The sequence below is a fragment of the Macaca fascicularis genome, chromosome 14 (assembly GCF_037993035.2).
Source record: "Macaca fascicularis isolate 582-1 chromosome 14, T2T-MFA8v1.1".
Classification (NCBI taxonomy): Eukaryota; Metazoa; Chordata; class Mammalia; order Primates; family Cercopithecidae; genus Macaca; species Macaca fascicularis.
Genome location: NC_088388.1, coordinates 18,056,879 through 18,283,490, shown reverse-complemented (window position 1 = coordinate 18,283,490; position 226,612 = coordinate 18,056,879). Strand labels below are relative to the sequence as shown.

General features: G+C 46.1%; 8 protein-coding genes, 1 long non-coding RNA gene, 1 other non-coding gene and 1 pseudogene across 47 annotated transcripts; 5 read left to right on the top strand and 6 right to left on the bottom strand.

The window, feature by feature from the left end:
• Window positions 1-8,380: 8,380 nt before the first annotated feature.
• PTPMT1 (protein tyrosine phosphatase mitochondrial 1) lies at window positions 8,381-15,284 on the top strand. Of its 2 annotated transcripts, XM_005577930.5 has the most exons (4): window positions 8,381-8,597; window positions 8,707-8,787; window positions 12,551-12,742; window positions 14,943-15,284. In XM_005577930.5, exons 1-4 carry the CDS (start codon window positions 8,424-8,426, stop codon window positions 15,099-15,101), a joined length of 606 nt encoding a protein of 201 aa, XP_005577987.1. In that variant the 5' UTR covers window positions 8,381-8,423; the 3' UTR covers window positions 15,102-15,284. The 2 variants fall into 2 exon arrangements, with proteins under 2 accessions (XP_005577987.1, XP_073869749.1); XM_074013648.1 differs by lacking the exon at window positions 12,551-12,742.
• A 384-nt stretch (window positions 15,285-15,668) lies between these two features.
• KBTBD4 (kelch repeat and BTB domain containing 4) lies at window positions 15,669-21,805 on the bottom strand. 5 transcript variants are annotated; one of them, XM_065529483.2, is made up of 4 exons: window positions 21,658-21,805; window positions 20,254-20,871; window positions 18,734-18,840; window positions 15,669-17,263 (listed from the first exon to the last, which is right to left on the bottom strand). In XM_065529483.2, the coding sequence occupies exons 2-4, from the start codon at window positions 20,840-20,842 to the stop codon at window positions 16,403-16,405; spliced, it is 1,557 nt and encodes a 518-aa protein (XP_065385555.1). In that variant the 5' UTR covers window positions 20,843-20,871; window positions 21,658-21,805; the 3' UTR covers window positions 15,669-16,402. The 5 variants fall into 5 exon arrangements, with proteins under 5 accessions (XP_065385555.1, XP_065385556.1, XP_005577983.1 ...); XM_065529484.2 differs by having other exon boundaries at window positions 20,254-20,867; XM_005577926.5 differs by having other exon boundaries at window positions 21,763-21,805.
• LOC123568999 (U5 spliceosomal RNA) lies at window positions 19,318-19,434 on the bottom strand. Its single transcript, XR_006692531.1, has one exon. It is a non-coding gene; the product is annotated as a U5 spliceosomal RNA (small nuclear RNA).
• Window positions 21,806-21,903: 98 nt separating the features above from the next.
• Window positions 21,904-27,326, top strand: NDUFS3 (NADH:ubiquinone oxidoreductase core subunit S3). Its single transcript, XM_005577929.4, has 7 exons — window positions 21,904-21,988; window positions 22,098-22,163; window positions 23,289-23,386; window positions 23,599-23,748; window positions 24,860-24,985; window positions 25,120-25,239; window positions 27,077-27,326. The coding sequence occupies exons 1-7, from the start codon at window positions 21,922-21,924 to the stop codon at window positions 27,242-27,244; spliced, it is 795 nt and encodes a 264-aa protein (XP_005577986.3). The 5' UTR covers window positions 21,904-21,921; the 3' UTR covers window positions 27,245-27,326.
• A 1,817-nt stretch (window positions 27,327-29,143) lies between these two features.
• Window positions 29,144-31,575, top strand: FAM180B (family with sequence similarity 180 member B). Of its 3 annotated transcripts, none has more exons than XM_005577922.5 (3): window positions 29,144-29,317; window positions 30,190-30,260; window positions 30,479-31,575. In XM_005577922.5, exons 1-3 carry the CDS (start codon window positions 29,179-29,181, stop codon window positions 30,872-30,874), a joined length of 606 nt encoding a protein of 201 aa, XP_005577979.3. In that variant the 5' UTR covers window positions 29,144-29,178; the 3' UTR covers window positions 30,875-31,575. The 3 variants fall into 3 exon arrangements, with proteins under 3 accessions (XP_005577979.3, XP_073869748.1, XP_045226437.2); XM_074013647.1 differs by having other exon boundaries at window positions 30,190-30,288; XM_045370502.3 differs by lacking the exon at window positions 30,190-30,260.
• A 472-nt stretch (window positions 31,576-32,047) lies between these two features.
• C1QTNF4 (C1q and TNF related 4) lies at window positions 32,048-38,006 on the bottom strand. Its single transcript, XM_045370501.3, has 2 exons — window positions 37,771-38,006; window positions 32,048-33,196 (listed from the first exon to the last, which is right to left on the bottom strand). The coding sequence occupies exon 2, from the start codon at window positions 33,189-33,191 to the stop codon at window positions 32,202-32,204; it is 990 nt and encodes a 329-aa protein (XP_045226436.2). The 5' UTR covers window positions 33,192-33,196; window positions 37,771-38,006; the 3' UTR covers window positions 32,048-32,201.
• Window positions 38,007-42,592: 4,586 nt separating this feature from the next.
• Window positions 42,593-87,535, top strand: LOC135967213 (uncharacterized). Of its 4 annotated transcripts, XR_010581183.1 has the most exons (5): window positions 42,593-43,067; window positions 58,490-58,599; window positions 71,088-71,202; window positions 75,156-75,256; window positions 87,323-87,535. It is a non-coding gene; the product is annotated as an uncharacterized lncRNA (long non-coding RNA). The 4 variants fall into 4 exon arrangements; XR_010581182.2 differs by lacking the exon at window positions 58,490-58,599 and having other exon boundaries at window positions 42,846-43,067; XR_010581185.2 differs by lacking the exon at window positions 71,088-71,202 and having other exon boundaries at window positions 42,846-43,067.
• MTCH2 (mitochondrial carrier 2) lies at window positions 59,426-88,076 on the bottom strand. 5 transcript variants are annotated; one of them, XM_045370506.2, is made up of 13 exons: window positions 87,966-88,076; window positions 84,243-84,327; window positions 83,975-84,081; window positions 78,353-78,379; window positions 77,477-77,539; window positions 74,822-74,879; window positions 74,187-74,238; window positions 73,707-73,766; window positions 71,442-71,535; window positions 69,578-69,625; window positions 67,573-67,640; window positions 64,571-64,646; window positions 59,426-61,022 (listed from the first exon to the last, which is right to left on the bottom strand). In XM_045370506.2, the coding sequence occupies exons 1-13, from the start codon at window positions 88,050-88,052 to the stop codon at window positions 60,936-60,938; spliced, it is 912 nt and encodes a 303-aa protein (XP_045226441.1). In that variant the 5' UTR covers window positions 88,053-88,076; the 3' UTR covers window positions 59,426-60,935. The 5 variants fall into 5 exon arrangements, 4 of the variants coding, with proteins under 4 accessions (XP_045226441.1, XP_045226443.1, XP_045226442.1 ...); XR_012423241.1 differs by having other exon boundaries at window positions 60,817-61,022; window positions 71,211-71,535; XM_045370508.2 differs by lacking the exon at window positions 64,571-64,646.
• Window positions 87,966-163,557, bottom strand: AGBL2 (AGBL carboxypeptidase 2). Of its 13 annotated transcripts, XM_065529482.2 has the most exons (20): window positions 163,092-163,557; window positions 162,818-162,950; window positions 162,483-162,546; window positions 158,289-158,423; window positions 156,073-156,126; window positions 154,778-154,963; window positions 149,027-149,134; window positions 142,286-142,439; window positions 140,275-141,057; window positions 136,207-136,363; window positions 131,681-131,807; window positions 129,735-129,835; window positions 127,061-127,191; window positions 118,652-118,718; window positions 117,384-117,509; window positions 116,779-116,877; window positions 112,788-112,874; window positions 110,440-110,526; window positions 95,830-95,921; window positions 87,966-88,420 (listed from the first exon to the last, which is right to left on the bottom strand). In XM_065529482.2, the coding sequence occupies exons 2-20, from the start codon at window positions 162,848-162,850 to the stop codon at window positions 88,138-88,140; spliced, it is 2,874 nt and encodes a 957-aa protein (XP_065385554.1). In that variant the 5' UTR covers window positions 162,851-162,950; window positions 163,092-163,557; the 3' UTR covers window positions 87,966-88,137. The 13 variants fall into 13 exon arrangements, 6 of the variants coding, with proteins under 6 accessions (XP_065385554.1, XP_073869713.1, XP_045226438.2 ...); XM_074013612.1 differs by lacking the exons at window positions 87,966-88,420; window positions 95,830-95,921 and adding an exon at window positions 91,876-91,982; XM_045370503.2 differs by lacking the exons at window positions 87,966-88,420; window positions 95,830-95,921 and adding an exon at window positions 106,640-107,400.
• A 1,157-nt stretch (window positions 163,558-164,714) lies between these two features.
• Window positions 164,715-218,939, bottom strand: FNBP4 (formin binding protein 4). Of its 12 annotated transcripts, none has more exons than XR_012423226.1 (19): window positions 217,593-217,855; window positions 215,717-215,809; window positions 203,956-204,092; window positions 201,999-202,182; window positions 199,923-200,070; window positions 199,696-199,816; window positions 195,542-195,877; window positions 193,434-193,644; window positions 184,795-184,919; window positions 182,342-182,446; window positions 180,853-180,986; window positions 180,433-180,535; window positions 179,689-179,876; window positions 173,901-174,000; window positions 172,629-172,939; window positions 172,189-172,333; window positions 171,121-171,458; window positions 168,117-168,274; window positions 164,715-165,707 (listed from the first exon to the last, which is right to left on the bottom strand). XR_012423226.1 is itself a non-coding variant. In XM_005577917.5 (18 exons), exons 3-18 carry the CDS (start codon window positions 215,748-215,750, stop codon window positions 165,617-165,619), a joined length of 2,766 nt encoding a protein of 921 aa, XP_005577974.1. In that variant the 5' UTR covers window positions 215,751-215,809; window positions 218,197-218,379; window positions 218,879-218,939; the 3' UTR covers window positions 164,715-165,616. The 12 variants fall into 12 exon arrangements, 3 of the variants coding, with proteins under 3 accessions (XP_005577974.1, XP_005577972.1, XP_005577973.1); XR_012423229.1 differs by having other exon boundaries at window positions 217,599-217,855; XR_012423230.1 differs by lacking the exons at window positions 173,901-174,000; window positions 217,593-217,855 and adding exons at window positions 218,197-218,379; window positions 218,879-218,939 and having other exon boundaries at window positions 179,689-180,535.
• Window positions 175,703-175,794, top strand: LOC135967293 (small nucleolar RNA U13; annotated as a pseudogene).
• Window positions 218,940-226,612: the final 7,673 nt, after the last annotated feature.

Here is a 226,612-nt window from a genome sequence, read left to right as displayed (position 1 = left end):
ACAGTCCAAATACAAAAAAAAAAAAAAAAAAAAAAGCCTAGTGTGAGATTTAACAGTATGTAAAGCTTCCTGTTTCATGTTTTGCCTTACAAATAGATTAAGATTTATTTTTTTAAAAAGCCAGTGTTGGCCAGGAGCAGTAGCTCATGCCTGTAATCCTAGCACTTGGGAAGGCCGAGGCAGATGGATTACCTGAGGTCAGGAGTTCAAGACCAGCCTGGCCAACGTGGCAAAACCCTGTCTCTACTGAAAAATACAAACATCAGCCGGGCATGATGGCAGGTGCCTGTAGTTCCAGCTACTCAGGAGGCTGAGAAAGAATTGCTTGAACTTGGGAGATAGTGGTTGCAGTGAGTCGAGATCGAACCACTGCACTCCAGCCTGGGCGACAGAGCAAGACTCCGTCTCAAAAAAAAAAAAAAAAAAAAAAATAGCCAGTGTTAGTAAGAGTGCAGAGAAATAGACTTCTCCAAGTGGTGGAGGGAGTAAAGTTCAGGTAATCTGCCTAGAGGAATCTGAACTTTTACATACCTTTCTAGGAATTTATCCTAAGGAAAGATTCATGGATAATGGCAGAGACTGTAACATGTTTTATTTTTTATTTTTATTTTTCTAGACACAGGGTCTTGCTCTGTCACCCAGCCTGGAGTGTAGTGGTGCTATCATAGCCACTGCAACCTTGAACTCCTGGGTTCAAGCGATCCTTCCACCTGAGCCTTGTGAGTAGCTGAGATCACAGGTGTGTGCCACCATGTCCAACTAATTTTTTTTCTTTTGTAGAGACAGGGGTCTCACTATGTTGCCCAGGCTGGTCTCAAACTCTTGAGCTCAAGCGACCCTCCCCACTCGGCCTTCCAAAGTTTTGGGATTACAGGTGTGAGCCATGACACCTGGCCATAACATTGTTTAAACAGCATAAAATTTGATATAAAAGGAGACTGATAAATTATAGTTCATTCATAGCCATATAACAATAGAGAAATAATTATAGAGGAAATGATGATAGCCAGGCATGATGGCTTACTCCCATAATCCCAGCTACCTTGGAGGGCAAGGCAGGAGGACTGTTTGAGGCCAGGAGTTCAAATCCAGCCCAGGCGACATAACAAGACACCATCTCCACATAAATAAAAAATTTAAAAATGTTAGCCTGGCATGGTGGCATGCACATCTGCAGTTCCAGCTTCTTAAGAAGCTGAGGTAGGAGAACCCCTTCAGCCCAGGAGTTCCAGGTTGCAGTGAGCTATGATCATGACACTGCACTCCAGCCTAGGCAACAGAGTAAGACCCTGTCTCTATTTGGTTTTTATTTATTTATTTATTATTAATTTTTTTTTTTTTTGAGACGGAGTCTCGCTCTGTTGCCCATGCTGGAGTGCAGTGGCGCCACCTTGGCTCACTGCAACCTCTGCCTCTCAGATTCAAGCGATTCTGCTGCCTCAGATCCGGAGTAGCTGGGATTACAGGCATGCGCCACCATGCCTGGGTAATTTTGTATTTTTAGTAGAGTCAGGGTTTCGCCATGTTGGTCAGGTTGGCCTTGAACTCCTTACCTCAGGTGATCCACCCACCTAAGCCTCCCAAAGTGCTGGGAGCCACCGCGCCTGGCCTATTTACTTTTCTTTCTTGGTTTTTTTTGTTTGTTTTTTGGTTTTTGTTTGAGACGGAGTCTGGCTCTGTGGCCCAGGCTGGAGTGCAGTGGCACAATCTTGGCTCACTGCAACCTCCCCTTCCCAGGTTCAGGCGATTCTCCTGCCTCAGCCTCCTGGGTTGCTGGGACTACAGGCGCATGCCACTAAACCTGGCTAATTTCTTGTATTTTTAGTAGTGGCGGGGTTTCACCGTGTTAGCCAGGATACTCTCAATCTCCTGACACCGTGATCCGCCCGCCTTGGCCTTACAAAGTGCTGCGATTACAGGCGTGAGCCACCATGACCGGCCTGTTTTTCTTTTTAAAGAGACAAGATCTTGCTATATTGCCCAGGCTCGTGTGCAGTGACTTTTCACAGGCATGATTCCACTACAGATCAGCATGAGATTTTTGACCTGTTCCATTTCCAGCCTGAAATGGTTCACCACTGCTTAGGTAACCTGGTGGTCCCCCACTCTCTGGAGGTCATGATGTTGATGCTGAACTTAGTGCAGACACCTGATTGACATAGTGCACTATAGCCCAGAACTTCTGGACTCAAGTGATTCCCCTGCCTCAGCCTCCCGAGTAGTTGGGACTTACAGGCACATGCCACCTCGCCCTGCCCTTGTCTCTAAAAGAAAAAAAGAAAACTCTTTTTTTTTTGAGACGGAATTTCACTCTTGTTGCCCAGGCTGGAGTGCAATGGTGCAATATCAGCTCACTGCAAATTCCGCCTCCCGGGTTCAAGCAATTCTCTTGCCTCATCCTCCCGAGTAGCTGGGATTACCTGTACCCACCACCATGCCCAGCTAATTTTTTGTATTTTTAGTAGAGACAGGGTTTCTCCATGTTGGCCAGACTAGTCTTGAACTCCTAACCTCAGGTGATCTGCCCGCCTCAGCCTCCGAAAGTGTTGGAATTATAGGTGTGAGCCACCGCGCCTGGCCAGAAAGAAAACTCTTAAGGCCTGGTTATATTCAGGTGGTGCTGCAAGCATCGCGCTGCATCACATCTGGAGGCCTATAGCCTATGACGTCAGGTTGTCTGTCCTGTTTTTAGTGACACAGACTCATCCGTGGTTGAGGTGGCCTCAGCCTGATCCCTCTGTGGTCAAGTTTCCTATAAGTGTTTCATCTAATGCTTTTATTCATTGATGGCTATTAACTAGATCCATTATTTTACCAAAATGCAGACTTTCTGATTTTATATGTATATAAAATATATAATATACACACTATATATAATGTATAATATACATACTATATGTAATATATAATGCATTCTATATATAATATGCATTCTATATAATATATAACATGCATACTATATAATATATACATATGATATACAATATATAATATACATATATAATGTACATACAATATATAATATACATATATATAATATGCATATTATATATAATATACATAACATATAACACATATAATTTATAATATACATATCATATATAATATACATATCATATAATATACATATTATATAATGTACACATCACTGCACTCCAGCCTGGGTGACAGAGTGAGACTCTGTCTCAAAAACAAAAAACAAAACATTTTCTAGTTATAATATTATATAGTTATAATGACCTTTATCAATATGTGTACATGAATATACAAAGACCACATGTTGTATGATCCATGTATATGAAATGTTTGGAATAGGCAGGTCCACTGAGACAGAAAGTCAATTCGTGGTTGTCAGGTAATGAGGGAATGGAGAGTGATTGCTAATGGGTATAGGATTTCTTTTAGGGATGATGAAATTTTCTAAAATTAGATATTGGTGATGGTTGTGCAACCCTGTGAGTATATTAATAAACACTGAATTGTATAGTTAGGAGGGTGATAAGGCATATGCATTATACCTCAATAAAGCTGTTACCAAAAAAAATGTTAACATTGGAGGGGGAAGGACATAATGGACTCTCAGTACTATTTTTAAAACCTTTCTGTGCATCTAAATTATTCCACATTTAAAAGTTTATTCCTGGCCGGGCGCAATGGCTCAGGCCTGTAATCCCAGCATTTTGGGAGGCCAACGCGGGTGGATCACGAGGTCAGGAGATTGAGACCATCCTGGCTAACACGGAGAAACCCCGTCTCTACCAAAAATACAAAAAATAAGCCGGGCGTGGTGGCGGGCGCCCATAGTCCCAGCTACTTGGGAGGCTGAGGCAGGAGAATGGCGTGAACCCAGGAGGCAGAGCTTGCAGTGAGCCAAGACCACGCCACTGCACTCCAGTCTGGGCAACAAAGCGAGACTCCGTCTCAAAAAAAAAAAGTTTATTCCACAAAGAGACACCACACCCACTAAAATGGCTATAATGAAAGACAGATAATAAGTGTTGGCGACCATGTGGCATGGCAACATTGGAACCCTCCATACTCTCCTGGTGGGAATGCAAAAAGGTGCAGTCACTTTGGAAAACTGACAGTTCTTCTAAAGGTTAAACATAGTAATACTCTATAACCTCATAATTCCATGATTAGTCAAATATACAAAAGAAATGAAAACCTATGTCCAGAAGTTGTATGCAGATGTTCCCAGCAGCATTGTTCAACATAGCCAAAAATGGAAACAACTCAAATGTCCATCAACTGATAAACGGATAAAAACATGTGGTCTGTCCATATATTGAAATATTATTTGGCAATAAAAAGGACAGTCTGATACTTGCTACAACATGGACGATCCTTGAAAACATTCTAAGCATAAGACAGATATCTCTAAGCAAAGAGATATCTATTAAGAAAAAAAAGGCTGGGTGTGGTGGCTCACACCTGTAATCCCAGCACTATGGGAGGCTGAGATGGGCGGATCATGAGGTCAGAAGATTGAGACCATCCTGGCTAAGACAGTGAAACCCCATCTCTACTAAAAATACAAACAATTAGCCAGATGTGGTGGCGGGCGCCTGTAGTCCCAGCTACTCAGGAGGCTGAGGCAGGAGAATGGTGTAAACCCGGGAGGCGGAGCTTGCAGTGAGTCGAGATTGTACTCCAGCCTGGGCAACAGAGAGACTCCGTCTGAAAAAAAGGAAAAGAAAAACAGGAAAAAAAAGGAAAAAAAACCAAAAAAAGGCCACATGCAGTTGCTAACACCTGTAATCCCAGCACTTTGGGAGGCCCAGGCGGGCAGTTCACCTGAGGTCGGGAATTCGAGACCAGGCTGACCAACATGGAGAAACCATCTCTACTAAAAATATAAAATTAGTTGGGAGTGGTGGTGCATGCCTGTAATCCCAGCTATTCGAGAGTCTGAGGCAGGAGAATTGCTTGAACCTGGGAGGCGGAGGTTGCAGTGAGCTGAGATCATGCCATTGCACTCCAGCCTGGGCGACAAGAATGAAACTCCATCTCAAAAAAAAAAAGGGTGGGGTGGCTCACGCATGCAATGCCAGCACTTCGAGAGGCTGAAGCAGGAAGATCACTTGAGTCCAGTAGTTCGAGATCAACCTGGACAATATGGTGAAAGCCCATCTCTACCAAAAATACAAAAATTTGCCACCAGGTGTGGTGGTGCGCACCTGTGGTCCCAGCTACTCAGGAGGCTGAGGTGGGAGAATTGCTTGAGCCCAGGAGGTGGAGGTTGCAGTGAGCTAAAATCACACCATTGCACTCCAGCCTGGGCAACAGGAGTGAAACTCTATCTCAAAAAAAAAAAAAAAAAAAAAAAAGAAGAAGCCAGATACAAAGAACACATATTGTATGACTCCATTTATTTGAAATACACTAGGCTAGACACAGTAGTTCAGACCTATAATCCCAGTACTTTGGGAGGCCAAATCGGGAGGATTGTTTGAGCCCAGGAATTCAAGATCACTTTGTTTTGTTTTGTTTTGTTTTTGACATGGTGTCACCCAGGCTGAAGTGCAGTGGCGTGATCTCGGCTCATCACAACCTCTGCCTCCCGGGTTCAAGTGATTCTCCTGCCTCAGCCTCCCGAGTAGCTGGGATTACAGGCGCCCACTATTATACCTGGCTAATTTTTGTATGTTTTTAGTAGAGATGGGGTTTCTCCATGTTGACCACGCTGGTCTCAAACGCCTGACCTCTGGTGATCTGCCTGCCTCAGCCTCCCAAAGTGCTGGAATTACAGGAGTAAGCCACTGTGCCCAGCCCTGAGATCAGTTTGGGCAACACAGTGAGACCCCATCACCACAAATAATAAAAAATTAGCCAGGCATCGTGGCACATGTCTGTAGTCTCAACTCCTTGGGAGGCTGAGGTGGGAAGATTGCTTGTACCCAAAAGGTCAAGGCTACAGTGAGTCATGGTCACGCTGCCACTGTGCTCTAGTCTAGGTGACAGTGAGACCCTGTTTCCTAGAAAAAAAAGAAAAGAAGAAAAGTAAAAAGAAGAAATGCCCTAAACATGCTAAACATGTAAATCTATAGAGTCAGAAAGTAGGTTAGTGTTTGCCTAAGGCTGGAGGATGATTGGGAGAAAATGGTGTCTCTGCTAATGGATATGGGGCTTATTTTGAGGGCAATGAAAATATTCTAAAATTAGGTCGGGTGCGGTGGCTCACGCCTGTAATCCCAGCACTTTGGGAAACCAAGGCGGATGGATCACCTGAGGTCAGGAGTTTGAGAGCAGTCCGGCCAACATGGCGAAACCCTGTCTCTACTAAAAGCACACAAAAAATTAGCCGGGCATAGTGGTGGGCACCTGTAGTCCCAGCTATTGGGGAGGCTGAGGCAGGAGAATTGCTTGTACCCGGGAGGCGGAGGTTGCAGTGAGCCGAGATGGCGCTACTGCACTCCAGCCTAGGCAACAGAAGGAGACTACATCTCAAAAAAGAAAAGAAAATGAATCTTTTAAAACCACCAGATGGGCCAGGTGGGGTGGCTCATGCCTGTAATCCCCGCACTTTGGAAGGCCAAGGGGGATGGATCACCTGAGGTCAGGAGTTTGAGACCAGCCTGGCCAACATGGTGAAACCCTGTCTCTACTAAAAATACAAAAATTAGCTGGGAGTGGTGGCATGTGCTTATAATCCCAGCTACTTGGGAGGCTGAGGCAGGAGAATCACTTGAACCCAGGAGGCGGAGGTTGCAGTGAGCCAAGATCTTGCCACTGTACTCTCCAGTCTGGTGACAGAGCGAGACTTTGTCTCAAAAACAAAAACAAACGAACAAAAATAGCCAGGAGTGACGGTGCACACCTGTAGTCCCAGCTACTAGGGAGGCTGAGGCAGGAGAATCACTTGAACCAGGGAGGCAGAGATTGCAGTGATCTAAGATAGTGCCACTGCACACCAGCCTGGGCCACAGATTAAGACTCTGTCGGCCGGGCGCGGTGGCTCAAGCCTGTAATCCCAGCACTTTGGGAGGCCGAGACGGGCGGATCACGAGGTCAGGAGATCGAGACCATCCTGGCTAACACGGTGAAACCCCGTCTCTATTAAGAAATACAAAAAAAAAACTAGCCGGGCGAGGTGGCAGGCGCCTGTAGTCCCAGCTACTCGGGAGGCTGAGGCCGGAGAATGGCGTAAACCCGGGAGGCGGAGCTTGCAGTGAGCTGAGATCCGGCCACTGCACTCCAGCCTGGGTGACAGAGCGAGACTCCGTCTCAAAAAAAAAAAAAAAAAAAAAAAAAAAAAAAACAAAAAAAACTCTGTCTCAACAACAACAAACAGAAAAAAAAAACACCAGATGCCTGTTTCAGAGAAAGATTTAAATATAAATAGGCCCACCGAGTGGCTCATGCCTGTAATCCCAGCACTCTGAGAGGCTGAGGCAGGTGGATCACCTGAGGTCAGGAGTTCGATACCAGCCTGGCTGACATGGTGAAACCTCATCTTTACTAAAAACAAAAATTAGCTGGGTGTGGTGGCACACACCTGTAATCCCAGCTACTCGGGAGGCTGAGGCAGGAGAATCGCTTGAACCAGGAGGTGGAGGTTGCAGTGAGCCGAGATCGTGTGACTGCACTCCAGCCTGGGCAACAGAGTGAGACTCCATCTCAAAACAAACAAACAACAAAAAAGTAAATAGCTGGCATTACAACCATTCTACTTACCTTTTTGTAGATTGCAGGTTTCATATTTGAGCTTTTCATAATTTTTTAATGATATATTAATACATTATAATGCATATTTTCCTATTTTTTCCTGCTATGTAAACACTGCTGTTTGGTCAGATGATGGAGGGAGCCGTGCCCTGGGACGGGTAGGGGAGGAGGAAGGCGACCTCAGCCCAAGTCCCCTGTTCACCCTGGGATCAGGCCCTCACCCAGGTAGCTCCTCTGTTTCAAAGCTCTAAGTCCTTCCACTCTCCTCTTCAGGGCTACCTGGCACACAGCCTCTTCCTTGTCTTTTCTTCCCTTTGGTGGGGTCACACCCGCACTTAGGGTCACTGCCCCCTTCTCTGGTCGAGGGTTGGAGGGAGTGTCCTTCCTGCTCTCCTCCCCTGGGGTCACACCCCTCCCCTCGGAGGAAGGAGGTCACCGGCCACAGGCGAGGGCCTCAGTTTCCCACGCTACGGGGCTCACACGTGTCTGGCCCGCGACGCGCTTTCCCTTGGCCGGGGTTCCAGTTTCCCGCCCAGGAGTCCTCGGTCCCTCCCCCGAGACCGCCGGGCCCTCCTCCAGAGCCCCGCGGCCCGCCCCGGGGGCTCCAGGCCAGCCCGCCGTCACCCGGTGCGAGCCCGCGAGAGGCCTCGTGCAGCTGGCAGCCCCGCCCCGGCACCCGCCTGCTCTTCTCGCGGGTCCAGACCGCGAGCGCGGGGGCCGATGGGTCGCCTCTGCGCCGGGCCGGGTGGCGCGGGATGGCGGCCACCGCGCTGCTGGAGGCCGGCCTGGCGCGGGTGCTCTTCTACCCGACGCTGCTCTACACCCTGTTCCGCGGGAAGGTGCCGGGTCGGGCGCACCGGGACTGGTACCACCGCATCGACCCCACAGTGCTGCTGGGCGCGCTGCCGTTGCGGAGCTTGACGCGCCAGGTGAGCCAGGCCGGGGAGCCCGGGCACCTGCCCCGTCCCCGCCGTTCCGTCTCTGTCGGGCCGCTGGGGTCTCCACAGTCTTTGCTGAGCCACCTCTTTGCCTCGGCAGCTGGTACAGGACGAGAACGTGCGCGGGGTGATCACCATGAACGAGGAGTATGAGACGAGGTTCCTGTGCCACTCTTCACAGGTGAGGGACCGGGCCGCGGGGCAGGCTCGGGGGCCCGCTCCCCTAGCCCACCGCCCTGGGCCTGGGACGGCTAGAGAAGTTTGGGGGAGGTCATCATGCCCCAGAGCCAGGCGTCCCAAGCTGCTTTGCCTCCAGTCTGGTCCTCTAAACGGCACCTGGAGGTAGGCTAGAAACTGTGAAAGGCGTTTATTTAAAAGTTCAAGTTGGGCCGGGCGCGGTGACTCACGCCTGTAATCCCAGCACTTTTGGGAGGCGGGAGGAGGAGGCGGGCAGATCACTTGAGCCCAGGAGTTCCTGACCAACCTGGGCAACATGGCGAGGCCCCCATCTCTACAAAAATACAAAAAGTAGCCGGGAATGGTAGCGTGCGCCTGTAGTCCCAGCTACTTGGGAGGCTAAGGCAGGAGAATCACTTGAGCCGGGGAGGTGGAGGTTGCAGTGAGCCGACATCTTGCATTCCAGCCCAGCCTTGGGCGACAGGAGTGAAACAGTCTCAAAAAAAAAAAAAGAAAAAAAAAGTGCAAGTTGACAAAGTCTGATTTCTCCTTTGTGAACGAATGTAATGTATTCTTATTTCAGTAAACAAAATCAGAAACTAAAATTGAAAGGCAACTTTCCTGTGCCTTCCTGATTTCATTCATTCTTTCTGCACTTTGAGCTCTGAGTATGGGTCAGCATTCCCAGTGTTAACGATTCCAGATGAAGGCCCTGCCAACTATAAGAAGAAAAGCACCCCCTTAATACGTCCCCCTCCCCACATTTTTCATAAACTGTAGAGTTAATTTGGCTCTGATTTGGGGGAATTTTTAGTCATATGTTAGAAATCATGGTGGAACTACAAAGTTCTTTCATAACGAAGTTTAGGCCTAAAGCATAACTTTCATTAAATGTGACTGGCTTGTTTGTGGAATCTTCCACAATGGTTATTAGAAGATGTTATCTGGTCGGGCGCGATGGCTCAAGACTGTAATCCCAGCACTTTGGGAACCTGAGACGGGCGGATCACGAAGTCAGGAGATCGAGACCATCCTGGCTAACACGGTGAAACCCTGTCTCTACTAAAAAAATACAAAAAACTAGCCGGGCGAGGTGGCGGGCGCCTGTAGTCCCAGCTACTCGGGAGGCTGAGGCAGGAGAATGGCATAAACCCGGGTGGCGGAACTTGCAGTGAGCCGAGATCCGGCTACTGCACTCCAGCCTGGGCGACAGAGCGAGACTCCATCCCCCCCCCCGAAAAAAAAGAAGATGTTATCTACAATGTGATTAAAAATGTTGCCCTATCTTTATAGTGTTTGGCATCTAATAGCACTAAACAATTATCTTTCTCCTTTGTTTTACTGATATAGCATGATGAAGATACTATTATTTCAACCTGAGGATTTTTTGAAACCTTAAAAATATTTGTGACTTGGCTGGAAATATTTGTGACTTGGCTAGGCGTGGTAGCTCTGACGCCTGTAATCCCAGCACTTTGGGAGGCTGAGGTGGGTAGATCATGTGAGGTCAGGAGTTTGAGATCAGTCTGGCCAAAATGGTGAAACCCTGTCTCTACTAAAAAATACAAAAAACTAGCCCGGCGAGGTGGCGGGCACCTGTAGTCCCAGCTACTGGGGAGGCTGAGGCAGGAGAATGGCGTGAACCCGGGAGGCGGAGCTTGCAGTGAGCTGAGATCCGGCCACTGCACTCCAGCCTGGGCGACAGAGGGAGACTCCGTCTCAAAAAAAAAAAAAAAAAAAAAAAGCTGACCTTCATTCAGAACCATACAGTCTCCGATACTCATTATTAAGAGGTTAATAATAAGAGTAGCTGGAGGATATCTGAAGTCTTAAAGCATAAAGTTTGCCCAGTTGCCAAAGACCTTATTTCTCTTATTTCTTCTTTTTTTTTTTTTTTTTTGAGACAGAGTCTCACATCTCACTCCATTGTCCAGGCTAGAGTGCAATGGTGCAATCTCAGCTCACTGCAACGTCTGCCTCCCGGTTCAAGTGATTCTCCTGCCTCAGCCTCCCAAGTAGCTGGAATTACAGGTGCCCGCCACCATGCCTGGCTAATTTTTGTATTTTTTGTGGAGATAGGGTTTCGCCATGTTGGCCAGAGTCATCTCGAACTCCTGACCTCAGGCTATTCACCCACCTTGGCCTCTCAAAATCTGGGATTACAGGTGTGAGCCACCGCACCTGGCCACCTATTTCTTCTTTGTAAGTGATGACATTGCACTAATGAAGGTCAGTGCATTGTTTTAATTTAATTTTTTTTTGTTTTTTTTGTTTTCCAGACGGAGTCTTGCGCCTGGCCCATTCTTTTAATTTTAAAATGATAACCCTATTTTCTACCATGTGCTTCCTCAAAAAAAAGTGGTAAAAAAAGAGGAGACTTATGGACAGAGAAATAGAAAGCCCTGGCAAAATATTGTACCCCAAATCTGCAGCTGAATCACTACACAGGTGCCAAAATTATACAAAAAAAAGTTACACTGGCTGGGCCTGGTGGCTCATGCCTGTAATCCCAACACTTTGGGAGGCCGAGACAGGAGGATGGCTTGAGGATAGGAGATTGAGACCAGCCTGGGCAACATAGCGAGACCCCCATCTCCACACACAAAAATAACAAAATTAGCGAGGCACAGTGGCGTGCAGCTGTAGTCACAGCTTCTCAGGAGGCAGAGGTGGGAGGACTGCTTGAGCTTAGGAGTTTGAAGCTGCAGGGAGCCATGATTGCACACCACTGCTCTCTGACCTGAGCGACATAGCAAGATCGTGTCTCTAAAATAAAATATGTATATTTTTTGAGATGTTGTTTTTCTCTTGTCACCCAGGCTGGAATACAATGGTGTGATCTCTGCTCACTGCAACCTCTCTCTCCTGGGTTAAACAATTCTCCTGCCTCAGCCTCCCTAGTAGGTGGGATTACAGGCGTCCGCCACCAGGCCTGGCTAATTTTTGTATTTTTATTAGAGACAGGGTTTCACCATGTTAGCCAGGCTGGTCTCGAACTCCTGACCTTAGGTGATCTGCCCACCTCAGCCTTACAAATCGTTGGGATTACAGGCGTGAGCCACTATGCCCGGCCGAAATAAAATGTTAAGATGTTTGCAGCTGAATTTTTTGCAGCTAAAATATATATAGCTAATATTTTGCAGCTAAATATTCAAGTACACAAAGGGTAGTTTAAGAACACTTTACCTGCTGGTGTGGTGGCTCACACCTGTAATCCCAGCACTTTGGGAGGCTGAGGCGGGCAGATGACCTGAGGTTAGGAGTTTGAGACTATCCTGGCCAACATGATGAAATCCCGTCTCTACTAAAAATACAATTAGCCAGGCTTGGTGGCGCGTGCCTGTGGGCCCAGCTACTCAGGAGGCTGAGGCAGGAGAATCGCTTGAACCTGGGAGGTGGAGGTTGCAGTGAGCTGAGATCACACCACTGCACTCCAGCCTGGGCAACAGAGCGAGACTCTGTCTTAATAAAAGAAAAGGAACACTTTAAATCTTGGACATAATTCTAACTCAGCAGCATAGCTGCTGTTTGATGAAAAACCAACTATGTAGGCCAGCCATTTTAAAGACATTTCTGTCCTCACCCGGAATGGGAAAAAAAAGCATTTCTGTAAGGAGTTTCTATTTTAGAAAACAGGAAACAGTGTATTCCCATTGTAGTAAACCCTGAAACTTCCCTGTTGCTTTGCTGCCTCTTAGGAGCCCCTTATCATCCCACCCACATCAGGTTTTTTTCATTCTTTTTCATACTGGTGGACCTGGTTCCAGGAGTGGAAGAGACTAGGAGTCGAGCAGCTGCGGCTCAGCACAGTAGACATGACTGGGATCCCTACCTTGGACAACCTCCAGAAGGGAGTCCAATTTGCTCTCAAGTACCAGTCGCTGGGCCAGTGTGTCTACGTGCATTGTAAGGCTGGGCGCTCCAGGAGTGCCACTATGGTGGCAGCATACCTGATTCAGGTACAAAAGTTCTTTCTGGGCTGGGCATCGTGGTACATGCTTACAATCCTAGCATTTTGGGAGGCTTGAAGTGGGAGGATGGCTTGAGCCCAGGAGTTTGAGACCAGACTGGGCAACATGGCAAAGCCGTCTCTACAAAAAATACAAAAGGTTAGCTCGGTTTGGTGGTGTGCACCTGTAGTCCCAGCTACTTGGGAGGCTGAGATGGAAGGATCACCTGAGCCCGGTAGGTAGAGGCTGCAGTGAGCCATGATTTGTGCCACTGCACTGCAGCATGGCCGACACAGTGAAACCCTCTCTCAAAAAAAAAAAAAAAAAAAATCTTTCTGGTCCCATTTATAGCAGATTTCCAGAACTTCAATAGCATGGTCTACTGGTGGGCCTTGTTGGAAGGAGCTGTGTGCTTGATTTCAGGCTGTTGGGAGGTGGTGTGGTATGATGGAAAGCACCTGAGCCTTGTGACAGGCTAACCTGGGGCTCTGCCGCCTGCCAGTGAGGATCAGCAAAAGTGACTGATACCTAATGCTGTTTTCTCAAACTAAATGTATCATGAAGTTTAAATAAGAAATTACATCAAGTGCTGGCTACAGCGGGCACTCTAAAAATGGAGTTGCAAAAGATATTCAACCCCAGCAAAAGGCTAGACACTTGTTCTAATACCATGTCAGGGAACAATACTGTAGATAATAGTGATGATCATTTTCAGCTTTATAGTACTCAAGTTTCTTCAAGTATTCCAGAGTCAAGTTCTGGATATTAGTTTCTGGAAACAGGCTCCAAACTAGATTCTGCCTGTTAATTTGTCATGATTGGCAGGTGGGATGCTTTAAAAATATTTAGGAGAAACAAATACCCTGTAGTCCATCATCATTTTGTAACCTGAGTTACAAAATGGCTCCCACAGAGCATTTTCTAAGTCATGTGAATAGCTAAGTTTGGCCTTGTGTTACTGTGGACTGGTGTGTATGTATGTAGTTGAACGATACTAAAATTTCGGTCATAAGGACTCTGCTGGACTCAGGGTCTCAGGAGGGTATTTTGTACCCAGTGAGAATTGAATTAGCAAGCTAGAAATCTGTATTTTCTTGGTTCTGTTCAGTTCTAAACCAATGAGTATCCTTAGGACATGTTAACCCTCCTATTTAAATTATGAGTACTTGTTTTTCTAGCCATGGTGACAAGTTGCATAAAAACATCTACTGCAGGCCGGGCGCGGTGGCTCACGCCTGTAATCCTAGCACTTTGGGAGGCAGAGGCGGGCGGATCACGAGGTCAGGAGATTGAGCCTGGCTAACACGGTGAAACCTCGTCTCTACTAAAAATACTAAAAATTAGCTGGGCGTGGTGGCGGGCACCTGTAGTCCCAGCTACTCGGGAGGCTGAGGTAGGAGAATGGCGTGAACCCGGGAGGCGGAGCTTGCAGTGAGCTGAGATCGCCACTGCACTCCAGCCTGGGTGACACAGCGAGGCACTGTCTCAATAAAAAACAAACAAACAAAACATCTATTGCATACGTGTTCCTAGAAGTTCTTTTAACCAAAAGCCCAGCTCGGAGAGAATGTGGAGTAGGCTGAGGCAGTCTTGAACTTAGGACCTCAGCTTCTCATGTGCAACTTTCTTTTTCTAGGATTTGGCAGAGCAAGAATTGGGTAGAAAGACTGACTTTCCACCTGGCCTGTTGCATAGTATTGTGAGACTGGCTGACTGCAGTGGTTACAGTACTCTCCCATTTATAATACAAGAAGCATGATTTTTAATGCCTCCAAAATGGAGTTTCCAAAGAAATGAAACTCTCGAAGTCCTTTAGCACCTGCTCATGTGTCAAGGGCACGTTGACACCTGCTTTTTTTTTTTTTTTTTTTTTTTTTTGAGACGGAGTCTCGCTCTGTCACCCAGGCTGGAGTGCAGTGGCCGGATCTCAGCTCACTGCAAGCTACGCCTCCCAGGTTTACGCCATTCTCCTGCCTCAGCCTCCCGAGTAGCTGGGACTACAGGCGCCCACTACCTCGCCCGGCTAGTTTTTGTATTTTTTAGTAGAGATGGGGTTTCACCGTATTAGCCAGGATGGTCTCGATCTCCTGACCTCGTAATCCGCCCATCTCGGCCTCCCAAAGTGCTGGGATTACAGGCTTGAGCCACCGCGCCCGGCCTGACACCTGCTTCTTTCTTTCTCTGCTGATTTCTCAACCCTGTACTTCAGGTGCACAGATGGAGTCCAGAGGAGGCTGTAAGAGCCATCGCCAAGATCCGGTCTTACATCCACATCAGGCCTGGCCAGCTGGATGTTCTTAAAGAGTTCCACAAGCAGGTTACTGCAGGGGCAGCAAAGGATGGGACTTTTGACACTTCAAAGACATGATGTATGTGGATTAGAAAGAACTCAAGACATTCCTGCTTGATACAGAATAAAAAAAGCTTAACGGGACCCACAGGGCTTAAGCCCAGACTTGACATAACCAAAATGTGCCAATAGGTAATAGGTAATTTTGCTTTCTCTGTCTTGTTTCATTTTCTTGAAATAACACTGTTGTGTGGCTAGAAAGGAAAAGATTTAGTGTGGCTTGTATTCATGGGATACAGGACAGGGATGGGGCCATCTTCTTTTCTTGAATAGAGCTAAAGAAGTATTTTAACAAAAATCTATTATTATGTACCTAATATTGTGCCTAATAATATTTAGCACCACAACTCAAAAGACTTAGCACTAGAAAAAAGGAAACTCAGCTCTGGGTCTTTGCCACTGTCAGAATCTGAGTGTCACTGGCCCTGTGGAGTAGGGATCCTGTCTGGAGAAGTGGGAGCATGGGCGCAGTCAGGACTGCTGCAGACTGAGCCATGTGATGGTACGTAAGGAGTCCCCCTGAGGGAATGAAACACTCTCGCCCCTTCAAAGTCACCCCTTCGGAATTCAACACAGACACACATATCCCTTCAAAAACTTTTATTTGTATCAACACTTCCTAGCTCTTGACTTAGCTTAGAGCTTTTAAAAGAGCAGACACCTTACATATTTGAGTTTGAAAAAGTTTCTGCTATTAATCAGAAATAATCATTTCTATTTTCTGGCTTACCCCTTGGAATAAGCCAAAAATAAAACCAAAGTTACATTTCCTGACAGATGGATGAGAAAACAATAGAAGGAACGTCCTGAATTCTAGAGTTGACTCTTGCTGGTGAAGTACACCTTCAGCTTAGTCCATACTCCTAAGTAAAGCCCGAAGGAAAACTCTTAACACCTAATTCTTTGTGGAAAAATGATCAACTAGCCATTTCATAGGTTATAGAACAAAAGTACAATTGGGCATCTTTCCTTATGTCCTGGGATCAGGGGTGCTTATATTTAACATTGATCAGGTAAAGAGGAGAGGCTGTGCCTAAGGTCTGAGAAACAGCTTGCTCTAAAGCAAGCTGTGGTGAGGCACACAATGACTAGGGGATGGCAGAGAACAGGCTGGCCTACTGTCAGTTCAAGCAACCAGCTGAGCAGCAGCAGTCTAAAAAGCCCCAAACAGAACACCTCCATGGGTTCAGGGAAGGGCTGAGGCACTGCCTTTCTAGTATGTGCCAAAAAATACATTACTCTGAATTGGGGCCCGGGGGACTTTGAGTTTGGATGGGGAGGGAAAAGGAGTGAGCAGCTCTCCTCCCCTCCCCACAGCCTTAGGCCAACACAAACTGCAAATTGGTAAGCAGCACCTTAATACCTCTTGTGACAGTTACGGCTGAAGTGGCAGGGTCAAGCTTGTAGGTGTTGGCATCCCCCTTTTTATATCGGTCCCGGAAGACATAGATGCTCCCATTACAGCTGGCAATCTTCCAGAGGGATGGGGCAGAGCTCCAGGCCTCAGGAAGGCAAAGCCGGGTGAAGCTGTCTAGCAAGGGATTGTAACATACCAGGGAGTCCCCTTCAGCCACGATGAACACCAGATCTTTATGCACAGCTGCGTGCATGTGGCCTGCAAAGGGCAGCACATAGGGCTTCACATGGCATTTGTCTGTCTCTGTGTCAAAGCACTGGATGAGTCGGGAAGGTTTGGTAAAGAAGTCCAGATCATTCTCCTCCCCCCCCAGTAAGTAGATGATCCCGTTGAGGTTGGCACCAGCAGCCCCTGACACAGCCACCTCTAGCTGGGTTGTCTCTGTCCACACATTATCACCTACGCGATAATAAATGACTGCATTGGAGAGGGTATCTTGCAGTGTCTTGCCACCCAGTGAATATATGGCATCTTTCCCGGGCACAGACACCAGGGTGTGCTGGAGCCGGTCCCGAGGCAAAGGAGCACACCACTCCCAGTCAACGGTGGCATTGTTGCACTTCCACATGCGCCGTGGGATGGACCCTCCCACCACATACAAGTCTCCACCATGCTTGCAGGCCGCAGTGATCTGGTGGCACAAGCTGTTTTGGCCACTTACACTGATGGAGTCATCTTCTGCACAGTGCAAGGACACAGCCAACGAGTGGGTACGAGATGACTCTTTCCCAATCAGGTAAATGTGCACATTCTCCCCAATTTCCTATTGGCAAAATTAAAATTATATGACAGCTGTTAAGTTCTAGGCTAAGGCTCTGCTAAGACACATATCCTTAAGATCCCGGACTTTACACCTGTACCTAGCTTTAACATACTACTCTCTAATTACTGCATGGCATCCAACTGTCCTCTAGTCACTTTCTTTGAGGCAATTTATGCCGGGAGGAGAATCTTGTATTCACCCTTGTAACTTTTAAAACTCTCATAAACTGGTGCTTTGGACAAAGGGTGATTAAGATTGTTAACTTGATGAAAGTAGTTCTCAAGGAACTTTGAGAGCTCATAGATTGGTGGTTCTGGGGTTACAAAGACATCCTTCTCCCCAGCTTACATCAACTTCAAGCCAGAGATGACTTATTCAAAAAAATAATAAATAAATATAAAAAATTAAAAAAACAGAGATGGCCAGGCGCGGTTGCTCACACCTGTAATCCCAGCACTTTGGGAGGCTGAGGTGGGCAGATCATCTAAGCTCAAGAGTTCGAGACCAGCCTGACCAATATGGTGAAACCCTGTCTCCACTAAAAATACAAAAATTAGCTGGGCGTGGTGGTATGCGCCTGTATTCCCAGCTATTCGGGAGGCTTAGACAGAATTGCTTGAACCCGAGAGGTGGAGGTTGCAGTGAGCTGAGATCATGCCATTACACTCCAGCCTGGGCAACAGAGTGAGACTCTGTCTCAAAAAAAAAAAGAAAAAAAAAGCAAAAACAAAAACAGATGACCATTCATAACCTGGCCATCAAAAAGAGACCAGGTTAGGTCAGGCGCATTGGCTCACGCCTGTAATCCCAACACTTTGGGAGGCCGAGGCGGGCGGATCGCCTGAGGTCAGGAATGAGACCAGCTTGGCCAACATGGTGAAACCCGTCTCTATTAAAAATACAAAAATTAGCTGGGTGTGGTGGTGGGCGTCTGAAATCCCAGCTACTTGGGAGGCTGACGCAGAAAAATCACTTGAACCCAGGAGGCGGAGGTTGCAGTGAGCCGAGATCGCACCATCGCACTCTAGCCTGGGTGACAAGAGCGAAACTCCATCTCTCTCTCTCACACAGACACACATACATACACACAAAGAGGCCAGGTTAGGCCAGGCACAGTGGCTCACACCTGTAATCCCAGCACTTTGGGAGGCAGAGGCAGGCGGGCCATCTGAGGTCAGGAGTTCCAGACCAGCCTGGCCAATGTGGTGAAACCCCATCTCTACTAAAAAATACACAAATTAGTCAGGCGTGGTGGCAGCACCTGTAATCCCAGCTACTTGGGAGGCTGAGGCAGGAGAATCGCCTGAAACTGGGAAGTGGAGGTTGCAGTGAGCTGAGATTGCGCCACTGCACTCCAGCCTGGGTGACAAAGCAAAAATCGTCTTAAAAAAAAAAAAAAGAGGCCAGGTTACCTGATGGTGAGAATGCATGGAGAGTGTGCAGTCTCAACAATTAAGAGATTTGCCTTACCTTCAAGCTTGTCCTGAGTGACTCTGCAAAAGCCTCTCTTTCCTCTTTATTAAAGTTAATCCAGGCTTCTATTGCCTCTGTTGGGTTCTGAGAACATGGAACTCCATCTGTGAGAGCCAGAGGAAAGGCATGGTCAATGACGATCCGAAAGAGAAATTCAGAGTAAGGGACTTTAAAAGATGTGAACTGCTTTATTAGACTACTGCTGGGCATGTGTATATATGTCCATGCATACATACACATATACATGAAATTAACCTGAAATTGCCTTTTTTTTGGGTGGGGGGCAGGGTCTCACCCTGTCGCTCAGGCAGGAATGCAATGGCACAATCACCATCACCGTAGCCTCAACCTCCTGGGCTCCAGCAATCCTGCTACAGCCTCCCAAGTAGCTGGGACTACAGGTGTGCACCACCACGCCTGGCTAATTTTCTTATTTTCTGTATAGACAAGGTCTCGCTATGTTGTCCACGCTGGTCTCAAATTCCTGGCATCAAGCGATCCTCCCTCCTTGGCCTCCCAAAATGCTGGGATTACAGGCATGAGCCATCATGCCTGGCATGCCTTGCTTTTTTTTTTAAAGTAGTCTCGTGTTACATGAGGCCTCAAAAAGTTGGGTAAAGACTCACAACTGTTCCTCTCCATGGAAATCTTTAGTAAAAGGCAAAATATTTAGACAATCTGAAGAAAAACCAGAATATGTGCCTTGCTTTTTTAAATCAAAATGGATGGCTCGATATGCTCCCATCTGCCACGGAAGCAACCTACTAAGCTATAGAGCTCACACTATTTTTTTTTTTTTGAGATGGAGTCTTGCTCTGTTGCCCAAGCTGAAGTGCAGTGGCATGATCTTGGCTTACTGCAACCTCTGCCTCCGGGTTCAAGTGATTCTCCTGCCTCAGCCTTCCCAATTAGCTGAGACTACAGGTGCCCACCACCACATCCAGCTAATTTTTGTATTTTTTTGTGGAGACGGGATTTCACTATGTTGGCCAGGGTGGTCTCGAACTCCTGACCTCAGGTGATCCGCCCACCTCGGCCTCCCAAAGTGTTGGGATTACAGGCGTGAGCCACCGTGCCTAGCCAACCTCACACCTTAAGTATGGTTATATCTCACTTGCAGGGTTAGGATTGTTTCCTGACGTTGGCCCATCACTAAAAAAGTTTTTAGTCTTAGATATCTTACCTCATCACCAATTTACATAGGTAATTAGACCCACCGGGACATCCAAAGTACAGGAGAAATTAGAGTATAATACAAATCACTCCTCAGTACTTTTGTGTGGTTAAGTGTTGTGCTTTAATTTTCCTGGCTTCTTCCTCTAACACACTGTGTCTCTGACAGCAATTACACTGAATCTCAACTCAATCTTTCTTAGCAGGTTATCTCAGTAAGAATGCAGGAATAATAATGTAAATTAACACCAGGAAGCATGAGGGTTCCTTTCTCCTAAACTAGAACATTCACTGAACATCACAGCCAAGTAACTTCGTATGCTGTGTCCCCTCCCTAAACTTACCCGAGATGATATCTGTGAGTAGGTGGTGAGGCAAGTGGAGAAATTCCTCTGTATTCTGCAGCTGGGCCAGGTGGGTCTTGGCACAGTGTTTGGCAGCAGTATAGAGCTCAGGATCACTGTGCCGATCTGCCAGCCACATCACCTGAAGGCAGTTTCCCACTTGCACTGTGCGGGCCAAAAACCGAGAGCATTCCTCAAAGAGAGATGTCAACTGATACATGTCTGACACCTCATAAATTTCCTGCAACTCCTCAGCTCGAAGTTTCACAGTCCCATGGTAGATATAATCAACCAGGAGCTGGAAAACAGACTCACTGACATCCTGCAGCACAATCACCCGGTTGTGGGCCTCCTTCAGGTTAGAAGTGAACATGGATCGGAAGAAGCAGCTCTGAGCTGAGAGGACCAGCCGATGGAGCTGAAACTCCCGGCCTTCCACCGAAATGGTGACATCAGCAAAGAGCTCCTCCTCTAGACACAGTTTCATGATGCCTTGAGCCACACGGCCTGAGTGTGACCGATCTTTGAAAGTATAGTTCACAAAGTAGTTCTCATCCATGGATGCTCCAGGCTCCTCTGGTGATTCCATGCTAGCCAACTTCTCTCTCTGCCAGCTGTCTGCAAAGCAACACCACCTTGAGTAACTTGCGGAATTCACAGCCATAATCTGTGAATCCAACTGTCCAACTCAGGGAGGGAAATGGAAGAAGTGACAGCAAAGTGGGTCCAGATTGGCCTTAGTCCTGGTCCTGTCCATGATGTCCCTGACGCTATCCTTTAACCAAACCTGGGTTCGTTCTCCCCAGTGGCACCACTCCGCTAATGAAATAAATCAAAGTTCCAACTCTGGGTGTTTTCCTGAGAAAACACGGAATAATTCCGTTCCATGATATTAACAAAAGACTTGGGATTTAGGTCAATATATGAAAGCAAAGGGCTGGGGGAGGCCTGTGACCGTAAAAGCCTTACTAACCAAATAACTGGGGCATAAAACTAGTGAAGTTCGGGGCAGCAGAGTCAGACAAAAAGGACCCCCCGCCCTGGCCTAGTGGCCAGGTCCTCTCCTTCCCCGCGCATGGAGTTAAGACGCTCCATATGAGGCCTAGCCTGGGATATACGTCAGTCTCACATTTGCTCTCTTCTGAGCTACTTTCCCCGCTCGCTCGAAAGACTCCCTAAGGCTGCGTCCCAGAACTCAAGTCCAGCCGCCCTCAGGCCGGGGCACTGGGAGGCCCATCGCCCTGTGCAATATCCCCGCTCCACCTGAAGTCGCCTGGGAAACCGTCGCCAGGGAAACCGTTCTTCCCACTCAGGCTCGCCCGCCCTCGTCAAAAGCTTGGCTGAGAGCGGGGGAGGGGTGTGTAGTGCAGAACCCAGAACGCCCGCCCCCTCCCCTCCTCTCACCCGTCTGGTTCTTCAGCGTCCTCGCCTTCTCTCCAGGCTTTGCCACACGGAGCTAGGACCACGCTCACCTTACGGTTTCCCTACCTGCCTGTCTCGCTTTCTCACCTGCGTTCCCTCCTTTCATCCCGGAGCCCGGAACCTCTGCTTCAGGCTCCACGTCCGCCCGGAAGAAGATCTGCTGCACACTTCCGCTTCCGGTCCGTGCCCTTGGGGCTCCGTCTCCTGCTGTCTTTCCGTCCGCTGCCTAGTCTGTGTCTGGGTAACATGGCGGCGGCAGCGACAGCTAGGCTGTGGTGGCGTGGAATCGTGGGGGCCGCGGCGCTGACGAGGGGTGAGAGGGGCAGCTAGCTGAGACCGGGGTCAGGCGCAGCGGCGTGCCCAGTGCAGAGAGCTCTTCAGGCCTCACCCCGCGCGTCTGTGCCTTTTATCTCCCTGTGCAGGGGCTGGGCGACCCTCAGTTCTGTTGCTGCCGGTGAGGCGGGAGAGCGCCGGGGCCGACACGCGCCGTGAGTATGTGCTGGCAGCGCTCTTCCCTGAACTGTCGGCGGGGCCCCCTAGGTGCCTGTCCTTGCCCTAGGATGCCCTTCCCTGCGTCTTCCTGGCAAATCTTGGAGACCTGACTGCGGTGGTCTTCACCCTGCGTGCAGAATCGAGCCCTCCCTGTACCCTTAGGCCTCTCTGTTATGGCCCTGATTGTCCCTTGTCCGTTTCAATGGTCCCCTTTTTGTCTGATTAAACTCTCAGCTCTTCGAAAGCAAGCAATGTGCCCTTTAGTCCTTAGAGCCCTGTAATAATAGTACCTCACGTTGAGTGCTTAATGTGTGCCTGGCACCTCGCTAAGCGTTTTAGTGAATGATCTTATTTCGTCCTCACAACAGCCTTATGGGGTAGGTAGTATCTTACTCTTCTTACTATAGATCAGGAAACAATCCAAAGAATTAAACTGCCCAGGGTCAGAGACCTAGTGAATGACAAAGTAGGCCTGCCTGCTGCCAGAGGCAGGAAAACCTAACCATCATTCCGTAGCTTGTGATGTGTGAGTGCTCAGTGGTTTAGGGTTGCATGAATGAGTATGTACATATGTTACAGTCAAGATGCACGCACTGGGAGTTAGGAGACCTAGCATTTCCCCTTTTCTTGGCCTCAGTTTTCTCATTGATACAAAAAAAAAAAAAAAAAGTAGGTTTCAAGGAGACAGTCTGTGAGGGCTCCTCAAGCCCTGAAGTTCTTATCTTGAGAACCTGGTATAAACTTACATGCTAAGAAGTTACAGAGAAGCAAAAGTTCTGGTTCCCATCCTCAAACAGCTCTTAGTCTGACAGGAGAACTGAGACTACTGCTTTAGCAGAAATGCAGGTAATGTGAGGGAAGAACTGTAGAGTAATTTTGAGAAGAGGTGAACACCCCAGCTGCTGTATTGAGTCTTTCTGAGGACTGTGTACTTAAGGTGGCACTTTCCCCAAGTTTTCATCACTCTATTCCCTGGAAGGGAAACCTTTCACATGCCCCTTTCTCAGGGTGCTGCAGGGAGCCTTTACTGGATTTGACATCCCTTACAAGCCCAAGAGACTGGATACAGGGCTGGCTTTTGCCTTCTCCATTTCTTTGTTAAATATGCTTTTTCCTTCCAGCCACTGTCAGACCACGGAATGATGTGGCCCACAAGCAGCTCTCAGCTTTTGGAGAGTATGTGGCTGAAATCTTGCCCAAGTATGTCCAACAAGTTCAGGTAATACGTACCACTGTTATTTGGGTCTGGGCCAAGAAAGAACCATGTTCTCAGAGCATGTGGGAGTGGGCAGACTGGTTTCAAAGAAACTACAGACTCCTCCATCCCAACCTTGGACTTTTCCCTCAGCATTAAGCCAGGTGACTCCAGCTGAAGTTAGCTGTTCCCTCAGTAGCTCTTTGTTCCCTCTCCCCTCCCTTCCATGTGTGCAGGTGTCCTGCTTCAATGAGTTAGAGGTCTGTATCCATCCTGATGGCATCATCCCAGTGCTGACTTTCCTCAGGGATCACACCAATGCACAGTTCAAATCCCTGGTTGACTTGACAGCAGTGGATGTCCCAACTCGGCAGAACCGTTTTGAGGTCAGTCGGGAGATTTGAGAAGGTTTGGGGGTAAGGGTATTAATTTCAGTTTGTAACAAACAATGGAGCATAGCAGTTAAACTGGGACTTCAGAGTCAAGTAGATCTCAAGTTTGGATCTTGGTTCTGCCACTAAACGGCCATGGGACCTCAGATAACTCAAATATTTTGTTTAAACTTTCTTTTTTTTTTGACCGAATCTTGCTCTGTCGCCAGGCTGGAGTGCAGTGGCGTGATCTTGGCTCACTGCAACCTCCGCTTCCTGGGTTCAAGCTATTCCCCTGCCTCAGCCCCCTGAGTAGCAGGGACTACAGGTGCATGCCACCACACCTGGCTAATTTTATGTATTTTTTTTAATAGAGACGGGGTTTCACCATGTTGGCCAGGATGGTCTCGATTTCCTGACCTCGTGATCTGCCTGCCTTGGGTTCCCAAAGTGCTGGGATTACAGGCGTGAACCACGGTGCCTGGCCCTTGTTTAATCTTTCTGAGCTTTCATTTTCTTATCTGGAAAATAAATATAAAGCTGCCCCTATCTTATAGAATGGTTGTGAGGATCCAATGAGATAGTTCAAGTAAATTGTTAGCACACAATAAGTTTTCAATACATTTAGCTATTAATATTTTACTGATTATCTACTGTTTGCTAGACTCTGGGATGGAGAGAGAAATAACATGAAGTATTTGTCCTCCAAGAGTCCCCCACACTCTAGCGAAGGAGAAAGACACCTAAACAGCTTACTGTAGTAACATATAATACAAAGGATATTAGGGGGATGCTTTAAGAAAGCAGGAGGGGCACTTGGCCCTGTCTGGGAGGCTTCTTTGAAGACAGAAAATGTTTGTGCTGAATCTTAACACATGAGCAGGAGACCAGGAATTAGCCTTGTGAGGTGGACCAGGGAAATATTCCTGACAAAGGGAATAGTATGAACAAACACAGGCATGCTGACATGCTAAGCTAGAGCTGTGGCCTGGGCCTTTGGAAGTAGTTGTAAGCATAGGAGAATCTTGAGGATTTGAGGTTCAGAATAGAAAGCAGGGTCACAGGGCAGAACTCTCCCAACCAGGGACTCCCATCTCATCCCTCCAGATGCTTCTGTTCTCCCTAGATTGTCTACAACTTGCTGTCTCTGCGCTTCAACTCACGGATCCGTGTGAAGACCTACACAGATGAGCTGACGCCCATTGAGTCCGCTATGTCTGTGTTCAAGGCAGCCAACTGGTATGAAAGGGAGGTGAGTTACCGGATATGGTGGACCTGCCTCTGGGCCAGAGTTACAGAACTGGTTGAGACTATGGGATGCCATATAGCCCCTTCCCCTGTTGTTGGTCTTGATGGATTGGCTGTTTGAGGGAGTCTCTTTCCTAGATCTGGGACATGTTTGGAGTCTTCTTTGCTAACCACCCTGATCTAAGAAGGATCCTGACGGATTATGGCTTCGAGGGACATCCTTTCCGGAAAGACTTTCCTCTATCTGGCTACGTTGAGGTAGGAGCCTTGGAACTGGGACAACAGTCTCAGGGAGGGACTTGCAGGGAACTCAGGGGATCCCTGGGAATGGCAGGAAATGTGGTCTGTGGATTGTGGTGGTTTAAGAGCATGGGCCCTGGATTCAGATCCTAGTTTCATTTTTGTAACTTGGGGCAAGTTACTTGGTTTGACTGACTCAGCTTTCTCATCTTAAAATGGCAATAATAATAGCACTTAACTAATAGATTTGTGGCAGGCATTAAATAATGTATGTGTAGGCTCACGCCTGTAATCCCAGCACTTTGGGAGACAGGAGTAGTGCTCGAGTCCAGGAGTTCGAGAACAGCCTGGACAGCATGGTGAAACCTCATCTCTACAAAAAAATAGAAAAATTAACGGGGCATGGTGGTACATGCCCGTGGTCCTGGCTGCTCAAGAGGCTGAGGTGGGAGGATCACTTGAGCCTAGGAGGCAGAGGTTGCAGTGAGCCAAGATCACGCCACTGCTCTCCAGCCTGGGTGACAGAGTGAGACCCTATCTCTAAATAAATAAATGCTGTATGAAGCCTGCTGTATTGTAAAGGCTCAATTGATGCTATGTGTGTGTGTGTGTCAGGGTCTCACTCTGTCACCCAGGATGCAGTGCAGTGGTGCGATCACGGCTCACTGCAGTCTCCACCTCCAGGCTCAAGTAATCCTCACACCTCTCAGTCCTCCGAGTAGCTGGGACTACAGGCGTGCACCACCATGTCCAGCAAATTTTTGTATCTGTTGTAAAGATGGGGTTTCTCCATGTTGCCCAGACTGGTCTCAAATTCCTGGGCTCACGCCATCTGCCCACCTCAGCCTCTCAAAGTGCTGGGATTACAGGCGTGAGCCACCGCACCTGGCCAGTGCTATCCATTATTGTAATGATAATTTTAATGATCAAGGCAGCCTTGAGGACGTAGTCTGCCCCTAAAACCTAAAGTAGAGGATTATTTTACCCTGCCCTGACTCTCTGGGAAGGCAGTGATGGGGAAGATGCCAAATGTTTAGCCCTCAAGAATTACCTCTGAGGTGGGACCAATAACGTGAATAAAGAATTTCAGTGGTGCTGCAGGTTGTTTATTTGCAGGAAGATAGTGTGTATTATTATTACTCGTGACTTTTATAGCAAAGTAACTGTTTAGAAATGCTGAGATGTGGTGCTCCAGCCCTGGTCTTTTAGTCCCCAGTCACTCCTGCTGTGTTAGTGCTTTGCATGCTCCTATTTCCCTCTTAGGCTACTTCTGGACAGGGCTATCTCCCTTGCTTCTCCCTTTCACCCCACTCCTGCTATCTGCCTCACCTGGTTTGCCTCTTCACTCTAGCACCTGATGATCCTGACCTCATCCATTTGATCCCCCAGTAACAAGAAAAGCCATGTCAAACGTACCGCTTTAGATCTGGACAGTGAATATGCTAAGGGCCCAGAGCCTGAGGTTGTGTATCTCCCAGTTTAGGTTTACTCTTTTCAGCCACCCACTACTATAATCCTGGGCAGATGCTTACCATTACCTTATAAGAGTGTGTGGGTGGGTGAGCAGGCAGTTGGGAGCTCCTGATGCAGGAGTGGTGAGCAGGGGAGTCTGACTGGTGCTGGCAGGGCATGAGAGGTATCCTACATTTTGGAATCTCACACTCTAGCTGGTTGGGATGTGATCTGATGGGTAACACAGGTGTGGATGGAGACTTATTAACAGAGGCTGGGACAGAAGTCAGTAACGGAGAGGAACTGGACTGGGGAAGTCATCCATAGCCTTGTGAAAAATAGGCTCCTTTGTAGCTGTAATAGGGACTTCCTTAGTGCTCAAGCCTGCCTTTTGCTCCTACAGGTACGCTATGACGATGAGGTGAAGCGGGTGGTGGCAGAGCCGGTGGAGTTGGCCCAAGAGTTCCGCAAATTTGACCTGAACAGCCCCTGGGAGGCTTTCCCAGTCTATCGCCAACCCCCGGAGAGTCTCAAGCTTGAAGCCGGAGATAAGAAGCCTGAAGCCAAGTAGCTCCAGGGAAGGCATGTGGATCCTAGACAGCGCCTTATCTAAGATTGAGTGTCGGTGTAAATAAATTCCTACTTAGACTCACCAATTCGTGTGTGCTTGTAATGGGGAGAAATGATGTTTGACGGGGGACACAGGCAGGCAGGGGTGTTTCCCTGCTCCCTTAGAGAGACACTACTAAACCAGGGAGTCTTACGGGTTTTTGTTTTTTATTTTCTGAGACAGTGTCTTGCTCTTGTTGCCCAGGCTGGAGTGCAATGGCGCGATCTCGGCTCACTGCAACCTCCGCCTCCTGGGCTCAAGCAGTTCTCCCACCTCAGCCTCCCGAGAAGCTGGGATTACAGATGTGCGTCACCATGCCCAGCTAGTTTTTGTAGAGATGGGGTTTCACCATGTTGCCTGGGCTGGTCTTGACCTACTGTCCTCAAATGATCCCACCCACACTGGCCTCCCAAAGTGCTGGGATTATAGGTGTGAGCCACCACACTCAGCTAGGGGTCTATTTTAATGGGACTAAAGAGTGTAGTTGCAGACCTAGCGGCCTGCAGGCATGGATGTATTTCTGAGAGGAATTCTAGAGCTGTAATTAAAAGTTCTCCCGGTCCACAGGGATTCAGGATGGGTGTGGCATGGCAGCCCATCACTCTTGGGCTATAGAAACCTTCCTGGTTTCTGGCCTGAGCTGAGAATGGTGTTTTTTTTGGTTTTTGTTTTTGTTTTTTTGAGGCAGAGTTTTGCTATTGTTGCTCAGGCTGGAGTGCAATGGCATGATCTTGGCTCACTGCAACCTCCGCCTCCCGGGTTCAAGCAATTCCCTGCCTCAGCCTCCTGAGTAGCTGGGATTACAGGCTTGTGCCACCACACCCAGCCAGTTTTGTGTTTTTAGTAGAGATGGAGTTTCTCCATGTTGGTCAGGCTGGTCTCGAACTCCCGACCTCACGTGATCTGCCCTCCTCGGCCTCCCAAAGTGCTGGGATTACAGGTGTGAGCCACTGCGCCGGGCTGGTGGGGGTTTTTTGAGACATGGTCTTGGTCTGTCGCCCAAGCTAGGGTGAGTACAGCAGTGTGATCATGGTTCGCTGCAGTCTAGACTGCCTGGGCTCAGCTGATCCTCCCACCTCAGCCTCCTGAGTAGCTGGGACCACAGGTGTGTACCACTATGCCCAGCTAATTTTTTTATTTGTAGAGATGAGGTCTCACCATGTTGCCCAGGCTGGTCTCGAATTCCTGGGCTCAAGCCATTCTGTCTTGCCCTCCTCAAGTGCTGGGATTACAGGCATGAGCCACGGTGCCCACCCTGAATTAAGAATGTTGTTAGGAAATAAGAGGTCCCAGGGCTGGGGCAAAAACCACTGAGGAGCTGCAGATTTGTCTGTCTGCCAGGAGACAGTACTCCCTAGTCCAGCTGGTCTAGGGGTCTGTTCAGCCTGCGGCAGAGTGCCTGAGACGGGAGTGCTTGGCTCTGCCTGTATGCAGGGCCGCCCAGCCAGCCCGCCATGCAGTTGGAAGACTTTGCAGCTGATGCTTTTGGCAGCTGAAGGGCTCCATGGAGGCTGGGCTGGGCCAGACTGGGTGTTGGGGCTGGTCTCAGTTGCAGGATATTTTGAGGGTGCAGACGGTAAGATGGTCTTACCGCCTGGGCTCTTTCCTACCCTTTGGGAGGGCCAAGCTAGAGCTATTTGCTACCAAACACCTTTTTCCTATTAACTAAGCATACCGCCCAGCTGGGCAGGAACAGGCTGAGGGCCTGACAAGCAGGGAGCCAGGCTCCTGCCAACAACCAAAGATTCCCCATTTCTAAAGGATGGAAAGAGCCCATGGGAGGTGACCGAGGCCACAGCCAGCCCCTCCCTGTTCAGCATTGAAGAATGACACGCATTACAGAGCTCTGGAGCAGCCTGCAGTGGAAAGTTGGAGCCGAGGTGTGTGGCAGGCAGATGAGGGAGCAGAGAACTGCTGAACAGAGTGAAACTCAGAGGACGTGGTGGAGCATGGCTGCGACCCTGCAGTTCCTGGCTTGCCTGGTGGTAGCCATCTGCCTCCTCTCTGGTGTGACTACAACCCAGCACCATGCAGGTACCGGGGCTTCAGGGTGGGTGGAAAGGAGCCAAGGAAGGCTGCTGGCTGACGGCAGTTAACAGCTGGCTCTATTTGAGGCTAGTCGGGCATAGAAGTGTGGGCATGGTGGGTACCAGGCTGATGTGTGCTGTGGTGGGTGACAATGTGGGCCGCCCCCCCCAGAACTGGAAAGATACAGGTGACAACTAGGGAGATAGCCCTAGGTGCTCTTAATGCTGGCCCTGGGCTGATTCCCACTGATGCCCAAAGCAGGGTCTCTTGACCTGTCTGGGCTTGGAACAAACATTACAAGGGTGAGGCAACACCCCAAGGTGTGGGCCGGAGGGAGCTGCCACAGACATCCTCCCCTGCCCTGTGGTCCCTGCCTCACATCCTCCCCTGCCCTATCCTCCCTGCCCTGTCCTCCTTCTCCCTCCCTTACTGCTGAGAAGGAGCAGGGAGAGTAGGCTCTTCCTAAAGAGGTCCTTGTCCTTGGGAGAGTCACTGGCACTGTTTTAGGTGACTCTGTCCTCCGATGATTATAGGGAGAGGAGGAGGGTGGGGAAGGGTCTTGTGACCCGTTGGCCTGGAGCTCTTTACCAAGGGCATTGTGCAATTTAGAGGAGGAGTCCTGGGCATTTGCCAACATGGTAACTACGCTTGGAATGATGCTTTTGAGATCAGAAGACCTATGCCTGGGAGAGTGAATGTCAATGTGCATGTGTGTGCATGAGAGGGAGGGGAAACAGGGGCATGGGATGGCATTCCTGCCCTTTTGTAGAATGATGAAGCACTTGGGACCTCTACCACGCAACAGAGGGACACTTCTGGGAGGCTGGGGTGTTCATGGTGTAGCATGGCAGGGGCCTGACTCCTCTCTGCTGCCCCAGGGCAGCCCATGGACAGCACCAGCGTGGGAGGTGGCCTGCAGAAGCCAGAGGCCCCGGAAGTGATGTTTGAGGTCTTTCCTCCCAGCCTGGGACATGAGGGTGGGCATGTCCAGAGGTCCCTAAGCTCAGGGTTGGGAATGGGGATGTCTCAGGGTGGACCTGCTAGGGGTTGGTGGGGGCAAGCCAGCATGGGTCCTGCTGCCTGCTTCTGCCCCCTCCCCCAGCCCACTCTTGCTCCCCGCCCTGCTCCCCAAGCCACAGCCCACCCCTTATATGCCTCCCCTTGCAGCTGCTCTGGGCTGGGCTGGAGCTGGATGTCATGGGGCAGCTGCACATCCAGGATGAGGAACTAGCGTCCACACACCCAGGCCGCCGACTCAGGCTCCTCCTGCAGCACCACGTGCCCAGTGACTTGGAGGGCGCTGAGCAGCGGCTGCAGCAGCTCCAGGACCTGCGGAAGGGGCCTCCTCTTAGCACTTGGGACTTTGAACATCTGCTCCTCACAGGCCTGTCCTGCGTCTACCGGCTCCACGCAGCTAGTGAGGCTGAGGAACGGGGCCGCTGGGCCCAGGTCTTCACTCTCCTGGCACAGGAAACACTCTGGGACCTATGCAAGGGTTTCTGCCCCCAGGATCAGCCCCCTTCCCTGGGGTCCTGGGCTTCCATCCTTGACCCCTTCCCCTGACCCTCCCCTTTTGCTCTTTCACCTGCCATTACCCCCTCCCATCTCCTCCTCAACTCCCCAGGCAGACCCATCTTGGGCAGGGGCTTCTGTCTGGCATCTGGTTTTTTCCACTGTGTTCAGATCTCTGGGCTTGGCTTGCACCCTGGACACCCCCTCTCTGCTTACCCCGACCCAATCGATCTTATTTCCTGGATCTTGAGAGGCTAAGAACCCAGGCTGTGGGTCGCAAGGAGTGGCCACAGAGCTAAGGGCACGACTTGCAGGCAGTGTGTGTGTGCTGAGATCAGGGGTCAGGGTTGAGAAGTGTGTTCAAGAGATGCTGAAAGGGAAGCTGCCCCAAGTAAGGCCAGGTCAGACCTTCCAACTCCTACCTTGGCGCTCTGTGATAGGTCCTGTGGAATTCACAGGAATCCTCTAGGTGCAGAGCACCCCCTTTTAGGCACAACCAAGGATCTGGGGTCCCTGAGCCTCCAAGTTCCCATCTGGGTTGGGAGAATAGACTTTTTGAGTTCTGTCTGTTGGAGGACTGGAGGGAAACGGGGAGGGAGGAACATTTTCTCTTTTGGGGTAGGGAGGCAATATCTCAACACCTTAGATGGGGGAGTAAGGCTGGCAGACCAAGCAGAGACAAGCGGAGGTGGGCTGGGCCAGGTGTGGCCCTGATTCTGTGTTGCTCTTCTCATAAAATGTTCTGTTTCGGACTCCCGAAGCCTGTGTCATTCTATGTCGGAATAAGCGGTCTAACTCCTGCTCTGGGCAAATCACTCTCCCCATCCTGGGAAGGCAAGAGTCAGGGCAACCAGGTATCAACTCCTCATCCCATTCCCATGCCCTGCTGGAAGGAGGAATGCACTCTCCTTGAATCTCATGCCCTCAGTGGGGTAATGGGGTGCTGTTCCTTGTCACAGAAAGGCATCAGCCAGGGGCTAAGGCTGAGGTCGTAGGTCAATGATGAGTCAGAGGGCTGGACGAGGTAGGGGTATGAAAGGGAGGCCCCCAACGGACTAGGCGAATGTGGTTCCACCAAATTCCCACCTCCTCACCCTCCCAGGGTCTGAGGGGACCCTGCTCTCCAACCTCCAACCCCTTCCCCGGGCCTGCGGGCCCGCAGTAGTCAGTGCCTATCCCGCCTGCCCCCAGCGAATGCGTCGCAGTCAAGACAGCGCAGGGGCCTGGGTTGCCGGGCGCTGCGCAGGCCCGCTTTCTGCTTTATTGGCAGAGTCCAGGCGCGACCGGCGGCCGTGGCGCTCGCGCGAGGCGTTCGGGCCGCGGGCCTGGCCCGGCATGCACGCCCCTGGCCCTCCCGGGCACCTCTCTGGCCCGGGGCTCACAGCAGTTCCGGGGCCCCGAGGCCTGGCGGGGCGGCGGGGGCGAGGTCGGGGTACACCAAGAAGCCGGAGAAGGTGATGTACTTGCCGTGGTTGCTGTAGGCGCCGTAGCCGTCGTGGTCGTGGCTGAGCAGCCAGACGGCGTCGCCGCGCCGCAGGGCCAGCATCACGCTCTGGCTCTGCATCTCGCGGCGCCGCGACGCGCCGTCGTCGTAAATCATGGCCTGCACCTCGTCGCGGTTCTTCATCAGCTTCACCGACAGCGTCTTACGCGGCAGCTTGCCCAGCGTGAAGGAGAAGAAGTAGGCGCCGGGCAGGCGGCAGCGGAACACGCCGGCCGCCGCGTCGAAGTCGCCGCCAATGTTGACGAGCTCGGTGTCGAAGGCTAGCGGCCGGTGCCGCGGCCCGGACCCCGCGTCCGAGCCCACCAGGCTGCGCGTGCGCGCCGCCGAGAATGCCGAGCGCGGCTCGGGGGGCGCGGGCGGCCCGCGCGCAGGCGCGTCGGCGTCGGCGTCGGCGTAGACCAGGTAGCCGCTGAAGGTGGCGCCGGGCGCGCCCAGCGCGTACTGTGGGGCGCCATGCAGCCGCAGCCAAACTGTGTCGCCGTAGTCGAGCTGCAGCATGGCGCTCTGGCTGGCGGCGCGCCGTGCGCTGGGCCGCCTCTGCTCGTCGAAGGCCAGCGCCTGCACCTCGTCGTGGTTCCGCACCAGCATCACCGACAGGCTCTTGTGCGGGGCCTTGCCAACCGTGAAGGAGAAGAAGTAGGCGCCGGGCACGCGGCAGCGGAATTGGCCCGTGGCCGCGTCGAAGTCGCCCCCGATGTTCACGTACACCTTGTCGAAGGTCACCGCCATCTCCGACGCGCCCTCCAGGGGAGTGGTGCGTGCCGCCGAGAAGGCCGAGCGCAGCTCTGAGGAGCCCGGGCCGGGGGCCGGGCCCAGGGCCCAGCAGGCCGCTGGGCCCAGCAGGCCTAGCAGAAGCGGCAGCATGGAGCCTGGGAGGGAGACCGAGGGGCGGAAGAGGAGGGTTGGCAGGGGCGGCCTCCAAACATTAGGCTCTCCACCTCTCCACCGGGAGACTAGGGTTCTCTTCCCAGCCCTGCCCTAGACCCACAAATAGGTTTCAATTTTCCTACATCCTTGCACTAGCTCAGTGCTTCTCAAACTCTAGCGAGCCTCACTGTCACCTGGAGGGCGTGTTCAAACATACATAGTTGGGCCCCATCCCCAGAGTTCGTTCAGTAGGTTCTGGGATGGGCCTGAGAATTTGCATTTCTTTGTTTGTTTTGAGATGGAGTCTCGCTCTTGTCACCCAGGCTGGAGTGTAATGGCCCGATCTCGGCTCACTGCAACCTCTGCCTCCCCGGTTCAAGCGATTCTCCTGCCTCAGCCTCCCAAGTAGCGATAATTTGCATTTCTTTTTTTTTTTTTTTTTTTTTTTTGTGGAGACGGAGTCTCACTCTGTGAACCAGGCTGGAGTGCAGTGGCATGATCTCATCTCACTGCAGCCTCCACCCTCCGGGTTCAAGCAGTTCTCCTGACTCAGCCACCCCAGTAGCTGGGACTACAGGCGTGCACCACCATGCCCTGCTAACTTCTTCTGTATTTTGGGTAGAGAACGGGGTTTCACCGTGTTGCCCAGGCTGGTCTCGAACTCCTGAGCTCAGGCAGTCCGCCCACCTGAGCCTCCCAAAAGTGTCGGGATTACAGGCATGAGCCACCATGCCTGGCTAAGAATTTGTATTTCTAATATGTTTCTGGATGATGCTGATGCTGCTGATCCAAGGACCACATGCTGAGAACTACTGGATTAAGCTAGGAGTCTCCAAACCTCTGTGTGTGTGTGCATACCCACACACTGAAACCTCCCCCCGCTTTTTTTTTTTTTTTTTGAGACAGAGTCTTGCCCTGTCACCAAGGCTGGAGTGCAATTGCCTGATCTCAGCTCACTGCAACCTCCGCCTCCCAGGTTCAAGCAATTTTCCTGCCTTAGCCTCCTGAGTAGCTAAGATTACAGATACTCACCATCACGCCCAGCTAATTTTTTGTATCTTTAGTAGAGATGGGGTTTCACCACGTTGGCCAGGCTGGTCTTGAACTGACCTCAAGTGATCCACCTGCCTCAGCCTCCCAAAGTGCTGGGATTACAGGCGTGAGCCATCATGCCAGGCCTTGAAACCACCCCTCCCCCCCCTTTTTTTTTCTGAGACAGAGTCTGGCTCTGTTGCCAGGCTGGAGTGCAGTGGCTCGATCTCGGCTCACTGCAACCTCCGCCTCACGGGTTCAAGCGATTCTCCTGGCTCAGCCTCCCAAAGTAGCTGGGACTACAGGCATGCACCACCATGCCCAGCTAATTTTTGTATTTTTAGGAGAGACGGGGTTTCACCATGTTGGCCAGGATGATCTCAATCTCTTGACTTTGTGATCCGCCTGCCTCAGCCTCCCAAAGTGATGGGATTACAGGCATGAGCCACTGCACCCGGACGAAACCTCTTTCTTTTTTTTTTTTTTTTTTTGTTGAGACAGAGTCTTGCTTTGTCGCCCAGCCTGGAGTGCAGTGGCCGGATCTCAGCTCACTGCAAGCTCCGCCTCCCGGGTTCACGCCATTCTCCTGCCTCAGCCTCCTGAGTAGCTGGGACTACAGGCGCCGCCACCTCGCCCGGCTAGGTTTTTGTATTTTTTAGTAGAGACGGGGTTTCACCGTGTTAGCCAGGATGGTCTCGATCTCCTGACCTTGTGATCCGCCCGTCTCGGCCTCCCAAAGTGCTGGGATTACAGGCTTGAGCCACCGCGCCCGGCCTCTTTTTTTTTTTTTTTGAGACAGAGTCTCGCTCTGTCGCCCAGGCTGGAGTGCAGTGGCCAGATCTCAGCTCACTGCAAGCTCCGCCTCCCGGGTTCACGCCATTCTCCTGCCTCCTGCCTCAGCCTCCCGAGTAGCTGGGACTACAGGCGCCCGCCACCTCGCCCGGCTAGTTTTTTGTATTTTTTTAGTAGAGACGGGGTTTCACCGTGTTAGCCAGGATGGTCTCGATCTCCCGACCTCGTGATCCGCCCGTCTCGGCCTCCCAAAGTGCTGGGATTACAGGCTTGAGCCACTGCGCCCGGCCGAAACCCCTTTCTTAAGTGAAAGCTTGCACACAGACCAGGAGAAACGCTCTGGTTGAAGAAGCCTACAGCCCTGTCTGCTTGGCTCGCCCCTACACCTCCTGTTTGACACCCAGGGGCCCTGGTAACCCGGGGGATTCAGGGGGGTCTCTGAGTTCCCCTCAGTTCCAGTTGGCTGCATTTTCCTGTGGTTATTTTATGGTCCTTGGTCTGCTACTCACACAGGCACTGGCTTTCTGTGTCAATGCTCTGCATGACCATTACTGTTTAAGACCTACCTGAGCAGGAAAGGAAATCGCTGCTCCCTGACCCCTTTCCTGGCCTCACCAGGGGCCCTTCCTGCACAGAGGAGACGAGAACAGTTGGGCTTTGAGGTAGCTTCCTCCCCCGTGAAATCAGAGTAAAAGAGAAGGTGACTCCTTTCTCTTTGCTTGGAGGCTGGTTACTCAGGGGAAGGAGTGGCGAGCCAGGGGCTACCAGGGATGGACAGGGAGAGCAACAATTCCAGCAGGGCTTTGGCAAGGCTGTGAAGTCAGCAGCTTTGTTCCTTGGGAGTGACGGATTGGAGAGGACAGCCAGCCAGATCTGGGTTCAGGTCCTGGCTCTACCACTCACACTGTGAAACCCTGGGCAGGTACCCTGACTTCTCTGGGCATGGCGTCCTCCATGTAAATGGGGAGGAGACCTCACACACAGGCTTGCTGTGGGGGTGCTCTGAGATAGGTGTGAACATGGTTTGTCAATGGCAGTGCTGAGGGGTGCAGATGCTTCTGTTGGTTGCCCTGACAAAAGTGATCTGGTCCAGTTCTTGATGTAAGGGTTTAGGGACTCAGTCACTCCTACCTCTGGGAGCTTGGTGAAGGCACTGCTTGACTCAAAGGAGTCACTGTCTGATGTAGGGATTCCATCCTGCTTCCTAGTAGGGCATGCACTTTGGGGCTTGAATACCCAAAGGCCCTGATGTGGAAACAAAACAGGAAAGAAATGAGTTGGAGACAGCCTGGGATGTGGGCTGCTTTAGAAAATACCCTGTAAGTATGTGTAGCTCTGTGTCAGGGCCCTGCTGAAAGGGGTTGCCACGTGTAGATGTGCAGAACATCCTAGCTAGAATCTAGCTCACACTCCACATGTTAGAGCAGCACCTGGGATAAAGTATGCCACCTTCTCATTCTCATAATAAAGACCCCAAGTTGCTAGCCCAACTGAATGCTGTCTGCTTCCAGAGGAGGTGCCTTTTCTCATTCTCACAAAGGTGTCCTATGGGTTAGTGATACCCTTGGTTAGAACAGGGAGGAGGGAAGGGGCCATCCACGGTGGTGAAGATGGCACCTCACAAGTGTCCAGTACATTCCCTTTTACAAATTTCTTTTAGGCACATGGTCTCGGCAAACCTGCAAGACAGGTGGGCCCTCTCCCATTTTATAGATGAGAAAGCTGAGGCCCAACAAGGGAAAGCATTTTGGCCCAAGGTCACCCATGAAGCACTGAGATATTTTGACTCAAATTCTGTATGCCTTCCTCTCTGTCACTCTTCCCTCCTAGACACAGGTATGTCCAGCCAATTTGTCCTCTGCCTCAGTTTACCTTTTTGCAAAACTAGGAGAGATCAGGGGAATGAGTCTTGGGATCCAGGATGAGGAAGACAGAAAGAAAGCAAAACCAAACAAAAGCAAGCAAACGCATTCTCTAGTGTTTTGTCTTCTGGGAGCATGGGGAACAGCTCAGCTTTTCCTGACACCGCTGCTTTCCTAGTGGGTCATGCCCCAGAAGAAGCTGCCCAGCAACCTCCCGACCAAGGTTGGTGCACCCCACCAGTGCCAAGGGTCTTCCTGTGTGCCCAGTACCCAGCCTCCATTTCACCCACACTGTCCAATTCCCAGATCCCTGGGTCCTCATCCTTCCCTGAACCCCCTTCCCTGAGCAGGTCAGAGGTGTGGGAGGGTGTGTCAGGTGGGTGTCATAGCTCCAGGGAAGGAAATGGCTGTTACTGGCTCTGTCCAGGTGGGGCTCAAAATAGTCATCTTCAAAGAGAAAAACTGGAACACATAACTGGGCAGACCCAGAGCCCCGGAGCCAAGGCGGGAGGTGCAGGCTGAGGGGCTTGCAGAGCTCCCCCTTGCCCTGCCACTCACCAGTTAACCCTTCCCTCAAGCCCTGCCAGAGCCCGCTCCCCAACCTACCTTGAAAGCCCCTCATCCTTCCAAGAAGTCCCACTTTCACAGAAGCCAATTAATCCTTATTTTTAAAAAACAAAAACCAGGAAGGGGTATCCCAATCCCTCTCCCCCGAGACCTTCCCTCCATGCATCCATCCCTTCGGAATGAAAGCCCTTGTGCCTGTTTCACGAAAAGGCTCCCAGGTCCTCCTTTCAAGAAAAAAGGACCCAATTTCCCCGCACCTCCCCAGCCCCCGTTTCCAGTAAAGGGGAAACCTCGGCTCCCCGCCTTTCCTGAGCTGACCTCACCTGGCTGGGGGCGGCGGTCCGGTCGGGTTCGGTCCGAGCCCGCGATCCGGCTGCGGGCTGCGGGCTGCGGGCTGCGGGTGCCGGGCTGCGCACTGACCGCCCGCGCTGCGGCGGGGGCGCCGGGGGCTCCGGCTGCTTCTCCCGGCTCTGAGGCGGCGGCGGACAGGGTGCTGGGGCCCCAGGCCGGGCGTGGGGAGGCGTGAGGGAAAGGGAAGGTCAGCCAGGGAGGGAGCCGAAGTAGCGGAGAGGCGGGAGGAGAGGCGGAGGAGAGGCGGGAGGGGGAGAGGAGGGGAGTAGGGGGAGAGGGAGGGGCGAGCTGCGGGGCCTAGGGGCTCCGCACGGAGCCTGCGCCGAGCACTGGACCCTTCCTCATCTGTGATCTCCTTAGAGCTTCGTCCTCTGGGTCTAGACAGCAGGCATCATTAATTTGAGCAGTTGGGGAAACTGAGGCCAGAGGCAGCGGCCAACGCGGGGTGGCCCAGAGTGCTCTGCAGTCCAGCTTCCTTCCTGGTGTGGGGTGAGAGGGCTAGAGCTGGACTCGGAGACTGGACTAGCCTTTGGGCTGTAAGGACAGTGGAAGGTGAGATTTTGGCTGGGACAGATGTCCAAGCTGAGTGGCCTTGGGGGAGGGGTCTGAGGGAAAAGAAGGATAAATGGGTCAATGCTGCCAATAAAGGAAGAGCTGAAAATAACCTAGTTTTTCCTCCTCACCTCCAAATCGGAAAATGCCCACCATCCATTAGGAAACAGGGAGAAGGCAGTCTGCGTCCCCCTCGGAGAGGGGCAGTAAGAAGAGTCCTTGGGGCAGAATGGAATTTTCTGCTGGAAAGGTTGCTCCTGCAAGAAGGAACAGGGTTGAGAAGGGCAATAGGTGGGCAAGAAAGGCCTCTGGAGAGGGAAACTGACACCCTGCCTCGCTGGGGCCGGGCTAGCAGGAGTCCAGCAGGGCACCCGGGCTGGGAACAGCGGTCTTCCCACAGTAACACTCACCAGAGGCACTAGTGCTGGCCTCTACTGTGGACTTCGAGCCCACGGGGTGGGGGGCTCAGACTCCCTTTCTCTAGGCTGCTGTTCTCTCCCATGATGACTGTAGAGGTGATGACACTGCCTGGCACTCAGTAGATGTTGACTAAGTGGATGACTTTCGAAGAGCTCGACTCTCAGCAGCCAAGAGCTGGTGCCCTCTGCCTGGCCCTGGTTGACTCCGGAGCCATAGGCTCGAATCCTGCCTCTGCCGCAGGTCTGCTCTGTGGTCCCGGAGAGGCCTGAACCCCTGCGGACCCCCCTGTCCTCTGGAGCTTTCCTTTTGGAGCTCTCAAAGTTACCCAACCCCAGTTAATTTATTTGTCTCTAGGAAGATGTTGGTAGAGGTGATTGGCTCCGCTTCAAGTGTGTTAGGTGAATGATGGAATGAATTAACAAATATGTGCCTGAATAGAAAGGAATGAATGGAGGTGTTTCAGGCTGAATAATGAGGGTATTTGTTGACAGAGGGTGAAGCACCCGTCTAGCCCTTGTCAGATCACAACTGTCTCCTTCACCAGCTTGAAAAGCTTTGGCCACAGGACTGTGGGGAGGACAAGAGGCAGGGTAAGGGTGGGATGAGCCACGCAGGGATGTCGAAGGAGAGCTGGGAGAGGCCAAAAGCCAACCTGTGGTCCTTCTTAGGGCCATGGGCCCCTTCTGGACCAGAAGAGTGGGGCTGTTCTCCTGAGGGCGTGATTCCAATGGTGGGAGGGGAAGAGAGGGGAGAAGGTATGTTATAGGATAGTATAATCCCAGTTGAGGTTCAGTTCAGGCTGGGATTTGACACTCCCTGGGTTCACAAGAGTTCTAACCAGAGAAGTCAGGGTTGAGGTAGAGATAGGTGGCTGGGGCAGATGACATCAGGATTTGCATCAGGTGACTGGGATAGGGAGGAATCCACTGGGAAAGGGATATAGAGAAAGATGATGCCATGAGCTGGTAGGTGTAAGGCAGATGGTTGGGCTCCAGAATGGGAGTTAAGAAGAGGTGGCAGCAGGATCCAGAGAAAAGCCCTAGGCTGGTTATAGTTCCTGCTCCCTCCTCTCTTGTTTTGCAGCCACAATTTTATTTATTTTTGAGACAAGGTCTTGATGTGTCACCTGGGCTGGAGTGCAGTGGTATGATCTTGGCTCACTGCAGCTTTGACCTTGCGGGCTCAAGTGACTCTCCCACCTCAGCCTCCCAGGTAGCTGGGACTACAGGTGCAGGCCACCATGCCTGGATAATGTTTAAAAAATTTTTTTGTAGAGATGAGGTCTCACTCCATTGCCCAGGCTGGTCTTAAACAACAATTATTTTATTTATTTTTAAATTGAGATGGGTATGGCTGGGCATGGTGGCTCACGCCTGTAATATTAGCACTTTGGGAGGCCAAGGTGGGAAGATCCCTTGAGCTCAGAAGTTTGAGACCAGCTTGGGCAACAGAGTGAGACCCCATCTCTTTCTCTTTTTTTTTTGAGACAGACTCTCACTCTGTTGCCCAGGCTGGAGTGCAATGCTGCGATCTCAGCTCACTGCAACCTCCACCTCCCGGGTTCAAGCGATTCTCCTCCCTCAGCCTCCTGAGTAGCTGGGATTACAGGGGTACGCCAGCACACCTGGCTAATATTTTGTATTTTTAGTAGACATGGGGTTTCACCATGTTGGTCAGGCTAGTCTTGAACTCCTGACCTCGTGATCTGCCTGCCTTGGCCTCCCAAAGTGCTGGGATTGTAGGTGTGAGCCACCACGCCCAGCTGACCCCATCACTTTAAAAAAATAATAAAGTTAAAAAAATAACATTCAAATATATATAAATTGAGATGGGCTTTTTTTTTTTCTTGAGATGGAGTTTCGCTCTTATTGCCCAGGCTGGAGTGCAATGGAGCGATCTTGGCTCACTGCAACCCCCCCTCCCGGGTTCAAGTGATTTTCCTGCCTCAGCTTCATGAGTAGCTGGGATTACAGGCGTGTGCCACCACACTCGGCTAATTTTGTATTTTTAGTAGAGGTGGGAGTTTCTCTATGTTGGTCAGGCTGTTCTCAAACTCCTGACCTCGGGTGATCTGCCCGCCTCGGCCTCCCAAAATGCTGGGATTTCAGGCGTGCCCGGCTGAGATAGGTTCTTACTCTGTCACCCAGGCTGGAGTGCAGTGGCACGATCTTGGCTCACTGCAGCCTGGGCTCAAGTGATCCTCCCCCCTCAGCCTGCCGCCACGTGGCAGCTTAATAGACAACAATAATTTTTATATATTTTTGTTTTTATTTTTTGAGACGGAATTTCGCTCGTTACCCAGGCTGGAGTGCGATGGTGCGATCTCGGCTCACTGCAACCTCCGCCTCCTGGGTTCAAGCAATTCTCCTGCCTCAGCTTCCTGAGTAGCTGGGATTACAGGCATGTGCCACCACATTTTTGTATTTTTAGTAGAGACGGGTTGGCCAGGCTGGTCTTGAACTCCTGACTTCAAGTAATCCACCTGCCTTAGCCTCCCAAAATGCTGAGATTACAGGCGTGAGCCACCGCACCTGGCCGACAACAATAATTTTAATAGCAGGTTCCTTTCCCTGAGTGTAGTAGATGCTGTCAATGCCCCACCCACACCTCCAGGCCTACCAGGAGGGCACCCACAGATAGTTCCTGACCAGGCCCCTGCTTCCTGTGTCCCTCCTGAGGGCATTTTCAGCTATGGGAGTGAGGCAGGCCCAAAGGGCTGTGGAGTTAATACCCCCAGAGCAACCCCAGCCAATTGTCCAGAGTTCGGGGTAAATACCCCAGCTTTCTGGTCCCTCTGTGGGAGCATTCCACATCCCAATTGCAGGTCGTGTTTCAGACTCAGAGAGACTCCAGCCGAGTTCAGTTCTCCATGGTGAAAGCCCGCTGGTCTCTGTGCGCTTTATTCTGTTTCCTCTCTTTGTCTCATTTCCCGCTCGCTCACCCTCCTTCTTGGGATCACAACTCTCTCCTTCACCAGCTTGAAAAGCTTGGGCCACAGGACTATGGGGAGGACAGGAGGCATGGTAAGGGTGGAATGAGCCACACAGGGATGTCGCAGGAGAGCTGGGGAAGGCTGGAAGCCAACCTAGGGCAGCCACAACCCTTCTTAGGGCCATGCGTCCCTTCTGGATCAGACAAGTTAATGCAGGAGTAGGATTTAAACCTAGGTCTATCTGGCTCCCAAACCCAGTCCTTAACCACTATACTCTGCAGCCTCCCTTTCTCTGATTCTCTCTCAGCATTTTTTTTTTTTTTTGGGAGGGGGGGACAAGAGTCTTACACTGTCGTCCAGGCTGGAGTGCAGTGGCGTGATCTCAGCTCACGGCAACCTCTGCCTCCTGGGTTCAAGCGATTCTCCTGCCTCAGCCTCCTGAGTAGCTGGGACTACAGGTGTGCACCACCATACCCAGCTAATTTTTTTGTATTTTTGGTAGAGACAGGGTTTCACTATGTTGGCCAGGATGGTCTCGATCTCCTGACCTCGTGATCCGCCTGCCTTGGCCTCCCAAAGTGCTGGGATTACAGGCGTGAGCCACCGTGCCCGGCCCGAAGAGGCTCTTTCTAAATAATGGTGAGGATTTTGACAGGGTGAGTTGGAGTGAAGATGGAGGAGTGAGGGGGTGGAATCCAGTCAAAGATAAGAATGTGAGCCAAGGTGAGGAGGTGGCATAGGTGGAGCTTAGGGAAGGAAATGTACCAGGCTTGGTTGTGGAGAAGGGTTTGTGATGGGAAGTTATGGCAGGTAAGGAGTGTGGGGCTTAACTACTGAGCTAACGAGCAGAGGAGAAGAAGGTGTGCTCAAAGCTGTATTTTAAGAAGATTACTCTGCAGATTGAAAGGCAGGAGAAAGACGACGAGGGGAGAGGCAGGCAGATGGGTGAGAAAATACTGAAAGTGTCCAGATGAAAGTAAACTATCCAGGGGCAATGAGAAGGGAAGAGACAGATGGGAGGGGTACTGAGAAGAGAGATTCAGAGACTGACAGAGTGAGCACACAGCTCACAATTTAATTAGCTTCCTGCTTTGCCAGTGGATTACAGGGAATTAGCAAAGCTCACAGTCCAGGGACCTTGCTGGGAGTTGAGGGGAAGTTAATGAGAAAGACAACAACATGCCCCGGGGAGAAATGAAAGAGGAGGAATGTTAGCCAAGCAGAGATGCCAGCAGGAGAAACATACGTCTGAGCGCTGAGTCCTTGCCTTTCTCGGAGATTTCAGCCCTCCAGGGGAGCCGACTTTAGGGCTCCTGGTCACGCTCCTGCCCCACTGCTCTTGGTTCCAATTCCTCTGAGCACTTGGTAAGTGACCCCAGAGAGGGGAAGCTGGGAGTGCTTGCGAAGACCAAGTTCCCAACTCTCCCCTGGCCTTTTTCCCAGCAGGGCTCTAAGATCCCAACACTGGCCTTCCTAGAAGGCAGAACTGAATCCCCTGGGCCCCTTCTGCAGATGGACCAGGAGGTGACCTGCTCATGACCTGACGTGGCAAATTACATTTTCAAATGTGACTGTGTCATCTCCTATCCCATGTGCTCTTCTTACAATGTGACCTTGCCAGTCCTCATGCAAAGGAGGAGTTACGTTAGGTCATTGAAAGGTGATGCCACTGCTGCTTGGATCTCTGTCTTGAAACCCTCATCCCTGGAGCCTAGCCATCAGGCTGTGAGGAAGCCTAGGTCACATGGAAAGGCCACGTGTAAATATTGTGGCCAACAGCCCTAGTCAGGACCAGCTACATCATTTGCAGAGTCCAGTGCAAAATGAAATTGTGGAGGGGCCGAGCGCAGTGGCTTATGCCTTTAATCCCAGCACTTTGGGAGGCCAAGGCAGGCAGATCACTTGAGGCCAGGAGTTTGAGACCAGCCTGGCCAACATGGCGAAACCCTGTCTCTAAAGTAAATACAAAAAGTGGCCAGGCATGGTGGCTCACGCCTGTAATCGCAGCACTTTGGGAGGCCAAAGTGGTGAGGAGTTTGAGACCAGCCCGACCAACATAGTGAAACCCTGTCTCTACTAAAAATACAAAAATTAGCCAGGTGTGGTGGTGCGTGCCTGTAATCCCAGCTACTCGGGAGGCTGAGGCAGGAGAATCGCTTGAACCCAGGAGGCGGAGGTTGCAGTGAGCTGAGATCATACCACTGCACTCCAGCCTGGGCAACAGAGCAAGACTCCATCTTAAAAAAAAAAAAAAATTAGCCGGGTGTGATGGCACGCACCTGTGGTCCCAGCTACTTAGGAGGCTGGGGCATGAGGATTGCTTGAATCTGCGAGGCAGAGCTTGCAGCAAGCCGACATCGTGCCACTGCTCTCCAGACTAGGCGACAGGGTGAGACCCTGTCTCAAAAAAAAAAAGAAAAAAGAAAAAAGAAAATGTGGAGCCTACTGTTCTAAGAATTTAGAGCTTTAAACCAAGCACAGGGCTCTTCCAAGTGTGGCACCTTGCTCAGTCATACAAGCTGTGGGGCCATGAAGCTGGCCTGGCCCCAGCTGAGGTACCAGCATCACTGCCAGTGACATGGATGTGCGGAAGCCTTTAAGAGGACACCAGGCATGGCCTCTGTCTGACTGCAACTGTGTGAGTGGCCCTGAATGAAAACTGCCTAGCTGAACCTAGTGCCCCACCAGACCCGCAAGGAATAAAGATGATTGTTGCTGGGTTTGCTGTTGGTATTTGAGACGGAATCTCACTGTGTCACCCAGGCTGGAGTGCAGTGGCGCAATCTCAGCTCACTGCAACCTCTGCCTCCCGGGTTCAAGTGATTCTCTTGCCTCAGACTCCCGAGTAGCTGGGATTACAGGTGCCCGCCACCACAGCCAGCTAACTTTTTTTGTATTTTTAGTAGAGACAGGGTTTCATCATATTGACCAGGCTGATCTTAAACTCCTGACTTCAAGTGATCTACCAGCCTCGGCCTCCCAAAGTGCTGGGATTACAGGTGTGAGCCACCACCCTCAGCTGATTGTTGCTGTTTTAAACCAGTAAGTTTTGGGTTACTGTAGCAACAGAGAGTTGGAACACTGGGGTAACCAGACCTGGTCAAAACTGGCTGAAGATGCAGGACAGCCACCAAGTTTCTCCCCATACCCAGGCTCATTCCCTGAACTGTTGTTGCAGGTTCTCCTTGACCCATGTTAGCAGAAGACATAGGAGGCACAAATAACTCCAGACTGTCAGGAGACCCAAATCCTATGTCTGGCTATAGAATGCTGCACATTGACACCAAGATCTGCACATCTTTGGGGGCAAAAGTCAGCTTTTCAGTTGGAGAGGGTGGAGAAAAAACCCACTGTTCTGTGAGCGGAAACAGTGGTAGCATTGGCCCTGGCAGGAGACGGTGTTTGGGTCTCCATGGCCTGCAGGAAGGGAGAAAAGAAAGGCTGTGTCCTGCCACGGTGAGTTGAGAGACAGAAGCCCTGTGGCTCCTGTGGCTTTTTTTTCTTTTCTTTCTTTTCTTTTTTTTTTTTTTATTTGAGACGGAGTCTTGCTCTTGTCGCCCAGGCTGGAGTGCAGTGACGCGATCTTGGCTCACTGCAACCTCTGCGTCCCGGGTTCAAGCAATTCTCCTGCCTCAGCCTCCCGAGTAGCTGGGATTACAGGTGCCCGCCACCTCGCCCGGCTAATTTTTGTGTTTTTTTAGTAAAGGCGGGGTTTCACCAGCTTGGCCCGACTGGTCTCGAACTACTGACCTCTTGATCCACCTGTCTTGGCCTCCCAAAGTGTCCACCCACCTCGGCCTCCCAAAGTGCTGGGATTACAGGCAAGAGCCACCTTGTCCAGCCAGCTTTTTTTACTTTTTTTTTTTTTTGAGACAGGGTCTCACTTTGTTGCCCAGGCCTGCCTTGAACACCTAGGCTCACACAGTCCTTCTGCCTCAGCCTCCCAAGGAGCTGGGATTATAGGTGCATGCCATTATGTCTGGTCACATTCTGATTCTGACTGGTGAGGGGTTGTGTTGAATTGCTTTGTCTGTGTTCACCCCGGTATAGAGCCAGCTAGAGTGTAGGTCAGATGAGTCCCGAGTGACTGGCGAGACAGCTTGAATGTAAACATCATCTACAACCCAGTTGAGTAACTGCTGGAGGAGGAGGGAAGGGGGCAGGGAGAGGCATATAGCAATTTATCTTTGTCCCCTCAGTTTTTAAAAGAGTAGGCAGAAACACAAACCAGAAGGTGCGAGAGGATCACTTGAGCCAGTAGGTGGAGGCTGCAGTGAGCCAAGATGGCACTCCTGCACTCCATTCCTTGTGGGCGGGTGGAAATTAGGAAGAGAAACTAATTCTAAGTGGAGGGATGCAGCTAGGCTTGATCAGAGAGGTAACACCTAAACGAAGCAGTGAAGGCTGCACTGGACTTTGACAGGTAACAATAGACTGAAGAGAATTCTGGAAGAAAGGAGCAGGGAGCAGGAGGTAACACTCTTAGGCAATTCAGAATCATGGTGAAGAGTAGTGGCTGACATCAGACTGCCTGGGTTTGAATCCCAGCTGCTTCATTATTTGTGTGACCTCAGTTTCCCCACCTATGAAATGGGGATAATAAAAGTATGCCTCATTGCTGCAAGGATTAAAGACGTTTAGCACAGAGTCTAGTATACTGTGAGCACTCAGTATGTGTTGGCTGTTACTACTGTTTGGTGTGTTTGAAAATCGAATAATAATATTGGTGTGGCTGCAGTATGGAATATGTAGGTACTGATGGGAGTCAGGTCCAGAAAAATGTGGTTGAATCCAATCATGAAGGACTTTTTATTTATTTTTATTTTTTGAGACAGAGTTTCACCTTGTCGCCCAGGCTGGAGTGCAGTGGTGCGATCTCAGCTCACTGCAACCTCTGCCTCCTGGGTTCAAGTGATTCTCCTGCCTCAGCCTCCTGAGTAGCTGGGATTACAAGCATGTGCCACCATGCCCAGCTAATTTTGTATTTTTAGTAGAGACGGAGTTTCTCCATGTTGATCAGGCTGGTCTTGAACTCCCCACCTCAGGTGATCTGCCCGCCTTGGCCTCCCAAAGTGCTGGGATTATAGGCGTGAGCCACCGCACCGGCCTCATGAAGGATTTCAAATGCCAGGCTATGCCATCCAGACTTTATTCTGGAAGCCAGTGGATGCTGATGCCAATCCTGTCAGACCAAACTTATTTCATAAGTATTGTGGGCTGGGCGTGGTGGCTCATGTCTGTCATCCCAACACATTGGGAGCCCTAGGGTGGTGGGAGGATTACTTGAGGCCAGGAGTTTGAGACCAGCCTTGGCAACATGGTGAGAACCCCATCTCCACACAAAAAAAGAAAAAAAAATTAGCTGGGCTTAGTCTCACACACCCATAGTTCCAGCTACTCAGGAGGCTGAAGTGGGAGGATGGCTTGAGCCCAGGAGGTTGAAGCTGCAGTGAGCCGTGATGGCACCACTGCACTCTAGTCTGGGTGACAGACCAAAAAAGAAAGAAAAAAAAAAAAGGGAAAAAAAGAAAATTATAATAATGTGCCATTATTATTATTTTTACCTCTCAAACTGTCAAAGATCAATGAGGTTTATAATACATTCCACTGGTGAGATGCACGGAAACAGACATTCATACATTTTTAGTAGGAGGGTAAAATGACACAACTGGGCAGTATCTACCAAGTGAAAAAATGTGCATGCCCTTTAAGTCAGTGATTTTACTTCTTGAAGAGATGTTTTTCAGATACATGCCCACATATTGGGAATTACATGTTACTCATTTTAGCATGGCTAGTAATAGCAAATAGTTTATAATAGCAATGCCGTGTTATTTATTGCAGCATTGTTTGTAATAGCAAAATACTGGAAATAATCTACATGTCCAGCAAAAGGACCAATAAATTATGATACATATATACAGTAGAATACGATGCATCCCTACAAAAGAATGAGGAATCATTTTGTATACTGATATGAAATAATCGCTAAGATATGCGGTTAGTTAAGTGAAATAAAAAACAAGGTGCACAATATACCACCATTTATGTGAAAAAAGAAAAAGCACGCATTTGCTTATGTGTGCTTGGAACGAATACCTCTGAGGGGATCTATTAGAAACCATTAACAGCAGTTGCCTCACAGAAGGGGAATGGCTATGAGAAAAATATGGGAGACATTTTTCACTGTTTCACCCCTTTGTACCTAAAATAACAAGAGATGGGGAGAGCCACTATCTTTTTAAGCAGCTGCTCCATTCCTACCGGGTTCTATTCAACCTGAGATCAGCTGCAAACCCGCAGCCTTTTTCTCAGGCACCTCTGGCAAACCAAACTTCCTAGATCCTATGCTTATGCAGCTGACTTTTTTTTTTTTTTTTTTTTTTTAATCTAAATGCAGGTCGCTCTATTTACTCTTTTAAATTTCATCCTGCTGGTTCCAGCCCACTGTTTCAAGTTATTTTAGAATCTTGACTCTGAAATACTAGCTTTTCATCCCAACAGTGGTGCCTTCTGCAAATGTGGTGAGTGTGGTGGGCACGACCACTACTGGGCTGACCAGGGTCTAGGAGCACAGAACTAGACATACCTCCTCAGCAAGCTCTGCAGCAATCCGATAACCAGCTGGGGTGAAGGAGCACAGCGGTTACATGAATCCACCCGACTGGGCAGTCTCTGAGATCGATATTTTCCTACTTGTCTCTTCAATCATCAGACAGTGTTTAACTGGAAACAAGGAACACTATGTATGATCCAAGGAATTTTCCTAATGGCCTTCTGAGTAAATAAGTAACAAATTATTGTTGACATTTTTATTATTTTAACCATTATCTTGTTCTTTGTGAAGATACCACTTATTTTTCTAGGTATTCTCAAATCCATGGTTTAATGTTATATTCTAGAACAGATTTTGAGGGAATTCACCTCAAATGTGCCCAGGATCTCCCTTTTCTTCCTTTTTGTCAGGATATTTGCAGCCGTCCAGGACCGCGGCCCCTGTCCTTTTCGCCGCAGCTTTCATAGCCACATTGGCAAAGGTCCCTGGATCTTATCTGCAAAGGTCTGTCGTCACCTTGGGATTTGCAGCACATTTTGATTGGCTAGGTGGTTAGGTTTTCTCTTAGCTTTCCTTCTATTTGGGGTTATTGTCCTCTAACCCGTGTTTTGCTGAACTCTTCCCAGTCTGGAAGTGCTTTTCCTCACGGGAGAAAGAAGAAAATCAGGGTTGAGTATTCGGCTTTCTCTGAAAACTGCCAACCTGACATCTTCATTCCCAGGTGGAACCCTGTCTCCTCCTTCTTCCTCTTGCTTGAACATAACCAGCAATATCTTTTATTGTCTGCACCTTTTCCAAGTCTCAGTTTATCACGAACTTCACCTTCCCTTCTATCTCTTGTACCCCACTTTTTAAATTTTGAACTTATTAGAGAGCACTCTACAGAGCCACACTGGTGTCTTTGGCTCTCCTTTTCTCTGCACAGGGATTTTCTGCAAATGGGATAGCCTAATTTATCTCAGAGCTTCCTATCCCTCTTGTGCCATATTGCCATCTTGCCTTTAAACTTGGAATCATTACTTTTTTTCTAATTTTTCAAATCATTTTTCTGGGATTATTTCTTTATCCAATCATCCATTCATCCCATGCCCATATGCCCACATGCCCTTCCTTCCAAATCCAGCTTTCTTTCTCCTTTGGTTCCTGTCTCATCAACAGCACCAGGGGAGTCTTCCCCATCAGAAGCAAGGTTGGGGGAGCAGCTCCCTGGCAGCTTTTTCTTCCAGCTGAGAGGAAACTGTCATTGATGAATGGGAAGAGTTTATCAGCCGCTCAGCGACTAGCTGGGTGAGACTGTAGTTACCAGGACAGGGCAGTCCCCAGCTCGGTGCCTGCCGCTCTCAGAGCACGTCAGGCAGTCAGATGTGTGCTTCCCCGGGGACACGACTTCCAAGCGCTCATCTAGCAGTCTCACCCTCACATCTGGTTCCCTCCAAATGGGCAGTGTGCTGTGGTGTAAAGCTTGCAAGATTTGGACTCCAATACACCCAGGTTTGCATTCTAGCAAGTCACTTACATCTCTTTGACCTTTCATTTCTCTCACTTAAAAAGTGTGGCTATTATCAGGCTCACGGGGTGATTGAGATGATATATGTATGTACGTGCCATGGAAGGTTTCAAACGCAGCAGCTTCTGTGCTTAGCTTAGCTTCATGGAGTCTCATGTGTCACATGTTCTGGGTGAACTGTTGTTTTCTTTCCCATTCTGTTAAAGCTGTTTCTTTTGGACAGGGTGTAATGTATGTCTTTGCCCAGTGAACCTTCCTTTGATGAGCCATGCATCCCACTAGAAAACAGACCAGCTCTGAGAAGAGTGGGGAGGGGGAAACAGAACAGTCCAGCTGAATGTATGGGGTTCTTCTGGGGCTGACCCTGGACCTCCACCCCTTCAGATGGGCCTGTGACTCAGGCCTGGCTAGCATCTCCCAGACACACCAAATGCTTCACAGATGGGTGTGTGTTTCAAGCCAGAGTCCTCCTGGGATTTTTGCTGGAGCTCTCCAAAGAGATTTTGCTCTTTCTCTGGAATTACAAGTTCTAAGAAGCCATGTGAGTGGAGCTGCCAGTTGGCATCTTGTTGCCATGTGGAGAGTCCATCGGAGAGGGAAGCCAGCCGAGGGGTGGGAAGACTGAATCCCGATGCCCTTGTTTGAACCCCTGGATTCACCACTAGCCCTTTTTATTACTTGGGCCAATGAATTCCTTTTCTTAATGTAGCCAGTTTGAGTTGGGCTTCTGAGCATCTAACTGTTGAGCATACAATGTTGATCCTTTCATTATTATAATAAAACCACGAGTTCCCTCCTCTCATTAATATTCATACTTAACTCTTTGTTAAAATCTGTGCTCTTATCATTATGCAGAAAAATACTGGCACTCAATGCATGTGCGTGCCATATTAGAAATTCCAGACTTGCAGACCCATGTGAGAATCCTGGCTTTGCTATTTACCACCACTCTTGGGCAAATCAGTGAACCCTTCTGAGTTTCACTTTTCCACCACTAAAATGGGAGCAGTATTTAGCTTATATGGCTGTTTTATGGGTTGGAGCTAATGGTGACATGGGCAGGGCACATGGTGAGCCATCACTAAATATTATTAGGTGGTAAGAACATTTATGTTCCCTCCGTAGCTTTGACTCTGACTATGATGAATCTGTGTAATTCCCACACTTGGTTCCATGTCACATCTCTTAGCTACTGTGGTATCCAGGCTTATGGTGGCTCTGACCAAGAAGAGGGTAAGAACTTGCAGGCTTTGAGAAAAGATGGGAGATGAGGAGGTGGACAGAAATTTCAAAGTTCGACTGGGGGAGATGGAATTAGTCTTGTTTAAAACACTTGTGACTGCAGAACTTTACACCCACTTTCTATTTATAAATAGCCCTGTCTCTCAGCTCAGCTCCTCCTGCACAAGGCTTCAGTGGAAGATAACAGACACAGAGAGCAGCTGCCAGTGCGGCACAAATGTGCAGAGCAGAGGCTGTTGGGGAACTGGGGCTGCATGTGGGCTCAGGGGCGGAAGGATTAAAGACACTAGGTCAATAAATCTTGGCTGGGTGCAGTGGCTCATGCCTGTAATCCCAGTTACTTGGGAGGCTGAGGCAGGAGAATCACTTGAACTCGGGGGGCGGAGGTTGCGGTGACCTGAGATAACACCATTGCACTCCATCCGGGGCAACAAGAGCGAAACTCTGTCTCAGAAAAAGAAAAAAATAAAAGAAAAAAAGAAAAAGAAAACGAAAAAAAATCTTAAGGAGGCCGGGCGCAGTGGCTCACGCTTGTAATCCCAGCACTTTGGGAGGCTGAGGTGGGTGGATCAGCTGACGTCAGGAGTTCAAGACCAGCCTGGCCAACACGATGAAACCCTGTCTCTACTAAAAATACAAAGACTGGCCGGGTACGGTGGCTCACGCCTGTAATCCCAACACTTTGGGAGGCTGAGGCGGGCGGATCACCTGAGGTCAGGAGTTTGAGACCAGCCTGGGCAACATAGTGAAACCCCGTCTCTACTAAAAATAAAAAAAATTAGCCGGGTGTGGTGGCAGGTACCTGTGATCCCAGCTACTCGGGAGGCTGAGGCAGGAGAATCGCTTGAACCCGGGAGGTGGAGGTTGCAATGAGCCAAGATTGTGCCACTGTACTCCAGCCTGGGCGACAGAGTGAGACTCTGTCTCAAAACAAAACAAACAAAAAAAATTAGCCAGGCGTGGTGGTGCATGCCTGTAATCCCAGCTCCTAGGGAGGCTGAGGCAGGAGAATCGCTTGAACCCAGGAGATGGAGGTTGCAGTGAGTTGGGATCGCGCCACTGCACTCCAGCCTGGGTGACACAGCGAGACTCTGTCTCCAAAAAAAAAAGAAAGAATAAAGAAATCTTAAGAAACCTGGGTCAAAAAGCAGTATTTTATCCTCTGCCAAAAGCCTGTGTAGGTAGAGGAGAGTCGTGGCTATCCTTTGTACCCTGGTCAAAGTTGGTAGAACTCCAGCTTTATCTACTGCCTACTGCCTTGAGCTGGCAGCAGGAAGACGAGATAGAGGCTGCGGCAACAGCTGAGCAGAGATGATGCCTAAAGGCGACGGGAAGGAAGGGGAGATGACAAATTCAGAGGCGTTTCTGAGAATCCAGCAGTGACTTTCTAGAAGCAGAGGGAGGGGTACAGAGGACTCAAACTCATCTCCAGGGTTTCTAGCTTGGGGAATAGGCATAATGCTGTGTTTATAATAGAATTTAGAGTGCAAGTACACCACAGGCTTGGGAAGAGGGCTTGAGATGTAACTCAGTTAGGGGATCCTGAGAGACATTCAGTGGATACAGCTAGGAGGCAGCTGACTTTATTTAACACACATCTGTGGAGTCTCTACCATGTGCCAGTCCCCGTTCTAGGTGCTCATCATATGGCAGAGATCCAGCTTTGAAGAAGGGTTAGGACAGTAAGAGATGCAATTCCACTTGCCCCCAAATGCTTCAGCCTTTACTAACGCCGTAACTTTGCCCATATTATTGTCTAGACTTGGAAAGTAGCCCCTCCTGTCTAATTCTTAAAATTCTAATAACTATTACATACCAAATATTTATGCCAGACATGGTACTACATTTAATACTTTAGGCTGGGTGGGGTGGCTCATACCTGTAATCCCAGCACTTTGGGAGGCCGAGGCGGGCGGATCACCTATCAGGAGTTTGAGACCAGCCTGGGCAACATGGTGAAACCCCGTCTCTACTAAAAATACAAAAGTTAGCCGGGCATGGTGGTGCGTGCCTGTAATCCCAGCTACTCAGGAGGCTGAGGCAGGAGAATCGCTTGAACCCAGGAGGCAGAGGTTGCAGTGAGCTGAGATGGAGCCACTTCACTCCAGCCTGGGCGAAAGGGCAAAACTCCGTCTCAAAAAAAAAACAAAAAAAGAAAACTTTAATTTAGAGTATTACTTTGCATTCTAGACATGAGGAGCCTGAGGCTTAAAATGACCAACTTTCCCAAGGTCTCGCAGCTGGTGACAGAGCTAGAAATTGCTGCCATCCCATCGTCCTGCTGCCCAGGATCCCCACTATCCTGACAAAGCCACAATCAGTGCCACTTCTTCATGAAGTCTCTGATTTCCCCAAATGGATGTAAGCTTTCCCTCTGTGGATCCCATGGTGCTTAGTTCCAGCTTCTCATGATGTATCCTGCTTTGTATAACCATCATCAGAGCGCTAAAAGAGCTTCAATGAATACCCTCTTTCAGGGCACCAGGCCTCACTGTTGTACATATGGTTTCACTTAATCCTTCAACACTCCTAGAGTTTTATGTTCTTGTCATTCTGCCTCCCTCTCAGTGAACAGTAAGCACCAAGAAGGACAGGGAGATTTATTACAGGCCTTTGCATCCTCTGCTGCCCCTCACACAGAACTCTGCCCAAGCTACTCACTTAATGACTGACAGTTGCATTTATAAACTCTAAATGTGAGCCCCTCAGGGGGAGGAAAGGCACGAGATACTGAATTCCAGCAAGAGGTGAGCAGTCTGAGGTGAGGCATGGTTCTGTTGTTTCCATCTTCACCCTCTATCTTGTTTCCAGCCAAAGGACACTCTCACCAGTCTGATGCCAGGAGGGCAGGGCCCCGGCTAGACGGCCAGCCAGGGTAGGTGCAATGCTGGTTTGTCCTTATCCAACCTCTGGCTCTTCATGCTACTCTATGTGGAAATAAAAGCAATACCTAATAGGTTTTCCATGGAAATGTGGCACTGCCAGGGAAGAGTCCATTCTCTTAGCTGCCTTAGCCAGGCAGAGGCTGGTGTTACAAAATTTCCTCTCACCCACGTGTCATCTTGGAGACTTGGAGAGAGGACAAGATTTGTTTCCTTATTTGCTGCCTCTCAGGAAGCTGCTGAGTCCTGAATAACACCTGCAGGTCACGCTGGTTTCTCTTCCTCTTCTTCCACTCTCTCAAGTAACAACCTCTAACTGTATTGTGGTATGGTACTGATCGGAACCTACTTAAAAACATTCTTTTTCAGAGTTGCAATAAGATGGTTCCAGAACAATTATGGTTTTCATGCAAAATCTGCTTAGTCCCAGACAAGAGATTTGGTGCCCAGAGTACAGAGGACTCTACTTAGACCAAGGCAAGATGGGCTCTTTGTAGTTCCATCTTACGACCACAAGACGCTGGCGACCAGAACACTTAACTCAAGCACTGGAAGGGGCCTCCCTAGGACCTCTCTCTAGATAGCAAATGTATAGGGAAGCTGTCATATGGGGAAGGCTGGATAGAAGGAAAGCTTTCACTCACTTTAGAAAATTAATCCTCATTCTTAGCCAAGATAGTCTCCTGAAAAGAACCTATTTTTTGGCCAGGCGTAGTGGCTTACACCAATCATCCCAGCACTCTGGGAGGCTGAGGTAGGCAGATGGCTTGAGTCCAGGAGTTCCAGACCAGCTTGGGCAACAATATAGCAAAACCTTGTCTCTACTAAAAATACAAAAAAAAAAAAAAAAAATTAGCCAGGTGTGGTGGTACACGCTTGTAATTCCAGCTACTTGGGAGGCTGAGGTGGGAGAATCATCTGAGCTTGGGAACTGGAGGCTGCAGTGAGCTGAGATTGTACCACTACACGCCAGTCCAGCCTGGGCAACCAGAGTGAGACCCCGTCTCAAAAAAAAAAAAAAAAAAAAGCAGCAGCAGCTAATTTTTGGTTGGTGGTAAAAGCAACTTCCCTTCCAGGGCAAAAATCAGAGTGCGAGATTCTGACGCCTTTCAATTTTAAAGAGAAAAATAAGATGAGAGATGAATAGAAGGGGGAAAATATAAAATGAGATGTCACATGTGACTTTCTTTTTCCCTTGAGGCAAGATCTTGCTCTGTCACCCAGGCTGGAGTACAGTGGCACGATGATAGCTCACTGCAGCCTCGAACTCCTGGGTGCAGGTGATTCTCTGGCCCCAGCCTCCCAAATAGCTGGGACTACAGATGTGCGCCACCATGCCTGGCTAATTTTCTTATTTTTTATTTTTAGTAGAGACAGGATCTCATTATGTTGTTTAGGCTGGTCTCAAACTCCAGAACTCAAGTGATCCTCCCACCTTAGCCTCCCAAAATGCTGGGATTGGCTGGGCACAGTGTTTTTGAGACTGTCTCAAAAACAAACAAAACAAAACAAAAAACCACAAAATGCTGGGATTACAGGCATAAGCTACTGCACCCAGTACTTGTGACTTCTTTAGGTAAGCCTAAACAGAGCTCTGAAAAGGAGGTAAGACAAATATCTTTGTCTGTATTTAAAAAAACAAAAACCTCAAAATAGAAACTACCATGCCCCTTGGGAGGCAGCCTGAATGAACCCATCCAATCTGCAAGGATGTTTTAGAAGCACCCAGTAGAGGTGCTGACACATAGATCAGTTTCAAGAAATGTTGCCAGTCAAATGTACTAGGAGTTCTAGTACACTGAACTAATGGTGCCTCTAGGAAGATTTCTTCTCTAGGAAGAAATCCTTGCCATACAGTACTTAGCTTTTCATCTACATAAACCATCATAATAGTCTAGAAAAGTAATGGTGATCATTTCTATTTTCAGTTGTTTCAGCTATTTATAATTCTGCAGAGGCAAGATCTGTCTTTCCTTATTTAAGACCATTCTACTCTGTTGGGAGGCTTGTTCACTGCTTTGACTACAAATGCAGGCCCACTTTCCTCAGATGGATGGTTTACATAACATTTGGTTTGGCTGGGCATGGTGGCTCACGCCTGTAATCACAGCACTTTGGGCAGCCCAGGAGGATCATTTGAGGTCAGGAGTTCAAGACCAGCCTAGCCAACATGGTGAAACCCCATCTCTACTAAAAATACAAAAAAATGAGCCGTGGGTGGTGGCATGCGCCTGTAATCCCAGCTACTCGGGAGACTGAGGCACGAGAATCATCTGAACCCAGGAGGTGGAGGTTGCAGTGAGCAGAGATCGGCCACTGAACTCCAGCCTGGGTGACAGAATGAGACCTTGTCTCAAAAACAAACAAACAAACAAAAAACACAATGTGGTTTACTGGCTACAATTTTAGCACTTTATAGCCTTCATGAAAGAATAAAAATGCCTCAGCTGGCTTCATGTTCTGGAAGAATTATTAAGGAAAAAAAAAAAAACCTTGGAATTTGATAGGCCCTGGTTTGAATTCAGCCCTGAAAATTCCTGGCTATATGATTTTGAGTGAGTTGCTTAATTAGAGTCTCACTTAAAACAAGGATGCCGATCCCACCAAAAAATCATGAAAATTAGAACTTCTACAACAGGCTTAGCAGTCACTACTAGCCAATCTGTTCTCCTGTCTTCCTCCCTTACCTGCCACAGCACCTTAAACTGACCATCTTCAATTACTACTACTTGACCAGCTAGTTTTTTTTTTTTGAGATGGAGTTTTGTCTGTCACCCAGGCTGGAGTGCAATGGCACCATTTCTGCCCACTGCAATCTCTGCCTCCCGGGTTCAGGCAATTCTCCTGCCTCAGCCTCTTTTCTTTTTTTTTTCTTTGAGACAGAGTCTTGCTCTGTTGTCCAGGCTGGAGTGCACTGCCACAATCTTGGCTCACTGCAACCTCCATCTCCTGGGTTTCAGCAATTTTCCTGCTTCAGTCTCCTAAGTAGCCGGAACTACAGGCGTGCACCTCCATACCTAGCTAACTTTTGTAATTTTAGTAGAGATGGGGTTTCACCATGTTAGCCAGGCTGGTTTTGAACTTCTGGCCTCACATGATCTGCCCACCTCGGCCTCCCAAAGTGCTGGGATTACAGGTGTGAGCCACCGCGCCCAGCCTTTTATTTTAATATACATTTTAAAGGCTAAGTGAAGCAGTGGAAGGGGAGAAAGGAACAAAAATCTGTAACTGGTTGTGATCGACTCGTTGCAAATACTGCTGCACTTAAACTAGCCATGACCCCACCAGTTTTTCTATAAAGCCCACTGAGGCTTTTTCTTTTTCTTTTTTTTTTGGAGACAGGCTCTCAGTTGACACTTAGGCTGGAGTGCTGCGGTGGGACCATAGGTCACTACAGCCTCAACCTGCCAGGACTCAACCAGTCATCCCACTTCAGCCTCCTGTGTAGCTGGCACTATAGGAAATTACAGTTAATTCAAGGTATGCTGAGGTAACAGAGAGATGATGGAATATAGGGCTTATGCTCAATGTTTCTTTCATCCTAAGGTTGCTTTTTTTTTTTTAAAGATAGTTTCACTCTTGTTGATTAGGCAGGAGTGCAGTGGGGCAATCTCGGCTTACTGCAACCTCCACCTTCCGGTTTCAAGGGATTCTTCTGCCTCAGCCTCCTGAGTAGCTGGGATTACAGGCGCCCACCACCACGCCTGGCTAATTTTTGTATTTTTTTTTTTTTTTTAGTAGAGACGGGATTTCACCATGTTGGTCAGGCTGGTCTCAAACTCCTGATCTTGTAATCCACCTGCCTCAGCCTCCCAAAATGCTGGGATTACTAAGGTTGCTTTTTTACCGTAGTATTTTTATAATGATCCCCCAAAGTTCCAGGAAACATACGCTTTATTCGTAAGATGGAGTTTCACTCTTGTTGCCTAGGCTGGAGTGCAATGGCGTGATCTCAGCTCACCACAACCTCTGCCTCCTGGGTTCAAGCGATTCTAATGCCTCAGCCTCCTGAGTAGCTGGGATTACAGACATGTGCCACCACGCCCAGCTAATTTTCCTCCCTTTCTTTTATTTTTTTAAATAGAGACGGGGGCCAGGCGCAGTGGCTCACACCTGTTATCACAGCACTTTGGGAGGCCGAGGCGGGCAGATCACATGAGGTCAGGAGTTTGAGACCAGCCTGACCAACATGGTGAAACCCTGTCTCTACTAAAAATACAAAATTAGCCGGGTGATGGCGCATGCTTGTAATCCCAGCTACTCAGGAGGCTGAGGCTAGAGAATTGTCTGAACCTGGGAGGCAGAGGTTGCAGTGAGCCAAGATGGTGCCATTGCACTCCAGTCTGGATGACAGAGCAAAACTCCATCTAAAAATAAAAAATAAAGAGACAGGGTTTCACCATGTTGCCCAGGCTGGTCTTGAGCTCCTGGACTCAAGTGATCCACTGCCCCCAGCCCACCCCACACTCTTAAGTCAAGGTTTCAATGGTCATCATATACTCTAGAGGAACAGTTTGTGGCAACTTAGCTTGGTACCACCAAGGAAAAGCAGTTTCACAAGTGGCTTACTAAAGAACCCCTACTTTTTTTTTTTTTAAAGAGACAGTCTCACTCTGTTGCCCAGTGACACAATCTTGGCTCACTGCAACCTGCAGCTCCCAGGTTCAAGCGATTCTCCTGCCTCAGCCTCCTGAGTAGCTGGAACTACAGGTGTGTGCCACCATGCCTAATTGTTTTGTATTTTTAGTAGATATATTGGCCAAGCTTGTCTTGAACTCTTGGCCTCAAGTGATCCGCCTGCCTCAGTGTCCCAAAGTGTTAGGATTACAGGTATGGGCCATCACAACCAGCCGAAGTTCATGTTATTTACCGAGTTAATTATTTCTTGCATCTGTTTCTTTTTTCTTTTTTTTTTTTTTGAGATGGAGTTTCGCTCTTGTGGCCCAGGCTGGAGTGCAATGGCGTGATCTCGGCTCACCGCAACCTCCGCCTCCCCGGTTTCAAGAGATTCTCCTGCCTCAGCCACCCGCATAGCTGGGATTACAGGCATGCGCCACCATGCCCCGCTAATTTTGTATTTTTAGTAGAGACGGGGGTTTTTCCATGTTGGTCAGGCTGGTCTCGAACTCCTGACCTCAGGTGAACCGCCTGCCTTGGCCTCACAAAGTGCTGTGACTGCAGGCGTGAGCCATCGTGCCTGGGCGCATGTGTTTCTTAATAGCACCTACCTGCATTTCCTAGCCCCTGAATATCTTTAGACTTTTATGCTAATAGCTTGTAGTAAGATATTATGGAGGATCACAGGTATAAGACTCTGACTAGGCCTCTAGCTTGGATGCAGCAAGGCTGAAACAGCTGGACTAGTATTTTGAGCAATGCTATGCCTTGAAGAAATTTCTCAGCCACCCAACTTGCACAGGCAAAACTGAAGCCTTGGCGTCCTCTGGTGGTAGCCTGGTTATCAGAGTCAGACATGCTTCTCAACTATGAATAGGCAAGCATGAAAGTTCACAGAAGCCACAGGATAAACATGGCACATTTTCCCAGATCATCTTTACTTAAAGATTTTTTGGGAGAAAAAGGTAGGCAGCAAACATTTTTATATTAAAACAAATGCAGATAGTAATATTGAATAGTATATAAAATTGACATTACTTTTTGAGACAAAGGAAGAGACATCAAAGACATTTTAAGCCGAGCTCCTCATGAGCTTCCTAAACCCCAGGGGGAGGGAAGAGACCCCTGCATTCTCATTCTAACATTATTAGTGGGGCTGTTTTGATAGAGAAGTCTCAGAAGCAGCAAATTAAGTGCTTACTCATTTGGCAATGTCCCAGTGAATTATATAAATAAGTGAAACCAGGCTTTCTCATTTTAGAGCATTTTAACCTGCTTTTTAAAAGGCCTGAGTAAATAGAAGCTTTATGCTTGAGTTGAATTTTATTTTCTCCTAAAGTGATTTTTTTCCTCCTATAAATGTTAACATGCTTAACTGAGGGTATGGCATGTGAGGCGGTCAGTGTCCTAAGACCCATATGGACTTGGGTTGGCATTACCAGACATGGAGTTACAAATATACTTTCCAAGGCTGTCATCAGAAATGCAAAACTACTCACCTTCGGCAACAATAACAAAAAGGAAACAAAACAAAAAACTGAAGAACAAAAGATTATATACAATTAGAACTGTATGGTGTAATTTAAGCACGGGCGAATACTTGGCTCTTAAAGAAGGGGATTACTCCTGCAGGATCTGCTTTTCGTATTTGACGTGAAAACAAGAACTTCCTTTGAGAAAAAAATGCCATTATACTTCCTTTCCAAATCTTGCTTATTTTCTGTAACTGTCCTTTTTCTTTGTTGTTGCTGACCCTTTATCTTATTTATTTTTTTTAGGCAGCCTGTTGAACTAGAGTAGGCTCAGAGGCTCCCTGTCGGTGACATTTTATTACTCTGCAATAACAGACTGAAGGGGTAGATCCTCACACAGACTTTCTAGGATAATGTAGCCACGTACTGTCCTTTTCTTGAAGTATGAGAGACAAGGTCAACGAAATGTGCTTAGAAGCATAATGGGAGTCAGATTCTGGGGCATGCTACTGACTTTTTAGGGTCTACCTAAGAAAAGGTAATTCATAACCTCCCATATAGTTTAATTTAGTGATTTTGTCAAGTTTTACAGAATTATTTCTCATTCTTCTTGGAATTCCACTCTTCATTTTACAAAGCCTTAAATTGAGACTCAAAAATCACATGACAAAGTGCCTGTAGCTTCAGGAAAATACAACTTTTTTTTCCCTTCTGGTTAAGTAAAATAAGAATTTGGAGCAAAAATATCCTATTTCAGAATAACTAAAGGGGGATTATCAGTGGTAAGTTATGTTGTGCTGGAAAAAAGAACAAAAAAGGCAGACACCAAACACCTCAATTTTCCCAAGATTAAATGATTATTAAAAAAGCGCGCCACACTGTATAGAAATCAACATTCTCTCCCATAATTCTGTGCATCTGGGACTACAGAAATGTCACTGTCCCTGCCCCACATCTTCAAATTAACATTTTCAGGTCACAACAATAAGTCTTCCCAAAGGGGACCTTCCGGAAAAACAAGCTATTTCCTCGGCTCATATTCCCCTGGAAAACAAAACAAAACACAAATAATATCTAGCGAGATGAGATCAGCCAATCCAAATCAGCAGAGAGGTCCGACTGGGAGACGTGAATAAATCCAGGACAAAACTGGGACTATCACTACAGAACAGGGATTTGTATTCTTTGAGAGGCTGAGCTACTATGAAGTAACTACAATTTCTCCTTAATAAGGTCTTACTCTGGGCAGACAGAATGCCCAGGTTGGATTCTGGCTTTGCCACTTTCCAGCTGGCTTAGCAAATGAGTCATGTAGAACAGTGCCTAACATTCAGTAAGTGCTAGCTTTCATTTATTTCTTTCTCTTTTTTGAGATGGAGTCTCGCTCTGTTGCCCAAGCCGTAGTGCAGTGGTGCAATCTCGGCTCACTGCAACCTCTGCCTCCCAGGTTCAAGCGATTCTCCTGCCTCCGTCTCCTGAGTAGCTGGGACAGGAACGCACCACCATGCCTGGCTAATTTTTGTATTTTTAGTGGAGGTGGGGTTTTACCATATTGGCCAGGCTGGTCTTGAACTCCTGACCTCAAGTGATCTGCCCACCTTGGCCTCCCAAAAGTGCTAGGATTACAGGTGTGATCCACTGTACCTGGCCTATTTATTTCTTAACGAAATGAAATCATGTTTCTAAGGACTACTTATAAAATCTTATAATCAAAGTAATAACAACCTGGACAACACAGCAAGACCCTATCTCTACAAGAAATTAAAAAATTAAAGGCCGGTGCAATGGCTCACACTGGTATTCCTAGCACTTTGAGAGACCAAGGCAGGAGGATCACTTGAGCTCAGGAATTTGAGACCAGCCTGCACAACATGGTGAAACCCCATTGCTACAAAAAATACAAAAAATTGGCCAGGCATGGTGGCTCACACCTGTAATCTCAGCACTTTGGGAGGCCGAGGCAGGCAGATCACCTGAGGTCAGGAGTTTGAGACCAGCCTGACTAACATGGTGAAACCCTGTTTCTACTAAAAATACAAAAATTAGCCAGGCGTAGTGGTGGGCGCCTGTAATCCCAGCTACTCGGGAGGCTGAGGCAGGAGAATCACTTGAACCTGGGAGGTGGAGGTTGCAGTGAGCTGAGATTGCGCCATTGCACTCCAGCCTGGGTGACAGAGCGAGCCTCTGTCTCCAAAAAAAAAAAAAAAAAAAAAAAAAAAAGAGCTGGGCTTGGTGGTGTATGCCTGTAGTCCCAGATACTTGGGATGCTGAGGTGGGAAGATCACTTGAGCCAAAGACTTCAGCCGGGAGGCAGAGGTTGCAGTGAGCCAAGATCATGCCACTGCACTCCAGCCTGGGTGACAGAGCAAGACCCTGTCTCAAAACAAAAAAATTAACAGGACATGGTGGCAGTATGCCTGTAGTCCTAGTTACTTGGGAGGCTGAGGTAGGAGGACTGCTTTACTCCAGGAGTTTGAGGCTGCAGTGAGTCGTGAAGCCACCACTGCATACCAGCCTGGGTGACAGAGCTTATCTCTAAAAAATAAAAAAACAAATAAATAAAAATAAAGTAATAATGTTCTGAGTGCAACTGAGTACACTCTGGAGTATAAATCTGAGCCTTCCCAAATATAAGTCATGTGACCTTGGGTTATATAATTGGCACTAAACTACTCTAAGCCCCAGTTTCTTCATATGTGAAATGGGTGATAAGAATGACACCTATCCTCACACAGCTGTTTTGAGAATTACATGAGCTGATGTAAGAAAAGCTCTTAGCATGATATCTGGTATACAGTAAATGCCCAATCAAGATTTGCTGTTGTCGTAAGCACCTACAGGAACAACTGTTCCTAGGTCAAGTGTGTTAGACACCCTAATCCATTCTCTGTCTGCTTTCTTCCTATAACGGGGGTTAGTCAGAAAAGGAAGGAAGGAAAGGCCATTTTTTCCATTTAAACAGGGACCACACTGTACAATAGAGAGTAAAACTCAGAATGAAACGCACAATGTTCATGGTAGGTCTGTTCTGAAATCATTCAAGTATTCTAGCTTGGATTCACAGAGGGGCTTTGTGGGCACACTAAGCAAGAGCAACTACAAACAACACTTAGGCCCTTTCATTCAGATTTCAAAGGCCTTTCTCTTATGTATCACTAGTGCTATAAAAATAATGCAACAAAGAGCTTCTTTATACACTTTCTTCTGCAGTCCTTTAATCAGTGGACCCCCTTCAAAATCAACTTTAAACTGATAGCCATTTTAAGTGATCCCGTGCTAAATTTAGCCCACAGTCAATCCATTTGTTGTTGTTATTGTCTTTTTTTTTTTTTTTTTTGAGATAGAGTCTCACTCTATCACCCAGACTGGAGTGCAGTGGCACGATCTCGGTTCACTGCAACCTCCACCTCCTGGTTAAAGCAATTCTCTTGCCTCACCCTCCCCAGTAGCTGGGACTACAGCCGCACGCTGCCACGCCTGGCTAATTTCTTTTGTATTTTAGTAGAGATGGGGTTTCACTGTGTTGCCCAGGCTGGTCTCAAACTCCTGACCTCAAGTGATCTGCCCGCCTTGGCCTCCCAAAGTGCTGGGATTACAGCCATGAGCTACTGTACCCGGCCTGTAGTTTTTTGTTAAGAGATATGTCTGGCTGTGTTGCCCAGGCTGGCCTCAAACTTCAGGACTCATGTGATCCTCCTGGCTCAGCCTCCTGAGTAACTGGAACTATAGGTGTGAGCCATCATACCTAGCTGTTATTTTATTTTTCTTTTTTTGGATACAGGGTCTCACTCTGTCACCCAGGCGGAAGTGCAGTGGTGCAATCTTGGCTCACTGCAGCCTTGACCTCCTGAGCTCAGGTGATCCTCCCACCTCAGCCTCCCGGGTAGCTGGGACTACAGGTGCTATGCCTGGCTAAGTTTTTGTATTTTCTGTAGTGATGAGGTCTCATCATGTTGCCTCAGCTGGTCTCCAACTCCTAGGCTCAAGCAATTTGCCCACCTACGCCTCTCGAAGTGCTAGAATTACAAGCGTGAGCCACTGCACCCAGCCCATTATTTTATTTTCCAATAAAGCTTTGCCTAGATAATAAAGAATGTTTTTGTTGCAGATTATACACCTCATAGTAATAACAAACCCTAAATTGGTATCTAGGCAAAAACCATCTACTAACAAGACTCTAGAAGTAGGAGACCAGCTCTGCCAATACCACTGTGACAAATAATTGTTATGAAAAGTGAGTTTGGGGAAAAAAAGTCTAAAATCAAGGCCATCATTTTACCATGATAATAATCTACTTGGATCGTATTTATAAGTTGCATGTGGGCACTCAAATGGCTTCTAGGTCTCATCTAGGGATACTTTCTTCTTCATTACTCCTATTCATGATTTCTAAATATCACATTTTACTATTATGCCAAAGTGAAACATAGAACATTGTGAAGTGTACATTAACTGGCAGACTAGACTAACTCACTCACTCTAGCTAGAATGAGCTACAAGAGTTAACTTGGGATTGCAGAGACAGTATTTAAGAAAACAAACAAATAAAAATAAAACAAAATAAAATGAGAGAGACAGAGAAAAAGAAATACCTCTTTTTGTAGCATGCACCAACAATCTATCCAAGACGTATATATTGGGGAGTAAGGAGGGCATCCACCAGCAAGACTAAAATAGAAAAAAACATGGAGCTCTTCATGTTAATATTAACCAAACATTCGAGACATTGATAAAGCTTGTCAAAATATTCTCCTGCATAGAAGATACCCTGAGAGATCATTTTAGTTCAATGAAACAAATCATATTGGAGCAGGGGAAAGATCAAGCATCCAGAAGAGAATTCCTCCCCTATGTTTAGGTTTCAAATCAAATGAAACTCCAGAACATAGCATTTACATGATTAAAGATCAGGGAAAGGTGGCCGGGCACGGTGGCTCACAGCTGTAATTCCAGCACTTTGGTAGGCTGAGGCAGGTGGATCATTTGAGGTCAGGAGTTCAAGACCAGCCTGGCCAACATGGTGAAACCCATCTCTACTAAAAATACAAAAACATGAGCCGGCATGGTGGCGCACGCCTGTAATCTCGGCTACTTGGGAGGCTAAGGCATGTGAATTGCTTGAACCCAGGAGGCGGAAGGTGCAGTGAGCCAAGATCGTGCTACTGCACTCCAGCCTGGGTGACAGAGTAAGAACCAGTCTCAGAAAAAAAAAAAAAAAAAAGAGCAGGGAAAGGGGATTTAAAAACTAACTGGTGTTCACAAAGAAACTAAACATGAAAACGGATATGAACAGTGGATATATATATGTTCCTACTCAGGTATAATCGCTTCATCTTGAAAAAACTGTAAATAATAACAATACATTTAATTCATCCTTCAAGTTTGCACTGTGCTAAAACATGGCAGTTGCTCTACATATCAGAAAACACCACAGCTTGCCAGGAGTAACAGGAAACAAACAAAACCAGAAAACAAACAATGTAAAATGTTCAAAACTCAAACAAAACCAGAAAACAAACAATGTAAAATGTTCAAAACTCCACATAGCTATCTGATCTTATTTGAAAACAGTAACATGTTTAATGATATGTCAGGTACTACATGGGAAAAGAATTCTGAATTAAATAAAAAAGGCAAGGCCAGGTGCGGTGGCTCACGCCTATAATCCCAGCAATTTAGGACGCCGAGGTGGGCGGACCACCTGAGGTCAGGAGTTCGAGACCAGCATGGTCAACATAGTGAAACCCCATCTCTACCAGAAATATAAAAATTAGCTGGGGGTGGTGGCAAGTGCCTATAATCCCAGCTACTCAGGAGGCTGAGGCAGGACAATTGCTTGAACCCCGGAGGTGGAGAATGCAGTGAGCCGAGATCGCACCACCATACTCCAGCCTGAGCAACAGAGCAAGACTCTACCTCAACAATAACAACAACAAAAAAATACAAAAAATTATCCAGGCATGCTGGTGGACGTCTGTAATCCCAGCTACTCAGGAGGCTGAGGCAGGAGAATCGCTTGAACCTGGGAGGTGGAGGTTGCAGTAAGTCGAGATTGCACCACTGCACTACAGCCTGGGCAAGAGTGAGACTCCATCTCAAAAAAAAAAAAAAAGGCAAAATTTTGCTCCACTCAGTAGAGTCACTGGGCATCTAGAATTTGGAAATCAATGGAGTCTACCACTATACCAACACCTGCCCTTCTAACCAATACAGAGAAAAGGTCATCAAGCTTTCCATAGACTAAATATCCTAATTCTGGTTCTTTAAAACTCACTTTCTCCATAAAGCCCCAGGAAAAACAGGTATGGGTTGTCATTTAATCCCTGATACACCTTTTGTCACTTTCATAGAAAAGAAGATAAAGATTTAAAAAAACAACATGCTGGCTGCGCATGGTGGCTCACCCCTATAATCCCAGCACCTTAAGAGGCCGAGGAAGGAGAATCACTTGAGCCTGGAAATTTAAGACCAGCCTGGGCAACAAAGTGAGACCCCGTGTCTCCACAAAAAATTATTAGCCAGGCATGGTGGCATGCACATGTACTCCCAACTACTTGGGAAGCTGAGATAGGAGGATCACTTGAGCTCAGGAGTTCGAGGCTGCAGTGAGCTAGGACTTCACCACCACACTGCAGCCCTATCTCTAAAAAAATTAAAAATAAATAAAAATAGGCCAGGTGCAGTGGCTCATGCCTGTAATTCCAGCACTTTGGAAGTCCAAGATAACCTGAGGTCAGGAGTTCGGGACCAGTCTGGCCAATATAGCGAGACTCCGTCTCTACTAAAAATGCAAAAATTAGCCCAGCATGGTGGCACATGCCTGTAATCACAGCTTCTTGGGAAGCTGAGGCACAAGAACTGCTTGAATCCAGGAGGTGTATGTTGCAATGAAGCGAGACTGCACCACTGCACTCCAGCCTCGGTGACAGAGGGCGATTCTGTCTCAAAAACAAACAAAAAAACCAAAAACACACAACAACAACAACAACAACAAAACACACACACAAAAAAAACCCACAAAAAAACTATAAAAATAATAGTAATTGGCCTGGCATGGTGGCTTATGCCTGTAATCCCAGCACTTTGGTAGTCCAAGGCAGGTGGATCACTTGAGGTCAGGAGTTCAAGACCAGCCTGGCCAACATGGTCAAACCCTGTCTCTACCAAAAATACAAAAATATTAGCCGGGCATAGTGGCGCATGTCTGTAATCCCAGCTATTCGGGAGGCTGAGACAGGAGAATCACTTGAACCCAGGAGGTGGAGGTCACAGTGAGGTGAGATCGTGCTATTGCATTCCAGCCTGGGCGACAGAGCGAGACTCCGTCTCAAAAAAATAAATAAATAAATAAATAAATACATAAAATAAAAATAATAATAATTACTAAATAAATACAAATTGAGGCTGCTGTTGCATAGGGCATACAGAGAAAAAAATTAGGAATCTCAATTATACTTTTCCTCCCCGCTTTTTAAAAAAAATACCAATCAGAGATTGACACTGGTCTTTCATCTTTCCTAAATTTCTACAAGGCTGCTCCACCTGTCAGCATACAGTCAGCCACCTACTAGAATAAGAAATACAAAGTACTTACCCACAGTTGTTGACAGCCATAAGATTGGAGACAAGCACAAAGGGATAGGTCAACATACTCGCAAAAAACTGTAAAATGGAAACAAGGCAGCTGTTATTAGATCATTCCTAGTCTTTATTCTCCTTTCTTTTACCTTAAGGGCCTAGTGCCACTGCGGTGAGACACTCTAACACTTGTCTCGCTTTCTCAATACCCTGGAAAGACAACAGTTACAGTTTTGAGCCTGGAGATAATTCTTCCTCTTAACACACCACGGCATCCAACATTTTAATAAAAGGCTAGAAGACTTCTCTGATCCTGAGTAGCTGGGACTATAGGCGCACGCCACCATGCCCGGCTACTTTTCTTTTTTTTTTTTTTGAGACGGAGTCTTGCTCTGTCACCCAGGCTGGAGTGCAGTGGCCGGATCTCAGCTCACTGCAAGCTCCGCCTCCCGGGTTTACGCCATTCTCCTGCCTCAGCCTCCCGAGTAGCTGGGACTACAGGCGCCCGCCACCTCGCCCGGCTATTTTTTTGTATTTTTTTTAGTAGAGACGGGGTTTCACCGTGTTAGCCGGGATCGTCTCTCGATCTCCTGACCTCGTGATCCGCCCGTCTCGGCCTCCCAAAGTGCTGGGATTACAGGCTTGAGCCACCGCGCCCGGCCTCTTTTTTTTTTTTTTTTTTAAGAGACAGAGTTTCGCTCTAGTTGCCCAGGCTGGAGTGCAATGGCGCAATACTGGCTCACTGCAACCTCTACCTCCTGGGTTCAAGTAATTTTCCTGCCTTAGCCTCCCGAGTAGCTGGGATTACAGGCAGGCACCACCATGCCCAGCTAATTTTGTAGTTTTAGTAGAGACGAGATTTCTCCAAGTTGGCCAGGCTGGTGTCCAACTACCGACCTCAGCCTCCCAAAGTGCTGGGATTACAGGAGCCACCACGCCCGCCCCAGCTACCCTTTTTTTTTTTTTTTAAACTTTTGTAGAAATGGGGTCTTGCTCAGTTGCCCAGGCTGGTCTTGAACTCTTGGCCTCAAGTGATCCTCCTTCCTTGGCCTCCTGAAGTGCTGAGTTTACAGGCGTGAACCACCATGTCTGGCCTGAACAATATTATTTAGGAGGAAAGGCACACCCACTATGAACCTGAGCAGTACCAAACCATGCAGGATGTGAGGCAGGGGCTCTGCCTTATTCTCTTTATTTTCACATGTGAGTCTGTTGTTCCTTCGAAAACTGAGTTATTCTCTCTTTTTCCTTTGAGATGGAGTCTTGCTCTGTCGCCCAGGCTGAAGTGCAGTGGCGTGATCTCAGCTCATTGCAGCCTCTGTGTCCCAGGTTCCAGCAATTCTCCTGCCTCAGCCTCCTGAGTAGCTGGGATTATAGGCATGCACCACCACGCTTGGCTAATTTTAGTATTTTCAGTAGAGACGGGGACTCACCATGTTGGCCAGGCTGGTCTCGAACTCCTGACCTCAGGTGATCCGCCCACCTCACCCTCCCAAAGTGCTAGGATTACAGGCGTGATCCACGGTGCCTGGCCAAACACTGAGTTATTCTTACCTTTGACAAATATAACAAATTTGAGGGAGATGTCCCAGTGAGACATCTGGTTATCTTTTTTTTTTTTTTTTTTTTTTTTTGAGACAGAGTCTCGCTCTGTCGCCCAGGCTGGAGTGCAGTGGCCAGATCTCAGCTCACTGCAAGCTCCGCCTCCCGGGTTCACGCCATTCTCCTGCCTCAGCCTCCCGAGTAGTTGGGACTACAGGCGCCCGCCACCGCGCCCGGCTAGTTTTCTGTATTTTTTAGTAGAGACGGGGTTTCACTGTGTTAGCCAGGATGGTCTCGATCTCCTGACCTCGTGATCCGCCCGTCTCGGCCTCCCAAAGTGCTGGGATTACAGGCTTGAGCCACCGCGCCCGGCAACATCTGGTTATCTTAAAGCAGTGATGACATAAGCCAGATTTAAAAGGAAAACAAAACAAAACACAACTATTCCTAGAAGGTTAAAAGGATTTTAAAAAACTCACTCCTGTGACAGCTTGAGAATAACTCTTCATTTCATTCATGGTAGAAACCTAAAACAGGAAAAGAGCCTTAAATTAATTGACTACAACACTACAACACATCAATATATTCTTTTTTCCTTTCCCTTTTTTTTCTTTTATTTTTTTTCTTTTTTTTTAACTTTCAGACAGTGTCTCGCTCTGTCACCCAGGCTGAAGTGCAGTGACCTCCTGAAGCACACATCACCATGCCCAGCAAATTTCGAAGTAGTTTTTAAGAGATAGTGTCTTTTTTTTGAGATGGAGTCTCCCTATGTTTGCCCAGGCTGGTCTCAAACTCCTGGGCCCAACAGATCGTCCCACCTTGACCTCTCAAAGTGCTGAGATTATAGGCGTCAGCCACTATGCCTAGCTAAGAGATGGTGTGTCTTACTATGTTGCCTAGGCTGGTTTCAAACTCCTGGCTTCAGGCAAACCTCCCACCTAAGCCTCCTGAGTTGCTGGAATTACAGACTGGAGCTACTGTGCCTTGCTCTCCATGTCAATATAGTCTATCTCTAAATTATCAGTTTGACAGCTTGAAAATTAATTTTTTTTTTTTTTGAGACAGGATCTGATCTCTCTCATTGTTGCCCAGGCTGGAGGGGCAGTGAGCTGTGATCTCACAACCTGGACCTCCTGGGCTCAAGTGATCCTCCCACTTCAGCCTCCCCAAGTGTTGGGATTACAGGCATGAGCCACCACACCTGGCTAAAATTAATTTTGAGGACAAAACCATAAAACACTGATTATTAGAATAATAAGGCAGTGGTCAAAATGATCAACCTGATTCAATATTAACAGACAAATTCATATTATACTAAAATGCCTTAGGAATGAATGTAAAAGGATTTCAAATACAAAAGAAAATGAGATTGATAACCTTTTCCCATGTCCTAGAAATACAGTCCCTGGAAAACCCTATTTATAGCATATCTAAGGGACAATTCACTACCTTTGTTGTACACAGCTAGCTTTCTACCAGATGCGCTGAAAAAAATTCCTCTCTATACTGAAGAGGTTTACAACATGGATTTAGTCATATACCCTGTGACGTGTTCAATTTTTCATCATGTTATGAAGCTGCCTATATACAAGAGGCCCCACAACTGCTGAGACAGGAAAGACAACTTCTAGAGAAGACTGATTCTCAAAAGGCTGAGGTTTCTAAAAAGCCAATACAGGCACCCCCTTAAGTCCAGATTAGACGAAAAGCCCCAGATATACCATAAAGATGTCCTGCTTTCTCAGGTTCTCTTAAGTATCAATAAAGAAGTGATCTCTTTAAAGCCCTGAACAAACACAGAGCTAAGTCTCTTGGGTATACTCTGTCATATCTTAGGGACTTTTAACGTGTATCGTTCTTCAGTAAACAGTATGGGTCATTTCATTAACATCTGAAAATTTGATAATTTTTAGCTAATTGTTCAGTCTGGCATGTAGCAAACTGTCATCTTACTTTGTTTATTTATTTATTTATTTTTTGGAAATGGAGTCTCCCTCTGTCACCCAGCTGGAATGCAGTGGCACGATCTTGGCTCACTGCAACCTCCACCTCCTGGGTTCAAGCGATTCTCTTGCCTCAGCCTCCCAAGTAGCTGGGACTACAGGTATGTACCACGATGTGGGCCCAGCCAATTTTTTCTGTATTTTTAGTAGAGACGAGGTTTCACCATGTTGGCCAGGCTGGTCTGGAACTCCTGATCTCAGGTAATCCGCCTGCGTCGGCCTCCCGAAGTGCTGGGATTACAGGCATGAACCACCGCGCCCGGCCCATCTTACTTTAAAAGCTAAACTAGCTGCCAGATTAAAGCCAAGGCCAGCACATCTCATGAAGGTTACAACCTACCCCACTGTCCAGTGCATAGGTATTGACGAGGTAGGCCAGTGAGTTACACAGCCACAAAGAAAGGATGTCACCTAGAAGGCGAGGAACAAGACCCCTACATGAAGAAACAATAAAAATAAGAACCAAAAAATGTGATCAGTTAAAAGACAGGCTCTTCAGTACAAATGCTTCTCAAATAATTAGAGGTCACAAAACATTCTAGGGAAGTGAAAAAGACATCAAACACCAGAATCCAGCCCGCATACCTAGTTCATTCTCGTTAACAAGCTGTACTTGAAGCTGATCTCCAGTGACTTTTGTTCCTACGTTTAAAATGCAGGTCGGCTATACCCTCAGTGGCTCACCTTACTATTCATAACTGTAAGCAGGGAGGCAAGACATTTGCAAGGTGCTTTGCAGAAGAGACTTAAATATTGTTTTGCTTTGACTAGCTTAAAAAAATGATTTTGCTAAGCTATCTGATATTCAAATTTGGCAGACAAAAGATGAGAAAAATTACAAAGCAAGAATGGTTCCAAGTACAGATACAGATGACAGGCATCAAAAACCACCTTTCTAGGGTCTAGGTGACCTAGGTGAGGCAGCATGGACTAGTGGGAAGAGCATTTCCGCATGGATTGAAGACCAGCTTCAAATGCCAGCTCCAGCACTCATCAGCGATGTGACAGGCAGCAGATGAAACTCTCAGAGCATCAATGTTTTTTAATCTCTAAAGTGATACTAACTATAGCTGTCCTGCCTATCTCACAGGGTATTTATGATATTCAAAATCCATATGTGGAGATACTCTGAAAATTTAAAAAAAAAAAACCACCATTTAGGTAATGATGCAAAATTTTTCTTCATAGAAGAATGAGGGTAGTAGTCTAAGTTCTTCCAAAGTAAATTCAAGTCTTGCAAAAACTTATCTTTTAGTAAGTTAAGGAAAATACAAGTTAAGATGATTTCCCCATTTTTCAACATTTAATTTTTCTCATTTTATTATCTATATAGAATTGGGAGTTTACTATAAGGGTAGAAACTTGGAATTAAGTCCTTTGTTAAAAAAAGAAATTCCTGGCCGGGCGCGGTGGCTCAAGCCTGTAATCCCAGCACTTTGGGAGGCCGAGACGGGTGGATCACGAGGTCAGGAGATCGAGACCATCCTGGCTAACACGGTGAAACCCCGTCTCTACTAAAAAATACAAAAAAAACTAGCCGGGCGAGGTGGCGGGTGCCTGTAGTCCCAGCTACTCGGGAGGCTGAGGCAGGAGAATGGCATAAACCCGGGAGGCGGAGCTTGCAGTGAGCTGAGATCCGGCCACTGCACTCCAGCCTGGGTGACAGAGCGAGACTCCGTCTCAAAAAAAAAAAAAAAGAAAAAAAAAAAAGAAATTCCTTATTTAATTTTATTTTTTATTTAATTTTTATTTTTAATTTTATTTTTATATTTTATTTTATTTTTATTTTTTGAGATGGAGTCTCACTCTGTTGCCCGGGCTGGAGTACAGTGGCACAATCTCAGCTCACTGCAACTTCTACCTCCCGGGTTCAAGCAATTATCCTGCCTCAGCCTCAGTAGCTGGGATTATAGGCGCACACCACCACACCCAGAGACGGGGTTTTACCATGTTGGCCAGGCTGGTCTTGAACTCCTGACCTCAGGTGATCCAACCGCCCTGGACTCTTAAAGTGCTCGGATTACAGGCGTGAGCCACTATGCCTGGCCTCAAATGTTTTAAGTATCTAGAAGCAAAGGTTTGGGATCTTTACAAGAGAATTCTAGTCATATGGGGCCTAAATATGCCTTTCTGCAGAGAAAAAAAGAAAAAAAATAAGGGGCCTAACTAGAATGTGAGGTAAGCCCAGGGAGTACATTTTCCCCAAGGATTAAACAAAGATTCACTGTCTTTCTTTTCTTTTTTTTTTTTTTTTTGAGATGGAGTCTCGCTCTGTCCCCCAGGCTGGAGTGCAGTGGCATGATCTCGGCTCACTGCAAGCTCCGCTTCATGGGTTCACGCCATTCTCCGCCTCAGCCTCCAGAGTAGCTGGGACTACAGGCGCCCGCCACCACGCCCGGCTAATTTTTTTGTATTTTTAGTAGAGACAGGGTTTCACTGTGTTAGCCAGGATGGTCTCGATCTCCTGACCTCGTGATCCGCCCGCCTTGGCCTCCCAAAATGCTGGGATTACAGGCATGAGCCACCGTACCCAGCCCACTGTCCTTATTTTCAGGAAATGTTTCCCACTCATGCAAAAATTACATACTAATCAATATTTACTCACGCGAAAAATCCTAGAATGCCCTCTTCCCGATAGATGGTTACTATGGAATCACAAAGTCCACTACATACACAAGAAGAAAAGGTAAAATATATTAAGATTATTTTGGAGTTATAAACAAAATAATTTCAATTATCACATTGGACAAGGTCAAATCTACAAATTCCTTCCCTCCCACTTTTCTAGCACGCTCTCACTCTGCAAAGATAGCTAAATTTGGAGATAGGAGTGAAGATATTAACTACCTAGGTGTATAGTCATATGGAGTCAGGGGCTCTGCAACTTACTCTGAAATCCTAGGTAGGCTACTAAACCTGCCTGGGCATATTTTCTCCTATTTTATTGTTTTTTGTGCAGATCAAATGACATTGGATACAAATTTGTTCTACAAACTGTAAGGTATCATAAAAATATAAAGTAGTATTATCCTAGTACTTTGGCTTCAAAAGATCTCCTTGAGTATGTGAAAACAAAAACACTTACCAGTACTTGGATTCTCTGCCAATGAACTGTACCATAGATCTCAGAGTGATCACTGTGGAACATAGAGAAAAGATGTTTACAACTATGCTAAGGCCAGGTGCAGTGGCTTACGCCTGTAATCCCAGCACTTTGGGAGGCCGAGGCAGGCGGATCACCTGAGGTCAGGAGTTCAAGACCAGCCTGACCAATATGATGAAATCCCACCACTACTAAAAATACAAAAATTATCCAGGCGTGGTGGCATGCGCCTGTAATCCCAGCTCCTCAGGAGGCTGAGACAGGAGTGTTGCTTGAACCCGAAAGGCTGAGGTTTCAGTGAGCTGAGATTGCACCATTGCACTCCAGCCTGGGCAACAAGAGCAAAACTCTTGTCTCAAAACAAACAAACAAACAAAAAAACAACAACAAAAAACTATGTTAAGATAGATTTTGATCGCCCTGGAAAAAAAAGATTTTCCACCTAAAGACATTTTGCTATCTGGATAAATTTGATAAAAATTTGATAAAAATTCAAAACAAGCAAGCAAACAAAAACATGCAGGCAAGGCATTTTAGTCAACTCCCACGTCAACCTATTTAAGTGGTCAGGAGAGATCAGTTATAAAAGAAAGGTCAGTTGTCAACTGCAAACATACCATGGAAGGGATGTGTGATGAGGGTAGCAGCAGAACGAGCGATCATCTCTCGAGTTGTCTAGAAACAATCAACACACACTTCTGAAATCTAAATAAATGACACTCAAATGCCTGTGAGAAGGAATGTGGGTGGATATCGTGGTATAGGATAAGAAAGTGAATGACACAGCCCTCCTGTTCTGGCTGGAGTCAAGAAGAGTTTGAATGGGATGAGAAAGATCTCATTCACTGTCATTTTATCATACTTTTCACTCATGGATTTCAATGTTCGATTATAGTTACTTCTCAAAATTTCTCTGCAAAGCAGGCTTCTGTTGTTTTCTCAATTTCACAGGTATGAGAAAAAATAAAGAAACAGGAAAGGTCACCAACAAACAGTCATTAAACTGAAAAAAAATATGAGGCCTTTGTTGAGATTAAGTTGCTTTCCTATTGGTAAGTGATTTTGGAGAGTCCAATATCATTCTAGACAAATGGCAGGCTCCATTTAGTCTCTCCCCATATTTTTGGGTGAAGAGAACAACTTAGTTTTGTGACTACAACCCAGTAATTGTGCAGTATCTTAGAGCTGCTGTGTTCTTCCTAATTGATCTTTCTACTCTAGGACTCTATAAGGAAGTAATAAAGAAAATTAAATTATAATCTTTGCATTTAGGTTCTGGGATTGTAAATGTAGCAGGTCTACCATTGGCTTTTGCTTTTTTTTTTTTGAGACGGAGTCTCGCTCTGTTGCCCAGGCTGGAGTGCAGTGGTGCGAACTCAGCTCACTGCAAGCTCTGCCTCCCAGGTTCATACTATTCTCCTGCCTCAGCCTCTCGAGGAGCTGGGACTACAGGCACCTGCCATCATGCCTGGCTAATTTTCATTTTTTTTGTATTTTTTAGTAGAGACAGGGTTTCATCATGTTAGCCAGGATGGTGTCCATCTCCTGACCTCATGATCCGCCCACCTCGGCCTCCCAAAGTGCTGGGATTACAGGTGTGAGCCACCGCGCCCAGCTGGCGTTTGCATTTAAACAGTATCTTTATAGTCACTGAGTTTTCTTTTTTCTTTTTTTTTTTGAGATGGAGTCTTGCTCTGCCACCCAGGCTGGAGTACAGTGCCGCGATCTCAGCTCACTGCAACCTCCATCTCCCAGGTTCAAGCGATTTTCCTGCATCAGCTTCCTGAGTAGCTGGGATTACAGGCACCCACCACCATGCCTGGCTAATTTTTTTTTGTATTTTTAGTAGAGACGGGGTTTTGTCATGTTGGCCGGGCTGGCTAGTCAGGATGGTCTCGATCTCCTGACCTCATGATCCGCCTGCCTTGGCCTCCTAAAGTTCTGGGATTACAGGTGTGAGCCACCACACCCGGCCCAGTCACTGAGTTTTAAGACAGCCTTCACCCCTTCCCCAAGGGCATAAGATCCTATGGGACAGGATGGGCAAACTAAGAAAAATACTAATTGCAAAGTAATACATTTATCCCTGCTTTTAAGCAAACTAATTTCATGAAAATTTACAGAAAATAGAGCTAATTTATCTGGTTTTCAGACCTTTAGTAATGTTTGTTTTGGAATACATATATATATATATATATATATATTTTGAGATGGAGTCTCACTCTCACTGCCCTGGCTGGAGTGCAATGGCGCGATCTTGGCAAACCACGACCTCCGCCTCCCAGGTTCAAGTGATTCTCCTGCCTCAGTCTCCTGAGTAGTTGGGATTACAGACATGCGCCACCTTGCCCAGCTAATTTTTGTATTTTTAGTAGAGACGGGGTTTCTCCATGTTGGTCAGGCTGGTCTCGAACTCCCGACCTCAGGTGATCCGCCCTCCTTGGCCTCTCAAAGTGCTGGGATTACAGGCGTGAGTCACCGCGCCCGACCCTTGGAATATATATTTTAGACGGCTGCATTTCCTGGATAATTGTGACTTCATTAATGACAATTAAGACAATGTGAAGACTTAAGAAATAATAGTTCTGAAAGCCAGGCACAGAAAAACCTATAGCAGAAGATGGGGGTGGGAAATGGGTGATGAGGAACATTTCAGAGTCAGAAAAATGTCAAAAGAGCATTTCTGCATAGATACTATCCAACATACAAAGGGCCTGGCCGCTATTTTAATACTTTTTTCTAATGACAGGGTCTTGCTCTGTCACACAGGCTGGAGTGTGGTGGCACAATCATAGCTCACTGCAGCCTCAACTTCCTGGGCTCACATAATCCTCTCACCGCAGCCTCTCGAGTACCTGGGACTACAGATATGTGCCACCACACACCTAGTTAATTTTTCTATTTTTTGTAGAGATGAGGTCTCACTATGTTGCATAAGTTGGTCTCTAACTCCTGGGGTCAAGTGATCTTCCTGCCTTGGCCTCCCAAAGTGCTGGGATTACAGGCGTGAGCCACCACACCTAGCCTATTTTAACACTTTTATTCCTGAGGTTTTCAACACTATTAGAAGACTTTCAGTATTTTAAAGATGGAATGTGTGGGCAAAATGTGTTTTCTTGAAATACATCTATTCTGAACGCCCAAATTAATTTGAAGGTTTAATTACATTTGGGAACAGACACTGAACACACAGGCCTGATGATTCTGATTCCATAGCTGCAACACCACAGTTTGATCTGGGCAAACAGCACAGGATGTAATTCATCTCTTACCTCCTTGATAACGCGGTCAAAGGAAGATGAGACTTCTTTCTGTACATTTCCAGGTCCTAACTCCTGGAAATCAAAATCAAAGAAAATAGAGATCTTGATGGTTTCTTTTTTTTTTTTTTGAGACGGAGTCTCACTCTGTCACCCAGGCTGGAGTGCAGTTGCACGATCTCGGCTCACTGCAAAGCTCCACCTCTGGTTACAAGTGCTTCTCCCGCCTCAGCCTCCCAAGTAGCTGGGATTACAGGTGCTCGCCACCACGCCCTGCTAATTTTTGTATTTTTAGTGGAGAGGGAGTTTCACCATGTTAGCCAGGATGGTCTCGATCTCCTAACCTTGTGATCCCCACCTGCCTCAGCCTCCCAAAGTGCTGGGATTACAGGCGTGAGCCACCCCGCCCAGCCGATCTTGATGGTTTTCATTTCTTTTGAGATAGGGTCTTGCTCTGTCACTCAGGCTGAGTGCAGTGATATGATCATGGATCACTGTAGTTGACCTCCTGTGCTCAAGTGATCCTCCCACCTCAACCTCCCAAGTAGCTGAGACTACAGAGGTGTGTGCCACCAGGCCCCGCTAATCTTTGATTTTCTGTAGAGAAGGGGTCTTACTATGTTGCCCAGGCTGGTCTCAAACTCTTAGATGCAAGTGATCCTCTCACCTTGGCCTCCAAAACTGCTGGGATTACAGGCATGAGCCACCATGCCCAGCCATCCTGATGGTTTCAAACACAACTGTCCAAACTGGTGGCCACCCCATAGGACAACACTCACTGAGATGAATAGGAGACTGACTACTTGGCTTTTCCCCAAAAGAGGCCCCAAAAGCAATAATAACTTGCAAGGGAAAGGCCCTCATGCTTAGAAATCAGCTCCAACATACCTCACCCTTGTCACTCTCCTGGTAATGCTATAGAAAAAAAGAAAAAGGATGATTAGGATTATTACAGTGTCATGTGAGAGAGACATAAAATGAAAACTCTACTGACAGAAAGTAAATTAGCTGAAGTTTTTTTGAAGTTTTTCTGTTTTTTTTTTTTTTTTAGCTGCAAGTCTTTAGTTAACTTCTACTCCCCATTAATCAACTGGAAATATGGATCTCCAAGATAAACTTGTTGCTAAGTTTAACATATTGGTCAGTTGGAAGAAAAGCAAATGGTCATGAAAACTCTTCTTCCAAAAAAGAAAAAGGGAAGTGGCTTATGCCTGTAATCCCAGCACTTTAGGAGGCCGAGGTGGGCAGATAACCTGAGGTCACGAGTTCAAGACTAGCCTGGCCTACATGGTGAAACCCCGTCTCTACTAAAAATACAAAAATCAGCAGAGCATTGGGGTGCACGCCTGTAATCCCAGCTATTAGGGAGGGTGGCGCAAGAGAATCACTTGAACCCAGGAGGCAGAGGTTGCAGGAGCCAAGATCACACCACTGCACTCCAGCCCGGGTGACAAAGCAAGAGTCCATCTCAAAAAAAAAAAAAAAAAAAAAAAAAAGAAAAAAGTAAAGGGAAGGCCGGGTACAGCGGCTCATGCCTGTAATCTCAGCACTTTGGGAGGCTGAGGCAGGTGGATCACTTGAGGTTAGGAATTCGAGACCAGCCTGGCCTACATGGCGAAACTTCATCTCTACTAAAAATACAAAAATTAGCTGGGCTTGGTGGCGGGCGCCTGTATTCCCAGCTACTTGGGAAGCTGAGACAGAAGAATTGCTTGAACCCAGGAGGTAAAGACTGCAGTGAGTTGAGATCATACTACTGCACTCCAGCCTGGGCAACAGACCAAGACTCCATCTCAGAAAAAAAGAAAAGGGGTCGGGCATGGTGCCTCACGCCTGTAATCCCAGCACTTTGCGTGGCTGAGGCAGGCAGATCACCTGAGGTCAGGAGTTTGAGAACAGCCTGGCTGATGTGGCGAAACCCCATCTCTACTAAAAATACAAAAATTAGGCCGGGCATGGTGGCTCAAGCCTGTAATCCCAGCACTTTGGGAGGCCGAGACGGGCGGATCGCAAGGTCAGGAGATCGAGACCATCCTGGCTAACATGGTGAAACCCCGTCTCTACTAAAAAATACAAAAAAATAGCCGGGTGAGGTGGCAGGCGCCTGTAGTCCCAGCTACTCGGGAGGCTGAGGCAGGAGAATGGCGTAAACCCGGGAGGCGGAGCTTGCAGTGAGCTGAGATCCGGCCACTGCACTCCAGCCTGGGCGACAGAGCGAGACTCCGTCTCAAAAAAAAAAAAAAAAAAAAAACAAAAATTAGCCAGGCTTGGTGGCGGGCGCCTGTAATCCCAGGTACTTGGGAAGTTGAGACAAGAGAGAGAACTGCTTGAACCTGGGAGGTAAAGACTGCAGTGAGCTGAGATCACACCATTACACTCCAGCCTGGGCAACAGAGCAAGACTCCATCTCAGAAAAAAAGAAAAGGGACCGGGCGTGGTGCCTCACGCCTGTAATCCCAGCACTTTGCGTGGCTGAGGCAGGTGGATCACCTGAGGTCAGGAGTTTGAGAACCAAACCTGGCTGACGTGGCGAAACCCCAGCTCTACTAAAAATACAAAAATTAGCCAGGTGTGGTGGCGGGTGCCTGTAATCCCAGTTATGTGGAAGGCTGAGGCAGGAGAATTGCTTGAACCCAGGAGGTGGAGGCTGCAGTGAGCCGAGACCGTGCCATTGCACTCCAGCCTGGGCAACAAGAGTGAAACTCTGTCTCAAAAAAAAACAAAAAACAAAAAATAAAACAAAACAAAACAAAACAAAAAGGGAACATGCTCAGTGGCTCACGCCTGTAATCCCAACACTTTGGAAGGCCGAAGAGGGAGGACTGCTTGAGCCCAGGAATTCAAGACCAGACTGGGCAACACAGTGAGACTTTGTCTCTAAAAAAAAATAATAATAAATTTAAAGAAATAATTACAAAATAAGAACAACAAAAAAAGAAAATTCAAGAACTTTCAGATTTTTTTTTTTAGATGGAGTTTCACTCTTGTCGCCCAGGTGGAGTGCTATGGCGCGATCTCGGCTCACTGCTGGAGTGCAATGGTTAGATCTCAGCTCACTGCAACCTCCACCTCCCAGGTTCAAGCAATTCTCCTGCCTCAGCCTCCTGAGTAGCTGGGATTACAGGCGCCCACCACCACGCCTGGCTAATTTGTGTATTTTTAGTAGAGACAGTGTTTCACCATGTTGGCTAGGCTGGTCTCGAACTGCTGACCTCAGCTGATCCACCGACCTCGACCTCCCAAAGTGCTGGGATTACAGGCATGAGCCACTGCGCCCGGCCAAGAACTTTCAGTTTTAACAGAAAATAAGTTAGTAAAAACAAAGTCCAGGGTTCCCACTTTTCTTATGGAAAAGGCAGGACCAATACCAAATTAGGGCAAGACTCTTTTCTTCCCTGCATAAAAGGACAGAGAATTGGTGTTAAGTCTGAAGAGCTGAAATCGCCTCACTTTTTCCTTTGTATCTGACGGTTTCTAAAACGAGAGGTTTTTTTTTTTCTCTTCTAGAGAAGAGATCATGAATACTGCCAGAGCCCAGAGAAAAATTCCTGCAAGAGGAATTTTTTGTGCCGTATTTTGGAAACAGAATGTGAGCTAGGTGAAAATAAAATTATCAATTGAGAGCTCCTTCTTGTGTAACCACCAGTTTTGTTTTCTTATTTTTTAATGTCAGTTTTATTATTTTCTAGCCGTATCAGGTTTTAAAAAGACAACATTTTCTCTTGTAAAAAGAATTGTGTTTTAAAAAATCACAGGCAAGAGAACAAATGTGATGATAAAGCAAAGTAATGTATTTTGGCCAGATTCCAGGTCCTTGGCTAGAATTAATTCTAATAGCTTCAGGTCTCTAAAAACTTTCACTTGTTTATATACTTTGTTTTTTACTCCATTGACACAATTATCTAACCTGGCTTCTACATTTCCTGAATTTCATTTTAATTCTTGCTCAGATATACAAAATCATTTCTTGTAAAGGTTAATAATTTTCTCAGCCCTGCATACATCCTTCTTCTTGACTGTACAAGCAGCTTTGGATGCTAAGTGTAGTACCAACCCTATAATATTTCACTGGACTACATTTGGAACATATTCAGGGTACCTGGTTACCTCAAGTTTGTCTTATTTTCCAGTTACATAAAGTAACTTAGTCTCAAGCAGTACTTCCTCTTTTTCTCTAAGTCTATACATAAACCTCTTTGGCTAGATGACAACTGCCTTTCCATATGTAAATTTCATGAAAGTAACAGCAACAATTTCACTGAGTCCAGAGTGTGACTGGAAAAGAAAGACCAGTAAGCAATCCACCAAAGACATGGGCCCACTAAGACTCCAACACTCTGACCCACGAGCCACCTGAAATGATACTTCCAGATTCAGTCCACAGGTCTGACAACAGTAAGTATGTTAAGAATAACAGGCTGGACGTGGTGGCTCGTGCCTGTAATATTAGCACTTTGGGAGGCAGACATAGAAAGTTTCAGGCAAGGCTGGGTGCGATGGCTCATGCCTGTAATCCCAGCACTTTGGGAGGTCGAGGCGGGCAGATAATGAGGTCAAGAGATCGAGACCAGCCTGGCCAACATGGTGAAACTCCGTCTCTATTAAAAATACAAAAATTAGGCCGGGCGCGGTGGCTCAAGCCTGTAATCCCAGCACTTTGGGAGGCCGAGACGGGCGGATCACGAGGTCAGGAGATCGAGACTATCCTGGCTAATACGGTGAAACCCCGTCTCTACTAAAAAATACAAAAAACTAGCCGGGCGAGGTGGCGGGCGCCTGTAGTCCCAGCTACTCAGGAGGCTGAGGCAGGAGAATAGGGTGAACCTGGGAGGCGGAGCTTGCAGTGAGCTGAGATCCGGCCACTGCACTTCAGCCTGGGTGACAGAGCGAGACTCCGTCTCAAAAAAAAAAAAAAAAAAAAAAAAAAAAAACAAAAATTAGCTGGGTGCAGTGGTGGACACCTGTAGTCCCAGCTGTTCAGAGGCTGAGGCAGGACAATTGCTTGAATCCGGGAGGCAGAGGCTGCAGTGAGCCGAGATTGTACCACTGCATTCCAGCCTGGCAGCAGAGCAAGACAGTCTCAAAAAAAAAAAAAAAAAAAAAAAAAGCTTGATCAACATAGCAGCCCCTGACTCCATTAAAAAAACAAGAACAAGGCCGGGCGCCGTGGCTCAAGCCTGTAATCCCAGCACTTTGGGAGGCCGAGACGGGCGGATCACGAGGTCAGGAGATCGAGACCATCCTGGCTAATATGGTGAAACCCCGTCTCTACTAAAAATACAAAAAACTAGCCGGGCGAGGTGGCGGGCGCCTGTAGTCCCAGCTACTCGGGAGGCTGAGGCAGGAGAATGGCGTAAACCCGCGAGGCGGAGCTTGCAGTGAGCTGAGATCCGGCCACTGCACTCCAGCCTGGGCGACAAGCGAGACTCCGTCTCAAAAAAAAAAAAAAAAAAAAAAAAAAAAAAAAAAACAAGAACAAAAAAGAATAGCAAGATGACTGAAGGGTTAGTCAGCTTCCATGTGAGGTACTGGCTGAAAAACCTCTAACTCACACTTTTTTAATTCAAATCGATGAAGTCTGAAGAAATATTTGTCAAATCCAAGCCAATCAGGTCATGAAATTGTTTTAACAAAATCATGATTTGCTCATCAGGTGTTAAACCATTAGAACTGGCCAGGTGTGGTGGCTCATGCCTGTAATCCCAGCACTTTGGGAGGCCGAGGCGGGTGGGTCATAAGGTCAGGAGATCGAGATCATCCTGGCTAACACCGTGAAACCCCGTCTCTACCAAAAATACAAAAAATTAGCCAGGCATGGTGGCGGGCGCCTGTAGTCCCAGCTACTAGGGAGACTGAGGCAGGAGAATGGCATGAACCTGGGAGGCGGAATTTGCAGTGATCTGAGATGGCGCCACTGCACTCCAGCCTGGGTGACAGCACAAGACTACGTCTCAAAAAACAAAAACAAAAACAAAAACAAAACAAAACAAAAACCAAAAAACAAACCAAAAAAACTTCGTTTTAAAGGAATTCCCGTTGCTTCCCAGGAAAGAAGATACATACATATACATATTTTTTTGAGACAGAGTTTCGCTCTTGTTGCCCAGGTTGGAGTGCAGCGGTGCGATATCTGCTCACTACCATCTCCGCTTCCCGGGTTCCAGTGATTCTCCTGCCTCAGCCTCCCGAGTAGCTGGGACTACAGGCACATGCCAGCACGCCCGGCTAATTTTGGATTTTTAGTGGAGACGGGGTTTCTCCATGTTGGTCAGGTTGGTCTTGAATTCTTGACCTCAGGTGATCCACCTTCCTCGGCCTCCTAAAGTCTGAGATTCCAGGCGTGAGCCACCGCGCCCGGCCGAAAGAAGATATTTTAAGAAAATGTTTTTCAAGAGGAAGAAAGGACAGGGTTATAAATGTATCTTTTAAATTGCTCTTGATATTTAGAATAAACTGTTGCATAACAGGTAAGCAAAATCTATGGGAAGATTGATTTAATTTTCCTCTTACCTGTAAAACTTTACCATGGACCACAGTTCCAAGGACTCCCGAACACAGTCTTGGAGTTAAGCCTGTGAACAACCCACGCCTCCCATCGATACTGGCAATGTGCTGAGCTAGGAACACAAGTCAGAGATGTAGTCAAGTTCTGGTCAAGAGAAACGGATGTACTACAATTTGAAAGAAACAAGCTTTCTATATATTTTCCTTCAGTAACAACTCCTGCCTATCACAGTCCTCAATGTCATCCAAACCCAAACAAATCAAAGACGCTTACCATAACTAAAGAGTCCAGGAAGCTGACACACTTGCCGCCCAAAAATATTTCGTCCTATTGTTGGAGGAAGAGGCTCATAACCCACCTTTAAAAACAATGGAATATATCAATATTAAAGCAGTATTTCCAGAAATGTCTTGCTTGCAAGGTCTTGAATAAAGAACAAAATTTGGGTTATTTTTAAACACAAGTAAAAACGCAGCATATGTTTTCCACGGCAATGATGAAGCATCATTCTTGTAGGTTTTTCTTCTGTTGGTAATACTGAGTTCAATAAACTCCAAGTTTCGTTTTGGTTCAAATTCTATGATGTATACCATGTAGCTGAAATAGGCTAATATCAAACTGAAAAAGAAGGGAACTTTTGTGTTAGGAAAGCTACAGTTTACTAAGGGGGCTCAAAAATACCTTCTAAATAAAATTTAAGGCATATTTTATATTTGAACAAAATGAGAAGACATCCATCACGCCAGCATCAGCTGCATACTTGGCAACCTAGACAAAACACTCAAAAGGCAAATGCATATATAGCTGGATAATTCACTTAGGAAAGAATTACAAGCTAACTTCATGTTAGAAGAACAGGCTGTCGGTCAGGCCCAGTGGCTCATGCCTGTAATCCCAGCACTTTGGGAGGCCAAGGTGGACGGATCACCTGAGGTCAGGAGTTCGAGACCAGCCTGGTCAACATGGTGAAACCCTGTCTCTACTAAAAATAAAAAATCAGCCGGGCATAGTGGCGGGCACCTGTAATCTCAGCTACTTGGGAGGCTGAGGCAGGAGAATCACTTGAACCCGGGAGGCATAGGTTGCAGTGAGCTGATATTGTGCCACTGCACTCCAGCCCAGGCCGACAACAGCGAGACTCTGTCTCAAAAACAATCAAACAAACAAAAAAAAGGTTGTCATTAACAGCTAATGAAGGCCATTTTATATAGTTAATGATTACCACGGTCTTTGTACCATATACTCAGGATTTTTAACACTACAGATACTCGAGAGAATGAACGCTGTAGGACATAGTTTTGATTATTGTTGTGACTCTTAATCTGTCCTATTAAGTAACTCCTGGGCTGGCGTGGTGGCTCACGCATGTAATCCGAGCACTTTGGGAGGCCAACTTCTGATCTCACCCGAGGTCAGAAGTTCAAGACCAGCCTGGTCAACATGGTGAAACCCTGTCTCTACTAAAAATACAAAAATTAGCCAGGTGTGGTGGCGGGCACCTGTAATCCCAGCTACTCAGGAGGCTAAGGCCGGAGAGTCGCTTGAACCTGGGAGGCGGAGGTTGCAGTGAGCCGAGATTGTGCCATTGCATGCCAGTCTAGGTGACAAGAGCAAAACTCCGTATCAAAAATAAATAAATAAATAAATAACTCCTGTCTATAGTGCTACAGGAATAGTGCTACCAAGTAACCATTTTTATTTTTATTTAGTTACTTATTTATTTTTTGGAGGCAGAATTTTGCTCTTGTCACCCAAGCTGTAGTTCAGTGGCATGATCTAGGTCACCACCTCCTAGGTTCAAGCGATTATCATACCTCAGCCTCCTGAGTAGCTGGGATTATAGGCACCCACCACCACACCCAGCTAAATTTTTGTATTTTCAGTAGAGAGGGGGTTGTGCTTTGTTGGCCAGGCTAGTCTTGAACTGCTGACCTCAGGTGAACCACCTCTTTCAGGCTCCCAAAGCGTTGGGATTTACAGGCGTGAGCCACCGTGCCCGGCCCAAGTAACTATTTTTAAAACTGAGCATTTGGGAATTTCACCAAAACTCCTGGGCTACTTGGCAACACAAAGATGTTGTGAAATCAGAATTAAGGGTATTCAAAGTTTTTGGGGCAAGAGCTCTGAACATCACTAGAAAACCCCATCTCCCAGAGAAGTACTGAGTAGTGGGTTCTTTTTTTTGTTTCTCTGAGGCTGAGTCTTGCTCTGCCGCCCAGGCCGGAGTACAATGGCATGATCTTGGCTCACTGCAACCTCCACCTCCCGGGTTCAAGTGATTCTCCTGCCTCAGCTTCCCGAGTAGCTGGAATTACATGCACGCACCGCTGCACCTGGATATATTTTGTATTTTTAGTAGAGACGGGGTTTCACCATGTCGGTTAGGCTGGTCTCGAACATCGACCTCGTGATCCGCCTGCCTCGGCCTCCCAAAGTGCTGGGATTACAGACATGAGCCAACGTACCCGGGCCCAAGGGTTCTTACTGGATATACTGCAACATGCTGTCATCTCAAATGCTATCTAGCCCCAAATGTGCCAATTCTGTTTTAGATGTTACAGTACATTCTTTTTTTTTTTTTTTTTTTTTTTTTTTGAGACGGAGTCTTGCTCTGTCACCCAGGCTGGAGTGCAGTGGCCGGATCTCAGCTCACTGCAAGCTCCGCCTCCCGGGTTTACGCCGTTCTCCTGCCTCAGCCTCCCGAGTAGCTGGGACTACAGGCGCCCGCCACCTCGCCCGGCTAGTTTTTTTGTATTTTTTAGTAGAGACGGGGTTTCACCGTGTTAGCCGGGATCGTCTCTCGATCTCCTGGCCTCGTGATCCGCCCGTCTCGGCCTCCCAAAGTGCTGGGATTACAGGCTTGAGCCACCGCGCCCGGCCTACAGTACATTCTAATCAGTCTTTGTTCTAGGTGCAAATCATTTATTTGCAATAGCGTTTAACGAACGGAATCTGAATTCACACGGGTCTACTCAGCAAGAAATAATCTGGATTCCCAACAACTCAAGAATAAGAAACGTGGCCCTCTCTAGCGTCTTGCCTAATTTTTATAGAAAAGTAAACGGCAAGACAGGGGTTCTAAAAACTGTTCCATTCCTAGGCACAGTGCATGAGGGAATTATGTCAACTCTCAGTAAAAGCATATAAAAAAAATGACCTGCCCGTTACAGGGATATTCAGGAAAGGAACTGGAAACACTAAGTCTATCACTTACTTGGCCTACCTGCATGTGAATATAAAATACCACATAAGAATTATTTGACAGTAGATTAGAGATTAACTCCCATGTTTAAACTCGCTAAAACTCCGCTTCACTAATTTCCAGCTCTGACCAATGTGATTTTCATTGTCAGGAGCCACATGGGCTGCTGCTGGAAAGCGCTCAATGCATCCTTCCGAAATCTGACAGAGCAACCCCTTCATTAACACTTCTGAATGAGCTCCTTGTGTTTCTCTGGCTATCCGGTGCGAAAACCTCGGAACAGAAAAGCAGTAGTAACAGTAGCATAAAAAGAAAAGAAAAAAAAAGGAATAAAAAATAAAATGTTGGTTCCCACCTAACTTCACATTTGTCTTCAACTGAGTATTTCGTGTCTTGCGTCTGAGATTTTGGGGGGAGGAGCGGTGAATGTGAATTTCGGAGGGGCGAGAGGGAGGGTTCGGAAGCCCTTGGTGGCAACCGGCCAGGATCCACCTCAGAGAAGAAGAACCAAAGTTCAGAGGATCCGCCGGGCAGGGCAGGGCAGGGCAGGGTGGCAGTTGGCTAAGGGAGGAGTGGGCCTCAACGCTGGGCAGCGGGGCGAGGGCTCGGAGAGGCCCCCAAGAGGGGCCGCGGGACCGATGAAGCTGTCCCTGCGGGGAGGGAAAGGGCAGCGGAGGAGCAGCAGCATCTCGGGAGAATGAAGGGCCCGCAAGGCTGAGCCGATCCTCAGGCGCCCTGAGCAGCAGCGACCGAACGGGGCGCCAGGAGGGGTAGGGAGCGGCGACGCCTCATACCTGGATGAGCACTTTCACGTACATAAGCGGCTGGGACAGGATGGTGAGACCGGAGCCCAGGAGCACCTGACTGGCCGCGTCCGCCATGATGGCACCCGCGGACGGACAGACAGACTGAGCCACCAAGCGACCCGGTGAGCCGGTCCTGGGTCACGTGCCAGGGCCGCCGGTTTCACTGGCCAGCCCGCGGCGCGCGCGCACGCACGCACCAGCGCGCGCCTCTCCGCCCAGTCCCCGCCCCCCCTCCCGCCCGGAGAAACGGCAGGCGCTCGCGAGGGGGCGCTGGGGTCGGGGCGGGGCTTACGGTACAGAGGCGCATGCGTTCTGCCGGGGGCTCGTCCTCCGGGAATGACGGTTTCTCTCGCACATGCGCGTCCAGGCCGCAAGTGTCCGGAAACAGAAGGGAGTGGCAGAGGGGGGAGTGTGACCCTGACGGCAAAGGCAAAGTCAGAGGACTGAAAAGAAATGGAAAAGGATTCTTCGTTATGCTTCACCTCTGCACTTGCCTTTTGAGCATCATCAACATAGGGTTCAAAAGATATTCAGCATCAGAGCCGTTAACAGTCTAGTGGCTGACAAACTCTTAAGTATAGCAAATAATCCGCTAGCGAGTGGCTCTTCATTCATTTATTCGTTTAATTAATGTTATCTTCTCAGAAAAACCTTCTCTGACCATTCTAAAATTACCTCCCCCTTTTCTTTTTCTTTTTTGAGACGGAGTCTCGCTCTGTCACCCAGGGTGGAGTGTAGTGGCGTGATCTCAGCTCACTGCAACCTTCGCCTCCCGGGTTCAAGCAATTCTCCTGCCTCAGCCTCCCTAGTAGCTGGGATTACAGGCATCTGCCACCACACCCGGCTAATTTTTGTCTTTTTAGTAGAGACAGGGTTTCACGATATTGGCCGGGCTGGTCTCAAACTCCTGACCTCGTGATTCACCCACCTTGGCCTTCCAAAGTGCTGGGATTACAGGAGTGAGCCATCGTGCCTGGCCACCTCCCTCTTATTTTCTCCCACATTGTCCCCTGTCGTAGCATTATCACTGAAATTATGTCTCCTCCACTGGAGTGGAAGCTCCATGAGTTCAGGAACCGTGACAGCCTTTGTTCACGGTTGTGTTTTCAGTGCCCAGCACATACAAGGTACTCAATAAATATTTATTGCACAAGTGAGCAAATACTTCAGTGCCTACCGGTCTACAGGCTATCAGAGGCAAAAGTGAAAAAGGCATTGTCCCTGCTCCTTCAGCCCCAGCTCATGTGTTCTATCAAACAACATTTGGCCAATCTGAGCTTGGAGCAGAATGAAGTACCGCAGGGAAAAGACTTGGATTTGGATCCTGGCTTTTCCACTGCATCCATTTGTCATTTTAGCCTCTTTAATTTCCAGTGTTTGTATCTAAATCTAACACTACTGTCTACCTCTCAGGGTTATTATGAGCATTAAGTGAAGTTGTGCATAGGAAAGGATTTTTTTAAAAACTGTATATTGAAATACAGATGTTTGGCCGGGCACGGTGGCTCACACCTGTAACCCCAACACTTTAGGAGGCCGAGTTGGGTGGATCACCTGAGGTCAGGTGTTCAAGACCAGCCTGACCAACATGGTGAAACCCCATCTGTACTAAAAATACAAAAATTAGCTGGGCATGATGGCAGGTGCCTGTAATCCCAGCTACTCGGGAGGCTGAGGCAGGAGAATCTCTTGAGCCCGGGAGGTGGAGGCTGCAGTGAGCCTCATGCCATTGCACTCCAGCCTGGGCGACAGGGCGAGACTCCGTCTCAAAAAAATAAATAAATAAAAAATAAAGTTGTAAGAAACAAGTGGCTTCTAACTGAATCTAGAAACATAAAGCTGAGCCAGAGAGACTATTTAGCAGGGGATTCTTTTTTTTTTTTTTTTTTTTGAGACAGGGTCTCTCTTCGTCACCCAAGTCGGAGTGCAGTGGTGTAATCTCGGCTCACTGCAACCTCCACCTCCCGGGCTCAAGCGATCCTCCTACCTCTGTCTCCCAATTAGCCGGGACCACAGGTGTGCACCACCATGCCCAGCTATTTTTTTGTATTTTTAGTAGAGATGGGGGTCTCGGCATGTTGCCCCAGGCTGGTCTCAAACTCTTGAACTCAAGTGATCCACCTGCCTTCCAAAGTGCTGGAATTACAGGTATGAGTCACCACATCTGGTTGCATTCTTTATTCTTTTTTTTTTTTTTTTTTTTTGAGACGGAGTCTTTGCTCTCTCACCCAGGCTGGAGTGCAGTGGCGCGAACTCGGCTCACTACAAGCTCCGCCTCCTGGGTTTACGCCATTCTCCTGCCTCAGCCTCCCGAGTAGCTGGGACTACAGGCGCCCGCCACCTCGCCCGGCTAGTTTTTTGTACTTTTAGTAGAGACGGGGTTTCACCGTGTTAGCCAGGATGGTCTCGATCTCCTGACCTTGTGATCCGCCCGTCTCGGCCTCCCAAAGTGCTGGGATTACAGGCGTGAGCCACCGCGCCCGGCCGCATTCTTTATTCTTGGATTTGTGCACTGATGGTGCCAAATAATACTGCCTTGTCCCACTGATGCTAGTGAGCACAGGGAGGCACAGAGCCTCTTGCCGGGGTGGGTGGTTGGGGGATTCAGTCTGCTCCACAATATTTTCCAATGGTGCAAGGCAGAAGCTGCTGATGGGGTTTTGGTAAGAATCTGCAGAGAATAGGTAACATAACTGAAGTCAGCAGTATAGATAAGGTAAGAGGTGCTATGTACAGCTGCCTAGGCTGTGCACTGCATAACTGAGTGGGGCCAGTGACAAAGACTATGATCTGAATGACATTCCCTGATACAGTTCAGTATGGTGACCCTAAGATGGGTTATATTTGGTGACCCATATTGCAGTGGTGAGAGGAATAACAGAAGTCAAAAGGGGCAGAGTTAATCAGGAATGAAACAGAACTAGAAAAGCATGTCACTGAATTCAAGAGAAAAGTTTGGAAAAAGAAAGGATAGTCAATATACCAGAAGCTTCCAAGAGGTCAATAATGAAGCCCAGAAGCTGGGCGCGGTGGCTCACACCTGTAATCCCAGCACTTTGGGAGGCTGAGGCGAGCGGATTGTGAGGTCAGGAGATCGAGACCATCCTGGCTAACCCGGTGAAACTCTGTCTCTACTAAAAATACAAAAAATTAGCCAGGTGTGGTGGTGGGCGCCTGTAGTCCCAGCTCCTTGGGAGGCTGAGGCAGGAGAATGGTGTAAACCCAGGAGGCAGAGGTTGCAGTGAGCTGAGATCACACCACTGCACTCCAGCCTGGGCGACAGAGCAAGACTCTGTCTCAAAAAAAAAAAAAAAAAAAAAAGACCAGCTTGGCTGGGCGCGGTGGCTCAAGCCTGTAATCCCAGCACTTTGGGAGGCCGAGACGGGCGGATCACGAGGTCAGGAGATCGAGACCATCCTGGCTAACACGGTGAAGCCCCATCTCTACTAAAAAAAAAAAAAAAAAAAACTAGCCGGGCGAGGTGGCGGGCGCCTGTAATCCCAGCTACTTGGGAGGCTGAGGCAGGAGAATGGCCTAAACCCGGGAGGCGGAGCTTGCAGTGAGCTGAGATCCGGCCACTGCACCCCAGCCTGGGCGACAGAGCGAGACTCTGTCTCAAAAAATAAAAAAAAATAAAAATAAAAAAAAAAAAGACCAGCCTGACCAACATGGAGATACCCCATCTCTACTAAAAAAATTAGCCAGGCGTGATGACGCATGCCTGTAATCCCAGCTACTTGGGAGGCTGAGGCAGGAGAGTCGCTTGAACCCGGGAGGCGGAGGTTGCAGTGAGCTGAGATCATGCCATTGCACGCCAGCCTGGGCAATAAGAGCAAAACTCCATCTAAAAAAAAAAAAAAAAGGCAGCCCAGGGAAGGCTGAATGAATTTACCAGTTAAAAGCCTCTTGGGAGCAGGGCACATGCCTGTAATTCCAGCACTTGGGTGGATTGCTTTGAGCTCAGGAGTTTGAGACCAGCCTGGGCAACATGGTGAAACCCCGTCTCTGCAAAAAAGAAAAAAAAAATTATTTGAGCATGGTGACTTGCACCTGTAGTCCCAGCTTTTCAGGAGGCTGAGGTGGGAGTATTGCTCAAGCCTGGGAAGCGGAAGTTACAGTGAATCGAGATTGTGCCACTATACTCCAGCCTGGGGGACAGAGTACGACCCTGTCTTGAAGAAAAAAAAACGTCTCCTGGACTGAGAGGCAGTCCGACTTGGGAGAGAGATCATGTAATTGTCCAATGGGTTCTTCCTGCCTGCTGCACAGACAAAATCGGTTCACTGAGACTGTGGTGTTACAGTAAAGAAAGAGTTTAATTAACACAGTGCGGGCCATGCGGAAGAACTTAAGCTCAAATCACTCTCCCCGAGGGCTCAGAGGTGAGGGTTTTTCAAGGATGCTTTGGTGGGCAGGGGACTCAGGAATGGGGAATGTTGATTGGTTGGGGATGAAATCATAGGGGTATAGAAAGCGGTCCTCGACAGCCTCTGGATGGAGGCCACAGGACCAGATGTCACGAGTGGTGGGTCTGAGTGGAGTCAATAGCCAGAAATACAGAAGTCTAAAAAACATCTCAAAAAGCCAATTTTAGATTCTATGTTAGTGATGTTATCTCTGCCAGGTATGATGGTTTACGTCTATAATCCCAGTATTTCAGGAGGCAGAGGTGGGAGGATAGTTTGAGACCTGCCTGGGCAACACAGCAAGACCCAATTTCCACAAAAAGGAGAAAAAAAGACCATAAAAACCCAAGTAATTGAAAAACGTCACAAAAGGCCAATCTTAAGTGGTACAAGAGTGATGTTATCTATAGGAGTAATTGGGAAAGTTACTCCTATATCTTGTGATTGCCAGAATAATGACTGGCTATCATTTAACTGGGCCTGTATCTTAGCAAAATTCAAGCCCCTCTCATAATCCTAACCTGGTCCAAGGCTGTCCAGGCTGGTCTTGAACTTCTGTGCTCAAGCGACCCTCCCCCATCAGCCTCCCAAAGTGCTGAGATTACAGGCATGAACCACCGTACCCAGCCAGCATATATTCATTGTATTTATTTTGCCTTATAGGAAGACCTGAGTTCAAGCAGCCTTCTGCTTGGATGAGGTTGTGACACAACGGTCTTACCAAAGACCCAGATTCTCTCCATCCCTGTGCTCTTCATCCTTAGGCTGGTAGCAAAATAGTTTTGAGCCTCACATGCAGCATTGACAGAGGAAGAAGAGAGAAGGTTTTTTTCTTTTTTTTGTTTTTTAGAGACGGAGTTTCACTCTTGTCGCCCAGGCTACGGTGCAATGGCGTGACCTTGGCTCACTGCAACCTCTGCCTCTTGGGTTCAAGCGATTCTCCTGCCTCAGCCTCCCGAGTCGCTGGGATTACAGGTGCTCAACACCTAGCTAATTTTTGTTTTTTTAGTAGAGACGCGGTTTTGCCATGTTGGTCAGGCTGGTCTCGAACTCCCAACCTCAGGTGATCTGCCCACCTCAGCCTCTGAAAGTGCTGGGATTACAGGTGTGAGTCACCGTATCCGGCCTTCAAGAAGGTGTCGTTTTAAAAATAGTTCTCTCTTTTTTGGCACACCGAAGCTCATCACAAAATGGCTCTTTTTTGTTTTTTGTTTTTTTGAGACGGAATCTCACGCTGTTGCCCAGGCTGGAGTGGAATGGCAGGATCTCGGCTCACTGCAACCTCTGTTCCCAGATTCAAGTGATTCTCCTGCTTCTGCCTCTTAAGTAGCTGGGACTACAGGAATGAGCCACCACACCAGGCTAATTTTTTGTATTTTTAGTAGAGACGGGGTTTCACCGTGTTAGCCAAGATGGTCTCAATCTCCTGACCTTGTGATAACGCCCACCTCGGCCTCCCAAAGTGCTGGAATTACAGGCGTGAGCCACCACGCCTGGCCCTCAAAATGGCTCTTTTTGGAGGAAGAAACCTTTTCTCAGAAACCTCCCCAGCAGAATTCTCATGAATAACTGGACAGAAGTGAGTCACCCACCACCACCTAAACCAATGATTGGCTTAGATTAGTGGTTCTCAACAGGGTTAATTTTGGCCCTCAGGGGATATTTATCAAAGTCTGCATTAGGGCTTCAAAACCAATACCTCAAAATGTATGGTATTTTGACATACTGAACTGAAAAAGCCTCAAGGTCTCCCTGGCTTTCATCCTCCTACAGTCTCTTCCAAAACCGTTATCCTGGCCGGGCACAGTGGCTCACGCCTGTAATCCCACACTTTAGGAGGCCTAGGCAGGAGGATTGTTTGACTCCAGTAGTTCAAAACCAGCCTGGGCAACATAGCGACACCCTGTCTCTACAAAAAAATAGAAAAAATAGGCTGGGCACGGTGGCTTATGCCTGTAATCCCAACATTTTGGGAGGCTGAGGCGGGCGGGTCACGAAGTCAGAAGACCTAGACCATCCTGGCTAACACGGTGAAACCCCGTCTCTACTAAAAATACAAAAACCTAGCCGGGCGCAGTGGCGGGCGCCTGTAGTCCCAGCTACTCGGGAGGCTGAGGCAGGAGAATGGCGTGAACCCGGGAGGCGGAGCTTGTAGTGAGCTGAGATCCGGCCACTGCACTCCAGCCTGGGCGACAGAGCGAGACTCTGTCTCAAAAAACAAAAAAACAAAAAAACAAAAAAAAAAGAAGAAAAAATTAACTGGGCTTGGTGGTGTGTGCTTGTAGTCCCAGTGACTCAGGAGGCTGAGGTGGAAAGATTGCCAGGGAGGTCGAAGCTTCAGTGAGCCATGATCATGCCACTGCACTCTAGCCTGGGCAAGAGAGCAAGACCCTGTCTCAAAACAAGAACAAATTCTTCTTCCCCCTCCTATAACCTGTTTTTCTAGGATGGTATATTAGCTTCTGAACCACCTAGAGGGATGGACAATCACTCTGTGATTCACACCATGCTAATGTCAATAAATTTCTATGCCTTTTGTTTTTCCAGTTAATCTGCCTTTTTGAAGTTGATTTTTCAGCAAAACTTCAGAGGGTGAAGGAGCTATCCCTTGACCCCTACATCTGGAGACATCAGTACCATACGTGTTGGGAAATCCTGTCCTGCCTCAGGATCTGGGCTGCTTGGGAGCAAACCACAATATCTACGAAAGGAAGGGAAGTCCTGACAGCTGGGGTTCTTGGGTTCTTTCCACCAACTTAAGTTCAATTTGTCTTAGAATGACTGAAAAGGGTCACCCAGCTAAAGGGATAGGCAAACTGTCTTTGCCGGCCTTAGATTTTCCTCCTGTCCTTCTCAAGCTTCCTAAGGAGTATCTAAAACTGTTGTCTTGCCAGGCGCAGTGGCTCACGTCTATAATCCTAGCACTTTGGGAGGCCAAGGTGGGCGGATCACCTGACCTCAGGAGTTCGAGACCAGCCTGGCCAACATAGTGAAACCTTGTCTCTACTAAAATACAAAAAAAAATTAGCTGGGCGTGGTGGCACACGCCTGCAGTCTGAGCTACTCAGGAGGAGGAGGCAGAAGAATCGCTTGAACCCAGGAGGTGGAGGTTGTGTTGAGCCGACATCAAGTCACTGCACTCCAGCTGGGGTGACAGAGTGAGACTCTGTCTCCAAAAATCAATAAATAATAAAAAATAAAAAATAAAACTGTTATCTTGGATGTAAAACAGTTCCTTAGAGAGAACATCCTTTATATAGTTCCCCTGCATAGTGTCAGGAGAAGCCCATCTCTTTTGCATAAAATCTGTGTGCTTTAGAGATTTATTTTCAAATATCTCAGCTTGGGATCCATATTTGGAAAGTGTTTTCCCTTTTCCTTTTCAAGAATAGCAAATTTTTCTGGTTTGGCTAGGGTTCCTCTAGCCTTTCGTCATACTTTCCTACCTTTGCTCTCTAGAGAAGTCTGAAGAATGATAAAGGACATGTTGCCTGGCAGTACAGTCATGGACACTGTCTTTGGATTCCAATCCTGAGAACTGGAGGAAAGGCAAAAATCATTCTCTTTCTTAGCATCAGTCCTTGTTTTCTTTTCTTTTCTTTTCTTTTTTTTTTTTTTGAGACAGAGTTTTGCTCTTGTTGTCCAGGCTGGAGTGCAATGGCGTGATCTGGGCCCACCACAGCCTCCACCTCCTGGGTTCAAGCAATTCTCCTGCCTCAGTCTCCTGAGTAGCTGGGATTACAGGCGTCCACCACACCCGGCTAATTTTGTACTTTTAGTAGAGATGAGGTTTTCTCCAGGTTGGTCAAGCTGCTCTCGAACTCCCGACCTCAGGTGATCCGCCTGCCTCGGCCTCCCAAAGTGCTGGGATTATAGTCGTGAGTCACAGTGCCCAGCCTCAGTCCTTGTTTTCAACACAGACTTAGGATCTCCCACAGGACACTGGGGCACCTTAAGTCTTATTTTGCCAAAGGTGCAAATGATGCCACCCTTCTTTATGCCCTGGCCTTATGAAGTGTGTGGTTTATTTTTTTAGTACTCCCTGACCGGTTTCCAGAATGGACCTCAGTGATCTCATTTTCAAAATATCATATTTTTTTTTTGTAATAACACATTTTTTTTGAGATGGAGTCTTGCTCTGTTGTCCAGGCTGGAGTGCAGTGGTGCAATCTCGGCTCGTCACACCTCCTGGGTTCAAGTGATTCTCCCGCCTCAGCCTCCTGAGTAGCTGGGACTACAGGTGTGTGCCACCATGCCCGGCTAATTTTTGTATTTTTAGTAGAAACATGGTTTCACTATGTTGGCCAGGCTGGTCTCGAACTCCTGACCTCCTGACCTCGTGACCCGCCCACCTTGGCCTCCCAAAGTGCTGGGATTACAGGCGTAAGCCACTGCGCCTGGTCTATTTTTTTGTAATATTTAAGTGCTGTTAATTTCCTTTTGTGCTGTGACATATTACCACAAACTTAGTGGATTAAAACAACACACATTTATTATCATACCATGGAGGTCAGAAATCTGAAATGAGTCTTTATTTTTTCTCTTTTTGAAATGGAGTATCATTCTGTTGCCCAGGCTGGAGTGCAGTGGCACGATCTTAGCTCACTGCAACCTCCACCTCCCTGGTTCAAGCAATTCTCCTGCCTCAGCCACCTGAGTAGCTGGGATTACAGGCGTACAGCATCACACCTGGCTAATTTTTGTATTTTTACTAGAGAGAGGGTTTCACCATGTTGGCCAGGCTGGTCTCGAACTCCTAGGCTCAAGCAATCCTCCCACCTCGGCCTCCCAAAGTGCTGGGATTACAGGCATGAGCCACTGCACCCAGCCTGAAATGAGTCTTTTTTTTTTTTTTCGATGGAGTTTTGCTCTGTCACCCAGTCTGGAGTGCAGTGGCGCAATCTCAGTTTACTGCAACCTCTGCTTCCTGGGTTCAAGTAATTCTCCTGCCTCAGCCTCCCGAGTAGCTGGGATTACAGGGGCCTGCCACCATGCCTGGCTAATTTTTGTATTTTTAGTAGAGACGGGATTTCGCCATTTTGGCCGGGCTCGTCTTGAACTCCAGACCTCAGGTGATCCACCCGACTTGGCCTCCCAAAGTCTGGGATTACAGGCATAAGCCTCCATGCCCGGCCTGAAATGAGTCTTAAAGGGTTAAAATCAAGGTGTTGCCAAGGCGCTATTCATACTTCTTCAGTTTCCAGAGGAGAAACTGTGTCTTTCCCTTTTCAAGCTTCCAGAGGCCATCTGCATTCCTTGGCTTCTGGCCACTTCCTCCACCTTCAAAGGGCATCAGTTCAACCTTTTCTGTCTTCATGATAGAGGCAGGAGGCAGACAAATGCCTGGGCATATAGGGAAGGGTCCTTGGTGAAAACCCCACCTTCAAATCTAAAACAGCCTGAAGGCCAAAAGACCGGACTGCTGGTCCCAGATGAAACCTGCAACCCTCAGGGAGATCTTCTGCCCTTGTTTGCTCACCCTTTTCCTATTGATTCTCTCTGAATAATGCCTTTTAACCAATTGAATGTTGCCTTTTCTGATACTACCCATGGCTTGTGTGGGCATGCCCAAATGCGCACTGGGGGATCAGGATGGAGCTACTAGGATTTCCTGCCCTATGCTGGGGAGGAGCCTCGCCTCTTCCGCTCATGTATGGGAGCCCTGGTATTCAGTTGTGAAGTGGAAACCTTTTTGTAGGATCCCTCCCTTTGCTGAAAACTTTTCCTTCGTTTAATAAATTCTGTTCTATTCTTCAGTGTGGCCACATGCCTAATTTTTCCTGGTCATGAGACAAGAACTCGGATTTAGCTGAACTAAGGAGCATAAATCCTGCATCATTCACATGTCCTTTTTCTGAGTCTGATCCTCCTGCCTCCCTTTTATAAAGACCCTTATGCCCAACTGGTTATAAATCAGGGTTTCCACCGTCCTCTCCTAAGGTTTGATAATTTGCTAGTGTAAACTAAAAATAAAACCCCTGATATAGTTTGGACATTTACCCCTGCCCAAATGTCATGTTGAATTATGACTGTGGATGCTGGAGGTGCAGCCTGGCAAGAGGTGTTTGGATCACGCAGGAGGATCCCTCATGGCTTGGTGCTGTCTTCATGACAGTTGAGACCTCATGAGAGCACGAGAGCTGGTCATTTAAAAGTCTGTGACACCTCCCCTCTCCCTCTCTAAATCCTGCTTTTGCTATGTGATGTGCCTGCTCCTCCTTCACCTTCCTACATCATTGTAAGCTCCCTGAGGCTTCCCTGGAAGCTGAGCAGATGCCAGCATCATGCTTCCTGTAAAGCCTGCAGAGCTGAGCCAATTAAACCTTTTTTTTTTTTTTTTTTTTGAGACAGAGTTTTGCTCTTGTTGCCCAGGCTGGAGTGCAATGGCACCATTTCAGCTCACTGCCACCTCTGCCTCCCCAGTTCAAGCGACTCTTCTGCCTTAGTAGAGATGGGGTTTCACCATGTTGGTCAGGCTGGTCTCGAACTCCTGACCTCATGATCCACCCGCCTTGGCCTCCCAAAGTGCTGGGATTACAGGCATAAGCCACCATGCCCAGCCTATCTAGCACCTTTTAAAAGTCTGAGTAGGAAACATTTGCCACCTATTGCCTCTAAGGGTGGCCACCTATGAGACTTCATCTACATAATAAGAACTTTTGGCCGGGCGCGGTGGCTCAAGCCTGTAATCCCAGCACTTTGGGAGGCCGAGACGGGCGGATCAAGAGGTCACAAGATCAAGACCATCCTAGCTAACATGGTGAAACCCAGTCTCTACTAAAAAAATACAAAAAACTAGCCGGGCGAGGTGGCGGGCGCCGGTAGTTCCAGCTACTCTGGAGGCTGAGGCAGGAGAATGGCGTGAACCCGGGAGGCGGAGCTTGCAGTGAGCTGAGATCTGGCCACTGCACTCCAGCCTGGGCGACAGAGCAAGACTCCGTCTGAAAAAAAAAAAAAAAAAAAAAAAAAGAACTTTTATTCCAGATCTCTTTATATAATAACTCTTTCAACCAATTGCCAATCAGAAAATCTTTGAATCCACTTATGACCTGGAAGCACTTCCCCCTCCCCACTTCGAGTTGTCCTGCTTTTCTGGACCAATGTATACCCCACATTTTGTTGTTGTTGTTGTTGTTGAGACAGTCTTGCTCTGTTGCCCAGGCGGAGTGCAGTGGTGTGATCTTGGCTCACTGCAGCTTTCACCTCCTGGGCTCAAGTGATTCTCCTGCCTCTACCTCCCAAGTAGCTGGGACTACAGGCACGTGCCACCATGCCCAGCTAATTTTTTGCATTTTAGTAGAGACAGGGTTTGGCCATGTTGGCCAGACTGGTCTCACACTCCTGGCCTCAAGCAATCCTCCCATCTCGGCTTCCCAAATTGTTGGGATTACAGGCATGAGCCACTGAGCTGGCACTCCATATGTATTGATTGATGTCTGCCTGTAACTTCTGTCCCCCTAATATTAAGCTGTAATGCAACCATCTTGGGCACATGTGGCTGTGAACCACATAAGGACCTCCTGAGGCTGTGTCATGGTCCTCACATTTGGCTCAGAATACATCCCTTCAAATACTACATAGAGTTTGGCTCTTTTTGTCAACACTAGAATGGTTTGCAGAACTTAGGAAGACACTATTTATTTATTTTTTTGAGACAGAGTCTCACTCTGTCACCCAGGCTGCAGTGCAATGGCGCGATCTCGGCTCACTGCAACTTCTGCATCCTGGATTAAAGCAATTCTCCTGCCTCAGCCTCTGAAGTAGCTGGGATAGGCCGGGCGCAGTGGCTCAAGCCTGTAATCCCAGCACTTTGGGAGGCCGAGACGGGTGGATCACGAGGTCAGGAGATCGAGACCATCCTGGCTAACACAGTGAAACCCCGTCTCTACTAAAAAATACAAAAAAACTAGCCGGGTGAGGTGGCGGGCGCCTGTAGTCCCAGCTACTCGGGAGGCTGAGGCAGGAGAATGGCCTGAACCCGGGAGGCGGAGCTTGCAGTGAGCTGAGATCCGGCCACTGCACTCCAGCAAGGGGGACAGAGTGAGACTCCGTCTCAAAAAAAAAAAAAAAAGAAGTAGCTGGGATTACAGGCACGCACCACCATGGCTGGCTGATTTTTGTATTTTTGTAGAGATGGGGTTCCTCCATGTTGGTCAGGCTGGTCTCGAACTCCCGACCTCAGGTGATCTGCCTGCCTTGGCCTCCCATAGTGCTGGTATTACAGGTGTGAGTCACTGTGCCCGGCCCAAACCTCTTCTTTATGAACTACCCAGTCTCAAGTTATTTCTTTTTCTTTTCTTTTCTTTTTTCTTTTTTTTTTTTGAGACAGAGTCTCGCTCTGTTGCCCAGGCTCGAGTGCAGTGGCGTGATCTTCACTCACTGCACCTTCCACCTCCTGCCACCACGCCTGGCTAATTTTTGTATTTTTAGTAGAGACGGGGGTTTCACCATGTTGGCCAGGCTGATCTCAAACTCCTAACCTCTTGATCTGCCCACCTTGGCTTCCCAAAGTGCTGGGATTACAGGTGTGAGCCACTGTGCCCAGCCTGTGCTTTTAAAACATTTATTTATTCACAGCTGATCAGAAGCCATGTTCTTTTTTTTTTTGAGATGAAGTCTTGCTCTTGTCACCCAGGCTGGAGTGCAATGGTGTGATCTCGGCTCGCCACAACCTCCACCTCCCAGGTTCAAGCGATTCTCCTGCCTCAGCCTCCTGAGTAGCTGAGATTACAGGCAACTGTCCCTACGCCCAGCTAATTTTTGTATTTTTAGTAAAGACGGGTTTCACCATGTTGGCCAGGCTGGTCTTGAACTCCTGACCTCAGGCTATACGCCCACCTGGGTCTCCCAAAGTGCTGGAATTACAGGTATGAGCCACGGTGCCCAGCCTGCATGTTCTTTCTTTAAATATGGGAGAAGCCTGGCATGTTTTGAGGCCACAGCGAAGTTGCTGGTAGGGAGGGAGAAAGACAAGAGGGGGTAAAGCAATGCAGAAAGTTTGGGAAGATAAAGTAGAGAGATTGAATTGAAGCATAAGGTGGAGAGATTAGCCTTAAACCCAAAGTTGGGCACTTTTTTCCTCTAAGAACAAAGAAAAGAGGGCGGGTGTGGTGGCTCACACCTGCAATCCCAGCACCTTTGGAGGCCGAGATAGACAGATCACTTGAGGTCAGGAGTTCAAGATCAGACTGGCCAACATGGTGAAACCCTGTCTCTACTGAAAATACCTAAATTAGCCAGGCATGGTGGCAGGTGGCTGTAATCCCAACTACTTGGGAAGCTGAGGCATAAGAATCACTTGAACCTCGGAGGCGGAAGAAGCAGTGAGCAGAGATGTTGCCATTGCACTCCAGCCTGGGTGACAGAGCAAAACTGTCTCAAAAAAATAGAATAAAGGAATGGAATGGAAGTAAAGGCAGACAAGAGTGATGCCAGCTCACCACTCCTGAGTGCTTTCTGTGTGTAGAGCCCTCTACTCAGTGCATTACGTACATTTTCTTGTCCAGTCCTCCCAACAATTCTGAAAAGTGGGTCTTGTTTGTACTCCCATTTTACAGATGAGGAAGTTGAATCTTTGAGAGGTCATAAAGCCTAAGGTCATAAGGCTATGGAGTCAGACTTTGAACCCAGGCATCCTGATGCCAGAGTCTAGATTCTTTTTGGCAGAATGTTCCTTATTTTGGTTTTGTCTGATGCTTTTTCATGATTAGATTCAAGGTATGCATTTCCAACCAGAATACTACTTAAGTGATGTGTTCGTCTCAGGCTTTCCATCAGAGGGCACACGGCACACAATGTCCATCTGCCCCTAAACAATCACACGGGTAAGGTGGTGTCCAATTGCCTCATTATATGATCACTACTTTTTCCCTTCTGACTAATAAGCAATCTGAGTGGAGACACTTTAAAACCATGCAAATATCTTGCTCCTCAAGTTTCCTCCTAAATTTTGCATCCATAGGTACTTCTTGCCTGATCCATTTTACTACAATAATTGCAAAATAATGAATTCCCAATTGCAGCGCTCCTCCTACATTCACCATCAACCTCAGCTTCATTCTTCTTAAACAAGAGCCCTCTTCCTCTCTTTCTCTCTCATTGATAAGAACTCATGATTCCTATTTTTTCAATGGGTTATAATTTCAATGGGTTAATGTCCTTCATCATTTTGGTGCCTAATATCCCAGATTTGGCCAGTGGGAGCTCCTTCAAGTTGGTTCCTTTATCCTGTGACATGCCTGCAGCACTTTTTTACTTTTTGACATAACACAATGTTTCAGGCTCCTCATCTCATATCTACATTGCCCCAGACATTTTTCTAATGAACCCTGATTCCTTTTAGTGAGGATTATATTAGAGACCAAGATCTCAGTGCAAAATGTTCTTATTGCTAATGGGATGTATTTGATTTTAGCCCTTTTTAGCAGATAGAGCTGAATACACATACACACATTATCTACATATATGAATATGCATACACACATGCACATATATACTTGTGTATACATACATATGTATGTTCAGACATATACATGTTTTAGAAATCATGAGTTCTGGCCAGGTGTGGTGGCTCATGCCTATAACATCAGCACTTTGGGAGGCTGAAGCGGGTGGAATTCTGACATCAGGAGTTCAAGACCAGCCTGGCCAACATGATGAAACCCCATCTCTACTAAAAATACAAAAAAAAAAAAAAAAAGAAAATTAGCCAGGCGTGGTGGTGGGCACCTGTAATCCCAGCTACTTGGGAGGCTGAGGCAAGAGAATCACTTGAACCCAGGAGGTGGAGGTTGCAGTGAGCTGAGATGGCACCATTGCACTCCAGCCTGGGCAAGAAGAGCAAAACTCCTTCTCAAAAAAAAAAAAAGAAAAGAAAAGAAAAGAAAAGAAAAGAAAAGAAATAACGAGTTATTGGCTTTTAACAACACTAACACATTTACTCATTTGTTCAAGCATATAATATGTCTTAAATGTTTCAGAATTGATTTGCCAATGCCATTACATAAACAAACCTACCAAAGAGACTTAAGAATTTGTTTGAAGTTATCTTCCCACCCCAGCCTCACGGGAGCCTAGCTTCTGAACCAGTCTTGATTAGTATGGCTGTTTGCTGGGAGGAAGGTGGCAGCAGAGAGGGAGCACAAGACTTGAAATGGAGGTGTGAAATAGCCATGGAAGGGGAAAGGTGTGGGACCTTCAGTTTCAGAAGCAGAAGATAAATTTCCAAGGCTGGAGGAGATACTTGTGTGCTGGCCCAGGTCCACTCGATGGCATATTTTCCTGAAGCCATCTTAGCAGCCTGGGTACAGTAGAGAAGACAGATGGCTGGGATGGCTGGCTGATCCAAAGTTGGGGAACTACCAGGTGGATGTGGCAGAAGGACAGAGGGTGAGGATACTGGGGTGCTGGCAAGAGAGTGGTTGACGTCATGAACCCTGGAGTCTGGGCTGAACTGGGGAAGAAATGAAGCCAAGAGAAAGGGAATGACTAGAACTGTGAAGGGGTTTATTCATGTGATTTCTGGTACTAAATCCAATAATCTAGGAATAGGTAGTTCAGGGGGCTATGAGGAGAGATAGCACATATCTTTATTTTATTTATTTATTTATTTATTTATTTATTTATTTATTTATTTATTTATTCGAGACTGTGTTTTGCTCTTGTTGCTCATGCTGGAGTGCAATGGCGCGATTTCGGCTCACCAAAACCTCCGCCTCCCGGGTTCAAGCGATTCTCCTGCCTCAGCTTCCTGACTAGCTGGGATTACAAGCATGCACCACCATGCCCGGCTAATTTTTTGTATTTTTAGTAGAGACGGGGTTTCTCCATGTTGGTCAGGCTGGTCTCGAACTCCCAACCTCAGGTGATCCGCCTGCCTCGGCCTCCCAAAGTGCTGGGATTACAGGCGTGAGCCACCACACCTGGCTGCCATGTATCAAAATTGATTAGCAACAAGATGAGAAGAACTGTACTCAGAGCAACCAAAGAGATCTTTTCCCCAAAGACAAGAGATTGAGGGAGAGAAGTCCTAGCTGGCTCAGGCTGAAGGGGGAAACTGTTTAAAGCACATTATCGCAATGTATGATCAACAGCTAAGAGTAGTGATCAAATGAAGGGACCTTAGAGATCATTTCACCTGGACGGGCACTTCACTTTTAAGGTCAGGAAATAAAAGTTCAGAGCTGTTAAGCAACTGCCCCATGCCTACCCACCCCCAGTCTCCGTGGGATTCAAACTCAGGTGTTCTAAATGCCATGGTGGTGGCTCTTTAACGCACTCCAATGTTCTGAACCTAGCAAAACATCTGACTGCTTTGTTTTGCCTACTAGTCTTTGTTCTCCATCTAGATTTTAAACACAGGGGCAGCAGTGGAATCTTATGCATCAGTGCATTCTCCATAGTTCCTAAGTCAATCACTGCTCAATGCATCATTTTTTTTTTTGAGAAGGACTCTTGCTCTGTCGCCCAGGCTGGAGTGCAGTGGCACAACCTCAGCTCACTGTAACCTCCACCTCTTGGGTTCAAGCAATTCTCTGCCTCAGCCTCCTGAGTAGCTGGGATTACAGGCCCCTGCCACCACGCCTGGCTAATTTTTGCGTTTTTAGTAGAGACGGGGTTTCACCATCTTGGCCAGGCTGGTCTTGAACTCCTGACCTCCTGATCCACCCACCTCGGCCTCCCAAAGTGCTGGGATTACAGGCATGAGCCACCACTCCTGGTCTTTTTTTTTTTTTTTTTTTTTTAAGACAGAGTCTCACTTTGTGACCCAGGCTAGTACAGTGGCATGATCTCAGTTCACTGCAACCTCCGTGGCTAAAGCGATCCTCCCACCCCAGCCTCCAGGGTAGCTGGGACTACAGGCATGTGCCACCACACCCGGCTATTTTTGTATTTTTTTGCTAGAGACAGGGTTTCACCACATTGCCAAGACTGATCTTGTATAGCTGGGCTCAAGGGATCCACGTTGGCCAGGCTGGTTTCGAACTCCTGGCCTCAACTGATCTACCCACCTCAGCCTTCCAAAGGTGTGAGCCACTGCACCTGGCTTAATTTCTGAACAACTTTCAAACAAGGTTTGCTTTTGGGACTTGTCCTTTAAGGATATCCTTTTAGGGATAAAAAGTGGGGTTTTGGCTGGGTGCTTTCTAGATACTTAAAATGCTGACTAATAGTTTTAGGATGTAAGTAAGCTGCGGCATAGGAGTAGGCCATGTGCAAACTCCCTATATAATGAGTATGGGGTCCGGGTGTGGTGGCTCATGCCTGTAATCCCAGCACTTTGGGAGGCCGAGGTGGGCGGATCGCGAGGTCAGGAGTTCGAGACCAGCCTGGCCAACATGGTGAAACTCGGTCTCTACTAAAAACACAAAAATTGCAGCCGGGCGCGGTGGCTCACACCTGTAATCCCAGCACTTTGGGAGGCCGAGACGGGCGGATCACGAGGTCAGGAGATCGAGACCATCCTGGCTAACGGTGAAACCCCGTCTCTACTAAAAATACAAAAAATTAGCCGGGCGTGGTGGCGGCGCCTGTAGTCCCAGCTACTCGGGAGGCTGAGGCAGGAGAATGGCGTGAACCCGGGAGGCGGAGCTTGCAGTGAGCCGAGATCACACCACTGCACTCCAGTCTGGGGGACAGAGCGAGACTCCGCCTCAAAAAAAAAAAAAAAAAAAAAACACACAAAAATTAGCCGGGTGTGGCGGTGGCACCTGTAATCCCAGCTACTCAGGAGGCTGAGACAGGAGAATCGCTTGAACTAGGGAGGCGAAGGTTGCAGTGAGCCAAGACTGCTCCACTGCACTCTAACCTGGGTGACAGAGCAAGACTCCATCCCCCCCCAAAAAAAAAAGAGCATCTAGGAACTCTCTGTACTCTCTCCTCAATTTCTCTGTAAATCTAACTGTTTTAAAATATTTTAAAATACTCCTACATTGGGATTGCAATAAAATTTGTGTTGTCACGTGGTTCTAATCACTAGTAATCCAGGTAGTGATGGTGGCTGAAAGTTTAAAAGTGATAATGAAAAATGTGCTAGAGAACTTTCAATCCCATGTGATAGAAAAAAAGTAGTCAAAATAGGGCTCCTAGCATGAGCTGGAGTGACCCCCCTTTAAATGACTCCAGCGTGTTGACATGACAGGCTGCAGCTGGCCGACTTTGCTTGGTGCTCAGGAGAGGCTATTGGAAAGAAAAGGCGGATAAAAAATATCTGTTCACATAAAATTATGCAGTTAACCAATCAAAGGAAACAACTGGTTAGAGAGAAAGAATTTTAATCATCAGGCTAAAAAATTTACAAAACCTCATTGAACATAAGATACACAACATTAAATTCTGGGTAATACATGCATGCATTGTTATTTCTATGTGAGAATGCCTCATTCTGAGCAAACCTGACATACAGCAGTAGGACTGACTGTCACTGGAAAGCTTTGACACAACACTTTTTTTTATATAGCACATTCCCAAAATGTGTTTAACATAGAGTTTCATTTTCCAAAATTGATTTGCACATAATTTTAGAGAGAAGTATCTATTGGTTAAAATGAGGTATATCTGTGCTGCCATGAAGTGTGCCATGAGAACACACTTCAGTTTCTCTAAAGCATTTTTATATATCATAATAAAATTTCATTTTATGAAAAAATAGTTGAATTCATGAGATATGCATCTTGACCACATGCCCACAGTGTAAGTACCAAGTGTAAGGTCAGTGCATGATGAGTGCACAACACAGTATACCACGAGTAAATGCAGTTCCCAGTCATACATCTCCCCCATTACAAAATGTGTCTAATCTCAAAATCCCTGACGAAGTCCTTGTGTGCACAGCCCAGGCTCACCTACGGGTATGTGTATATGTGCAAGGAGGGGTATGCCGCCATGGCAGCACAGTCTCTCTTTGTGGCAGGATATCTGCTCCCAGGCCAGTTTGGCTTCATACCTGGAGCTGGCTCTTGGCTGGAGTTTATGGTTCTCTTTGGAGAGCATGATACTGTAAAGCCTGGCTTCTTATTCTGTGCAAATAAGATTTTTAAAAGTTGAATTCAATTTATTTTGCCATTTCTAAAGATGTAGTTAGGGTTGGGGTTGGCTTTACAAGGAGTTAGTGAGAAGTATTTGCATTTCTTCCCCAAATATAAAAGTAGTTGACACTGTTATAGAACAGAGGTGAATTGAGCCTTTGTCCTGGTCCCTCAGCCAAATCTAGGTCAACATCAGAAACATTTTTTTTTAAGGTGGAGTCTTGCTCTGTTGCTCAGGCTGGAGTGCAGTGGCACAATCTCAGCTCACTGCAACCTCTGCCTCCTGGGCTCAAGCAATTCTCCTGCCTCAGCCTTCTGAGTAGCTGGGATTACAGGCATGCACCACCACACCCGGCTATTTTTGTTTTTTAGTAGAGATGGGGTTTCGTCATTTTGCCCAGGCTGGTCTCAAACTCCTGACCTCAAGTGATCCTCTTGCCTTGGCCTCCCAAAGTGCTGGGATTACAGGTGTGAGCCACTGTGCCTGGTCACCCAAAATGTTGGGATTACAGGTGTGAGCCACCACACCAGCCAACATGGGCAACATTTTAATTGCCCCAAAAAGCAGAAGGACTGCATTTTATAAGCTGTCTAGAAACATTAAACAAAAAAAAGAGAAAAACAATCTATCAAGGTGGCAGATTGCCTCATTTTTTTCAATTATGTTTATCTGACACGTTATAGAAGTTAAATACTCACATCTCTGTTACACAAAATCACACTATAAATTTTAAGAAAATATGAGGTAGGATAATCGCTTGAGCCTGGCAGGCAGAGGTTGCAGTGAGCCGAGATCACGCCACTGCACTCCAGCCTGGGCGACAGAGCAAGACCCTGTCTCAAAAAAAAAAAAAAAAAAAAAAAAGAAATTTTAAGAAAATGAAGTAAAGATAAAGGTTTGGATAACAGTCATCTACTACACTGGATTTAATTGAATTCATGGTTATATGTCAGAACCTAATTAGGATATTTCAGTTCTGGGATATAGTTTTTGCTACTCGTAGGCTTCCAGCAATGAACGCTAAGTGAAGAAAGAGGACAAGCTCATTATTGACTAGTCTGTCAGGACTGAAACTCTCTTTAACTTGACTTTATTTAAGCCTATATTTTCACTGCTCTTCATTTTCTGTCATAATATGGTGATTGGACTATCAGTCTTGTCACTCCTAGAGGATCTTGTCTTCATGTCTTTTAAGGACTTTGCACATAGTAGACACTAGAAGACACTGATAGGTAAATGAGAGCATCAGCGCATGAATTCCCAAGCAACAGACTTGGGAAGACAGCAGGGACTCCATCCACTGGGAGAACCATTCACTCTATATCTGGTACACCTAACTTAATCCACTGATTCTCAACCTGTGTTTCACCCAGACTCATGTGAACAACACCTCCTGTATACATACCCTGGGCTATTAGAAACAACAGCTTACTAGCTGTTTCGCCACCTCTTTTTTCTTTTTTTTTTTTTTTTTTTTTTTTGTTTTGAGACGGAGTCTCGCTCTGTCGCCCAGGCTGGAGTGCAGTGGCCGGATCTCAGCTCACTGCAAGCTCCGCCTCCCGGGTTCACGCCATTCTCCGGCCTCAGCCTCCCGAGTAGCTGGGACTACAGGCGCCCACCACCGCGCCCGGCTAGTTTTTTGTATTTTTTAGTAGAGACGGGGTTTCACCGGGTTAGCCAGGATGGTCTCGATCTCCTGACCTCGTGATCCACCCGTCTCGGCCTCCCAAAGTGCTGGGATTACAGGCTTGAGCCACCGCGCCCGGCCCTCTTTTTTCTTAAGATGGAGTCTCACTGTCACCCAGGCTGGAGTGCAGTGACGCGATCTCAGCTCACTGCAATCTCCGCCTCCAGGTTCAAGCGATCCTCCTGCCTCAGCCTCCCAAGGAGCTGGGACTACAGGCGCCTGCCACCACACCTGGCTAATTTTTTGGTTTTTAGTAGAGATGGGGTTTCACCATGTTGGCGAGGCTGGTCTCGAACTCCTGACCTCAGGTTATCTGCCCACCTTGGCCTCCCAAAGTGCTGAGATTACAGGCGTGAGCCACCACGCCTGGCCTCGCCACCTCTTTTTTCCTCCCTTTCAGGAAAAAACATGTGAGTGCAAATGAGCATGACGAATGTTATTATAAGGATAAACATGAATTCATTCAAACTTACTATTTTTAAAAATTTTCTATATTTTATTTATTTACTTATTTAGAGACAGAGTCTCACTCTGTCACCCAGGCTGGAGTGCAGTGGTGCAATCTTGGCTCACTGCAAACTCTGCCTCCTGGGTTCAAGTGATTCTCCTGCCTCAGCCTCCCGAGTAGCTGGGGTTCAAGCATGCACCACTATATCCAGCTAATTTTTATATTTTTAGTTGAGACAGGGTTTGGCCATGTTGGCCAGGCTGGTCTTGAACTCCTAACCTCAGGTGATCCACTCTCCTCAGCCTCCTAAAGTGCATGGAGGTGTGAGCCACTGCACCTGACCAAACTTACTCTTTCACTTTTTTTTTTTTTTTTTTTTTGAGACGGAGTCTCGCTCTGTACCCAGGCTGGAGTGCAATGGCACGATCTCAGCTCACTGCAACTTCTGCCTCCTGGGTTCAAGTGATTCTCCTGCCTCAGCCTCTCCAGTAGCTGGGATTACAGGCGCACACCACCATGCCTGGCTAATTTTTGTATTTTTAATAGAGACGGGGTTTCACCATGTTGGCCAGGCTGGTCTCTAACTCCTGACCTCAAATCATCTGCCTGCCTTGGCCTCCCAAAGTGCTGGGATTACAGGCGTGAGCCACTGTGCCTGGCCTAAAACTTGTTCTTTTAAAAAAGCAACTAATTCACAAAACTTGGTACTGAATGGTCAGTGGTAACTGTAGCCTGAGGGTGCAAAATGCCTTAGATGTGCACCTGAGCAGAACAAATCCAAGAAGGTAAAACTGGACTGTGCATCACCGCCCCTCCAAATTACATAATACATTTGAGAACTAATTAAAATGAATCGCTGGCATGTAACTATATACAGTATATTAGGTGAAGTACCTGCATTCTCCCTTTATTCTTAGGCAGAATCAGGGTGGCCATTGATGGGTCCAGGGAGGTGTCTTTGTCTCTTCTATTTAAATTTGTCTAAAATAAATGAACATATCCTCACTAAATTTTCCACTTGAACAAGTGCGATTACAGTGAATATACATTATTTGTTTGCTTCTTATTCATACATGTTGATTCACTATGATATTCCCACACAAAAGGACAGGCAAAACATAATTCAAAGAAGGAAAAACAGTTCGAAGGAGGAAAAGTGACTAATGTACTGAGTGCCTACGATATGCCAGGTGCTTTACACTTTCACACTAATTCACACAACAACCTTAGGATGTAGATATTATCTCCGCAGTATTTCAGATGCAGAAACTTAGCCCCGGGGTGGTCGAATGGCTCACAGAATATTAAACTGTGGGGCTGAAAGTTTGAACTCAAGGCAGACTTCAAAATTTATGCTCTTGCCACCAGCTGTGCTCTGTGGGGATTCCCAGTATTGCACAGTGAGGCCTCATTACAGCACTGTTAACTATAGGGTAGTGTTCCACATGAGGAGGCCCATTCTGCACCCTATCCCCTAAGAATCAGCTACTATTGTACCAAAATATTTTTTTTTTCTTTTTTTTGGGGGGGAGACAAAGTCTCACTCTGTCACCTAGGGCGGAGTGCAGTGGCAGGATCACAGCTCACTGTAACCTTAAACTCCTGGACTCAAGTGATTCTCCCACCTCAGCCTCCCAAGTAGCTAGGACTACAAGGGCAGGCTACCACATCCAGCTAAGTTTTAAAATTTTTTGTAGAGATAGGATCTTGCTATGTTGCTCAGGCTGGTCTCGACTTCCCGGCCTCAAGTGATCCTCCCACCTTTGCCTCCCAAAGTGCTGGGATTACAGGTGTGAGCTACTGTACCTGACCTCAAAACCCTTTTTTTTTTTTCTTTTTTTGAGACAGGGTCTTGCTATGTCGCCCAGGCTGGGGTGCAGTGGTAGGATCACAGCTCACTGCAGTCTTGACCTTTCAGGCTCAAGCAATCCTCCTACCTCAGCCTCCCAAGTAGCTAGGACTATAAGCATGCACCACCATGCCTAGCTAATTTTTTTTTTTTTTTTTTTGGAGACACAGTCTCACTCTGTTGCCTAGGCTGGAGTGCAATGGCGCAATCTCAGCTCACTGCAACTTCTGCCTCCTGGGTTCAAGCAATCCTTGTGACTCAGCTTCCTGAGTAGCTGGAACTACAGGCACACACCATCATGCTCAGCTAATATTTGTATTTTTTTTTTTTGAGAGGGAGTCTCACTCATTGCCCAGGCTGGAGTGCAATGGTGTGATCGCAGCTCACTGCAACCTCCGCCTCCGGGGTCCAAGTGATTCTCCTGCCTCAGGAGCTGGGATTACAGGTGTGCACCACCACACCTGGCTAATTTTGTATTTTTAGTAGAGATGGGGTTTCACCATTTTGGCCAGGCTGGCCTTGAACTCCTGGCCTCATGTGATCCACCTGCCTTGTCCTCCCAAAGTGCTGGGATTACAGGCATGAGGAGCTGCACTGGACCAAACTTACTCTTTTTTAAAAAAGCAAATAATTGGCCGGGTGCAGAGGCTCACGCCTGTAATCCCAGCACTTTGGGAGGCCGAGGCGGGCAGATCACCTGAGGTCAGGAGTTCGAGACCAGCCTGACCCACATGAAGAAACCCCATCTCTACTAAAAATACAAAAATTAGCCAGGCATGGTGGCACATACCTGTAATCCCAGTTACTGGGGAGGCTTAGGCAGGAGAATCGCTTGAACCTGGGAGGCAGAGGTTGCGGTGAGCTGAGATTGTGCCATTGCACTCCAGCCTGGGCAACAAGAGTGAAACTCCATCTCAAAATAACAACAACAACAACAACAAAAAAGCAAATAATTCACAAACCTTGGTACTGAATGGTCGGTGGTAACACTGCATGTGAAGCACACCTCTTAATTCATGGCAACACTCTGTGTGGTGTTAACCTCGTAAGGCTGAGAACAGGTGCATTATTCCCTGTCACTTTCTTACCTGACATGTTGCCATGGCGTTTCAAAATAATGGCTGCCTAAAAAATGTTCGTTGAAATGAAATGAAATTTTCAATGGCAAGCTTTTAGCCTAGGTGGGCTCCTTCCAGCCCTGCTATGCCCCAGGGGCCAGGTGATTTGTAGCCTGAGGATGCAAAATGCCTTAGATGTGCACCTGAGCAGAACAAATCCAAGAAGGTAAAACTGGACTGTGCATCACCGCCCCTCCAAATTACATAATACATTTGAGAACTAATTAAAATGAATCGCTGGCATGTAACTATATACAGTATATTAGGTGAAGTACCTGCATTCTCCCTTTATTCTTAGGCAGAATCAGGGTGGCCATTGATGGGTCCAGGGAGGTGTCTTTGTCTCTTCTATTTAAATTTGTCTAAAATAAATGAACATATCCTCACTAAATTTTCCACTTGAACAAGTGCGATTACAGTGAATATACATTATTTGTTTGCTTCTTATTCATACATGTTGATTCACTATGATATTCCCACACAAAAGGACAGGCAAAACATAATTCAAAGAAGGAAAAACAGTTCGAAGGAGGAAAAGTGACTAATGTACTGAGTGCCTACGATATGCCAGGTGCTTTACACTTTCACACTAATTCACACAACAACCTTAGGATGCAGATATTATCTCCGCAGTATTTCAGATGCAGAAACTTAGCCCCGGGGTGGTCGAATGGCTCACAGAATATTAAACAGTGGGGCTGGAAGTCTGAACTCAAGGCAGACTTCAAAATTTATGCTCTTGCCACCAGCTGTGCTCTGTGGGGATTCCCAGTATTGCACAGTGAGACCTCATTATAGTACTCTTTTTTTTGAGACAGTTTCACTCTTGTCACCCAGGCTGGAGTGCAATGGTGCAATCTCAGCTCACAGCAACCTCCACCTCTTGAGTTCAAGCGATTCTCCTGCCTCAGCCTCCCAAGTAGCTGGAATTACAGGCGTCTGCCACCACGCCTGGCTAATTTTTGTATGTTTAGTGGAGACAGGGTTTTGCCATGTTGGCTGGGCTGGTCTCGAACTCCTGACCTCAGGTGATCCACCCACTTTGGCTTCCCAAAGTGCTGGGATTACAGGCATGAGCCACCGTGCCCGGGCAGCACTGTTAACTATAGGGTAGTGTTTCACATGAGGAGGGCCCATTTTGCACCCTATCCCCTAAGAATTGGCTACTAACTATTGTACCAAAACCATTTTTTTTTTTTTGGGACAAAGTCTCACTCTGTCACCTAGGGTGGAGTGCAGTGGCAGGATCACAGCTCACTGTAACCTTAAACTCCTGGACTCAAGTGATTCTCCCACCTCAGCCTCCCAAGTAGCTAGGACTACAGGAGGGGCAGGCTACCACATCCAGCTAAGTTTTTTATTTATTTATTTATTTATTTATTTATTTATTTTTTTGAGATGGAGTCTTGCTCTATTGCCCAGGCTGGAGTGCAGTGGCGTGACCTCGGCTCACTGCAACCTCCACCTCCCAGGTTCAAGTGATTCTCCTGCCTCGGCCTCCGGACTAGCTGGGACTACAGGGACGTCTAGCTAATTTTTTGTATTTTTAGTAGAGACGGGGTTTCACCATGTTAGCTAGGATGGTCTCAATCTCCTGACCTCGTGATCCGCCTGTCTCAGCCTCCCAAAGTGTTGGGATTACAGGCATGAGCCACTGCGCCCGGCCCGCATCCAGCTACATTTTAAAATTTTTTGTAGAGATAGGATCTTGCTATGTTGCTCAGGCTGGTCTTGACCTCCTGGCCTCAAGTGATCTTGACCTCCTGGCCTCAAGTGATCCTACCACCTTTTCCTCCCAAAGTGCTGGGATTACAGGTGTGAGCTACCGTACCTGACCTCAAAACTGAGCCCCGCTTTTTTTTTTTTTTTTTTAAGCAGGGTCTTGCTCTGTCACCCAGGCTGGGGTGCAGTGGTAGGATCACAGCTCACTGTAGCCTTGACCTCTCAGGCTCAAGCGATCCTCCTACCTCAGCCTCTCAAGTAGCTAGGACTATAAGCATACATTACAATGTATAGCTGATTTTTTTTTCTTCTTCTTTTTTTGAGACAGAGTCTTGCTCTGTCACCCAAGCTGGAGTGCAATGGCGCAATCTCAGCTCACTGCAACTTCTGCCTCCTGGGTTCAAGCAATTCTTGTGACTCAGCTTCCTGAGTAGCTGAGACTACAGGCACATACCACCACACCCAGCTAATTTTCGTATTTTTGGTAGAGATGGGGTTTCACCATGTTGGCCAGGCTGGTCTTGAACTCCTGGTCTCATGTGATCCACCCATCTTGTCCTCCCATAGTGCTGGGATTACAGGTATGAGCCACTGTGACCAGCCATGTCTAGCTAATTTGTAAAAAATTTTTTGTAGAGATGGGGTCTTGCTATGTTGCCAGCGCTAGTCTCGAACTTCTGGACCCAAGCAATCCTCCTCTCTCAGCCTCCCAAAGTGCTGGGATTACAGGTGTGAGCCACCATGCCTGGCCACCCAGGCTGGAGTACAGTGGTATGATCATGGCTCACTGGAGCCTCCAACTCTGGTCTCATGTGATCTGCCCACCTCAGTGTCTCAAATAGGTAGGACTATGTGCACCACTATACCCAGCTAATTTTTGTTTATTTTTTTGTAGAGATGAGGTCTCACTATGTTGTGTAGGCTAGTCTTGAACTCTTGGGCTCAAATGATCCTCCTGCCTCGGCTTTCCAAAGTGTTGGGTTTGGCTAGGCACAATGGCTCACACCTGTAATCCCAGCACTTTTGTAGGCTGAGGCAGGCGGATCACCTGAGGTCAGGAGTTCAAAACCAGCCTCGCCAACATGGTGAGACCCCATCTGTACTAAAAATACAAAAAGTAGCCAGGCAAGGTGGCAGGTGCCTGTAATCCCAGCTCCATGGGAGGCTGAGGAGGGAGAATCACTTGAACCTGGGAGGTGGAGGTTGTAGTGAGCTGAGATCGCGCCACTGAACTCAAGCCTGCTTGACAGAATGAGACTTTTGTTTCCTTTTTTGTGTCAAAAAAAGAAACAAAAAAGAAAACACACAAAGTGTTGGGCTTTCAGGTGTGAGCCACCATGCCTGGACAGCCTATTTTTTTTACAATAAAAAATCAAGGATTTTGGCCAGGCATGGTAGCTCATGCCTGTAATCCCAGCACTTTGGGAGGCCAAAGTGGGTGGATTACTTGAGCTTAGCAGTTTGAGACCAGCCTGGGCAACATGTCGAAACCCTGCATCTAATAAAAATACAAAAATTAGCCAAGCATGGTGGTGGGCACCTGTAATCCCAGCTACTCCAGAGGCTGAGGCCCAAGAATCACTTGAACCCAAGAGGTGGAAGCTGCACTCCAGCCTGGGTAACAGAGTAAGACTCTGTCTCAAAAAAAAAAAAAAAAAGAAAAAGAAAAAAAAAAAATCAAAGATTTTATAGCCATAAAACTGTAAAGTACTAAACATTGGTTGAGTGTCTCTCCTCTGTGTTGCCACTGCATACTACTCTGTGATACAATTTCCTACTTACTTGCTGAAATCTCCACCGGAGTCTGAAGTCCCTGAGGCAGGGATAGTATTTTATTCAAGGTTGCATTCACAGCATCCAGTAAAGGGACTGGCATGTAGTAGGTGCCCAATAAAATTCGTTGATTTATTTTAAAATAAAATTTGAGGATTGAGTAGATGGGTGGGTAGATGGATGAATGGATGGTAAGTAAGGCAGCCCATTCTTATGTTCTTGGTGTAAAATCACAAATCACCAATATTTGATTCCAGACTTCAGTCATGTCTAATCCAAAGCAGTGTCAATGTCTCCCCCAGTTTTATTTTTATTTTATTTTTTATTTTTTATTTTTGAGACGGAGTCTTGCTATATAGCCCAGGCTGGAGTGCAGTGGCTGTCTCAGCTCACTGCAAGCTCCGCCTCCCGGGTCCACGCCATTCTCCTGCCTCAGCCTCCGGAGTAGCTGGGACTACAGGCGCTCGCCACCTCGCCGGCTAGTTTTTTTGTATTTTTCAGTAGAGACGGGGTTTCACCGTGTTAGCCAGGATGGTCTCGATCTCCTGACCTCATGATCCGCCTGTCTCGGCCTCCCAAAGTGCTGGGATTACAGGTTTGAGCCACAGCGCCCAGCCGTCTCCCCCAGTTTTAATGTTTTCTTGCTCCCAGTGGCAGTATCAGGTTAGGGTAACATAAATGGCTACTACATTTATCACCTTGTGGGAGAGAGGTGCTAATCTGAGAGGTTAGAGAATTTGTGTGACAAAGAGTCAAAAACAAAAATACTACCTCATTTAACCTCGGGTTTTCATTTCTCATTGGTAAAAAACTGGAACTCTCTGAGTTTTTGAAAAAGGCTGGATGCTTTTGCAGAGTAGAAGCAAATTCCTAGGATTGAGTAAAAAGAGAACATTTTTCAATTGATATATTCAAAATTGATCCAATTTACCCAACAGCAAAACTTGTACCTCTGAAAGCACATTTGTCTTTTGAAAGCAGAGGGTATGGTGTGAGTGTGGCAGCTTGGACAAAGATTGATGAGCTATCCAGCTGTCTGAGCCTGGACCAGGCCTGGCCCCCAGCCATCCATCTACTCCTGACTAGCTCTGGCCACTACCATTCCAGTACCATGTCTTTCCTCTGGAAATTCAGACTTGGCTAAAACCCAGACTTCCTATGCCAGAGTATAGGAGAGGATCAGTGGACCAAGGCTGAAACCTGCTCAGAGATGCCCAGAGGGCCCCTGGAAGATTCTGATCCCAAAACAGAAAGTTTCCCCCTGCCCCAATCTCCATCCCCTTTTTGGTTTAGCATAAACTTTAACCCCCTTTCCTTCTCCCTCTATGGAATGCTCTGAAACCAGACAGTAGAAATAGCCAGCAAGGCTTTCTTACTGAGGTATCTTCTGTTAACTTTAACTTCCACATCAAATTTTTTTTCTGATACTGCTCATTTCGCTGTTTCCTAGTCTGAAGTGACTTCTTTTTTTTCTTCTTAAACATCTTCTTCTTCTGAGTCAGCTATTCGGGAAAGTAGAGAAACTGGTCATTGAGGATTCCAGAACTAGGACCGCCCACATGTGGCACTCTTCATGCAACGCTCAAGACACAAAGGCTAACTCGGTATGCAGCCTCATGGTGTTGGTTTGGAGAATAAACAAACAGTTCAGTTCCCTCCTTACTGGAGGATGCTTCCTACTTAACACCCCCAAATCCCACTGTTATCGATAAACTGCCAAAGGGGTACTTATGGTTAGGCGCCTGTAATCCGAACACTTTGGGAGGCTGAAGCGGGTGGATCACTTGAGGTCAAGAGCTCGAGACCAGCCTGGCCAACATGGTGAAACCCCATCTCTACTAAAAACACAAAAATTAGCCGGGCAGGGTGGCAGGTGACTGTAATCCCAGTTACTCAGGAGGCTGAGGTAGAAGAATTGCTTGAACCCGGGAGGTGGAGGTTGCTGTGAGCCGAGATCACGCCACTGCACTCCATCCTGGGTGACAGAGTGAGACTCCATCTCAAAAAAAAAAAAAAAAAAAAAAAAGGCCTGGTGCGGCGGCTCACGCCTGTAACCCCAGCACTTTGGGAGGCCAAGGTGGGCAGATCACGAGGTCAGGAGTTTGAAACCAGGATGGCCAACCATCTCTACTAAAAATACAAAAATTAGCCAGGCGTAGTGGCGTGCGCCTGTAATCCCAGCTACTCAGGAGGCTGAGGCAGGAGAATTGCTTGAACCCAGAAAGTGGAAGTTTGCACCACTGCACTCCAGCCTGGGAGACACAGCAAGACTCCATCTCAAAACAACAACGACAACAACAGTAAAAAAAACCCACAAAGGGGCACTTATACCAATAACCAAATATCTGTGATTTACAATATGAAATCAGATTACTTATGGCAATAATGTCAGGTCCAGATAATAATGATCATTAGACGTGTGGTTAAAATATTCAGTTTGGGTGTTACCTTAAGGTGGCCTTAATAATTAAGCAAGAAAGTTATAAAGGACAAAACGAGAGACTTTAGGGCAGGGTGACTAGTTAGGACACTATTGTATATTTTCTGTGGGTCTTAGGACAGCTGGAAAATTCCAACAAATTGGCTGCCAGTGTCATGATTTTTTTTAAGGCTGCTATTTCCTGGGTATAAGAGCTCAGCTTACCTCATCTGCTATGTTTGCTAGGTGAACAGGAAGACCATCTGAGAGAGAACTGTCAGAGCCACTGGTGCTGTTTCCAAAAGAAAAAAAAGAAGAGGAAGTAACTGTCATTGATATGTCTAGGAAGCATAACATTTACCAGACCAGCTGTATGGGATTAGGATTAGGATATCTTCTAGTCTACTATTTCTCTCATTGTCTATGCTTCAATTACTAAAAATTATTATTTTCTTCCTTTTTTATATTTTTGGGACAGGGTCTCACTGTGTCACCCAGGCTGAAGTGCAGTACTGTGATCATAGATCACTGCAGCCTTGACCTCCCGGGCTCAAGAGATCCTCCCACCTCAGCCTTCTGAGCAGCTGGGACTACAGGCTCATGCCACCATGCCTGACTAATTTTAAAAATTCTTGTAGTCACAGGGTCCCACTATGTTGCCTGAGCTGGTCTTGAACTTTTGTGTTCAAGCGATCCTCTTGCCTCAGCCTCCTAAAGTGCTGAGATTACAGGTATGAACAACTGCGCCCAAGCAATTACTAAGAATTCTTGATGGCCGGGAGCGGTGGCGCACGCCTGTAATCCCAGCATTTTGGGAGGCCGAGGGGGGTGGATCACCTGAGGTCAGGAGTTTGAGACCACCCTGACTAAAATGATGAAACCCTGTCTCCACTAAATACAAAAAAATTATCTGGGTGTGGTGGCGCACACCTGTAGTCCCAGCTACTCAGGAGGCTGAGGCAGGAAAATCGCTTGAACCTGGGAGGCAGAGGTTGCAGTGAGCCAAGATTGTGCCATTGCACTCCAGCCTAGGCGACAAGAGTGAAGCTGTCTCAAAAAAAAAAAAAAAGAATTTTTTTTGAGACGGAGTCTCACTCTGTCAGCCTCCCGAGTAGCTGGAACTACAGGTGCCCGCCATCACGCCCAGCTAATTTTTTGTATTTTTAGTAGAGATCGGGTTTCACCGTGTTAGCCAGGATGGTCTCGATCTCCTGACCTCATGATCCGCCCGCCTCGGCCTCCCAAAATGCTGGGATAACAGGCATGAGCCACCGCACCCGGCCCCAAAAAATGAATTCTTGACAAGCACATTCATTCATTCACTCCGAACACCTACTGCATGCCAAGCAGTGTGTTAGGCACAGGGAGCACAGATGAACGAGGCAGAGCCTTTGGCACCAAAGAGTTTGCAATTCATATGGCAAAGCAAATACTGGCCAGATGGGCAAAATCGCCCTTGGTGGAGGTCGTGAGAGGCCACAGGATTCTCAATGCGCAGGCCTAGAGAACAGTAGAGGACTGTCATTTGTTTGAAAACAAGGGATCTTTCTCATTTATTCCTCTTTGGCTGGCACCAATTCAGAAATCCAGGATCCTAACAGGTACTTTGAAGAAATGTATTCAATGTATAAACAAATGCATTTAATAAACAGTCTGAGCCTGGGTGACACAGTAAGTCGCTGTATCTACAAAAAAAATTTTTTTCTTAATTAGCTGGTAGTGGTGGTGCCTGCCTGTGGTCCGACACTCGGGAGACTGAGATAGGAGGACCAGTCTCAGGAAGGAGACTAGGAGGACTAGTGCCCAGGAAGTTGAGGCTGCAGTGAGCCGAGATTGTGCCACTGCACTCCAGTCTAAGCAAGAGAGCAAGAACCTATCTCAAAAAATATATAAATAACAAAAAGAACCTTCAGGTCAGAGACCAAGATCACTTTTATCACCCCAATTTTCCTTCAAAAGTTTTGAATGAGGCCAGGCATGGTGGCTCATGCCTATAATCCCCACACTTTGGGAGACCAAGGCAGGAGGGATTGCTTGAGGCCAGGAATTAAAGATCAGACTGGGCAACATAGTGATGCCCTGTCTTTATTTAAAAAAAAAAAAAAAAGTTGCCTAGGCATAGTGGCTCACACCTGTAATCCTAGCACTTTGGGAGGCTGAGGCTCAAAGATCTCTTGAGCCTAGGAATTTAAGAACAGCCTGAGCAACATGGCAAAACCCTGTCTCTACAAAAAAATACAAAAATTAGCCAGGTGTGCTGGTGCACACCTGTAGTCTCAGCTACTGGGGATGCTGAGCTGGGAGGATCATTTGAGCCCAGGAGGTTGAGGCTCCAGTGAGCTGTGACTGCGCCACTGACTCTAGCCTGGGCGACAGAGCGACACTCTTTCTAAAAAAAAAAGTTGTGGATGCTCATTTAGACTAATCTAAAGTCTTCCCTCACAAACTGTGTACTCCCCCTTTCTGCAAGGGCTAGGATGAATGAAAACTCAAATAATCAAACCTTTCTTTCTTCGTGTCTTTTGCTTAAGTGTCACATTATATTTTCCCCTTTCCTGGGGTTTAGTTGGCTAGAACCAAGAGCTGTTCTCTATGATGGGGGTCTATACATACAGTTTACTGGCACAAGGCCAGGCGTGGTGGCTCATGCCTATAATCCCAGCACTTTGGGAGATCGAGACGGGCAGATCACTTGAGGTCAGGAATTCAAGACAAGCCTGGCCAAAATTGTGAAACTCTATCTCTACTAAAAATACCAAAAAAATTAGCTGGGTGTGGTAGCAGGTGCCTGTAATTCCAGCTACTCGGGAGACTGAAGCATGAGAATTGCTTGAACCCAGGAGGTGGAGATTGCAATGATGCAGTGAGCCAAGATCGCACCACTACACTCCAGCTTGGGTGAGAGAGTGAGACTCCATCTCAAAAACAAACAAACAAAAAACATTTGTAGAGCTCAAATCACATGGGAGAAGTCAGCATTTCAAACCATTCAGCTGCCCAGCCCTTCATTTGTTTCTGCTCCCCTCGCTCCTCTCAGTGCACAATGAGTAGTCCCACAGAAAGACAGCAGGAAGAAAACCCCATCTCTGATCTAATTCCCAATTCCCTGTTCTCACAAGGTTTTTTTCTAGTGGACACTGGAAGTCCTGTTGGTAGAAAACGTTAGCAAATGGGACAAAAGCACTAAAAGCAGTGTGTCCCAGAAAGTGTCAAAACCCATGTGTGTACATACACAAGGCAAACTCAAACTGGGCTTGTACACTCACAGTCTGCTTTCCTTTGCAATTGTGACAATGGATAGGTGGAACCCCACTGGAGGCTGTGACAGCCAGTCTCTTGAGGCAGAGGCTGGCAAATTGGTTTCAATAATTCTTAACCATGTGCATCAAAGTGTCCCGGCTGAGCCACTAGAATGTAGAGTCTGCCTGTTTCTGAATTGATTCCCCTTGGGCCCTATTTATTTCTTTTTAAATTTTTTAAAAAATAGAGATGGGGTCTCACTATGTTGACCAAGCTGGCCTCCAACTCCTGGCCTCAAGCAATCCTCCCATCTTGGCCTCCCAAAGTGCTGGGATTACAGACATGAGCCATCATGCCTAGCCACACCTTGGCACTATTTCTATGAGTTGATAAGCAGAACACACTTTTTTTTTTTGAGACAGGGTCTGTGTCACCCAGGTTGGAGTACAGTCGTGTAATCTTGGCTCACTGCAGCCTTGACCTCCTGGATTCAAATGATCCTCTCACCTTAGCCTCCCAAGTAGCTGGGACAACAGGCATGAGTCACCATGCCTGGCTAATTTTTGCATTTCTTGTAGAGACAGGGTTTCTCCATGTTGCCCAGGCTTGTCTTGAACTCCTGGGCTGAAGTGATCCGCCCATCTTGGCCTCCCAAAGTGCTAAGACTACAGGTGTGAGCCACTGCGTCCAGCTGGCATTTTGTTTTTGAGGCTGTATTTGGAGAGGGGTTGGTGCAGAGGTCTTGGTTAGTTAGGCATAGGATTCTAAGAGAGTGGAAGGGATGACACCGTGAATGGGCCACACGACCTGGCCTAATGGCCTACTTTAAGTTTAAGGTCCCTAAAGAAATATTTGTGAGACTCAGAATTGCTTTTGGGCCCCGGTGTCAGTGTGCCATAGAGTGGATGAAAGAGCCATCCCTTTTCCACTGTCCACCACAGACTACAGTGCAGCCTCTGTCAGAAGACTTCCACGCCAGTCCAGAAGCCTGAAGGTAGCTGGGTCATCCATGAGGCACTTTAGCCAGTAAGTTAGAGTAGAAGGTATTCTTGCACACCTGGGAGACATAACCTTTTGGGGGCTTCCTAAATAGCTGGGGAGACTATGAGGGTAGAGATGAGATCCTGAATGCTAAATTAATTTAAAAAATATTTATTGAGCTCTTCCTCTGTGCTAGGTACAGAACAGGTACCATTCTAGGTGCATGAGATACACAGCAAACGAAAAGATCTCTGACTTTGTGGAACCTGTCTCCTAGTAGAGGGAAACAGACAATAAACAACAGATACTGGTTGGGTGCGGTGGCTCACGCCTGTCATCCCAGCACCCTGGGAGGCCAAGGTGGGTGGATCACCTGAGGTCAGGAGTTCAAGACTAGCCTGGGCAACATGGTGAAACCCCATCTCTACTAAAAATACAAAAATTAGATGGCCGGGTGCAGTGGTTCATGCCTATAATCCCAGGTCTTTGGGAGGCCGAGGTGGGCGGATCACCTGAGGTTGGGAGTTCAAGACCAGCCTGACCAATATGGAGAAACCTCATCTCTACTAAAAATAGAAAATTAGCCAGGCTTGGTGGCACATGCCTGTAATCCTAGCTACTTGGGAGACTGAGGCAGGAGAATCGCTTGAACCCGGAGACAGAGGTTGCAGCGAGTGCAGTGAGCTGAGATTGCACCATTGCACTCTAGCCTGGGCAACAAGAGTGAAATTCTGTCTCAAAAAAAAAAAAAAAATTAGCGGGGCTTGGTGGTGGGTGCCTGTAATCCCAGCTACTTGGGAGACTGAGGCAGAAGAATTGCTCAAACCCGGGAGGCGGAGGTTGCAGTGAGCCGAGATCACGCCATTGGACTCCAGCCGGGGCGACAGAGCGAGACTCCATCTCAAAAAAAAAAAAAAAAAAAAATAGGCCAGGTGCAGTGGCTCATGCCTGTAATCCCAGCACTTTGGGAGGCCGAGGTGGGTGGATCACCTGAGGTCAGGAGTTCGCAACCAGCCTGGCCAACATGTTGAAATCGCGTTCTACTAAAAATTAGCCAGCCGTGGTGGTGGGTGCCTATAATCCCAGCTACTCGGGCGGCTGAGGCAGGAGAATAGCTTGAACCCAGAGATGGAGGTTGCAGTGAGTGGAGATCATGCCATTGCACTCCAGCCTGGGCAACAAGAGCAAAAGTCTGTCTCAAAAAAAAATAATAATAAAAATAAATAAATAAAACAGATACAATAAAGACTTAAATGATATAGAATGACAGAGGCAATAAATGCTATGGAAAAATGTAGAGCACCTAAGGGGGATAAGGAGTGGCAGGAGGGTGAAGGAGGGGAGCAAGCTGTAGCATTAGAGTAATGTGTATAGATCATGTTGAAAAAGGCAGCATAGGTCGGGCGCGGTGGCTCAAGCCTGTAATCCCAGCACTTTGGGAGGCCGAGGCGGGCGGATCACAAGGTCAGGAGATCGAGACCACAGTGAAACCCCGTCTCTACTAAAAATACAAAAAATTAGCCGGGCGCGGTGGCGGGCGCCTGTAGTCCCAGCTACTCAGGAGGCTGAGGCAGGAGAATGGCGGGAACCCGGGAGGCGGAGCTTGCAGTGAGCCGAGATCGCGCCACTGCACTCCAGCCTGGGCAACAGCGTGAGACTCCGTCTCAAAAAAAAAAAAAAAAAAAAAAAAAAAAAGAAAAAGGCAGCATTTGGCTGGGCGCGGTGGCTCACGCCTGTAATCCCAGCACTTTGGGAGGCCGAGGTGGGCGGATTGCCTGAGGTCAGGAGTTCCAGATCAGCCTAGGCAACACAGTGAAACCCCGTCTCTACTAAAATACAAAAAATTAGCCAGCCATGGCAGCGTGCGCCTGTAGTCCCAGCTACTTGGGGGGCTGAGGCAGGAAAATTGCTTGAACACGGCAGGCGGAGGTTGCAGTGAGCCGAGATCATGCCATTGCACTCCAGCCTCAGCCTGGGTGATAGAGCGAGACTCTGTCTCAAAAAAAAAAAAAAAAAAATGGGTTAGGGTGGAGGCCATAGAGGTATCGGGAGGCCTATAGCCTTACAGGCCATTGTAGGGTCTTTGGCTTTTTAAATCTGAGTCGGGGAGATACTGACGTGCTTTCAACAGATAAATGATATGATCTGATTTAGGTTATTTATTTATTTATTTATTTATTTATTTATTTATTTATTTTTTGAGATGGAGTTTCGCTCTTATTGCCCAGGCTGGAGTGCAATGGTGTAATCTCAGCTCACTGCAACCTCCGCCTCCCAGGTTCCAGCGATTCTCCTGCTTCAGCCTCCCGAGTAGCTGGGATTACAGGCATGTGCCATCACACCCAACAAATTTTGTATTTTTAGTAGAGACGGAGTTTCTCCATGTTGGTCAGGCTGGTCTTGAACTCCTGACCTCAGGTGATCTGCCAGCCTTGGCCTCCCAAAGTCCTGGGATTACAGGTGTGAGCCACCGTGCCTGCTTTAGGTTTTTTAAAAAATCACTCTTCTGGTTTTTTTCAGTCTTGCTAGTCCCTTCTTCTCAGTCGCCTTTGCTGGCTCCTCCCCTGTTAAAGTTGTATTATCCAGCTCAAACCTCAGACTTCTCTATCTGCACTTACTTCCTTGAGATCCCGCCAGTCTTTTTTTTTTTTTTTCTGAGATAGGGTCTCACTCTATAGCACAGATTGGAGTACACTAGTGTGGCCATAGCTCACTGCAATCTCAAACTTCTGAGCTCAGCAATCCTCCTGTCTCAGCTTCCAAGTAGCTAGGACTGACTACAGGTGCAGGTGCATGCCCCTACCCAAGGCTATTTTCTTTCTTTCTTTTTTTTTTTTTTGGAGACCAGAGTCTTACTCTGTCACCCAGGCTGACATGCAATGGTGCAATCCCAGCTCACAGCAACCTCCACCTCTCGGGTTCAGGCAATCATTCCTCCCGCCTCAGCCTCCTGAGTAGCTGGGATTACAGGTGCATACCACCACACCCAGCTAATTTTTGTATTTTTAGTAGAGATGGGGTTTCACAATGTTGGCCAGGCAGGTCTTGAACTCCTGACCTCAAGTGATCTGCCTGCCTCGGCCTCCCAAAGAGTGGGAATTATAGGTGTGAGCCACCTCATCCAGACCCCATCTAGTGTTAAGGTTTAAATATTATCTACCAGGCTGGGCATGGTGACTCACGCTTGTAATCGCAGCACTTTGGGAGGCTGAGGCAAGCAGATCCCTTGAGCTTGGTAGTTAGAGACCAGCCTGGACAACAGGCAAAGCCTGTTCTCTACAAAAAATACAAAAATTAACCAGGCGTGATGGTGCACACCTGTAGTCCCAGCTACTTGGGGAGCTGAGGCAGGAGGATTGCTTGAGCCCAGGAAGTTGAGGATGTAGTGAGCAGAGATCATATCACTGCACTCCAGCCTGGGTGGAGAGCAACACCCTGTCTCAAGAAAAAAAATCATCTATCCAATGATGCCTCTCTCCATTGGTCACTGGACCTCTCCACTGAACTCCAGACCCATATATCCTACTGCTTGTTCGAGGTCTCTACTAAATATATAATGGACATTACAAACTTAACAAGCCTAACACTAGACTCCTGATCTTCACTACCTCCCTAATTTTTTCCACTCCTTTGATCTTTCCCATCTCAGCTAAAGGCAACTCCATCCAACCAATTGTGGAGTCATTCTCTTCTTTTCTCATGCCCATATCCAATCCACAGGCAAATCCTAATGTTTATAATTTCAAAATATATCTAGAATCCAACCAATTCACACATCCCCCCGCAACCACTGCTGCTACTCTGGTCTAAGCCTCCATTACCTTTTACTTGTATTATTGGTCTAAGCCTCCATTAGCTTTTACCTATATTATTGCGAGAGCCTCCTATTGAGTCTCCCTGGTTAGAACTTCCCTCTTTACGATCTACTTTTCACACAGCAGCCAGTGTTCCTGTTGAAACTAAAACCTGTCAAATCATGATATTTCTCTACCCAAAACCTTCCAAAGGCTTTCCATCTCCCTTGGAGTGAAAGGCAAAGGCTTTGCAGTTCCCTATAAGGCCCTACACAAACTGCCTGCCCAACTCCCTACTCCTTTCTAATGGCTAAAACAGAGGCTGGCAAAGAATACACACTCTTTTGTTTTTTTTTTTTGTTTGTTTGTTTCTGAGCCTTTTGCCCACACTGGAGTGCAGTGGCATGATCTTGGCTCACTGTAGCCTTAACTTCCCGGGCTCAGGTGATCCTCCCACCTCAGCCTCCCCAGTATCTAGGACTACAGGCATGGATCACCAAGCCCAGCTAATTTTTGTATTTTTTGTAGAAACAAGATCTCACTATATCACCCAGGTTAACAACAAAGTATTAAAAAACAAAAACAAAAACAAAAAAAGCCTCTGTTGTTTCTTTGTTACCTGGATTCAATGTCAGACAAAGAGATGTCACTCCAACTTTCTTCTAAATCTACATCTTGTCCAAGTTCATGGAATTTCTTGTGGATTTCCTGTCGTAAAAGCTCCTTAAGCTCTGCTAGACACTGAGTGAACTATTAAAGTGAAAAAAAGAACTATTTTGATAATTCATTTTATTTTATTTATTTATTATTATTGTTTTTGAGATGGAGTTTGACTCTTGCTGTCCAGGCTGGAGTACAATGGCGCAATCTCGGCTCACTGCAACCTCCACCTCCTGGGTTCAAGTGATTCTTCTGCCTCAGCCTCCCAAGTAGTTGGTATTACAGGCATGCGCCACCACACTCAGCTAATTTTGTATTTTTAGTACAGACAGGGTTTTACCATATTGGTCAGGCTGGTTTTGAACTCCTGATCTCAGGTGACCCACCTGTCTCAGTCTCCCAAAGTACTGGGATTACAGGCGTGAACCACCATGCCTGGCCCATTTTATTTATTCATCAAATACTTACTAAGTGTATGCTGAAAGGAATTTTATTTATTGCTGCGAACACAAAGATGAATAACCTGCACCCCTGCTAGCAAGGACATGTTAACAGAAAATTACATAAGCTGGAGGAACAGATAGAAATTTTCTTTAGGGCAGAATATCAATGAGCACTGCTCTAGCCACTTTTCTCTGGCTAGAGCCAACTTCTTCTTTTTTATTTTATTTTTTTGAGACAGAGTCTTGCTCTGTCACCAGGCTGGAGTACAGTGGCGTGATCTCAGTTCACTGCAACCTCCGCCTCCCAGGTTCAAGCCATTCTCCCGCCTCAGCCTCCTGAGTAGCTGGGACTACAGGTACGCACCACCATGCCCAGCTACTTTTTGTATTTTTAGTAGAGACGGAGTTTTACCACCATGTTGGCCAGGATGGTCTTGAACTCCTGACCTCGTGATCCACCTGCCTTGGCCTCCCAAAGTGCTGGGATTACAGGCATGAGCCACCATGCCTGGCCGCCAAGTTCTTCAACAATGCAATAGTCTATTTTATTTTATTTTATTATTATTATTTTTTTTAAGATGGAGTGTTGCTCTGTTACTCAGGCTGGAGTGTAGTGGCATGACCTCTGTTCACTGCAACCTCCGCCTCCTGCGTTCAAGTGTTTCTCCTGCCTCAGCCTCCCGAGCAGCTGGGATTACAGGCACTTGCCACCACACCCAGCTAATTTTTGTATTTTTAGTAGAGATGGGGGTTTCACTGTGTTGGTCAGGCTGGTCTCGAACTCCTGACCTTGTGATTCACCAGCCTTGGCCTCCTGAAGTGCTGGGATTACAGGTGTGAGCCACTGCACCTGGCCTGATGATGATTATTATTAGTTTTTTTTTGTTTGTTTTTTTGGGAAGACATAATTAACAAGGCAAGACCTCAGAAAGGCCATAGGGGAAGTCAACAAGTGCACACAGAGCAGAGCTAATTTTGGAGAAGAGAACAAGACACGTGGCTGGGCACAGCGGCTCAAGCCTGTAATCCCAGCACTTTGGGAGGCTGAGGCGGGCAGATTACCTGAAGTCAGGAGTTCCAGACCAGCATGACCAATATGGTGAAACCCTGTCTCTACTAAAAGATACAAAAATTAGCCGGACGTGGTGGCGCACACCTGTAATCCCAGCTACTCAGGAGACTGAGGCAGAAGAATCGCATGAACCAGGGAGGCAGAGATTGTAGTGAGCCAAGTTCGCGCCACTGCACTCCAGCCTGAGAGACAGAGGGAGACCCTGTCTCAAAAAAAAGAAAAAAAAAAAAAAAAAAGACGCTTGATTTTCTAAAATAAGAGAAAGGAAAGATAATTTGTGTTGTAGCTGGGCACAGTGGCTCATGCTTGTAATCCCAGCACTTTGAGAGGCTGAGGCAGGAGGATCACAAACCCAGGAGCTGCAGACCAGTCTGGTAACAGAAAAACCCTGTCTCTACAAAAACTTAAAAATTAGCTATGTGTGGTGGCGCATACTTGTGGTCTCAACTACTTGGGAGGCTAAGGTGTTGAGGCTGCAATAAGCCGTGATCACGCCATTGCACTTCAGCCAGGGTAACGGAGTGAGACCCTATCTCAAAAGAAAAAAAAAAGAATAGGTGTTGCCATAGGTAAATCCAGAAGTGAGGGAGATGTGTTCTAAAGGACTGTCTCCATCTTCTTGGTGAATTATGAGGTCTTACCATTTGTAGATGGTATGCAGGCTGGGGGCTTTCTTATTTTCTTTTATTATAAAAACTTCAGAAAAACTAGTAAGAGGAAAATAAAGATAGCCTGTAATTCCACTGGGCTCACTTTGGACCCATGTGAAACTGATCACAGCAGCATCATCACATTTCTTTTTTTTTTTGAGTCTCGCTCTGTCCCCCAGGCTGGAGTGCAGTGGCGTGATCTCAGCTCAGAGCAACCTCCGCCTCCTGGGTTCAAGTGATTCTCCTGCTTCAGCCTCCCGAGAGCTGGGATTACAGGTGCACACCACCATGACCAGCTAATTTTTTTTTTTATTTTTAGTAGAGACGGGGTTTCACTATATTGCCCAGGCTGGTTTCGAACTCCTGAGCTCAGGCAATCCACCCACCTCAGCCTCCCAAATTGCTAGGATTACAGGTGTGAGCCACCATGCCTGGCCTTCACCACATTTCTTGAAACCCCATTTTTACCTTGGTTTGGTCAGGATCACAAAAGTCCAGAAGGGTGTCACAGACATGATAACCTAAGGACTTCAGATCTTCGATGGTAAAGTGGGTGTCTCTTTTACTCCCTGGAAAAAAAAAACCCACAAACATTTCCAATTAAATCTTAATGACTGAATATAAATTTAATTTATGATTATCGTTTTAAAAATACCTCCACTGGCCGGGCACAGTGACTCACACCTATAATCCCAGCACTTTGAGAGACCAAGGCAGGCCCTTCACTTGAGCCTAGGAGTTTGAGACCAACCTGGGCAACATGGCGAGACCTTGTCTCTACAAAAATTACAAAACTTAGCCTGATGTTGTGGCATGTGCCTATAGTCCCAGCTACTCAGGAGGCTGAGGTCGGAGGCCAAGGTGGGAGGATCGCCTGAGCCAGGGAGGCAGAGGTTGCAGTGAGTTGAGAGTGCGCCACTGCATTCCAGCCTAGGTAACAGAGGGAGACGCTGAAACAAAACAAAACAAAACACCTCTTATTCTAGAATATTATGCTTTAGGAGAGTGTAGCTCTCCTAGTTTTAGTTTGGTTCAGAAAAATCTTTGGCAATGAAAAAATTATAATCATGATGGTTCTAATTACTGAGGTTTTTACTTCATGTTAGGCACTATGGCAAGTGCACTCCGTGTACCATCTCGCTAAGCAGTACCTACAATGCAAGTACTATTATTATTGCAGTAAAAGGAAAATGAGGCTGGACATGGTAGCTCATGCCTGCTGTCCCAGCACTTTGAGAGGCCGAGGCAGGAGGATTGTTTGAGCCAGGGAGTTTGAAGCCAGCTTGAGCAACATAGGCAGACCCTGTCTCTACAAAAAAATAAAAAAATTAGCTGGGCATGGTGATGTGACCAACTACGTGAGAAGCTAAGGTGGGAGAATCACTTGAGCCTGGGAGGTTGCAGAGAGCCATGATCATGCCACTACACTCTAGCCTGGGTGAAAGAAACCCTGTCTCAAAAAAACAAAAAAAAAAAAATAAAATAAAAATGAAAATAAAGAAAGGAAAAAAAATGAAGTTCAAAAAGGCTAGATAATTTACCCAAGAACACAAAACTTGTTAATGGAGCTGAAATTCAACCCCCTATCTGCCTGATTCCAGGTTTTTTTTTTTTTTTTTTTGAGACGGAGTCTCGCTCTGTCGCCCAGGCTGGAGTGCAGTGGCCGGATCTCAGCTCACTGCAAGCTCTGCCTCCTGGGTTTACGCCATTCTCCTGCCTCAACCTCCCGAGTAGCTGGGACTACAGGCGCCCGCCACCTCTCCCAGCTAGTTTTTTTGTATTTTTAGTAGAGACAGGGTTTCACCGTGTTAGCCAGGATGGTCTCGATCTCCTGACCTCGTGATCCGCCCGTCTCAGCCTCCCAAAGTGCTGGGATTACAGGCTTGAGCCACCGCGCCCGGCCCAGGTTTTTTTTGTTTGTTTGTTTTGAGACGGAGTCTTGCTCTGTCACCCAGGCTGGAGTGCAGGGGCACGATCTTGGCTCACTGCAACCTTCCTCTCCCGGGTTCAAGCGATTCTCCCGCCTCAGCCTCCAGAGTAGCTGGGACTACAGGTGCGTGCCACCACACCTGCCTAATGTTTAGTAGACATGCGGTTTCACCATGTTGGCCACGCTGGTCTTGATCTCCTAACCTCGTGATCTGCCTGCCTCGGCCTCCTGAAGTGCTGGGATTACAGGCATGAGCCACCACACCTGGCCTGATTCCAGGTCTTCAGCAACCACTATGCCATACTGCTCCATCAAATATTATATTTCACATTCATATTTTGGGCACTCAAATTTAGCGTAAGTCTAGACAAAGAAATCCTCTAGATCAGTTATCTCCCCAGCATTCAAAGGCATTTCATCTCCCTGATGCTTTGCTTGGATTTCCCTTCCTATGCTGGTCTATGATATACAAAGGAGAATGTACCCAGGGTGGACCCGCCAAAGGTAGACTCCATGGTGTAGCTGTTTAGGATTCCCATCCGCCACATAACAACTCGTCCCGTTCCTTCTTTGCATTTTTGGACCTTGAAATTACAACTGTGAAAAGAGAACTAAAAGAAATCCAAATTTTCTGTTAATCAAAATCAGCAAATGTAAAATGTCTAAGATTCATTAATATGATACAAGAATAGTTTCCTTGGGGTCCATATGTTATTTCCCAAAGCATGTTCCACAAAATACTAATTTGGAGGGATGTTAACGGGTATTACAGGGGAAAAAGGAGTTCTGTGGTCATGTTAGTCAGGGAGACAAAGGGTTAACAAAAGTAAACAGGCTTTCTCTGCAAGCCCTCTTAGAGTGTTTAATATGTGGACTGTTATCTTTCAAAGGGAAGAGAGTACATTTGCAATTTGTTTTCCAAACGTTTTTGCCCATGAACTCTTCCTTCCTGTTGTCTCCACCCCACTCCCCCAAGGAGAATTTTGCAGGACTAGGTTTCCTAGAACATCTGTTTGGCATTCAAGGCACTAGCCAACCTTTCTAAGACGTATTTTCTGCCACTCCCCAACTTGAACCCCTAAATCTAGTTGTGTTTATATTCTCTCTATGATATGTGTATTCCTCACCCCCATAATCTCTGCCTGGAACTCTCTCTCCCTTACACTAATCTTATTACTTGGAGTTCAATATACTCCATTATCTTTTATGACCCCTCAGCCCTTGTGCCTCACTTGGAGTTTGTAATATACACTTGGCACCTCTCTCTATCCACCCTATCCTGCTAAAAATTTTTTGCAGTTGGAAGGTATCTCATTGTCCAGTGATTTTTAAATTGTGCTCTGTGGAATCCAGGGGTTCTACTGAGAAGCCTCAGGGCATTTCTGCTTCAAGGAGGGAAGGAGCAGAGGAGACAGGTTTCCCTGCTTCAATTAGTTTGTTTTAGATATGGGTTCTGGGTGTGATTTCCTGAAAAAAAAAGAAAAGAAGAGAAGAAAAGGAAAAGAAGAAAAGAAAAGAAGGACAGGAAAGGAAAGGAGAAAGAAAGAAAGGAGAAAGAGAAAGAGAGAGAGAAAGGAAGAAAGAAAAGAAGAGAAGAGAAAAAAAGAAAAGAAAAAAGAGAAGAGAACAGAAAGAGAGGCCGGGCATGGTGGCTCATGCCTGTAATACCAGCACTTTGGGAGGCTGAGGCAGGCCAATCACCTGAGGTCAGGAATCTGAGACCAGCCTGGCCAACATGGCGAAACCCTGACTGTACTAAAAATACAAAAAAATTAGCCAGGCATGGCAGTATGCACCTGTAATCACAGCTACTCAGGAGGCTGAGGCAGAAGAATTGCTTGAACCTGGGAGGAGGAGGTTGCAGTGAGCTGAGATCACACCACTGACTCCGGCTTGGGCGACAGAGCAAGACTCAAAAAACAAAAGAGAGAGAGAGGAAGGAAGAAACGCTTCCTCTTTTTCTTTTTTTAAACAAATAAGAGTAACAATACAAAATATTTTTCTCATATATCTTTTTTTTTTTTTTTTTTTTGAGACGGAGTCTCACGCTGTTGCCCAGGCTGGAGTGCAGTGGCGCGATCTCGGCTCACTGCAAGCTCCGCCTCCCGGGTTCCCGCCATTCTCCTGCCTCAGCCTCCTGAGTAGCTGGGACTACAGGCGCCCGCCACCGCGCCCGGCTAATTTTTTGTATTTTTAGTAGAGACGGGGTTTCACTGTGGTCTCGATCTCCTGACCTTGTGATCCGCCCGCCTCGGCCTCCCAAAGTGCTGGGATTACAGGCTTGAGCCACCGCGCCCGGCCTCTCATATATCTTTATGTGAAAAAAATTTGTATTATCGGCCAGGTGTGGTGGCTCATCCCTGTAATCCTAGCACTTTGGGAGGCCGAGGTGGATGGATCATGAGGTCAGGAGATCGAGACCATCCTGGTCAACACAGTGAAAGCCCGTCTCTACTAAAAATACAAAAAAAAAAAAAAAAAATTAGCTGAGCGTGGTAGCTCGTGCCTGTAATCCCAGCTATCCAGGAGGCTGAGGTAGGAGAATCACTTCAACTCAGGAGGCGGAGGTTGCAGTGAGCTGAGATCATGCCACTGCACTCCAGCCTGGGCGACAGAGTGAGACTCCATCTCAAAAAAAAAAAAAAAAATTAAAATACTTTTCTAAAGCCAGTGCAGTGGTTCACACCTGTAATCCCAGCACTTTGGGAGGCTGAGGTGGGAGGGTCACTTGAACCCAGGATTTCAAGACTAGCCTGGGCAACATAGTGAGACGCTGTCTCTATTAAAATAAAAAAGGCTGGGCACGATGGCTTATGCCTGTAATCCCAGCACTTTGGGAGGCCGAGGCAGATGGATCATGAGGTCAGGAGATTGAGACCATCCTGGCTAACATGGTGAAACCCCGTCTCTACTAAAAAATAAAAAAAATTAGCCCGGCCTGGTGGTGGGCACCTGTAGTCCCAGCTACTTGGGAGGCTGAGGCAGGAGAATGGTGTGAACCCGGGAACTGGAGCTTGCAGTGAGCCAAGATCGTGCCACTGCACTCCAGCCTGGGCGACAGAGCAAGACTCCGTCTCAAAAAAAAAAAAAAAAAAAAAAATCCAGTCTAGGCCATGTGCGGTGCGGTGGCTCACACTTGTAATTCCAACACTTTGGGAGACCAAGATGGGCAGATCACGAGGTAAGTTCGAGACCAGCCTGGCCTACATGGTGAAACTCCATCTCTACTAAAAATATAGAATTAGCCAAGCATGGTGGCGCATGTCTGTAATCTCAGCTACTCGGGAGGCTGAGGCAGGAGAATTGCTTGAACCCGGTAGGCAGAGGTTGCAGTGAGTGGATATCGTGTCACTGCACTCCAACCTGGGTGACAGAGCAAGACTACATCTTGAAAAAATAAATAAAAGGACAGGCGTGGTGGTTCACACCTGTAATCCCAGCACTTTGGGAGGCTGAGGTGGGTTAGGAGTTCAAGACCAGCCTCACCAAGATGGTGAAACCCTGTATCTACTAAAAATACAAAAATTAGCCAGGCGTCGTGGCGGGCGCCTGTAATCCCAGATCCTTGGGAGGCTGAGGCAGAGAACTGCTTGAACCCGGGAGGTGGAGGTTGCAGTGAGCTGAGATCGCGCCACTGCACTCCAGCCTGGGCGACAGAACAATACTCTCTCAAAAAAAAAAAAAAAGAAGAAGAAGAAAAAATAAGTAAAATAAATAAATAAATAAAAATTCAATCTACTTTCTTCTTCTGACAGCTACATTTTGTGGATTTATTTACAATGTGAAAAACCAGCTTCTACACCAGTGAAGATTACCTGTATATGCCTGTCACGAAGTTGTTAGTCAATTATTAAAAACTTTTAAATTGTTTTCATTAAGTTCTTTAATATCTTACAATTATTTGTGATCTCCTGTTATATAACCTTTCTTGTGAAGACTCATGACATTAGCATTTTGCTTGTCCTTCAATCTCTTCTTCCAGGGCCAACCACCACAGGATAGGTGATAGATAACTGTATATACTAAGAATTTCAACTTATGGCGGGGCGCAGTAGTTCACACCTGTAATCCCAGCACTTTGGGAGGCCGGGGCAGGCGGATCACTTGAGATCAGGAGTTTGAGAACAGCCTAGCCAACATGGTGAAACCCTGTCTCTACTAAAAGTACAAAAAAAATTAGCTGGGCATGGTTGTGCATGCCTGTAATCTCAACTACTCCGGAGGCTGAGGCAGAAGAATTGCTTGAACCTGGGAGGCAGAGGTTGCAGTGAGCCAAGATTGCACCACTACACTCCAGCCTCGACAGAGCGAGACTCCATCTAAAAAAAAAAAAAAAAAAAAGAATACTACATTTTATTTATCTGTTGATTGGTTAATGGACACAGCAATTCTTTTTTATTTTATTGTTTAGTAGTGGCAGGGGTCTCCCTATGTTGCCCAGGCTGGTCTCAAACTCCTGGGCTCAAGCAATCTGCCCACGTTGGCCTCCCAAAGTGCGAGGATTACAGGCATGAGCCACTGTAGCTGGCAGGACACAACAATTCTTTTTTTTTTTTGAGATGGAGTTTTGCTCTTGTTGCCCAGGCTGGAGTGCAACGGCACGATCTCTGCTCACTGCAACCTCTGCCTCCCAGGTTTAAGCGATTCTCCTGCCTCAGCCTCCCAAGTAACTGGCATTACAGGCATGCACCATCACGTCTGGCTAATTTTTGTATTTTTAATAGAGATAGGGTTTCTCCATGTTGGTCAGGCTGGTCTCGAACTCCTGACCTCAGGTAATCTGCCTGCCTCAGCCCCCCAAAGTGCTGGGATTACAGGTATGAGCCACTGTGCCTGGCCCCACAGCAATTCTTAAAACCACACTTTTCTAAATTCTTGAAGTCTAGGTTGCTGGGATTTACCAAAGATAATAAAAAGAGATACAAAATGCCAAATAAAACACTACCTATAGGAAGCAGTGAGTTCCCAGGTCCCTAACTCAATGGAGAGAAAATTACATTATGTGCTTACCTTATCTGGTGCATTTTTGCTTAACATTAAAGGAAAGACTCGTTCATGAAGCCAGTACTTGCGATTGTTGTTATTACAGCCATACAGGAAGGTATTATTCTTACGACTGTGGCCATGGAAATCACAATATAACAGAACCTCTCTTTCTTCAAGAAGTCTATTGAGGGGGCAAACAAAGGATTCAGTGGACACCCAAATGCATGTAAATAATTAAGGATCATTTGGTATCTCTTCCTTAAATACAGCTGCTGATACTTTCCCTCCTAAGAAAATCTCAACTCCAGTGGCCTTCAATGGACCCTATCTCCATTCTCAGCCACTGCAGAAAACATGTCATCAGCTTGCCTTGCCAGTCAGAGGGACTTGAAATGGAGAATATCTTTTTTCCTTTTTGAGACAGAGTCTTGCTCTGTTGCTCAGGCTGCAGTGTAGTGGCCTGACCATGGCTCACTGTAGCCCTGACTTCCTGGGCTCAAGTCATCTGCCCACCTCAGCCTCCTAAGTAGTTGGGACTACAGGCACACACCAATACACCCAGCTATTTCTATTTCTGTCTTTTTTTTTTTTTTTTTTTTTTTGTAGAGACAGGGTGATATAGGTTGGGTATTTGTCTCTGCCCAAATCTCATGTTGAATATAACCACCAATGTTGGAGGTGGGGTCTAGCGAGAGGTATTTGGATAGTGGGGGTGGATCCCTCATGAGTGGCTTGGGCCATCCCTCATGAGTGGCTTGGGCCATCCCTCTGGTGAAACTTGAGCTCTCACTCTGACTTTGCACAAGATCTGGTTGTTTAAAAATGTGTGACTCATGCCTGTAATCCCAGCACTTTGGGAGGCTGAGGCGGGCGTATCACGAGGTCAGGAGATGGAGACCATCCTGGCTAACATGGTGAAACCCCGTCTCAATTAAAAATACAAAAAATTAGCTGGGCACGGTGGCAGGCACCTGTAGTCCCAGCTACTTGGGAGGCTGAGGCAGAAGAATGGCACGAACCCGGGAGGCAGAGCTTGCAGTGAGCCAAGATCGTGCCACTGCACTCCAGCCTGGGTGACAGAGCAGCGAGGCTCCGTCTCAAAAAAAAAAAAAAAAAAAGTGTAACACCAGCCAGGCATGGTGGCCCACACCTGTAATCCCAGCACTTTGGGAGGCCGAGGTGGGTGGATCACCTGAAGTCAGAAGTTCGAGACCAGCGTGACCAACATAGTGAAACCCCATCTCTACTAAAAATACAAAATTAGCTAGGTGTTGTGGTGCATGCCTGTAATGCCAGCTACTCGGGAGGCTGAGGCAGGAGAATCACTTGAACACAGGAGGCGGAGTTGCCGTAAGCCGAGATTGTACCATTGCACTCCAGCCTGGGCAACAAGAGTGAAACTCTATTTCAAAAAAAAAAAAAAAAAAGAACTCTGTCTCAAAAAAAAAAAAAAAAAAAGTGTGGTACCTCCCCTACACTTATTCTCTCTCTCCTCCTCCTGCTTTCGCCACGTGATATGCCTGCTCCCTCTTTGCCTTCTGCCATAATTGTATGCTTCCTGAGGCCTCCCTAGAAGTTGAGCAGATACTAGCACCATGCTTCTTGTAAAGCTGTAGAACTATGAGCCAATTAAACCTCTTTTCTTTATAAATTACCCCGTCTGAGGGCTTTCTTTCTTTCTTTCTTTCTTTCTTTCTTTCTTTCTTTCTTTCTTTCTTTCTTTCTTTCTTTCTTTCTTTTTTTTTGTTGTTGTTGAGACAGTCTCACTTTGTCACCTAGGCTGGAGTGCAATGGTGTGATCTTGGCTCACTGCAACCGCTGCCTCCCAGGTTCAAGCAGTTCTACTGCTTCAGCCTCCTGAGTAGCTGGGATTACAGGCATGCACCACCATGCCAGGCTAATTTTTGTATTTTTAGTAGAGATGGAGTTTCTCTTTTTTTTTTTTTTTTTTTGAGATAGAGTTTCACTCTTGTTGCCCAGGCTGGAGTGCAATGGCGCAATCTTGGCTTACTGGGCATCTGGGGAGTTTCACCATGTTGGTTAGGCAGGTCTCAAACTCCTGACCTCAAGTGATCTGCCTGCCTCAGCCTCCCAAAGTGCTGGGATTATAGACATGAGCCACCACGACCAGCTAGGTATTTCTTTATAGCAATGCAAGTACAACCTAATACACAGGGTCTCACTATGTTGCCCAGGCTGGTCTCCAACTCCTGGTCTCAAATGATCCTCCTGCCTCAGCCTCTCAAGGTGCTGGGATACAGGCATGAGTCACTGTGCCTGACCAGAAATGGAAAAGTTCTGATGTGAAAAGAGGTGGTGGGTAGCCTTGCGTAAGCTGACAAGTGCAAAAAAGCCTATTGAGAAAAAGGCCACCATGGTGCAGACCTGTGAAGAAAGAGAGGGAGGCAGAGAGTGGGCAGTTGCAGGAAAGAAAAAGAACCAAAGACAGCCTTGATTCCTGACTTTCGAGGGCCAGTTCCTACAAGGCTCAGCTTGTCTTTGTCTCATGATCACCCAGGACACCTATTCCAGCTTTCCAAACATGTTCACTTTCCCCATGATGAGTATAGCAACAACAATGCTACACATTTATAATGTGCCAGGTATTACAGCAAATATATCATGTGATTATCTCAATCCTCTCAGTAACCGCCCAGGGCAGGTATTATTATCCCCATTTTACAGATGAGAAAGCTGAAGCTCAGACACATTATATCACTTAGCCAAGGTCACAGAACCAGCCAACAGTAAAAACAGGTCTCAAACTCAGGCCTGTCTGACTCTGAAACATGTGCTCTTAGCCATGCCTGCCATGGTGCCATCTCAGCTCACTGCAACCTCTGCCTCCCAGGTTCAAGTGATTCTCCTGACTCGGCCACCCAAGTAGCTGGGATTACAGGCGCCTACTACCATGCCCAGCTAATTTTTCTATTTTTAGTAGAGACGGGGTTTCATTATGTTGGCTAGGCTGGTCTCAAACTCCTGACCTCAGGTGATCTGCCTGCCTCAGCCTCCCTAAGTGCTGGGATTACAGGTGTGAACCACTGAGGCTGGCCCACATATTCTTATATGCTGTATTTTCATTTCCAATGGGATGAAAATTCCTTTAAGGCGGGTGCTATTACATTATAACCGTCAATGCTTTTATACAGGCTTGAAAACTGCTGACTGATGCTGTGATTCTTTCTTTGTGATAGGCAATATAATATCGTAAAAGGAATTCAGACTCTGGAATCAGAGAGAGAGCCTGTAATTAAATATCTACTCTGTCACTTAATAGCTTTATGACCTTAGGCCAGTTACTTAACCTATCCAGTTTTCTTTTCTTTTTTTTGAGATGGAGTCTCACTCTGCCACCCAGGCTGGAGTGCTGTGGCATGATCTCGGCTCACTGCAATCTCTACCTCCCTGGTTCAAGCGATTCTCCTGCCTCAGCCTCTTGAGTAGCTGGGATTACAGGCACCCACCAGCATGCCTGGCTAATTTTTGTATTTTTAGTAGAGACTGGGTTTCGCCATGTTGGCCAGGTTGGTCTTAAACTCCTGACCCCAGGTGATCTGCCCACCTCAGCTTCCCAAAATGCTGGGATTACAGTTGTGAGCCACCATGCCTGGCCTTGGTTCTCAATTTCTGTATCATACAACATGAGATATTGACTGTGCCTACCTCATAATGTTAATATGAAGATTAAATGAGTCATGTGTATAATGCATCTATCATACAGCTTGCCACTTCATGCATACACATTTACTAATTGTTAGCTACTATTATTATGATACAAGTCTCATCATGAAGACCTACGAACTCCCCTGAACACTGACCTTTTCCTTTCAATTATTTCATTTACAAGTGAAATGATTCTGATGAAATGTTGCATGTCCAGTTTCAACCCAAAGATAACACATGATTTAAAAGTCTGAAAATTAACAAAGTCACTTGACCGCAAAGAGACTGGTAAGGGCTCTGTCTCCAAAGTCATACTGAATTCCTTTAACAACAAAAGAGACCTCATACCCCATCAGGTAGGGATATCTGGTGCTAGTACTCATAGTCATAGCAGTCACAGAAAGATCAACAGATAAAAAGTCTCACCTTTTGATCATGTTCCTGGTGTACCAAATACAAGGGAAAGACTCCTTCAGAATGGTTTTATAATGCCTGTTCAAATCCCTTCCAGCCAAGGAACACCGATAATTCCCCACAATCACACCATCTGGATTTAACATGGGAAGCACCTTGAAGACAAAAATATCTCTGAGGAGCTGGGCATCTGGGGAGTTGCTAAGGATGAAATCCAAAAAGCCTTTCATAACCCAGGAGCCATTACTTTCCCCAGGGTGGACTCTGGCACTCAAGACCACAGCTTTCTTTGCAGCTGCCTCTTGAGGGGTCTGGGATGGGTTGGTGATGGTGAGCAAGTAAACGGTATTTCCTGCTAGGCTTCTGCATAAAGTTTGGAGCTTGCAGAACTGAGACTGGATGGGGTTGTTTGCCACTGACAGGAGGTAGCATTGCAAATCAGTGTATGTATATGGGTAGAAGTGTGCAAAGAAGCAAGTGTCCTGGTCATATGGAAACTGAATGGTCCATGTGAGACAGTAGAAGGGCTGCTGCCCATCATCCATGTTGTTCTTGTAGTACTTGATTTCATTTCCTTCTCTCCTCCAGCCAATATTGCGCGTGTTGGCATCCATTTGGGAGTATAAGAGTGGCTTCATTCCTACAGTATAAAGACTCTTGGGTTTTAGCAAGTTGACAATGGTGAAGCGATAGGTGGCATCTTTTCTGGTGTTCTGAACACGAAAATAAAACCACTGAGTGTGTCTGTTAGTGTAGAGGTCGGTTCGCAAGGTGAGTTCATACTCATAGGTGTCTCTGTAATGGAGAAAATAGAACAACTCTGTAACCTTACACCCTACCTTAAAAAACAAATTGGGAAAATGTTGTTTTCTCCTGGTAAAAACAGGTCTTATTACAACAGACAAACCTGCGACCTTAATCATTTATTCTCTGTAATCCCAGCACTTTGGGAGGCTGAGGTGGGCAGATCACCTGAGGTCAGGAGTTCAAGACCAGCCTGGCCAACATGGTGAAACCCTGTCTTTACTAAATGTACCAAAAAAAAAAAAAAAAGAAAAAAAAATTAGCCAGGCATGGTGGCGGGTGCCTGTAATCCCAGCTACTCGGGAGTCTGAAGCAAGAGAATCACTTGAACCCACGAGGTGTAGGTTGCAGTGAGCCAAGATTGCGCCATTGCTCTCCAGCCTGGGCAACAGAGCAAGACTCCATCTTGAGAAAAACAAAATAAAACAAAACAAAAAATAAGGAAGTATATCTGTGGTACTGCCATAGAAAAACACCTGAAATTTATGAAGTGGAAAAAAAAATTGCCAATTTGCAAAACAATATGTACGTATACCATTAACCAATTTTTATTTTAATAATATATAAATGGATGGACGCAGTGGCTCACACCTGTAATCCCAGCACTTAGGGAGGCCAAGAAGGGCAGATCACGAGGTCAGGAGATCAAAACCATCCTGGCTAACATGGTGAAACCCCATCTCTACCAAAAATACAAACAAATTAGCCGGGCGTGGTGGCAGGCGTCTGTAGTCCCAGCTACTCAGGAAGCTGAAGCAGGAGAATGGCGTGAACCCGGGAGGCGGAGCTTGCAGTGAGCCAAGACTGCGCCACTGCACTAGAGCCTGGGCAACAGAGCGAGACTCCATCTCAAATTTATGTATATTACATGTACACACACAGAAAAAAATTAAGGCATATACACAAACAATATTTGCTGCATCTAGGAAGTATAACTATAGGAATTTTTATGTTACATATTTTTACTAATACAAATTTTAGGTGAGCTCTAATTTCTTCTATAAGCAAAGTAAACAATTTAGAAAATATTTTATTTTGGGGAAAAACATAAGTAATAATTACTCCATTTTTCTTCATCCCCATAACCATTTTCCTTCACCCCCATAACCATTTCCCATCACTTCTTTCTTTCTTGCAAATACTTCTGATTCCTAATATAATTCCTGAAGACACCTTTTAGTCACTCCAGTTATCATCCCTTTGGGAAACTGTTACTCACACTCTGACAGCTTTTTGCAGATTCCCACTCTCAAACCTTGATTCAAACAGTAGAGTATTATCTTCTGGTCCTTGCAACGTGACAGCAAGTTCCTTGATAATTCCTTGTTTGCCTCCCACTCTGGAACTGGTGAAATAGGAACCTTCTGTAGGCACTGCAGAGAAAAGAGACATATTTAGGTTAGGTTCTACTCAGAATCCACTCATTCAGCAAATACTTACTGAGCCCTTCTAAGTGGTCATCACTATTCTACACCAACAACAATGAAATTTCTAATTTTCAACTATCTTTGCAAAGACTTTTAATCTTCTTTTTTTTTTTTTTTTTGAGACAGAGTCTCACTCTGTCACCCAGGCTGGAGTGCAGTGACACAATCTCGGCTCACTGCAAGCTCCGCCTCTGGGGTTCATGCCATTCTCCTGCCTCAGCCTCCCAAGCAGCTGGGACTACACGTGTCCACCACCATGCCCAGCTAATTTTTTGTATTTTGAGTAGAGATGGGGTTTCACTGTGTTAGCAAGGGCGGTCTCGATCTCTTGACCTCGTGATCCACCCACCTCGGCCTCCCAAAGTGTTGGGATTACAGGCATGAGCCACTGCACCTGGCTACTGAACATTAATTTTGTTTTTAAATGAATTATGCTTTTTGTGTCATATCCAGAATCCACTGCCACATCCAAGGTCATGAAGATTTATTCCTATGTTTTCTTTGTTTGAGACAGGGTCTCACTCTATCACCCAGGCTGGAGTGCAGTGGCATGAATCACAGTTCACAGCAGCCTCTACCTTTCGTGCTCAAGTGATCCTCCCACCTCAGCCTCCTGAGTAGCTGGGACCACAGGAGTGCACCACCACACCCAACTAATTGTTTAATTTTTTTGTAGAGATGAGGTCTCACTATGTCACCCAGGCTGTTCTTGAGCTCCAGGGCCCAAGCGATCCTCCTTCTTCAGTCTCCCAAAGTGCTGAGTTTACAGGTATGAGCCATTGCATCCCGCAGATCCCTGTTTCTTTCTTTCCTCCCTTCCTCTCTCCCTCCCTTCTTTCCTTCCTTCCTTTCTTTGACAGGGTCTTGCTCTGTCACCCAGGCTGGAGTACAGTGGCACAATCATATCTCATGGCAGCCTCAAACATCTGAGTTCAAGTGAACCTCCTGCCTCAGCCTCCTGAGTAGCCTGGACTACAGGCGTGTACCACCCTGCCCGGCTCCTTTGTTTTAAGATTTTTATAGTTTCAGTACTTATCTTTAGGCCATGGATCCATTTTGGATTAAGTTTTAAACATGGTATGAAGTAGGGATTCAATTTCATTCTTTTTTTTTTTTTTTTTTTTTTTTTGAGACGGAGTCTCGCTGTGTCTCCCAGGCGGGAGTGCAGTGGCGTGATCTCGGCTCACTGCAAGCTCCGCCTCCCGGGTTCACGCCATTCTCCCGCCTCAGCCTCCCAAGTAGCTGAGACTACAGGTGCCCACCACCACGCCCGGCTAGTTTTCTGTATTTTTAGTAGAGACGGGGTTTCACCATGTTAGCCAGGATAGTCTCGATCTCCCGACCTCGTGATCCACCCGCCTCGGCCTCCCAAAGTGCTGGGATTACAGGCTTGAGCCACCGCGCCCGGCCTCAATTTCATTCTTTTGAGTGTGGCTATACAGTCATCCCAACACCATTTGTTAACAGAGACTATTCTTTCCCCACTGAACAGTCTTAGCACCCTTGTCAAAAATGAATTTACCAAAAATATATGAGTTTATTTTTGGACTGTCAGTTCTATTTTAGCAATCTATATGCCTACCCTGTGTCAGGATTATACTGTTTTGATTACTGTATGTTCACAGTGTTTTGAAATCAAGAAACGTGAGTCTTCCAATTTTGTACTTCTTTTTCTGTATTGGCTATTCAGGGCCCTTTACAATTCCATATAAATTTGAGGATTATCTTTTCAATTTCTGCATAAAAGCCCTTTGAAGTTTCCAGATCCTAGAGGGAATGTGTTCAGTCTTTCCCCACTGAATATGTTATTGTTGTCATGTGTGGGTCACCAGGTGTCTTCTCCATTCCATTATATCAGTGGTCAGCCAGTGACCTGACAGAGATTTCTTAAACAACCAGGGCTTGGCGAGGTGTAATGGCTCATGCCTGTAATCCCAGCACTTTGGGAGGCTGAGGCAGCCTCCTTCAAGGATCACTTGAAGTCAGGAATTCAAGACCAGCCTGGCCAACGTGGTGAAACCTTGTCTCTACCAAAAAGATAAAAAAATTAGCCAGGTGTTGTGGCGGGTGCCTGTAATCCCAGCTACTCAGGAGGCTGAGGCAGGAGAATTGCTTCAACCTGGGAGGCAGAGGTTGCAGTGAGCTGAGACTGTGCCACTACACTCCAGCCTGGACAACAGACCAAGACTCTGTCTCAAAAAAAACAAAAAAACAAAAACAAAAATGCCACAACAAAGGCTCGGCATGGTAGTTCATGCCTGTAATCCCAGCACTTTGGGAGGCTGAGGTGGGTGGATCTCCTGAGGTCAGGAGTTTGAGATCAGCCTGGCCGATATGGTGAAACGCTGTCTCTCTACTAAAAATGCAAAAATTAGCCAGGTGTGATGGTAGGCACCTGTAATTCTAGCTACTTGGGAGGCTGAGGCAGGAGAATCGCTTGAACCTGGGAGGCAGAGATTGCAGTGAGCTGAAACACACCACTGCACTTCAGCCTGGGTGACGAGAGTGAAACTCTGTCTCAAAAAAAAAAAAAAAAAAAAAGAGTTGAGGGGAACGGGACCTGTAATCCCTGCACTTTGGGAGGTTGAAGTGGGTGGATTGCTTGAGCACAGGAGTTTGAGACTGGCCTGGGCAATGGCGAAACCCTGTCTCTACTAATCATACAAAAAATTAGCTGGGCAGGGTGGTACATGCCTGTAGCCCCAGCTACTCAGGAGGCTAAGGTTGGACAATTCACTTGAGCCTGTGAGGTGGAAGACACAATGAGCCATGTTCATCTCACTGCACTCCAGCCTAGGCGACAGAGGAAGATTCTAAAATTTTTTAAAAAGAGTTGGGAAACATTTTTTCCTCTTGTTTTCAGAGTTGGTGAAATATTGGTATTATTTCATCTTTAAATGTTTGACAGAATTCAAACAAACCAACCAGGTGCGGTGGGTCACGCCTGTAATCTTAGCACTGTGGGAGGCGGAGGCAGGTGGATCACTTGAGGCTGGAAGTTTGAGACCAGCCTGGCCAATATGGTGAAACTCTGTCTGTACTAAAAATATGAAAAAAAAAAAAAAAAATTAGCTGGGGCGTGGTGGTGCACACCTGTAATCCCAGCTACTCTGGAGGCTGAGGAACAAAAATCGCTTGAACCCAGAAGGTGGAGGTTGCAGTGAGGTGAGATCCTACCATGAATCCCAGCCTGGGTGACAGAGTGAGACTCTGTCTCAAAAAAAAAAAAAAAAAAAAAAAGAAAAGAATTCAAACAAACCTTGTCACGTAAGTCATTTGAGCCTGGGTCTTTTTTTTTTTTTTTTTTTTTTTTGAGATGGAGTCTTGCTCTGTTGCCCAGGCTGGAGTGCAGTGGTGCGATCTCAGCTCACTGCAACCTTCACCTCCTGGTTCAAGCAATTCTCCTGCCTCAGCCTCCCGAGTAGCTGGGACTACAGGTGCACACCACCATACCAGGATACTTTGTATTTTTGGTAGAGAGACAGGGTTTCACCACGTAGGCCAGGCTGGTCTCAAACTCTAGACTTCAGCTGATCCACCTGCCTTGGCCTCCCAAAGTGCTGGAATTAGAGGCCTGAGCTACCAGGTCCCAGGTGGGCCTGGGTTTTCTTCCTGGAAAGATCTCTAATCATTATTTTTTTGTTATAATGTATTTAAACCTTTTATTTCTTCCTTGAGGCAGTTTTGGTAACTTTCTAGCAATTTGTCCTCTTTATCTAAATTGTCTAATTTGTTGTCATAAAGTTGTTAATAGTATTACCTTGTAACTTTTTTGATTTGTACTGGTTTGGTCCTTATGTTACCTTTTTCATTCCCGACTTTGATAATTTGTGCCTCTTTTCCTTTTTTTTTGGTTTAGCAAATATGTTTCAATTTTGTTGATGTTCCCAACAACCAACTTTTGGTTTGCTTTTCTCCATCAGTTTTCTGTCTTCAATGCTTTCTGTTTTTTATTTTATTTTATTTTATATTTTTTTGAGATAGAGTCTCACTTTGTCACCCAGGCTGAGCATAGTGGCACAATCTTGGCTCACTGCAACCTCTGTCTCCCTGGTTCATGCGATTCCTCTGCCTCAGCCTCCTGAGCAGCTGGGATTACAGGGGCACACCACCATGCCCAACTAATTTTTGTATTTTTAGTAGAAACAGGGTTTCATCATGTTGGTCAAGCTGGTCTCAAACTCCTGACCTCAAGTGATCCACCCACCTCCGCCTCTCGAAGTGCTAGGATTACAGGTATGAGGCACCAACCCAGCCTCTTATGATGATGATTATTATTTTTTGAGACGGAGTCTTGGTCTGTCGCCCAGGCTGGAGTGCAGTGGCACAATCTTGGCTCACTGCAACCTCCGCCTCCCAAGGTACAAGGGATTCTCCTGCCTCAGCCTCCTGGATAGCTGGAACTACAGGTGCCTGCCACCATGCCCAGCTACTTTTTTGTATTTTTAGTAGAGATGGGGTTTCACCGTGTTAGCCATGATGGTCTCGATCTCCTGACCTTGTGGTCCACCCACCTTGGCCTCCCAAAGTGCTGGGATTACAGGCATGAGCCACCGCACCCAGCCTACCTTCTTCTTCTTCTTCTTTTTTTTGAAATGGAGTTTCACTCTTGTTGCCCAGGCTGGAGTGCAGTGGTGCCATCATGGCTCACTGCAACCTCCACCTCCCACGTTTAAATGATTCTCCTGCCTCAGCCTCCTGAGTAGCTGGGTTTACAGGCACCTGCCACCATGACTGGCTAATTTGTTGTATTTTAGTAGAGACAGAGGTTCACCATGTTGGCCAGGCTGGTCTCGAACTGCTGACCCCAGGTGATCTGCCCATCTTGGCCTCCCAAAGTGCTGGGATTACAAGTATGAGCCACCACACCCGGCCTACATACTTTTTAAATTTTTATTTATTTATTTATTTTTTTGAGACAGAGTTTCAATCTTCTTGCCCAGGCTGGAGTGCATGGCACAATCTTGGCTCACCACAACCTCTGCTTCCCAGGTTCAAGAGATTCTCCTGCCTTAGCCTCCCAAGTAGCTGGGATTGCAGGCATGTACCGCCACACCCGGCTAATTTTGTATTGTCAGTAGAGATGGAGTTTCCCCATGTTGGTCAGGCTGGTCTCGAACTCCCAACCTTAGGTGATCTGCCTGCCTCAGCCTCCCAAAGTGCTGGGATTATAGGCGTGAGCCACTGTGCCCAGCCACATTCTTATTTTTATTACTACTTTCCTTCTGCTTGCTTTGGGTTTAGTTGGCTTTTATTTTTCCAGTTTGCTAAGGTAGAAGCTTAGGTAATTGATAAGAAGCCTTTTTTGTTTTGAAATACAGGCACTTAAACCATAAATACCCATAAATATCCCTGGCACTGGTTCATTTTGTTTTTGCATCCTATAACTGTTAATATGTTGTGGTTTTATTTTCACTACATTCAAAATATTTTTGAAGTCTACTTGTGATTTCTTTAACCTATAGGTTATTTAGAAAGATGTTATTCAATTTCCACATATTTGTGGCTATCTCATATTTCATTCTGTTGTTGATTTCTAATTCAATTTTACTATGGTCAGAGAATGTACTTTGTATTATTTTAATCCTTTTACATGTATAAAAACTTGCTTTATGGCCTAGCATATAGTTTATCCTGGGGAATCTAACAGGTACCCTTAAAAAGAATGTGTATGACTTCAGTAGGGATGGCGAAAACAAAAAGAAGGAGTATTTTATTGTTGTTAGGTATGATGTTCCGCATATTTCTACAAAAGACATATATTCAACCCCTAGAAGCTTAAAACTCAACACAGGAAACTGCATTACTAAATGACAGTCATATGCACATAGAACAAAGTACTCATTAAAGTACATATAGGAGGTGAAGAAAAGAAGAGTAATCTCCCCAAAGATGATCCAACATCTGATTTTCAGGAAGGAGAATAACAAGAGAGAAGCTGTTAATGGACTTAGAACTATTAAAAAGAATGTACTTTGGCCGGGCGCCTTTTTTTTTCAAAAAAAAAAAAAAAAAAAGAATGTACTTTGATTTTAGAAAATTGTTGAAACTTTACAGCAGGCTGCTTATGACTCCTCCCCCAGGCTCCCACTCAGGTTGGCCTGGAAAAGAGTTTACCACTAAACTATGGATTTTTAAAATCACTTTTTTTTTTTTTTTTTTTTTTTTTTGAGACGGAGTCTCGCTGTGTCTCCCAGGCTGGAGTGCAGTGGCGTGATCTCGGCTCACTGCAAGCTCCGCCTCCTGGGTTCACACCATTCTCCCGCCTCAGCCTCCCAAGTAGCTGAGACTACAGGCGCCCGCCACCACGCCCGGCTAGTTTTTTGTATTTTTAGTAGAGACGGGGTTTCACCATGTTAGCCAGGATAGTCTCGATCTCCTGATCTCGTGATCCACCCGCCTCGGCCTCCCAAAGTGCTGGGATTACAGGCTTGAGCCACCGCGCCCGGCTTAAAATCACTTTTATTATTGAACATATGTTTATTATAACTTTGTCATGATTAACCATTCATTGTTCAGTGTAATGACAATACCTGAATCTAATTGATAGACAACTGTTCCTTTTTTCTCTCCTACAATCTCTGGTACCTTTTCATTTCCTTTAGGTTGATAGAAATATTCTGGTTGAGGTGGAGCCCACTCTGAAAGAAGACATTTTAAAAAGTACAAAATAAGAAATAATGTAAGTGGCACTATCAGAACTAATATAAAATAATAATAATAACTTTCCAAATGGTTAGTTTGGTTGAATCAAACCAAATTCCCACCCTAAATTTCCTGCTTGTTTATAAAATAATTATGTCTTGTTTCTTTCCATAAAGACTTATGAGGACACTTTTAACAAAGAGCATATAAAATGAAATAATAAACTATCCATAGAAGACCTAAAAATAAGTCAGAAAGGTCAATATAGCTGCTGCAACAGCTCTTCAAAATTTGGCCCTGACTTTCCTTAATATCAGCAAAATATGGTCATTAACATAACTTTTTTTATTACCATAGAGGACTAAGTTTATCAATCGTTTCAGAGGAAGCAAGTCTTTTTCTTTTCTTTCTTTTTATTTTCTTGAGATGGAGTCTCGCTCTATTGCCCAGGCTGGAGTGCAATGGTGCGATCTCAGCTCACTGCAACCTCCGCCTCTCGGGTTCAAGCGATTCTCCCACCTCAGCCCCTGAGTAGGTGGGATTACAGGCATGTGCCACCACGCTCGGTTAATTTTGTATTTTTTAGTAGAGATGGGGTTTCTCCATGTTGGTCACGATGGTCTCAAACTCCCGACCTCAGGTGATCCGCCCGCCTCTGCCTCCCAAAGTGCTGGGATTATAGGTGTGAGCCACTGTGCCTAGCTAAGGCTTTTTCATTAATACCGAATTTAAAAAGATTTCTTTGGCTGGGTGTAGGGGCTCGTGTCTGTAATCACAGCACTTTGGGAGGACAAAGTGGGTGGATTACCTGAGGTCAGGAGTTCGAGACCAGCCTGGCCAACATAGTGAAACTCCCGCCTCTGCTAAAAATACAAAAATTAACCGGGTATGGTGGCATGTGCCTGTAGTCCTAGCTGCTCGGGAGGCTGAGGTAGGAGAATCGCTCTAACCCGGGAGGCGGAGGTTGCAGTGAATCGAGATCACACCACTGCACGCCAGCCTGGGCAAACAGAGCGCGCCTCTGTCTCAAAATAAATAAATAAATAATTAAAAAACTAAAAAATAAAAACATTTCCTTTGTGGAACTTGAACAACTTTTCAATATCATTTTTAGAACAGTAGCCACTGATTAATTCCAAGAGCATACAAAGATATACCTCAGTAAAATATTATATGAATTTATTTTCTCAAAGATTATGGGAAGTGATGAGGTTTTGACAATTTAAACAATAAGGTGCTTGCATGCCTGTAATCCCAGCACTTTGGGAGGCCGAGGCGAGTGGATCACGAGGTCAGCAGATCGAGACCAGCCTGGCCAACATGGTGAAACCCCGTCTCTATTAAAAAATATAAAAATTAGCACTTTGGGAGGCTGAGACAGGCAGATCACAAGGTCAGGAGATCGAGACCATCCTGGCTAACACGGTGAAACCCCGTCTCTACTAAAAATACAAAAAATTAGCCGGGTGCGGTGGCGGGTGCCTGTAGTCCCAGCTGCATGGGAGGCTGAGGCAGGAGAATGGCGTGAACCCGGGAGGTGGAGCTTGCAGCGAGTGGAGATCGTACCACTGCACTCCAGCCTGGGGCGACAGAGCCAGACTCCGTCTCAAAACAAAAACAAAAACAAAAACAAATAACAAAACAAAAATTAGTCAAGCTTGGTGGTGGGCACCTGCAATCCCAGCTACTCAGGAGGTTGAGGCAGGAGAATTGCTTAAACCCAGGAGACAGAGGTTGCAGTGAGCTGACACGGTGCCACTGTACTCTAGCTTGGGCGACAGAGTGAGACTCCGTCTCAAAAACAACAACAACCAATAAGGTGCTTATTAATACAATTTAGTTTAAACAATAAGGTGATTGTTAATAAGTTTCTTTGAAAAATTTTTTTAAAAGTTGCTTTTTTTTTTTTTTGTTGAGACGGAGTCTCGCTCTGTCGCCCGGGCTGGAGTGCAGTGGCCGGATCTCAGCTCACTGCAAGCTCCGCCTCCCGGGTTTACGCCATTCTCCTGCCTCAGCCTCCCATGTAGCTGGGACTACAGGCGCCCGCCACCTCGCCCGGCTAATTTTTTGTATTTTTAGTAGAGACGGGGTTTCACCGTGTTAGCCAGGATGGTCTCGATCTCCTGACCTCGTGATCCGCCCGTCTCGGCCTCCCAAAGTGCTAGGATTACAGGCTTGAGCCACCGCGCCCGGCCAAAAGTTGCTTTATAAAAGATCTTGTAGTTGGCTGGGTGCGGTGGCTCACGCCTGTAATCCCAGCACTTTGGGAGGCCGAGGCAGGCGGATCACGAGGTCAGGAGTTTGAGACCAGCCTGACCAACATGGTGAAACCCCGTCTCTACTAATAAAAAATACAAAAATTAGTCGGGCGTGGTGGTGCACGCCTGTAATCCTAGCTACTCAGGAGGCTGAGGCAGGAGAATCACTTGAACCTGGGAGGCAGAGGTTGCGGTGAGCCGAGATTGCGCCATCGCACTCCAGCCTGGGCAACAGAGCAAGACTCCATCTCAAAATAAAATAAAATAAAATAAAAAAATAAAAAGAAAGATCTTGTAGTTTAGTGAATTATCACAGCATTAACTTGGTTATTAAATTCCAGTTTCCTTGCTGCGGTTGCGGCTCACACCTGTAATCTCAGAACTTTAGGAGGCCAGGAGGATCCTTTGAGGCCAGGAATTTGGGAATAGCCTGGGCAACATAGTGAGACCACGTGTCTCTATAAAAAAGCTTTTTAAAAATTAGCCAGGCGGCCAGGTGCGGTGGTTCACACCTGTAATCCCAGCACTTTGGGAGGCCGAGGCAGGTGGATCGCTTGAGGTCAGGAGTTCGAGACCAGCCTGGCCAACATGGTGAAACCCTGTCTCTACCAAAAATATAAAAAATGAGCAGGGTGTGGTGACACGTGCCTGTAATCCCAGCTACTTGGGAGGCTGTGGCATGAGAAGCACTTGAACCCAGGAGGCAGAGGTTGCAGTGAGCCAAAATCATGCCACTGCACTCCAGCCTGGGCAACAGAGACTCTGTTCTCAAAAAAAAGAAAAAAAGAAAAAAAATTAGCCAGGCATGGTGGTGCACGCCTATAGTCCTAGCTACTCAGGAGGCTGAGGTGGGAGAATGGCTTGTGGCCAGGAGTTCAAGGCTGCAGTGAGCTGTGATCACACCACTGCACTCCAGCCTGAGTGACAGAACAGGACCCTGTCTCAAAAATAAAATATTAAATTAAAATAAAATATAAAGTAAAATAAACTCCACTTTTATTTTTTCCCTATATTTTCAGACTCATCTCTTTTTAATCCTCAATGTTCTATGGTTGCCCAAGCATGCCATGCTCTTTTTCTTTTTATTCCAACTGAAATACTTTTCTTGACCCTCTTAATTGGATCATTTCAAACTCATCCTTTAGATCTCAGCTTAGATGGCAACTCCTTTTGAAAACTTATGCTGATCTCTAAGCTGGGTTAGGTATGCTTAGGTGGACCAAGCACTATGCAATTGTCTGGTAAAATGTTTAACTTCCTCACTAGTTCATGAACTCTGGGTCCATGAACTCTCCACTTTGTTCATCACTATTATCTCCAGCACCAGGCACTGTACTTAGCATATGACAACACATATGAACGAATATTATAAAGCAGGGAGACAGAAAATGAGGAACATCCAGCTGGGTGTGGTGGCTCACACCTGTAATCCCAGCACTTTGGGAGGCTGAGGCGAGTGGATCACGAGGGCAGGAGTTCGAGACCACCCTGGCCAAGATGGTGAAACCCCGTCTCTACTAAAAATACAAAAATTAGCCAGGAATGGTGGTGTGTGCCTGTAATCCCAGCTACTTGAGAGGCTGAGGCAGGAGAATTGCTTGAACCCGGGAGGCAGAGGTTGCAGTGAGCCAAGATGGAGCCATTGCACTCTAGCCTGGGCGACAGAGCAAGACTCCATCTCAAAAAAAAAAAAAAAAAAAAAAAAGAGGAATATCCAGTTTTTTATCCAGTAGTATAAAGCAGAGACATACATGATGTTTGCTAGACTTGTTCTGGTAATTAGAGAAGTCCCCACTTTCTAATGCAACCCACTTCCATAAATGCTTAATCCATAAAATGGATGAAGAAGATTGTGCTTGCTCCAAGAGCTCACAGGTATGACCCATAATGTCAAAAAAAAGTCTCCACCATTCCGACAAGAAAACTCCAATACACTCAAAATATAACTAAAAACAGTAAAAACTATGTTGTGGTATATGTAGTCTTCAATTATACCAAGACTGGTAAAAATACTACATAACCAAACACATTAATACTGAGACAGGGTAGCACCTCTGTATTTTTAGATAAGATGCTATGCCCTCCCTCCAAAAAAAGAAAAAGAAAAGAAAAAAACCCACTGAAACAGGTTAATCTAGAAAACAGATTTCAGTATTTATATATTTTGTCTTCTAGGAAGGTATCCTCCCATTCTGAAAAACTCAGAAGCATTCTAGTTTACACATTAGTATGACTTGATTTTGGTGAGTTTATATCAGTTTCTCACAGTTTAACTGTTTCAGGGTGAGTTAATAAATGTTGACTCTAGGCCTGGTGCAGAGGCTCATGCCTATAATCCCAGCACTTTGGGAGGCCAAGGCGGGTGGATCACTTAGGGTCAGGAGTTTGAGGCTAGCCTGGCCAACATGCAGAAACCCTGACTCTAATAAAAATATAAACACTAGCTGGGTGCAGTGGCCCAAATCTGTAATCACAGCACTTTGGGAGGCCGAGGCAGGTGGATCACCTGAGGTTGGGAGTTCGAGAACAGTCTGACCAACATAGAGAAACCCCGTTTCTACTAAAAATACAAAATTAGCTGGGCATGGTGGCACACGCCTGTAATCCCAGCTACTCAGGCGGGATAATCATTTGAACCCAGGAGGCAGAGGGTGCAGTGAGCTGAGCTCATGCCATTGCACTCCAGTCTGGGCAAGAACAGCGAAAGTCAGTCTCAAAAAACAAACAAACAAACAAACAACAACAACAACAAAAAACTAGCCAGGCATGGTGGCCGGGCACCTGTAATCCCAGCTACTTGTGGGGCTGAGGCAGGAGAATCGCTTGAACCTGGGAGGTGGGGGCTGCTGTGAGTGGAGATCAAGCCACTGCACTCCAGCCTGGGTGACGGAGTGAGACTCTGTCTCAATAAATAAATAAATAAATAAATAAATAAATAAACAAATGTTGACTCTGTCCTGCCTTATACTTAAGCACATAGGACTTAACATTCTCAGGTCTTGTAATAAAGTCAGGCAGAAGGCCAGGCTTGGTGGCTTATGCCTGTAATCCCAGCACTTTGGGAGGCCAAGGCGGGCGGATCACGAGGTGAGGAGTTCGAGACTAGCCTTGCACACAAGGTGAAACCCTGTCTCTACTTAAAAACGCAAAATTAGCCGGGAGTGGTGGTGCGCACCTGTAATTCCAGCTACTCAGGAGGCTGAGTGAGGAGAATCACTTGAACCCAGGAGGCGGAGGTTGCAGTGAGCCGAGATTGCGCCACTGCACTCCAGCCTGGGCAATAGAGTGAGACTTCTTCTCAAAACAAAACAAAACAAAACAAAAACAAAAAAAAGTCAGGCAGAATAGATTAGCAAGACCACTTCACATAAGTCATATTACCAATATGATGAATGCTTTCCTTGATGACCTCACATTCGATTGGCCATCTTGGAGCCAGCAGTGGCCTCTTGGTAGACAAAATGGAAAAGAGCTCTTGGGGTTCTCGAAGACGTGGATTTACTTCATCCAACTCATCATAAAGAAGCTGTCTGCTCCTAAGATGTGGTAAACTCAGCATATGTGAATCTGCCAAAGGGAAAGAGAGTAAGTGAACATCTTCCTTTTCCTCCTTGGGAACTTTACTGCTCATCTATAACAATGAAACTATTTTAAGCATTATATTAAAATATTAGCACAGATACATGATTATTTGACATGTTTCTCCTTCAAGAAGATTTAGTCCAGAATAACAGGCTCAAAATTAAAAAATGTTAAAATTCTGCACAGTCTATTAAATGTTTGAATATAAAACTTTAGGGTAAATAAAAAACCTTTTTTTAAAAAAATTAAATTTAATGGTCCAAGACATTTCAACAGTTGGTTACAATGAATAAGAAGTTACTTAATGTGCTTTATTATTTTTGTTTGGCTAGTGGCAAGAGAAGGAATTTCAATATATCCATTGCCATTTTAGAAAAAAGTACATACAACTTTATTCTTTTTTTCTTCTTTTTTACCAACTATAGTGAAATAACCTACAAATAAAATTTCAGGACCATAATATTACCATACCAAGGAAAGAGAGACATAAAGAAGATGGAAAGAGGAAGGTGAGATAAAGCGTGAGATGGGGCAGAAGAAAGAATCAGAAAAAAAGAGAAGAAAAGAAAGGCTTTCAGGAAGGTAAAAAAGAAAGGAGGGGCCGGGCACTGTGGCTCATGCCTGTAATCCCAAAACTTTGAACTTTGGGAGGCCAAGGCGGGTGGATCACCTGAGTTCAGGAGTTCGAGACCAGCCTGGCCAACGTGGTGAAATCCTGTCTCTACTGAAACTACAAAAATTAGCTGGGTGTGGTGGCACATGCCTGTAATCCCAGCTACTCAGAAGGCTGAGGCAGGAGAATCTTTGAACTTGGGAGGTGGAGGTTACAGTGAGCTAAGGCTGCACCACTGCATCCAGTCCGGGTGACAAGAGTGAAAGTCTATGTCCAAAAAAAAAAAAAAAAAAAGGGAATGAGGAAAAAAGAAAAAAATGGAAATGAAAGGGGGAACTAAAGGCTGAGGATCCTTCAGTGCTCATCAGGCATCAATCCCATTCCTGTCTGGTAATTCTCAGGTTTGGTGGGAAGAGCAGGTGATGAAGACATAGTCCAAAAAAGGAGCTTGAATTTTCTGGTCTGGAAGGACATGAAATACCTCTGTTGATGGCTTCTATTTGTCTGTGCACAGCTGAAGATAAACTGGTAGGCCCTAGAAAGAGGAAGAGGAGGCCCCGTTTGTCTCAGGGATCATTGTCTTCTTTTCTTCCGTTCACTATCCCCATCCCTTCTCATTTCCTATGCCCACTTGGGACCCCTGCATTTCTAGCTAAATCTTTCTCCCATACTTTAATGGGGGAAATAAAAGGAAATAAACATTTGAAAAGACAGTAAAGCTGCACAATGTCACTCATAACTAAAGAAATATAAAGCAGGCTGGGCACGGTAGCTCACACCTGTAATCCTAGCACTTTGGGAGGCCGAGGTGGGTGGACTACCTGAGGTTGGGAGTTCAAGACCAGCCTGGCCAGCTGGGCGCAGTGGCTCACGCCTGTAATCCCAGCACTTTGGGAGGCTGAGGTGGACGGATCACAAGGTCAGGAGATCGAGACCATCCTGGCTAACACAGTGAAATCCTGTCTCTACTAAAAATACAAAAATTAGCTAGGCACCGTGGTGCACACCTGTAGTCCCAGCTACCCAGGAGGCTGAGGCAGGAGAATCACTTGAAGCCAGGAGGCGGAGGTTGTAGTGAGCCAGGATGGAGCCACTGCACTCCAGCCTTTCGACAGAGCAAGACTCTGTCTCAAAAAAAAAAAAAAAAAAATTATTAATATTGGCCAGGTGTGTTGGCTCGCACCTGTAATCCCAGCACTTTGGGAGGCCGAGGTGGGCCGATCACCCAAGGTTGTGAGTTTGAGACCAGCCTGGCTAACATGGTGAAACACTGTCTCTACTAAAAATACAAAAATTAGCTGGGAGTGGTGGTGCACACCTGTAATCCCAGCTACTGGGGAGGCTGAGGCAGAAGAATAGCTTGAACCCAGGAGGCAGAGGTTGCAGTGAGCTGAGATAGTGCTACCACTCTCCAGCCTGGGGACAAGAGTGAGACTCCGTCTCAAAAAAAAAAAATTCAATAATGTATTTTATGGTTTTCAGATCTTGTGTCATTCAAAGGTTTTAAGTAGAAAAGGGACCTAGTCAGATTTGCATATAAAAAACACTGCTATGTGGAAAGCTGATTGGGGGGTGCAGCACAGAACAAGAGGAGCCAGGAGACCAATTAGAAGGCTGAATGATGATAGCTTGGATGGGAGGTGGTGGGACTGTGAGGGTGGGGGTATAAAGGCAGCGGTGGAGGTGGGGGATAAGCAAGGGGGGATAGAGAGAAAAGAGGGGTGGATCAATGTTTGGTTTGAGGGAGAAGTTCAACTGCATTCTTCCCCTTAGATTTTAGAAGAAACCTGTGTCTCTGCAAAAAATTATTTTTTTGCGTAAGCTAGCTAGAACTGTTTTCCACTGCTCCTATGCAAACAGCCTTAGTAAGCATTATCCATCAAAACTGAAAATCAATGTATTCCTTTTTTTTTTTTTTGAGACAGGGTCTCACTCTGTTGCCCAGGCTGGAATGCAGTGGCGCAATCTCAGTTCACTGCAACTTCCGCCTCCCAGGTTCACACAATTCTCCTGCCTCAACCTCCCCAGTAGCTGGGACCACAGGCACCTGCCACCACATCCAGCTAAGTTTTGTATGTTTTTGTAGAGACAAGAGTTTTGCCATGTTGCCCAGGCTGGTCTCGAGCTCCTGAGCACAAGCGATCTGCCTGCCTCAGCTATCCAAAGTACTGGGATTACAGGCGTGAGCCACCATGACAGGCATATTACTCTTTTTTTTTTTTTTTTTTGAGACAGAATCTCACTTTGTCACCCAGGCTGAAGTGCAGTGGCCCAACGTCGGCTCACTGAACCTCCACCTCCTGGGTTCAAGCAATCCTCCCACCTCAGCCTTCCAAGTCCTGAGATTACAGGTGTGTGTCACCACACCCGGCTAATTTGTATATTTTTAGTAGAGCTGGGGTTTTGCCATGCTGGTCAGACTGGTCTCAAACTCCTGACCTCAAGTGATCCTCCCACCTCAGTCTCCCAAAGTGCTGGGATTGCAGGCGTGAGTCACCACGCCTGGCTAGAAAATACAGTATTTTGATTTAAACCTGTAATCCAAAGTAGATTTAGAGAGAAGTTTTGAACGGTGTTAGAAACAGAGGCCAAGGCTGCTCCCCGGCCTCTCCCATGTTAGAGCAGGTTCTTCTGAATACTCAGAGGAGTTACTAGGCAATGAGGTTCTAGAGGTCACACATACTGATTGTTACTCACATAGAAGCTTCTCCTTTTGCAGGGTGTCTGGTATCAAATCATCTTTTCCCCCAAGAGAGCCATGCAACAGGTACTGAGGGTTATTCTTCCGAACATGCTGATGCGTAGCAGAGTTTGGTAAACTGCCTCTCTGCGCTAAAAATAGGTAGTTTAATTAAAGTTGCTGGAAGGTGGCCGGGCGTGGTGGCTCAAGCCTGTAATCCCAGCACTTTGGGAGGCCGAGATGGGCGGATCACGAGGTCAGGAGATCGAGATCATCCTGGCTAACACGGTGAAACCCCGTCTCTACTAAAAAAACAAAAAAACTAGCCAGGCAAGGTGGTGGGCGCCTGTAGTCCCAACTACTCGGGAGGCTGAGGCAGGAGAACGGCGTGAATCCGGGAGGCGGAGCTTGCAGTGAGCCGAGATCTGGCCACTGCACTCCAGCCTGGGCGACAGAGCGAGACTCTGCCTCAAAAAAAAAAAAAAAAAAAAAAAAAGTTGCTGGAAGGCTGACTCATCACTTCTAACATCTAGGTCAATACCAAACCCCTACTCCTTTTATCACCACCCACCACCACAGGCCTTTGTAATGAATACGCTGCATTTTTCAAAGAGCTTTCATATTCCAGCTCATGTGAGTGAAGCATAATTATCTCCACCTTACAGCTGAGGAAATGGATGTAAAGAGGAGACTTGAGAAGCAGCCTGGTGTAGTGGAGTGAGAAAGGGCTTGGTAGGCAGAAAGATTCTGAAGCTACAAGGGCTGTGTTGGAACTCAGAAAATGATAGCCCAGGGCTGGGAGGGTTGCTTGAGCGTGGGATGTGGAGGCCACTGCCCTCCAGCCTGAGTGACAGAGCGAGATCCTGTCTCAAAAAAAAAAAGAAAAAAAAATTATGGCCCAAAGGTTTGGCACTTGGCCTACTGAACACTTTGAACTAAACATAGAAAGGGTTCCAACCCTCAATAACATGCAATTTACCCATGTAACAAACCTGCACATGTACCCTCTAATCTATAATAAAAGTTGAAAAAATAAATTTAAAAAAATTAGAAAAGCCTTAGAAGCTGCCTCAGAACCAAGGACTTTCTGACCTCTACTGTCTCCCCACTACCCCAAGAACAGGAAAGGACTCCTCTCTGGAATTCCTTATCTGACTAAGGAAACTTCTTTCCAAAAGAAAAGCAGTTGTTTTAAGACCCCTTCCCTAGGAATCTCATCAAATAACTAGTAAAGATGAACCACTAAAGAGGAGACTAAAAATTGTCACAACACCCCGATAGACTTTTCATCAATTATGAGGGCAACTCAGAGATTACCTGGGCAACTATTTGCGTAAGACAACCTTTCTTCAGTGAAGCTCCTCCCCTCACTTGCTTGCCACCCCTCCCCGGAGCTCAGAGGAACTTTGTCCCAGGACATGATTTTTGGAGCTCATTCGTTTCTCCTGAATATCATTTACTACCTTTCACAATTGCCTACACACCCTCCTCCCTGAATTTCTCTCTCCCTATGAAGAGGGTATTGAAACTTCAACAATCTGGAGTGGAGTGGCACAATCTCGGCTCATTGCAACCTCTGCCTCCCAGGTTCAAGTGTTTCTCCTGCCTCCACCTTCTGAGTAGCTGGGATTACAGGCGTGCAACACCAAGCCCAGCTAATTTTTTGTATTATTAGTAGAGACAGGGTTTTGCCATGTTTGCCAGGCTGGTCTCGAACTCCTGACCTCAGGTGATCTGCCCACCTTGGCCTCCCAAAGTGTTGGGATTACAGGCGTGAGCCACCGCACCCGGCCTGAAGTTCTTGACTTTGTATGGAAAGTAAAAAATCGTATGATGACCAGCCTGAGCAACATAGTAAGACCATGTCTCTGCAAAAAATATTTTAAAATTAGCTGGGTGTGCTGGCTTGTGCTTGTGTTCCCATCTAGTTGGGAGGTAAGAGGATCGCTTAAGCCTGGAAAGTCAAGGCTGCAATGAGCTGTGATTGCAACATTGCATTCCGGCCAAGGCAAGAAACAGACCATCTAAAAAATAATAAATAAATAAATAAATAAATAAATAAATAAAATATATATGCATGCTGAGGTTGCTAAGTTCTATGGTAAGAACAAATCTATTTGTGAATTGTGAAGAAGAAAAAAGAAATTCATAATAGTTTTGCTGTCATACTTCAAATTGCAAAAGTTATGGCCACAGTGCATAAGTACTTAGTTATGGTGGAAAAGGCATTAAATTTGTGGGTGGAAGATAGAAGTCTGTTCTGAATGAGAGTGATTTGGATTTAGTACTATCAGTGGTTTCAGGCCATCCAGGGGTCTTGGAACCTCCCCCCTGTAGATAATTAGGGGTGACGACTAATGTAGTTAATAAAAAAATTTAACAACATTCTTTGATAGAAATAAAATTGGCCGGGCGCGGTGGCTCAAGCCTGTAATCCCAGCACTTTGGGAGGCTGAGGCGGGTGGATCACGAGGTCAGCAGATCGAGACCATCCTGGCTAACATGGTGAAACCCCGTCTCTACTAAAAAAAAATACAAAAAATTAGCTGGGTGTGGTGGCGGGCGCCTGTAGTCCCAGCTACTTGGGAGGCTGAGGCGGGAGAATGGCGTGAACCTGGGAGGCGGAGCTTGCAGTAAGCCGAGATTGCGCCACTGCACTCCAGCCTGGGAGACACAGCGAGACTCCGTCTCAAAAAAAAAAAAAAATAAATAAAAAAAAATAAATAAAATTAATACTAATACAATCAATATTACTCCATCTTATTTCAATATACCAATAACAAAGTTAGGAAATAAAATTTTAAGAAGATCAACATTTATAATAGCATAAAAATATGAAGTATTATGAAAAACTATAAATCTTTATTGGGAGACATTAAAAACCTAAGTAAATGGAGATATATATTATAGTCATAGATTGGAGAATCCAGTGCTGAAAAATTGCCAGTTCTTGTGAAATCTGATCTACAGATTCAATGCAATTCCTACAGTCTTTTAAAATGTCACAAGCGGGCCGGGGACAGTGGCTCATGCCTGTAATCCCAGCACTTTGGGAGGCCAAGGTGGGTGGATCACCTTAGGTCAGGAGTTCGAGAACAGCCTGGTCAACATGAGGAAACCCTGTGTCTACTAAAAACACCAAAATTAGCCAGGCATGGTGGTGCATGCCTGTAATCCCAGCTACTTGGGTACTTGGGAGGCTGAGGCAGGAAAATCGCTTGACCCCAGGAGGTGGAGGTTGCAGCAAGCCTAGCTCGCGCCACGGCACTCCAGCCTGGGCAACAAGAGCGAAACTCCATCTCAAAAATAAAAAAACAGCCAGGCGCAGTAGCTCATGTCTGTAATCCCAGCACTTTGGGAGGCCAAGGCGGGTGGATCACCTGAGGTCGGGAGTTCAAGACCAGCCTGGCCAACATGTTGAAACCACATCTCTACTAAAAATACACAAAAAAGTTAGCTGGGTGTGGTGGTTGGCGCCTGTAATCCCATCTACTTGGGAGGCTGAGGCAAGAGAATCTCTTGAACCCAGGAGGTGGAGGTTGCAGTGAGCCGAGTTTGCGCCATTGCACTTCAGCCTGGGTGAAAAGAGTGAGACTCCATCTCAAAAAAAAAAGAAAAAAGAAAAAAGAAACAAAAATTAGCCGGGCGTGGAGGATCGAGCCTGTAATCCCAGCTACTCAGGAGGCTGAGGCAGGAGAATCTCTTGAATCTGGGAGGAAGAGGTTGCAGTGAGCTGAGATCGTGCCACTGCACTCCACCCTGGGTGACAGAGCGAGACTTCATCTCAAAAATAAAATAAAATAAAATAAAATGTCATAAGCCAATTGTAAAATTTATATAGGAAGGCAAAGACTCAAGAACAGCCATGACACTTTTGAAGAACAAGGTGGGAAGATATGTCTTTCCAGATAAAGACTATTTTAATGCCATATAGTAATTAAGAGACAGTGATATTGATAAAGGATAGACAGACCAACGGAATAGACAGCCCAGAAACAGATCTTTGTATTAAGTGATGCTTTCTACTTGACAGAGGTGACCCTGCAGATCAATGGGGAAAGGAAGTACTTTGCAATAATGGTAGAGGAAAAAATATTTATTTGTCAATGCAAATTATTTATTAGTCTACCTAAGTGCAACCCTCTCAGCTAACGAAGCAATTTTCCTCTCGAGTCCAGGAAAGGTGATACTAGACAAGAACATGGTATTACCTTTAAAGTAGCCATAATATTGGAGGTGACGGTACATAAAGTCTTCATAAGGATCAGGAATAGTCTGTGAAAGGAAAGGCCACTTCAGTCAAGATGTTTTCAAACCATAATGGACTCAGCAAAAAGTACACGAGCGTTGTTGCATGTGACTAAACTAAACTAAACCAAGCAAACTGCATTCCTGCGAATTATTCTATTGTGGGGATCAAGATCTCCAGCTGGGAAAAGATGCCACCAGAACATCCCTTCTTATCTAGTAGCAGATTTCTGTGGAGCTCCCAAAGAAATGGAGTTCCCCGAAGAAATTTCTGTGGCTTTCTGTGCTGTGTACCGACCTGCTTTAGGTGCGTTTCCAAGGCTGGGAACATGTTACTTCTGGATGATAGGATGAAAACTAGTCAGTGACATTAGCGTCCAGTCGCAAATCCTGCCCAATTTCCAAATAGGCAGCTGATTACACACGAGAAGCTACAAAGCCAGAACAGGACAAGTGAAAAACTGCCAATACCTCCCCGGGCGCCCCCCAGCTCCCTCTTGACTTCAGAAAACCCTGCCAACCCAGCTTCTCCGCAGCTCAACAAGATGGTCACGCCGAGGCCAGAGGTGCACCTGAGACGGGGAGGGCGGCGTGTCTTCCCGCCTCTTCTTCCCAAGGTGCTGGCCCCATGGTTCCCTTTCCCTGAGAAGGGAGATGCTCGCCACAGGAAAGTGAAAGAAATGGGGATGGGAGCACGCGACGGAGTCGTCTCGGTCAGTGTCGATGGAAAAAGGTCAGGGGGTTGGGATAGCGGGCCCTTTAGGGTTCAGAGGAACCTGGTCCGGGCCAGGTGGTGAGGGGGTTTCCTAAGCGTAGGAAGGGGGAAGGAGAACAGAAACTTCTCAGGAGGGCAGAGCGATGGGTGCGACCGCCTTCGCGCCCTGGCCCGTCCCAAGCAGCACGGATGGGTGCGGCAGAGAAGCCCCAGCGAGGCAGGCGGCCACCGCACTTAGGTACAGAGGCCAAGCAGTGTGTGGGTAAGAGGCCAAACTAGCTGCACCCGCCAGCCACTGCCGTCTGTGAGGGCCCGGGTAGCCTAGCAACCGCGAGCCGGAAGCGGAAAAAGGGCGGGGCGGCCGGGCGCTTCCGGCAAGCTAGGCCCCGCCCCCACGGAGGGAGCGGGCAGCCCCGGGAAGGTCTGCAGCGAGTATGGGCGGGCAGCGGCGATTCAGACTCATTTTTCACTTCATACATTACAGCCCCAACCTGGGAATCGAAACCGCATTGATGAGTACGATGCCAGTAGCCTTCAACATATTTCCAAGCTCGTTTGCTGTTGGCTTTAGATAATTGTTGTGCATGCTTTGCTCTAAGCTGCTGCTTCTTTCACCTTGTGTCCACTCCATAGCTAGAATGGAAAAATTACCTTCTACACTGAAAATCTTAAGAAACGAAGCTAGCAAATTCAAATCACACATTTTGATTAGGTTTAACAAATTAATTATATGCATAGAAATATACTCCAGGCAGGGCGCGGTGGCTCACGCCTGTAATCCCAGAACTTTGGGAGGCCGAGGCAGGCGGATCACCTGAGGTCCGCAGTTTGAGACCAGCCTGACCAACCTGGAGAAACCCCGTCTCTACTAAAAATACGAAATTAGCTGGGCATGGTAGTGCATGCCTGTAATCCCAGCTACTCGGGAGGCTGAGGCAGGGGAACCACTTGAATCCGGGAGGTGGAGGTTGCAGTGAGCCTAGATCGCGCCATTGCACTCCAGCCTGGGCAACAAGAGCGAAATTATCTCAAAAAAAAAAAAAAAACAAGAACAAAAAAATAAATATACTACAATAAAATTCAAACGTGTCTTTGGTTAACTATATATGAATATAACCGTATCTGATACTTTTATCAATGGGGGAAAAAGCTATAAAGCAACTTTTTTCAAAATGTTAACCATATTACATCATTGCCAGGAATTAAGTAGGTCAAATATTATCTAACATGGCTATTAACCAATCTAGATATTATAGATAATATTAGACCCCAAAACTTGGATCACATAGCACCATCTGGGACTAGAAGCCTGTTTGTCTAAACTGGCCCCACCACTCCCCATTCAAGATCTGCTCTTTTTCTTGAAAGCTGTTCTTAAATGTTTGCACCTTGCATTGTATATGCTTAGAAAAAAAAAAAAACAAGTCTTGGTTACATAATCGGAATAACAGGTGTTGATGAGCAAAAGGATAACCCATCAGAATTATAAAAAAAGCTTTATTAGTGCATATATACAAATTTACAAGGTCAGAAACTGGAGAAATACAAAGAGCTTTAAAACACAATTTGCCGTTTCCTCAGTTTAAAGTGACTTTTACCTGATTGTGATACAATAGAAAGTACAGAACAGTAAACTGCTTTTTAAATACTGGAATTTTATGGAGAATACATTCACATAAAGAAAGGAGGTGAATTTTGTTTTGGAACAAGGTTAAGACAATGGAGACATTAATACACAGACTGTCTCTTTGCATTTACTGCCACATACTTGGGGGGAAATTCTCAAAATCAACGATATGAACACCTGCTGCTGCTTGTATGCCACCTAGTGTGCGAAACGACTGAGCTACCAGTTCTAGAATTTATGAGAACTACTCTAAAGAGTGTGGCCATCTATCAGCACGAGGTAAACCACTTAGACCTCAGTACTTCAGGGGTGGCCGACTAGAGAAGAGAGGTCAGAAAAAGATTCAGACAATTCCAGTCAAGCAAGGTAGAATGCAGAGCTGCCTTCTGAATTGCACTTGTTCTGGAGGAGAAGTTAATTCTTCACTTTTGTCAGGGAGTCCTCTACAGAGGTGTTATCCTCATGAACCACATGTTCTTCAAGATTGATGAGGTTAATATACCTAACATGCTAAGTTTGCCAGTTTGAGAATAAAGGCAGCATGGTCAAAGCAATTCCAATCACCTCATCCCTTAGCAAAACAGAAAAATTACATTTCACAAAAGTGAAAACTTTGTATGCATACACTCTTGCCCAGAAAATTTATAAGATCTCCCCCATAACATTTATAGTTTATTTGACAATAAAACTGGTTAAGACTTTGAACTGAACACAAAACAAGTAATAATACAAAAAAAGTTTTAAAAACTTAAAAACTATGTGTTTGGAGTCATTTTCCTTCGCTTTAGTCTTGCTCTCCAATCCTCAGGAAGGGCTTCAAAATTAGCATTTCTCTCTGCCATGCCACTGTGAAAACAACATACAGATTATTTTAGTGGAAAGAAAAATTAACAGAGGTATTCATTTCCTAGCAAATAAAAATCTAACAAATTAAAAACCTGATCACATCTATGTTTATGAAAATCTTTTGTTTCTCAGCCAAATATCAGTATATTCTTCATCAAACTTCTTCATTCTGATAGGTCAACCAAACACTCTCCTGGTTTTATGTATATGTCTAAGCGCATATTTATTTATTTATTATTGATTGATTGAGATGGAATTTTGCTCTTGTTGCCCAGGCTGGAGTGCAATGGTGTGATATCGGCTCACCGCAACCTCCGCCTCCCAGGTTCAAACGACTCCTGCCTCAGCCTCCCCTTAAAGTAGCTGGGATCCCCAGAGTAGCTGGAATTACAGGCATGCGCAACCACGCCTGGGTTTGTTTTTTTTTTTTAATTTTTTTTAGTAGAGACAGGGTTTCTCCATGTTGGTGAAGCTGGTCTCAAACTCCCAACCTCAGGTGATTTGCCTGCCTTGGCCCCCCAAAGTGCTGGGATTACAGGCGTGAGCCACCATGCCTGGCCTTATTTATTTTATATAAATATACCTCCAGTAACCATTAAAGGCACACTGAAGAAATAAAACACGTTCTACTAAAGTTTTTCTTAGCCCATAGGAGTTATGATTCTTCAGGGCAAATATATCTAACCCTCAATCTACCAACAGGGACCCTTGGATCTAACTTTTTTTTTCTTTTTTTTTTTTTTTGAGATGGAGTCACGCTCTGTTGCCCAGACTGGAGTGCAGTGGCATGATCTCGGCTCACTGCAACTTCTGCCTCCTAGGTCCAAGTGATTCTCCTGCCTCAGCCTCCCGAGTAGCTGGTACTACAGGCGCCCACCACCACGTCCAGCTAATTTTTGTATTTTTAGTAAAGACAGGGTTTCACTATGTTGGCCAGGCTGGTCTCGAACTCCTGACCTCATGATCCACCCACCTCAGCCTCCCAAAGTGCTGGGATTACAGGCGTAAGCCACTGTGCCCAGTCGGATCTAGTATTTTTGAGTTTCTCTTTCAAGTAGTTTTATTTGTAAGTATTAAAATTCAAATTGTATCTTGCAGTTAACAGAATGGATGCATTAGATCCTTTAATAAAAAATAAGCCAGAACCTATCAGGGATGAATTTGAAATCTGGCATCAGTATTAGACAGCTGTGTTCTAGTTTATACATTGACAACTGATGAACAGTGAGTTGCAGTCAAAGAATGCTGCCCATTTCAGAATGTATACCTTTAAAACAAGGAAAATATGAAATAAAAAATTGTATTTGCTGTGTCTTAAGTCTTTAAAATTTCTAGAATTTTTGAGAAAGCCATCTTCCTGCCTCAGCCTCCCAAGCATCTAGGACTATAGGTGTGAGCAACAGTGCCCAGCCAACATGTGTTTTGTTTTTTTTTTTTGGCGATGGAGTCTTGCTGTGTTGTCCAGGCTGGAGTGCAAAACTGCAGTCTTGGCTCACTGCAACCTCCGCCTCGTGGGTTCAAACAATTCTTCTGCCTCAATGATTACAAGCGTTCACCACCAGGCCCAACTAATTTTTGTACTTTAGAGATGGGGTTTTACCATGTTGACCACGCTGGTCTTGAATTCCTGATCTCGTGATCTGCCTGCGTTGGCCTCCCAAACTGCTGGGATTACAGGCGTGAGCCACCGCGCCCGGCCCAACATGTGCTTTCATCATAAAAAACATTTCTAACCTGAGTGTGGTGGCTCACTTATAATCCCAACACTCTGGGAGGCTGAGGCGCAATTACTTGAAGCCAGTTCTCCCTATCCTTTTATTCTAGTCAAGCAAGGTAGTGAAGGATTTTCTTACCTAAAAGAGGTTCATTTAGTTCCTAGTGTGGTGTGCTCACTCATTAACTTCTATTCTAGAATAAGTGCAATTCAGAAGGCAGCTCTGTATTCTACCTTGCTTAACTGAAATATAGGGATAGGGGGAAAACTTTATTCTAATACTGTAAATTATTTGTAAAATAAGTTAATGTGTGTGTGTATAAAAGGGTCTAATTCTATAAATTATTTGTAAAATAAGTTTACATGTTGTGTGTGTGTGTGTGCATAAAAGGTTCCACTGGATCTAGATAGTAAATGATGTACTGAGTTGAGACAGGTCTTTGCCTAAGATCAACAATCAACTGGACAAAATACTACAACTCTGTTGTTTCTGATTTTGAAAAAAGGCTAGACCATAATTTCTATAAGGCATTAAACATGTTTATAAATAAGAAACATTTAGATAAATTTACAAGCTGTGATTTTAAGAATATGTCTATTCTAATGCATCTGTAACAACCACAACCTACTCCATCTCATAGTAGGTCTCAACCTAGTCTAAAACCCCATCTCATCTGTGTTCCCTTTTCTTTTACCTAACCAGCTGCTGCTGTTTCCACTCTTCAATTCGCTTCTGTGCAGTTGATTCTCGATCCTCTTCACTGGAACTAGAATTGTCCTCTTCATCTAACTCACGCTGGATACTCTGCCACTTTTTTACCAAAGATGGCATTTTGGTTTTACTCTTCTTTGCCTGTAACGAAGGTTAAAGGTCAAAAGGAATATAAAACATAAAATAAGGATAAGAGTCCTCTACAATGGAGGTCAGGATCCTTTTCCCAGTTCTAAAGAATATGCACATTTTAAAAAAGAAAGTAAATACCATTCCAAGTTCTTGCCATAAATTTCTTACGAACTATAAATGAAAAGGCTTGGTTAAAAATCTATGAAGCTGAGCGGGGCGCGGTGGCTCAAGCCTGTAATCCCAGCACTTTGGGAGGCCGAGACAGGCGGACCACGAGGTCAGGAGATTGAGACCATCCTGGCTAACATGGTGAAACCCCGTCTCTACTAAAAAAATACAAAAAACTAGCCAGGCGAGGTGGCGGGCGCCTGTAGTCCCAGCTACTTGGGAAGCTGAGGCAGGAGAATGGTGTAAACCCGGGAGGCGGAGCTTGCAGTGAGCTGAGATCTGGCCACTGCACTCCAGCCTGGGCGACACAGCGAGACTCCATCTCAAAAAAAAAAACAAAAAAACAAAAAAACTATAAAGCTTTGTAAATGTGGTATTTTATAAAATCAGGTCATATAAATTTCCTTTAACCTCCCCATCCTATGCGATTCAAAATACTGCCTTTATCACATCTCAGAATTAGTGTTCCCATTTTCAAATTTTAAATAGATGCAGTGTTCTTATCAAGTGACTAAAAAAAAAAAAGCTAAAAAATAAAGCTGGAAAGAGCAACAAAGCAAATTGCCATATTAGCTGGGGGCGGTTGATGGCAGGCGTCTGTAGTCCCAGCTACTTGGGAGGCTGAGGCAGGAGAATCCCTTGAACGTGGGAGTCAGTTTGCAGTGAGCCAAGATTGCACCATTGCACTGCAGCCTGGGCAGCACAGCGAGACTCTGTCTCAAATAAATAAATAAATATCCATAATTAAATATGAAAAAAAGCAAAGAGATTTAAAAAAACATCTGCCAGGCATGGTGGTTCACACCTGTAATCCCAGCACTTTGGGAGGCCGAGGCGGGTGGATGACGAGGTCAGGAGATCAAGACCATCCTGGCTAACACGGTGAAACCCCGTCTCTACTAAAAACACAAAAAATTAGCCGGGCATGGTGGCAGGCGCCTGTAGTCCCTGCTACTCAGGAGGCTAAAGCAGGAGAATGGCGTGAACCTGGGAGGTGGAGCTTGCAGTGAGCCGAGATCGCGCCACTGCACTCCAGCCTCGGCGACAGAGCGAGACTCTGTCTCAAAAAAATCAATGAGGCCAGGCATGGTGGGTCACACCTGCAATCTCAGCACTTTGGGAGGCCAAGGTGAGTGGATCACTTGAGGCCAGGAGTTCAAGACCAGCCTGGCCAACATGACAAAAACTCGTCTCTACTAAAAATATAAAAAATACAAAAATGAGCCTGGCATGGTGGTACACATGCCTGTAGTCCCAGCTACTCAGGAGGCTGAGGCATGAGAACTGCTTGAACTGGGAGGTAGAGGTTACAGTGAGCAGAGAGCATGCCACTGCATGCCAGCCTGGGTGACAGAGACTCTGTCTCCTTTCCCCCCGCCAAAAAAATCAATGATGCAGTTAGTTCTAAGAGAAGGTATAATGGTATAATTTTTTTCTTCTTTTCGCTTACCTTCATTGTCTAAATTGTCTATAATAAACATGCATTTTCCCCCACTTTTGAGACTCTCTCTCTTTGTAAATGTGGTATTTTATAAAATCAGGTCATATAAATTTCCTTTAACCTCCCTACCCTATGCAATTCAAAATACTGCCTTTATCTTGTCTCCTCAGAATTACAGTGTTCCCGTTTTCAAATTTTAAATAGATGCAGCGTTCCTATCAAATGATTAAAAAAAAAAAAGGTAAAAAATAAAGCTGGAAAGACCAACAAAACAAATTGCCATATTAGCTGGGGGTGATGGCAGGTGTCTCCGACTCAAAAAAAAAAGGAAAAAAAAAAAAAAAATTATCATAGATGCATTTTTCCCTTATCTACTCCCAAGCCACCCCCTGCCAGAAGAAAGGTTCTACAAAAGCAGAGGGTTTTTTTTTTTTTTTTTTGGTCTGTTTGATTTACTGCTAAATCCTAAGCCCCTAGGGAGAGTATCTGACAAATATATTAGACATTGATAAGACCAATTTTTATCTTTTTTTTTTTTAAGACAGTTTCACTCTTGTCGCCCAGGCTGGAATGCAGTGGTGCGATCTCAGCTCACTGCAACCTCAGTCTCCCACGTTCAAGTGACTCTCCCGCCTCAGCCTCTTTAATAGTTTATCCCTATGCTTTTTAAGAGAAGCAGTTGTATGTTTGAAGACCTGTCTGGGTGATGCTGGCTCAACAAGTAGGAGCTGACGTGACTGAGTACTGTACTCATGTGAGGACTGGGTATGGGGGCCCAAGCTGATTCTCCTCCCAGCACTTGAGACAAACAGACTTTTTGAATAAGGTCCCCTCATTGAGAAAATAAGATGGATATTTCAATTTCTTTTCTTTTTTTTTTTTGAGACGGAGTCTTGCTCTGTCACCCAGGCTGGAGTGCAGTGCCCTGACCCAGCTCACTGCAACCTCTGCCTCCTGGGTTCAAGCGATTCTCCTGCCTCAGCCTCCCGAGTAGCTGGGATTACAGGCATCCGCCACCAGGCCCAGCTAACTTTTGTATTTTTAGTAAAGACGGGGTTTCACCATGTTGGACAGGCTGGTCTTGAACTCCTGACTTCAAGTGATCTGCCCGCCTTGGCCTCCCAAAGTGCTGGGATTACAGGTGTGAGCTACGGTGCCAGTCTGAAATGGTTAATTTTATGTTATGTGAATATAACCTCAATAGAATTTTTAAAAATAAATTTTTAAAAAGGGTGATTTATTATACCTTGTCTTTCTTTCCTTTTTTTGTCTTTTCAGGTGGTGGCATTTTGGGAGCTGGTGGTGGTGGAGGAGGAGGAGGAGGAGGAGGTGGTGGTTCTATAATGGCAGTGGTAGGCACAGCACCTCGGGCCTGAACTGGTTGCAATGAAGGAGCAGTCACTCCAATTGGGACGGAACATTCTGCATAACTCATAATTGCAGGTGCTGCCGCTAGTCCAAGGTAATTTGACTGCAGGCTCATTCCTCTGGCCTGATGACCCATTCCTGCTGCTGGATGGCTAACTGGTATTGTCTGATGTCCAATTCCTGTTGCCTGGTTTCCAATCCCTGCTGCCTGGTGACCTAACACAGAAAACATAAAATTATACTATAAAAAGGACATCATGACAAGAACAGATGCAATGAAAAGAAAAGTGGGGATTAGATCACATAGAAAATAATTCCAGCATATTTTTTTCTAAAAAACATAGCCATATTTGCTAGTAGCAAAATATATTAATTTTGAATACCTTGGCATTAAACTACCTAAACATCAAAATCACCAATGTACATAAATATACAAAAGACAATCTGAAAGGATATGTGCTGAACGTTTTTTGTGTTTTTGAGACAGAGTTTTGCTCTGTCGCCCAGACTAGATGAAGTACAGCAGTGTGATCACAGCTCACTGCAGCCTCAACCTCCAGGGCTCAAGTGATCCTCTCACCTCAGTCTCCCGAGTAGCTGGGACTATAGGCGCGGACTATCATGCCTGGCTAATTTTTGTCTTTTTTGTAGACAGGCTTTTGCCATGTTGCCCAGGCTGGTCTCCAACTCCTGAGCTCAAGCAATCCACCATTCCCCCTGAAGTGCTGGAAATATAGGTGTGAGCCACTGTGCACTGCCAGCTAAACTGTTAAAAAGTGTGTGGTTTTTTTTTTTTGGTTGTTGTTTTTTAAGTAAGTAAAATAAATGCATACTGACAGTCTTTGCAATCAAGAGTCTTTAACATTTCTTTAGTTTTTATGGCACCTAATGCTGAAAAGAAAAGAAACAATACATTGAGGAAAAACCATGCTCTAATCACAATTACCTGTAGCTATAGTTGACTGGCTATACAGAACTGGAGAACTGCCAATGGTAGCTGACCTCTGAACCACTGCAGTACTAATTTCTGTAGCTTTCCTCTTTATTCCTTTAGTGGAAGAAGAACTAGAGATGGTAGAATCCACTGAACTCTGAAACACAAACATTTGTAATCAGTGGCTGAAGGTCATGGTTAAGCATAGCCTGCTCCCACCTCCTTTTCTGAGACAGGCTCTCATTCTGTTGCACGAGCTGCAGAGGTGAGATCGTGACTCACTGCAGCCTCCTGGGCTTAAGCAATCCTCCTGCCTCGACCTCCCAAAGTGCTAGGATTATAGGCCTGAGCCACTGTGCCCGGCCTTTAAACATATGCTTCTAAAATAAAACATGGTGTCAATCATGCTGCAGTCCTCAAAATCATTCAGAATGCCAAAGGGCATTACTTACCTGGCTAGTTACAACTGTGGTTTGTGCTGAAGGTTTCAAAGGGGTATCCTCCTCTGTTCCTGGGGCAGGGGGCTCCTCACTTCCCTCATCCTCCATCTCTACCTCCTGGATCTCACCATCTTCCACAGGAGGAGGTGGTGGAGGAGGGGGTGGAGGTGATTCTGGAGGTGGAGGTGGGGGTGGTGGCATTTCCAAGGGTAATGGAGGTTGAAGCACAGGAACATTTGACTGAAGGAGGGTCCAGAATGGAGTAAGTGGCATGAGTGATGAAGAAGAAACTTGACCAGAAAAGGATTCTTTGCAAAGAGAACCTATGAAAACAGGTTAAGAGTCAGGGAAAAAGCAAGACAAAAACTCCCTGGCTTATATTCATAGAAGTGTTCAACTGGTCAATAAGACAAACATTTGTAGGAACCTAGCACAGTGTACAAAACAGTATAGAATCTGGTGTCAAACAGCAGGGAGTGGCTCCTTCCTTGAAAAAAATTTGGCCCACAGGCATCTATTCTATACTGACGTTGCTAAAATATTCAACAACTCAGTTCAAAAATGACTTCCATGGAAAGATAAATTTATGAACTTCATAGCACCTTCCCCATCTGTGTTATAATTGTCCTTTGGGTCCATATTTATGGATGAGTAGAAGAAGAATATTACATCAACTCAACGAGAAATGCAGTCATCTGAATCTGTAGTTTGAAGTTTTTTATTTCAAACACTCAAAAGCTTCAACATACACAAATAAAAGTAATAGTCTGGAGTCTATTTCAAAAGTGAAGGAGTGAGTGAATAATGTGCACCTGCAATAATTATTCCATATACTTTATTTTTTAGTGAGCTAGACAAAGTGAGTGAAGATGACCCAGAATATTCATTCAAAATACTTAGGAAAATTCTACCCATTGTGTTTAATTTGGGTTACTGAATTTTAAAAATCCATTTGCAAGGTGCTACTGTCAACTATATCATTCCTTCACACCTTTGCATATATTACATTCATTTGTGAAATCACAGAGACACAAGTTAGGGACGGCAATTTTTACTTTTGTGATGATAAAAGAGAAATTTAGGAAGATAAATCTTCAAAGTATATAACTCAGATTTTTTAAAACTGCAGAGGTTTTGAAATTGCTGTTGAAGTCTACATTACGAAATTGCAGCTGAAAAGTTGCAGGATCAGCTTTCCTCAAACTTTGTAAAAGCCATCATTGATTACTGTCTTTTCTCTGCTGGGAAAACCTTTAAAGATTAGAAAAAATAGGATATACTTACTTGTAGCCTTCCCCAGCCCTCTTTATCGTCAATAGGGAAGTTTCACAATATATGGGACTATTAGATATATATCCCAGGAATGTTGAAGGGGATTTTCTCCCTAAAATCATAGAATTTAGGAGTAGAAGAGACATGAGAAATCATCTATTTCAACCTCCTCAGTTAAAGGTAATGAAACCCAGGCAGGAACTAACTTGCCCAAGATCATATCAATGTTAGTGGCCAGACAAGAGCTAGAACTCAAGTCTGTTTCCTCATCTGATACTTCCTGCTTTACTAAGATGTCCTGGTGAAATACCAGGAATCCAAGAGCTTTAGACATCTCAGTCAAAAAAAAAATCTCACTTCACCTGGAGTAGATACCCAGAAGAAGTCACCTGTTAAATTTCATGGTCAAAGTGGTAGATTAAATAAGGCTCAATTATGAAAGACTCTAGGGCAAGAAGGCCATTTACACTGCTTTGCTCAAAATACACACTGGCACTCAACAAGGTAAAACAAACAAAGCAACCATTTGGGTCTTGCTCTGTTGCCCAGGCTGGAGTATAGGTGGTGTGATTATAGCTCATTCTAACCTCAAATGCTTGCTTAAGCGATCTTCCTACCTCAGCCTCCTGAATTGCTAGGACTACAGGTGTGCATCACTACACCTGGCTAATTGTTAATTTTTTTTAAGAGACAGTCTCACTGTGTTGCCCAAGCTGGTCACAAATAGAGTAGTTTTACTTTTTACGGAACAGACAGACAATACATTGTGTAAAAGACTTTAACAACATCATTCCCACGTCTCCTTAATTATTTTAAGACTGCTGCTTACTGCTACTTTTGGAAAAGGACATTGAAAAACATTCACCAGGAACATTAAGGCAGTTTTCTGGCTAAATGACCTCAAATGACTCATTAAACTTTTGTATTTGGCCATATTTAATATTAATTTATGCATTAACTTTTAGACAAAGTCAAGTATGGCCAAGCAGTCTACCTTATATAATAGTACACAAGGACTACATCGGAACTAAGTTAATAAATGTTGAGGATTAATGTCATTATTAAGGATTAAACTTCCTTGTATTAAACTAATCACAACATATAGTAGGTAAATATAAGTTAAGATTTTCTCTATTTTCTTTTTTTTTTTTTTAAAGGCTAGTCAAATGAAGCAGCGGCAATGGAGAAGAAACAAAGTCTGTAACGTTGTGATCAATTAGTTGCAAACACCACTGCACTGGGACCAGTGAGATTTTCAAATATTGGTGGATGTCTCATCTAGAAGCATAATGCAATCAACATGTTTACAATGGTGACATACCGCTATGCAGAGGAACTCAAGGAAACACAGAGTCAGTTCAAGGTTAATAATGTGGTTTACGACCTCCAACAAAGCTAATTAGAATTAACTAAACTCTGTGTAAATATGAGATTAAACTAGACTTGATAAATTTAGCCACAAACAAGGAGCATTTTTAGAATACGTGAATCCAATGCTTTTTTTCCTTTTTTTTTTTATGACAGAGTCTCACTCTGTGGCCCACGCCGGAGTGCAGTGGGGCAATCTTGGCTCACCTCCCACGTTCAAGGCAACCTTCACCTCCCAGGTTCAAGCGATTCTCCTACCTCAGCCTCCCAAGTAGCTGGGATTACAGGCCCATACCATCACACTCGACTAATTTTTGTATTTTTAGTAAGAGAGGGGGTTTCTCCATGTTGGCCAGGCTGGTCTCAAACTCCTGACCTCAAGTGATCCGTGTGCCTTGGCCTCCCAAAGTTCTGGGATTACAGATGTGAGCCACCGCACCCGGCCTCTGCTTTTGTGTTTCATAAGCACTTCAAATTCTCATGTACAATGTGTCTCCCTCAAACTTTGTTATGAGGTCTGCACATTACCCGTCTCACATGAAAATAAATAATAAAAATACTTGAATCTCCAAACTAAGTTTATTCAAAACATAAAAGCTGTGTCATAGTAACGACAATTATCTCCTTTACCTTAGGAAGACCATCAGAAAATTCTAGTTTGAATACACACGGAAGTCGTATTACAATCATGCTTCTCCTTGCTTTTAAATTTAACCTAGTTGGTATTTTTGCTGTTTAAGAGAATATTTAAGTCTGAAGCCCAAGCAGAGGTTAAAATGGTATACACAGCTTTTTTTTTTTTTTTTAGACGGACTCTTACACTTGTTGCCCAGGTTGGAGCGCAATGGTGCGATATTGGCCCACCACAACCTCCACAGCCTGGGTTCAAGCGATTCTCCTGCCTCTGCCTCCCGAGTAGCTAGGATTACAGGCATGCCACCACACCCGGCTAATTTTGTATTTTTAGTAGAGACAGGGTTTCTACATGTTGGTCAGGCTGGTCTTGAACTCCTGACCTCAGGTGATCCTCCTGCCTCAGCCTCCCAAAATGCTGGGATTACAAGCATGAGCCACCATGCTCGGCCTAAGCAGCTTTTATTACATGCTAAAAGATTTAAAAGCTACAAGCTTAAAACTGAATATGTTATGAGCATACAAATTCTTCATTTTTTTTTTCTTTTAAAGACAGAGTCTCACTCTGTTGCCCAGGCTGGAGTGCAGAGGTGCAATCTGAGTTCACTGTAATCTCTGCCTCCTGGGTTCAAGTGATTCTCCTGCATCAGCCTCCTGAGTAGCTGGGATTACAGGCACCTGCCACCACACCTGGCTAATTTTTGTATTTTTAGTAGAGACGGGGGTCACCATGTTGGCTGGTCTCAAACTCCTGACCTCAAGTGATCCGTGCACATTGGCCTCCCAAAGTGCTGGCATTACAGCTGTGAGCCACTGTGTCTGGCCAAAATTAATTTTTTAAAGCTCCCATTTTTCCTTTTTCTTTTGGAGACAGGATCTCACTTTGTTGTTCAAGCTACAGTGCAATGGTGTGAATATAGCTCACTGCAGCTTCAACCTACCAGGCTCAAGTGATCCTTCCCACCTCAGCCTTCCAAGTAGCTAGGACCACCACCAAGCTAGGCTAATATTTTGCAAAGATGGGGTCTTGCCATGTTGCCCAGGGTGGTTTTGAATTCCTGAGCTCAAGTGATCCTCCTGCCTCAAACTCCCAAAGTGCTGGAATTACAGGCATGAGTCACTGCACCTAAGAACCTTGTTTCTCTAGGCGTTTTTCTTTTTAGATAAGAGTTGTGCTCTGTCACCCAGGCTGGAATGCAATGGCGTGATCTTGGCTCACTGCAACCTTTGCCTCACAGGTTCAAGTGATTCTCGTGCCTCAGCCTCCCGAGTAGCTGGGATTACAGGCGCCTGCCACCACGCCCAGTTAATTTTTGTACTTTTAGTAGAGACAGGGTTTCACCATGTTGCCCAGGCTGGTCTTGAACTCCTGACCTCAGGTGATTCACCTGCCTGAGCCTCCCAAAGTACTGGGATTACAGGCATGAGCCACTGCACCCGGCCTAGGCATCTTTATTTCTATGTATAGAAAGCCTTCCTTAATTTTCCCCCAAATAGAAATTATTGTTTAGTATTTTGAATGAAGAGCTCAGTTTAGCAATTTAAAGCAAGAAATTATACAAATTGTTCCATAGAGATTAAAAAGAAAAAGCAGCTAAACTTCACCTAAGTGACATAAGCCCAATATAATAGATACATTGGATATCTTGAACCCAACTCATCTTTAGAACCCACTCCATCTTTAAAATCATAATGTTAAATTCAAACACTGAAACAATAAATAATGATTAAAAATGACTTAGAAAAATAAATAGAACGTTGAAACTTCCTTGGCTTCTCACAGTGTAATTTTGCACTCCTTCCCCGACTTTATTTTTGAGACAGGGTCTTGCTCTCTGTCGCTCAGGCTGGAGTGCAGTGGTTCAATTATGGCTCACTACAGCCTCTAAATCCTGGGCTTGAGCAATCTTCCCACCTCAACCTCTCAAATAGCTGGCACTACAGGCGTGGGCCACTAACTATACCTGGCTAACTTTTAAAACAATTTTCTAAAGAGACAGGGCATTGCTGTGTTTTGCTTTTTCTCTTCTTTAAAAGACAGCTGGTTTTAACCACCACTGAGTTGACTAAGAGCTCTCTTTATTAGGCTTAGAACTGTTGATTATTGCTCTTAAATCTCACAGACCTTAGTGTAAGATTTGGATTTTACTTAGATCAAGTTTATCCTGCAATTCTAGGGGTTCTCAATAAAGAGAGGCTGAAGAATATAATCTGTTTTACCAGTGGCTTTTTCCTACACTACAACTAGTTCTGTTTTAATTAAATAGGAATGGCTCAAGAGCCTCCTTTTACCAGACAGCATCAACTATGTGTGTCATAAAAGGAGAAAACAGCTTAATACTAATCTCAAGTGTTCACAGAACACTCAGAATTGGTAACAGTGGCATTTTCAACTGTGGAACACAGAAGGGACATTGACAGTGGTCAGGAGTGGAGCCACCTATCCAGAACCATGATCAAGCCTCTTCAGTTCATTAACTACTAAAAAGCAAACGAAAAGAACCAATATATTATTAGACATGTCTATCACTGCTACCAAAAGAGAGGAAAAATATTCAAAAGAAAATCTCTTCATGTAAAAGAGAAGGAAAATGCCCCGTAAGTTGAAAAAATGCACTTCTAAAACGTGAAGTAGAATAAAATCGGTCTTTTGCTATGTTCTAAAATTATCACTGCAGTTGTACGTGACCTGCTGACGATTCCTAGGCTATTTAAGAAGTTAACAACATCATCTGGCACACAACCAGTTTCATTTGGTACATTACTAGTGCCTTTCTACTATGATCAGGGAGCCAGTAGAGTACAAGCATCAACTTGGATAAGTATCAGACAAAATAATTCAGCTCCTAACTCTGTTATTGACAAATTTCACTTTTCCAAATTTTCAAAGATCTACTATTATAGACTCTTGCCTTCATATGCCATCAGTTTAACAAATAGCTACCAATTCTTAAGATTAAAAGGTAGAAGTTTCTTTACACACAGGAAAATTTTTAAAAACTAAAAACAAAAAAGGTAAAGGTTAATTGAAGTCTTGAGTATGCTTCATTATTCACTTATATTCGTCATTCCAGGAAGAGAATGAAAGGGGGAAAAATTGCTTCTTTAATAATGTGGCAGTCAAGTTGAGGCTCTTCTGAAGAGCTATCAGATCCTTAAAGGAACTGGGGAGCATGAAAGCCTATCCTTTAAAAAACTAAATTCTTCTAAGAGTACCTTAAAAATGGAATGATCCATCCTATTGTCAATTGTTTTAGACCAGAGAAGATTGCTTGTGATTTTTAATGATCAACTATTTTGCTTCTCTGAAACAAGCACTAATGGCATTTCTTCATATCATTTTGATTTGTACCAATCATCCTTTTTGTAAGATTAGTGGAGGTGAGAAATGAGGCTGCAATATGAACAGACTAAGTGTTGTATAGAAATGTAGAACAAATCTCAGCATGCCACATATATTGATAGTTTATCTAGTTCTTTAGCACTAATTAGCATTCCTATTTTTGGAGACCCACAGTTTAGTCAGGGGCATGATAGAATGGTTATAAAACAATCTTTTAAAATCAAAATCTATTGGCTTATCTTTTCATTTTGGGGCATAGTTTTATACATGATAACAATAGTATGTTGATTTCCAACCATAATAACTCATGCATTCCTTGTTTTAGTTCACATCACTATTCTCAATCAGAAGCTTATATTATTATGATATAAAATCTGTTCTTTTAATGATGTAAATTAGTAAGATTTTTCTTCTAAAGTCATTTCTGCGCAATTAGTACAAGGTAAATTGTCCCACCTGTGGAAGTTTCAGAGGATTCTGTAGAATTTGAATCAGTGGCAGTTTTGTCTTTCAAGGTCTGTTTGGCAAGAGTCTCATCTCTACTTTCTTGTGCTTGGCTTTCTTCTTCTTCCTCTTCACCATCTGGAAACTCCCACTGAGACTCGCCCGACTGTTCGTTTACATAGAAATACCGTCTATGATCCCTAAATTACAAGAAAGAAAACACATGTTTTAAAACCCATTCTCCTACAAAGACACTTCCATTTGGTCCTGTCCCAGGACAGCAGTCTGCTCTCACAGGGACGAACCTCTTAATGGACTGCTATTCACAAAGGCAACAAAGAGCTTTGACAACTGAGAATGGAGAACCAAGGATAATTCAAAGCTATTTGCACTGCCAGCAACTCTGTGAATACAGCCCTGAACCCTCTCACTCCAACAGATGAGACTTAGAAAACATTTTTCTCTTTTTTTGTTATTTGCCAATGCATAACAGGGTTTCAAGTTTCATTAATGAAGGGACTCAATCGCCTAGAACACTAATTTCCCTTCCAAAGAAGAGAACAACGAAGTTTGTGAAAGGTGACTCTTCCCCTCTTGGACCGTGGAATTCACATTTCATATTCTTGATATCAAACACAGTGAAAGCTAAAGAGAGGGAGAGGATCTGGGAGCTGAAAAATAAAAGAGCAAAGATTTCAAATAACGAAAAAAAAAATCAAGAAAAGCCAAATATATAAAGAAATGTTTTCATCTGACCTGCTGGCAGAGGATAGTAATCTTGTTCTTCATTCACATCTTCAGCCACGAAGTTTTCCTTAACTTCACCGAGGTTAATCAGGAGTAGTTGCTTCCAGAGGTCCTGTAAAGCGCACAGAGCTCTCGCATGCGCTTAACCCCCAAGCCCGCCCTACTCCGTGCAACACTCTGGAGAGTAAAAACCAGCTTTGTCCATATCTTGGGAAAAAATCCGTTACATGGTACACTTTAAACACTGCTTTTGTTTCTCCAATGTGTGGCTGGCCAAACTTTGTGCTTGCGGTGCTTTGCCTGCCCAGCACCGCTAACTGCAGCTGCTCTCAGTCTCCAGACAGGCTGTCATGTCGTCAGATGGTGGTGATCACAAATCATGTCTGAGATGTCAAAGGTGAAAGGTGAAAAGGGGAGAAGAGTGCGTACCTGTCCCAGTGGCAGGACCAGCCTTTAGGAGTGGCGTTTATTTCATACTGTTTTAGTTGTTCTGCTGCATCCTGAAGTTTTCGTTTAAGGTAGTTTCCATTAAGAGCCCCTTCCCGCCAGTCTGCAATTCGAGTCTAGAATAAACAGACAAATAAGTTAAAGACTTGTTATTGTATGTCAGGAGACACAGGCAAAGGGGATATAAGCCTTCTGCTCCAAGACTATATCCCTATGCTCTGGCAGGAGAGTAGACCGGAGAGGAAAATAAACCCCATCTTCATCTCATAAAATAATCTTAAGGCCAGGCGCAGTGGCTCATGCCTGTAATCCCAGCACTTTGGGAGGCCAAAGCAGGTGGATCACCTGAGGTCAGGAGTTCAAGACCAGCCTGGGCAACATGGTGAGACCCTGTCTCTACTAAAAATACCAAAATTAACTGGGCGTGGTGGCAGGCGCCTGTAACCCCAGCTACACAGGAGGCTGAGGCAGGAGAATCACTGGAACCTGGGAGGCGGAGGTTGTGATGAGCCAAGATTCAAGATTGTGCCATTGCACTCCAGTCTGGGTGACAAGAGCGAAACTCCATCTCAAAAAAAAAAAAAAAAATCTTAAGTACACGACAGAGTTCTGAAAAATGAAATTGGGCTCTAGGATATTTTTTACACCACCAACTCTCTAGTATGTGTGAAAATGAGTAGTTTTGTCTTCCCCTTTGGATTTATTAAGATTGGTTTCCCCAGTAGTTTTACTTTTTTTGGGAAGATAGTTCACTTATTCCAGTACTGTTAGTAATCAGTTAAGGGTTCAGTTTTGTTTTTTTTTTTCTTTTGAGATGGACTCAGATTCTGGCTCTGTCACCCAGGCTAGAGTACAGTGGAGCGATCTCTGCTCGTAACCTCCACCTCCTGGGTTCAAGCCCTTCTCCTGCCTCAGCCTCCCGAGTAGCTGGGATTACAGGCATGTGCCACCAAGCCCGGCTGATTTTGTATTTTTAGTAGAGGTGGAGTTTCACCATGTTGGTCAGGTTGATCTCGAACTCCTGCCCTAGGTGATCCACCTGCCTCGGCCTCCCAAAGTGCTGGGATTACAGGTATGAGCCACCATGCCTGGCCAAGGGAAGGGTTCAGTTCTTAAGGAAATTAGTCAGCTTCCTACAGGAGCTCCTTACCTAATCCTGCCCTGCCATTTTGTAAAGTATGTAAGTTACAAACAGGATTCAACTTTTCTTTTAAAACAGACTGATAATGCTTTAACACTTACAAAGTACCTTCAACATTACATGACCTCATCTGACCATCACAATTTAATTTTAATTTGTGAGAAAAAAATCTATTTACTGTGCTTTGGTTAACAGTTTTATTTCTTGGATTGTTGGCTCAAATATGCTTCAAGGCTAAAAATTTAAATTTAGGCTTAAAATGTAAGCAAGACAGAGTTGTAACACATACAGCATTTCATTCACTTACTGTTTACGCCAAAAAAAACTTACCTCAGTCTGTAAGAGCAGCACATGAAAGTTGGAGATGGATTGTCTATTTATGCCTAGAAATTCAAATTTGCTTGTCAGGGTATTTGCCAGTTCTCCAATCTGAAACTACAATGCAGAAAAGAAGAAAAGTAAAACTAGAATCTGTAACATTTTCTGTATTATGTACAATCCTTCATTTATTCTTATAGACATCAGAAATACAGGTCTGCCTATAAACAGCCTTCCCTCAACAGCTGTATTTAGTTATCCAGAATATAAAATTCTAATTTATAGTAACATCATACACATAACAAAGTGACAAATAATGACAGGAATCAAATACCATATCTACATAATCAATGCATTTTAAAAATTATTCAAAACAATTATTTTGTTTTAGACAAAGGTCTTGTCTAAAACAAGACCAGGGTGCTCCTGAACTCCTGGTCTCAAGTCAGCCTCCTGCCTCAGTCTCCAAAAGTGCTGAGATTACAGATGTGAGCCACTGTGCCCAGCCCATCATAATGCACTCTAATACAACATGGAATTCAATAGTTGCAAATGGATCCCAATCTTGAAAAGCTAAACTCAAAGAGTAGAATTAGAATGGTGGTCACCAGGTGCTGGAGACAGGCGGATATGGGGAGATGTTGGTCAAAGAATATAAACTTTCAGTTATAAAATACATTTTGGGGCCGGGTGTGGTGGCTCACACTTGTAATCCCAGCACTTTGGGAGGCTGAGGCAGGCAGATGATAAGGTCAAGAGATAGAGACCATTCTCGCCAACATGGTAAAACCACATCTCTACTAAAAATACAAAAATGAGGTGGCCATGGTGGTGCACACCTGTAGTCCCAGCTACTTGGAAGGCTGAGGCAGGAGAATCACTTGAACCCGGGAGGTGGAGGTTGCAGTGAGCCAAGACTGTGCCACTGCAATCCAGCCTGGCGACAGAGCGAGACTCTGCCTCAAAAAATAAATAAATAAATAAATAAATAAAATAAAATAAATTTGGAAATCTAAAGCACAGCACGGTGACTACAGTTAACAATACCTGAAATTTGTTAAGAGTATAGATCTTATGTGTTATCCCCACATACACAAGACAACTCTCCAAGGTAAGGTGATATGTAAGTTAATTTACCTTGTTTGTGATAATCATATCGTAATATACATATATAACAAATTATGACATAGTACATGCAAGATATATGTATAGTCTATTATAGCTCAACAAAGCTGGAAAAAATAGATCCTGAATGATATAAATACCAATATTGTCAAATTGCCATTTATCCATTAATTGCTTATATTAGCCACCTGCTGAAGCCCGAAACAAAATTAATTATCCCAGTCCCTTCTACTTGGTTGTTCCCTAACTAGTAATTGGATACTCTTTCAAGTCAAAATAACATGTTAAGTGGTTTTTCCAACAGACCACCCTTAAATAGCCAATACTTATTTGGTTCAACTCTCCCATGAGATTAGGTTAGAAATGCAATTCAAACTAAATTTGCCTTTGTGTAAAGACCAGTATTGCACACCGGAATTAAATCTGTGACTTTTCTCCCAAACTAGAGAAGCCTATAAGCTACTGCTTCTCAAACAGAGGCTTAATTTGAAGAAAGCAATTAAGCAGTTAGGATGTTAGATAATTTCTCAGTATCAAGTCAGCCTTGTAATTAATTATTTCAGGCTTAAATATGATCTTTTCATCTAATCAAGTAAACAATTTAGGTTTGGAAACATTACTATTACTTTTACTACTTAACAGAAAGCAGTTTAATAATAACTGGCATTTAAAAAAAAAATTGGGCCGGGTGCAGTGGTTTACACCTGTAATCCCAGCACTTTGGGAGGCCAAAGCAGGTGGATCACAAGGTCAAGATTTCGAAACCAGCCTGGCCAACATGGTGAAATGCCGTCTCTACTAAAAATACAAAAACTTGCCAGGTGTGGTGGTGTAATCTCAGCTACTTAGGAGGCTGAGGCAGAAGAACTGCTTGAACCTGGGAGGCAGAGGATGCAGTAAGCCAAGATCGGGCCACTGCACTCCAGCCTGGGTGGCAGAGCAAGACTCTGCCTTAGGGGGGGAAAAAAAAAAAAGAAAAAAAAAAAAAATTGGCGGGTCGGGCGCAGTGGCTCACGCCTGTAATCCCAGCACTTTGGCAGGCCAACGTTGGCGGATCACGGAGCCAGGAGTTCGAGACCAGCCTGGCCAACATGGTGAAACCCCGTCTCTACGAAAAATACAAAAATTAGCTGGGAGTGGTGGTGCACGCCTGTAATCTCAGCCACTGGGGAGGCTGAGGCAGGAGAATAGCTTGAACCCAGGAGGCAGAAGTTGCAGTGAGCCGAGATCATGCCACTGCACTCCAGCCTGGGTGACAGAGCTAGACTTCATCTCAAAATAATGATAATAATAATAATAATGATAAAAATTTGTCAAGTTGCATCAAGTAATATACATACTTTCAAATCCTGTTCTTCTTCTACTTTTGGTGTTGTTTGTACTTTTATTTTCTCTGGAGATTCTTCTACTTCCACCTCTTTATCTGAATTCTCATCTGTTTTTTCTGAATTTTCAGCACCAATTGCTGTAAAAGAAAACATGTAAAATTAAACCAAAGTACCAATACTTATAGAGCACTATATACATCTTTCCCCATAGCAGATATCTGCAAATGATTATTAGTTCTTTCTCTCTTGCCTGTTTTACTTACTTGTTAAAACTCTTCAAACTTGTCAGCCTACTGTCTTTATAACCCAAAAACAATTCAGGGCCGGGCGTAGTGGCTCACGCCTGTAATCCCACCACTTTGGCATTTGGAGGTGGGCAGATTACAAGGTCAGGAGATCGAGACCATCCTGGCTAACACAGTTGAACCCTGTCTGTACTAAAAATACAAAAAATTAGCCGGACGTGGTGGCACGCGCCTATAGAATTGCTTGAACCTGAGAGGCGGAGGTTGCAGTGAGCCGAGATTGTGCCACTGCACTCCAGCCTGGGAGACAGAATAAGACTCCATCTCAAAAAATAAATAAATAAAATAAAAATCCTTTATAATCAACTTTCTTAAAATACATCTGTAAGTAAAATTTACTTTAGTCTATCAAATTACCCTGAAGTTTCTGCTTTCCCCTTCTCCTTAACACCTTTTCTAATTTCTCTTCCAGAATACCACTGCTTCAATTACTTACAATAGCTAGACAGCAAACCTGGGATATGTAAGAATTCTTTAACAAGTTGCAGGGTAAGGTGCTCAAAAGAGCAACATTATTAGCATTATAATTTCTTTTGGAGACAGACAGGGTCTCATTCTGTCGCCCAGGCTGGAGTGCAGTGGCATGATCTCAGCTCACTGCAGACTTGACCTCCTAGGCTCAACGGATCCTCCCACCTCAGCCTCCCAAGCAGCTGGGACTACAGGCAGGTGCCACCATGTCCAGCCAGTTTTTGTATTTTTAGTAGAGACGGGGTTTCACCATGTTGCCCAGGCTGGTCCCGAACTCTTGGTCTTATGCAATCCGCCTGCCTCAGCCTCCCAATGTGCTGGGATTATAGGCGTGAACCACTGTATCCAGGCTGCATCATTATTTTTAGTATTTTTTTGAGATGGAGTTTTGCTCTTGTTGCCCAGGCTGGAGTACAGTGGCATGATCTCAGCTCACTGCAACCTCTACCTCCAGGTTCAAGTGATTCTCCAGACTCAGCCTCCCAAGTAACTGGGATTACAAGCATGCACCACCAAGCCTGGCTAATTTTGTATTTTTAGTAGAGATAGGGTTTCACCATGTTAATCAGGCTAGTCTCGAACTCCTGACCAGTGACCGGCCCAGGTAGGTCTCTCAAAGTAGTGGCATTACAGGCATTAGCCACCACGCCCGGCCTGCATCATTTTCAAACCATCTGGTAATTTCCTTCCTAAACTGGTGAAGATCTACAGACATCTATATTGAACCCACCTATTTAGTTGGTGCTGATGTCTATTGGTAATGGGAATCTCCAAAAGAGAAGAGGTCTACCAACTTAAACAGAGCACACAATATGAACTCTTTTATCTTTGCTTCGTAACACCTATATACCCAAACTAATTCACACAGTCTAAATGACTGCCAGATAGGCCAGGCGCGGTGGCTCACGCCTGTAATCCCAACACTTTGGGAGGCTGAGGTGGGCGGATCACAAGGTCAGGAGATCAAGACCATCCTGGTTAACACGGTGAAACCCCATCTCTACCAAAAACACAAAAAATTAGCTGGGCATGGTGGTGGGCGCCTGTAGCCCAAGCGACTTGGGAGGCTGAAGCAGGAGAATGGCATGAGCCCAGGAGGCAGAGGTTGCAGTGAGCCGAGATCGTGTCACTGTACTCCATCCTGGTGACAGAGCAAGACTCTGTCTCAAAAAATAAAAATAAATAAATAAATGAAATAAATGACTGCCAGTTTAAAAAGCCAAAAATGACCAGGCACGGTGCCTCACACCTGTAATCCCAGCACTTTAGGAGGCCAAGGCAGGTGGATCACCTGAGGTCAGTTCAAGACCAGCTTGACCAACGTGGTGAAACCCTGCCTCTACTAAAAAATACAACAAATTAGCTGGGTGTGGTGCTGGGCACCTGTAATACCCCAGCTACTCAGGAGGCCAAGGCAGGAGAATCGCTTGAACCTAGGAGATGGAGGTTGCAGTGAGCCGAGATTATACCACTGCAGTCCAGCCTGGGCAATAAGAGCAAAACTCCATCTAGAAAATAATAATAAAAAAAGCCCAAAATACCTCAAATGTGAGAGCTGTGACTTTGGTTAATCCTTCATCTTCAGGATTAGAAGTAAAAATGTGACTTTAAATGGCTTTTAATATTCTAAACGTTTTTTTTTTGAGATGGAATCTTTGTTGCCCAGGCTGGAGAACAGTGGCGCTATCTCGGCTCACTGCAACCTCAACATCCTGGGTTCAAGCAATTCTCCTGCCTCAGCCTTCCAAGTAGCTGGGGCTTCAGGTGTTTGCCACCACACCCAGCTGTTTTTTTTTTTTTTTTTTTTTAGTAGAGACACGGTTTTGCCATGTTGGCCGGGCTGGTCTCCAACTCCTGGCCTTAAGTGATCTGTCCACCTCAGCCTCCCAAGCTGCTGGGATTACAGGTGTGAGGCACAGCACCTGGCTTTCTTTGTTTTTTTGAGGCATGGTCTTACTCTGTCGCCCAGGTGGGAGTATACTGGTGTGATCACAGTTCATTGCAGTCTTGACCTCCTCCAGTCTCATTTTTTGTTCTTCAGCAGACAAAGTCTTGCTATGTTGCCCAGTTTGGTCTCGAACTCCTGGACTCAAGTAATCCTCCTGCCTCAGCCTCCCAAAATGCTGGGATTAAAGATATGAGCCATTGCATCCAGCCTAAAACTTTTTATTAAGTCCTTAACCTTATAATATAATAGCCTAGCTCTCCTTTTACCTGATCATTAATATTAATATTCCCTCTTTATTATCAAATTGTCTGAAACAAAATCTTCCCACTAATTCTATTAATTAATTTTTTTTTTTTTAAGATGGAGTCTCGCTCTGTTGCCCAGGCTGGAGTGCAGTGGCGCAATCTCCGTTCACTACAAGCTCCGCCTCCCAGGTTCACGCCATTCTCCTGCCTCAACCTCCCGAGTAGCTGGGACTACAGGCACCCACCACCACATCCGGCTAACTTTTTTGTATTTTTAGTAGAGACGGGGTTTCACCATGTTAGCCAGGATGGTCTCTATCTCCTGACCTCGTGATCCACCCACCTTGGCCTCCCAAAGTGCTGGGATTACAGGCGTGAGCCACCATGCCCAGCCCCATTTATTAATTTTTAATGCCATTGTATATTAAAAGTCTTCTATCTGGTGGCAGGTCCAAGAATTTAACAATTTTAAGGATGGCTAAAGACTAGAATGTTTTGGAGGGCAAGTACACAGGCTGTATGAAATTAGAATGCACATATCCCTTTGACCTAGCAATTTACCACTAGGAATCTTTACTGTTGTGAACTAAAATGTACATAAAATACATTCACCAGGATGTTACCACAGTATTATTTATTGTGAAACAGCATAACAAATGCATATAATATAAAGAATAAAATCAGCTCAGTGAGGTGGCACAAGCCTATAATTCCAGTACTTTGGGAGGGTGAGGGAAGAGCATCACTTGGGCCCACGAATTCAAAGCTGCATTATGATTATGTCAACTATATTCGGCCTGAGTGACAGAGTAAAATCCTGTCTCCTTTTTTTTTTTGAGATGGGAGTTTTGCTCTTGTTGCCCAGGCTGGAGTGCAATGGCGCGATCTCGGTTCACCACAACCTCCGCCTTCTGGGTTCAAGCGATTCTCCTGCCTCAGCCTCCCAAGTAGCTGGGATTACAGGCATGCACCACCAGGCCCGGCTAGTTTTGTATTTTGTTTGTTTGTTTGTTTAGTAGAGACAGGGTTTCTCCAGGTTGGTCAGGCTGGTCTCAAACCCCCAGCCCCAGGTGATCTGCCCGCCTCAGTCTCCCAAAGTGCTTGGATTATAGGCGTGAGCCACGCCAAAATCCTGTCTCTTAAAAGAAACAAAAATTCAAGTAAATAGGTCAGGCGTGGTGTCTCACGCCTGTAATCCCAGCACCTTGGGAGGCAGAGACAGGTGGATCACCTGAGGTCAGGAGTTCAAGATCAGCCTGGCCAACACGGTGAAACCCCTTCTCTACTAAAAATACAAAAATTAGCTGGGCATGGTGGCACGCACCTGTAATCCCAGCTACTCGGGAGGCTGAGATAGGAGAATTGCTTGCACCCAGGAGGCGGAGGTTGCAGTGAGCCACGATTGTGACACTGCAGTCCGGCCTGGGTGACAGAGTGAGACTCCGTATAAAAAAAAAAAAAGTATAACATGGCTTATTAAAATATCAAAATATTAATATGTTACTATTGAGTCTTCCCAGGCTTCTCTGCCATCACAGCCACACCAGACGTGACCTCTACCCTCATGGTGTCAGTCATTACATTCCTTTAGCTTCCTCATGGACAGATCTTTAAGCACAATATACATATATATTTATTTTTTTTTTCCTGAGACAGAGTCTCACTCTGTCGCCTAGGCTGAAGTGCAGTGGCACAAACTCTGCTCACTGCAACTTCCGCCTCCTGGGTTCAGGTGATTCTCCTGTGTCAGTCTCCCAAGTAGCTGTGATTACAGGCGAGCACGACCAGGTCCAGATAATTTTGTATTTTTAGTAGAGATGGGGTTACACCATGTTGGCCAGGCTGGTCTCAAAATCCTGACCTCAAGTTATTTGCCTGCCTTGGCCTCCCAAAGTGCTGGGATTACAGGTGTGAACCAGCCAAAGCACAATATTTTTGCTTATTCCTGCATTTATATACATAGAATATTAACATATGCATTCTTCCACGGCTTTTTTTGTTCAACATAACTGTTTTTCACTCCTTTTTTTTGAGACAGAGTCTTGCTCTATCACCCAGGCTGGAGTGCCGTGGCACAATCTCGGCTCACTGCAAGCTCCGCCTCCTGGGTGCAAGCAATTCTCCTATCTCAGCCTCCCGAGTAGCTGGGATTACAGGTGCGTGCCACCATGCCCAGCTAATTTTTGTATTTTTAGTAGAGAAGGGGTTTCACCGTGTTGGCCAGGATGGTCTCGATCTCCTGACCTTATGATCTGCCTGCCTCGGCCTCCCAAAGTGTTGAGATTACAGGCGTGAGCCACCGCACCCAGCACCATTTTTTTTTTCTTTTTGAGATGGAGTCTCATTCTATTGCCCAGGCTGGAGTGTGGTGGCGCCATCTCGGCTCACCACAACCTCCGCCTCCCCAGTTCAAGCGATTCTCCTACCTCAGTCTCCCAAGTAGCTGGGATTACAGGCATGTGCCACCACGCTCAGCCTATTTTGTAGTTTTGGTAGAGACAGAGTCTCACCATGTCTCACCATATTGGACAGGCTGGTCTTGAACTCCTGACCTCAGGTGATCCACCTACCATGGCCTGCCAAAGTGCTGGGATTACAGGCGTGAGTCACCACAAGCCAGTCTTTTTTTTGTTTTTCTTTTGAGGCAGGGTCTTGCTCTGTCACCCAGGATGGAGTATAGTGGTGTAACCATAGCTCACTGCAGCCTCAAACTCCTGGGTTCAAGCTATCTTCCTCCCTCAACATCATGAGTACTGGGATTATATGCGTGTGCCATCACACTGGCTAATTTTTAAAAAACATTTTAGAGATGGTGTCTTGCTATATTGTCCAGGCTGGTCTTGACTCCTGGCCTCAAATGATCTTCCTGCTTTGCCCTCCGAAAGTAAATATTATTGTTTCTATGATTAAGCCACATGGATGCACATAACTACGGTACGTTCCTTTTGTCACTGCTGCTTAGTAGTCCTTTCTAAGAATATACCACAAGGCTGGGCACGGTGGCTCACGCCTATAATCCCAGCACTTTGGGAGGCCAAGGGGGGTGGATCACAAGGTCAGGAGTTCCAGAAGAGTCTGGCCAAGATGGTGAAACCCCATCTCTACTAAAAATACAAAAATCAGCCAGGCGTGTGTAATCCCAGCTACTAGGGAGGCTGAGGCCGGAGAATCGCTTTAACTTGGAGGGTGGAGGCTGCAGTGAGCCGAGATCATGCCACTGCACTCCAGTCTGGGTGACAGAGTAAGACTCCGTCTCAAAAAAATACAAAAAATTAAAAAAAATAAAGAATGCACCACAATTTATCTATGATACCTCTGATGGACATCTGAGTGCCCTATAGGGGTTTTTTTCATAGTACAAATGCAACAATTTTTTTTAGTGAAACATGGACACAATTTAAATGTCCATCAACAGTGGGCAGAGTTAAATACACATATCTACACCACTCAGTTTTTTTTTTTTTTGTTTTTTTTTTTTTTTTTTGAGACGGAGTCTCACGCTGTTGCCCAGGCTGGAGTGCAGAGGCGCGATCTCGGCTCACTGCAAGCTCCGCCTCCCGGGTTCCCGCCATTCTCCTGCCTCAGCCTCCTGAGTAGCTGGGACTACAGGCGCCCGCCACCGCGCCCGGCTAATTTTTTGTATTTTTAGTAGAGACGGGGTTTCACTGTGGTCTCGATCTCCTGACCTTGTGATCCGCCCGCCTCGGCCTCCCAAAGTGCTGGGATTACAGGCTTGAGCCACCGCGCCCGGCCTACACCACTCAGTTTTAACCAATGAACGACAATTTTTAAGGCACGTTGTTAAGTGAAAACTGTATGTTGCCTAACAATCTATATGCTCTCATATATGGTAAAATATACATATGTACACATAAACACACTCATACATACCTAACTGTAAACGTATATAAAGAACATTGTCTGGAAGGATACATGTATATAAAGGACAGAGAAAATAGCCCGGTGCAGTAGCTCACACCTGTAATCCCATTGCTCTGGGAGGCCAAGGTGGGCAGATCACCTGAGGTCAGGAGTTTGAGACCAGCCTGGCCAGCATGGTGAAACCCCATCTCTATTAACAACACAAAAACTAGCTGGGCATGGTAGTATGTGCCTGTAATCCCAGCTACTTGAGAGGCTGAGGCAGAGAATTGCGTGACCCCGGGAGGTGGAGGTAGCAGTAAGCAAGAGATCGTACCACTGCACTCCGGGCTGGGGGACAGAGCAAGACTCGTCTCCAAAAAAAAAAGGACCACAGGGGTAGGGAGTGAGAATAATGAAAAGATAAAGAGGATTTACATATTTTTCCTTTATGTTCTTCCACACTGCCAACTGAAAAGAAAAAAATTCAGGCTAGGGGTGGTGGCTCATGCCTGTAATCCCAGCACCTTGGGAGACCAAGGTGGGCAGGTCACCTGAGGTCAGGAGTTCGAGACCAGCCTTGCCAACAAGGCGAAACCCCATCTCTACTGAAAAATACAAAAATTAGCCAGGCATAGTGGCAGGCGCCTGTAATCCCAGCTACTCAGGGGGCTGAGGCAGCAGAATCACTTGAACCCAGGAGGCAGAGGTTGCAGTGAGCCAGGACTGCACCATTGCACTCCAGCCTGGGCAACAAGAGTGAAACTCTGTCTCAAAAAATATAAATAAAAAGGAAAAAAATTCAAACAAGGATGTCTGCCTTTATTTATCACCGTTTTTTTTTTTTTTTTTGGTTCTTTGTTCCTTTTTTTAAAAAAAAAAGAAATAGGGGTCTTGCTATGTTGCCCAGCTAGCCTGGGACTCCTAGGATCCAGGGATTCTTCTGCCTCAGCTTCCTGTGACACAGCATTGGGCTGTTTTTGAACCATGATCCATAAAAGCATTTTCTTCTAGGTGTACTCAACTAAGGTTTGGGGTCCTTATCTTACTGCTAACTTTCCACTACAGAATTAGGGCCACAGCTGAAAGTGGTGGCTCACACCTGTAATCTCAGCACTTTGGGAGGTCGGCAGATCAACTGAGATCAGGAGCTCGAGACCAGCCTGGCCAACATGACGAAACTCCGTCTCTACTAAAAATACAAAAAATAGCCAGGCGCGGTGGCAGGCACCTATAATCCAGCTACTCAGGAGGCTGAGGTAAGAGAATTGCTTGAATCTGGGAGGCAGAGGTTGCAGTGAGCCAAGATCACGCCTTTGTACTCCAGCCTGGGCGACAGAGCGAGACCTCTGTCTCAAAAAGGAAAAAAAAAAAAAAGAATGAATTAGGGGTCAAATGAAGATTAAAATATTAGCTTTATCCACGGATTTCTGAAAATAGATTAAAAAATGCAGCAGGATCTCTTATCATGAATGAAGGGTAAGGTCCTCATTACCCTGAGGACCAACTTGGGTCCTCACGACACAATCAAACTCTCTACTCACCCACACAGAGGCTGGGCAATGTAGACAGAGAGAAGAAATGGGACTGGGTTCTGAATACACCACCACCCAGTGGATGTCAGCCTCTCAGGTTCTCACTCCTCTACTAGAGAATAGATTTGGAAAAGGTAGAGAAGTGGATGGAAGCTTCCTTCCCAGCACTTCTCCCAAAGAGTAAAAGTACAATCTCCTGTTTTGCTGAAGAGGAAACAAAAAAAGGAAGAGTTTCCTTCCCCTCTACATCTTTCAACTCTAAAGTTTAATGCGAAGCACAAATTACCAGTTTCTCCATTTTCTGGAGTATCTCGTCCAGTTTTACTAGAACTCCTGCTGGTAGATTCTGGACTGGTAGCTCGAACAAACATCTTCCATTTTCCTCTTTTAGACATAAGCCTACGCATTCCATCTTGAGATGCTGGCTGGCTGATATCAGAACGTGGACTAGACCCTGACACACTACCATCTCCTTCCTCCAAGGCTCGCAACTCTGCCTACAAAGAACATGACAATTAAGTTAGTTATCTGCTTATTAATATGTCTAATCAGAATAATAGCCATGACTATGTTGTTCAAATTTAAATCCTTTGAGAACGGAAAGCATATTTTTTGGAGATAGGATCTCCCTGTTGCCCAGGTTGGAGTGCAGTGGCATGATCATGGCTCACTGCAGCTTCAACCTCCTCTGCTCAAGCAATCCTCCCACCTCACCCTTCCAAGTAGCTGGGACTACAGGCACATGTCATTACACGTGTTTTTTTTTTTTTTCCCCTTATAAGAGATGGTATCTGGATATGCTGCTCACATTGGTCTCAATTTCTGGGCTCAAGTGATCTCCTGCTCAGCCTCTCAAAGTCCTGGGATTATAGGCATGAGCCACTGCACTCGGCCTACTCACTCTATTTTTATTTTTTTAATTTGCCAATTTTTTTGTGGGTACATAGTAAGTGTATATATTTATGGGATACATGAGATGTTTTGACACAGGTATGCCATGTGAAATAAGCACATTATGGAGAATGGAAAAACCATCCCCTCAAGCATTTATCCTTTGAGTTACAAATAATCCAACTCCATTCTTTAAAGTTATTTTAAAATATACAGTTATTATTGACTACAGTCAACCTACTGTGCTATCAAATAGTAGGTCTTATTCATTCTTTCTATTTTTTTCTGGTACCCATTTGTATAAGTCTGAGCAATGTCAAGACTCTATTGATTATCGACTACCTGTTGCGGGAAGTCAGGGACCTCGAACAGAGGGACTGGCTGGAGCCTTGGCAGAGGAACATAAATTGTGAAGATTTCATTTTAATATGGACATTTATCAGTTCCCAAAAAATACTTTTATAATTTCTTATGCCTGTCTTACTTTAATCTCTTAATCCTGTTATCTTCTTAAATTGAGGACATATGTTGCCTCAGGACCACTGTGATAACTGTGTTAACTGTACACATTGATTGTAAAACGTGTGTTTGAACAACATGAAATCAGTGCACCTTGAAAACGAACAGAATAACAGTGATTTTTAGGGAACAAGGGAAGACAATCATAAGGTCTGACTGCCTGTGGGGTCAGGCAAAAACAGCCATATTTTTCTTCTTGCAGAGAGCCTATAAACAGATGTGCGAGTAGGGAAGATATTGCAAAATTCTTTTCCTAGCAAGGAATATTAATATTAATACCATGGGGGAGGAATGCATTCCTGGGGGGAGGTCCATAAACTGCCGCTCTGGGAATGTTTGTCCTATGCGGTTGAGATAAGGACTGAGATACACCCTGGTCTCCTGCAGTACCTTCAGGCTTATTAGGGTGGGGAAAAACCCAGCCCTGGTAAATTTGTGGTCAGACAGGTTCTCTGCTCTCCAACACTGTTTTCTGTTAACATGTTTATCAAGACAATACATGCACCGCTGAACATAGACCCTTATCAGTAGGTCTCCTTTTTGCCCTCGAAGCATGTGATCTACTCCCTGTTCTTATACCCTCTCCCCCCTTTTGAAACCCTTAATAAAAAACTTGCTGGTTTGAGGCTCAGGTGGGCATCATGGTCCTACTGATATGTGATGTCACCCCCGGCGGCCCAGCTGTAAAATTCCTCTCTTTGTACTCTTTCTCTTTATTTCTCAGAAGGCTGACACTTATGGAAAATAGAAAGAACCTATGTTGAAATACTGGGGGCGAGTTCCCCCGATAACCCAAAAGCATCATCAAGGACCAAAAAACCTACAACTCTGTAGTTTAAAGTTTTTGCTGCGTAACTTTCAACATACCTACATGATGGGATAAGAAAAACAAAATCCCAATAATGGTTTGTAAGTCAAGCACAATTATCCCTGTAGAGTAGTACTGAGGAAAAAACATACTACAAGTAACTTTCAAAAGCTTACTTTTTTCCTTTCCAAAACTAGCTCCAGTTCAAGGGTATCTTGTTCCTCTTCCTCCTCGCTTTCTCCAGATTGGACAACACTGCAAAGATCCTCCTGAGAAGGGTCTTCTATATTGTCCAACATAATTTCCTGTGGCTTTACTATTGTTGCTTCTTCTACTGTTGTACTTGTTTCTTTTACTTCTGTATCTGGCTCTTCTTTACAAATTACTTTTCTTCTCCATCTCTCTTCTTCTTCTTTTATTCCCTCAGGCAATAAAGGAGCAAGTAGCGATGCTGCCACCCCTTTCTTCTCCTCCTCACTATTTGAGAGAGCCTGAATTCCTTCATTTACTTCCTATAGAGAACAAAATAATTTAGTTTCATGTAATTCTGAAACAAATCTCACCTGCACACACGTTCAATTGTTCATATTAACTGTTTTCAGTAGCTGAATACCCAAAGTAAACCCCCCCCTTTTTATTTTTGAGATGGAATCTTGCACTGTCACCTGGGCTGGAGTGCAGTGGCACACTCCTGGCTCACTGCAACCTCTGCCTGCTGGGTTCAAGCTATTCTCCTGCCTTAGCCTCCCGAGTAGCTGGGATTACAGGCACCCACCACCACGCCCAGCTAATTTTTTGTATTTTTAGTAGAGACGGCGTTTCACCATGTTGGCCAGGCTGGTCTTGAACTAATGACCTTGTGACTCGCCCACCTCAGCCTCCCAAAGCGCTGGGATTACAGGCGTGAGCCACCACGCCCGGCCAAAACCACTTACTCCCAACAGGTGAGTATATATTTATACTATTACATTATTACTTTAGACAGACACTGATTGAATTAGAGCCTAGTTCTAGGTAGGATTCAAATATATCCTCTCTGCTATTCTCAGGATGTCAAAAGATAGACTAGTAGTAAGCAGAGGTAGATTTAAGATCAGTATCTTGTCAGCTCATAACATGACTGGGTAAATCTTTTTTTTTTTTTTTTTTTTTTTTTAGACAGAGTCTCGCTCTGTCGCCCAGGCTGGAGTGCAGTGGCACAATCTCGGCTCACTGCAAGCTCCGCCTCCTGGGTTCACGCCATTCTCCTGCCTCAGCCTCCCGAGTAGTTGGGACTACAGGCACCCACCACCGCGCCCTGCTAATTTTTTCTATTTTTAGTAGAGACGGGGTTTCACCATGGTCTCGATCTCCTGACCTTGTGATCCGCCCGCCTTGGCCTCCCAAAGTGCTGGGATTACAGGCGTGAGCCACCGCGCCCAGCCTTCTTTTTTTTTTGAGACGGAGTCTCGCTCTGTCACCCAGGCTGGAGTGCAGTGGCACAATCTCGGCTCACTGCAAGCTCTGCCTCCCGGGTTTACGCCATTCTCCTGCCTCAGCCTCCCGAGTAGCTGGGACTATAGGCACCCGCCACCTCGCCCGGCTAGTTTTTTGTATTTTTTAGTAGAGACGGGGTTTCACCATGTTAGCCAGGATGGTCTTGATCTCCTGACCTCGTGATCCGCCCGTCTCGGCCTCCCAAAATGCTGGGATTACAGGCTTGAGCCACTGCGCCTGGCCGACTGGGTAAATCTTTACCTTCTTCTGTATGATGAGAATTTTGTTTTGAGACAGTCTCACTCTGTTGTGCAGAAATGCAGTTTCATGATCTCAAGTCACTGCAACCTCTGCCTCCCAGGTTCCGGTGACTCCCTGCCTCTCAGACTCCCAAGTAGCTAAGATTACAGGGATGCACAGCCACATCCAGCTAATTTTTGTTTATGTTTCTGTTTTTGAGACGGACTCTTGTTCTTGTTGCCCAGGCTGGAATGCAAAGCATGATGTTGGCTCACTGCAACTTTCGCCTCCCCAGTTCAAGCAATTTCGCTGCCTCAGCCTCCCGAGCAGCTGGGATTACAGGCGAGAGCCACCAAGCCTGGCTAATTTTTTTTTTTGTATTTTTAGTAGACACGGGGTTTTACCATGTTAGCCAGGCTGGTCTCGAACTCCTGCCTTCCGGTGACCCGCCCACCGTGGCCTCCCAAAGTGCTGGGATTACAGGCGTGAGCCATCACACCAGGTCCAATTTTTGTATTTTTAGTAGAGACAGGGTTTTACCAGGTTGGCCAGGTTGGTCTCGAACTCCTGACCTCAGGTGATCTGCCCACCTCAGCCTCCCAAAGTGCTGGGATTACAGGCATAAGCCACCATGCCCAGCCTGATAAGAAAATTTAGTAAGTATGCCATGAAGGTGATTTAGACTAAAGTGAACAATTCCTGGGCCGAGCGCAGTGGCTCATGCCTGTAATCCCAGCACTTTGGGAAGCCAAGGCAGAAGCATCACTTGAGCTCAGAGTTTGAGACCTGCCTGGCCAACATGGTGACACCTCATCTCTAAAAAAAAAAAAAAGTCAGGCATGGTGGTGCACACCTGTAGTCCCAGCTACTCAGGAGGCTGAGGCAGGACTGCTTGAGCTCAGGAGAGTAAATCTGCAGTGAGCCATGATCATGCCACCATACTCCAGCCTAGGGCACAGAGTCAGATCCTGTCTTAAAAATAAGTAAATAGAAAGGGCAGTGGCTTGAGCCTGTAATCCCAGCACTTTGGGAGTCTGAGGCAGGTGGATCACTTGAGGTCAGGAGTTCAAGAGCAGCCTGACCAACTGGTGAAACCTCATCTCTACTAAAAAAAAATAGAAAAATTAGTCAGGCGCTGTGCCGGGCACCTGTAATCCAAGCTACTCAGGAGGTTGAGGCAGAATTGCTTGAAACTGGGAGGTGGAGGATGCAATGAGCTGAAATCACACCACTCCCCTCCAGCCTGTGTAACCAAGCAAGACACTGTCTCAAAATTTAAAAAAAATTAAAATTAAAATATATTTTGAGGCAAAAAAGTCTTTAAAATTGAAGATAAATTGGAATTCAATACACACTCCCTAAGGAATACCACTTACTTTTCTTACTAATTAGGCTATAGAAATGCTCAAGTTTCACTAATATAGTATATCCGTTACCGAAAAATCCAAAATCTGAAACTGAGCACTGACATGACGATCAAAGGAAATGCTCATTGGAGCATCTTAGATTTCACATTTTCAGATTAAGAATATGCAACTAGTAAGTATAATGCCAATATTTCAGAATTCAAAAAAATCCAAAATCTAAATTATCTCCGATCCCAGGCATTTCAATTAAGAAATACTCAACCTGTAGTAGTTTTAAATTTAAAGTAGTTATCTTTTTATTTTTAAAATGTCTTATATATGGAATCCCAAAAATAATAGAATGATTCTACGTGAAGTCCCTGACTGGACCGCTGCTCCCGCGTCCTTTGCAATGATCCAAGAGGCCTCTGTGATACCCTAAAGCTCTCAAAGAAAAAGTGAAGTGGGCTGGGTGCAGTGGCTCACGCCTGTAATCTCAGCACATTGGGAGGCCGAGGCAGGCAGATTACCTGAGGTCAGGAGTTCGAGACCAGCCTGACCAACATGGTGAAACCCTGTCTCTAATAAAAACACAAAAATTAGCCAAGGATGGTGGCAGGCGCCTGTAATCTCAGCTACTCAGAAGGCTGAGGCAGGAGAATCGCTTCTTGAGCCCGAGAGGCGGAGGTTGCAGTGAGCCGAGATGGAACTTGGCACGCGGCCTGGGCGACAGAGCGAGACTCCGTATCAAAAAATAAAATAAAATAAAATGCCAGGTGCAGTGGCTCAAGCCCGAAATCCCAGCACTTTGGGAGGCCAAGGTGGGCGGATCACGAGGTCAGGAGATCAAGACTATCCTGGCTAACATGGTGAAACCCCGTTTCTACTAAAAATACAAAAAATTAGCCAGGTATGGTGGTGGGTGCCTGCAGTCCCAGCAACTCAGAAGGCTGAGGCAGGAGAATGGGGTGAACTCGGGAGGCAGAGCTTGCAGTCAGCCAAGATCACACCACTGCACTTCAGCCTGGGTGACAGGGCAAGACTCTGTCTCAAAAAAAAAAAAAAAGAAAACAGAAAAGAAAAAGTGAACTGAGTAACTGCTATAAAGGCTACATAATACGCAGAAACAAAGTGAAACAAAGTGAAAGCTTATGAAACTTATCCTATTTCACATGTATGACACAAAATATTAAGAGAAGGCTTCCATTCCTGTGCTCAGAGTAATGATTATTAGATCTGAAAATAAACAAATAAGTTTCAATACTGACCTTTTTAACTTCTCGCTTGGCTATGACTGGTCCACTTTTACTACTGGAAACAGAAATCGTTTTCTCCTTAGAATATATGTCTGTATTTACCACAAAACTAGTTTCAGCACCTGGCACAGAACTAAAAAAATATATACTTAGCAAGAGAAATATAAGACACATACTAACAGCAAAAGATAAGACTTCAATTTCCTTCTAGGCAATTTCATTTTAAAATTAATTCTTACCTGGGCTGGTAATGCTGTAATCCCTGTACCTGGGTGGCAAGATACTGGGGTAACTCCCAAGTCACTTCATTTGTTTGTGTATTCCAATAGTAATAACATCCTGTGTTCTCATCCCAGACTTCCTGCCAATCTCCCATCTCAATTCCGACTAGAAGAAAATAAAACAAATTTTAAGCACAAATCCCCCTACAATTCTGGCTTACATATAAGCTCAAAAGCCACAATCACCTAACAGTTTCTCAAAACTTTGCACTGTTAACATTTTGGGCAGACAGGTCTTTGTTGTGGGGGCCAATCCTATGTGCTGGCCAGCACCCCTGGCCTCCACCCACCAGAAACAGCAGCACTCCCGTCCACCCTGCCTCCTACATTGTGACAATAAAAAATATTAACAGACATTGTCAAATATCCCCTAGGGGCACCCCCCAACACCGGTTGAGAACCACTGGCCTAACACCAAGAATTATTTTCTTAATACCTACCATTTAGAGTCACCTTTGAACACAGTTTTTTTTTGTTTTTTTTTAAAAAGTTTGGCTGGATGCAGTGGCTTAGGCCTGTAATCCCAGCATTTGGGAGGCCAAGGTGGGCAGATCACCTAAGGTCAGGAGTTTGAGACCAGCCTGACCAACATGGAGAAACCCTGTCTCTACTAAAAATACAAAATTTAACTGGGCATGGTGGTGCATGCCTGTAATCCCAGCTACTCGGGAGGCTGAGGCAGGAGAATCACTTGAACTGGGGAGGCAGAGGCTGTGATGAGCCAAGATCGCACCACTGCACTCCAGCCTGGGCAACAAGAGCAAGACTCCGTCTCTAAATAAATAAACAAACAGAAAAAAGCAGTTTGCTGGTCCAAAAATTTACCTAAAATACTTTGAATATCATGGCTTTTCTTATTACCCGGCAAGGATAAGGAATTACTTTTTAAAAGATAAAAATTACATCCTGCCAGGCGCGGTGGCTCACGCCTGTAATGCCAGCACTTTGGGAGGCTGAGGCAGGTGGATCACCTGAGGTCGGAAGTTCAAGACCAGCCTGACCAACACAGAGAAACCCCGTCTCTACTAAAAATACAAAATTAGCTGGGGTGGTGGCACATGCCTGTAATCCCAGCTACTCGGGAGGCTGACGCAGGAGAATCGCTTGAACCCAGGAGGCAGAGGTTGCGGTGAGCCGAGATCGCGCCATTGCACTCCAGCCTGGGCAAAAAGAGTGAAATTCTGTCTCAAAAAAAAAAAAAAAAAAATTACATCCTACAAGTTTTCAGAGCCGACTATCCTACCTACCATCTTCGACATGCTTTATTTAAAAAGACAGAGGTTGGGCGTGGTGGCTCAAACCTGTAATCCCAGCACTTTGGGAGACCGAGGCGGGTGGATCACCCAAGATCAGGAGTTTGAGACCAACTTTGCCAACATGGTGAAACTCCGTCTCTACTAAAAATACAAAACATCTGCTGGGTGTAGTGGTACGTGCCTGTAATCCCAGCTACTCGGGAGACTGAGGCAGAAGAATCACTTGAACCTGGGAGGCGGAGGTTGCAGTGAGCCAAGATTGCATCACTGCACTCCAGCCTGGGTAACAACGGTGAAACTCAGTCTCAAAAAAAATAAAATAATATAAAATAAAAGAATCCTAAAGTCTAAAGTTAAAGCCTCTGGGCTTTCATCTTTAGAAAACTGAATGCCAGCCGGGAGCGGTGGCTCACACCTGTAATCCAAGGACTTTGGGAGGCCGAGGCAGGCTCATTTCCTGAGCTAAGGAGTTCGAGACCAGCCTGGGCAACATGGTGAAACCCCATTGGTACTAAAATACAAAAGAGAAATTAGCCAGGCGTGGCAGCATGCGCCTGTGGTCCCAGCTACTCAGGAGGCTGAGGGAGGAGAATTGCTTGAACCCGAGAGGCGGAGGTTGGAGTGAGCTGAGATCGCGCCACTGCACACCAGCCAGGGTGACATGCGAGACTCCACCTCAAAAAAAAAGAAAAAAAAAAAAAAAACGAACAGAAAAGTGAATGCCTAGAATCCCTTTAAGGATTTTACTTTTCTTTTAAAATCAAAGGATCAAGTTTACCTCCTGCCAGTGAACACTGAGTATCATATTGCCATCCAGATGTTTGGGTGGAGTCTGTTCCATTTGAAGTAGAAGAAAGGGTAGATGTTGCTACTTCCTTTGGCTCTGGTCGAGGTGGAGTTGGAGGTGGAGCAGAAGCTCCTACAGGAGCTGCAGGCTGAGGAGCTGTTATGGCATCGATCTCCTTCAGTATGAAAAGAGTAACAAATGCAGTAATTATATCAAAGACAAGAAACTTAAGGAAATGGCAATCCCTTTTTAAAAATTCTACACATGATGAGCTGGGCACAGTGGCTCATACCTATAGTTCCTGTACTTTGGGAGGCTGAGACAGGTGGATCACTTGAGGTCAGGAATTTGAGACCAGGCTGGTCAACATGGTGAAACCCCACCTCTACTAAAAATACAAAAGTTAGGCTGGGTACAGTGGCTCATGCCTGTAATCCCAGCACTCTGGGAGGCCAAGGCAGGCGGATCACTGGAGGCCAGAAGTTCAAAATCAGCCTGGCCAATATGGTGAAAAGTTGTCTCTACTGAAAATACAAAAATTAGCCGGACGTGCTGGTGGGCACCTGTAATCCCAGCTATTCAGGAGGCTGAGGCACGAGATTCACTTGAATCTGGGAGGCGGGGATTGCAGTGAGCTGAGATCTCACTATGGCATTCCAACCTGGGTGAAAGAGCAAGAATCCGTCTCAAAAACAAACAAACAAAAAAACAAAAAGCAAAAAAAAGAATAGAATTATTATTGGGCATGGTGGCACATGCCTGTAATCCCAGCTACTCAAGAGGCTCAGGTGGGAGAATCACTTGAATCTGGGTGGCAGAGGTTGCATTGGGCCAACATCATGCCATCACATTTCAGCCTGGGAGACAGTATGACCCTGTCTCGAGGGAGGAAAAAAAAAAAATTCTAGGCCGGGCGCGGTGGCTCAAGCCTGTAATCCCAGCACTTTGGGAGGCCGAGGCGGGCGGATCACAAGGTCAGGAGATCGAGACCACAGTGAAACCCCGTCTCTACTAAAAATACAAAAAATTAGCCGGGCGCGGTGGCGGGCGCCTGTAGTCCCAGCTACTCAGGAGGCTGAGGCAGGAGAATGGCGTGAACCCAGGAGGCGGAGCTTGCAGTGAGCCGAGATCGCGCCACTGCACTCCAGCCTGGGCAACAGCGTGAGACTCCGTCTCAAAAAAAAAAAAAAAAAAAAAAAAAAAAAAAAAAAAAAAAAATTCTAGACACTCATTCTAAGCTTCTCAAATCAAAACCCTCATCTTCCAATTATACAAGCTCCCCAATCTCTTCCAATCTGCCTTTTTTCTCTTTGAAACCTTTACAAAAAGAAAAGAGAGGTGGTGGCTCACGCCTGTAATCCCAACACTTTGGGAGGCCGAGATGGGTGGATCACCCGAGGTCAGGAGTTCGAGATCAGCCTGGCCAACATGGTGAAACCCCGTCTCTACCAAAAATACAAACATTAGCTGGGTGTGGCGGCACATACCTGTAGCCCTAGCTGCTCGGGGACACATACCTGTAGCCTCAGCTATTTGAACTCGGGAGACGGAGGTTGCAGTGAGGCAAGATTGTGCCGCTTGCACTTAAGCCTGGGCAACAGAGTGAGATTCCATCTCAAGAAAAAAAAAAAAAAAAAAAAAAAAAAAAGGAGAGACAGCGAGGTGTGCTCACACCTATAATCCCAGCACTTTGGAAGGCCGAGGTGGGAGGATCGCTTGACCCCAGGAGTTCAAGACCAGCCTGAGCAACACAACGAGATCCCATCTCTTTTAAAACTAAACAAAACAAAAAAAGAGAGAGAGATTGGGAGAAATGCAAGAAGAGAGTGTTGGAGGGAGAGGGAGAAAGGAAGAGGAAGACACTGAATTGACAAGTATGCTGACCACTTAAGATCCAGGTCCCAAAGTAGCTTCAATAACTAAAACTCCAAACAAAAGCACCACTAACCGCCAGGAAGTTGGCCAATGTACTATCAATATCAGTCGACTGGTTTCCATTTGTCTCTTTGGATTGTGCTGGTTTTTCGGAAACATCATTGTCATCATCATCACTGTCAGCATAAGCACCAAGTAAGCACAGACCGCCTAGAAACAAAAAGGAAAACAGTATTTGTAACAACAATGGCAATATGTCCTAAGAAGTATCTAAATGGAAGTATGACATGGTTTTTTAAATTTACTTACAGATTAGAACATAACCCCAAAACTAATAATCACTGAACTACCACAGAAGAATAAATTACGTCATATGCTTAAAGCTAATAAAAATTGATCTATAGACCACGTGCGGTGGCTCATGCCTGTAATCCCAGCACTTTGGGAGGCCGAGGCGGGTGGACCATGAGGTCAGGTGTTTGAGACCAGCCTGGGCAACACAGTGAAACCCTGTCTCTACTAAAAATACAAAAAATTAGCCGGGCATGGTGGCGTGCGCCTGTAGTCCCAGCTACTGAGGCAGGGCAGGAGAAATGCTTGAACCCGGGAGGCAGAAGTTGCAGTGAGCCAAGATCACACCACTGCACTCCACCCTGGGCAACAGAGCAAGACTCCGTCTCCAAAAAAAAAAAAAAAAAAATTGATCTGGGCTGGGCATGGTGGCTCACACCTGTAATCCCAGCACTTTGGGAGGCCAAAGTGGGCGGATCATGAGGTCAGGAGATAGAGACTATCCTGGCTAACACGGTGAAACCCCGTCTCTACTAAAAATACAAAATTAGCCGGGTGCGGTGGCACATGCCTGTAATCCCAGCTACTTAGGAGGCTGAGGCAGGAAAATTGCCTGAACTCGGGAGGCGGAGGTTGTGGTAAGCTAAGATCGCGCCATCGCACTCCAGCCTGGGCAACAAAAGTGAAAACCCATGTCAAAAAAATATAAATAAACAAAATAAAAAATAAAAAAAATTTTGATCTGAGCCAGGCAACACAGTTTATGTCTACAGTCCCAACTTCTTGAGGAAGATCTGAGGTAGGAAGATCATTTGAGCCCAGAATCCAAGACCAGCCTCGAAAACACAGTGAGACCTTGTCTCTCCCCAAAAAACAAAAACAAAAAAACAAAAAAAAAGAAGAGGAAAAAGAACAAAATATTAGCTGAGCATATGGCTGAGGTGCAAGGATAGCTTGAGCCCAGGAAGTTGAGGCTGCATTAAGCCAAAACATCTCCACTGTACTCCAGCCAGGGTGACAAAGTGAGACTGACCATATCTCCAAAAAAAAACCAAGAAAATTAATCTGCATAGTTATTTCAATCAATTATTCAATCTCACTCTCTTTCCAAATAGTACCTAGTATATCCTGATTTTAAAATTTGGTGATTAAAGTGTTTACCTCAAACTAAACCAATTACAGTGTAGCAGCTGAAACAAAGACTTTCAAAAACAAAACAATAAAGAAACAAAGACTTTCAAAGTTAAAAAACAAAGCTTTTAATCAATGATTATTCCTCAAACAGGAAGTGACAGGAATTAAAAATGAGACTCAACATGGCTAAGACCAACGATCAACGTCTTCCTCAAATTTAAGTGGTATCAGGTAGGGCCTCTGTAATGCTGCTATGCCATTTCCTTTTGGATCACCTGTGGCTACTCCAAGATTACAATTAAGTAAGCATACATACCTCTATGTATTATAAATACATAAAATGTTAAATTCTAGCTAGATTTTTTCAGCTATTATATTAAATTGCACAGTGCTGACACATTCTACGCTCTCACTAAAAAGTTAGTAAATGAAGAGATTTATCAGAAAGTTAAATCTAGTTTTCTGTGTCATACATCCCATACATAAACTCAAAGGTCACCTAAAAGTAAACATAAATTGTTCCATTAATCATGTAAGAGTTCCTATTCAGTGCCTTAGTATTATAATTCCTATCTTTGTTTCTTTCTGTATGTAGGTAAGTCTTTTTTTTTGTTTGTTATACTTTAAGTTCTAGGGTACATGTGCACAACGTGCAGGTTTGTTACATATGTATACATGTACCATGTTGGTTTGCTGCACGCATTAACTCATCATTTACATTAGGTATTTCTCCTACGGCTATCCCTCCCTCCTCTCCCCACCCTACGACAGGCCGTGGTGTGTGATGTTCCCCACCTTCTGTCCAAATGTTCTCATTGTTCAATTCCCACCTATAAGTGAGAATATGTGCTGTTTGGTTTTCTGTCCTTGCGATAGATTGCTCAGAGTGATGGTTTCCAGCTTTATCCATGTCCCTACAAATGACACAAACTCATCCTTTTTTACGGCTGCATAGTATTCCATGGTGTATATGTGCCACATTTTCTTAATCCAGTCTATCATTGATGGACACTTGGGTTGGTTCCAAGTCTTTGCTATTGTGAATAGTGCCGCAGTAAACATAACGTGTGCATGTGTCTTTATAGTCGCATAATTTATAATCCTTGGGGTATATACCCAGTAACAGGACCGCTGGGTCAAATGGTATTTCTAGTTCTAGATCCTTGAGGAATCACCACAGTCTTCCACAATGGTTGAACAAGTTTACACTCCCACCAACAGTGTAAAAGCATTCCTATTTCTCCACATCCTCTCCAGCATATGCAGGTAATTTCTTAAATAGCAAATTTTTTTTTTTTTGAGATGGGGTCTTGCTCTGTTGCCCAGGCTGGAGTGCAGTGGCGCAATCTCGGCTCACTGCAACCTCCACGTTCAGGGTTCAGCAATTCTCCTGCCTCAACCTCCCAAGTAGCTGGGATTACAGGTGTGTGCCACTACACCCAGGTAATGTTTGTATTTTTGGTAGAGATGGGGTTTCACCATGTTGGCCTAGCTGCTCTTGGACTCCTGATCTCAAGTGATCTGCCACTTTGGCCTCCCAAACCCCAAAGTGTTGTGATTACAGGCATGAGCCACCACACACAGCCTCTAAACACCAATTTCTAAAATTTGATTGATTTATGTATATATGTATGTAAGAGATAGGTTCTTGCTCTACTGCCAAGGCTGGAAGCAGCGGATCACTACAGCCTCAAACTCCTGGCCTCAAATGATTCTCTTGCCTGAGCATCCTGAGTGGATGACGAGCGGCACAACCCCCCATGCCTGGCTAATTTCTTTTATGCAGAGACGCAATCTCCTATGTTGCCTGGGCTGGTCTCATTCTGTCCTCATGTGATCCTCCTGCCTTGACTTCCCAAAATGTTAGGCAAAATTTTTCATTTCTTTTTTTTTGAGACAGGGTCTCACTCTACCACAAATGAACTGGTGCAATCACAGCTCACTGCAGCCTTGACCTCCTGAGCTCAACTGATCTTCCCACCTCAATCAGACTCCTGTATAGCTGGGACTAGAGATGCGCACCACTGCACCTGGCTAACTTTTGTAGAGACGGGGTTTTGCCACGTTGCCTAGGCTGGTCTTGAACTCCTGGGCACAAGCCATCTTCCCACCTCAGACTCCCATGTAGCTAGGACTACAGGCCTATGCCACCACACTTGGCATTTTTTTTTAAAAGTACAGACAAGGTTTCAATCTGTTGCCCAGTTTGGTCTCGAATTCCTGAGCTCAAGCAAATCCTCTGCCTCAGCCTCCCAAAGTGCTGACATTACAGGTGTGAGCCACCTCGCCTGACCACAGTAGTATTTTAAACTGGTAAGAAAGATATTTACATGGATGTTTCTGGACAGGCATGGTGGCTCATGCCTATAATGCCAGCACTTTGGGAGGCAGAGGCGGGGGGATCACGAGGTCAGGAGATCGAGACCATCCTGGCCAACATGGTGAAATCTCGCCTCTACTAAGAACACAAAAATTAGCTGGCGGCGGTGGTGCACGCTTGTAATCCCAGCTACTCAGGAGGCTGAGGCGTGAGAATCACTTGAACCCGGGAGGCAGAGACTGCAGTGAGCTGCGATCATGCCACTGCACTCCAGCCTGATGACAGGGCAAGACTCCGTCTTAAAAAAAAAGGAAAAAAAAGAAAAAAAGAAAAAACAAAAAAAAATGAGAGAAATTTGCATGGACGTTTCTTAGACAGTGTCTCTCTTTTTTTTTTTTTGAGACCGAGTCTCGCTCGGTCGCCCAGGCTGGAGTGCAGTGGTGCGATTTCAGCTTGCTGCAAGCTCTGCCTTCTGGGTTCATGCCATTCTCCTGCCTCAGTCTCCCTAGTAGCTGGGACTACAGGTGCCCACCACCGCACCTGGCTAATTTTTTGCATTTTTAGTAGAGATGGGGTTTCACCGTATCAGCCAGGATGGTCTTGATCTCCTGACCTCATGATCCACCCGCCTCGGCCTCCCAAAGTGCTGAGATTACAGGTGTGAGCCACCGCACCCGCCCGTGGTTTTTGTTTTTGTTTTTTTTTTGAGATGGAGTCTCATACTGTCACCCAGGATGGAGTACAGTGGCACAATCTCAGCTCAGTGCAACCTCTGCCTCCCAGGTTCAGGCAATTCTCTTGCCTCAGCCTCCCGAGTAGCTAGGATTAACAGGCACATGCCACCACAGCTGGCTAATTTTTGTACTTTTAGTAGACATGGGGTTTCACTATGTTGGCCAGGCTGGTCTCAAACTCCTGACCTCAAGTGATCTGCCCTCCTCGGCATCCCACGGTGTTGGGATTACAGGCGTGAGCCCTGCACCTGGCTTTTTTTTTTTTTGATATGGAGTTTCGCTCTTCTTTCCCAGGGCTGGAGTGCAATGGTGTAATCTTGACTCACTGCAACCTCCGCCTCCCAGATTCAAGCAATTCTCCAGCCTTGGCCTCATGAGTAGCTGGGATTACAGGCGTGCGCCACCACACCTGGCAAATTTTTTTGTATTTTTTAGAGATGGGGTTTCACCATGTTGGCCAAGCTGCTCTCACACGCCTAACTTCAAGTGATCGGCCTGCCTTGGCCTCCAAAAGTGCTGAAATTACAGGCGTGAGCCACCACGCCCGGCCCAATTTTCTTGATGTTCTGAACAAAAGGTATTCAGCTTTGTAAGAGCAGAACTACCAAAGGAGAAACTTCTGTATGAAAAAATGCTGCACTTTAGTATTCAGTACTGATGGATTCTGGAAAGGAGGGTGGGAAATTATATTTTTAAATAAAAATACTGGCTGGGCACAGTGGCTCATGCCTGTAATCCTAGCACTCTGGAACGCCAAGGCGGGCGGATGACCTGAGGTCAGGAGTGCCAGTGTAGCTTGGCCAACACGGTAACTGTCTCTACCAAAAATTCAAAAAAATTAGCTGGGGTTGGTGGTGCACGCCTGTAATTCCAGCTGCTTGGGAGGCTGAGGCAGGAGAATCACTTGAACGCAGGAGGCGGAGGTTACAGTGAGCCGAGGCTGTGCCATTGCACTCCAACCTGGGGAACAAGAACAAAACTCTATCTCAAAATAAATTAATTAAAAATAAAAACACTTCTAATGACAATCATAGATATAATCACTTTTGGTAAAAAGTTTCAATCAGGCAAGCTGCATGGTATTTTCATCACAAAATTCCCCAACAAGAGGTAGTTCCCCAGGTCCACAGGCAAAATAGGTTCTGCCTATTCCCTTTCTTCACCTAACAGCTTTTCACCTATGGACATAAAACTTCTTCTACACTCCTAAAAACATAATAAATTAGCCAAGAAAATGAAAATTATTAAGCCTAGTGTTTGTAAGAAATTCAGAGAGACATCATAAGTTGATCAAACTTTTTTTTTTTTTTTTGAGACAGTCTTGCTCTGTCGCCCAGGATGAAATGCAGTCGCACAATCTCGACTCACTGCAGCCTCTGTTTCCTGGGTTCAAGCAATTCTCCTGCCTCAGCCTACCAAGTAGCTGGGATTACAGGTGTGTGCCAATGTAATTTTTGTATTTTTTTGGTTTTTGGTTTTTTTTTGGAGATGGAGTCTCACTGTTGCCCAGGCTGGAGCGCAGCAGTGCGACCTCGGCTCACTGCAACCTCTGCCTCCCAGGTTCAAGCCATTTTCCTGCCTCAGGATCCCGAGCAGTTGGAATTACAGGCGTGCACCACCAACCCCAGCTAATTTTTTTGTATTTTTAATAGAGACGGGATTTCACCATGTTGGCCAGGCTGGTCTAGAACTCCTGACCTCAGGTGATTCACCTGCTTCAGGCTCCCAAAGTGCTGGGATTACAGGCGTGAGCCATCACGCCCAGCCTTTTGTATTTTCAGTAGAGACAGGGTTTCACCATGTTGCCAGGCTGGTCTCGAACTCTTGACCTCAGGTGAGCCACCTCCCTCAGCCTCCCATAGTGTTGGGATTACAGGCGGCAGCCACAGTGGCCGCCTAGATCCCACATATCTTAAGTGACATTTGGTAACAGGTTCCAAGAGCTACAAAACTCAAGTTTTTTTATACAGTCTCATCTTTGAGGCTAAAATACCAAGACATAACTCCAAAAAAACTTTGCTCAAAGCTTCTGGTGGCTTGCTTTAAACAACTAAAATCTGTAAACACTCAAATGCTCGCAAATAGTGGACTGGCAAAGCAAATTATAGGACATACCTGATTTATTACCATTTTGTGATAAATCAGACTATTATAGAATCACATGAAATATTACTAAAGGGATTAAAAGTAATGCTAAAGGAATAAAAGCAAGTCAAAAATACACACAAAATTTAATTAAACCTCAGAAAATACAGAGTATATACTGCTAACAGGCATGAAGTTAGAGTAACACTGAAAATAAACGTTCACATTATCAGGTAAAATTGCTTTATCTTAGAAAAATCTTAGAGGCGGGGCGCAGTCGCTCACTGCTCTAATCCCAGTACTTTGGGAGGCTGAGACGAGCAGATCACGAGGTCAGGAGGTCAAGACCAGCCTGGCCAAGATGCTGAAACCCTGTCTCTACTAAAAATACAAACAAAAATTAGCTGGGCATGGTGGCACGCGCCAGTAATCCCAGCTACTAGCGAGGCTGAAGCAGGAGAATCGCTCTAACTTAGGCGACGGAGGTTGCAGTGAGCCAAGATCATGCCACTGCACTCCAGCCTGGGCAACAGAGCAAGACTCCATCTCAAAGTTAAAAAAAAAAAAAAAAAAGAGAGAGAAAAAAATCTTAGAAACAAAAACAACAGGATGATCGTGATGGCTGACATCTATAATCCTAGCATTTTGGGAGGCCAAGTAAGGAGGATCACTTGAGCCTCCTTGAGACCAGCCTGGGCAATAGAGTGAGACGATGTCTATATAAAGAAAAAAAAATTTATTAAAAACAACAAAGCTGGCCAGGTGCCTCTGACCTATGAGCAGGTACTAAAGAACTCCAAGAATTTAATTTTTTTTTTTTTTTTTTTTTTTTGAGACGGAGTCTTGCTCTGTCACCCAGGCTGGAGTGCAGTGGCCGGATCTCAGCTCACTGCAAGCTCCGCCTCCCGGGTTTACGCCGTTCTCCTGCCTCAGCCTCCCGAGTAGCTGGGACTACAGGCGCCCGCCACCTCGCCCGGCTAGTTTTTTTGTATTTTTTAGTAGAGACGGGGTTTCACCGTGTTAGCCGGGATCGTCTCTCGATCTCCTGGCCTTGTGATCCGCCCGTCTCGGCCTCCCAAAGTGCTGGGATTACAGGCTTGAGCCACCGCGCCCGGCCTTTTTTTTTTTTTTTTTTTTTTTTTGAGACAAAGTTTCACTCGTTGCCCAGGTTGGAGTGCAATGGCGCAATCTTGGCTCACTGCAACCTCTGCCTCCTGGGTTCAAGTGATTTTCCTGCCTCAGCGTCCTGAGTAGCTGGGATTACAGGCACGTGCCACCATTCCCAGCTAGTTTTATATTTTTAGTAGAGACGGGGTTTCTCCATGTTGGTCAGGCTGGTCTTGAACTCCAGACCTCAGGTGATCCACCAGCATCAGCCTCCCAAAGTGCAGGGATTACAGGCGTGAGTCACAGCGCCTAGCCGTTTTTTTCTTTTTTGAGATGGAATCTTACTCTGTCACCCAGGCTGGGGTGCAATGGCGTGGTCTAGCTCACTGCAACCTCCGCCTCCCGGGTCCAAGCGATTCTCCCACCTCAGCCTCGCAAGTAGCTGGGACTACAGGTGCATGCCACCATGCCCAGCTAATTTTTGTATTTTTAGTAGAGATGGGGTTTCACCATGTTGGCCAGGCTGGTCTTGAACTCCTGACCTTGTCATCCGCCCACCTTGGCCGCCCAAAGTGCGGGATTACATGCGTGAACCACTGCGCCCGGCCTTGGTGTTTTTTCTTTGAGATGGAGTTTCGCTCTGTCACCAGGCTGGAGTGCAGTGGCACGATCTTGGCTCACTGCAACCTCCACCTCCTGGGTTCAAGTGATTCTCCCACCTCAGTCTCCTGAGTAGCTGGAGCTACAGGTGCGCGCCACCACACCCAACTAATTTTTGTATTTTTAGTAGAGATGGGGTTTCACCATGTTGGCCAGGATGGTCTCGATCTCTTGGCCTTGTGATCTGCCTGCCTTAGCCTCCCAAAGTGCTGGGATTACAGGCCTGAGCCGCCGTGCCCCGCCTATTTTTTATGTGTATTTTTTTGACACAGGGTCTCATTCTGTCACCTAGGCTGGATTGTAGTGGCATGATCATATAGCTCACTGCCGCCTTGAACTCCTGGGCTCAAGCGATCCTCCTGCCTCAGTCTCCCAAGTAGCTAGGACCACAGGTGATCAGCACGTCCAGCTCATTTTTAATTTTTTTTGTAGAGATGGGGGTCTTGGCCAGGCGCGATGGCTCATGCCTATAATCCCAGCACTTTGGGAGGCTGAGGCAGGTAGATTACTTGACGTCTGGAGTTCCAGACCAACCTGGCCAACATGGCGAACGCTGTCTCTACTGAAAATACGAAAATTAGCTGGGCATGGTGGTGTGGGCCTGTAATCCCAGCTACTTGGAAGGATGAAGAAGGACAATTGCCGGAACCCAGGAGACAGAGGCTGCAGTGAGCTGAGATCACGCCACTGCACTCCAGCCTAGGCAATAGAGACTCTGACTCAAAAAAAAAAAAAAAAGAAAAAAAAAGAGATGAGGGTCTCTCTGCTGCCTAGGCTGGTCTTGAACTCTAGGCTTCAAGTGATCCTCCTAACTCAGCCTCCCAAAGCACTGGGATTACAGGCGTGAGCCACCATGCCTGGCAAGAATTTCATTTCTTTAAAAACTCCATTTTGGGGGGTGTTAAAAACTAAGCTCCTGGGCTGGGCACAAGGGCTCATGCCTGTAATCCCAGCACTTTGGAAGGCCAAGGAGGAAAAAAATCACTTAAATTCTGGAGTTGTAAGAACAAGTCCTTGACTACTATTAAGATTAAGATGTGTTGCAGGCTAGGCATGGTGGCTCAGACCTGTGATCACCGCACTTTGGGAGTCCAAGGCAGGTGGATCACTTGAGGTCAGGAGTTCAAGACCAGCCTGGCCAACATGGCAAAACCCTGTCTACTAAAAATACAAAAATTAGCCAGTAATCCCAGCTACTCAGGAGAGCCTGGCCAACATGGCGAAACCCCGTCTCTACTGAAAATACAAAAATTAGCCAGTAATCCCAGCTACTCAGGAGGGTGACGTAGGATAAATCAACCCGGGAGGCAGAGGTTGCAGTGAGCCAAGATCCCGCCACTGCACTTAAACTCAAACTCAAAAAAAAAAAAGACTTGTTGCTACTTAAAGCCTGAGAAAGCATGGTCATTCTTCAGAGCCATAGTTTTTTTTTTTTTTCTTTTTGAGATGAAGTCTTGCTCTGTCGCCCAGGCTGGAGTGCAGTGGTGTGATCTCAGCTCACTGCAAGCTCCACCTCCCAGGTTCACACCATTCTCCTGCCTCAGCCTCCCGAGTAGCTGGGACTACAGGCACCTGCCACCATGCCCAGCTATTTTTTTGTATTTTTAGTAGACACTGAGTTTCACCATGTTAGCCAGGATGGTCTTGATCTCCTGACCTCGTGATCCACCCGCCTCGGCCTACCAAAGTGCTGGGATTATAGGTGTGAGCCACTGCACCCGGCCCAGAGCCATAATTTTTAGCCGTCTTTTTTTGAGAGAGGTATTGACCCCTCAAACCTCAACATTCTTACTTACCTTTAAGAATTGATGCCACACAATTTGTGTATCAACTACCTATATCAGGCAGTAAATTATTTCTTAGGTATATACCTCTTATGGCTTGAATGTGCCCCTAAAAAGGATGTTTTGGAAATTAAATCCCCAGTGCAACAGTGTTGGGAGGTAGGCGCCTAATGGAAGGTGTTGACATCATGAGAGGACATTCAAACCACAGGAGTAATCAAGGAAGTTTCTCCTAGAAACATTTAAATTTATATGTTATGTATTTATTTGAGACAGGTTCTCACTCTGTCGCCCAGGCTGGAGTGCAGTGGCAAAACCTCAGTTCACTGCAACCTCCGCCTCCTGAGTAGTTGTGATTATAGGTGTGCACCACCATGCCCAGCTAATTTTTATGTTTTTAGTAGAGATAGGGTTTCACCATGTTGGCCAGGCTGGTCTCGAACTCCTTAACTCAGATGATCCGCCTGTCTCAGACTACCAAAGTGCTGTGATTACAGGCGTGAGCTACAGCTCCTGGCTAAATTCTACATATTTTAAATGTGTTAAGTCTCAAATGAAATAACATGCAGTTTGCAAATACAAAATGGTATAATGTAGTTCTGAAATTTCTCTCACATTCAAATTTTAGCTTTCTAACTAACCCACACTGGGGTGTTTTGTTTGTTTGCTTTTTTTTAGGTGGCAAATGGTAGGAGAGAGGAATAAGCATCTATCATTTTATGCATCGAATAGTACAAAAAGTATTCTGAACTGAAAAGAAATTACTACCAATTATAGAGTATTTAATATTAAAACACATTTTACTCTTCCAAGATACAGAGTGGAGAAAATTAACATTCTTGGCACTTACTATGTCACATCTGTAACTATCTCAGAGATAAAACATCCATTTTACAGATTAATGAGGTCCAATCCAATTAGTAATTGTCCCAAAGTCTAAGTGTGAATGCCAGAGTGATGAATTGAACCCAGGTTTGTATACAAAACCACTGTTGCAACTAGCACATTCGTTTGTACTTCAAAATATTTAATAAGCTCGATTTCCAGGTCCACCAATGTTTGTTAGGTAACCAATCAAGCCAGAGTGTTAGAAAAGAAATAGGAGTTGGCATGCCTAATGAACACCAAGCTAGTGGGAGGACCAGAAAACTAGTTATAAAACAGCATCAGGGAAAAAAATAGTAAAAAAAGGTTTTGGGTAAAGAAAAACAACGGCCGGGCGTGGTGGCTCAAGCCTGTAATCCCAGCACTTTGGGAGGCCGAGACGGGTGGATCACGAGGTCAGGAGATAGAGACCATCCTGGCTAACACGGTGAAACCCCGTCTCTACTAAAAAAATACAAAAACAAACTAGCCGGGCGAAGTGGCGGGTGCCTGTAGTCCCAGCTACTCGGGAGGCTGAGGCGGGAGAATGGCGTGAACCCGGGAGGCGGAGCTTGCAGTGAGCTGAGATCCGGTCACCGCACTCCAGCCTGGGTGACAGAGCGAGACTCCGTCTCAAAAAAAAAAAAAAGAAAAAGAAAAACAACAAATTTTCCACTGGTCAAAGTGTATATACATCAACATTCTCTCACAAACAAAAAAATCTTAAATCATATTTTTGGGAGAAATAACGTTAGCAACTGTAAAGCATTCAACAAAACATTCTATGTACAAACCCAACTTGACTTTAATGAAGGACGTGCGAGAAAAAATGTACAAAACAAAACAAAATCATACCTGTTGCTTTAACAGCTGTGGGTCTAGTGGTCATGACTGGTTTTGGAGGATTCTGAACAACTCTAGGAACCTCCTGCACCGCTTCCTGTTCATCTGGATTAGAAAAAAAAAAAAAAAAGAAAACTATAGTCAGATTCCAGACCAGAGAAAACACTAGAAGTGACAAATCACATCTGGATTAGAGAAAAAAAAAAAAAAAAAAAGAAAACTGTAGTCAGATTCCAGAGAAAACACTAGAGGTGACAAATCAATCGTTCATTTAACCTTTCAGCTCTAAATTCCATCAATTTAAAAAAAGTGCATTTCGGCTGCGCTCGCACCTGTAATCCCAGCACTTTGGGAGGCCAAGACGGGTGCAGGGGGGTGTCACTTGAGGTCAGGGGCTCAAGACCAGTCTGGCCACCATGGTGAAACCCCATCTCTACTAAAAATACAAAAAAAATAAAAAATAAATAAAAAGTAGCTGGGCGTGGTGGCACTCGCCTGTAATCCCAGCTACTCCAGAGGCTGAGGCAGGAGGATCGCTTCAACCCAGGAGGGAGAGGTTACTGCAGCCTGGGCCACAGAAGGAGACTTCATCTCAAAAAAAAAAAAAGGACATTTTGCGGACCCAAATAATTGGGAGATGATAAACACACAGAGCTGGAATCTTTTTTTTTTGTTTTATGAGATGGAGTTTCGCTCTTGTCGCCCATGCTGGTCAAACTCCTGACCTCAAGTGATCTGCCTACCTCGGCCTCCCAAAGTGCTGGGATTACAGGCATGAGCCACCGTGCCCTGGAGTCTCTCATCTGCCTACAAACTTCAACATCAAGGGAAGGCTCTGATCACGGTAAATAAACATTATTAATATAGCTTCATGGCCAGGCGAGGTGGCTCTCGCCTGTACTGATCGCTTGAGCCCTGGAGTTCGAGACCAGCCCAGGCAACATGAAGAAACTCCGTCTTTACTGAAAATACAAAAATTAGTCGGGCATGGCGGCAGGATCCTGTAGTCCCAGCTACCCATGAAGCTAAGGTGGGAAGACCGCTTGAACCCGAGAGGTGGAGGTTGCAGTGAGCCCAAGATCGCGCCACTGCACTCCAGCCTGGGCGACAGATTGAAACCTTGTCTCGAAAACACAAAACAAAACTCTTAAAAAGTTACACCTGCAATACCGACAAATACATACAAAAACAGTAAGTATTTTCCAGGCTATGATAGGACCTTTACAAGACACACCAAACACTGCTATTGGCGGATTTTTTGCAATTAACGACCCAGCGTGATCTCTGAACATCCGAAACAGTAGCGGCTCCTCCCGCGCCTAGCCCCGCAGTCACTTTAAATCCAAGCACCACTCGGGTGAGAACCACACAAATACTTAGAAACCCACCAGCTCCATTTCTCCAGGAGTTTTGCTAGTGTAGGCATGCTTACTGGCTGGAATATTAAAAAGCTTTTTCTAAACGTCTCTATCCCCGTTTTGACAAAACCGAAAGGAGGCAGATGACGTGTGGAAAGGCCTGGTCCACAGTCACAGGCCGCGCACGCGGAAACTCATCCTCACATCCACTCTCTGCATTACCCAAAACCGACCCGGGGCGTTTGGGAGACTCAGGGTGCCCGAACCTCGGTCGTATTTCAAACGTTCCTGGGGCAAGCCCCGCACCAGAGATGGCCCCTCGGGCTTGGCCCGGGCCGAGGGCGCAGAACAAGGCCTGGCCCTTCTGCGGCCCGGAGCCCAGGACCGCCCCGCCTGCAGTCCCGCAGCAGGCAGGCCTCAGAAGCCGACCTCGCCCGCCTCCCTCGCTGGGTCTGGCCAGGCGCCCTCAGCCTGAGGTAGGCCTAGGCTGGCCGCAAGCCCTGAGCTCGAGTTCGGGTCCCCCCGCGCACCCTTGCCTTCTGAAGGCGAGTCGTCCGAGGCCGCGGCGGCAGTCACCGCGGTGGTGGTGGTCGTCGCCGCCGCCGGGGCGGGCTGGCTGGGGACCGCAGCCGTTGAGTCCGGCTCGGTGTCGGGTTCCGGCTCCGGGTCCCGGCCCGGCGTGCTGCCCCGAGGACCCGGCGGAGAGAGCTGCAGGATGGGCCTGCGGCCGGGTACCGCTCGGGACTTCTTCCCCATCGCGAGCCCGAGCGCGAGCAGCGAGCGTCGGGCGGCCGAGAGGGGCGGGCGCTGGACGCTGGGCACTGCGACGCGTAATCAATATTCATGCACCGCGACACCGCCTCCAGCCCGGATCCGCTTTCAACCGGCCGAGCGCGCGCTTGCGCAAGCGCCTCGGGCCCTTCGGTTCTTCTGGCTCCTCGTCACCGGGGGAAAGGGCGGGCTTACCCACGGCGCTAGGTGATTGGCTGTTTTGACCCAGAGAACGGACCCGTGGCCAATGGAAAAGGAAAAAGGGTGAATGTCCAGCCAATAGTGGGGTAGGGCCTGAATTAGAATGACTTCCCCACTTCCGTCGGGTTCCACCCATGCGCTTTCCCTGAGCCTTTTCTTTACCCTCTTGTCCTCCATCTTGTGGCTATTCTTGGTCGAGCGTTCCATGTTGTTTGTCTTCTAGAAAGGTGTGCTTCTGGGCCGAGCGCGCTCACGCTTGTAATGCCAACACTTTCGGAGGCCGAGGCGGGTGGATCACGAGGTCAGGAGTTCAAGACCAGCTTGTCCAAGATGGTGAAACCCCGTCTGTAATAAAAATACAAAAAGAGTAGCCGGGCGCGGTGGCAGGCGCCTGTAATCCTAGCTAATCGGGAGACTGAGGCAGGCGAATCGCTTGAACCCGGCGGCAGAGGTTGCAGTGAGCCGATATCGCGCCACTGCACCCCACCCTGGGCGACAGAGTGAGACAGTCTCAAAGTAAAAAAAGAAAGTTGTGCTGTTTTCTGGGCCCTTCCCCAAGTTTCGCCCTGATTATCGTGGCTTACTTTGGGTATAGTATTGAACATTAAATAGGGCAGTGGGTCTTTTATGCTTTTGTAATTTCTTACAGCCCAAATAGATGTCTCATATTTTCTCGCTTATTAGCTGGGAAAAAACACGAGATATTCCACTACCTACAAGGAAAAAGCCTAAAATTGTTGAGATGGAATCCAGGAACCTTACCAGTTTATCACTACTATCGTCAACCTGCTTTAATTAATTTACCCTTACTTTATAACACTGCCCCCTCTCCCGTCTCTTCTACCTGTGGAGCCTGCCACTTGGAGCATCACCTCCCTGTTTTCCTTTGCACTGGCTGGAATGATGACTGCATCACATGATGGAAGTCTTTTATTCTTTCATCAAGGCGCAATGCAGACGCAGTGCAGGCGTGACCGCTCCTGCCCAGCCGCTTCCTGGCACTTGGCATCTTGTTGACATCCGTCTCCCCTCTAAACTAAGGAATGCGAGTGGTATTTATTTTTATATCCGCAGCAGCTCAGTTCCCACTAAAAATATCTAATACTTAACTGAACTCCATGTGTCAGTCACCAAGCACTTTACACGTAGAATTGCATTTGATTCCCTTTTAAAATGATTATTTCTCATTTTATTTTTAAGTGTCTTGCTCTCTCATCCAGGTTGGAGTAACGTGGCATGTTCATAGCTCACTGCAGCCTCAAACTCCTGGGCTAAAGCCATCCTCTTGCCTCAGCTTACCGTGTAGCTAGGACTACAGTGGTGTGTGCCACCATGCCTGGCTAACTTTTTATTTATTTATTTTTTTTGAGACAGTGTCTCGCTCAGTCGCCCTGTCGCCGGGCCGTAGTGCAGTGGTGCAATCTCGACTTACTGCAGCTTCTGCCCTCCAGGTTCAGGCGACTCTCCTGCCTCAGCCTCCTGAGTAGTTGAGATAACAGGTGTCCACCACCAAGCCTGGCTAATTTTTTTATTTTTAGTATAGACAGGGTTTTGCCATATTGGTCAGGCTGGTCTCAAACTCCTGACCTCAGGTGATGCACCCGCTTTGGCCTCCCAAAGCGCTGGGATTACAGGCGTGAGCCACCATGCCTGGCCCAATTTTTTAATTTTAATTTTAATTTATTTATTTTTGAGAGAGTTTCGCTGTGTTGCCAGGCTGGAGTGCAGTGGCATGATCTTGGCTCACTGCAGCCTTTGCCTCCCAGGTTCAAGCGATTCCCCTGCCTCAGCCTTCTGAGTAACTGGGACTACAGGCGCGCACCACCTTACCCGGCTAATTTTTTGTATCTTAGTAGAGACGGGGTTTCACCATATTGGCCAGGCTGGTCTAGATCTTCTGACCTCATGATCTGTCTACCTCGGCCTCCCAAAGTGCTGAGATTACAGATTTTTATTTTGTATACAGAGTCGCCCAGGTTGGAGAGCAGTGGCGTGATCTTGGCTCACTGCGACCTCCACCTTGTGGGTTCAAGTGATTCTCCCACCTCAGCCTCCCAAGTAGTTGGGACAACAGGTGCATGCCACCACCCCCACTAATTTTTGTATTTTTAGTAGAGACGAGGTTTCACCATGTTGGCCAGGCTGGTCTCGAACTCCTGACCTCAAGTGATCTGCATGGGATTACAGGCGTGAGCCACCGTGCCTGGCCTAATTTTTTTTTTTTTTTAGAGGGAGTTTTGCTCTTGTCACCCAGGCTGGAGTGCAATGGCACGATCTCAGCTCACTGCAACTTCTGCCTCCCGGGTTCAAGCAATTCTCCTCCCTCAGCCTCCTGAGTAGCTGGAATAACAGGCACCCACCACCATGCCCTACTAATTTTTTGTATTTTTAGTAGAGACAGGGTTTCACCATGTTGGCCAGGCTGGGCTCAAACTCCTGACTTCAGGTAATCCACCTGCCTCGGCTTCCAAGATTGCTAGGATTACAGGTGTGAGCCACTGTGCCTGGCCCCAAGAATTTGCTGTTTTAAAGCTGTTAGCAATTTTCTACTTTATTTAATGAGAGACAACAGTAAAATAAGGAGTTTTGTATAGGAACTTTGAAGCCAAACATCTGGATTGAAACTTTTCTTCAGCACCTTCCAGATATGAAGGCTTAGACAAATTTAACATCCCTAAACTTGTTTCTGCAACCACAAAATGCATTAGTACTAGTATCCATAGATCCATAGGGTTGTTATGAAGTTTAAATTGTATCATAGTTTTTTTTTGTTTTTTGAGACGGAGTCTTGCTCTGTCACCAGGCTGGAGTGCAATGGCGTGATCTTGGCTCACTGCAACCTCCACCTCCCGGGTTCAAGTGATTCTCCTGCCTTAGCCTCCTGAGTAGCTGGGACTCCAGGTGCGTGCCACCACGTCCAGATAATTTTTGTATTTTTAGTAGAGACAGGGTTTCCCCATGTTGGCCAGGTTGGTCTCAAACTCTTGACCTCAGGTGATCCGCCCACCTCAGCCTCTGAAAGTGCTGGGATTACAGGTGTAAGCCACCATGCCCAGCCTGTGTCATAGTTTTAAGACCTTTGCATTGCACCTGGAAAAAAATAAACACTGGTAGCTGTGGAGTCCTAATAAGGGAAAAGGAGTCAGGCTGACAGTAGGGGAGAATGAAAAGAAAAAGTAGGTAAGCTCTAAGTCTGCCTTTCTTCATGATCCAGGACATACAGTCCTCCTGTGCAAGTAACTCACGATCTTCCTATGCCCAACTTATCACCAGAACCTTGGCTGATAGAAAAATGCAAGTTAGCTCAGTGCAACCTTGGCATTATCAAATACTGCATGTAGCCCTCTCCAGCATAAGCACCATTCTGTAAAATCCCGAGCAAGCATTTGTCTCCTTGCAGTCAGCTCCTCTCTTAGTGACCTGCCTGTTGCATCCTTGGAATGTATTTTTATACTATCTGCCTTTGTTTACCTGTCTTGGTAAGTTCCTTTACCACCTCTGCAACACTGGCCCCAATTAGTTGTTACCTGACAGCAGCTATTATTACTATTAATGATCATTTTGTCTACACAAAAGTCCAGGTAATATTATAAAACTGGTTGGAACTAAGTTGAGATTATGAGCTAAACCAAAATGTATAGAAATGTGAAAGGCTGTTTTCCTTGGGGGAAACATACATTTCTGGAGGTGATGGTTATTTATGCTTATACCAAGGGTTCTCAACCATCTGGAGGGCATTAAAGCGATATAAAAATCCGAACAAGTTGGAGTGGGGTGGGAGTGCAGGACCTATATCAATGTACTTTATTTTAATGTAATTATTTGAAACAGGGTCTTGCTTTGTTGCCCAGGCTGGAGTACAATGGCATGATCATGGCTCACTGTAGCCTTTTCCTCTTGAGGCTCAAGGGATCCTCTCACCTCACCCTCCCGAGTAGCTGAGACTACAGGTGCATGCCACTAATCCCAGCTAATTTTTTATTTTTGGTAGAGATAGGGTTTTGCCATGTTGTCTGTGCTGGTCTGGAACTCCTGGGTTCAAGCTGTCCGCCCATCTCAGTCTCTGAAAGCATTGGGATTACAAGCGTGAGCCATTGCACTTTGCCAGTTTATGTATTATTTTGAGATGGAGTTTCATGCTTGTCGCCCAGGCTGGAGTGCGATGGTGCAATCTCAGATCACTGCAACCTCTGCCTCCCAGGTTCAAGCGATTCTCCTGCCTCAGCCTCCCAAGTAGCTGAGATTACAGGTGTGCGCCACCACACCTGGCTAATTTTTTTATTTTTAGTAGAGATGGGGTTTCACCATGTTGGCCATGGCTGGTCTCAAACTCCTGAACCTCAGGTGATCCACCTGCCTCAGCCTCCCAAAGTGCTGGGATTACAGCCTCACGTGAGCTACCGTGCCCAGCTGCCAATTTATTTTTAAGTAAAGACAGGGTCTTGTTTTGTTTCCCAGGATAGACTCAAACTCTTGGCCTCAAGCCATCTACCTTGGCCTCCCAAAGTGCTGGGATTATAGTTGTGATGAACTGCAACCAGCTTGCTTTTTTAAAAAGCTCCTTAGATTATTCTAATGCTTAGCCAGAGTTGATAACCATTGGCTTTTTTCCCTAGCTTATTTGAGGCATAATTGATAAAAATTGTATATATTTAAGGTATATAATGTGATTTGATGTACATATACATAGTGAAATGATTACCACAATCAGTTATTCAATAAAATTTATAGGAGGGTGGGTGGGCACGGTGGCTCACGCCTGTAATCCCGTAATCCCAGCACTTTGGGAGGCCGAGGCAGGCAGATCACAAAGTCAAGAGATCGAGACCATCCTGGCCAACATGGTGAAACCCCGTCTCTACTAAAAATACAAAAATTAGCTGGGCGTGGTTGCGTGTGCCTGTAGTCCCAGCTACTCTCGGAAGGCTAAGACAGGAGAATCACTTGAACGTGGGAGGCGGAGGTTGCAGTGAGCCGAGATCGCGCCATTGCACTCCAGCCTGGCGACAGTGTAATCCCAGCACTTCGGGAGGCTGAGGCAGGTGGATCACCTGAGGTCCAGAGTTCAAGACCAGCCTGACCAATGTGGTGAAACACCATCTCTACTAAAAATACAAAAATTAGCCGGGTGTGGTGGCATGCAGCTATAATCTCAGGTACTCAGGAAGCTGAGGCAGGAGACTCGCTTGAACCTGGGAGGCAGAGATTGCAGTGAACTAAGATCGTGCCATTGCACTCCAGCCTGGGCGACAAGAGCAAAACTCCGTCTAAAAAAAAAAAAAATTTACAGGAAGCCATTATTTTGGACTGAACTCCTGTACTAGGCCCCAACAGGCCATACCCAAATGGAGTTACTCATGTTAGAGTTACATATCATTAAACTAAAATGAAGTTGTTTGGCTGGACACGATGGCTCATGCCTGTAATCCCAGCACTTTGGGAGGCTGAGGTGGGAGGATCGCTTGAGTTCAGGATTTCAAGACCAGCCTGGGCAACATAGCAAGACCCCATCTCTATTAAAAAAAAAAAATTAAGTGTTTATGTCACCATCTAGGAAATCAGGAGACAGAGATAATAGCCAAGTCCCCAAACAGGCCAGCTTTAGTCAGCATGATAAGGAAATCCCCTCTGTTTTAACCTTTACAAGGAAAGTAACTTTGAAACCATCTCCAGCCTGTTCAACGTGGCAAAACTCCATCTCTACAAAAAAATAATAAAAATTCGTCTGTAGTCCCAGCTACTCTGAAGGCTGAGGCAGGAGAATCAATTGAGCCCTGGAGGTCCAGGCTGTAATGAGCCATGATTGCGCCACTGCAGTCCATCTGGGGTGTGAGAACAAGACCCTGCCTAAAGAAAAAAGGAAGCCACCAAGCTGCGTTTTGTTTTCTGCTTTCCTTAGCCCGTTTCTGTCTATAAGACCAACCTCCTCTGTTTAGCTTGTTGGAACACTCATTCTATTTTATGGAAGGAAGTGTTGCCCAGTTCACACAAGTGATAAATAAAAGCTAATTAAGATCTTTAGGCTAGACGCAGTGGCTCATGCCTGTAATTCCAGCACTTTGGGAGGCTGAGGTGGGCGGATCACAAGGTCAAGAGTTCAAAACCAGCCTGGCCAACATGGTGAAATCCCATCTCTACTAAGAATACAAAAATTAGCCGAGCGCGGTGGTGCACACCTGTAGTCCCAGCTACTCCAGAGGCTGAGGCAGGAGAATTGTTTGAACCCGGGAGGCGGAGATTGCAGTAAGCCAAGATCGTTCCACTCCCATCCAGCCTGGGTGACAGAACAAGACTCCAACTAGAAAAAAAGAAAAAAAAAATCTTTAAATTTGTTGCAATTTGTCTTTTGACAAAGTTAATTAACATATCCCTCACCTCATATAGTTACCTTTTTGTTTGTGTACAGTGAGAAGCCTTAAGATATATTATCTTAGCAAATTTCAAGTGTACAATACAGTATGATTAAGTATAGTAATCATACTTATGTAAGTGAGTGCAGGTCTGGTGGCTCGCCACTTGGAGAGCCCCAAAACAACAGCAAGGTATGGTAGAAAGAAATTTACCAAAACTGGCCGGGCGCGGTGGCTCAAGCCTGTAATCCCAGCACTTTGGGAGGCCGAGGCGGGTGGATCACGAGGTCAGGAGATCGAGACTATCCTGGCTAACATGGTGAAACCCCGTCTCTACTAAAAATACAAAAAACTAGCTGGGCGTGGTGGCGGGCGCCTGTAGTCTCAGCTACTTGGGAGGCTGAGGCGGGAGAATGGCGTGAACCCGGGAGGCAGAGCTTGCAGTGAGCCGAGATCACGCCACTGCACTCCAGCCTGGGCAACAGAGCAAGACTCCGTCTCAAAAAAAAAAAAAAAAGAAAGAAATTTACCAAAACTAGCAATGGGGAAATGGCTAGATTCACATCCAAAGCAACCACTTCAAATTTCTGGGGAGAAGGCAAGGGTTTAAAAAGGGAAACTTTCGATACTGGTGGCATGCAGGAGCTGTGCTGAGTACAAGGTCCGTGTGTCTCATTTTGGTGGCTATCTTGGGTCTCAGTCACCTGGAATGCAGGCACTGGTGTCATCTCAACAATGGCCAGGTGGTATTGTAGACTAACTACCTCGAGGTAATCTCTGGATTTTTGCAACTGGGTCTCCATGCTTGATCTCGAGATTAGCCCCCGGGTAAGCACATAACTAGGTACAAGCATGCAGTTAGATAAATGTGCATGGTATAATGGAGTGTATGGTGAGAAAGGGAAGAACATATTTCAAAGGAAGTACATTTCAAGGCTATATTTTAAGACTAAGGAGAAGAAGTAAAGATTTCTGCAGTAAGCTTCAAGGTTACATATTGAAACTAGGGAAAAAAGAGAAAAAAAAAGGTATAAAATGCATTTTTCAGGCTAGACTGGTTATGAAACTGTCTTTGCAAAAATCTTAACTCAGAAAATGATGACAGTGAAAGGTGTCAGACCTAACTGACCCTATCGTGCTTCTAACCTCTCAACTGTCCTTGTTCATTCATTCCTAGGCATAGGCCAAGATACCTTTAGGAAGGAATTTAGTGTATAGTTTATGTAACAGGACTTCCCAAAAAGCTAAACTGTTCTTGTAAAACAAATGAAAGGCCACCAGCCACAAAGTCAGATAAGAGGGGCTGGATTTCTAAATATTACCAGCCATTTTTCTGGAGGTCATAAGATTTGAAACTTCCCTAATTATTCTTGAAGGTAACATCACTATTGTGAACCTAAAATAGGCCTTTTGAGATGTCTTTTCAGATTTTTCATTTCTCACAACCAGATGGTCCCACCTGGACCTGCCAACCAGTTCTGTGCATCCCCGACAGGAACTGACTCAGCAGAAGAGGACAGCTTCGACTCCCTATGAGCTCATCCCCAAGCCAACCAATCAGCACTCCTGATTCACTGGCCCCCTACCCACCAAATTCTCCTTAAAAACTCTGATCCCTGAGTTTTCGGGGAGACTGATTTGAGTAATAATAAAACTCCAGTCTCCCGCACAGCTGGCTCTGCATGAATTACTCTTTCTTTTTTTTTTTGAGACAGAATTTCACTCTTGTTGCCCATCCTGGAGTGCAATGACGCAATCTTGGCTCACTGCAACCTCTGCCTCCCAGGTTCAAGCTATTCTTCTGCCTCAGCCTCCTGAGTAGCTGGGATTACAGGCGCACACTACCACACCTGGCCTCTTTTTTTTTTTTTTTTGGTAAAGGCGGGGTTTCACCATGTTGGTCAGGCTAGTCTCAAACTCCTGATCTCGTGATCCGCCCGCCTTGGCCTCCCAAAGTGCTGGGATTACAGGTGTGAGCCACTGCGCCCTGCACTGCACAACTCTTTCTCTGTTGCAATTCCCCTGTAATCCCAGCACTTTGGGAGGCTGAGGTGGGGAGATCACCTGAGGTTGGTAGTTCAAGACCAGCCTGCCCAACATGGAAAACCCTCGTCTCTACTAAAAATACAAAATTAGCCAGGCGTGGTGGCACATGCCTGTAATCCCAGCTTCTCGGGAGGCTGAGGCAGGAGAATCACTTGAACCCAAGAGGCAGAGGTTGCGGTGAG

Bases quoted from the DNA above. Each gene is read 5' to 3' on its own strand.
- PTPMT1 (XM_005577930.5), top strand. From the start codon at position 8,424: ATGGCGGCCACCGCGCTGCTGGAGGCCGGCCTGGCGCGGGTGCTCTTC. The intron at 8,788-12,550 runs GTGAGGGACCGG...ACCTGGTTCCAG, and splicing joins TCCTGTGCCACTCTTCACAG to GAGTGGAAGAGACTAGGAGT. The intron at 12,743-14,942 runs GTACAAAAGTTC...CCTGTACTTCAG, and splicing joins TGGCAGCATACCTGATTCAG to GTGCACAGATGGAGTCCAGA.
- KBTBD4 (XM_005577924.5), bottom strand. From the start codon at position 20,917: ATGGCTGTGAATTCCGCAAGTTACTCAAGGTGGTGTTGCTTTGCAGAC. The intron at 18,841-20,253 runs GTAAGTTTAGGG...TGGCTCTCACAG, and splicing joins ACTCACAGATATCATCTCGG to ATGGAGTTCCATGTTCTCAG. The intron at 17,264-18,733 runs GTAAGGCAAATC...TTTTGCCAATAG, and splicing joins CACTCAGGACAAGCTTGAAG to GAAATTGGGGAGAATGTGCA.
- NDUFS3 (XM_005577929.4), top strand. From the start codon at position 21,922: ATGGCGGCGGCAGCGACAGCTAGGCTGTGGTGGCGTGGAATCGTGGGG. The intron at 23,387-23,598 runs GTAATACGTACC...CCATGTGTGCAG, and splicing joins AGTATGTCCAACAAGTTCAG to GTGTCCTGCTTCAATGAGTT. The intron at 24,986-25,119 runs GTGAGTTACCGG...TCTCTTTCCTAG, and splicing joins CCAACTGGTATGAAAGGGAG to ATCTGGGACATGTTTGGAGT.
- FAM180B (XM_005577922.5), top strand. From the start codon at position 29,179: ATGAGGGAGCAGAGAACTGCTGAACAGAGTGAAACTCAGAGGACGTGG. The intron at 29,318-30,189 runs GTACCGGGGCTT...CTGCTGCCCCAG, and splicing joins TACAACCCAGCACCATGCAG to GGCAGCCCATGGACAGCACC. The intron at 30,261-30,478 runs GTCTTTCCTCCC...CTCCCCTTGCAG, and splicing joins CCCCGGAAGTGATGTTTGAG to CTGCTCTGGGCTGGGCTGGA.
- C1QTNF4 (XM_045370501.3), bottom strand. From the start codon at position 33,191: ATGCTGCCGCTTCTGCTAGGCCTGCTGGGCCCAGCGGCCTGCTGGGCC.
- MTCH2 (XM_045370506.2), bottom strand. From the start codon at position 88,052: ATGGCGGACGCGGCCAGTCAGGTGCTCCTGGGCTCCGGTCTCACCATC. The intron at 74,880-77,476 runs GTAAGAGATGAA...GATTGTTTCTAG, and splicing joins TTGACCGCGTTATCAAGGAG to ACAACTCGAGAGATGATCGC. The intron at 74,239-74,821 runs GTATGTTTGCAG...TATGTTCCACAG, and splicing joins CATCACACATCCCTTCCATG to TGATCACTCTGAGATCTATG.
- AGBL2 (XM_065529482.2), bottom strand. From the start codon at position 162,850: ATGTTCCCAGCCTTGGAAACGCACCTAAAGCAG. The intron at 141,058-142,285 runs GTGAGTAACAGT...TCTCCATTACAG, and splicing joins CTGCAAAAAGCTGTCAGAGT to AGACACCTATGAGTATGAAC. The intron at 131,808-136,206 runs GTAAGCACATAA...GATTTCTTTTAG, and splicing joins GCAAAAATGCACCAGATAAG to TTCTCTTTTCACAGTTGTAA.
- FNBP4 (XM_005577915.5), bottom strand. From the start codon at position 217,818: ATGGGGAAGAAGTCCCGAGCGGTACCCGGCCGCAGGCCCATCCTGCAG. The intron at 199,817-199,922 runs GTAAGAATTAAT...ATATTTTTTTAG, and splicing joins TTACAGCATTACCAGCCCAG to TTCTGTGCCAGGTGCTGAAA. The intron at 180,987-182,341 runs GTAAGTTTTTTT...TGTTTATTCTAG, and splicing joins TGCTGCTCTTACAGACTGAG to ACTCGAATTGCAGACTGGCG.